At 38.9% G+C, this 288,358-nt stretch overlaps 17 protein-coding genes and 1 long non-coding RNA gene across 24 annotated transcripts; 5 read left to right on the forward strand and 13 right to left on the reverse strand.

Annotated features, from left to right (window-relative positions):
* Positions 1-22,285: 22,285 nt before the first annotated feature.
* Positions 22,286-73,036, forward strand: LOC306894881 (protein shisa-9; the record flags this gene model as incomplete). The annotated part of the gene is made up of 4 exons (XM_079457718.1): positions 22,286-22,824; positions 54,397-54,509; positions 67,449-67,559; positions 72,558-73,036. 4 exons carry the CDS (start codon positions 22,286-22,288, stop codon positions 73,034-73,036), a joined length of 1,242 nt encoding a protein of 413 aa, XP_079313844.1.
* An 8,055-nt stretch (positions 73,037-81,091) lies between these two features.
* mrtfaa (myocardin related transcription factor Aa) lies at positions 81,092-109,356 on the reverse strand. Of its 4 annotated transcripts, XM_079456948.1 has the most exons (19): positions 109,261-109,356; positions 107,427-107,485; positions 103,835-104,021; positions 96,588-96,653; positions 91,386-91,441; positions 91,203-91,278; positions 90,895-91,056; positions 88,631-88,791; positions 88,009-88,113; positions 86,829-87,082; positions 86,537-86,699; positions 86,003-86,395; positions 85,330-85,887; positions 85,036-85,236; positions 84,842-84,958; positions 84,433-84,582; positions 83,670-83,756; positions 83,433-83,490; positions 81,092-83,315 (listed from the first exon to the last, which is right to left on the reverse strand). In XM_079456948.1, exons 2-19 carry the CDS (start codon positions 107,430-107,432, stop codon positions 82,798-82,800), a joined length of 3,318 nt encoding a protein of 1,105 aa, XP_079313074.1. In that variant the 5' UTR covers positions 107,433-107,485; positions 109,261-109,356; the 3' UTR covers positions 81,092-82,797. The 4 variants fall into 4 exon arrangements, with proteins under 4 accessions (XP_079313074.1, XP_079313073.1, XP_079313076.1 ...); XM_079456947.1 differs by lacking the exon at positions 107,427-107,485 and having other exon boundaries at positions 109,261-109,296; XM_079456950.1 differs by lacking the exons at positions 103,835-104,021; positions 107,427-107,485; positions 109,261-109,356 and adding an exon at positions 97,111-97,183.
* A 3,014-nt stretch (positions 109,357-112,370) lies between these two features.
* On the reverse strand, positions 112,371-116,591 carry slc25a17 (solute carrier family 25 member 17). The gene is made up of 9 exons (XM_079456959.1): positions 116,395-116,591; positions 115,985-116,045; positions 115,838-115,904; positions 115,563-115,714; positions 114,772-114,888; positions 114,325-114,473; positions 113,480-113,575; positions 113,284-113,369; positions 112,371-113,056 (listed from the first exon to the last, which is right to left on the reverse strand). The coding sequence occupies exons 1-9, from the start codon at positions 116,467-116,469 to the stop codon at positions 112,906-112,908; spliced, it is 954 nt and encodes a 317-aa protein (XP_079313085.1). The 5' UTR covers positions 116,470-116,591; the 3' UTR covers positions 112,371-112,905.
* Positions 116,592-117,506: 915 nt separating this feature from the next.
* LOC306894426 (GTPase IMAP family member 7) lies at positions 117,507-119,839 on the forward strand. The gene is made up of 4 exons (XM_079456958.1): positions 117,507-117,637; positions 117,788-117,909; positions 118,043-118,120; positions 118,234-119,839. The coding sequence occupies exons 2-4, from the start codon at positions 117,792-117,794 to the stop codon at positions 119,076-119,078; spliced, it is 1,041 nt and encodes a 346-aa protein (XP_079313084.1). The 5' UTR covers positions 117,507-117,637; positions 117,788-117,791; the 3' UTR covers positions 119,079-119,839.
* Positions 119,840-120,585: 746 nt separating this feature from the next.
* Positions 120,586-125,225, forward strand: LOC306894425 (GTPase IMAP family member 7-like). 2 transcript variants are annotated; one of them, XM_079456957.1, is made up of 6 exons: positions 120,770-120,847; positions 121,001-121,080; positions 123,060-123,128; positions 123,240-123,284; positions 123,363-123,502; positions 124,109-125,219. In XM_079456957.1, the coding sequence occupies exons 5-6, from the start codon at positions 123,421-123,423 to the stop codon at positions 124,957-124,959; spliced, it is 933 nt and encodes a 310-aa protein (XP_079313083.1). In that variant the 5' UTR covers positions 120,770-120,847; positions 121,001-121,080; positions 123,060-123,128; positions 123,240-123,284; positions 123,363-123,420; the 3' UTR covers positions 124,960-125,219. The 2 variants fall into 2 exon arrangements, with proteins under 2 accessions (XP_079313082.1, XP_079313083.1); XM_079456956.1 differs by lacking the exon at positions 123,363-123,502 and having other exon boundaries at positions 120,586-120,847; positions 124,109-125,225.
* A 3,037-nt stretch (positions 125,226-128,262) lies between these two features.
* On the reverse strand, positions 128,263-135,975 carry LOC306894882 (interferon-induced very large GTPase 1; the record flags this gene model as incomplete). The annotated part of the gene is made up of 7 exons (XM_079457719.1): positions 135,927-135,975; positions 134,486-134,564; positions 134,258-134,378; positions 133,986-134,069; positions 133,569-133,604; positions 133,432-133,463; positions 128,263-132,996 (listed from the first exon to the last, which is right to left on the reverse strand). The coding sequence occupies exons 3-7, from the start codon at positions 134,373-134,375 to the stop codon at positions 128,263-128,265; spliced, it is 5,004 nt and encodes a 1,667-aa protein (XP_079313845.1). The 5' UTR covers positions 134,376-134,378; positions 134,486-134,564; positions 135,927-135,975.
* Positions 135,976-136,561: 586 nt separating this feature from the next.
* On the reverse strand, positions 136,562-142,332 carry LOC306894429 (uncharacterized protein). Of its 2 annotated transcripts, none has more exons than XM_079456962.1 (9): positions 142,033-142,332; positions 138,861-139,038; positions 138,448-138,549; positions 138,206-138,339; positions 137,943-137,999; positions 137,797-137,847; positions 137,096-137,142; positions 136,945-136,977; positions 136,562-136,791 (listed from the first exon to the last, which is right to left on the reverse strand). In XM_079456962.1, coding segments are annotated over exons 2-9 (582 nt in total). In that variant the 5' UTR covers positions 139,018-139,038; positions 142,033-142,332; the 3' UTR covers positions 136,562-136,790. The 2 variants fall into 2 exon arrangements, with proteins under 2 accessions (XP_079313088.1, XP_079313087.1); XM_079456961.1 differs by lacking the exon at positions 142,033-142,332 and adding an exon at positions 140,092-140,185.
* Positions 142,333-143,280: 948 nt separating this feature from the next.
* Positions 143,281-153,240, reverse strand: LOC306894430 (uncharacterized protein). Of its 2 annotated transcripts, none has more exons than XM_079456963.1 (8): positions 153,092-153,240; positions 151,901-152,097; positions 151,252-151,417; positions 151,073-151,180; positions 150,169-150,285; positions 143,926-144,027; positions 143,577-143,713; positions 143,281-143,507 (listed from the first exon to the last, which is right to left on the reverse strand). In XM_079456963.1, exons 3-8 carry the CDS (start codon positions 151,373-151,375, stop codon positions 143,451-143,453), a joined length of 645 nt encoding a protein of 214 aa, XP_079313089.1. In that variant the 5' UTR covers positions 151,376-151,417; positions 151,901-152,097; positions 153,092-153,240; the 3' UTR covers positions 143,281-143,450. The 2 variants fall into 2 exon arrangements, with proteins under 2 accessions (XP_079313089.1, XP_079313090.1); XM_079456964.1 differs by having other exon boundaries at positions 151,252-151,431; positions 153,092-153,226.
* A 2,320-nt stretch (positions 153,241-155,560) lies between these two features.
* LOC306894433 lies at positions 155,561-159,501 on the reverse strand. The gene is made up of 6 exons (XR_013786690.1): positions 159,301-159,501; positions 157,572-157,705; positions 157,110-157,386; positions 156,438-156,542; positions 156,114-156,241; positions 155,561-155,788 (listed from the first exon to the last, which is right to left on the reverse strand). It is a non-coding gene; the product is annotated as an uncharacterized lncRNA (long non-coding RNA).
* A 4,067-nt stretch (positions 159,502-163,568) lies between these two features.
* Positions 163,569-170,046, reverse strand: LOC306894418 (interferon-induced very large GTPase 1-like). Its single transcript, XM_079456946.1, has 6 exons — positions 169,966-170,046; positions 169,747-169,867; positions 169,446-169,535; positions 169,029-169,064; positions 168,892-168,923; positions 163,569-168,438 (listed from the first exon to the last, which is right to left on the reverse strand). Exons 2-6 carry the CDS (start codon positions 169,862-169,864, stop codon positions 163,705-163,707), a joined length of 5,010 nt encoding a protein of 1,669 aa, XP_079313072.1. The 5' UTR covers positions 169,865-169,867; positions 169,966-170,046; the 3' UTR covers positions 163,569-163,704.
* A 1,452-nt stretch (positions 170,047-171,498) lies between these two features.
* On the reverse strand, positions 171,499-188,291 carry LOC306894883 (uncharacterized protein). Its single transcript, XM_079457720.1, has 31 exons — positions 187,916-188,291; positions 187,623-187,790; positions 185,880-186,054; positions 185,553-185,780; positions 185,318-185,437; positions 185,105-185,238; positions 184,895-184,942; positions 184,768-184,816; positions 184,484-184,693; positions 183,317-183,456; positions 181,474-181,542; positions 181,093-181,220; positions 180,886-180,997; positions 179,795-179,869; positions 179,535-179,678; positions 179,269-179,345; positions 177,059-177,110; positions 176,254-176,473; positions 175,415-175,516; positions 175,179-175,312; positions 174,898-174,951; positions 174,784-174,825; positions 174,235-174,636; positions 174,079-174,109; positions 173,862-174,011; positions 173,619-173,752; positions 173,181-173,479; positions 172,971-173,073; positions 172,683-172,718; positions 172,459-172,587; positions 171,499-172,366 (listed from the first exon to the last, which is right to left on the reverse strand). Exons 2-31 carry the CDS (start codon positions 187,764-187,766, stop codon positions 172,298-172,300), a joined length of 3,810 nt encoding a protein of 1,269 aa, XP_079313846.1. The 5' UTR covers positions 187,767-187,790; positions 187,916-188,291; the 3' UTR covers positions 171,499-172,297.
* A 5,461-nt stretch (positions 188,292-193,752) lies between these two features.
* On the reverse strand, positions 193,753-197,789 carry dnal4a (dynein, axonemal, light chain 4a). Its single transcript, XM_079455567.1, has 5 exons — positions 197,698-197,789; positions 196,742-196,850; positions 195,815-195,898; positions 195,558-195,641; positions 193,753-195,350 (listed from the first exon to the last, which is right to left on the reverse strand). Exons 3-5 carry the CDS (start codon positions 195,884-195,886, stop codon positions 195,186-195,188), a joined length of 321 nt encoding a protein of 106 aa, XP_079311693.1. The 5' UTR covers positions 195,887-195,898; positions 196,742-196,850; positions 197,698-197,789; the 3' UTR covers positions 193,753-195,185.
* Positions 197,790-201,764: 3,975 nt separating this feature from the next.
* nptxra (neuronal pentraxin receptor a) lies at positions 201,765-208,588 on the reverse strand. The gene is made up of 5 exons (XM_079456939.1): positions 207,673-208,588; positions 205,881-206,136; positions 205,083-205,324; positions 204,579-204,758; positions 201,765-203,568 (listed from the first exon to the last, which is right to left on the reverse strand). Exons 1-5 carry the CDS (start codon positions 208,336-208,338, stop codon positions 203,335-203,337), a joined length of 1,578 nt encoding a protein of 525 aa, XP_079313065.1. The 5' UTR covers positions 208,339-208,588; the 3' UTR covers positions 201,765-203,334.
* A 3,065-nt stretch (positions 208,589-211,653) lies between these two features.
* cbx6b (chromobox homolog 6b) lies at positions 211,654-218,707 on the reverse strand. Its single transcript, XM_079455540.1, has 5 exons — positions 218,323-218,707; positions 217,080-217,123; positions 216,912-216,977; positions 216,510-216,576; positions 211,654-216,393 (listed from the first exon to the last, which is right to left on the reverse strand). The coding sequence occupies exons 1-5, from the start codon at positions 218,389-218,391 to the stop codon at positions 215,131-215,133; spliced, it is 1,509 nt and encodes a 502-aa protein (XP_079311666.1). The 5' UTR covers positions 218,392-218,707; the 3' UTR covers positions 211,654-215,130.
* Positions 218,708-219,402: 695 nt separating this feature from the next.
* baiap2l2a (BAR/IMD domain containing adaptor protein 2 like 2a) lies at positions 219,403-228,975 on the forward strand. The gene is made up of 14 exons (XM_079456785.1): positions 219,403-219,597; positions 219,990-220,065; positions 220,894-220,980; positions 221,710-221,771; positions 221,923-221,994; positions 222,168-222,248; positions 222,723-222,854; positions 223,043-223,144; positions 225,582-225,636; positions 225,751-225,934; positions 226,203-226,268; positions 226,359-226,509; positions 227,689-227,732; positions 227,850-228,975. The coding sequence occupies exons 1-14, from the start codon at positions 219,544-219,546 to the stop codon at positions 227,920-227,922; spliced, it is 1,239 nt and encodes a 412-aa protein (XP_079312911.1). The 5' UTR covers positions 219,403-219,543; the 3' UTR covers positions 227,923-228,975.
* A 451-nt stretch (positions 228,976-229,426) lies between these two features.
* Positions 229,427-255,293, reverse strand: pvalb6 (parvalbumin 6). Its single transcript, XM_079455835.1, has 5 exons — positions 255,101-255,293; positions 230,753-230,821; positions 230,160-230,292; positions 229,967-230,076; positions 229,427-229,891 (listed from the first exon to the last, which is right to left on the reverse strand). Exons 2-5 carry the CDS (start codon positions 230,811-230,813, stop codon positions 229,866-229,868), a joined length of 330 nt encoding a protein of 109 aa, XP_079311961.1. The 5' UTR covers positions 230,814-230,821; positions 255,101-255,293; the 3' UTR covers positions 229,427-229,865.
* Positions 255,294-263,842: 8,549 nt separating this feature from the next.
* On the forward strand, positions 263,843-272,129 carry csf2rb (colony stimulating factor 2 receptor subunit beta). The gene is made up of 14 exons (XM_079457396.1): positions 263,843-263,950; positions 265,587-265,753; positions 266,415-266,556; positions 266,695-266,864; positions 266,946-267,097; positions 268,461-268,608; positions 268,733-268,856; positions 268,940-269,094; positions 269,263-269,390; positions 269,470-269,641; positions 269,818-269,914; positions 270,006-270,075; positions 270,593-270,690; positions 270,935-272,129. The coding sequence occupies exons 2-14, from the start codon at positions 265,654-265,656 to the stop codon at positions 271,413-271,415; spliced, it is 2,037 nt and encodes a 678-aa protein (XP_079313522.1). The 5' UTR covers positions 263,843-263,950; positions 265,587-265,653; the 3' UTR covers positions 271,416-272,129.
* A 5,093-nt stretch (positions 272,130-277,222) lies between these two features.
* pdgfbb (platelet-derived growth factor beta polypeptide b) lies at positions 277,223-284,512 on the reverse strand. The gene is made up of 7 exons (XM_079457482.1): positions 283,773-284,512; positions 281,310-281,397; positions 280,789-280,845; positions 279,932-280,125; positions 278,825-279,842; positions 278,353-278,497; positions 277,223-278,182 (listed from the first exon to the last, which is right to left on the reverse strand). The coding sequence occupies exons 1-6, from the start codon at positions 283,839-283,841 to the stop codon at positions 278,367-278,369; spliced, it is 1,557 nt and encodes a 518-aa protein (XP_079313608.1). The 5' UTR covers positions 283,842-284,512; the 3' UTR covers positions 277,223-278,182; positions 278,353-278,366.
* Between the last annotated feature and the right edge of the window lie 3,846 nt (positions 284,513-288,358).

The following is a 288,358-nucleotide window of genomic DNA, read 5'->3' on the forward strand; positions in this document are numbered from 1 at the left end:
CTGTGCGGTCTGGGACCTTTGATTTGTTAAACATTTATCTTCATAGCATTTCCCATACAGCCGTATAGCTTCATTTCATAGATTCAACGAATTTACCATTAGCTATTCCATAATGCAGAATTATAAAGAACGAGTCAGTGTTCAGTAGATTTTTAACACCTTTGTTGTCCGAGATCAACCTGTAACGTTGTTTTTTATCATTGCAATCTGATGTTTCGTCTCCCTTTAAAGTCAACCCTGTCAAACACCCATGCACCGATTCATGCTGTGGCTCGGCTCTCTCTAGCTAGCGCTGTGGGAGGTGTGACCTCTGTGGAGGCGTTGTGAATCTTACACACGGTTAAAGTGTGTGCGTGTATGCGTGTGTCATAACTTTGACAAACCCTCGATCTGACATCCCCAAGTCTTGGAGCACACTTCAACATGACCCAGAAAGGTTTTACGGGAACGTCTTAAAATAGAAGTCAGCGGTTTAACCCAAGCATAATCCCTACATAGAGACCTACTACGAGTCTTTTTATGCTTAATTCTTGTCAGACCTGTTACACTGTGTCATTTGTGCGGTTTCCTAAGAAATGTCATCATCTGATATAATGAAGAACTTATTCTGCATTTGATCATAACATTCTCACAAGTGGGGCGATTGATAAAGAACATTTAGGGGATGGTTTAGTGAAGGAAAGGGGGTCCCGTTCTAAATGGGTCATCTGCTTCGGTTCTTCTAGAAGATCTATTAGAGCCAGCTGGGTCATGTTGCTTCTTTCATAATGTCTGACTGTCCGTTATGGTCTTGTAAGAAGATTGAACCCCGCTTTCTGTCATAAATGAATTGAATGAGATGAAATGAAATGAGAAAAACGAGAGCTCAGAAATTCATGCTTCAGTGCACGTATTTGTGTCTCTTCTAGTCAGGATTCTAATATCTCTCCATCCATTTCTTTCATCTCTTGTCCGTCACTTCAATCTCTGATGACATGTCATATTCTTGAGAGGTTTTTTGGAACTCACTAACACGCACTTTCTCGATGTAAAACGGCATCTTTATTTCCAATATATTGTTTCATCTTTCTCTTTTTGTCCTTATATTCTGAAGGCGAAATAGCTGTAACAGCTACAGCCACACACTGTATAGTCGTCTTGTGCACACCGTACAAGGGCTGTTATGTGTTTTGAAAATTAGTGGGGACGATTTCGAGGGTTGTATGTTAATTTTGTTGTGCACAAATAATTGAATAGGCCTAACCTTCTTTTCACAATAAAAAATGCTGGGTTTTTTTCAACGCAGCATTGGGTGAAAAAGGGACAAACCCAACCGCTGGGTTCTAAATTCACCAATGCTGTGTTGTTTTATGTTGTTTAAATATGATTTTTTATTCATTTATCCCAACAGTTGGGTTTTTCCCTTTCCATCAAACAAATAATCCTCAAATAATTGTAGGATGTGTGAAAAAGATCTTCATCTTGACACAAAAGCAACAAGGACATGTCAACGCGGATGGAAATAAACCTCCTTCTGTCTGATAAGCTTTATTTTCAGGGATCAAATTGAGGGTGGGCTGGCGCGGTCCATGACCCCTCATAAGCCTTAAAGGACCCCTCATAAAGCGGTTTGAGCACGCAAATATTTGTCGTATGCAGCTGCGAATATGGGTATATTAGAAGGAAATAAGGAAACTAGTGCAAGAATGGAGGAGGGTCACGACCTGAGGAGAGAAAGGTCACGACGGGAAAAATCCTTCTGGTCGCACAACTTCACGTGATGCGAATTCGCACGTCAGAGTTCACCAAAGTGGAACTGTGGAAAACAGCAGCATGTGCAACTTTGCAGAAGAAGCTTGTGTTTCCGGTCTGTCGCATTCGCATGCGTATGAATGGAAGTCAATGGAGCAAAAAAAAGGTTCGAACGTGGCTTAAGTCGCGCAGAGTGACACTTGCAGCAGATCTGCTCATATTGAAAGAGTGTATCTAAAGCTCAACAGTAGCTTTGATTTTGATATTCAATTCTTTCTTTACGTATAATCTACACATCTGCTCTCACCCAATGGAATGGCATTGTTTTTCTTATTCTGCATTAATGGATTATTATTATACTTTGATCTACGTTATCTGGAGATGAATGCCGCATTTTGCAGCAGTGTACAGACAGACACTATTGACTTTGACGCATCCTCTCCCTCAATCGCTCCAAGGATTTTGTAATATTCCGAAAAAAGGGAACAGCACTGCATTGCAATAAAATAAAGAACAAGATTTAAAAAAAAAACGAAAAATGGAAATAGAAGGAAAGGAAAATCTTTGTTATTAATAATGAGTAAAAACAAGTTTAAAAAACCAAAAATGCATAATAAAAATCCTAACTGTTATCAATAAGATTAAGAGATTTCACAATAAACTAAATCTCAGCAAGAAAGACATCAAACCTAGGCAAAAATCTTTTGAAAAAAAACATTTACAACACTAACACCAAGGTTAATAGCATGGTCACTGTTGCAAATAAATAAATTAAGAAATCTATCTTTCAATCGCTCCCTCACGTGGATCTCTTTTAATGGATTATGGACATATTAAGGATATTTATGCATGTTTGTGGTCAAACTATCATGTGACGGATGCTTGTACTGGCAGCTCAGTCGTTTGTTTTTTTAGCACTGGTTTGGGGAACCCCCAAGAGCTTTGACATAATTCGAACACTCTTTATCTTTCTAAAAGTTTTGTTTCATTTGTCCTCATTTTCATTTGTGATTATTCACTCATGTGACATTGACCCGAGGCCGACCCCTGCAGGGCTGGAGCCATATGGATCGCCCAGAGATAAGCGCGACCTTGCCTCATTCAAGGCCAGTGAACCAGCGTTTGCTAATGCATGTTTTAAAATGATATACGTGTGTGATTTTAGCAGAACACACCGCATGGACATTTCATTCTTCGGAAACAGTGGGAGCCAACGTGACCTTGATGTCATTGTTGAGACGATACACAGCATGATCAGCACGTCCCAAAGACTTCAAATCTAAAAATTCTCAAAAGTTTAGCAGTATCATTTAATTTAAGGGCCGTTCCACTGAATGGGTGTCATTTCTGTCCCCAGGAATTTATATGTATAAATATGCATTAAAAAATGTGATTCAAAAATACATTTTATTACTAAGCAAAATGTCCAACGAATTTAAACTGCAACATTTAAAAGATTTATAAAACACTGAAAAATTACAATTATTGCTTGTCCCCAGTCTCTTACACTACAGTTTTCCATAAAATATCATTATTAAAATCTTTAAAAAAAATATTTTAAAATTAACATGTATAATATCTTAGATAAACTAATATTTTGGTCGTGTCCACAGGTTTTCACTCAGTCCTGTTACCCTAACCAATCCCCCTCAATAATAAATTTTTTTAACAGGAAGTTTGGATCTTTTGAAGACCACAGGGTAGAGCAAAGGTAAGTTTTCTCATTTTCTTTTTTACATATTTGATGATATTGTGATGTCAACTGGGAACTGTCCTGTAACCTGAATTATTTCATAGATGTACGTTGTAATTTGGTTAGTGCAAAAATGCACATATTTGCTATAAAATGCACAATATGTGGCTATATATCATGTATTTGCCAATTTTATGCAAAATAAATCCTAATCCGTTACTCATAAAAAGAGTGCCGCATCCACCTTACACTTATAAACCTTGTAAAAAATGTAATTAAGTTACTTGAGATGGACCAGTGAATAGTTAAGTATGTGTGTTAAAAAATAGGTTGATTTTGAAGAGTTACAACATGCAAAAGGTGGAATGGCCCAAAAACTATGCAAATTGTTTACACAAATGGCATAAATGACAAATTATAATGAAAGATCAATTCAAAACGTACTGTAGAAATCTATTATCGGCATGCAGTACTCAAAAACATACATGTGACACAACTAGCCCCCACACCATCCTATACATTGAGTGCAATTTTTCCAACATCCAAAAAAAAGTAGATCAATATAAATGCTTTTCTTTATGCTTTGCAAAGGCAAGATGAATCGTTTTATTCTGATGAATGAGTGATTTAAACCTCATAATAAACCTTCAGATACGATTTGACGGCGATTCACAATCAGATCAGAATGATCACAGCGACATACATTGACAGTGAATATTGACTCATCTGAGCAGTTTTGGCCGGAGGGCGGGACAGACTGCTGCTTAGTCCGACACATGGATGCCTGTGATGTTGAGAAATGCAGCGAAACAGCTGTACATATTACTAGCATGTGGCATGGGAAAAAACAATATATGCTTGGATGTGTTCAACAACGCATACAGTCAAATATATGTGTTTTGTTTATTTATCCAATAAAACCCGTAGATACCGTGAATTTGTTTGAAGTCACAAGTTGTTTACGGCTCAGGTGATTGGCTCAAAAAGCATCTGAAGCAGATGGGCAGGGAAATCTAATGTTCAGCTTTCTCCAGGTATTATAAGCTTCTCTCTGACTTTCATCAATGACTGCTTTACTGCCTCTAAAGATCACATTCTCCCCTTTGTGTTTCTTTATTCTCACTTATATAAATAAAAGGGCTTAGAGCCTAACTGTCATTAATAAAATAATAAACCCGAATGATTAATTGATATTCATCTTCATTTTCAGTTAGAATTGCTCTGAAAAACATTCTTGCCTTTATTTATCTGACTTTGAGCAACTGGCCTCTAAATGCATATTTGATTCACACAGCTAAAGTAAGATCTGTATGATCTGTACTTTTTATCTAAGTCTCTTCCCAAAAGTTGAATAGTGAATACGCGACAAAATGGATATGGTGGCCAGAACATCTACACATTCATCTATGTAAACTTTATTAATTTGCCCTTGTGCAAAATATATTTTCCTTTGTAGTAACTGTCAATTTACAGTGGCGTAAAAAATGAGGAGATCATTTCAAAATAAATGTTAATATTGTTTAGGTTAAAAGGTAATTTTTGTTTAATTCTGTGAATATAACTTTCAAATAAAAATGCATAATTTGTGTACATCCAAAAGATTTACACGAATATGATATCATCACTGTTGCATGCAGACATAACATTCGAACCTTAGGACAATCCGACTCAGCATCATTTTCTCCCTGGCTGTTTCCCTCCTGTGGGGATCCATAATAAACCGTGGCATCTCTTTGCTGATATGCACATTCTACCCATCACTCCATCTTTAGTCCTCAAACACACACAAAGACTCTCAATCTGTATCTGGCTTCAGCAGAAACTCTCATCGCTTCAGTGAATTCTTTGATGTTACAGTTCATCACGACGGGTATCGGCTTGCTCTTTGTGAGATGTGTTGCTGACGTCACAGCGTGCAAACATAAATAAGGCCCGCAGGATCATCTCAGTCCGCATAGGCCCTGATATATCAGTACGGAATGTTTTGGATTCAAGCTGAGCTTTATCACAGTTGATTCCCTGGGAAAATAGTTCGGACTCGTCCGTGAGTTTGTGAAAACGGGGAAAACATGTGTACTGTAATTCATTTACAATGAGTATATTGGATAAGACATTTTAGAAAGTTTAAAAGCAGAGATGTTTTTTCACGTTAAAGCACTTAGATGAATTATTTATATAAAAATATTGTTCTTTTTTGAGTTGACGAAATCCATTACCACCTGCCGGGCCACTTTTCTCGATGGATGAACTTTTGCATAAACACAGTATTTCCTCTGGTGCCAGTTTGGGGGCGTGGCTACATGTTTGCACAAACATGGAAGACCCTGTAGGTCACAGGTTAACAAACGGTAAACCTACAGTACCCAGAAGCCAATCATCTCGTTTTATTTTGTTTATATGTTTTATTTCAGACAGAGACGAAAATACAATGGTGGTAGACAGAGACACAGAGTGATGCAATTCCACCTTATCAGCCCTCCAAAAAAATCTATGTGGACCTGACTGTGCCAGTGTCTGTGTTAACCGAGAACTGAATGATCCTAAAATAACTCTGTTCTTGTTAGAGTTAAGAATACCTGCTCGTCTCGCCAAAGACTATGTGTCTGTCTATGTATAAAAGGTGAAAAATTGCTGCTTGTTACAGACGCACTAAAATTAATTAACAAGGTTGACTCATGTGACACACTTTATATAGAAAATGATACAAATGTGTGCGTTTGTGTGTGTGGAAGCGACAGAACACAGTCTGGGAGAATTTTCAGGCCGAGGGAAATAATGAAACGCAGACGTATTTTGGAGCTGCTTGTGGTTTTCAGACGGGCTGTTGTGTGTGTTCAGTGTGTAAGTGTTGGTGATGTAAACCAGACCTCTTGGAGTCCTGAAGTTTAGTGGACGGGAGAGTTTTGGGAATTATTCGAAAACGCTGCACTCCAACTTTCTTTGAAATCCAGTTGTTGTGTAGTGTAATATGGGTCAGTAGCTTTGAAAACTGGCTCTTTTGTGACAACTGCCTAAGTGCCGAATAATGGCTAATACACTTGCCCGAATTTATCTGGGTCAGCCCAGTGGTGGAAACACTGAACTTTAGACAAAGAATCAAAATGAGTTTGACTGCTGTTTGGGTCAGTGTGTGTGTGCGTGCGTGTGTGTATGTGTGTGTGTGTGTGTGTGTGTGTTTTATACATTGTGGGGTTCCAATAGTAAAAGTCACCCACACTTACATTGGAGGGACCAATGGCCGGTCACCACAATTCAAATAGATTATTAAACATCCTCAATAATGTTCATTTGAAAATGTAAAAATGCAGAACGTTTTCTATGATCTTTAGGGGTTGGGTTAGGGGAAGGTAAATAGAATACAGTTTGTACAGTATAAAAATCATTACGCCTATGGAAAGTCCCCACAATTTATAGAAACGTGTGTGTGTGTGTAAAAATGGAGGAACCTGTTTTTATTGGTTGTCAACTTCTGCTAATAACTTATGAAGACATGGGAAGAAAATGAGAAACACTTTTCCCCCCACCCTTTTTATAGTTCTTGTACAGTTCTATGGTGCTAATTATTGTGGTCATATTTATTTTCACGTAGCATCAATGTTTTAGTGTATATTTAGCTCAAGAACATTTTGAGCATAGACGATATATCAGTATATTGCAAATAAACAAAAACTGTACAAAAATATCACATATTTTTACTTTTTTTTATTCTAGAAATGTCTGTAGCACATGAAAGTTGGGAGGAAGAGTTGATGGGTGACTACATCAGGAACTTGGTTCGTGAGGACTGTATGGGCTACAGGGCTATTTGCACAAGATGACGCCATTAAGCTTTTCAGTGCCAGAGTCGGCAGACTAATTTCCTGTCATATAACACTATCGAGGTGTTTTGGGTATCATGCTATGTCATGCATTCTTACTTCTTTACATTGTTAAACGTGCTGGCTTCTCATGCTTAACATGGTCAACTTGTTAAAAAATGAGTTGGACGTATGACGATTTCTGTACTTGATACACTCCCCCAGAACCAACTTGTTCCGGAAAGTATAAATTCAGATTTTATAATTCTGGATCCCAGTGTCGTCAAAGGGATCCTATTCCTTTTATTGGCGATTCTCCCGGAAAAGCACGGCAAGGCGAAAGAAAGTGCCCGCCCACGAGCCAACCGACGAGCGAGACCCACTAACCATCAAGATGACCTGTGCAAATATTGAAGTTGAATATTGTAAAACTGTCAGTTCTGTTCCTTGTTTCTGATTGCCTGATCCGAGTTCTAAGCCGTTATAAAATACCGGCTGACGCATTACATAGGCAAAATTACATTTTATCCGCTTGGCTTTGTGCCACAACACCCTTAGCCGTTATAAAATACACTGTAAACCACTGTTTCTTGGGGCTTATTCCTTTAGTAACATATGGCAGGTTACAGGTTATACTCAATCTCAAATCTTCTTTATGACATAATTTTTCCCAATTTGAAGTAATGTTTATATCTTTGAGCCTTTAGCTCATTTTAAATACTGCCAGTTGAGGAAATCTGAGGGCCAAAGGAGAGCATGTGTATTTGGGAGGTGTGCACATGTGTGTGTGTGAGTATGTAGGCAGAATGCAAGGATCTGATTGGACGCTAAAGAGATAAAAAGGAACGTCATAGTGATGTGTCGATTTCTCAACTTCCTGTTGCCGTGTCTTCTGCAGATAGATTCAGCCTGATCCAGACGGACTAGTGAGACTCGAACTGGAATCTTTTACTTTGTGTGCATAAACATAGTTAAGTGGAGCGGGATTTTGAACCAATGACATTTGATTGTGGGCAGAGTCATGAATGTGATGCAGAGGAAATAAAAGCCCAAAAATACAAATGAAAACTGATTTTTATAAATGTTGTAAAATGGTTCACAGTTTTTAAAAGGATCCGTGTGAAATTGTGTTTTAAGGAAACCAAGCTCTGAGCATATTTACACAAATTTATTTGATTCATTAATTTTCATACTTTGAAAGAAATATTATACATATAACTGCTTTACCTCCCATTGAGTTTGATATTCTTCTCTACTCTCAGCTGTCTTTTCTCATTGTTCTGAGTCTACCATAACGAGTAGGATGCAGTCCATGCCCAGACTTGGTGGCAGAGCTGAGAGAGGGAAGAGGCGACCTGACAAGAGCTGAGATGGCAGAGCTGAAAGAGGGAAGCGGAAACCCAACATATCCTCACTACAAAAATTTCGACTGCTATTAGATTATTAATGATAATATTAAACCTATTATCTACCTTATTATCTATTTTATTGTGTTTATTTTCTTTTTATTGAGCCCTAGCTGTGCAAGCACTGTCAAGCTTGTAGAGATGCTGCAGGTTTTGCCAGAGGGGAACTGGTTTCCCTGGTTGGGTCTGGGTTCTCCCAAGGTTTTTTTCTCCATTGGAGGCTTGGGTTCCTCGCCAGCTATCTTAGGTTGCCATCCTTTCGATCTACCTCAAACGATCTTTGCTGAATATTTAATCTTGTAAATAAAACCTGAGCCGTGATTGACAATTCTAAATAAGCTTGTGAAATTCTCTCGAAACAAATCCTCCTTGAGTGAGATAAAACATTTCAATCTCAAGGCAACCTTAAAAACATGTTGTCACTCCTCAGTGTCATGGTTCTGCCACATCTTGTCAGAACCACGTGTTTTGTGTGGAGAAAAACACATTATTTTCCGTCACGACATAATGTAATTTCTCTCCGGTCTGGTCTTTGGCCCCACCCCTCTCGTCTCCTGGTTAGCTCGCCATCAGTGTTTCATTACCTACACCTGCCCCTTGTACATATCCTTTGTTAGTCTCCCTATATTATGCCCTCGTGTTTTCTGTCCTGTGCTGATTCGTTTTAGTTGCTGTGTTTACCTTGCAGTATGTATAGACTTACCTTGTGTCGTGATGCTCGTGTTTTCTAGCCTTGTTTAGGTCTTGTGGAGTTTTAGTCCAGTTATCCTGATTCTTTCTTTTGCCCCCTTGCGGGAAGTCTTTGATTTGATCATTAATACTGTTCTGTTCTGTTTTCCCCATCGTGGGTCCTTTGTCATTAAAGTTTTGAGTTTGTGCACACACTCTCCTGCGCTCGGGTTATCCTTCCTCATCACCCCCCTATATCATGACACTCGGGCTGTGATGAAGTCTATGAAATAAATTGAGAATAAGACGAACCTCAGAGAAGCTTCGAAATGAGCATTTGAGAAATGCAGAAATCAATGCAAGTAGAATCTAAGTCAATAAAACAGATTTGACAGCAATGTTATAAGTAAATGCAACATGATAAATGGTGTATGTGTAATTGTAAAAATGATCATCTGACCTTCTCATGTGAGTGATATGAGCTATATAAATCAAAGACAGCATTCTGTCTACCAAAGAGTTTCGCTTCTTCTAACAGCTTTCACATCGGTGGATAATTTATCACAGGCAATGATAATTATGTGTGGCCACACTATCCGCTGCTTTTAATATGGGCCCTGCTTAAAATAATTGAATTTCGAATAACAGATTTTTTCGCAGCTGCTTTGCGCACTGTTAAGGACACAGGCTCCTTGCACACAGACAGCTATTTCACACAGACTGTGTCAGTCCGCAGTGTCTGTCTGAAACCAATCCAAATCTTTTGGCAGCATATGGCATATTTACAAACATTAAGTGCGGGAGCCTGACAACACTGGCACGGGTCCTACGGCACAAGGACATCCTGATGAAGCAGCGATGCTGGATCCTCTGTCCTATCAGTATAGATGCATGGTACCCTGAGCCACTGCTTAACATTTGCTGTACTTCTGTCTGTCTCAGATTGAGCTGAAGAGAGAAGCTGGAGAAATTCAACACAAATATTTTTACAGGTGATGTTGTATTTAGGGTAGTTCACACACAATGAAAATCACTTATTCACCCTCATGTCATTCCAAGCCTGTTTGACTTATTTTGTGTTCTGCAGAAGAAATAAATATATTTTAAAGAATGCTGAGAACCAAACAAGACTGACCTCCACGGACACAAAGCCACTGAGACATTTCTCAAAATATCGTCTTTTGTGTTCCACAGAAGAACGAGTCATATATATGTTTTGAAATTACATAAGGATGAGTTAAAAATGACAGAATGACACATTTTTGTGACCTATTCTTTTAAATGTCTATGTGTATGTGAAATGTATAAATGTGTTGCGATACCGTACAGATTTGTTTTGTTGTGTAGTGGTTGCATTTGTATGAAAATGAAGAACCATAGTTTAACCGTTTGTTTATCCACAGTAACAGCATATTTGTTATGGTCTCACCAACATGATATGTTTATTGTTTTTTGTTTGTAACACGAAAGCGATGTTCTGTAATCTGTATTATTTATGTGTATACATATACGGTAAAAACTGTATGAAACCTCTTTGAAGACTCTATACTTATGTACACACAATAATCTGTTTCTCTACCACATACTCTGTCAATAAACTGCAGTAATTTAGCTGAATGTGTCTAATAATACACAGATACTAAAACAAATAACAGCGAGAACTCGGGCACTAAAACAAATAAAAGTCAGCAAATTACAGAGCCCAAACAGAAAGAGCTAATCCAGAGAAAATCAACACAGCAAGACAAAAACATTAGGTAGGAAATAAGGATGTATTCTGGGATAAATGTTATTTATATTATAATGAGTAGGAGAGAGAGATAGTATATTGGAGTATATTAACAAAAGCTGAAAGAATGAATCTTTAGGGGCTGTCAGTCTCGGACACATTTCATGAATTAATTCAAGCTTCTGTTACGAATGAATTAAAATGAAAAACTAAACAGACACCTTGGGTTTCTGTAGCTCTCGTCTTCTTTCTTTTCTCCTCTGGTCATTATTGTTCCATCGATATTTTGTGGAGTTCAAAACCATGACACTATAGAATTTTTGTAACATTTTATTTGTATGCATTCAAATTGCCTCAGCAAAAACACGCTTGTTGAACGTCATTTTTGCTGAACGTCAACATTTTGCTCAAAGTCAAAATTGTATTAGCAGCCATTTGTACAAACGCCCTTGGACTGTACAGGGAAAAAGGGATTGACAGATGAGACAAAAGGTTCAGTGAGGTTTTTTTCAATAGGGTTTTCATGCTGGGATACTGGCAAGGGCATTTCACAGACACAGAGAAGGAAAACACCTTTTGGCCTTTTGGGGCACCTGCCACCTTCCAGAGATGAATGGGTATCATGTCACAGCCTCGAAACGCAAAGCATCTGCTTAACCACAGTGACATCATCACCTTGAGAACTGTCTGTTGGGAACCTGGACAGAGGGCATTGGCAGATGTTTCCAAAATGTTAATAAGCCACGTATTTATCTAAAAATGATTCCTATGGCGCTTTTTACAGTTTTGCATTGGGGCAAAGCAGCTTTTTAGAAAATTCATTTTCGAACTTACAGTAGGGACAAAGAAATGTGAAAAGTATGTTAATAATTAAAACGCAATTCAAGATATGTTTTTAAATATATGGTTATTGCAAATGTTTCATAAGTTGTACATACTGTAAGAATTTATGTACTATAAATACACATGTGGAGTGTGAAGCAAGATCAGTCAAGGGGTTAGAAGAATTAGGGTCAACTGTTTTATATGGACACCAAATGCTTGTCTCTGATTCGCCGTGTCTTTTTTAAATTGTATAATTGACATTTTAATTCCTGAAGACATTGTTTGATACAATTGTGTTACATTGCAAATTGGAATAGATGTCATGCTGTGCTAGCAATTACAAGAGGAGCGAGAAAACATATCCATAATACTCGCAACGCTGCGTCCCTTGACATTGCCACAGTAACAGATGTTTAACAGCTTTGTGATCAATTTACCCTCAAAGTGGGTTCAACAATTGCTATGGTTTGCTTAGAGATTTTGTTACTCTACGGTTTAGCATCACTCAGGGGATCAAACAAGGTTGTCCTGGCCCTCAGGGACCTCGGGTAACCATGGTGATGTACTTAATTGATGAATTGATTGATTGACTTGATTAATGGGGAGCTGAAGCAAAGACAGAAGCTCAATGCTGTTGAGCTCCCATGCTGACTTTGGATCTACGGTGGCTTTGTGAATGTAAAGTGATGTCGGCTCGCTACACAGCACTCGGGTTTTGTCAACTTGTCAACTCGTGTTAACCTCTCAATTCATTTTAAAGACACATTGCTGATTGCATTTCAGGGTCTGTTTTCAATTCCCGTTCTCGGCCATAGGGAGTAGATTTGGATGATGTACGAATATTGTTTCTTATTCCTCGCTGCCCAAAATCAAGCGTTTTTCTCTCCTGTTTGCATGTAGAAACATTCCTTGAACAAGATCAATTTTAACGCCTGATGTATTCAATCTTTTTTTGGAAAGTGTGCATTGGATACAAGTGTATTTTGTGTTATGCGTCAGATCATGGGAGAAAAATCAATCATGCCACGGGACAAAATGTATTCATATTTAAGATATTAGCATTTTTCTAAAAGCAAGCTTTAATCTTTTGTGCGGTTTTGTTTATCAGCCAAATCTGTCTTGTTTTTATATTTATACTGTGAAACAAGTTAGAAACATGTTATGAGAAACTTTTTGTCGCGCTTGTTTAATTATATAACCTGTTTACGATTTATTTTCTCAATACTGACCAAAAGAAATGAACCTTGAAGAAAATTTACAAAAGGAATCACTTTGATATCTCAATCATCTTTTCTGTATATTAATGATATTAAAAGGAGAGTAAATAAACTAAATATTTCTTCTTAGAAACACATCCAAAAACCTCCATTAGAGTCTTAGAAGATATTCCAACAGTCAGATTTGTCAAATTCTAAAAGTAAATTTTGTTTTATATATTTTTTCAATATTGTTATAAAGCCAAGATTTCAATATGAACTCAAACAAATCTCATCAAATTAACCAAAATCCAAATGATTTTACTTTGACAATCTACATTTGTTTTACAGCTCCATGAACTTTAGAAAAACAGCAAATATCACAAATATAAATAGCTATATTAACCTAATAAATTAAGGGTTTTTAAGTTTTTAAGTTCATTCAATAAAAATAAACAAGTATTTAATTAACAAATTATATTTTTTGCGACTTAGATATACTTATTTTTTTACATAGATTTACTGAATTTAAACAGTATTGATTTCACAGCTTCAAAATTGACTAAATTCTTGAAATCAAAGTTAAACTTTTTAGAGCATGTATTTTAATTTTCCTAAGCTATTTTAGGAGCACGAAGCAAATATTTTTAGGGTAAGGACTCACATCCATATTTTAAAACTTGAGCCAATGAAAAATTATAAAGAAAAGTTTTTCTATATTTGATAATGGATGTGAGTCCTAAAGTTTTTTGATTGGTTGAATGAAACCCTTTTTTTCAGAGCAGACACCCTATTGCTTCTTAAATATCTTGAAAATAATAAGCCCCTTTATGCATTCACCTTATTTTTGGTTTAACATTCATTTGAATCATTGTAGCTGTCTGTCATTATGTGTGCAGCAGCTGCTGAGACGTAAATGATGGCAGAAAGAAGCCGCTACAAATTGATTCATTTTTTTAGCCGTGTAAACTAAATGACGCCACGTCTGACGTTCCTCTCTGTCACACTCTTCTGCTGTCTCGCAGGTAATCTAGGCACTAAAATAGATCTCATAATTTTAAAATGAGACAAATCCGAACGGCATCTGACAGCCATTTCCAGCATCTATCCCAGGATGCTTTGCTTCCCCAGTAATTGAGCTGGATTTGACACTTTCTGCCATTTACTTTGCTGTATAAATGGGAACTTCTATCTCACCCTGTGAAGCAGTGACAACCACAGCAAGAAGCAAACCTTGTTTTGGCAACCACGGATAGGATATGGCTCCCTCTCCGAGCTCAACAGACAGACGGCATGACAGTTATCCGTGCTAAAGCATTATACAACATTTAATGATTCCATACACCCGAGGCTAAAATATGTCATGTTTTGCACCTTCTGAATGAGGTACACAAATAATTTTTTCCTTTCTCTACAAATGGTCAGTTTATTGAGGTGAAATTTTGTATGATCATCACTTTGTGTATGCAAACCTGTTATTAAACTTCAGGACATTTTTAATAAATCGTTGTTGTCATATCTTGAACATCTGGACGTGTGGAATGATCTCGGATCAGAAGCATTATCGTCTTTTACTTCTCATCCTGCTATAAGATTTTTCTCTTCTGGAAATCATGTTTCTAGGTCACTGTCTCATTGGGTGTTACTATTCCAGCTATGAGGATGCAGGAATATCGTATCGGATTGTATTATTCCTGCTGTCATGGAAATCTGTCTCACCTTGAGTTAAACCTTCTCTCTCTTTTCCTCCGTCTACCTCTCTCGTCCTCTGTGACGTCTGAAATGTGAACTGTATTTTATCCCTGTGCGTTAGAGGATCTCAAGAATGAGGTGAATATCCTGCCACGTTCTCTGTTTTTTATTGGGGACATGTAAACATTTTTAATATAATTTCACTTATACTGTATGCCAGGACATGAACATTTGTCTCTCCCCAGACCGTTTTTTGGCATTTTAAGATATCCGTGTGAAGCGGTACATTAAGCATGTACATAAATGAAAAATAAAATACAAATGTAATGTTTCTCGACTATAAGGACAGTGTTCCAGCAGAGCCTATTTGATATGCCTTGAGCAACTGTGATATTCCTCTTCCTTCAAGGAGCACAATTTTAAGCCGTCTAAATTCAGCAAAAACAGGTCTCAATTTACAAACTCATATATCTTGTGTTTAATAAATGTCTATTGTAATAAGTACAGAAATGAGCATTTATATACCAAATGCGACAAAGCAGCTATATTTTGCATTGTAAACATTGTAGTATGCAAATTGACTCCTGCAGGGTGACGAACATTTGGTTCTCTTTAAACCAAAACACAAAAGTTGCTTGGGCTCACAGCTTCCACCGCGTCACTGTCAACACCAAAAAAGAATCACTGTTTTCATAAACATGAGTCTAATTGAAGAATTATACACACATCTGGCTGACTCACTTCCCTTAAAGAAGCCACATTTGCTAGTTGAATAATGACTGAGTTAGTCTATCTTGGATAAATATTTTAATGGTCGTAATAAATTATTGGTCTGATCAAAGAGGGATAGACCCCTTACCGTCCCTAAATGTTTCTTGGTCTCCTGCTCTCCCAAAGAGGAAAGAGAGAGCGAGAGTGCAGAGGTACAGAGAAAAATAGGTATAGAGTATATCACGGCAGAAAGAAAGAATGATGAGAAATGGTGGCATAAAGCGATTGGGGACTTGAGCTGATGGAAATAGAGGGATCAGGAGAGAAAGATGAGCTTATTTGGAGGAGGAGAGGGAGAGGAGTTTGGTTATGAAGGCATTCTCTCTCTCTCTCTCTCTCTCTCTCTCTCTCTCTCTCTCTCCATCTCATGCACTCACTCTTTGCCAGGGGATCTGTACAGACGTATCTGGGAAAACAACAAACAAGAGGGATTATGTGTCATAGAAACACAGACGCACAAATCAAAACAAACAAACTGAGAAGACTTTTTATGATGGAGGAAAAACAGGAGAGGGATGCAGAAATTATGCATGATGGGAAAGATTGAGGTAGAGATGAAAATTATGCACAGGTGAATGGCAAGTGCAAATCAACAGGTTTTACTTCTGTAATGTTATGTATTACGGCAGCCCGATCCTGTGTTGTAGTCGAGACCAGCTCATTCATTGAACTCAACATGTTAATGTTTGGTGGAAACAATACTATTGACACAAATCTCATACAGTACTTCAAACATAAAGTAAATGATTTGCTACGGCTTAAGTTTGTTCTTGAAGATTTGTTAAGGTTTTTTTAAACCCAACCTGATCTTGTCTGGGATTCAACCATCTGTAAGATGTCTGCTTAAGGTCTGGAAAAACCTGTTCTGTATAAACGTCTCAGAAGGAGCAGTTCATCATACATTTTAAATCATATACATCTTACAGACATCTTCTGGATGTCCATATGACATCTTTAGAGAGACATCGTATTGCAGATGAGCAAACAATAAAAAAATGTGTTTTGCAGATTTAAATGCTGATATCAAATAGTCATCTCCCATATCAGGGAACATGATCAAATGACCCAGTCTGGACTACAACACTGACAAAATCTCAAATTGTAATCATTTTACAAGGTGGCTAATGTGCATGAACTTGTACAATCTAATTTGTACTTTTAAGTTTAATTTGCTTTCATGCCAGTAATTTACACGTTTTTGTATGATTCACGCCGTACAAATTCATATCAATTATCACCTGCACCTTGTAAAATAGTTATCAATTCCTCATTATGGAGTAAAACGTGGCACTGTATTCAATGAGAAGAAAAGGATTTTAGACCTTTGCATTCTGCCTGTACAAACATACAGAACACGAGACCAGACATAAATGGAAAGGCAACAAGATCTGGACCTGTGGCACAAATCGATAGTATAGAATGACCACCACATATACGGTATGAAGACATCGAATGTGTGTGTGTTTAGGTTTGGGTCACAAATACGTAGCTATCAAAAACAGCCACAGCTCATCATCGTGGTTTGGGAGAGGGTTTGGTTAGTTTGTAGTAAATATTCCTCACTATGCCTTTCACGAACGTACACGTTTAAATATTTTCCCCGGCACCTGCACTTAAACATTTACTATGTTTTACTTACATGATCCGCTTTTCTCTGTTTGCACCTTGAATTACTGTGGTAAAACAACTCCAACCTTAATCACAATTTCTTTACATAGAGTCAAACATAATTTATATTTACCGACAGCTCCTGATGCACAAAATGAGAGAGAGAGAGAGGGAAGGGGAGAGAGTGCAAGTGAAATGATGCAAAGTGTTGTTTACAGTGGCGGCACTCGGGGGTAGGGGAGTTGGGCTTGCAGGGGTTATAGCCCCGTCAGATAACTGCTTAGTCCCGGCAAAGCACCCCAGAGGATTTCATAATATCTTTTACGGAGTGTCTATTTACACTGAATGCAAATAGCCCTTCTTGCTAGCAGAGGCTACATACACTCACTCTGCCCGCTAGTTTCTGAAGAATGACGTTGGTCAACTAGCCTCTCGAGTGGTGTAGCGAGTTATCCTATGATGACTCCTTTCATGTTGTCGCACGTTCGAATCTGCCTCCTGCTGACTTTCCCCCCATCACAAATGAGATCATAAAGCCATTTATTCTTAATAAAATGAAAAAAGATTGAAAAGGGCAGTTAAATGATGAAGTTGTAAGGTTGGGGTTGTAAGGGAACGATTGGCAACGTAACTAAACAGACCTGAAGGGCATATTGTCCCTCCCACCAATGATTAATAGTACCACTGATATTTTAAATTAATATTATATTTCTTAAAATATTATTACTTTATTGATTTTAATATAATTACAAACAAGCTGATAACATCCGAAATCAATAAAAAATAAATAAGATGTCTGTTTGGATAATGTTTGATTGGCGTCTATTAACAAGCACTTTATAGGAACACGTTGTGGTCTTTGGTGAAAAAAGAAGAACAAAAGAGTATAGAATTGATTAGTTTGCTTTTGGTTATAGAACAATGAATAATAATTATTTATAATAATAAGCGAAGGAACCTTAGTGAAACTCGAACCTTGTGCTTTTATGTTTTTTTAAGTAAGCTCAAAAATACGTTTTGCATAAAACTTTCAACAAAAAAGCACAGCATACAATTATAATAAAAAATCGCATTTAATTAACAATAACTACAACTAAGTGCAAACATGGGAGAAGTGTAGGATAACGCACTACAACAACATAAGTTCTGTGTTTAAACCGCAAAATTGCATGTTGTCTAGCTAGGGCATTCATTAATTTGATAATTTAATTAGTCCCACCCTCTAAACTATTAAGCCCTGCCCCTTAGCAACCCCAAGAAAAATGTCCTGCGCCGCCCCTGGTTGTTTAGCATAAGGTGATGACATAAAAGTGAGAGAAAGAGAGAGAGACATATTAATAAAATTAGACGTCTGGTAGATGTAAAATAGCTGATATAAGCACACCTGTGACCACACGAATAGTCCACCAAAAAAATCAATTACTCAAAATCAAGTTTGTTCCTCTCCTGAAATCTTAGTTGCTAACATTCTTCTAAATATCTTTCTTTGTGTTAAACAAAACAAATAAATATACAGTAGGCCCTACTTATAAAAATGTTTAAAAAAACTTGAGGGTGGGACTATCTCTTTAAAGAGATTAACCAACGTGAACTCATTAAACGATGCTTCATGTCCTTTCTAAATCATGGCAAAATCCTTACGGCTTGTTTTTTTGTAGTCAGCAAACCCCTCGTGTTCCTTGCATACAAAATCACAGACCTGCAGAGCACAGATCCTGGATGATACGCAAATGGACGGATGAGCGTGGAAGCATATGAGATCAGGGGTTTAACCAAGGCCACTTCCAACCATCTAGAAGAGAAATTGCACGACCAGGTCGCAGAGGGCGAGAGAGAGAGAGAGAGAGAGAGAGAGTATAGGAAATGATTAAAGATACGTTTCTTCCGGACTGAGCGCTCATTGCCCCCTATTTCTCCCACGAGACCTCTGGATTCATCCGTTTTCTCCCGAGGCGCAGAGAGACACACCAGAGCAATAATTCACAACACAAACCGGCTGAAAAAACACAGAAGAATGGTTTTGGAATATAACAAGGGTTAAGATACTGAAATACGGGTTTTGTGTGGCCACATCCAGTTTTTTTAAAATGTAAGTGATGTAAGCTTAGCCTTTTTAAGTATGTCAGAAATATTTAATAGCACTCGGAGCCTGCAGACCCACCGGCATCAGAAAGATGCAACTAGAAAATTATCATATATGCAGATGAATCTGCTCTCGTTGTTCTTGATTTGCCCTCGTTTATTTTATTTTCACATTTCATTCCAAAAGAAAACAGGTGATACTTTGCATAAAAAGTAAAAAGAACAATCTTTTATAAAAGATTGTGCATTGAGAAGGTTTTCATGATAATTAAACCCATTTCAAATCCCTCCAAGGAAAAAATGTCAGCCGCATTACAACGTGACAAATAGTGATGATGGTTCAGTTAATTTGTTAAGTGCCTGGATGGGTTTACAAAGCTGGAGTTGGTGGTTGAGAATATCAATAAATAAACAAAAGTGTCCTGACAAGATGTTAAAATAATGAGAATGACTTAATAAAATACATCTCTTCATTAGAATCACCCCAAATACTGTGTTATGGTGTTATTTTGCTTGTGAAAATAAGATCCAGCCGTCCTTAGAACTTTAATATCATCTCTCTCCTCAGTCCATATTCCTCCTTTCACTCTTGCATCCACGATCCCTCGTTCCTTTTATTCCCCGCTGCGTTCTGCCCATCATCTCTGCCAAACCCCCAAAAGAGCACCATACACATGCCACAAACACACACACACACAGATCCGTGTCCTGCTGTCTCAATGAACGCTACTGCAGTCATCTGTTGAACCACAGGATTTTATTTTCAGTATGAAAAAGAGAGAGAGAAAGAGAGAGCGAGACGCAATGGATAATTGAGGCAGAAACCGATGACAGGTTGTGCAGACGGTGAGAGCAGGTACACACAAGGAAAAAGGGAATCGAGAAGAGATGCATAAAAGGAAACTAGCACAGGGAGCGCAACGCAGAAAGGTGGAAAAGAGGAATATTTTCGAACGGTGAGAATAAAAACAGGGGACAAAAGAGGAAAAGGTGTCAATGACAAGAGAGGGAGAGAGCGATAGGGGCGGGGGGAGTCGGCAAACGAGATACGCTTATTTGCTCACGAGACAGACTGAGTGAGAGAGAGAGAGAGAGAGAGAGAGAGAGAGAGAGAGAGAGAGTGGGAGAGGGAGAGAGGGTGCGAGCCACTATCATTCTTTCCTGACTCCACACGGGAACGCAGCATCCCAAGAACACGGAATCTTGGCAGACTGGGAGACGGAGAAACGGGAGCGCACTGGAACGATAAAAGAGGAGAATAAATGATATCTTTCATCTGTTGGTCTTCCTCACTCATCCACTGTCACTTGTTCCTTCCTTTTTCTGAGGAGAACTTCTCCAGAGCCTCCAGTGAAAACACATACATATAGCGATATATCTATAACAATCCTATACATATATCAATATACAGTATGCCTGTTTTCCTAAACAGCGTGTGGGTAAGCCGATGGATTCAGATTCTACGCTTCAGAAGCATTTCATCTGTTAGGAAGCTGATCTGTTGCATTCGGAGACGTGTATATGTCTGCACGCTGCTCTGAGCTTCTGCAGCGTCCACATGGAGAGCGAGGCGTAGAGAGATAGAGATAGAGATTAGATCAGGTGCTTTGCAGGCTGTTGGGAGATTAGGTGTGGTGTTGTCCCTTTTGGAGTGCCTGGGAGCGATTGTTGTTGTGCCTTGTTTCAAAGTAAAGAAACAGGGGCAGTAAGGTGTATTGCGTTTGCATGTGTGTGTGTGTGTGTGTGAGAGAGAGATTTAAAAACAAAGCAAGAAAGGGAAAGAGTTGGAACAGCAGCAAAACAAAAAATAGAAAGAGGCCCCAAACAAAATGCACCCGGAGGAGATTTTATGACTCAGAGATGATCCGGAGACGTATTAGAGATTTCGATTTTATTCGAGTATCAACATGTCCCAGATGCTTCTCCTAAACTACTTTAAGTGTAACAGATGATTATTGATGTAGTGTATACATTTTGCATCCGATGATGAGTTCATGATTCAGACGATTCACTTCATTCCACATTCACTCGAAATGTTGGAATTTTGAAATCTCCAAAACAATTTGTGACGTTGTCGAGATGTGTTTTGAAAGGACACGTGATACATGTTTTTCTCACCAGAAACATCTGAGAGCAAGAGACCGAAGTCTCCATTTGTTCTTTTTTAATGTCACTGCTGTCTGGGATAAACAAATGAAATGTTAGGGATGTTCTGTATTTTCTTCTTGTGAGGACAGCAAGTGTGTTTGTGGAAGAGAAGCGTGTGCGTGTTCGTGTGTGTGAAGAGAGAATACATGATCAAAAGTGGTCACTGTGAGCTACAGCCGAGCGTTCAGATGCAGACTAGAGTTGACCACACCGAGATTTAAAAAGAGGATAGATATGATATGAGTATGACCAAACAAACCTACAGAGACATTATTATTATTATTATTATCTTTTGCAAAGATTCATTTTAAAATGTCACAATGTATGATAGACTTATGTTTTGCTTTGTTGCAGGATACAGAAATGAGCAGAAGAAAAACACCTTGATTGTCACCAAAAGCTGTGGCGCTGATATTTTCCCGAGTGAATTGAGAAGTGGGCAACATTAAGAATGACTTGTGGAATATCTTTAAACTGTATCGTGAGGGATCTTTTCCTCACTGGCATAACGCACCGTTTAATGGGACAAAGATCTTGGATACGGCTCAATTCTAATGTCAGCATGATTTCTACGAGGTTTTGAACTGGAAGCTTACCAAGTGTGTTGCTGGATATTTCTTGGGCCAAGAAACAGTTTGTCTCAGGTTGAGATCCTCAAATTTGGAGGCTCTCCAACGGGAGGAATCTAGCTTGCTCTTGTTCAGTCTGCATGTAGTGATGACAGCGGCGAGCGTGCGGTGCGCTGAAGTGGCGTGGAAAGCTTTCGTCGCCTTTGTTCCCTGTATCATCTTTCTGTAGAAACCGACTGACCGGTCGACATATTACTCTTCACTTTACAGACTTACTCCACTTGAAGAAACTTTTCCTGTGTCCCCTGTGGCCGTGTTGTGCGCTGTTGCATTCTGGGATACACATTGTTGGATTACTAAAAGCTCACCATGGCAACATCACTCTTGTTTTTGAATGCTGTTTTGCTGTTTAGCGGCGTTTCTCGCAGCCAGAATGCCAACACTGCGAGCACAGTTGTGCAAACCTCCAACAGGACAGTTGCTCCATCCGGTGCCCCAGAGGTCACTCTGCCAACCCCAGGGTCAGATGCGGATGAACAAACTCCGTCGTCCGGGAGTCGCTGTTGGGGTTACTACGACGTCATGGGTCAATGGGACCCGCCGTTTAACTGCAACGCGGGAATCTACCTGTTCTGCTGCGGTTCCTGCTACTATCGCTTCTGCTGCCAGTTCAAGATTCACAGTCTGGACCAGACGTCCTGCTCCAACTACGACACACCCGTGTGGGCCAACACGGGGAAGCCGGCGGCTCCGGTTACTGATGTTCAGGAGGAACCGGATCGAGATCGCACTCACATGATTGTGTATATCATCTGCGGGGTGGTGGCCATTATGGTCTTGGTTGGAATCTTCACCAAACTGGGTCTGGAAAAAAGTCAAGGAGGGCAAACGGACATGACCAACTCTAGGTGAGTCCGCGTGGAGAACTTTCTATTGCTCAGATGTTGCTCCTTATATGATCCACGTGATTCGATTTTGGGCAAATTTGTGGAGAGATTTTAATTTGATGCAGACTTGGTGAATTGAAGAAAGGCAATAATTTCTGACATTGTTGGGATGTCTTCTGAAACTGAAAGGGAGACACATGTGATATTACTAGGGTCTATAAGAAGTAGGAAACTTCTCAGTTTATTCGCACGTCATATTTCATTAATGTCTACGTGGAAAGATTCATATAGTAAAAAGATCTATTTTGTGTTTTTCATCTCTTCACTCTAACAAATAAGAGTTTGAACAATTCTCAATTGTCCAATTGAAAACCAAACTGGTTTATACAGTAAAATACTGTACAATATAAAATACAGGAAATATACAGCCATGGAAATACTTGAGACCACTCCAGTTTTGTCTTTAATAATTATTTCTGCATGTATTGTGTCAATTCCTGTCCAATGTCGGTTGAATTTCAACAGAATGACATACAGGTACATTCAACAGTAATGTGAAAGAGAGTGAGAAGTCTTATTTCATCATATATTCATATGATCCTAAAAAACATATTAAACATTAGTCAAATTCATTAAAACATTAATATGGACTTATTTTCTTTGGATTATTCAAGATCTGCAAACATTGCATCTTCTTCTTATTTTGTCCCATTTTTAAAATTGGAATAAGGAAGAAATGTTAGAAAGAAAAATGAAATGAATGAATAAAAAATGGTCATGTTACTAAAACACATACCCTAAAAACAATTTTGGGGTGGTCTCTTATTTTTTTCATTGGCTGTATACAGTATACACATTGTTAAAGAACGTTTCTCTTGTTCATAAGAACAAAACCCAGAAACCCTGAAAAACTCATAAGATAATATAACATCACGAAAATTTTCTCATATACAAAGATAAATGTTCTCGATGAAAATAGAGTTCTTAGCTCAAGGAAAGATACATTAAAGACCCTTTATTTTGAACTTTGTACTCATGTTAGATCGTATACATAGCTCGACTTTGCAATTGCTGTTTAACTTAAAGAGAAACGTTACATACACTTTTTTTGTACTTGTTATAACGTTATTAAAGAACAAACTATTTTCAAGCGCTCAACACCATCACGATGTAAATAAAGTTGACACTTTGGTCTCTCTCGGCGGCTAGAAAGCTCAGCGTCGTCCTCCGGGGCGGAAAGAGGGAGACGTCAGGCTGCGTTTCTGTCTCTCGTTCCTAATGTGGCATGACAGACACGCAGCAACATGATTTAATGAGGGCTATTGATAAGGGCTGGAAGCGTGCCATGGCCGAGATAGATAGAGTGTGTGAGAGAGATTGAAGGGATGATAGATTATTTGCCGTCTGATGATTTTAGGGGATGGGGTGGGTAGGTTAAACAAATTTTTTTTCGGCTTGCGACAGTTAAATGAAACGATAAATAAAACGCAGGGCTGCGAGTTGCATGATGGAGGCGTATGAATCAATCTGTTTAGGAAAGTTTCTAGCGTTGAGGATGTACTCGGATTCCTAATGACAAAGGGAACAGTGTCAGCACACAATGACATAGGAAGGGCGAGTCACTGAAGTGTGTAACCAGTCTGTTGTAATTTAACGTGATTTATCAAAAGAAAGTTTAATGAAGCCTGGTGTGCCACAATTATTCGTGTGTGTGGAGGGATACGAAAGATAAATCTATTGTATGTCTTACATGTGTTGGAACTAAATAAAGAGATACGGTGACGGGAGAGAGATTGTATTGACCAGCTCTGAAAAATTCAATGAGGCCAACATGGCCAGATTCAGCCAACACAAACACGGGCCAATAGAGCCCAATGTCCACACGCACACATCCTATGCCACTGACCTTATAAAATGGTTAGGTCAGAACAGTGACTAATGACTGGTGAAACATCTAGAACCGAAATGACGCTCTTCATTTGGGTGTTCGAGAACATGCGCTCCAGCCAAACCAACCGTGGCAGCGAGTCGCTCAGGTGTCTTGCTTTAGTAATATATACAATATTTGACCTTTAATAAATGCCATCTCTGTTTCTGAAAAGCTGTGAGATGCACACTTTTTATCGAACTGCAAGTGTGCATTCTGGGTTTGATTCTCATGTGCGAAATCAATTTAGGGTGATATGACGCATCCGATGCTTTTCGGCCAAAAGCTCAGTGACGGTACGGTTGTGGACGCACACTGCTTTCTGCTCGCATTACTTTTATGTTCTTGACAAGCCGTGGGGTTGGACACGCCAGGTTTTGAAAGAGTATTTGTGTTCTTAGGAAGTAACATTGAGTCTGAGTGCTGCTGTATTACACAAACCTCATAGCAATAATTGAAGTGCTTCCTTAATGTTTATTTTATGTTTGGATTGTGTAAACATCCAAATAAAATGAGAAAAAGTTCTTTTAATTCAGGTTTTTAAGGAGTGAAATGGCAATAATGATATCGACACCCTGACAATCAATTTGACCTTACTTACATTCTTAATGTACTAGTCGGTTAGTGAATTTTATATACATTTTTGTTGCGGTATTTAATTGTCTTGCTATTTATTGGCGTTGCTAATGTCATTTTACTTTAAGAATCAAATTTGCATATTGTCGCTGTCCCACTAAAACCTCGGATGTCCAATTTAGTTGTTTCTCAAGAAATGGAGATACACTATATATTATAAATGATTTAATACTATTGACAACATTTGAGATATTTCATCGCCTTGGATTTATAAGGTTCTGTTTGCATTCTGCGCAGTTTTGCATTCCATTTTACTTTGTAGATACACTTTTTTGCTTTCTAAAAAAAGTCCAAAGTACAAAATAATGTAAATAGGTTTGTCACAGAAAAAGCATATGTGAACAAAATGTTTATAAAAATGTAAGATACAGCCTGATAGGGTGAGAAGCTCGGTCACCCGGGAGGAGCTCGGAGTAGAGCCGCTGCTCCTTCACATCGAGAGGGGTCAGCTGAGGTGGGTTGGGCATCTGTTACGGATGCCTACTGGACACCTTCCCCGGAAGGTGCTCCGGGCCCGTCCGACCGGGAGGAGACCCCGGGGAAGACCTAGGACACGCTGGTGGGACTATGTCTCCCGGCTGGCCTGGGAACGCCTCGGTGTCCCCCCGGAAGAGCTGGAGGAAGTGTCTAGGGTGAGGGATGTCTGGGCATCTCTGCTTAGACTGCTGCCCCCGCGACCCGGCCCCGGATAAGCGGTAGAAAATGAATGAATGAATGAATGAATGAATGAATAAGATACAGCCTTTTAAAGTTGAAGATTTGCAAACCCAGTGACAAACATAAAATTCAAATCAAATAATAAATGTCACAAAACACTTCCAGAGTGTGATTCCAAAATTCGACAAGGAACGTTTTAGGGAAATGCGGCAGATAAGTAAATATCATTTTCCAGATGGAAACACATTGAACAGCTGTCTTTGTGCTGAATATGTGCTAACAGGGCCAATACATTGGGGTGGCTTCAGATTTCACTTCTTGAAATTTAGTTTGTGAGTAGTAAAGCCGTTTGAGAATAAACAACATCTGCCAAGTAGCAACGCTCAAAGTTCGCAGAAGAGGATGACATTTTCAATAACAGAAACCACAAAGACTACAATGAACGACTCGTTGGGACTAGAATAAACTTTGTTTTACAAATTTACATTAACCCTGCCGGCTGGAACACGTATAGGGTTATGGGCGGGACATCTCAACACACACTCTAAGCGGTGGACCAATCACAAAAGACTGGCTCAGCTTGACCAATCAGAGCGTTTCATCTACCTCATAGAACCAGGAACTCAACAGCATTCTGAGAATCGAGATGACGGTGTAGAACATTGATGAAATATGTAACATTTTAAGCTTTTTATAAACATGAACACCTGTTGTTTAGCGCGTCATAAACATAATAAAGACTTTTAAAATAATAAACCTGCAAAATAGGACCACTTTAAATTGATAGTTCCTGATGAATGTCCATGGAATTGTTATTGCTGAGACTAACAAACCTCACCACCGGTCGAAATCTCAGGTCTTTCCATACAAACCTCATGACTACTCAGAAACCTGCTGCTTTTTTCACCAATGATCAAAGACTTCATGGTGTTCATCTGTGCTATGTAGAAAGCAAGAATGACACATTTGGCTGTGAAATGATGAGGAAATGAATCTCGAAGTGTAGACAAAGACTATGAACAAAATATGGAAGACAAAAAGATGAGTCATATGGCAACAGTACCCTACAGGTTGTACAGTGCAAAAAGATTCACATTGTCAGTGTCATGTATTACCAAAAACGATAAAGAAAAGCTACGAACTGCTATGGTCTGTGTCGCAAAATGTCAAAATGTGTATGACTATACATTTCTCAAGCTGGAGAAGGAAAGCACTCCATTATTCTTCTAATCTCTGTAGTGAAAACATGTTTCTGCCACCTGAGGAGTTGTAGCTAATTACTTTACCCGCTTGCAATTTCCCGTCAACAAGAAATCATCCATATGCTAATATAAGATATCTCTTTACCCTTTGGTGAACTTTGGTGAAGTAGAGTTGTGCAGGTTGTACCCTATCAGATTAATTGTTAGCATAAACTATTGTCGACTATATATCTCGGCTTCAAATGGCACATGCATAAACCGGCCGTAGTCAGATGATGCATATTGCACACAGAACTGTAATTCACTTTCTAACAGCAACACAACATGCAACAATCAGTGTACAAATGTTTCCCTTACTGATAGAAAACAGCTTAAGCCGGCCTTAACCTGGTTGGGTGGTTTAAACTGGTCTCCCAGCTCAGTTTTAGCTGGTTAAGCTGGTGAAGGAGGCTTGTTTTAGAGAGGCCACTCCCAGAGGTGGTCAAGTTGGAATCCACCAGCTAAATACCAGCTTGACCAGCTTTGCCAAGCTGTGTGGACCAGCAGCTACACTGTAAAAGAACAGAATTGTATCGCGTATTTTTGAAATACAATATAAAAAGGGCAAATTACACAATTAGAAATTTACAACCCCCCTAAAAAAACATTTATATGTCATGTTAGCGTGCGCGCTCTGACACATTACTCAACTTGTTTGTAAATCGAATCTCCCCTTTATGATTTCGACTCTTTCTCTAGACAATCTAAGTATTATGCTTAAACATGACCATAATGCTAATAATACATTAAATGCAATCTAGTATCTTATTCGCCCCAACCTACAACACAAATACCCACAGACACCATCTATTTTCTGATGTCCTGTTCCGCTTCATTGAGGAGTGAGAGGGTTCAGACGGCCCACTGGCAGCTCAGGGGCTCAGTGCTATCAGAGATTAGCAGTCTCATTGCATGTACCTGTCTATCAATGCCTCTGTGAGAAAACTGAACCGCATGTTACGGACAGGCATCATTTCGACTCTAAAGGTGATCGTCTTGTAGAGCTACTAAATGGACCACTGCACCCATTATTGTCGCAATTCCTCCAGGAAACTGCCTCCCTGAGCTCAAGAGCGATAATGTCAGTGATAGATGCTTTACTATAGAGGGATCAGATAGCGATTACAGCACTTTACCCTGCTTTTCTATATCGAGATATCACAAGGCAATAGCAAAAAGTGATGATTTAGAAATAATGTCATAAAGATTGTTTAATATGATAGGTAATGAATAAATACAAATAATAAGTCATTTTCATAATGAATTTGAATATATGACGTTTACAGTATATGCTACTTTACAGTTCCTTTAACCCTGTCAAATTTTATCCGGACAAAGACTAAATTAACTTGTTTTACAATCTCTGTGTTGAGAGTTGTAAAATCATCTATGTGTTTTAACAAATGAATTCCTTCTTTTTTAATTCACCCAGACTCATGCTGTCTTTAGTTTAAAGAGCCGTAAATAAAAAGTAAAGAAAAAGTAGTTTATGCACGTTCAGATTTTGGATTCCATCGCACGCAGAGCATGTTTGTGGTCCCCAACTGTGTAATGGTCACACACACATACACAGCCATCCTGCAATCTTGCATAACGTAGGGGGATATTGAATACACCCTGGGCACAGCCTGTGACATCACTTAAATGCATCTCATTTCCCACCCTTGTAACAGCGAATGAAAGGCAAATGTGACACACACACACGTACCCACACGGCTCATTTTCAGTCCGTTTGAATCCACGGAAAGCTTCCTTATTAGCTGCCTTATCGCCATCCTGACTGAAACGGAATAATACAAGTGACTGCTTTGAAGTGCACTACATAGTCTGCAACTTCAAACGTCAAGCAAAATGGCACTACACATGTGAAGAAGCACATACAGTAAGAGACTTGTTTCAACCCCTTTTTATGCTTCAAATATGGACTAACCCTACAGTTGGGTTTAAGTTTAGCTATGCTGTGTCTAACTTAAACATTTGGTTGTTTTAACACATTTGGACATTTAAAATGTTAATTTAAACTCATGGGTTTGTCCATATTTTACACAACCGGCATGCAACCCATCCGTTTTTTGAAACAACCTCGAATTTCTGGTTCTATCGACCCAAAGTATGTTTTTTATGGGTTTTTGGTAAATTGCCCGAAAAACTTGTTAACATCATAAACCTTTGGAAGATCACAAGTCTAACGAAAAAAATACGCTTTCGGTCGAGGGAACCAGTTCGACGCTAACTTCCGTGTTAGCCTATGTCATCTCTGAGGTACTCCATTCAGTGGGTCTTTAAAAATGCACAGCACGTCCACCATAATGGATGATTCGTCTGAACATGTTGCAAGGAACCTTGCTCTTTTGAAAAAAATGATCTGCCAATAACACATCTGATGTCGTTTACACGATGAAAAACGGAAAAGTTTTTCTTTCAAAAGTTTCACGTACACACAACAACGTTATCAAAACAATGCGCGTTTACACAGATCAGCAAAAATGACTAAAACACTGTATTACGCATGCGACATCGTCCCTGACGATTGATTGACGATTTATTGGAAGGCGAACTTCCATCGCTAAAGAGTCCATACAATACAGAGCGCATTTTTCATCATTCATAGTGATGAGAAGCATGCGCACATATACAAAAAAACAAACAAACAAACAAACAAACAAGATGGCGAAAAGTTTGGACATTCGAAAGTTTTCCTTCCATCTACTGGTCCTCCCGGGTCTGATCCAAAAGCGCCATTCAAAAACCCTTCGTCGCCGTGAATGAATGTTGGTTATAACACTGGTGTAGTAAATCTACACTTTGCTAGAGAAGTGTTAACAAACTATTGCGCAGCACAAAAAAACCCATGTAATCCGTCATTGTTGTATTTGTTTCTTTTTCTTCGTTGTGTTTGGGTGTTCCACACCCCCACACCTATTCTTCAGGGTTTACACGGACTGCGAAAACGGTCTCGTGTAAACGGCCCCTTAGAGTGCTGCTCAGTAGCATTTGGAAAGGAGAGAATAGAGATTTGAAGTAAGGATGGACCGAGTGAATGTATTAATCTGTGTAGGCCTATGGGTTACTTCACCTTATCATTTTTAATGTTCGGATGTTAGCGCAACTTCCAGAGGCCCGCGTTGAACTTCACAAAGCAATCGTCTCCAGACAGAAAGATCAAAAACATAGAAATGGTTGAATTTTCTAAGACAATACAATGAGTCTTTGGAGAAGAGAACTGTGTTCGTGGTTTGATGAAGCACTTGCCGAGAGCTTAGTTTAAATAGTTTAAACAGTTTGAAAAACTACTTGCTTTGGAATCTTGCTCTGTATACTGTAACTTTACATTAGACATTGAATACATTCTGATCGAATCAACAGGCTTGATCTATTGTCTGTCAGCGCCTGGTTGATACAAAGTTTAATTAATTAGACATTTCCAAACGAAGCTGATTTTCAGAATGCAAGAAAGCAGAAGTGTGTGTTTTGAGGTGTGTTGGTGTTCACAGTGAGATGTTTGTTTGTGCGTGCGCTCTGTGTCTTTATCACACTGAAAGGAAATCAATGGCTAATTTACAATTTGTTACTGGAGATTCAGTACGTCAACCTCTCTCCCTCTCACTCACTCGCTCTCCCTCACTCTCAATTCACCTTGATCCTAAATTATTGCTCCCCCGTATTCTGTTAATCCCCCATAAAAAGAGAAACAGTGAAAACAGGAAACAGAGATCAGTATCACCAACGAGTCGCTAAGAGCCGAATCCCAGCGGGAGGAACGAGTGTGGCGAGACAATTCTTTTCCCCTCTGTGTCTCATCCCTCATTTGAGAAGCTCAGCCCGACTCGCTCATCCTGAACGCACTTGTTCCAGTGGGATGAAAGGGTGTTGGGGCGGGGGCGATTTTGTCAAGGCTGAGCTCAAGAAGAGACGACCTGATTGAGACCAGGAGGTGTGGGGTATAGGGACTGCGGGGATATTTATCTTGATCTCTGACCGGTCAATCAAGCCATTCAGGCTGGAGTGACTCACAGCTAATGGAGGATGAGAGAGAGAGATTTTCAATGTTTTCAGTGATTGTTTTCTTTACATGTGTGGCAAGGAGACGGATTCGCTTCTCCCGCAACAGAACTCCAAGTGCTGAAACCAGGACCGTGAACCAGTCACAGAGTCATCCTAAAAATGTCACTCATCCTGGGAGGTCCTAATTACGTACGAGTACAACTGTTTAGAAGCCCAGCAACGCACGGCAGCCCGAACATCAATCAGCTAAACCTATCCACTCATTCACAACAATGTTTTCCTGCAAAAGGGACGGCCCCAGTAAATGATGCCTCCCCGATACCACAACACCAGTCTTTTAAACACGGTGACCAGTGCGCTGATTGGCTCACTGATCCACATGACCCCGGCCAATGAGCCATCAGGGCCCTACATCACCCTGCTACACATGTAATATTATACATTACTTTATTGCACAATTTTGTATTTTAGTATACAAACATTCATGTATTTTAGTGCGTCACATTTTCATAAATTCATTGCATGTGATAAAAGAGGTGACGGGACACGCGAGAACCAATGGAATTATAAAGTTTGCAGAACGCAGAGACGCACTAAAATACAACATATTGTGCAATAATGTACATACATTTAGAATGATATGTATATATATATATACTGTAGCTCTATATTTTCTTAAATAAGAGATGTTATTGATGTGCTGCCATATTTGAATTTACCGCAATGATCTGCATTGCCATCGATACACGGCGTATTAAACATCAGAATAATAACTTTCTCTTACAAATGTATGACTTAAAGGTCCAATATGTAATTATTTGGAGGATCTATCGACAGAAATTAAATGTAATAAACATAACTATGTCTTCAGAAGTGTATAAAGACTATGATAAGTAGAATAAATAAGTAAAGTATTGATTTGTATATATGTTTATTTTACCTATCTGAAAAAGCAAATTCAAATCTCGGATAAAAGATGAAAGAAAGGGAAAAAGAAAGAGAGAATACCGTTAGAAAAACCTGTTATTTGCATCTGTTTCTTGAAGAATCTTGGGGCTTTTGATAAAGAAATTTATTTGACACCCTGTTGGTTTGACTATCACTAATTTGCTTTTATTCTGTTTGCTGGTTCATAAAACGTAACTCCTGTAGATCTTCATCCAACAGACTTGACTCTCATTTCCTCTATTAAAGCATGCAGGTGCAGCCTGACCTTTACAAAAGGATGTGCAGGTCCAGAAGGAGGTTCAGGTCGTTTATCTCTGAGGTGGTGATGGGGGTGGTGAGGAAAGCAGGCGGTGTGGTGTGCCGGTTGATGCAGCGGTGCAGGATTGATGCTGTTATAAACCTTCACTTGCAAAAGGTGTTGGTGGTTAATCATTTTCACCCTAATTGCATCCTCCTGAACTCCAATGCATGTTTGCCATCTGTGCACATGTGAGAAAAAGACAGGTGTTTTTTCACCAGGTGGAATAAATGTCTACATGCAACATTCTTCCTCACAAGGGATTGATACATGCGTCTGTGTGGATAGATGCTTTCTCATTTTAACCTCATGTGAGCCTCTCGGTTCACTCACGATCTCCGTAAGTGCCCTTAGCAAAACTTCTGTGTTTCATCCACAAGCACATTAGCTGGAGAACAACTGACCTGAATTGAAGTGCTATGGCATTAACCACATGTCCATTGTGCATGCGTTTGGTATTCACTGTGCGAGCGCACTGCAAATGCTTGCTGGTTTTCAGACGCAAGAGCTGATTAACTTGATTTAGGATTAAATTGCTTGTACAAAATTGCATTTACTGTTCACCTCTGACGGAATAGCGCCCATGGCAAGCAAAGATACTATACAACAAGATAATGCATGAATGAGGGCTTGATGGAAAGCTATTTTGTGCAGTTCTGGAAAAGGGAACACTCCTATTTCACGATTGTTTTTAAAGGATTCTGTGGAATGCAAAAAGAGACATTTCGGCTTGATCTCACAGATATTTGTAGCTATTGTTTACGAGAAGTTCAAATAAATGTGTAAAATCATTAAAAAAAATACTCAAGTTTATTAAAAAGCATGATGAAGACTGTGCAAAAGACCCACGCATAGGAGCCTTTATTATGAAGGCGAGTACCGCTCGGGCAGAGAAATAGCGGAAGAGCGCAAGGTGTGTGTGAACAGCGCGTGTGACGGGTCCGCGGCATACACACTCGAGAATCAAGTTATAACGGAATCATCCGTACCAAGTTCTTAGCACAGTGTGCTCATGTGCGTCGAACAAGAGTGAGTACAGACGGAGTTACGTGTGTTCGTTAAGAAATCTGGTCGTTATTGTCGATGCTAACTGGCTATTAGCTACACGGCCGTTCATAGCTGTGCGAAATCATTTATGTTACTGTTTATCCGCATGTTGCTAATTACAGAGTGTTGTTTAGTTGTTAATGGTGTAAATTCTGTTAACTGTGAAGAGATTATTGTAATACATATTATCGTGATGATGTATGAGGGGAGAAGTCATCGTGATCTGTTAATGTGTTAACCGCATGCATGTTATACAATAGCTTTGTATGCTTAGGAACTCTGTTGTTCTGTTGCAGGGAAACCACATCTGCACACATCTGCGCAAAGTTGCATTCCTCAGTAATCTTGTGAACACTGGCTCTCCCCTCTGGTGATTTGTAATTGTGGGAAGAATAAAAGATGTCAGTTGATTCAACGCTCCCTGTGGTGTTCTGATCGACACCCCGGTTCACTGCTATATACATCCAAACTAGCCCCTCCCCTCTCAGAGTAGTTCTTCGCTACATTTGTGGTCCTTCGAGCCGGATAGCAGCTGTGCCGGGAGTATGCAGCCGAGTGATGGAGCAACGTGGGCCACGCCTGCCCGGCCTAAGCGCCAAACAAGACAACCAGAGTATTTACAAGATTATGTGGTCGGAGCAGCGCCACCGAGGAGGTCTAGCCCAACACGTTACAGTACGTCCTCCTTCACATCCGGAGCCGCTGAGTGGATCCCGCAGTCTCATGTTACATGGAACAAGACCCCTTACATGAGGGATGAGTCCTTCACCGACTCAGGGGAGCGCCCCCTAGACACGGACCTAGCATGGTCCCGCGCCATACCTACCTTTACCCGAGAGCCGAGAGTAGAATGCCGCACACGGTCGGCAGAACCGTGGCCGATGCCTCCGCCCTTCAGGTCCGATGACTTCCAATTAAGAGAAGAAGAGGAGCTTGAAGAATTACCGCCACCGCCATGGCCACCATCTGAGTACCCTTCTGTGCCCTCAAGGGTGGAGGAAACCAGAGTGATTAACATGATAGATAGGATGATGAACGAGCTGCAGCTCATGAGAGACAAAGCAGTGCCGAGTGCATCAGCTCCTGAACTCCAGCACTCTCGCCAACACGATCCTTCCTCGTACAGATTACGTAAGGAACACTGTGATGCACGACCTCGAACACAGAGGTCAGGATCCCTTTTGCCTATGTCTCACGCAGAGCAATTCCCAACTAGAGTCGACATGAGCTATCCGCACCACGCTCGAGGCTTACCTCAGTCGCCAGGAGCAATGTCACTGGGACGAAGAGAATACCAGGGACCAGCGCCAAGAATCCCCCTATTCATTCATAAAGACCCGATGGAGTTTTCCAGGCTGAAGCTAGCCCTAACCAATCTTCTACCTGTTGATGCCCCTGAGCTCTTCAAGTACCAGATCCTTGTGGACCACGTTAAGCTCGAGGAAGCCTGCCTAATAGCTGATTCCTTTATAAACTCACTCCAGCCTTACACAGACACAATGGCAGCCCTGACAGAGAAGTTCGGCCAGCCGCATCATGTAGCCCTAAAGAGGATTGCCACCATCATGGACTCACCTGAGATCAGACGAGGGGACCTAGCAGCCTTTGAAAGATTCTCACTGCATGTACAGTCACTGGTGGGCATGTTAAAGACATTGGGTCCAGACGGAGATGTGGAGCTAAGATGTGGTTCTCATGTAGCTCGGCTCCTCTCCAAGCTTCCAGCAGAGATGAGAGCGAACTTCCGGCGTCAGATGTTCCACGGTCATGGGCATACCCACACGTTACGTGATCTGGCAGAATGGCTCAGGCACGAGTCTTGGTGTCAAGGCTACGACAACCTCTCAGACGTCCGTACCCAAGGGTCAACAGGATACAGATCAGACAACCGACGCAGCCGACCTGCAGCTACAGTACTCCATGGAGCAGAAGGCCGTATACCGAGTCAAGAAGGGAAGCAGGAGAGTCACCGCTTGTTTAATCCGACCAAAAGAGGCAATGTGAAACCGTACTGCCCTTATTGTGAGAACAACAACCACTTCCTGAATAGGTGCCCCGATATTCAGAAACTCACCAAAGAGGAGGTCAGAGAGTGGATACGAGCAAACAAGAGATGCTGGAAATGTGGACGGGCACACCAAGCCACACAATGTGACCTCAAGAAGCTCTGCGATTTGTGCAACAAGAGGCACCTCAGGATCCTGCATGATGCCAATGCTTACTCCAAGAGTGAACCACCAAAGACCGAAAGTTGCCTAGTGAGCTCTGCAACAGACATACTCTACTTAGACAGACCAACGGTGCATTCCCGTGTCTTACTGAAAGTCGTCAGGGTACTTCTGCGCTACAGAGATAAGACACTAGAAACATACGCTGTCCTCGATGATGGGTCTGAGCGTACGATGCTCCTCGCAGAGGCTGCCAACAAACTGGGCCTGCAGAAGAAGCCCGAGGACCTAGCCCTCCGCACAATCCGACAGGAGGTTCAGACGCTGAAAGGATCCTCGGTCTCGTTCAGCATATCCTCCCCCTCTCATCCCAAGAGGATTTTCCAAATAACAGAAGCTTTCACTTCTCGGTGCTTGTCTTTGGCAGATCACACCTACCCCATTGCACGGCTTAAGAGGAAGTACAGGCATCTGGCAGACATTCCACTTGAACCCTTCGAGCATGTGAAACCACTTGTGCTGATCGGGGCTGACTACCCCCATCTACTCACCCCGGTTGAGCCGGTAAGATTGGGACCACCAGGAGGACCGGCAGCTGTCCGCACTAGATTGGGGTGGGCCCTCCAAGGACCTGCGCATCTCATACAGTGGACAATGGACACAAGGCAGTGTCTCTTCACCAGTGTTTCTCCCCAGACCGATTTAGCACAGGATGTAGAGAGGCTCTGGAAGATGGATGTACTGCCCTACCAGACCAGCAAACTGGTGGAACGATCAAAGCAAGATCAGGAAGCGGTGGAGCTCCTCGAGACAAAGACAAGGCGAACAGATGTTGCAGGTGTATTCCGGTATGTCACCCCACTGCTGCGTAAACGAGGGGTTCCCACCCTCAGTGCACCGAAAGAGGCAGTCCTACCAAGTCTCAGAGGTCTGGAGAGGCGCCTAGAAAGAGACCCCCAAAGGGCTAACGAGTACTGTTCCGCAATCCACAAGCTGGTAGAAGCAGGAGCTGTCAGGAAGATTGATACACAGGAAACATCACTCAAGGAGGAATCTTGGTTCATACCCCACCATCTAGTGAGCCATAACGGGAAGAACCGCCTAGTCTTCAACTGTTCATACCAGTTCCAGGGTAGGAGCCTTAATGATGCCCTCCTTCCCGGTCCTACACTGGGACCATCCCTGCTTGGGGTTCTGCTGCGCTTCAGAGAGCGGGCTGTAGCCATCAGTGGAGACATCCGCAGCATGTTTCACCAAGTTCACCTCCCTCCCGAAGATCGAGCACTCCTCAGGTTTCTTTGGAGGGACATGAGACGTAACGAACCCCCAGACATCTTTGAGTGGCAAGTTCTGCCGTTTGGTACTGCGTGCTCACCGTGCTGCGTTACTTTTGCTCTCCAGAAGCATGCGAGAGACCATGGTGGACCAGACGGAAAAGTCAGGTATTCGGTGGAGCAGTGTTTTTATGTGGACAACTGTCTCCAGAGTGTGCCCACGGCCGAGGAGGCCAAGGACCTGGTGGACCGACTCCGAGAAGTCTTAGCTGCGGGCGGGTTCGAGATTCGTCAATGGGCCTGCAACGTGCCTGATGTCCTTAAGCACCTACCCGGAGAAGCAAGGTCTGATGGTATGGAGAGGTGGCTGTCGCACAACGAGTCTGGCCTGGCGGAGCCAACCCTTGGACTCAGCTGGCACTGGGAAACCGACACCTTAGGCTACAAGAGCCGACCATTGGACTATGGATCATTGACTATGAGGAACGTGTACAAGGTGCTAGCCCGGCAGTACGATCCCCTAGGGTTCATCTCACCCTACACGACTCGAGCTAAACTGATCGTCCAGCGCATGTGGGACAAACCCCGGGATTGGGACGACCCGATTCTTCCCTCTGACCTGCAGAAGGCATGGAAGGAATGGGAATCAGAGTTGCCTTTGCTGTCCCGCATCTCCTTACCTCGTGCATATGTCCCCGCACATGCAGATCAGAATGTTGTATCCAGACACATTCACATATTCAGTGACGCCTCCGAAAGGGCTTACGGGGCAGTATCTTACTTGAGAACCGAAGATACCAAAGGTGAAGTCTACCTGGCATTCCTAGCAGCTAGATCCAGAGTGGCCCCCCGCCGGCAACACTCGATTCCCCGCCTCGAACTCTGCGGTGCATTGTCAGCCGCCCAGCTTGCCCAGACTATAAAGAAGGAGCTGAGTATCAGGACAGATGGGACAATCCTCTGGAGTGACTCAACTACGGTGCTCACATGGTTGAAGTCAGAGTCTTGCCGCTTCAAGGTCTTTGTCGGTACGCGCATAGCCGAAATCCAAGAGCTTACAGAGCAAAGTTCATGGCGTTATGTGGACTCCGCACAGAACCCAGCTGATGACGTCACGCGAGGCAAGACCTTAGCAGAGCTAGCCATGCCTAATCGGTGGAGCCAAGGGCCAACTTTTCTCCTCAAAGGACCCGACGACTGGCCCACCTGGCCGGGCATGGAACCCAAGCATGACATGGCAGAATATAAGAAGCTGACGACATGCGGGGTGGTTAACCGATTGGATGGAACCGAGACCCTGCCAGTGCACTCAATGTCATGGAAGGATATGGTGAAGTCCGTAGCTCAGGAGCTGCATGGGGCGGCAGGACAGGAGCCATTGAGCGCAGCCGACTATCAGAAAGCAGAGATGACGATTTTCAAGAGAGTCCAATCTGAGTGCTTCGAAGAGGAGCTGCGCCACCTGAGGGCAGGGAAGGCACTGCTCAGAAGCAGTCGCATACTTAGCCTCTCACCGGAGTTAGATCCTGAGGAGGACATTATACGAGTGGGAGGACGACTCCGACGTGCTGAGTGGTTGGATTCGGCTTTCAAGCACCCCATTGTGTTGGACCCCTCTCATTCAGCCACAAGGCTTCTTATCCGGGATTACGATGCCCGCCTCTGTCATCCAGGCCCTGAGCGAGTATTCGCAGAGTTGCGCCGCACCTTCTGGGTTCTTCGTGGCAGAGAGGCCGTCCGGAAGGTGCAACACCAATGCGAGGAGTGCCGAAGATGGAAGTCCAAGCCATTGATCCCAAGAATGTCCGACCTACCTGAAGCCCGTCTGCGTCTACACAAGCCCGCGTTCTTCTCTACAGGTGTCGACTGCTTTGGACCTTTCCACGTCAAGATGGGACGGCGTTCAGAGAAGAGATGGGGAATCATATATAAGTGCCTTACCACCCGAGCGGTGCATTTGGATCTCCTGCACAGTATGGATGTGGATTCCTTCCTGATGAGCCTCAGACGGTTTATTGCTCGCCGGGGAGCTCCTGCAGAGCTCTATTCAGACCGGGGGACGAACTTTACGGCTGGTGAGAAGGAGCTCCGTGAGTCCTTCAATAGCATGTCCTCAGATCTACAACAACTACTGGCTGAACAGAAAATTGATTTCCGCTTCAACCCCCCTGCAGCTCCTCACTTCGGGGGGACGTGGGAAAGAGAGATCAAGTCTGTGAAGTCTGCCCTGTGTACCGTCATAGGGGCCCTACCTATATCTGAAGAGGTGCTCCATACTACTTTGCTGGAGGTAGAGGCCATCCTCAACGCAAAACCTCTGGGCTATACCTCATCTGATGTGGCCGACCTGGATGCAGTAACCCCAAACGTCCTTCTGATGGGGCGGCTAGATGGATCACTGCCGCAGGTGGTGTACCAGAAGAGCGAGGGACTAAGCAAGCGAAGATGGAGACACTGTCAAGTGATGGCGGATCATTTCTGGGGAAGATTCATTAGAGAATATTTGCCAGCCCTCCAACGCAGACAAAAGTGGCATGACACCCCTACAGATCTGACAGTCAATGCAGTGGTGCTGCTAATGGACCCACAGTTCCCCAGGGCCCTCTGGCCGGTTGGCAGAGTGGTCAAAGTGCATCAGAGTGCAGATGGTCATGTTAGATCTGCGGATGTGAAGATCAAGGACAAGATCTACACTCGGCCAGTGGCCAGACTCATTCCTCTTCCTGCTATCTCAGATCACAGTGATGATGTGCACGGCAACCCGGTCCCTTCAGAGTAAGATGTGAGTCTTTGCAGGGGCAAATTGCAAGCAATTTGGGGGCGGCTGTGCAAAAGACCCACGCATAGGAGCCTTTATTATGAAGGCGAGTACCGCTCGGGCAGAGAAATAGCGGAAGAGCGCAAGGTGTGTGTGAACAGCGCGTGTGACGGGTCCGCGGCATACACACTCGAGAATCAAGTTATAACGGAATCATCCGTACCAAGTTCTTAGCACAGTGTGCTCATGTGCGTCGAACAAGAGTGAGTACAGACGGAGTTACGTGTGTTCGTTAAGAAATCTGGTCGTTATTGTCGATGCTAACTGGCTATTAGCTACACGGCCGTTCATAGCTGTGCGAAATCATTTATGTTACTGTTTATCCGCATGTTGCTAATTACAGAGTGTTGTTTAGTTGTTAATGGTGTAAATTCTGTTAACTGTGAAGAGATTATTGTAATACATATTATCGTGATGATGTATGAGGGGAGAAGTCATCGTGATCTGTTAATGTGTTAACCGCATGCATGTTATACAATAGCTTTGTATGCTTAGGAACTCTGTTGTTCTGTTGCAGGGAAACCACATCTGCACACATCTGCGCAAAGTTGCATTCCTCAGTAATCTTGTGAACACTGGCTCTCCCCTCTGGTGATTTGTAATTGTGGGAAGAATAAAAGATGTCAGTTGATTCAACGCTCCCTGTGGTGTTCTGATCGACACCCCGGTTCACTGCTATATACATCCAAACTAGCCCCTCCCCTCTCAGAGTAGTTCTTCGCTACAAAGACCCACCCGCAACTGTCACTGACATTAATGCGGATGTGAACATTTTCTATGAACACTTGAAATATAATCTCTCAGAGAATGTATTTATTACCATTATATTAAATCATCTCGTCATATTTCACTAAGCCCCGATGAAATAGTCCAGACATCAGAGCAGTATCAGTCTATGCAGTGCTCTATTTTTAATGAGGGACACATTCATGCGTTACGGATGTGACAAAAAAGAATGCACGTTTTTGAGAGACAACACACTTTGTACGATTTCTATGTATTGAAATGTACAAACCAGAGGCAATGAAACCCAACAAATAGAGACGGGGTGGCATTTCTTGGACAACAAAATAGTTATATCTAAATTTTCATTGCTAATTTATGAAAAATATGGATGGTTATTAATGTAACAATTCACCTGACAATGGAAAACAATGCTTTAAAAACTTCAAGAGAGACCTTACATGGGCATTTAAACCACTAAATATTGACATCTGACCTATCAGTATGGTGACTTGATTTTTTCATTTTATGGATTACAGTTAATGGCCCAAATCATGAACACATATCGTAACATAGTCCAGCTAGCTCCAAATGTACAAGTACCGCTCTGTGTTTGTTGATCAGTCTAACTAGTGGCGAATGGTATAACTATTTACGTTTTATTTAATTAATATTAGTATTTTATTGTATAACTTTTGTTTCAAAATGTGTTGAATGGTCGTGTAATGTGTAAACATTTTAGTTTCGCCAAGTACGGTTCTTCTACAGGTAACCCAAAATAATACCGACTTGACATACTTTTAACTTCGTAGCCAATGTCATTTCATTGTTATTTATTTTCTTGCTAACAGAAACAATCCACAGGAACTTTTATTCTTATTCTTTGGGCCACAAAAACATGCATGCGCAGTACTGTTCGTTGCTGCTTTGAACCCGTCTATATTCTGAACCTCTGAAGCCACACAATAATTTTGTGGGAGAACAAGCCTGAATTTCTCTTTTAGCATGAACAGACAAATTGGAAACTTTTGAAAATGCTGAATATAATGATCAACTATAAACGTCTCACATTTTATTTTGGCGTTATCTTCAAAAATAACCGTGATTTTCGCTTTACCAAACACTTTTATTAGGCACACACACACACACATTGTCAAATCTCCTGTGTTAACTGAACGCTAAAGTCTCCCCGGTAAATACTCCCAAATCTCACAAGGATTGTTTCTAGATCCGGTGCTTTATTTCTCTCCTCTCTATCTCTTAAGAAAGCAAGAGTATGTGTGTGTTAGTCCACAGCTCTTTTCAGCCAAGTCAGCTTTGTTGATATTAATACTAAGTATTTTCACGGCTAGCAGCGCAACCAATAAAACCAGAATTACCGTGACGTAACCGCACAAGGGCACGCACATTCGAAGAGAGAGAGAGCGAAAGAGAGCGATAGAGTGCCCTTGAGTCAAGTGCAGTATATAAACCCAATATTCCCCCTGGCTCCGTTTAAAAACAGGCAATCAATGAAAACAGACCTGTTCTTCTGAACGGCAAGAGCTTTGACCCACCTTTCTTTCCCTTTGAGTGTGTGAATCTGTCTTACTGTCTCCATCTTGATAAGGACATAATGAAATGTGTCATTATAAAACACGACGTGTTGAACTGAGGCAGAAAATGAGTTCTTTGACAGAGAGCCACGGAGGACGAGATCACAAACATCTATATGAGAAAGATCAGAACACAACCGCAGAGAGAAACCGGGACATGATGCTCTTTAAAGTGGAGATTATTGGCTTGTCCTTTCCCAAGGGCTTTCTGGGATTATGCATTACACACAAACACAGACATGTTCAGATTCTTACATGTGTGATGCATTCAAAAGCCCCATTTGAAACATTCATGATGTTTCGTGATGTAACATATACTGACATAATGGATTGTGATGTGTTGCAAACCCCATCAGATGCCTTAAAGGAACTCATTTTCTTTCCTGTTTTGATGTATTCATCTGCGTTCAGATGACACGTATAGACGTTTCAAAGCGACAACATAAGCAAACGTCTCTGCGCATGCGCGCGTCCACGGACTGCCCTTAACTTCCGGTACGCACTCGTAAAAAATAGAGTGCCTGTAGATTATTTCTGTAAACAAGCAAACGAAACCGAGAAGAAGCGTGCTTGCCACTCGTATATTTTGAATTTAGACTGCGATGCCAAGCTCAACTACTTGATGTCAATGTCCCATGCGGTTTCTTTAAATGCGTCAAAACTTCAGGACCCATTCAACAAATAGTTTATTTAATCAAATCAACATTCAACAAAATTCAACAAATTGTTTATTTAATACAATTATTATACAATAAAATAATAATATACAATTATATTAACATTAAAAATATATAGAAATAGTTAGGCTATATTATTGGACACTATCTAGACCGATAAACAAACACAGGCTGGAAGTTAACTGCAGTCCAGGCACGCGTGTCCGATGAAACGGTCGACTTAAAGGTTAAGTTTATGAAATTTTGCATCATCTAGCAGTGAGGTTACGAATCGCAACCAACGGCTCAGTCCACCCCTCCCCCTTCGAAGCACTACGGAGGCTGACACAGGACTAAGATGATGTGAAGTTCTTGCTTCTTTGTCGAACGAGACGCTTTACGAAACGGGCTCTGTAGACCAGTTTGTCCGTTTAGAGCTATTGTAGAAACGACAAGGCGAATTACACGCAAGGGGACCCGCAGTGTATGTAGATTGAAATAGCTCATTCTAGGGTAATAAAAACATAACGCTTCATTATGTAAGGTCTTTATACACCTCTGAAGACAAAGTAGTTATGTATTGTATATTATAGGAATTGACGTCTTGCATGTAGTCACAGTCGATTTTGGTTCTGGTAGCAGGAGTGTGTGAGGAAGGGTGTAGACAGTAAACAAGGTATTGATACGGGGCTCTCGAGGGTGAGACCACAGAGTACTACAACTTCTGTTATATGTTGCAACCTCAGCATTACTAGAGAAGGATAGTAAACACACTATGAAATATCAGGTTTCTTTTTTCTATAAATCCTGCATACGCAACATTCCTACAACATTTATGCATCTTCATGTTTCTGGGCTTTGTGTGTGAGAGAGCGAGAGACCTTGGACAAGTGTCCGTAACTCTCAGCCGTATATCATCTATGCATGTTTATCGGGGTGAGTGTAAGTGTGTGTTTGTGTATGTGTGAATCAGAGGACATTTTGGTATATTCCCGGAGCTGATGCGAACTGACAGGTGTAGCTAAGCGCAGCTAAACATCACGTATAACAGGCGAAGGAGAAACTCATAAACACACAGCTAATCTTACGGATGTTTTCTTTGTAGGCCTATGTGAACAGTTTGGAGTATAGCATACTACAGCATGCCAAATCGGACAAAACGTAATCATATTCTTGTCATACTTCACCCCAAAACTAAAGGATGATAGTTACGGTGTGTTTTTAGTTAAAGCTTTCTTTGCATTATGACATTATTTTCAGGAGCATTATGTCACTTTTTCCAGATGTCATTACTGTTACACATTAAGATATTTAACTAAGTAAATTGTTAGTAAATTATGGTTAGATTTATTTTTCCCCTGGCTAGATGTGGAGGAAGGGGATTGATTCTAAACTAAACATTCTTTGTCTGACATGCTGTTTTCTATACCTTATTTGGTTATAGCAGGTGTCTCTGTGCGCACTATATAAAGATGTTTCTTCCATATAGTTTCTATACCTTATTTGGTTATAACAGTTGTCTTACTGTGCATTAGCCTATATAAAGACGTGTCTCCCTGAAATAAATGAGTTCAAAAGCTTGATGCCTCTCTGTGTCTTGCTTTTGTGCTCCCAGATCTGCAGAAGAACTCTCTTACAACATCCAACCTATTTATGATTTGAGATTTTAATGGTGATCCAAAACACAGGAGGTGTTAATGAGATTTAGTGTTCGAAAGGAACCTGAAATTTAACAATGATTATTCTAAATTATTTTGTTTGCTGTACTACAGAAGGCATACAGCCGCAGAAACATTTAAAGACTACCAAATTATCATTTAATCTGCATTTCTAGATACAGTACATGGTGGTCATTTCAGTCCAGTATCTGTTCTACAAAAAAGTAATCCAACTGCAAACACAAGGTTATCACATCATTTTTTAACTTTTCCTAAATACATGTACAAACATGACTGTTATATTGCTTAAAAGCGAACACGAACTTGTTTTCCTTGCAGCGTTCACTAAATATTTTGCTTCATTCAGGGACTGGCCGTCTGTCTCTGGGGCTTAAATAACCTTTAAACTCTAACCTGCATGCTTTTTAGCCTTTAAAACTACACCATTCTGGTAAGATTTGATCAAGCCAGCATCCGAGTTCCATATCGCACCATACCAAAAGCAAACTTTGCTACATAGTGATCAAAAAGTGCTTTATTTATAGCCCGGCGAACATCTGCTGTATTCTTTACTGTATTTCGCTGCAAGAACTTCATCTCTGACCACATGTGCCTGACTTCCAGCGGTGTATTCACATGACACAAAAACACTCCTGATCGTTTCCCCGCGGTCTGCAGGTCTTTGATATTACACTTTGTGCTGCACGGTGTGAATCAGTCTATTTCGGTAAAGTGTGTTTGTGTGCGTGCGTTTAACAACATGCTGTGATAACTTAGTTAGCATGTTTGATGTGTTTATCTACTTGACAACTTTTTTAAACTTTGCAGCATATGTCAACGTCTGTGTGTCCCAAATTCACATTAGATGAAGCAGAGTGACGTCGGTTATTTAGCAGTACCTCGGGGCCTCATCTGTTCTGTTGTGTGTGTTTGCGTGTGTTTGTGTGTGTGCACAGTCCTAGTGACATTTACATGAGTGATTGTTTGGGACTGGGGGAAGCCTTCAGTGATGTTTTCAGTAGTAGGAAGATGCAGAATACAGGAATCCGACACAAGGGACACCTCTACACGAAAAGCAAATCTGACCCAAATTATGGCAACAAACCGAAGTACAAACTGGCAAGTAAACAGCATCTGTATTTAAAGTCATATTTTGAGTATATGCACACTTACTGAATACTGAAAGTAGTTCACGATCCAAGGCTGAAATGTACTATTGAAAACACTTCATGCTGTGTTTAATGAATGATGGTACTTCATACCACATTTTGGGTGAATTATCACTTTAAAAATAGAATCAGTAGTGTACATTTAAAACTCAGATGGTGAGACAGACGCGCACATCCTTCTGTGTTTAGGGACTGTTCTTGGCAGCTGCCGGGTTTAGTGTACTAAATATTGGGCAGAGTGATCATAGTTAAAAGGCTTTAGAAGAACAACAACACCAGAATGATGAAAAAGAAAATCAATGAATGTGATCATCCCTAGTATAGAAAGTTCATGTATTTGTCAGGGTTACTGTAGGTTAGGGCATTAAAAATATCACTACCCTGGTAAATCTATGATGGAAATAGTGAAACAAACCTGTGTGCCGAGGAGCTCCATTGAATGTACCAATTACAGGATGGTTTCACTGTTTGTATCCAAAATAACCACACATACCTCCCTAGGGACAGTGCTGTGGGTGTTTTATAACCTTGGGGGTGAGAGTCAGGAATCATGTGGTATCTTTGGAGTATTTCTCAGTCCTGACCTAGTGTGGGATTGTGGCATTCCTGCAGACGTAAACAAAAAGTTACTACATTGCATATGAACGCAGACGATTATGTCGGGATTATGAAAGCAAGTTCGTTCTGTTGAAGCGATAAAGAGGGCGAGGCTGTGTCATATTGTGACTTGAATGCTTTATAGCTTTAGTTACACTAAAAACTTAGCTCTGTATACTGTGGTAGGCTATATGGGATCAGTTTTATTGCAATTATGCTTTTTGCTGTCCTTGTTGTTTCTATTACTTCCATTGTTTACCTCATTTGTAAGTCGCTTTGGCTGTAAGCGTCTGCTAAAGGACTAAATGTAAATGTAGTTAACACATAATAATCTTAAGGAAAAACAACTCAGCAACTGCATAGTAATGCGCTGGCAACAAACCAGAACACCTCACGATTGTTTGGCGGGTTTTTATGAACCACTCGTTTTTTTATGAAAGCGTAAAAATCACAAAATACGAAGGCTGGGCATTTTTCAGGTTTTTCCCAGAATGCTCTGGTCTCAGGTCTAGTTAATAAGCAGCAGGTCTGTGAACACCAGGACTCAGCAGACAGAATCTGCTGCTGTCAGGCTTTATTGAGTCTTTATTGAGAGGGGAAAGGATGTCAAACTTCATTGCTTTTTCGCTATCCGGCAAATCTTTTTGCCCCACATATAGATTACTGCTCTGATGCACCAGCCGATATCTCTATGTGTTACATGTCCACTTTCTCATGTTAATGTGTAATCACACAATGAGACGGACTAAAAGGTTGCTTTTATGTGCAAAGACACACACAAACATGCTGCAAACCACATCTGAGCCTCTTTATGTATAGCAGACACATTAGGGCCAAATACTTGTCCCCTACTGTGATATCGCTAAAGGCATATGCACCAGAATCAGAAACATACAAACACACCTACGAAGCAACATTAGCCCTGCGGCTAACCGGGCGACTACAACCCATCTGCCTCACCCGCTCAAAGACAGAGCTAACTGACACATGCTAACGGCTAATTATTAAATTATTCTTTTAAGATTTATTTTTGGGCATAATTACTCAATTGCCATTGCTTGCCATAGTAGGAAAATTGCTTTATACATTTCTGTGTCGATTTCTTTGTTCTGTTGAACTCAAATAATATATTTTGAAGAATGTAGGAAAGCAAACCGTTCTGGGGCACTATTGACTACCATTGTAACTTTTCCTGCTATGGTAGTCAATGGTGGCCAAGAACTGGTTGGTTAAAAGGATTCTTCCAAATCTCTTTGTTCATAATAAATGTATACAGATTTTGAACAACGCGAGGCTGAGAGAATGATGACAGAATTAAATGTTCGGCTGAACTGTCCCTTTAAATACATTATTGGCAAACATACACCCAAACTTATTTAATCAGTTGCTTGATCCCTTATTGCTTTTATAATATTACTGAAGAGGATACAAATTACAGGAATAGTTCAAAGATAAAATATAAGACCGATTAAAACAATCTTAATTGAAGATGGTCCAACCTAGTCCAAGTTTTTATTTAGTTGAACAGCTATGTTCATGTGCTTCTCTAAGAGTCCCTGACTGGGTCTTAAAGTGAGTTTAGGACCCAGTTGGGGGCACTTAATATTGATTTGGAATGCCAGTAGCTCGTCTTCCCTCCTTTAATTTCCAACAGTCAAATCTTTTTTATAAACGTGGCAGTTTACTTCAGGTTCTATGAAAAGGAACATGCTGGGATCGAATCAGCAAGATGAGAAATCTCTCATTTACCAAATTCCACCTGATACACACATATACACCCAAACCAGTACATTTACACTAAGAATATCCATCGCACACATTAGCACCACATGCACATTAAAGATCTGATCTTAAAATTCTCAGCTTTGTTTGGTGCATGACAGTGAAAGGTAAGGCAAAACATTGAGAGGCTCCTCCCCCTTTAAAATCAAATAACTTTTAATTTATTTATTAGTTCATTTTATAAAATTATATTATTGGCGTAAGTGCAACGACTACAGTATATGAAGAGTTCAGATGCCAGGTGTCTGACATTTTTCCTCTAAAATTATTTTTATTTTTATCAGGCTCCAATGTTTATATTAAATGTCCAGTGATCAATTGACAAATATGCAATATAATATACTGTACATTGTACAGTTGTAAACATACAGCTATGTCTTCAGAGGTGTAAGACAATACATAATGAAGAGTTATGTTTTTATTACCTCAGAAGTTATTTCTATACACCGCGGGTCCCCTTGCATGGAATTCGCCACACTGTAAACCCGGATAAGTAGAATGTACTTAAAAAAATCCAGGTAACTCGTTGCCTTAAAATTTTTAAGTAATGAAGCATTAGTTGAATAAGTGAACTGGACTACGTTCAATGTACTTGAGCCCATAATGGAATGGAATAGAATATTTAAGTTGAATGTACTAATAACCGCGTTACAGTGACTGAAGATGCTTAGTTTAAACAATCATTCCCCACCCATTTATTTAACTCGGCTTGTTAAGTAAGCCTTACTCCATTACCAATTCAACTAAATTGTATATTCTAACTTCCCCAACTTATTTCTAACTCAAAATATGTCTTTCAATCAATAGAACCGTGTAAAATACATAGATACAACTGACACAATAAACTGATCCAATTTTTTTATTGAACATGTCTTTTTTATTAGCAACAAAAGAAACAAAGCCATGACCTAATTCTATTTCCTCACTGATGGCATGAAAAGAAAAAAATATCTTCCTCTTTACCTCCAATCATATTGAATTACACCTCTCTAAATTAGGTGGACAAGCTGGCAAGATAAAACTCAGCCCTGCTGAACACTGGCATCTTACATTTAACATATACAAATAACAAATCTGTACATGGAAAAACAAAAAAGTGTGTGAGAATAACATTAACTAAATAAGCTAACATTAGCTAAATAACAAAAACTTAGAGGCATGACAGTAGTTAACTAACAACGAATAAATAAAAAAAAAATCAAGAAATTAAAGCTAACTATGTTAGCTAGTGTGCAACAACTTACAAGGATGTTTGCAGTTCTCTGGCTAGCTGCTGCACCGTCTCAACTTTAGCTGTCTGGAAGCAACAGAGTAAAATGGTTCAGAGCGGACATATTAGCTCGGTATCACTTTAAAAGCATGTAGAGATTGCCTGGCCAGCAGTCTATTGTGTGAACGAGTACGTTACCCGGACACCGGGCGGACTCGAAGTGTACCCAAATAAGACGGTCGCCGGACACGTCGGAGAAAAGCTAAATTTATTTCAGTCAGTCGTAGTCACACAATAGAATCCGCTAACAAGCCAGCGGGTATTAGCGCCAACTTACCGGGACGTTTGATGTTCCGTGCTGAGCTAACGATCGCTGCTTCAGGTGTCTGGCTCAGCTCAACTTGCACTAGCTGTCTGGAAGCGACATACAATTTCCGTTACGGGCGCTAGCTAACGTTACCAGTGAAGATATTCATTAGCTAGGAGAGTGTGGGGCAGAGTTAGCTGGATAGCTACCCTGCTAATAACTAGCGAAGTTCATTTTTCAGTTTTTTTAAAATAACTACAGTACTATTGAAATGAAACGTTGATATACAGATATATATCTGATAGATACTTTGAGTTATATCAAAGTATAATTTCTATAGTGTTGTCCCCATGAAAATATATAATAAAATATTTGTACAAATGTGAGGGGTGAACTCACTTTCGTGATATACTGCTAGCTAAGTTACATCAGCAAGTAGTCGGGACTGCAACGGCATGCCAGTGCCAGGTTCCCACTTACCGTTTTGTGGCTGAACTCGGTTTATTCACCGAAGGCTTCTGACTTCGGTGAATGAACAACGTGCTTGCTGTAACAGCTATTTAGATACAGGTGTATTCCGTCTCAAATTTTGGCGGTTGTGACGTCAATGCGTTGCTATTTGTTAAAGGCAAAACTTGATGATATTGAGTTGTTTGAGCTCAAACACATAATTACAATAAGATAGGCCATTAAAAAGTACAGTTTACTCAGAAATAACATGTTTAAGTAGTACAAACTCAAAAACTTAACTTAACTTAACTTAAAAACACAATTACAATAAGAAAGGACATGAAAAAGTTAAGCTTAATCAGAATTAACTAGTAATGTCAACAAATTAGACACATTTAAGTAATATGAACTCAATCTGTTTGAGTTGAATCAAAATCTGGGTTTACAGTGCATGTTGTTTCTACAGGAGCCCTAAACGGACAAACTGCTCTACAGAGCGCATTTTGAAAATACTTTATCTCCTTCAGCAAAGAAGCAAAAACGAGACCACATCTTTGAATTGTGTCAGCCGCCTTAGGGCTTTGAAAGGAAGGGTGGAATGAACTGTTGGTTGCAATTTCACCACTAGATGCCGCTTAATTTCATACACTGGACCTGTAAAAGTTATTGCACTTTTAAAGAGGACGTATTAATTTTTAAACAAATTTTAGATGAACATTTTAACCGGCACTTTGTGTCAATGTTTTGGAGCACACTGGTTTGTAGATAACCTTAGATACCCTTTTATGTGGACTTTAATTTATGAAAATAACCAAAAATTTTTACAGCCATAAAAAAAATCCTAAAAACCAAAATGAAATGTATGAAATTAAAATAATTCATTGTACACTGTTTTTCAGTGTAATTTTATATCTATAAACGCTTTGATGTTTCTCTGTATTGAAGAGTTAAAACTGTCTCAAGGTGAAAAGAGCTTTTGCTTAAAACATATTAAATTGTAGAACAAAAAAGCAAATAAACCGACATCCGAGTTAACAAAGCTTGGAGCATATGTTTCTCAGATTGCATGTTATATACACGCTCTCACATGGGAGTGCTGCATTAGAGATTTAGTCGTGAAAGGGATCCAGGCTGGAGCACACATTTAAACACCAGAAAACATTCCTACGTTCTCTGATTCCTTCCAAATCAATAAGGTTGTTTTGTTTAGATTCAACAGAGTGCAGATATAAGATCAATACTGACAGATCAGGTATACATTTACATTAACATTTAGTCATTAAGCAGACGCTTTTATCCAAAGCGACTTAAAAAGTAGAAAATTGTGCAACAAAAGAACAAAAATGCATATATAATGCAAATTTCCAAAGTTCTTAATTTAATGCCGATTACCATAAATAATGACTAAGTTCTGATATTTATTAATAGGATCCCTCCCGTCTCTGTTTCTGTATTCTTCAATCTTTGTTAAATCATTGTCTTGTGAATAAAAGAGAATTTCTTAACTGACTTAAGGCTTACACACAATGAAACTGGTATTGTCTTATGGGTCTGTCTCCCCATTTGAGTTCGGGAAGAATTCAAGGGTGTTTTTCCAACACTTTAAACAAAGCAAATAGCACCCTGTTACAAGATTAAACTGACTATCCACACTATTACAGGCAAACAAAACAATTTCTCATTTTGATAAAAAATATTTTTTTCGAGCTCACCAATGGGGTAGGAGGTTTATTGAAGTTTATGTACAGTCATCTCTCCATGTGGTCCACCAGCTCTTAGAGGACAGCAAAAAAGATTTATAAGGCAGCACATCAGTGGAGCTTACAGCAGAAATCTGGCCAGAGCAGAGCGTCTCATTCTTCTGGTTGTTATCATGAAAGAGACAGACCCTTTTGGTATTCCTCAGCCCGGCATTCCTGGAAACGGTTGCTTCTGAAATATATCCCAAGGTTCCACCCTGCCTTGAATATGGGCCTGAGGAACAGAAAATGGAGAGACAATTATGTCACAAGGGACAAAATGGGACCTTGCTGAGCGGAATTTTGAATGGCACCGGAATCAGGTCACTTCCCGTGCAGTGCCTGCTTCTGTACTGTGATCTTTTTGCAACCGTTCATTCAAACGCTTGTCAGCAAGAGAAAAGACAATGGAGGAGGTTAGATGTTAATGAAAGGAATGGTTCAGCCAAAAATTAATTACAATTCTACAATTATTTACCATTGTTCACCCACACTCTTAAAAAAGGTTCAAAGGTTTTTTGATGCCAGAAAAGAACCTTTTGGTTCCATAAAGAACCTTCAACACCTGAAGAACCTTTCTGTTTCAAAAAAGGTTCTTTGTGGCGGAAAAAGGTGGTTCAGATTTAAAAAAAGTATTGGTTTTTAAAGAACCGTTGACTAAATGGCTCTTTGTGGAACAAACAAAATTGTTCTTCCAAGGGATCGCTTTAAAGAACCTTTTAAGCACCTTTATTTTTAAGAGTGCACATATAATTCAAAATAAGTTTTACATTTATGCATTTAGCAGATACTTGAATTCAATTCAACCTCTACGTTTGATCAGTATGTTTCTATTCCGTGAATCGAACCCAAAACAATGCTCCAAGTAAGCTAGTTGAACATTAGACATTCTTGAAGGGCAAGAACCTTAAATAACATTTTATGTATAAGGTTCTTCAGACGTTAAATGTTCTTTGTGGAAGCACTCAGCCAGTCTTCTATGGCATTGTAGGCACCATTTTTTAAGAGGGTAGGTCTAAGTTAGCTAAAGTGGTGGCAATGGGAGTTCAAAGATCAGAAAAAGCTTCCAGTGAGGGATTTAGTTGGATTCTAAAGGTATGAACGTAAGTAATGAACAAAAGAGAGGCACAAAGTCAAGGACAGAAAGGACACTTAAGAGATTTAATGAGACTTGGTCATTAAAGAAACAATAGCAGTGAGAGAGAGAGATGTCATCATGACCCTGGCTGGACCTACACCCCAGTCTCCCAAAAGCACAACAGCTCAATATGCTAGAGAACCTACACGGACCACAGGTCCGCCACTGAGAATGATATCAGAGAATGATATGCAGGATGAAAAGGCAATAAAAGAGTCGCAGGAACACAGGATATGGCTTAGTTACAGAGACAACGAATGACAGACACAATAAAGAAACTCTGTGTTCTTTGAGTACATAATCAAATCATTTTAATAAAATCTCATGTTCTGTGTAAATAAGCACAGTCATGGCGACAATTGTTTTAGTTGTTCTAACTATAACTTTTGTCTTCTTCCTTCAGCTCAATTGGTGGGAATTGCGTTTGATTGCCAGGGAACACATACAGTACTATAGACTTTATACTGTACACTCCTAAAAATGGAGGTGCTTGAAAGGTTCTTCACAGTAGTGCCATGGAAGAAACTGTTTTGTGTAGCCATTCATTGAAAGGTTCTTTAAAGAACCACATCTTTCTACCTTTTAATAATCCGAAGAACCTTTTTTTCGCCACAAAGAACCTTTGAGGCAACAGAAAGGTTCTTCAGATGTTAAAGGTTCTTTATGGAACCATTTAGACAAAAAAGGTTATTCTATGGCATCGTCAAGCACCTTCATTTTTAAGAGTGTATATGCATGTATAGATTAAAATCTTTTGAATAAAAGCGTCTGTCAAATGCATAAATGTAATGTTCAACAATGAAAAATTATGTAATGCAATGAAGTTTAATGCATCGGTACTCTGAAAGTTGTATTTCTCAAGGAGATTAAACATCCTTGCTTTTGAGCTGGTGACATATAGCTCAATATACAGAAGTTCATTGAAAAATAAATGCTGTCATCATTTATTCAACCCCATGTCATTCCAAACCTGTATGTATTTGTTCTGATGAACCCACAAAAAAATATATTTGGGGGAATGCTTGTATAACCAAACAGTTCTGGGGCACCATTGACTACCATTGTAGGAACATGTATTTACTTTATATCAAAACACTAGTCGAATTTATACAGGTTTAGAATAACATGTGAGTGAAAAGATTCAATAATTTTCATTTTGGGTGACCTATCCCTATAGATGGCTCATAGGATAGAAAATGACAGACCTTTGTGTTGTTTATAAGCCATACAGCATGATCCTTTTAAATCTGCAGAACACAAAAAGAGATGAATCAATATTTGGATCATTAAAATACAAACTTTTTATTGTTATATTAAACTGTTTTACTGTTAAAGACAAAACATACTGTACATGTCAATCCGGTAGATCTTCGTGTCTAAATGTGCAAATCTTGGTCATTTCATACTGCAAAACCACAATGACCGGTGAGACGTGACTTGGAATCGATATAGAACATTGGCTTGAAACGTTGTCTGGTTCGTGATGCACGGACCCGCATGCCAAGTGTCCTGCTGTGAGACTGATGGTGTACAAATACTTCTCTGTTTAGGGCCCTTACAGAACTGTTGAAACAGCCAGGCGATGCCGGGGGCATGGACAGAGGAGGACACCACCCAATCGGATCCAATGGCCTTTCTGGCAGGACGATGCGTACCAATAATGGTGAGTCAGAGCTCTGTTGGAATAACCTGTTTTGTTTATTCACATGGGGACTCTCTGAACATCAAGTAAAATATAATGAATGTCAAACATTTAAGGAGAGGGTGAAAAATCTTTACTATAGTACCTGTGCAAAAGAGACGAACCCTGCAGATTTTGAAACATACCTGTAAACACATGAAGAATTTATCAAGTAACCTTATTTCAAAGTAACAAAACACATTATGCAGTATATAGCAGATGCGTCAAACTGCAAAAAATGCATTTCTTACCAAGCATTTACAGTTGTTTTGTACTGAAAATATCTAAAAGATATTTTGTCTTGTTTTATGACAGAAAATATAAGAATTAAGTAAGCGGATGTTGAAAACAAGCAACAATCTGAAATTTGGGGTAAGCACAAATTAACAACAAGAACATCCTGTAATTTTACAGAATTTTACTGTTAATTAAAGATTTTCAAGTAAAAAAGCACAGTAAAAAATTTAAAATAAATCACAGAAAAAAACATGTAATCTTAAAGGAAAAAGTGTTATTGTAGAGCAGGGTTATTCAATTAAAGTTCCAAGTGGTCCGGTCTTTATATTTAGTTCCAAACGGAGGTCCGGACGATATGTTTTTTGAAAATAAATAAATAAATATTTAATCAATTTAACCCAGTTTATATTCTGTATAAAATATATGATCATTTATCAGGCCATTTATTTTATATTGTGATATATGTAGGTATTGGCTCTTTGTTTTTAGGGGAATGCCCACTTAATAAAAGTCTGATAATAAATATTTGTAAATAAAACCGAAAACCGAGTTACTAACTAAATTAGCCTTTCCATACCCTTGTCAACTTTTCACTTTCATACCAGAACTGCTTCTATCTTTAAATAATTTTAAATTAAAATGTTGTTTATTACAAAATGTGAACCTGTTTGTGAAACCCAGCAAAAGTCCTTCATAAAATCATCCTACAGAATATTCAGAATATCATTTTTTCTTGAATATTGAAAGATAAATGCCAAAATCTTAGTGAAATCAATGCTTGAAATGAATCTTTGATGCTTGTTATAATAATCGATTTGTTTATGAGATGCAAGCCTGCGTTTTCACAGGGTCACAAATGTTTACGTCTTTGGCAGGGGAGAAGCAGCGCACGCGGTGCCGAAAGGGTTCAAATGAAGTGCGTTTGGCGCTGAATAAAGATATTAGAGGATATAGCGGCAACAGATAAATTACATAAATGTTTCTGAGAGCTCCGTGTGATGTGTTTCTCCGTTGTGAAGACGCACGGTTCGATTTAAACAACCAAAAATGGTCAAAAGTTTAAAATGGTTTATTATGTCTGGTGGTCCGGAAGGAACGTAGCAAAGGATCCGGACCGCTGTCCGCCTATTGAGGATGTCTGTTTTAGAGTATATTTCTGGTGCCTCAGATGCCAGAACTTTGTTTTCTTTTACAGGATTTTCTTACAGTGTACTGTAGGTAAGAAAAAGATCAAACTTAATTCAAGATTCTTTTTTTGCTTGTTTTAAATAAAAACAAAACAAATTCTTATATTTCATTTCATAAAGCAAAACTAAATATCTTTAGTCATTTTTCTTGTCAATTAAATGTGTCTTGATTAAAGAATTTGTATGTATTTTTACTAGGAAATAATACAAAAATGCGTGCATCGAACATCTCTTTTTAACCTAGGTACCAGAATATCACAAAGATTTAGAACATTGCGTGAGTGATGACATCACAGCGAACACCCCAGCAACTGCATAGCAACCAGCTAAAATCACTCACAATAATTTAGCAACTGCATGCGTTGCTCTTGCAACAGTCCACATCAACCCTATAAGGGTAGACCACTTTTGGATTTCTTTACTGTAGGATGACTTTGAATAAATCACAAAAACCTAAAACTACATAAAAATCATTGATTGATTTTCAGATTGAAGGATCCTCACATGGAGCAATTATTATTGGCGACGGCGTTATAGATAAGCCCCAGCAGACACTCTTAGGCTCTGCAGCCGGTGACCTCTCGACCCCGCGAGTGTAATGATCTGTAATGAGAGTAATTAAATTTGCGGATATGAAAGATCCTACTGCTGTTTGGATGAGGAGGTGGCTTAACAAAGCAACTGGGCAAATTAAGACATAATTAAGAAACGTCAGCCAAGACATGCTGATCAAGAACACACTGTCCTTCTGTTTGAGATTTAGGGAGCCATTTATCTCTTGCGCTCTTTGCGCACACACACACACACACACACACACACACACACACACACACACAGTTCTTCTCCTTCTCTCTCATTTTCACTTTCTGTTCAATGTTTGTTTAATTATATGTTCGTAACACCAGCTGGAACACTCAATGGGCCACAAGGGTCTAAGAACGGTCCATCTGCACACACACAAACAGTAGAGGAGTCGTGACAGGTAAAGCATCACAGAAGCAGGTGGTCTGGGAGAACGGATGGATTTGAGATGGAGAATGATGAGGGCGGAGTAAGCCGATGAAGAGATTTAAGGAATCGGGAAAGGGAAGAGAGAGATTTAAGGAATCAGGAAAAGTGATTGGTGAGGAGAAATAAAATGGAAATGAGAAGGGAGATGGAATGAATAAATAAGCCATAAGATTCAGAGAGACCTTAAGGGAGGAATAAAGCAATGGAAATGGGAACGGAAGTGGATGAGGAATAGTGCGGCTGTTGAATGGTGAATAAAAGGAGAATTTGATAGACAGGAGTGAGAAATAAATGAAAACCGATGCACAGAGCTTTCCTTAATAACTATCGCAATCTTCTCAATCCACTGTACTCTGAAAGTTACGTTTGTAATTGAAATTTTGTATTTGTAGTGTGCCTGTATATCACATTTTTCAATTGTATATAAGAGTGGAATCACTTTATGTTGTATGTAGAAAGGTGACAATTGCATCAAATTTACAGGTTTCATGTTATCCAAAGACTTGTTTCTAGAGAGCAGAATATCATTGAGAAGAGCACATTTGCCTAGGTACATAAACCAAAACTCCCGAGGATTTATTTTGAAGAATGTACTATAGCTGTAACATCTATAGCTGTTCTTCATTTTTTATCTTGTCAGCTGTGGAGACAAATACAAACTGCCATAACAAAGTGACTTCAGTTTTGACTACACACTTTAAAAACAAGCGTGGATGATTGACAGCTTATTTGTGACAGGTGGATGTTTATCATACAGTAAAGAAGAGATTCTGCTACGGCACAAGAATGCTGATGTGGGTTCTTGTTCTGTGCCATCTGGTTGACCAGTCAAACGCCCCTAGAACAGCCCGTAGGCGAACCCTTGAGGGCATTTTTTTTCACCTGCTCTGGAGAAATGTGCCTCTAATAGAGAAGATATAACCGCTGATGTAAGCACGTTTTTAAACTGCATTTTAAATATGCGATTGTTAGAGATCCGGCTGAATGCAAAATGTTTCATATGTGCAGCTAATGAGAGCGACAGCATGTGTTGTCACACTATTTGCATTTTGATGATGAAACATTGCGTTGTGTGTATGTGTGTGTAAGACAGAAACATTATGTGCCATATGTGCCAGTCATGTTCTTGGCAGACAGCGTGTGTGTGCGGGCAGGGGCTGGTTGTTTATTTGACAGACCACCCGTGAGACACGTCCATCACAGAATGAAAGAGTGTGAGTGTTAAGGATGGCATGTGTGTATCCGTATGTCCGGAATCTATTTTTGTCAGTGTTGTTAGTGTTTATCTGTATGAGACGTAAATGCATGGTTTAACATACTATGTGTAAAGATGATGCATATAGTGGATCCTTAAGTCGATGACTGCAGAGTGCAGATCTCAGATCTCACCCATCATTTACTGCCATAGTAGGGGAAATAAATACGTATGTATAAATATGGAGTCAATGGGGGTGAGATTTGACAATCTTCCTGATATGTTCATGTCTGTCCAGCTGAACAGAGACATTTATAGAGATTTGGAACAATCTGAGGGTGCGTAAATTATGACAGAATTTTCATTTTTGGGTAACAATTGTAATGCAGATGTCACTGTGTAAGAAAAACGGCTTGACATCTTTATGAATATTATCGTAATAATTTACTATACATACTCACATTTAGCAGGAGAAAAAGTGAGAACGCTTGATTTATTTCTCTCGTGCCCTTGAGGTTTTACATCAGGGACATTTATTGTGTGTCTAAATCACACATGCACTTATGTGTGTGTGTAATGATGTGGAAGTTTGATCACACCCTTTCTTCCTGACCAGATTTTGTACCCTTGCAGTGACCCCAGCAGCTGTGAGCAAAAGACACACACACGCACGCGCGCATGCACACACACAAACACGCCTACACGCGCACACACACAAACACGCCTACACGGACGCACACACACACACACTTCTCACCATGGCCTCAGATTAGTCTTAATACAGGCGACAGTTACTTAGCAGGACATCATCCTAATATTCCAACGACCAGTCACTTGATCGCTGACACTTCTTTAAAATGGGGTTTAACTGATCCTACAGTAATTATCTCTTTGAAGGACAAGAGCTGTGTTTTCGGAGTATTTGTGTAAGCCCAAAACCAACTTAAAAGCCATTATGGTTTTATATGGATACATTACATTGGCTTCAAAAACCTATTTTATGTCTTGATATTGGTCGATCAGTTAATGTAGCCACAAACCCAACTAAACGAAGAAAATGATTCTCTGAAAATGGGTTGAAACAATCCAGAATATTGCTTGTACAAACCAGTAATCCTACTGTATGTAAAGCCAAAGTCCATTTACGGAAGTCGTGCCATCTATTATCTTCGGTAAAGTATTTTATTTTTGTGAAAAAATCATCCCATGCATAATTCTATCCATGCCTCCATGACTTGTCTTCAGCCTCCTCAGTCACAAAGTAACAAAAACTTGAAGACAGGACCAGAGCAACATTTCGAAACCAGACAGTAATTTGATTATGAGTTCTTTCACTTGGGCCATTAAGCAACTACTGTACCTGGAACATCACAGCAATCCCTAGCAACCATCCAAAACAGCAAGCAATCCCTAGCAACCACTCAAAAACATCTCTTAATATCTCAACTCTCTGAATCAATGTTAAAGTTAAACATAGTATAATCAGAGCCCTGGTGTTCGTGTTTTGCCCGAGCAGGATCTGAGGCATATTAAAGGACTTTGTATTTCTGCTAATTAACACGATCATTACAGAGTGACCTTCTGCAAATAGCATGTTAACACTCAAAGGTCATTTCAGACACGGTGACTGCATCACAATAGGGACAAAAATCGCAAGCACCCCAGAAAAAAAGATCCAAAGAAAGCAATCAAGTCTTTTGAAGGTCAGACAGAATGAAATATATTTGAAGTTAGTTGTTTATGAGTTGCAAGAGTACAGTATTTGAAATCAATACTTTAAATAAAGGCCAATGCACACAAAACATGGTCAGGGTTAGTCATCACGTTCACTTCTCCTTGGTAAAAACAAAACAAACTCACCAGGTTTGAAAAGAGTTCATTTTGGATCCCGCAACCACACAAACTCAAACACTGAACAGTACATTCCTCGATCTAACAAAGAATCATGATAGTCTGTACTTTGGTCGGACCCATGACCTGGCGCTGCTGTGCAATTTTGTTAAAGTTATTTCATGCCGCTTTGGAGGGATCAAAGTCAGCATGGCAATTTAGCAACAGGAAGCTTCATTCCTGCACATGCACCATTCATAAAACCGTAGTAGAATACATCATCAATCAAATGTGCATTGATGCTCGAGTGAAAAGCGCATGATTAAAGGCAAAAGAGAAAAGTATGATGGTTCAAAGCTGTTACATGCAGGCAGAGAGAGAGAGAGAGAGAGAGAGAGAGAGAGAGAGAGATGGATGCTTTTTAGGAAATGGAGTGGAAAGCCAGAAAATAATAAAAACTCAGAACACTGGAAGATATCTGCCTTTTACCCTCTCTCATTCCATCTGAAAGGAGTTTAAATGTCACAAATCAGATAGTACATGTGGACTGAGCAGAGACACCGAAATGTCAAGCAAAGCAATATGACGTACGAGCAGAAACGCGCACAGCACACATACATGACTTTAACCATATTATATAGTGTGTGTGTTCATGGATGTGTATTTGAGTTTCTCCACAGTATGTGTGTTTGGCTGAGGTAGACAGGCTGTGGGCAGTGTGTGAGATTCATGTTGTTTGACCTTCGCAGTTTAAATCCACTAGTGTGACAGATGTTTGGAGATGTCCAGAAACCAGCTGTTTTCTGCTACTGTGTAAAAAACAGGGAGCCAATACGGCAAAAACCGTGCTGAAAACATTATGTCCTTTACATGTTTGAACCAGATTAAAACCTTAAAACTTGTTTATGCTCTTAAATGTGGTTGTACAGACCGTTTCATCGGACGTGCGAGCCTTGGCTGCAGTTAACTTCCGTTCTGTTCGGCTAGTGTCTAATGATACAACTATTTATATTTTATTCAATATATTTTATTCAATATTTATAATATTCTTTTATTGTATAATAATTGTATTAAATACAATATTTTGTCGTTTGTTCAATTGATTCAATTTGTTGAATGGGTCATGTAATTTTGTCGCATTTAAAGAAATCGTATGGGACATTGAAATCTAGCGGTTGAGCTTGGTATCGCAGTCTAAATTCAAAATATTGGAGAGACAAATTAAGCCAGGTATCGATTGTTCTCGGTTTCTTTTGATCGGTATCAGATATAATCTACAGGCGCTCTGTTGCTTATGAATGTGTACCGGAAGTTAAGCGCAGCCCACGAATGCGCCGTAACGTTTGTTTCTGTTGTCACTTTGAAATCGTCTATAAGCTACATTTTAAAGTTCTAAGAAAATTCTGTCATCATTTACTCCTCCTCATGTAATTTCAAACATGTATGACTTTCTATCTTCTGCAAAACACAAAAGAAGATATTTTGAAGAATGTTGGTTACCGAACATCGGCGGTACCCATTCACTTCTATTGTATGGTTACAAAACCAATAGGAGTGAATGGGTAGCGCAGTTTTTTCAAAATATCTTCTTTTGTGTTCTGCATGTTTTCTTTAAATCTTCCGCAAACTTTTAACACAGCCTTATCATTTAAATAAATACCACCTGTACCACAGCAGTTTATCTCTAATAATCGCACCTCTATAGCATACTCACAGTTTCTTTACAATACGCCATTGCAGTGACATTATCAGAACATGAAAGAGAGGGAGAGGGGACAAGAGGCATAAGGAAAGCCAGAAAAAGATTGAGGGTTATTTACTGTGACAGACTCAGTAGAGCAGCTGGTCTGTGTGTTAGAAATCTTACATTACTTCATTGCTCCCTGTGTCGTTTAAAATCTCTTTTCCTATCCCGGCTTTTATTTAATTCATCACACTTTTTTCAAAATGCAAATAACATACATCCATAACTCAAGTGTGCTTCTGAAGGACGAAAATGCACCACATTCATCCCCCATGTCTTTATCTTCTCCTCACCTATGGTTTTCATTACTCTCTTTTCTTGCACTCTTTCTTGTTTTTATGAGACAGATTGAAACTGATATTGTGTGAACACCCCCATTTCTGTAGATGTACTGAGCCGGTCTGACTGCACTAACGATAGGGACTGAGCAGGGTGGTACCAACTGAACAACAGAAAGAGGGGGGGGTGAATACTGGAGGTGGTTTGAAGGTCAGAAGGCTGATAGTATGTGTAGCAGCATCAATCAGCTTTAACAGAGTGGGCTCACACACACACATACACACTTGCTTCGCAAGCACTTTGTAGAGATTGAGTCAGCCCGTGCTGCTGAGTGAATGGATTGCATTGTATAGTGCATGCACACCGTATCATCTCACACACACAGCATATGTACAGTATGAAGAGCTGTGGTGTTGGTCAGCATTATAAATAGCTGGACAGTACTTAACACGGATTGCTAGATCTCATATGTTTGGATCTGAGGACACATACACATGAAGCCAGAGGAGGCTCACACATTTGCAATGCTGATAATGAGGTTTCATTGTGTTTGCGCGTGTATAGGCTACGTGCGTATGCTGGTTACTGTGTGCAGTTTGTTGTTCTAGTGAAATATGCACGATGAAATGGGTTCCAGCCCATTGAAAACCAAAAATAAGATCCTCAGCAGCTATGGCAGTTCACTCGTGTATTTGTGTGCTTTACAATCTACTAAATTTGCCCTTGGGGAGCAATAAAATGTCCATCTATCTGTTAACCATAAAAAGGAGCACAAAATGACGGTGTTGTTTTGTGCAATACAATGTTTTTTAATAATTACCAGGTTATTCTTTGAAGTAAATGGTAGCACGCTGTGATACTACTGTTTTATCTGCCTGTCTGTCACCTAAGAGACACAAACGTGCTGCAACTAAGATATCCACTCTGTCCCACAAGGGAACACATACTGACACGAGTGAGTACAAACATTCCCAGACACACTGGGACTGAGTCTCTGTCTTTCAGTGTGTAGCACGTCCCCAGATGCTCATTTCAACATCTCACTGCAGTCTTAATATTCATGAACATGAAAAACAGCAGTCTGAAATATTTTGATGAATTCAAACATCTGTGTTAACCCGTATCCCAATCGATCTGTCCTGCTGCTGATTCTGTCCCATATAGTTTGAGCTCTCCGTGTTAAATTTGCATAACTTAATTGGCAACTCACAGGCGACAAAACGCTCGATTTTTACCTTTCATGAAGAACATTCACAGTGATTTTAGGCCAATGCAACGTGGTGTAATGTAATCCAAGTCAAGAGCATACCTCCTAAACCCAAAATACAGGGTTACTTTTTTAGTGTAGTTTTCATCCCAGTTTAGTGTAGTTTTCATCCCAGTTTAGTGATTTCATCCCAGTTTAGTGTAGTTTTCGTCCCAGTTTAGTGTAGATTTCGTCCAAGTTTAGTGTAGTTTTCATCCCAGTTTAGTGTAGTTTTCATCCCAGTTTAGTGTAGATTTCATCCAAGTTTAGTATAGTTTTCATCCAAGTTTAGTGTAGTTTTCATCCCAGTTTAGTGTAGATTTCATCCAAGTTTAGTGTAGTTTTCGTCCCAGTTTAGTGTAGATTTCGTCCAAGTTTAGTGTAGTTTTCATCCAAGTTTAGTGTAGTTTTCGTCCCAGTTTAGTGTAGATTTCGTCCAAGTTTAGTGTAGTTTTCGTCCCAGTTTAGTGTAGATTTCATCCCAGTTTAGTGTAGATTTCATCCAAGTTTAGTGTAGATTTCATCCAAGTTTCATCAGATCACTTATAAAATGAATAGCTTAAAGCTACAAATTTAGATGTTCATTGTGTCCATAGCACAAAGGATGAGTGAAATGGCACTTAAAGTGATGGTTCACCCAAAAACGAATATTCTTTCATCTTTTACTTGTCATTCAAACTTGTATGATTCACTTATGGGTACCGGCAATGTTTGGTACAAAACTTTCTTCAAAATATCTTCTTTTGTTTTAGAAAGAAAGTGATCTAGGTTTACATGACAAGAGGGTGTGTAAATGATGACAGAACTTTCATTTTAAGATGAACTATCACTTAAATGTTAAAGACATTCTGTTGTGAAAATTAAGTTTTAAACGTTATTATATGTTTATGTTTATAATATGCCTTAAGACAAACCGTGTGATTTGAACCAACTGCTGTGTATTTTCTCCATAAAACTGTAGTTTCCCAAAGGCTGTTTGAAACTGACCTGGTTTGTGATGTCATAAACCTGCAACCAATCACATCTCATTTGACACGGCGGATCAGCAGATCCAGCCATAAATATGGAAGGATGGTGCATATATTAGGCTCTGAAATGATCAGCTTTCATATTCATCTGCATATACTTCATGAAGCTGGGGTGAAGAGTTTACATTTAAGCAATTTTAAGACTTAAAATTTTTCAAATATGCATGTCTGATGGTCAATGATTAGAGTAAGATTATCAACCACATAATATCCATATACATATTATACATACGCCATATGCTAGATCTGCTAATGAAGTTAAGGACATGTTCTGCTTCATTAAGTGTTGTTGAAGACTTCATAAGGGAATGATAACATCATAGACTACACTCAGTGATGTATATGTGCCATCTTTGCTTCTTCTTTTGCTTGTATGCTGTAGGGTCTGTCTGTTTGAGATCTAAAAATATTGGAATATGAGACACATAAAAGCTAGGCAACCCTGTTCCTTATAAACTTTTTATCAAACTTTTAGTGGCATTTAGCACCTGGCGGGTGTTAACTTTTGGATCCTGTATGTGTGTGTGTGTTTGTGTGCGAGTACATTCACACAACCCATCACTGTCACTGCTTGTTATTTATCTCATTATATCAAATCCAGTTTGAGTCAATTGTAACTGTGTGTGTTTCGAGAAAGCATTTCACCAGAAAGCAATAAAATGACTTCGTGTAGCCATTTTTAACTTTTCCGTTTGGCAGACAATATTTCTTTTGCATATTACGCTGTTTTCTGTTTTCCTTCTCTCTTATTCTCTCAACCTTATTGTAAAACGCACTTCAAAGCCTTAAAGGGCTGGGCAGTAATATTTAAAAGGCTAAATGAATATGGATGCTGATTGCTCTTTCTTCCTGAGCAGCCCGATGCATTATTAATGAGGTGCAGTGCGTTTTCTGTGGCGAGCTGCGTGCATTTGTTTGAATTAAACCCTGAGGGACAGCCAACGCTCAGAGAACAGAAATCTCAGATGGAGAACAACCACGGAGGATATCAAACAACTTTCCCACCGCACACGTTGTTCTTCAACGATGAAACTCTCAACACAAAAGTTTTGTGAAGTCTGCCTCAAAGAGTCGAATCGAGCCTCCTGTGGATGGTCTAAAGGCAGTGTGTTCATAGAGATATCTGTAGAGATTTGACTTGAATTAAAATAAAGAGGTTTAGTCTGTAACGCCCATTATCCTATACTTGACCCTGCAAAAGATGCCAAGGAACATGTAAATAAACCAGCCAGATCATCTAAAGAAATCATGATCTACAAAACACCCAACAATTCCTTTCTTCCAGGTTGACCCGATTTCTAGTACACATAGTGTCCTATGAGGAGGAGAGAGTACATTGCAATTGTTCAATGGTTAATATGCAGCTGCTTTGAGTGCAGTTTCGAGCCAATAACATTTCACTGTGGGTGGAGCTACCTAATCCAAAATGGCTGCAAATATATTTCGGTGGTTTGTTTTATTATTTCGGTGGTTTGCTCTCTCTCTCTCTCTCTCTCTCTCACAAGATAAAAAAACAGTAAACCTGATGAATTGAGAGAAAAGGAAGAAAGCAAGCGTAAAAAAATAAGTGAGAGAAAAGGAAGAAAGAAAAAAAAGCAGTCATCACACCTTTAATTATTTTGAGTCTGACACCTCTATTCTAGAACAAACCTCCAGAGAGAAACGCTCGATCTGTGCCCGAACCATTAGAGAATTTATATTCTGTGTGTCTAAAGAAGCATGACCCAAGAATCCTTCGAATTCAAGCCAATATCCTGAGTGAACAAGATCATATTTAAAGTCATTATTTTGTTTGTCATCACCATAGTCGTTCGTGTCCATTTATATTTCGCTACTGTACCTTTAAGACATCTTAAAGTAAATAACCTCTGATATGATTTACTAACCTCAGCCTTCTGGTGTGTTTTACAATATTCATCACATTATTGAAGCTGGCCAAGTTGTTAAACGCAGGTGGATAATATGTAAATGAATATGCGAACGTAAATCTGGACAGCAGGTAAAAGTCTCTCTTTGGTAACATTCGAAAACCAATAAAATAGCAAGTTGTCCTTTTTATATGATATAATCTTGTCATTTATTTGTATTTGTATTCTGCATGTGAGTGTTAATAATGTGTGTGATAATTTGTGAGCTCTTTTAAAGTCCCTGTGAACCGGAAGTTGGGGTAATTTTTACTTCCGTGTTTTGAGGCATTTCCGAGTGAAATGGAATTTCGAATTAGAAAAATAGTGGGCGTGGCTTTCGTCTTTCTCTGCAAGTTGATTTGATGTATAAAAACAGATGGTTAGTCATTACAGGACGGAAGTGCATTTTCAGAAAATTATGGGGGCACACGATTTTTAAAAAGAGAATAACCCACATTGATAAACTATTTACAATTAACGCTGCAATATTTCATTTCTCTGGGACTTTAATATACATATGCACTTACATATACATTACAGTAAGTGTATACACACATAAACACAGAGTGATCTGACAGAATCAGGTCACAGAATGACCTCGCACCCCAGCCCCTGGGGAGGACACGGGATGTGTGTCCTAAATACCATGACCTTTAGTGACCTCTACACAACATATAGACAGCAGCATTCAGCATGTTTCCTGCAATCTAGTCTGGATCTATAAACTGCACACATGCACATATTAAACACATTAAGCTTTGACACGCAACCCATTCCTCATAGTTTGTGCAGACCTAATCCCCTTTGAAGCAATCTGATTTACAATTTTGAGTGGTGCGTGATGAAACTGTAAAAAACACACATTTACATAATTCCCATGATTCTCAATGGTGATATTTGTTTAAGAATAAAACATTTTTTTAAGGTTTCATGAGATTAACCCCATTATAATAGAGAAGAAATATTTGAGACAAAATTTATACTTGAAATTGAACCATAATAACAATCTTGAACAAATAAAATGTTCTTCTTTGCAACCATGCATACTACAACCTTCACTACCCTTAACCTGATTGATTCAATTAAATTGGCAGAGTTTTTTTCTCTATGATAATCTCACACTCATCAGTCTCTTAATGTGCTGACTTTCCATTTACTAACGTACCCCTCCTCCCTTTGCTCCCCTTCTCTCTCCATCTCTCCTCGGCTCCTTCCCATCCCTCTCCGCTCCCCCTTCTGCTTTCTCTCATCCTTCAGAGCACAATCACCTGAATAACGCCGCGCTTCCTCATCTGAGTCCCGCAATGGCCCTCTCCCAGCCCCACAACAACCTGGGCTTCAACAAATATTCCTCTATCAAGGCAATGGGTAAGATACACGAGCAGCTGTCTCATCTTGTTACTTTAAACATGGCACATGTATCAAGGTCACTTTACCCACAACTGATTAACATTGCAAATGATTCTGAGTGTTAGTGCATCTGAGCTCTTAGGATGCTGGGAAAAACCTCACCATCTATTATTAGATTGATGATAATCACATACACAAATATTACCTCTCAGATCAAGAGGAAAATAACCCTGACATGTTATTAAAACCACAGGGTGATCCAAAGAGCGTGTACACACACAAACGAGCCAATGAACACAAACACATACACTGTGAAGCATGACCCCATCAATCATAAAATAAGTGCTCAATGGGGAGTGAGGGACGATGGGAAGTCGGTTATGTGTGTTGTAAACATTGCAATGAAAGACAACACGCCACGTGCTATAGGGACATGAGGGTGAAAACACAAAAACGATAATAATTTTACAATCATGGGTAGCAGACTGAATCACACACATGAACACCCACAATTTTAATAACTTGTTTGGAGAAAGAAGAAATAAACTAAATTTACTTTAAACCCCGTGAACACACAGCAAGCACTCGTGCCACATGGGTTTCTTTCTTTTTCCATAGACATAATGATTTTTATACACTGTATATCGTATCCGCTATACTTCATCAATTAACCGTCACAGAAACCTTTTGTTGTTGTTTGCATTTTTATATTTTCAAAAAAACAATGTGACTTTTGTTCGTACATTATATGGATACAAAACCATTGAGACGTTTCTCAAAATATCTGCAGATCGGAAAGAGTCATATTCAGGTTTTAGACAAAATGAGGGTGAATAAATCGCATACAACATTTTGGATAAACTATCGCTTCAAGGTAATATTCTTAAAAAAGCTAATTACACAAAGTAGCTTACTACATATATGTAACCGTGTTACTCGCCCTGCTCTGAGCGGGCCTCGAACCAACGTCGGTCCGGCATGGGAGATGGGCACTCCGGAGGGGGCTTAAGACCACTGTCACTAGAGCACATCCATTGGTGGGAGTATGAGGTTTACTCGCACAGCTCTCTCTCGCTGGCCTTACAAAAAGCAGTTTGAAAACAACCATCACAATACAAACAAAGGTATCGTTTATTTACCACTGTCCCTGCGATTTGCTACTTTCCAATAGAGCTCTCCGGTCTTAATTTTACTGTAAAACTTTCTGTTTTAACAATGTATGCAGAAAAATGTATATTAGGGTCGGTGATCCACTCAACATAGCAGTAGAGCTCATTTAACACTCTGAGAGTTAACTGTTTTTATAAATATACATCGTTCGGTCTGTCCTTCGCATAAATAAGCTACATTTCTGAAATTGACCTTCAGTTCTCAGAAAAGCCTATGACAAATTCTGGTCTTTTCAGCTGACTGCAAATAATGGCATACAAAAACTAATGACATTAAGAGAATCAAATGTTATATTCAGGATTACTGTTTAATAATTGACAACGCATGTCGAGAGAGCGGTTTCTTAAAGACCCCGCCACAAGGATCGTGTTGATAAGGACACATTTACAATTCAATGCGTTCCAGACTACACACAAGCACACACACGCTGGATGTCAGAGGGGTGTTGTGTTTGCGTCAGAATACTGGTCACTTGGCACAGTAGGCTGGCATACACGACCAGCATTGGCACGACAAGGGCAACGTTCATACCACACACCCACACCATGCTTTCAAATAATTGCTGTTTAAGTGGTCGAATTATCGCTTTAAAAAAAGAAATAAGAACAAACAGCCAGTGGAATAGAGTCTTTTGTTAGATATTGTTGAATTTGGAAAGCTCACTGAATGGAGAAGTAAAAAGAATAAATGCTAAGAAAGATGATGAAAGAAAGTTGTATGTACACTGTGCATTAAGTGTATCCAAACCTTAAGCATTTGACGAAAGTTAGATAGGAAAATGAAAAATAAAAAAAATGTAGTCGAAATGGACAGAGGGCTTGTTGGAACATTTGCCGTCTGTTCGTTAGTTTGATGCATATGTTCACCCTCTGAGCACTTCCTGTGTGTGACATCATCAGCCTGTAATGTCACAGTCTCTCCTGTTGTAGATGCTTGATTCTCCCCGAGGTGCTAACACGCGCACGGACACAAACCAGACAGGTTTTTTCTATGATGTCCTTTTTTCTTTCCTCTGCACAGCACACAAACCTTCAGCATTTTGGTAAGACATTATTCATAAGGTTTATGCATCCGTTTTCCTCATAGGCTCTTTTAGCTGGTCTCAACAACGTCGGTAAATTCACAGTAAACTACCCCGTGGGGACATTTGGTCAGCAGGTAAAAATGACATGAATTTTTATATATTTAAGTATACTGTATATATAAACTATTCCTGAATTCTTACAATCGTTGTAATTGTCATTTGTTTTCTGAATGATGACAAATGACGTCACCACACTATGGATAAATAACTTTAGTTTACTTCCCTAAAATGTGCCCTCAAGTCAGCGGTTGATATTTGAACAATTTTTGTGGAAATTTGTAAAATGTCCTTACAAGTATTAAAACCTGTAGCCCACTATTGCCAAATGTGTGTGTGTGAAGCTGTGCAGCGTTGTGAGTGAATGTGGCGAATCTGTTCTTCCAGTCTCTCTCATTATCAGTGTAATAAGCTCTTAGCGTTCTTCTTTTTAAACACGCTCCCTAAATTATTCATATCCGCTTGACAGACGCTCCCTACTGCCTACCTCTTCATTGGACTTTTCAAGTCTGTAGAATTTTGAGGATTTCGCTCGCTTTTGGCTCTTCTTTTCTACCTCAAGTTTAAACCACAACATATTAAAAGAAGAAATGAACGTGCTACTAATTGATGCACTGAAACCAAAATACAGTTTAAGCTATGAATATGAGCTCATTTGCATGTCTTACCGTATTAGTAAATAACAGCTTGATTTAATACCACAGGAACAAATTAGCGTCCTCATTTGGGTGATTTTTTATCATTTGTCTACACAAAGATTGCGTCCTGTCTCTCAACATTGGTAGACTTGTTTTTGCCCTTAGCTTGTTAAAACGTTTAGGTTCATTTTGAACTGACTGTAGTGCAACATTTTCAAACAACAACAATGAATTTCTGAACAAGGCCAGAGGGGCTTTATGTACATTTTTTATTTAAATGTGGTAAAGTAGTTGAAAATGTTAGATATTTTAGTGTTGAGCATACAAGAGGACTCGGGTTGAAATCCGGACTTATAAGAAACGAAATAAAATTGCAAGTACAACAGTTACGTTAGTAAATGTTTGTAATGATGGGCACCTGCTACGGTACACCATTTAGAGCACATGTACACACACATACAGTACATTGAAGATGTCTACAATTGTTTGCCTCACATGTTAGCCGTGACTCAAAAGCGAGATTGAATGCTATAGATGGAAAACAAGAAAAAGGAGGCGAAAATGACAAAAAATCAAGGTTGTTTATGTCTCAGAGCAGTGAACCAAGCGGTCTGTCTTCAGCCGGCAGCGCTCGGTGAAGAAGGGCTAATTCGATGAGACAGGCTAACTCTCATCTCTCATCTGTCTACTGTTGCTGACACTTCATCCTGCTACGAAACAATATAACCAAAGCAAACCTATACTGATCCTAACTCTAACCACAAATCTGCCAATCAACCCTTGATAAATCATTTTATTGTGGTAAAAGTATAACAATTATTTGGTAAAGATTCAATGTTCAACGTTCATACTGTGCTTCAGCAATGTCAATACTCAAAGCATAATAATATTTAATCGCTAATACACTGTTGCACCATTTTTGATTTCAACTATGTTGCTGTATCTACTGTATCCATATATTCTATTTTTGCCCTATCTTTCAAACACAGTCTGACCTTAGGATATATACCAATCATATTTATTTCATCATGGCTGTGATGGCTCTGACAAAAGCTCAAGAGAACGTGTGTGACGTAAGAAGGCCTGGAGCAGGTTCATGTCACACTTGATGACCTGATGCTCCAGGTGTTTTAAGGATTAGATTCTCTTAATACTACATATAGAACATATAGCCAGACACACTAAGTTTGTGCACTTTGTAGGGAACATTAAATCTGGATTGAGCAACAATGCTATGCAAATCTAATGTACAGCATAATTGTTCATTTTGGGCAATTTTCCAGTTGATGCTGAAGATCAGATAAAAAACACACAGCATGCTGTCCATGTATGCAAAACACTTAACCCTGGTGTTATGCAAAAGGTTTTTTTCAACTTCAGTAATTTATGTTTATTTAAGATAAACATGTTTCTCCCCACCCATACATTATCACCTATGTTTCTTTTTACCATTTTTTCCAAAAAAAAACCTAATGCACATTTTTGCACATGAATGTAACAGAAGTAAATGTTACACATGTTACACAAATGTTAAAATATGTTGCTAATAATTGGTATGAAGTAAACAAGTATTTTTACACACATTTTTATGGCTATATTTACTTAAAACAGAAGTATGCTGTAGGTCCAATAGACCCCGAAAATAAGCTTAGTAATGCTGCGGTCACAAGACTTTGAGCGTGTAAAAATGGTGTTGTGAAAATGGGCGGGAGCGATTCCTCCATCTTTACGTTTCGTACCGCAAGGTCACACTGTGACGTTTTGATCTTCTATTGGTCTCATGCTCTCACAGGACGCAAATTTACAGGTCAGAGTTCACTAAACTTGAACATTGCTACCCAATCCAAAATATCTTCGGAGGGGCTTACATTTCCGCTCTGACGCATTCGCATGTGTATGAAAAGAAGTCAATGGAAGGAAAAGACAAGTGTGACCGCGGTTTAATACAAACATGAATACCACATAAGGTTTAGCTAAGATTTTTTTCAAATATCCTTTGACAAATACGACAGATGACTTTTTTTACAGATGTAATTTACTATGAGCCCTGGTTCATATCTCATCCTAATTACAAAGATATGTTGTATTTTATTCTCAATGTCTTTAACAAATTTTTGTGTCTTTCAGAAACAACAGTAAGGGATTACTATCCCAAAGGCTACCCAATGATGGAATACACCCATCGGCAGACTTCGCCCGCTACCTTCCAACCCATCGCTTTCCACCTCAAAGACAAGCCCTTCCTCCCACGTCAAGACATCCATACACCTCTGGCCATTACCATCACTTCTGCTCAAGTCCCCAAGCCCAAGATCTCCAAGACCAACACTCATCCACTCACCTCCAGCTCGGCCTTCAAAGCCTGGGACCCCAACAAGAGCCACCTCCAACACCAGGTTCCTCTGATGGCTCAACAGCAACCTCCACTGTCCCAGCCTAACAGTAGGCGTCAGGCATTCTCCACCAAGCGGCAGTTCAGCATCGAGACTCTTCCAGAATTGTTCAACCAACCTTTGGGGTATGGACACACACCTGGGGTGTCTCCACATCTCTATCCTAAACAAAAGGGACTGCCAACAAACAGCAAAACGGAGGTCACGGTGTGAGGTGGAAACCTGAAATGGAAGAGAGCATGATTGTGATTAGACGTTGCAACCAGATGTTAGAGCTTCAGTTGTTTTTTCAATTATAATTCCTTGTATTTGTATTCATAATTATCGTACCGAAACACCAAGGTCAAAGGAGAAACATATTGCATGGTCCTGAGTCTTGATAAACCTACCATCCCAAATGCTCTGGCCTGTTGTTCCAGACGAGGCTATCAGCTTCCTTCGGTCACCACCTGCCACACGAAGAGATTTTATTCTGGCAATTCAAGACGGGGGAAAGCTTTAGAAAGACAACTATGGAGAAACAAAGGTGATCTGAGAGAAAGGTTAAGGTATTTTGGCTGCTTCTATTTCAAATCCTGGTACGAGACACACCACAAGGTCAATGAGGGTGTCTCTGCTCCTGACGGACTTACTGCCATCAGAGATGAGGTACCACAGCAACAGAGGAGAGCATGTCTAGCTGAAAGAGTCTCATGACTAATGTAACAGGTAGCACTGCCTAAACCACTTTGTTCACTTGGCGCATGTGTATCCTCTACAATATCTCTGAAACAACTCCCTCTCATTTCTCAGAATGTAAATAGCTTTCCTTTTGGTAAAAAGTTGTTTTTGAATTTATTTTTCAAGTGCTGGTACAAGTACGTCTAGCATGCATCAGCAATACCTACTGTATATCCTACCGTAGCATCATAATCGAAAAACAAGTGCTAAATCTGGTGATGGGTATCAAAATCTCTCAAAGGTTTAGGTGTCTTGGAGTGTGCTCTAGAGCCTGGGAAAACGGTAGCAATACAACCCCTGTCTGTCTTCCCCGCCTGGGGCTGAATGACTGATAGAACTCACTTTTCTCTCCGCTGCTCCAAGCTGCTCCCAGCGGGCATCTGGCCGCCACACTGCCACAGAACAACAGGGGGCGCTGTAATTGATGATGGCACCAAAACAGATCCACAAATATATTCTCGAAACTGCCTGTAGACCCAAATTCTATGACTTTCTTCAATCAGCAACGGATCTGAATGGAGGTTGGTTTTGCTGAAAGACCTAGAGTTGAAAATGTAGCGCATTTATGCAAACCTATTTTTTGTTTGTTTGACGACAACCCCTGTCCTTTAAATGATACTAGAACATCTGTTTACAGAGCAAACATCTGCACCCAAAAATTAGCAAGTGCTCCATGTTTGAACAACCCTCAGTGAGCAGCACAAGAGATTTTACGGTCGATGACATCTAATGTATGAGCCTCCGAGGGGCTATTAAAGAGTGTGAAATGTTCAAGGATAGAGTTTAACACCACTGCTGCTTAGAGCCAAACGCAACCGTAGTGTTGCGATTAAGAGGGGCAGAGAAGGATTATTGAACTGGGAAGAACGAGGCAACGGTACAAAGCCTTCCTCTGTCTGAACACTGGATTGCATTACAGTCATCTCTCAGCAAATGGGCCGGTAATGAACTATGAAAGGAGAGGATAAAGAAAGAAACACATGTGGTTGCTCCCTTACTCATTCTACCTTCATTTTGGAGATCATTTTCTCTTCTGGACTTGCTCCAGGGAAAGACGCTCCAAAAATATGATGCGGTTACAGCATGTTCCAGGATAGCTATTTTCAACTGTTTTATTGTTGTGGGGTTGTACCGACACGTTCTCATGGGCCAACTTGCAGACAAACTATCATGAGCTACAAGGATGACTGTTCTGGCTTCATTGTGTTGTTGGGTTCAGGGGCAAATGCTGGAGGACAAATACGACTTTCACCTTTCCTTGCACAGAGATGCTAGCTGATACCAACTACAAACGGCTACACCTGTCTGAACTGAAGCCATACTGCTGTATGTAGAATCACAAAGACCGTCCTAGAGGAATGCTTGGAAACCCGGAGCAGATTTCCCTCTGAACAAGGATTAGGAAGACAGGTCTATGACTGCTTCACCAAATTTGGAACACGAAAAGTAATTTGGCACAAACACTATTTCTGACATCATCTCAATGAGGTGTTGGATTGTTAAATATTTAATTCAGTGTTTAAAGGCGAAGGGCCGAAGTCAAATGAGTACATGCACATCCTTTACTTTCAAAGAAACACAAGGTGTAAATATCAAACGTATGCTTCTAAATTCCTCCAGAGTGGTTATTTTAAACCACACGAATAAGCTGAATGACTGTTTCCAATTTCTTTGTAAAATGAAACTGTCCTACCTGCGATATGAATGCAACTAGGTAGCATTTTATCTTTAGCAATACATGACGTACTTTTTACTTTTTATGTACAATTTGCAATGTCGTATTTTTGTACCGTAAGCGTCAATGGAACATCAAGCCTGCTGCAGTCGACAACCATTTGATAGAGACGAAGTGCTTCCAACAGAGTTCTCAGACCTTCTTTACTAACGTTAAAAGATGTCTTGCCATATTTGAAGCTTGCGCTATAGAGCATATGCTTTATTTAATCGTTTTTAAAAGATGTATTGTAACCAATGCTTGAATGACATGTTAGTTACCGGTCCAGAGACATGTAATATTGTAAAATAGAAGAATCACGTTTGTTCCCATTCGTCTGGTGGTACGTTTGACCGTTCTGTTCTCATGCACTGTCCTAAGGCTGTTGATTTCGTCCGTGTATGATTTGGTTCAATTCTACTTTCAAGGGCTTTTAAAAGTGGTTGTCCCTTTTGTAATTCTAAACATGGAAACTATATGTATATCAATACTCACACCTATATGTGAAAGCACTGCAGGTTGATCCCAAGAAATGATAAAGTTACGTCATCAATAGAGGGAGAGAGAGAGTTAGGAAGACTAATCGGGCTGGCTCGGTAACCAGGGCCAGTTTTCTTCTACACTGGCATTGAGAAACACCATCTGCTGTGGCTCATTGACATGTTTACCCATTATATAATGGAGTCCTGTCTATTTATACATCAGGGTTAACAGAAGAAATAAGCAAAAAGTTGACTAAATCTAAACATTGTACACAAATTCTATGTGTAAAATGTGAATATAAAAGAACATGATATGGCCTTTCACAAACAATTTAATTTTCCCAAAAGCTTTTCAAGGTGAAGCGTTAAGGGCCATTCACACTGACAGACACCAGCAGTGATAAAATGATCAACATTTACTTTTTATGACAGATCTGAGGCGACATGAGACTACAGAGGATTGAGTGTTTTCATACAGAATTTAATGTTTCGTAACCTACCGTTCAAAAGTTTAGGGTCACTTGCAATATTTATTTTCCGAAACTTATAAGAATAACGAACTCATCACAAACATATTCACATCGATCCAACAAACTCTGAAAACACACACATTCTAAATTCTCATTAGAATAAAGCAAATGTTACCATGGGAATTATGTTGTAAAAGTCCAAGATAAATCAAACCTGTCATATATTAGCATCTTCAAAGTGGACACCCTTGACATAGAATTTATCAAAATGCTCCTTGTGGTCCCAGTGATGCTTGTTTATTGTATTGAAGAATTTCACGTTTATTTAAGCTCTTATCTAAATACATTTTGTTTTGTTTTGAAAGGAATGTATATGTTGGCACAATTATCCATTTCTCAACATAAATGATTATAACAGTTCAGACATATGCCCACAGATCAAAAGGTTTAATGTTATGAAAAAAGTTCAGTCATGTGACCTTAAACGTCTGAAAGGTAGTGTATGTGTGCTTTTTTATATTCACACGCAGCCCTATACTGCATGTCCTAAAGCATTACTGTATGTGTTTCAAAATTCATTGAGGTGCAAGAAATGTCTTAACTTAAATAACTATAGTGCCACTTGTAGATAATAATCTATTTAACAAGCAAACATGCAACGGGTGGAGTTTCAACTCTATGGAGGCCTGCTTTTGATTCTCCATTACAGTTAGTACACAGCCTTAGAGGGCAGCTGCCTACAAACAGACGGCATGACTCACCTTTCATCGTTGCTTTCCAATTGTTTTTTAAATAGACACAAATGTACACACAGGCCCTTTAGAAACCTTTAGTGCAACTGTCGATGATCAAACCATAACTACAACTTACAGTTCAGATGGCTTCCCTGATTATAACAGCATGTGTTTGGTTGTCGCGACGCTCACCGGCAGTACAGACGCCGTGTTGCAGTTGCATCTTCGTTGGTTCCTCTCGTCTCTCTCTCTGCCAGGAGGGTAGGAGGTGGAAGTCTTTGCTGTCAGTGATATCTAAGTTAGTATGGGTCTCCCGAGGATGGAGAAGGAGAGAGAAACCGAGGATAATATGGTACATGATGATGAAGAACTCTGGGTTGGAGGGAAGAGAGAGCAGAAATCTGTCATCCTCTCCTTCAGCCTCCATTTCCAGATCATTTGGCCAAATCACTTCTCAGGTCTGGTTGCACTTTGGGGTAACATTGAATTATTCAGAAAAATCTCATTTACAGGATGGTGCAAGAGAGACATGAGAGACTGGGAGTTTCAAAAGCGAACAGACATGTTTGACTGAAGTGCACCTTTTTGGAAATAATCACAAATGTACAAAGTTTTTACAAGACATTTGTTGACTGTTCAAATGGTTATATGTGTCTGGGGGGCGAAGTTTAGGAATAGTTTTAGCCTGAAGTGATAATTGTTATTTACTCGCCCTCATGTCGTTCCGGACCATGACTTTCTTTCTTCTGAGGAATACAAAAGCAGCAAAAAGTACAAAGAAAGATATAAAAGTCCTGATTTCCTAAGTGATATATATATATATATATATATATATATATTGTGCTCAAACACAATCTCCAAACTTTACTTACAAGACGTGAAAACCACTGGCGTCCTAAGTTCTTTCCAACGTTTCCATTTCTGTTCCATTTAAAGAAAGAAAGAAAGAAAGAAAGAAAGAAAGAAAGTCATGCGAAATTGGGACAACTGGAGAGAAAATGGTGGCTTATTTGGGTTAACTATTCTTTTCAAAACTGGCTAATACAGTTCAGTTAAAAAGCCACAAAAAATGGTTATAATAGTTTCTGTAGGTTGGCATGAAAGCAATCTTACTGAATACTTTTTATTATAAGCAATGTTATTATACTGAACATATGGTGAAATGTGATGTTTATGATGATGAAAGTGATGGCAATAGTAACCATGCCAACAGAACAGCAAAGAAGATGTCAATCATTTCTATGACACTGGCAGTTTATGTACGTTAACATAGACACGGTCAAACTGAATTAATGGCTTTTCAAGCATCTCTTTAATACAGAAACGTTGTTAAGTGTTCTTTGTATAAACTTGTTTTAAAAATAAAGAGCAAAGTGAAACTTCATTGAACTGTATCGGATTATTAATACTGACAAATGCCACACAAGGGTCTGCAAGTTATATCTGACTGTTATTTCCAGAAACATTCATCTCGCTTATTACTAGTCTCACAGCGAGATGTTTGGAGAACGCCAGTCGACAGCAATCGGCCATTTTAACCAGCTCTTGTTATTTTAGTGATGTGCAGAAATGGGACGGAGAGTGGGCAGACATTGAGTTTAGCAGCTTGTGAAATAAAATGTTTGAAACGGCAAAATCGTCCATCACAGCTGAATATTGTACTTGGGAACAAATAAGAAGGAACAAAAGCCTCTGCATTTTCTAGGCTACTAGGTTCATGAATATTAATCGGGTTCTGTGATCCTACCAAGGTTACCTGACAATATCAACTGAATTTCTATTCATGAGCTATTACCATATGACGTCACAGGATTGGTTTTACACACACAAATCTGGAGTATGCTGAAGTATGACCTCATCAGAACCTATTCTGTACAATTAAGGCAAAATTAAACAAAAGTGCCACTTGATATTCTTAATGTGGTGTGATTAAAAGTCAACTGCACCAGTGAGACCTTATGACACACATACGAAAGACGTGAGAGATGAGCAGTCTGGATGATTTACATCTTGACATCAAACCTCTGTGTGATCTAACCGACTGCAATTCCAACGGACTCTTAGTGCTGTCTGGGTTCTGTTTGCCTCAAAGCAGTCATCTCGTACTCTCTGGACCTGGAAAAATACATATTCCAATACAATATGCAATACAATATCTGCAACAGCATGATACTTTAATGACTTTCAGTTTTTTTGTCTTGCAGGTAAAGAGACAAGTTATTACTGTTTTGTTTAAAGGAAACAAGTTCTTTGAAATAACACATGGCAATACGTCATTTACAGTGGTGCAGCTCAGTATCACCTTGACTTATGCACAGAAGCTGGATGATAAAATCTTGCAAATTCTAGCCACACGTGACTACTTTGAAGATAAAATATAACACAGTTCATTTATTTTGGATGCTTTTAGCCACAGCATTATTCCCACATTTACATGTTTCACAGTTTTTGGTGGGTTTACTATTATCCTTAAGTGTAAAAAAACAAAGAAAGAATGAGCAAGTGATCTTAAACTTTTGAGCGGTATGTAGTTTACATGGACACATAAATACAAACATTATTTAGTTTTTTCAGCATTCACTGGCTCTGCTCCAAAAACTACAAAGGCCACATGGGCAGCATTTTAATTCATTATCATAGTAACTTTGTATTAGCACCTATTGTATTATTGCTCTTTTATGACATATCGCTCATTTCTCCCTGAACTCTTTGTAAGTCACTTTGGATAAAAGCGTCTGCTAAATGACTAAATGTAAATATAAATCATAGATGCTCTCCTGATGTGATGTCTGTTACAAAAAGCCACGGCATTATCTACTTATATTTCCGTTACACTTTCAGCAACGAGTTGTACATACAGTATATCTGCTAAATAAGAAATAAATGGAGAAACACAGGTCGTTCTATGTGCACGAGCCCTTTTTTAATTCATTCAGTCGTTAAGAAAGGGGCTATCTGGGAAAGGGGTTGGGTCAGCAGTCCATTACGGCTGATAGGTTTTTGCATCTCACTAAATGTATTAAAGGACATGATGAATAGACAGCGAAACATTCAGCCACGAGGAAAACACATGGGAAGGAATGACGTTTATAAAGGAGGGTGTGGAACGTGAGATAAAAAAACTTGTACTGCTTTTTAAATGGTACTCCACAGTGATCTCAAGAATAGATACTTTCTCACCAAGGCTTGCTGGATGGTTTGCACAGGAATAATTGATTCCAGCAATTATTGGACGAGAGGTGCTTTTAACTCTGGTTCTGTCAGGGGGAGTTATGAATTTATAATCATGTCTGCAGCATCTAATCCCCCAGCTTCAGTGAACATGAATCAAAGTGAGCAACTGATGTACTTTAAGCCGTATGAACCAAAAGACTACGCAAGAAAAAAATGTCACATTCTAGACTACAGTACATTAAAGGTCCAGTGTATGAAATTTAACGGCATCTACCTGTAGCGGTGACTCCATACTAACGGCTCACTCCATCCCGCCTCTTCGACGCACGATAAGATGTTTTCACTTCTTTGCCTTATTAACGAAACACGTTCTGTAGAGCAGTTTGTCCGTTAAGGGCTACTGTAGAAAAACATGGTGGTTTTCAAGCAAGGGGACGCGCGGTGTATGTAGATAGAAATAGATCATTCTGAGGTCATAAAAACATACGCTTCATTATGTAAGGTCTTTTCTTTACGCACCTCTGAAGACAAAGTTATGTATATTGTATTGCATTTTCTGTCATTAGATCCTAAACTACACACTTGACCTTTAAAATAGAAGTTCCAAGAAAAAATACATTACAGGACTGCGTGATTAGGTAGAACGCTACATGTTGTAAACAGAATATCTGAAGAACTAGTTTGTCTCAAAGGTAAAATACTGCCCAACCCCTCAAACAATTGACATTATTTGCCCAACCTTATGGCGTCCCAAACCCGTATGACTGCCGTAAATAAATACACTCATCATGACCCTCATTCCAAACCTGTCTGACTTTCTCCTGCAAAACACAAAAGACCTGTTGGTAACCGAACATTGACTTCCATTGTATGGACACAAAACCAGACATTTCTCAAAATAAATGTGTTCTACAGAAGAAAGAGAAACATATAATGACATACCTCCTGTGGCAAGCACAAAAACTTAACCATTTCATTTCCATCTTAATATTTATTTTTCTGAAACAAAAAATCTAAAGTATAAGCCCAAAGAGGCTCTAAGCCCCACGCAGTAAGACATTCAGCCAATAAAACATCATGAAAATTCGCCAGGGGATGGTGTACTGTAGAAATAAAGTTCAGGTTGGGCTCAACCACAGACAAAACCTGCAAAAGCAAATTCAGACAGATGGATGGAGAATACTGCAGACAATAATGCTGTTCTCCCAAGTCTCTCACACACGCACATGCACACAATCTGTAGGTTCCTGAGCTGATGTGCAACAGTACAAAAATGGACATTCAAGCAACGCATTATTCATATTCAGAGTAACAGCAAAATATATACACAAGCGTCTACAAAAGTCCTTGAAATGTAAATGCTGCTTATAGATAATCATTTTCTATACAGTAAAATCTTTACATTCTGATCATCTTGGAAACATTCATTATCCCTTAGGCTCATATTCCCATCATCAAAACTCCATCTAATGACCGGAGTATTGACAAAATACAGTGCAGTACATACAGTACGATGTGTACCGTGGCATATTCAGTTCAATGCAGCATATTTACAGTAAAACACAAACTAAGCGACCCACTTAGAGCTATAAGATAAACAAAAACTTTTATAAAGGTGCAGGCAACTTATTGACACAAATTTAAAACTCAAAGTACACCACCTACGTTTTGAGCAAGATATACTGTACAAACTAAATTTGATAAAACTTCACATTTATCATAAAATTTGGCAGTCATTTTTGAGTTAACCTAGCCTATATTAAAAAAGCAAGTTTAGTTATTTATCTTGTACTAGTAATATAAAAACAGTTTGGCTGCTAGCATCAGTTAATACAAAATACTAGCATTGATAAAATGTCTCTATAAGTCAATAAAGCCATATTTATAATTAAAAAAATTCGAATGTAGAATATTCTACATTAATAGTGTGTACAGTTTTACACTGTACTTCTGATACATATTTATAGCATATATCATCACGCAGATCCCATTAAATCATCTCCTGCATCAGTGCTACAGCAGTAGCTTAAATTAATTCAAAATGGGCAAAAACTAAATCTGATGGTTGGTGGGCTAACATGTGAATTTCTAAAAATATAATATTCGATCATATCCCACAACGGTAATGCTGATACTACAAACCTTTCAGTTGGCTTATGCTCCTATGCTTTGTTTTCACGTGAAACTGTAAAACACTATAAATAGAAGAACACGTTTTCAATCCGCAGTAAATGCAGAAGTTGACCAGTTATATTTGGTAAAGCGAGCTCAAAACGTTGTTACTTCGGCATCTATAAATTAGATCCTTTAAATACTATAAAAAACATCACTGCATGTGAATTTACTATTAAAGTACTTCATCTGGAAAGTGTCTGACATCATCTGCTGAATATAAGAAGCATTTTAGTGATTTACAACAGATGAACAAATGCTTTAAAATGATCTTCCAGATAAAATCAATACACAGAATACATTTCTCAGAAACAAACGTCTACTTGTGTGTGTGTGTAAGATGGGGAAGAAAAAAAAAGATGCAACATGCAACATGGATCAAGTCGCTTAAGGAATTATGAGAATCTGTAGTTGTCTATGCTGGAAACTCATAAAACCTGCAAGTGAAGGATGTTAATCCAGGTTTGTTTCTTTCTGTAAATATTTCTGAAGATTTAAGACTCATGAGCTATAAACTGGACCAGTTCAGATCCGAAGTGTCCAGAAAGTCTGCAGAAAATAAACTGGAGGGGGTGTGTCCATTCAGATTAATTATTCCCGGCCATTCCCCACCAGCACCACCCATTCCAAAATCAATCCAATCCATGCTGTCAGGGACAGAGTCTACCAAATCTGACGGCGAGTAACTGGAGAAACCCAGGTCACACGTATCCATTGGCGAACAAGGGTGGTCGAGGATACTTGATGTGCTCAGCATTTGGTTGTGAAGGTCCACGATTAGCGTCATGGGTCCCCCCGGCTCCACACCCAACAATGGCTTGCCAGTAGTGCTTTCTAGGAAATCTTCAAGACGTCCGGTTCTTGTGTCAGAACTTCTGGGAGCATCAGGTTCTGAAACCAAAGTTTGGGGCACATCACATGGAAGGGCGGAGACATTGAAAGGGGAGGGGTTTAAGGAAAGGGGTGTGTTTGGGCGGAGCCGTTCAAGAACAGGATCAGGGCTGGCTTTGAAATTTTCCGATATGTCTGTAGGATTTTGGAAAATCAATAAAATTGTTTTTCAAATAATAGTACATCACCCTTAGTCTTGTGACCAAAATGGGAATAAACAAGACAAATAAATAATTAAAGCTACTAAATTACCTCCGCGTTGAATTAGGATGTCAAACAAGTCATCGCCATGCCGATTACAGCCATTTTCCTGCAAAAACATCAACATCATGAGACTAATGCGAAGACTGTCAATCCCAAAATTTCCCCGAAAAAAAATAACTTCATCATAATTTCATTATCTTGTAAAACAAATCACATGAAAATTGATGCTAAATCAAAACAAAACGAAAACATAATGGATTATTTCATGTTAATTTCAGACACTACCTGGTGACCAAGAGCTGTAGAAGAACACAAGTTTGAGGTTGCAGATGAGAGCAAAGCACGTTGGTCCAAACTTAGACACATTTTCTCCTAACAGACAGACATGGAAGTGTGAGTTGGCGCAGACAGAAAGAATGAAATAATACAACATGCTCGAAAACAATAGGGGCTTTTATCTCACTGCTACGAAACAACCAGAATGATTTAAAGACAAACGTAGAAAGGTCTTCAGATGTTACCACAAACATGCTCAGCTCTTTTTAGATTTATAGGCGTACAAATCTGCGCTCCGGCAATAATATCTGTGCCGTACAGCAGCGTAGACAAAACCCAACCGCGGTTCTGATTAGCATTCCTGTCTTATATGACAGATTTTGTTATTTAGGTGTAGAAAAGAGTCTTGCTGGGTAGAAGAAAGATTTAAGCTTGAAGTATAAACTCTGTTCTGAGACCGAATTGCTATCTGTTGCCTACATAGGGAGATGGTTTATGTTCAGGATGTTTTTTTTAAAACAACAAGGTCAAACTTTACAGGTAAATAGTAACATTAGTTAAAGCATTTTTATTTTGTGTTCATCGAGTTGATGTTCGTTCACTGTACATTAACCAATGTTACTCGATACAACTTTGCATTTTAAATACGTAACTTATACTATTTTCCATTTGAAACATATAATATAACATATATATTTACAACGCTACCTTGTATTCTTCTAAAACTTGCTTTTAGAAGAGAGCATATGTATGTATACTTCAAAACCCTTACGTTTCTGTTGTTTGGAGATGAATGGACGGGTCTTGTGTTGCTCACGGCATCCACTGAAGAGAAGACATTTTGGAGGTTGGCTGGTGTCGAGATGGATGCAGAGTTTGCCTTTTTGTAATTGTTCGACGCTTTAAGTTCCGGCTTTAGCGCCTGTGAAAGTTAAACCATGCGTCTCAATTAGTCTCCATGTTAATGTGCTTATAGCTCATGCCTACAGTTCTCATCTGAGCATTTAATAAGTGGGTTTAAAAGTCTCATAATAGTTTTCAATGACTCTTTTTAAGCATATCATTCATTTACACTGTATTGAAGAAAGGCGGACATTTTGTAAAAAGTCCCAATTTTTAAACAATATTCTATTAAAGAACATCTAACTGAGAATACCACATATTAGCAGTCCTGGACGAACCTTTTTAATTGGCTGCTTCAAAATGACGGTTTGTACGGGCTCTTCAGATTGGTTATTGCTATTAGTCAATTCAACGACTGACCGGCTATGTGGCCTGTTGGGTATGGACTGTAGTCTCTGAAAATTAAATTAATATCAGTCATTGTCAGATTTTACAGGATAACATTTTGATGCAATGTAAAAACAAATCTCACATGAAGAGTGATATGATTGGTTGTTTTGCCATTGAGCTGGACTCTGGTGGGTGCCTCTGCGTTTTGATTTGACAATGTAAGCAGGACTTTGTTGCCATTGCTATCAGTCGCAAATGAGGGGGCGGAGTTAGATTTGAGTATATCCAATGTCAATGAAGAAACGGGACTTGATTGCTGGTAAGTGTCCGACTGAGACACCGGCTTTAAAAAAGATAAAAAACAAAGGTTAGCAAAAACCTGCAACACATCCCGTATTTAAGCAAATACTGCATTCAACACCGTGGAAAGACTGACTTGTTTCTGTAGAGTTGGATTGGCTTGCATCCGGCTGTGTTTCTGTGTTTTCCTCTTCCTCTGATGCACTTGTTGCTGCAGGTTCCGTTGAATCTGTTGCAATACAAGCTGCTGCTGACGCTTCTGCTTCAGTTCCACTGCTGTCTGCAGCCTCTGCTGCAGCAGCTGCGTCTGCCTGGCCTGCGGGAGCACCCAAGGCTCTGTCACCATCTCACTCTCCTCCTGCACCTCTATGACCTCCTTTTTCACAGTGACCGTCTCCATAGTGACACCAGCAGGTTCCTCTTTCACTTGGACAGGCACACCCACGCGTTTGCCCTCCAGCTGCGAGCGCAGCGTCTCCACCAGCTGCTGTTTCTGCAACAGCATGCGTGTGAGCTCCTGAATGCGCTGGTCTTTCTCCTGCAGCATCTGGTCCTTGTTCATAGGGGGCGCTGTAGGCTGGGACCCCAGACAGCAGGACACAGGTGCTTGGCTTTCGTGCTCCTCTTTAATGTGGACGGTTGTAGTGAAAGGGGAAGAGGGCTGCAAGGTGAGCTGGGTAAGAGGAGACGTCACCTGAAGGGGACAAACATATTCAGTGGCACCCAATTTCATCTTGCTCATGTATGCAGGAACTTCCCTGTGGGAAGAGTAAGATTGTAAGACGTAAACAAAAAAACAAGACACCTACCATTTCCCCAAACGCATCCCCATTATAGCTCATTTCATCCGGGCTCATCCCAGCCAATGCGCGCTCAGAGTGGGTGGGGGAAACTGGAGGGGAGGAGCTAGTACTGCCAAACTGCATGCTCTGTGATGCAGGCATCTTAGCCCCGCCTCTTTCCAAAGTAGTGGCATATGGTAGTGGCACCGCTACGTTGGTGTCTGTTGATTGGTTAGGGGAAGAAGCCCCTCCCACTGCAGGGGCTAAGTCTGAGGGTTGCTGTGGCATTGTGTGGCTCTTAGATGTTGGCATGCTTCCACCGATCTGTTCGTGAAAGTTCTTCAGCCGTTCGATGAGGTCGTTTTTGGTTCCCGATACAGTCAAGCCACGCAGTTTTAGCTTTTGCTTCAGCTCTGCCACCTACAGGAAATGAGGAGAATGACAGGATGTGACATCAGTTCATTTCATCAATAATGAACAGCGTGTTTTCAAAATCCAGTCAATAATCGGACATGAAATAAAGAATCGTAGCTCTACAAGTGCAGAAGGAGATTTTGTTACCTTTAGCTCATCCAGGTTGGGAGGCAGAGGCGCAATTTGAACTAAGTTTGATGTGATCTGGTAATGCAGAACATCAGAATTAGTGGATGTTAATTGAGAGGGCGGGGTATTCGTGGATGGTGAAGAGCCATTGGAGGAGGCAGGCTGTTGATCAGCTGGAGGCCTTTATGTATAAAGATAAATAAATACAAATTAGGAAACATTTTCATTTACTCAACCTCACTCATCTCTCCATTGTATTCAATTTTGTAACAAATCAGTCAGTAAACCCATATCTAGAGGCGTGTCTTACTTGGGCGGTGCCGGCAGTATGGTGTGATAGTTGTAGTTTTGCTGCTGTTGGTTGATGATCTGCAGTTGAAGGAAGAGTTGCTGCTGATGGAGGAGTTTGGCGTAGGAGGAGTCCAGCAGAGGTGGAGGATCACGCTCTGCTTTTTGATCCGGAGGAACATACTGATGGTATTTCAGCTTCTTTACCTTTGGCTTATTGTCCCTCACCTTCTTGGTGCGCTGAAGAGGACGCTCAGCAGATGCTTTATTGCCACCCTAAAGGTGAAAGAGAGCGAGTGATCAAGACTGATGATGCACACAGAAAAAGGATATACAGAATTGTAAAGACAAAGATCATACATCACAAAGAGATCCATCTAGCACAGTGGTTCTTAAACTAGGGGGCCCCAAGATGGATCCAGGGGGTCCACAGATTAAGTGGCATTTTATGAAATATAGACATTTATAGCAAAGCGATGCACTACACACAAAGGGGGCCTTACAACGGAAAAGTTTGAGAACCACTGATCTAGCATATTGTTTCACCCAAGAGCCTTTCCCTTTTCGTTACAGGCGCTACGTTTTTTGTTAGTTGTCAGTTAAACAATATAGCTGTAACTACTACAATCACAATCTGAATAACATCCATTGTTTTTGAGTCTCTTTGGCCCTTAAAGCGTAAAAAAAATCAAATTTTTGTCTGCACTACTTTGTGACAGATACGCAAAACAATCCGTGTTGAACACACTGTTGAGTTTAGACTGATATGATCTACACTGAAATCTTCAGAAGGATGTGCACGGCAAGACAGGCCACACACAGCCAGAAAAGTTTTGCCAAACATTTGCACATATTATCATTAGTTCTCCTGCTTTTTAGGAATAAAAGCTTATCCTGCTTTCTCATTTTCACGTCACCATGACTACATGTGGTTGGTATGTAAATGTGGGCAGTCATAGGTTGAAGGTACAAAGTCAAACTTTGGCTGCCAAGTTAAGGAAATGGTCTTTTGGACTAGGAAGGAAGTTTGAAGAAAGAATTGTTGATCTCACAAAATGTGAGTCCTTCCCCCTTTAAATACATGATTATGTGAACCAGAGCAGTCTCACTGAGGGCAGAATATGCTTGTGGTTTATTAGGACACAGCGTAAAGCTTTAAAATTGCAATAGCCGTTTTTAAGGAAATGTTATTCGAAACAAACCTTTTGCAGTGCAGAAGCTTGCTTCTGGCCCGCACAATTGGACAGCTTCTGGGGAGGGGTGGGGACAGCTATGCTCAGAAGCGGAGGCGGAGGAGGGGGCGTGACCTAAGAGAGAAAATAGAGAAGCATATGAACTCAAGAGACTACGTTATCTTTGCCTGACTGCATTTCGAGAAAGTGAGCATGCGTGTCCGAACGTGACTAAAGGAGTGAGACACAAATGTGTGGAGATGATGAAGTGCGATTGCATGCTGAATGCATGTTTGCAAGCGAGTGTGTGTGTGGAAGTTTAATGAGCCGGGTGAAGCTGGTTTGCCCGCTGTGGATAATTCACAACTCTGGAGAGCTGAGTGGGCAGAAACATCAAAGCGAATGTGTGTAGTATATTGATGATAGATCATTACTTTAATAACATGGGGAAGGATTTACTGCAGCTGCGACTGTACATGCATATCTTACAGGAAATGAGGTCAGATCCTATATGTGAACATGAACTTCACAAGTGTCTTGATATTACAGAACCCGTTGCATCTGGCGTAAAAGTCGTTCCCTAAAAATGAATTCGTTCATTCCTAGTAGGTGCTATGGAACCTGTGGGTTTAAGTTGAGCGGGTGTGCGAACCTGTTTGGGTATGGTTTCAGTGGCCAGTATCTCAGGTGGTGAAGGTAGGTGGGCGGAGCCGGGAGAAGAGTCCTGGCAGACTACTTGCTCAGGTGAGGCGGTGTCGCTGCTTTCCTCGTCAAATGAAGAGCTCTCGGCAATGACTTTCGGAAACTCTGTATCTGATGTGGTGAGAGAATAGGGAATAAAAGGTACAGTTAAACGTGACTGAAATGAATAAAAGAAAACACATTTTAGTGTTTCTACTGATTGTTATGTGGTTGCTTACTGGCCCATGTAAAAAGAGTCCTGTTTATTGACAGTTCAATGGTTCAATTATTTTAAGAAAATTCATTTTGAGGTAAGATTCATAACTACAGCAGAGCCGTGTGGGGGTGAAATATGCACCAAAATTGAAATACTTAAAAAAAAAAAAACACGATTAAGATCGAAAGATTGACTAGTAGTGATGTTAACTTGAGCAAGCATCATGAAAACATTTGCTTTTCTGTTTGAAATTGCAGTTTCCTTTACATCTTTGCATTAAGGTTAAAGACAAATAATGTCAAATACAAGTATACCATTTTTGCCATCTTGGAGTTATACAGTAAGGTTCTATCTGCACCAGTTTTGAGATCCTGATATATATATATATATATATATATATATATATATATATATAAACATTACATCATGTAATTAAGTTGTCACCGTATAAAAATATGTAAAAAACTCTTTTTTGACAGAAATATCAGATAGAACCTTATAATTCCAAGGTCCAACCGACCTTGAAATTCCCTTCGATTCAGATACTTTACCCAAAAATGAAAACCCTATCATCATTCACCCTTTTGTCATTTCTAATCTCTTTCTTATGCAGAACACAAAAGAAGATTTTTTGAACAAGTTGGTAACTGAACAACGTTGGCACAGATTCATCCTCTTGTATGGACCCAAAATCCATGCAAATCAATGGGTGCCATTTACCAACATTCTTCAAAATATCTTCTTCTGCGCTTTGCGGAAGAAAGAAAGTAATGTTTAAAATGACAAGATGGTGAGTTTTGGGTGAATTATCACTTTAAGCTTGACTGTACGATATTTCTATTTATTTTAAGCTGGCTCAGAAAGTGATATCATGCCGATAATCATTATCTCTCCAATGAACCTCTTTGAGGATAAGAACAGTTTAAGTCACTTTGTACAACGTTCTTATTTACTCTTGTTCACGCAGCATCACTCAAAGCAGCGTTTCATCATCTCATTCGCCACTTTATAGACGCCTACGAACATAAATATAAATTCCCCTCTAATTAATTTAACTCCATGTTTGACGCGCACCAATCTCATTACCATAACTCTGCATTTCATCAGCACCCCATGCACCGCTGCAGGAACGCCACCGAATATAAATATGAAGATAAACACGCACATACAGTGAGCTCTGGTCTGCCCGTGCGTGGCTTCAAAGCGAGGAAAAAATTTAGGGATCCATGAATGTGTTGAACGCAGAGAATATAAATGCAGATTTGAGCCTCAGTGTCATGACTGAGAGCATCAGACGATCGCTAAAACTAAGATTAACGTCAAAAGGGAGCTTTGCTTCAGTCCAGCAGCGGGAACAGTGAATGAACGGACAAAAGTGAGAAGAGAAAGACGTGAGAGGGTTGGACAGATAAAGGGATTTAGATGGGCATTAGTGGAGATGAAAAGGTCAGGTATTCAAGAGAATTTCAAAGTGATCAAATTTCTTATACTTTAGCTTCTTTAGAATTTGCTTAAACTTTTGCTGTGGTGTGCAGTGTACACAGTTTTTTTTACACGATAGGAACACGAGGGCCTTCTGCCGCTCGCTCACGGCTCTACTGGAGAAAGCTCCGGATTGGTTAACGCGGCTTGAATATCCGGCAAAGTTCAGATTTTTCAATTCACGCGAATCACGTGAACGTGCAATTCGCACACCGCAAGTAGGTCATCGCGTCTTTGCATTGATTTAACATTTGTAAATCGTTCGCGCTTAGCGCTTCATTCGCGTTTGGTGTGAACACACTATATGTGGTATCTCTATGCTAGATTTTCTTCAATTTTTGCAATTATTACTGAATGTATGAAGCCAGACACTGTATGTTTTGAACAGTATATGTTTTAAAATACAAATATGAATTATTTAATGTTTTAGTAAAAAAATGTTGCCTCAATATTTTATTTAACGCACTGACGTTCATCTTTAAGTGCAAACTATGGATCCAAACTGTATGTTCAGTAGTATGACTTTAATTTGGTACCTATGATGGCTTGTTTAAGGCTGCTGTGCAGTGGGAGGATGTTTTTGTGAATGAGCTCCATTGGACCGGGCCGCTGGGAGATTTTATCATTCAGGTCATCGGCCAGACGGGCTCGCTTCAGAAGAAGTTGTTTGGCTTGAAGAGAGGGCTCAGCTGATGTCTCTGTGTATAGACCGTACAAAGACTTCATATCACACAAATATAAGATCATGGATCATTTGTGTAAAGTGTATTATATTCGATAAATACAGTGATGTGTAACACAGGAACGCAATTGCAGCTAGTTATGACGCTGTCAAAACACTCACCTTCTAAAATGTGCATCCTCACCAGTTCTGATCTCTCCGGACGACAACGAATCTTTCTCTTCAGGTAGTCCTCTGTCTAAATAATTGAGTATAAGAGACATAAAGAGTTGAAGTTTTGACTTTAAGAGTTTTCCTTAGATTGAGAATAGTTAAAAAGCACAACTAAATTGGAAAACATCTCACCTTGGCCCGCTCTAAACTTCGTCTTTGTACGTGAAAGGAAGCAGAACTTTTCAGTGCTGGAGGGCAAAAGACATAAGAGAGAAAATATATAATAAACTTCCTCTATTAAAAAAAGGTGCGAAGGAAAATATTCTGTGGTAAATGAGAGAAACCACAAATAACTCAGAGCAGATTACAGGAAACACTTACACGTCAATGTGAAAAATACATTTCATAGCTTTTTCTGAACGGGTGAAAGTGTTATTTTCGTATCACAGAAGAAAAGCTCGTAGTCGGGAAATAGGACAAGTAAAGAAGCGAGAAACACTAAGGAATAGTTGCTTATATAAACTGCTGGTACCCGAGATAACGTATAAGAATTATACTCATCTTGCAATTTATCGCACACAGGCAATACATCTGAAAATACATAATAATGTTCCAGACGCATCTGAGGTAGAGTTTAACCAGCAGGTTGCTTGCTCCATATTTAATACACCCTGAAACAAGGCTTTTTCTCAAGCTGGTTGTCATAGTTCATTCACAATAACTCTTGAGATTCTAGAAAACCCTGGTGCTGAATAACAAGCGAAAGAGCACAGATTTATACTGTACTATCAGCCAAAACATAAGGAAATGAGCAATGAATGAGCCTCACAGAGCCACACAAGTGGAAACAAACAACAACAGAAAGACATTAAAACAGAAGAAATAAAAACAGACCGAGATAGGTCTATAAAAGCTAAAGAGAAATGTGGCTGTTTATAAGGAGGCTTGTGGGTCATATTGGTTCATACTGTGCCCACAGCGGAGCATCCTTTTACATCACTGCTCACACACATGCACACGCACTCCCTCCAAAGCCATTTATGCCCCATAACCGTAACCAGCCAAACACAAAAACAAAGCCATCTGCCTGAAGAAGTGTGTGAGATCAGAAGAGTGATAAAAACACTTCATGTGTGTAACCCATCTCGTCATAATTTTCCGCTCTCACACCCCCTCTAACATCACATCATCCAGCAGCCATTTTGATACGGAGCACACTTCTGCATTTATATACTGTAATGTTATGCATAATGTCATATTGAGTAGTGATTAAAAGCGACGTCCGACCTTAAAAAAAATGTAAATCTTCACCCTTTTTAAGAGATATTTTTAAAGATGCATTAAAAATATTGTGCGAGAAGAATTTGAGAAGGCCTGGCAATAAATGTAACATGAATATTAGAATAAAACCCATGTTTCCTCGATACACCGTAGTTCACATTTTTTTCATATACATAATTTGTCATTTGTCACTCTTTTTCATTTACCTAACCTGAAACCGTTCCAAACCTGGATCCGTTTCATCGTTCTGCCGAACACAAAGGAAGATATCTAGAAGAAAACTTGTTGTGGGGCACTATTGACTACAGTGGAAGAAAATAAAACTACTATATTACTGAATGGTGCCCCAAAACCCTTTGTTTTCCCACATTCTTCAAAATATCTTGTTTCGTGTTCAACAGCACAATGACATTTAAACAGGTTTGAGGGTGAGTGGCGGTGAACTATTACTTTAACCAAGATGTGTTTTCTCCATTTTGTGCCATACAACTCATAATATGATGGCGTTAAAATAGTTACGAAAATATGTCCCAAAAGATATCACTTTGGGCTAATACTACAGTATATATGTCTCTATTTGTCTCTGTTTAAATATTTCTTGTTGAAGTAGTTGAATAGTTTTTGATCTGTTCAACATTACATGTAATAATGCAAAATAATAATCATACATTTATAATTGTTCATACCTAGCATTACAATGTGCCCATATGAATAAGACTATATATAATCCATTGTTTCCATTCACGGTCTTGTTTATATAGCATCCATTTCATTTTGGTATGAACAGGCCTTAAATATTTAAGAAATAAAGTAACAAGCAAACGTGTGTTGTGTAACGATTCATAACTTCAGCAGTACAAATCTGTGGAGACTTCGGGCTGCATTTAATTTAATGCTGTTATAGTTCGTGTTATCAGGATTTGAGTGAAAAGTCCCTGCAACCACATCCGTGTCAAAAATCTGAGCTTAAAATCACAAACTTACTCCTTCCGCAGCCGTACGTGCACCTGACACGGGCCCTAGATCTTAGTCTTACGCTTCCTTTCTGGCTATGTGCTGATAACACAGAAGTTTAAGTGTTTTACTTCTTAAAGGGGGCCTTCCTTGTCGAAATCATCCACCTGCTATATCAACTTTCACAGGTGAAATCTTGAGGTGTGCTAATAATGACATTACTGCTGACAATGCATAATAAATACTTGTGACTTTTACTGAAGTAAATGAAATGCCGTACCATAAAAGTAAAACGACAGATTAAGAGACCGAGGGCATTCAAGTCGACAGGAACAACGCGAAAATGGGACTCAGATACAGCTACATTCCGAAATTCTAGGTGTGGGTCTGTTTTGCACATTTTCCTTCCTGTTGGGTTGGATATTTATTAAGATGCAGACAGTTATTGTGGGATTGCTATGAAGTAGGGGTACTTGGGGGGCCCCAAGATAGATCCAGGGGGTACACAGATTTTGTGCTATTTTATGAAATATAGAAATGCATCATTCATATTATACAATCAAATATCAGGAAAATAAGACCCCCAACCAAAACAATTGATGTTCCAGCATTGTGTAACTGAATATGTTATTGGTTTAGTTAAAATTCTAATATATTCTTATAAGTACGTATATGGGGGGCCGCAAAACAATGCACTCAACACAAAGCGGAAATGAAAATGTTTGAGAACCGCTACTTTAAAGGTTGATATCTGTTATATGTTGTCTTGGTGTTTACGCCCAAACCACCTTCAATATTCTCTCTTCAGAGTACACTATCTAGTGGCTCAAAGCGTGTTACTGTATTATCAAAAAAACAATTGGAAAGTAATTGGATTCGATATATAAAACCGTGACCTTCGTCTGGGGAGATAACGGGAAACATGGTGTATATTTATCAAACAACTTATCACCCGTTCTCTGGCTCAACCAAAATCGATGCATGGCGAGTCATGCACTCACTTTGAGAAAGTAGGTTGAATTCAACCGAGCATGTTTGTTTTAAAGAAATTAGACATAAAAAAAAATCGAATAGACTCAAACAAGAAAACCAGCTTCCTTTTTATAATTGTCATTACGAATTTTCCAAAACATATTTTTGTTCAATGTAGTGTGACGGGCGAGATGCTGATATCAGCACATACTGGATTCAGACGCTGGAGGATATTTTGGGACCAATCTGAATCATTACATAAACTTACTAAAAGAAAATGTCCTTGTTTGAACTCCCTACTTCTGCTTTCCTGCCTTTCATTTCTATGCGATTTCTTCACATGCGTTTGGCGATTCAGCTTCTGGCCCGCCTTTCTGAAAGGCCTGGTAACGTTCGATATGTAACATTATACATTACACAGATCTGGAAAAACTCCAGGGTGAGTAAATGATGACAGATTTTCATTTTTGGGTAACTGTAGACAAAAATAAAAAATGCTTTGAACTTAAAGGAACAAAGAACGCAGATGCGAGTCCGATTTGTTCTACAGCTTGAAGAATAAATGAACACATATGTGATATAAAGAGATCATATCACACCTGTGTTGGTATCTCTGCATTGGCTTCCTGTACAATATAAAGTGTTGATGTTTGTGTATAAAGCTCTGCAAGATCAGGCTCCGGAGTACGTAAGGGACATGTTGGTCCCTTACCAATCACATCGACTAATGCGCTCCTCTCAGAGTTTGCTGTTGGCTGTCCCACGGTCTCGTCTCACTTTGGAATGCTCTACTACTATCTGTAAAATCCTCGCCAGCATTGACATTTTTTAAAAGGACTTAAAGACTTACTTGTTCTGTCAGGCTTTCAGTATTTGACTGGTCAGCACAATTGTGAACGACTTGTTGTTTATTTTATGTTTTGTTTTTATAATGTTTAATCTTATGCTGCTTGTGTACAGCACAGTTCTCCATCTTTATGGTTTTGAAGGTGCTTCATAAATCATCGTATCAAAGCATCATATCAGTCTGATCACTTGACTTGTATGGCTAGTAAATCACCACCAGATCTCCACTAAAGTTTATGCTTAATGTGTTGGAGTACCACAGGAAGCAAAATGCACAAAAAAGTTCATCACCTTAAGAACTTGTGGATCCCTTGACTTAACAATGCCAGCCATCACTGCCACAAATAATTCCCAGCGCTCTAATATGAACGCCTTTCGGCGTAGCATTAGCACTAATGGCGTACAGTACATTAGCACAAAATGCCTCCATGAAGCAGCCTGTAAAATTCTCTCAAAGGCTGTTTATAGAATCACTTTAATTTGATCGTTTCAGCGCCTGAAGACTTTTTTCAACTGTACGTCTTGTCGGAGACAAATTTAGCCCAATTGTTTCAGTGGTGTGTAAACACTCAGTTTAACACGAGAGCCTTAAAGAGACCACTGATCTATACTGACGTGACTGAGAGAACTTGTAAACCGCTTTAGCACTTCTTCACAGATGAGCAGGATCTGCAGAAATAACAAATTAAATGCATCGACCAAAGTAAGCGGCATGGTTTGCATGCTTTGTAATGAACTTAAGTAAGGATATTATTTTATGCAAGTATATTTACTGCAAAATAAAATGAGGAGTTATTCGTGCAAAGATATTTGGACCTTTTTACCTCAAAGGACCTTCCGCATGTGGGTTACCTCATCATTAAGCATTCAGTTCATCCAGAAATTCTTCTTCAGCAAATCATTTCCAAGATAACTTAACAGAACCATCCATTTCCAGCCAACACAAAATGCAGCGACATGTATTTGACAAAAGTCAATATGTGCTAAAAGCCATCGGAATGGCAAAGAACCGACGTTTCTAGCCAAACCGGCCTAGTTTTGCTATGAATGGTCTAACCTTTGACGCAGTGCAGTGAAAAACCACTGGCAAAGGAAGTGACTTTGACTCAATCTCACATTTACCAAACCAAATCAGCATCTTAGGCAGGATGAGAGAAACTAAACCTGCCAACCTGAACAACAAGAGATCTAGATGTCATCCGGGTTCACACCAGGATGAAGATCAGTTGTTAAACTTCTGAAAAGCACAGCACAAATTTGACAACAGAGCTACCTGCAGATCTTGAAAACCAAGAAACTATTTTTATTAACTTGTGGTAGTAGGGTGTCAAAATGTCTTACGTGGCATGATCCCCTGGTTAACCAGTTCTTCTCGAGTCCTCCTCTGTTGAAGTTTGAGTTGAAGCACTAGAGGAAGAATAAGAAAGTAAAGCATATGGAGTCAACTATCACCTAGTTAAAACAGAACATTTAAAAACACAATTCAAAACGATCTGACGTGTTAAAAGGTAACACACTAGACCTTATTTAAAGTCCAATTATTACACGCGAAACTGAGATGACCGAGATGAAGAATCTGCTAAATATCTAGTAGAAAAATTGACCGACAGTTCATCGAGTTGCAACATCGGCAATTCTACACGAATCAAAAGTACATAATACAGACCTATACAAATACCCAATGCAGAACTATTCCCAATACTGTAATAGCACGCGAAGCACATCTGAAGGCACGTCTATTCAAGCCCAACTTTCAAATCTCTCAAAAAACATCTAAAACTAAGAAACAATACTATTTTGTAAAAATGAAAACTCAATTTAATTAAACACAGAATGGCAGAAGCCATACGAGTTGGTAAAGTACCCATTTAGCAGCTTGATGTGTCTCTTTCATTCTCCACCCCGACAAGCTCTTCTTGACAGCCGGCGGTGAGCTTATCAGTGAGCGAGGAGAGAGTTCAGACTATGGTAAATGTACTTCCTCTTCCTGTTTCATATAAAAACAGAAGCAAGTGTCGAGATGTTTCGACAGCTCACCACAGGAAGAGGTTGTCAATTACACTGCGACGTTTGAGCTGAAGTTAAAAAAACAAACTTTTAATGGGAAACATCTATAGTATGTGTTAACACTTTAAAGGGGTCATATGACACGGCTAAAAAAATATATAATCATTTGTTTAAGATGTAATTTAATGTGTATAGACGATTTGAGGTTCATAAACCTTCTGTATTTTCCACATACTGTGCAAGTTTGTATCAACTCCTCTCTGAATATCGCACATATTTTACAAAGCTCATAACTCTGAAAAGCGAGGTGTGCTATGATTGGCCAGTTTTCCAGGAAGTAGCGATTGGTCGAATCATGCAAGCGTGTGACTGAAATGTAACTCTTCCCATATTTGGAACATCAGGTTCCAAAGCAAATGTCCTGACAGGTGCACCCACCTTACTCGAGAATACATTTGGGCGGTCTTACCATACCACGAACTGACGTAGATTTGTGATGTGTTGTTACACGAAACGTTTCAGGCAGGTCCAAGTGATCATTCTCTTTTAGACAGAATGCATCTTTATTTTCCGCAATTAAACGTGTCCAATACATGCATGGGCAACTTATAACACACCAAAGACACAGAAGAACACGTATTTGTGCCATATAACCCATTTAAGCAATGAGATAAACCACCATTGACAGAGTTGCAGCCACCAAATGGTCTCCAAATCAAAGAGTAAACACATTGAGTTCTTAGACAATCAGCGACCATAAATCCATAGACTTTAAACATCTCTGTTGGATAGTAATGCACAGCATCTCTGGAGATATCAAACATCTATAAGAAAGCAAACCCGAGACATGCAAATATAAGTTACCAAGGGGCGGGGGGATTGGAACCCTCCCTCTTAGATTGATAATCTGATATGAGGTTAAACTTCTTTCACTGTGGTTTTGCATCTGACATTTGGATAAATGTGCACACTGGTGTCACATCGAACCATGTGGTGGCACATAGTAAACATTAAAATGCAGATTTGAGTCAAAGACCTGCTGAAACACACTGAAAATACCTGTCAATTACTCTAAACGATAATAATACATTTCAAAGTATTAACATTTGCCGTAATCGGAAATGCACAGAACTATAAAAATATGAAGCTGATAGATTTAAAGATGCTGTTGTTTAATTTTTTGGAGGATCTATTGACAGAAATCCAAAACATTATACATAACCATGTCTTCAGAGATGTATAAAGACCTAACAAAAAGATGTTTTTATTACCTTACAATGAGAATTTCTATCTACATACTAGGGTTGGGCGATGTGTACCAAATTGGCATTGGATGACGGCAGAAGCTGTGCAGAGACACAACTTTACACAGCGCGAGCTGGGCAGTTATCAATTCAGGCGTGTCATCTGCAGAGCGCATGCTTCACAGTTATAAAGTGATGCTAGATTGTATTCGTATTCTGATGTTGTATTAACTAAAAATCCAAGTAAAAAGCAAAAACAAACGCCCAAAAATAAATCTTAAATAAATAAAGTCAGATGGGTCAGCGCAAACTGCGCGTCCTCTTTATACAGCGCAAGCGTCACAGTTATTCTGATGTTATATTCAATACGAGAGTTATAAAGTGAGGCGTGTCTTCTTTATACAACGCGAGCTGCGCAGACATGCATCTTCTTTATGCACGCACGTGACAAAAGTGAAACATTTGTTGAAATCTCGATGGCGGCTCAACATCCTTATGTCTATCAGCCATCGGTGATGTACGATGGCATCGTCTATCGGCCCAACACTACTACATACGTATACAGCTTGTCCCCTTGCATGGAATTTGCATTGTTATTTCTACAGTAGCCCTAAACAGAGCGCTTTTTGTAAATACTTTTTCTCCTTCTGCAAATACGCGAAAACGTAATGACATCTTAGTCGTGTGTCAGCCGTCGTGGTGCTTCGAAAGGGGAGGAGGGATGAAGTGAGCCGTTGGTTGCAATTCACAACCTAAACCACTAGATGCCGCTAAATTTATACACTTGACCTTTAAACAATAATGCTTAAAAATATAAACAATATTCACATTTTAAGATATTATTTAGAATTGAATGAATATTTGTATAATATAAACCTAATCAGAACTTATTTGGTTTAAAATATTTCCTCGTCTCCCACTAAACTGATGTCTACAGTTCTTTGTCACTACAAAAACCAAAAGCCAAGTAAAACAAAGACCAGCTGAGAAAACGCTTATGGTGTGAAAATAATTGCTTCACACACTCTTACCACACAAGCACTTCTAATCTAAAACGTCTGTTCGGACTGTTTAGGCCTCAACTGGTCCGTACGGTTATATTTATTATCAGAGCGTCTTGGGCACCTGTTGCCCTGCTGCATGTCATGTGGAACGGAGCCAGTGTTGCACCTGTCGCGAAGCTAAATTGTGATCTGCCATTAGCTCATCACAACAGCTGCTGGGCTGCTAAACAGCGATCTGACTCGAGGACAAATAAAGATCCTGTGGGGAGATGACATCGAGAAGCCTGAAAGGTAGCGTGTGTAAGGGTTGAAAGGAGACAACAGCTTTAACAGAGGTGAACAAAGTAAACAGTGAGGGTCTGACCCACTGCAAGCAAGTGAACTTGGGCTAATGATTCGTAATCAACATTAAAGATCTTGGGTCGGCGAAATTGTCAGAAAGGAGAATGTGAATCAGTGTCAGATTATGTTCTTCCAGCAGCTCGCATCGCAAACGGCAAAACACGGAATGTTGCCAAAACACATCATCCGCACAGTCGTGGTAAACGTGTTGACAGCCGCAGAGATCAGAAGGGCAGGAAATAAAGGGTTTCACGGGCATGAATCTAACTCGACTCCAGACTCTCGCAACGCTGAGGGTTTGTCTTCATCTCAGCACTTTCTTTTCTGTCAAATCCTTTTACTACAGTAAAACTACCTGTTGCAACTGGTATTTTGTCAGATATGTTTTAGATATGAACTGAAACTATAAGGAGAGGAGACATGAGACATAATCGGGGGAAGGAAATTGTATTACGAGTTGGGGGTAGGCTCTTTTTTTACAAGGATAAGTAAGAAACCGTTTACAGAACACCTTAGCAACGCACAAAAAATCTCACCTTACCAACTGCATATATACGTCCACCCACATTATCACAGCATCACGGTGGAAACTTTTTGTTCAAAAACGTCACTCACACTTTCTTCAGAAACTATATCAGTTCTCATTTCTGTTTCTAAACCAGTTTACTTTTTACATAAAAATGTGTTAAACGTGATAAAACCACAGTCACATTTAACCATGGTCATCATTTTTACCTGATGGTCAACACCCACTCCTCCCTTGTCATACTGTACCTGATCTCAGTGCTCCTGGTGAGCTACTGGGGATATCAAATGTAAATTATGGCTCACGTCTCAAATTGCAACCGGCAAGTAACATAAATCTGCAGTTAAAGTACAGTATGTGCATTCATCTAGGACAGAGCTTCCCTAATTTCAGAGGGTTACGGCCCCCCCACCACGGCCCCCCAAACTTATTTAAGCACCAAGGCCTTCCTATTTTTATCATGGTAGTCAAATTATGTGAATTGAATACAGGTAGATAATATTTAATAGAAATTATATTATAATAAAATACATTATAGATATAGTTTGTAAGGGTTGCCTTCCGACATAAAGAAATACCGTAGCATTAACTACAGCAAACTGTACACTACAGTATTAATTCATGTACACTACTACAACATTTGCGTATCATTTACCAATTAAGGCAAGATGCTACATTTATTGTATTTGTTTCAATTAAACTGCATTTAAGTGAGAAACAGGTACTACGCAAAAAAAACAAATTTTTGCAGTAAAATTCATAACCGTATTTTGGTAACGCTTTACAACAAGGTGCTCTTTGTTAACAATTAGTTAAGGAACTAGCTAACATGAACTAACATTGAACAATAGCATTTATCAATCTTAGTTCATGTTAAAATGAGCATTTACTAAAACATTTTTTTAAATTAAATGATGTGTCTGTTTACATTAGTTCATGCTCCATGAACTAACATGAATAACTGTGAAATTGTAACATTTATTAACATTAACAAAGATTAATAAATGCTGAAAAACTAAATCATAAAAAAATAATTGTCAGCTAATGCATTTACTACTGTTAACAAATAACACCTTAATTTAAAGTGTTACTTTATAATGTGCGACAGACGCGACGCGACAACTTGCTTGTTTTTAATGGGTTTGTCGCATCAGGTCGCATCGCGGTTTTGAATGCGAATTCAGTGTGGACAACATATGATATAATAATGGGTTCTAATCCGTTTCTTATGTATTTTGTCTCATCTTGTCGCGCCCGGTGTACACATGGTGTAAGCCTACAACACCATTGCAGCCCACAGTTTGGAAAGAACGGATTTAGAATAAAAGGTTTTAGGATATCTGGTTCATGCAACCACAGAACGCAGGATCAAACAAACCTAACCTGACATACATCATGAGGCTTGGGTTCCTCATTTAATGCAAATCTACAGGATTTTATGGGGAATTTGATCATCAATCAGCACATGTCATTTCAACAAGCTGAATGATCACAAACAAAGTTTGATACATAGGAGTAGGGGATTGGTTCTCTAACCTCAATAAGCAATAGTATAAGGGATCCTTGCAACAAACACAGCTAATAAGTGCGTTTGTCTGAACACACGCATGCAACAGGCCTCCACACCTTCTCTCAGACTCAGGCAAGCACGCCGTGCACGGTCCAGTCGGTCAGCCTGATCCTCCACGCCACGGCTGATTGGAGGAGATCCAAAAGGGGCGGGGCCAACGTGAAGGCACGAGCTGATGTCCAGCATTGCGATCAGGTTTTGAAGGCGAATAAATCTTACAGCTGCGAAACGACGCACCTCAGTGTTTTTCTATAGAAAGAGGTTTGCGTTTTTAATTTGGAAACGCCAGTCTCAAAGTCCCAAGCTGTAACTGCCTTTCATATTGTGTGTACTTCAGTCATTCAAAGTCCAAGACGACCCAGAGCTTCTGCGCGTCGGTTCCGCAGGTATCCAAATTAATGAAAGCAATGCGCAGAAGACGGTGGAAGAGAAAAATAAATAAAAAATAAGATGGGAGATAAATCTGACGTGAAGAAAACATCAAAGATCCAGAGCTCTTGCTGCTGCAGTGGTAGAATTGAGACTAGAGCACTCCGGAGGGTGTGTGTGTGTGTGTGTGTGTGTGTGTGTGTGTGTATGACACCACCGTTCTTGTGAGCAACTCGACTGCAGCTGTTCCTTCAGTCACTCACACACTCAACCCACACAGACTTCTGCTGAGTAGTGCGTGTTTTTATTAAAGCGGCCCACTCTACACTCGCTGACCTCTCGGTACTGGCAGCACAAAACACTCGGTCAGAAAAGTGTGTTTAACAGAATTACACGTGACAAAAATCTCAGAAACGCCACTTCCTGAAAATGGTTTGACTTCCTGGCGACAGTACAACTAACATCATAATCATAAACAAAAGTCTAAAGAAAGTGTCTGATATAAGTCTACAGCCGAAATTAAAGATCCTGGCGATGAGGTGTCAAATCCCCCCGTTTCAGCGAGCTGTTTCAGCAAACACGAGCCGAGTCGGTATTGTTTAACACGTTGAAGTGTGAAACTGCAAAGTGTTTGTGGAGGAGAGAAATGGTGCAATTAGATAGACAAACTTAGCATTTCTGAAAACGTCCTGATAGAACGGGTACTTTGCTATAATACAGACGTCCGAGAGGTTCTTCCGTGAAGCTTGATGGGATACTTCACCCAAAAAGGAAAATTCTGTCATCATTCACTCAACTCGAGTTGTTCGAAACGTTTATACGTTTATTTGTTCTGATGAACACAGAGAAAGATATTTGGAAGAATGCTTATAACCAAACAGATCTCAACACCCACTGGAAAACAATGGTAGCGAAAAGTGACCCAGAACTGTTTGCAGTTCATCAAAAAGTAATGATGATGAAGTCATTTTTCCTACTATGGGAGTCAATGGTTGTTTGGTTATAAGCATTATTCCAAATATCGTTCTCTGTGTTCATCGGAACAAAGAAATGTATACAGATTTGAAACAACTCGAGTGTGAGTGATGACAGAATCTTCATTTGTATGGTCATTTAGAATTCTTGTTTGTCAATGTTAAACAGTACATAATGCTGCAATGGATCTCAATTCTCGTTGCTAGTAATTGATTCAATATTTTCTGACAGTAAGACTGTGTCTGTAGCTTAACTCATCTCAGCCATTTCGTGATAAACTGCAATACTAATACGATCCACCAAGTGGCAGTAGAGTTCAAAGAGCATGCTGCATTTACAACAATCTCCATTAAACAGTGATGTCTGGATTACAAAATTGAAATGTTTTAAAGCTTCCAGTTTGGTCAAATTTTTTGAGACATTAGTTCCTGAAAAGTAACATTTCAAAAGATGCTAACTTTCTCATGCAAATAACACTAGAGAGCATTATTAGCTAACATTCTTCAAAACTCTCACGCTTTATCTTTAACACAGTATTAATAGAATCTCACCATTCTTCCTCTCAAGAATAGGAAGCAAGTTGGGGGCGGGCTGAAGAGACAGTTCTTGCAGCTCACTGGTTACAGCTGCACTCTGGGGACTGGAGGCGGAGCCTGTGGTTACGGTAGAGCCGGTGCAAGCCGTACTTGACTCGTCCCCTAACAGGTCATCCACAGTCGCCATGGTAAATAAACAATCCTGAGGGGGGAAAGAGAACAAATTGTTATTTCTGTTAACCTCATCTTTGTTTGTGGAAAAGGTTGGTGTCTCTTAAACAGGACAAGGTGATGTTTTCCAGAAAACAGGAAAAAGTACATTGTCATGTTGTACCGTTACAAAGTTATGACTCATGTTCACAAAAAGGCATCCATCCATCAAATTCACAGAACACATCCTATCATAAGACTGAGAGGGTTTATATAATCTCCCTGCAATAGTGTTTAAAACAACTGCAACAAACTCTTAGAAACACCATCCATCACCATGGTAACATCGTAACACAGCATCATCTTTACAGCAACAGGTTGCGATGGTATTTGACATAAACACACCCGAGTCACAAATTCAGTCATGGCCACATCCAATAAAGAGCTACAATTAAATTGCTCTTTGGGTATAGACAACATTGAAAAATCCCAGCTGCAAACATCATTGAACTTAAAAAATGCTTATGGCATAATGTAACTGCTGGTAAAATATAGGACATATGAAATGCTGAAGCAAAATCGAATACATCTGATGTTTAAATGGAGAATCTTTGAGATCTAGGACGTCGGAAGCAGAATTTTTGAAAGTCTGGAACTTAAAAGTTCTGTGAATAAATAAATGTTCCGGATTCCGCTGTCGTCCTTACAAGTTACTGCTTTCTTTGAAATAGCTACGATAATCTTATTTTGCTTTCTCAGTGGGCTTCTACAAAAAACTCTCAGTGAAACAGATCTCAAGTTTCAGAATCCACTCAGGATTATAATACTTTCGTTAGAAAAAGCCAAGGATTACTGGAAGGTCCTGTTACTTTGCTTTGAATAACAGAGACATTCAGCACAAAATTCATCTCTCTTGTTGGGAAAGTTGCAAGCTTCAGCAACACAACTATTCGGAGCTGATAATTTCATCTTTTGAAGCTTGAAAGACAAAATCACTACTACATGTACTTATATAGTATGTAAAAATAACTATATTGTTTTTTGTTCTGTTGAACACAAAAGAATACATTTTGAAGAATGTAGGATAGCAAACAGATCTGGGGCACTTTTGACTACCATTGTATTTTTTCCTACTATGCTGGCAAATGGGAAAATCTGTCTGGTAATAAGCGTTCTTCCAAATATCTTTCTGTGTGTTCATTGGAACAAAGACATTTATACACATTTTTACAACTCGAGAGTGAATAAATGATGGCCGCATTATCCTTTTGGGTGAAGTTTCCCTTTAAGTACTTTGTCTTTTTTTTTATTAACTATTCCTTTAAACACAGAGGCAAAAGCTTAAGTTACGATAACAATATCAGAGTTTTCAGAGATTCAGGAACGTTTCTGTGCTGATAACAGCTTAGTCATGTGCTAAACCGAGTGAGTCACTCTTGCTTCTGCTCATCAGACCATCTGAGTGGAATATGTCACCATGGTGATGAATGATGTCATACTAAAGAAAGATGTGATTGAGTGGCACGTTCTGCTTATCTATGAAAAGTTTCTCTGAAATTGCGTTTTCAACTCATGACATTTTAATATCTCCGACTATGTCAGAGCCATAGTTATACTACTAAAATAATCTATTATCCATCACATTTAATATCAATGTGCCAAGCACCGATGTTGTTTACTGACTGCAACCAACCCACAATCCATAAAGTAAAATGTAATACAGTATTGTTGTAAAATCACTGTAAGACATGGTGTTATGTTTTTGTTATACGAGTGTACGAGGAGAGATCAGATCTTTAAAACGAATGGACATCCTGATGGAAAGATCAGACAGACACTCAACCCAGCCGGAGGACGCAGATCTCTCTACACACTTAAACTTTATGTATATGATTTATTGACCTTTATGGGAAACAGTTGCTCTAATGCTGGGAACTAACTGCACGATCAGCACTTACTGGAATCACTTTACATACATCACTGCTTAGATCACAATGCAGAAGTTATTGCCTCCCTGATACACTTATCAAACTTCTATCTAGCAGATCTTTAAAAATCTCATCGAGATTGTTTATAAGCAAACAGGTTTGGGAACAAATCCACCCTCTCGAACGCACAACAGCGGTGTGAGAGACTTCAACGGTCTGTGCATTAAACAGCATTATGAAGATGAAACTGATCATGTGGTCGCTTACACAGCAACAGTTTAAGACTGCTTCAGACAAAAGGTGAGGTCCCTGGGTCAGAATATCATTACTGTACATTCGGTACCTCGGAACAGCGACAGGTGGCTAAATCCATGCCAGGTGCGTCCTACACCACCACCTGGTACTCACTCATGTGGCCCACAGTGCCAGCTGATGCTCAGAATCCAGAACGCCACGCCAGTAGGCAGCGAGGAAAAAGTAATGTCAAATTTACAGTTGAATTCACGAACAGAACTTGCAACATATTTTTCTGTAGCTCAACTGAGAGCATTGCCAATGTTGTGGATATGATTTCCAGTAATGTCATGTAATAAATTTGTCACAAAACCATTTTAATTCCATCCACTGGCATGCAACAGACACTCTTTTACTCTCCAAATTGATCAAAAGACTCATTTAAATTTTCTCATATAAATTCAGGCAGGGGCAGCGCTAGGGGTGGGCTATGGGGGCTGAAGCCCCGAAATTTCAGTAAAGCCACGAATGTTTTATTACCATGCCGCTTACGAATCACTTTAACATTTTGCGCGTCCACCCATGGACAAATGTGAGTGGGTCCTTCTTCGTAAGAGAGTGTTAAACCAACAACAGTCTACCAGCAGCTTATGTGGTGCAGTGAGTAAGACGCGTGTCAAGTAGAACTGACACTAAATATGAATGCAAGATCGAATCCACCTTTTGCCGAACTACATTCACATTGCATATCAGATCATACAGGCAATTATTTTCAACAAAATATGAAAATATTGGAAAATAGCTAACAGGTGTTTAATAATAAAGTGTGTGGTGAGGTTTAGGGTAGTGGAGAGGTCTGTATTGTCCCAATTAGTATCTATTTAATAATTTTATACATAAAATAATTTACACTTTTATTATTGTATAATGTATAAACAACCAATGTCCAGTAATGCGCTACGAACAGGCGGAGGTGGCCCGTTAAAAGTTTTTGCATATGGGCCTGGACCTGACTCGATATTGCCACTGTATAAGAAATCATTTGTGGAGGTGTCTGGGCTAAGCCCCCGATATCCACTCACCCTAGCACCGCCCCTGACATCAGGTAACATACGTGTGATTGTTTTTAGAAATGTGGCACACATCAGACGAACTATCTATAACCAAGTTTCTGAGAAACAGAGAGAACAAGGATTCTGGGAAGTGTATATATGAGGGACAAAAGCACAATAAACATTCGCAGTGATTGGGATGGAGGGACAGGGGGAGTATCCAGAGATCTGAGATTTGCGTACCTGCATTATTTCCGGTTCAATAAGGTCTGAAGTGTTTCCATGTCAGGTACACGGAGGCACTAAATTAAAGAAAGAGGCAAGAAAGACAAATTACAGGAAGAAAAAGTAGCTGATATAAAAGTAAAACATCAAGCACTTCCATATGGAGCCCATATAAACACGCTTTTAAAAAATATATGAAATGCTGTTAAAGAAGATTCTGCAGCCATCTTTAAGAATCGTCTGAAAACACATCTCTTCTGTCAGCACCTGACCGGTCCATCTACTCTTCTATCCTTTAAAAAAAAATCTAATAAACCTTAGCTTTGTATACTGTGGTAGGCTATATGAGTCCAGTTTTAATGCGCTTAAGGTTTTTGTTGTCCTTATGTTGTTCCAATTGCTTCCATTGTTTACCTCATTTCTAAGTCGCTTTGGATAAAAGTGCTGCTAAATGACTAAATGTAATGTAAATGTAGATTAAGCTTTATCACAAACATCTGTTTGAGTTGAAAAAGCACCATAGACAGTAACAAATATGTTGTTCAGTACAGCACGTACAGTGGACATCTCGAAGCAACTTATTGCCCCTGAATAAATGGCAAAATATACATGGTTAAGTAAAAACACGACACCTAAATATTATAAATGTAACCATAAAATACTGTGATAAAATGATCATTTACTAATCTGTACACACAGTAACATTCTAAACATACACGAGATTTGAACTCTGAAAACATTCGTAACGCACAACAGAAGTTCTTCCACCCTATTTTAAAGGACTTAAGTATTGAAATAACACAGTTTTGTCTCAAATAATTCCAATTATATTTTTTCTGACCAAAATGCAAGCTAGTAGACACTTACAAAACTCTCAAATGCTTTTCCCCAATAGAGTTTCATTGTAGGTTATTCACAGATTTTTGTTTGAGTTGAGTGTGGCCCAGCAAAAGTAAAACTTCACATAGCTCTATATTGCATAACCCATTTAAGATAGTTTATCTTAGTCTCTACACAGTCTGAAATAAAGCACAATAGGACGTTCTGTGTCATCTTTTTTCGTCAATATGAATCATCTGACCTAGTTTATACAAACACACAGACAAAGTGTGATGCAGCATGCATGTTGATCATAAACTGCGGGTACTGTGTATGCTTTTCTTTATCCTTCAATGCGGGTCAATGACACTTATGCGTCATGCAATATAAGACACACTTCAATCTGACAGGCTTCACATCATTTGAAATAACAAACCACAAACAGTCATTCGTATGATGAACTGAAATCAAGTTTACTGTATGAATCAATACTATCTGAAAGTGTAAAGAGAAGTAGTGTTTCATCTTGGAGTGCCATCTGTCATCAGACACAATAACAGGTGGCATTCAAATGTGAAGAAAGGCCCGTCACCAGAATCAACATGCAGGTTGGAAAGCTGCTAACACAATTCGATCATCATTTATTTTAACTTGTAGATTCAATGTATGTATCTAACTAGTCCTACAGCATCCATCCCACCTACTGACAGATGCCATTTAAAAGGGAGGACGGACATCATCTTAGACCTTACATAACACCAACACCTCCACCTCCACCTCCACCTCCACAGCATCGGGACCACAGACACCCTGAACAGACCTTGTCCATTACACATCTTCAGTCACGCGTTTGGAAAAAAATCGATGCCCAGAAATCCGACTCAGTCCGTGCGTTCCTGCTCCCCAACAACTACACGATCCAACTTTCAGCAAGCTTATAATGCAATATCGACATCGAAAAAAGTATACAGATGTGCAAGGGGTTGCACACCCAAACATTGCTTAAACTTCATAAATGTAAACGCGGACTTACTTTCCACTGACTGACAACTTTCATCCACCGGTTGTCCAAAAGTGTGCGCTGCACAATGACCGATTCTGAGATCAGGTAAACTTCATCCGGAAAACCGCCCATTATCGAGATTCATCCAATAATAGGCGAATACTCCGCTAACTGACACTGCGATAAACCAATAGTCTTATTCAACTGACTTCCGGGACGAATATAAACGAAGCGGAAATTTGGTCCAATCATAATCGAACATTATTCATCACACACGTCTTTAAACCAATCGCTCGCCGTTTTCGGGTGTATATAAAGACAGACTAGTGGGCATTCATACCGGTTTGGCAGGAGCCTGAGCCTTGACATTTCACTGCAGTAATAGAAAATAGGGAGTAAAATGGCAATAATGAATTTAGAGAATAGACTAATGATCTGGACGGTGTTTTCTTATTGCTCAAGTATGATTGATTAGAGACCCTTTATTTTACACAAAATTGAAATATTAGTGTGCACATTAAACTTTAAACAATGTTCACATTGCTGCTTAGTAAGTAACAGAGAGCTATTGCAACATACACTTGTAACGTTGCTTCTCATCATACAGCGTAGAACCCTCGGTTCTGTTTTGGATGGTAAAAGCTTCATTTTTTAATACCAATAAGGATTTTAAACATTTCAGTACAGCAGTACACCAGAGCAGCAGTCGATTCGTTCTGCAAGAGGCAAAGAACACCAACGAAGCACAATGTTTGAGAAATGTAAACCATTTACATATAGATTGAGATCGCTCGGGAAACTCTGAAAAACCCAATTTCTTGCCGACTCTGTTTGGACTTTTGAGAAACTTTCCATCTGCATAAAAAGTGAGCAGGGTATTCCTGCAATGCCGCACAGGGCAGTTTTAGGACCCTGGTTTCTTGTGACAGCGCCACCAAATTGGGTGATCATGAACTGCATTTCTACAGCGCTTATAGATGGACGAAACTCTGAGTGTGAGTACTGAACATGTCGAGTTGAATCCCTGTCTGAATTAAAAAGATGCAACTCATGCTGCATGGACTACCACTGCTTATTTTGTAGTGCTGTAGTGACGACCGCAACTGCACTTCCACTGCATTTACCGTCGGGGCGCCCCAAGGGGTCACCACTGTATGAACTCTGGCCACTCCATGGCCACCCCAATGTGATTTTGCAGTGGGTACTATTAATTTGAATACATCATGTAAATTCACAACAGTTCGTGAGGTGAAATTAAATGCAACACCCGCTTTTTGTTTGTTTTTGGTGCCACCCCAAGATTTTGCTGTAGCCTCCTAGTGGCCACCCCTATAGAAATGTTCTGGGGGCGCCACTGTTTACCATCAGTCTAAGCTGTCACGTAAACTGAGTTTTTTTTTGTGTCTTTTTTATGCAATCAAAAATTCTGCGTTTGAGAGTAAAACGAATTATTTTGTGATTAAAAAATAAAAGATCGCAGAAGAAATCTGAAATTGATAACAAAATGATTTGCATTGCGTGCAAATTCTTTTTCTTTCTGCACTTCAAAAACTTTTCATCACGAAACTACAAATATTGCTCTCTTTCTGCTGTCTTTTTTTGCGGAACGACAAATTTAGCTCTCTTTCTGCTGTCCTCAACCATCGCATTTCAGAATTCCTCCCACCATTGCATCTCAAACTCCCTCGATCATCACATCTCTGACTACCTTCACCATCACATCTCAAACTACCTCCATCATCACATCTCAGACTACTTACACCATCGCATTTCAAACTTCCTCCCACCATCGCATCTCAAACTCCCTCGATCATCACATCTCTGACTTCCTCCACCATCACATCTCAAACTACCTCCATCATCACATCTCAGACTACCTACACCATCGCATTTCAAACTTCCTCCCACCATCGCATCTCAAACTCCCTCGACCATCACATCTCTGACTACCTCCACCATCACATCTCAAACTACCTCCATCATCACATCTCAGACTACCTACACCATCGCATTTCAAACTTCCTCCCACCATTGCATCTCAAACTCCCTCGACCATCACATCTCTGACTACCTCCACCATCACATCTCAAACTACCTCCATCATCACATCTCAGACTACCTACACCATCGCATTTCAAACTTCCTCCCACCATCGCATCTCAAACTCCCTCGACCATCACATCTCTGACTACCTCCACCATCACATCTCAAACTACCTCCATCATCACATCTCAGACTACCTACACCATCGCATTTCAAACTTCCTCCCACCATTGCATCTCAAACTCCCTCGACCATCACATCTCTGACTACCTCCACCATCACATCTCAAACTACCTCCATCATCACATCTCAGACTACCTACACCATCGCATTTCAAACTTCCTCCCACCATCGCATCTCAAACTCCCTCGATCATCACATCTCTGACTACCTCCACCATCACATCTCAAACTACCTCCATCATTACATCTCAGACTACCTACACCATCGCATTTCAAACTTCCTCCCACCATCGCATCTCAAACTCCCTCGACCATCACATCTCTGACTACCTCCACCATCACATCTCAAACTACCTCCATCATCACATCTCAGACTACCTACACCATCGCATTTCAAACTTCCTCCCACCATCGCATCTCGAACTCCCTCGATCATCACATTTGGTAGGCCATCATACTGTAAAAAAAGTTGAACGTCAATGAAATATTGTAAAGGGGCCAAAGCACAAAAATATAGTTGTTTAAAATGAAAAATACAATCCTACATTTTACTCTCCCATTTAGCTGAAATAATACTTTAACTGGAAGTCTTTACCTTAAGTGGGAATACCGCTTTGATTGCCTTTTCTAACTTACAAACATTGGGGTATTAGGATTGTGGTCCTGAAAATAGCCTACTGTATTACAAACTCCACTTCGGTAGGTGGCGCTGTCACAAAATAACCAGAGCACTAAAACTGCGGTCCTTAATCTGCACTCTCCGGCATTGCAGGCATATGATATTGTAAAAGGTAACAAATGTTGAAAAGGAGCACATATAAACACATCAATGTACTGCCCCCTAGAGGCATAGTAGTATAATAATCTGTTTTCCATACCCTGATGTGAAATGTGTTAGCTTACCAATATTTTTTAAAGCCGGTAAACAAAAAAAGTACTAAAGTAACATAGATCATTATTTTATTATAGTACCATCTAGACATTTTCCCTACACATTTCATAGTTTTTTTGAATTTTACATTCATCCCACTACAGCCAAAGGATAATAAAGCCCAAACATATTTAAGCAAAAGGGCTGATCTTATAAAAGCTTTTGTTGTTTACAGCAATGATGTTAGTAAAACAGATCTATCATAAGTATGTTTCTTATTTCTAGTAAACCTGCTTAACCTGAAATAGAGGACCTGATTGAAATTTTGCCTTGACAAAGGCAAGAGAAACACAAATTCAACGTCTCTTTACTGATGTCTCCTTGCAGTTTTCAAGTGAAACTACACAAAACATATATAATATGTGCATATCTAATTTGTCATTATTCATATTTTGCTTTTGTATGTATTTGTCATCATTATATTATGTACACATGAGCATAATATAGACCATCTACATCTTCGTGTCAGTCCATGAAGATCTTCTGACATCAGCAAGCTAATTAAAGTTCGGTAGGAGGTCAGTGGAACTTCCCATGTTGTTTGACTCCCATGACTCTAAAGGTGGAGCTAGTGATCTTCTCATACAGTAAGAACATCAGTGCAGCAGTGAGGACAGTCTGAAGCAGCTTTGCCTCCAGGCCTTTGAACAATCCCAGCATGCCCCACTTTCTGCAATAAATCAATCAACACATCACCTTAGTGTAATATTAATGTCACAACGGCACATGACTTATTACACAGAAACCAAATTGTGTTATTAACTGCAGAGACCTTAATAATTAAAAATACAAGCCATCATCTTTTAAGTGTACAATATATTTATGGTGTTTCAGAAAAAGATCCCGAGAACAATTAAAATACCTGTTCACGTAAAGTGTGTGGGTTTAATATGGTACCTGACTCGATTGTTCAGAAGATACATGACAGATCTCAGACTGCTCAATAGTTTGGACTGTTCTGCTTGCTGTCCATGCTGTCCAAACTAAACACAACAGAGAACAACGGTTATATACCAAACAAAATGAAGTTTAACCACAACCAAGATTTTGCACTTGTGCAAACATCATCAACGCATTTATGTGGATGGCTTACCCGTAGGACAGACTGAACTGTCTGTAATGGGTAGGTTATCGTGGTTGCTACAGCCTTGGCGATCGCTCCTATAAGAAACACCTCCACAGATCTGAGCTATTAGCAAGAAAATTGGAAACGAAAGAAAATGTGTGCATTTTTTTTATGTTAACAATATTTTCACCTTTACCGATATGTTTAATGTGCACAGACAAATAGGAATAAATAAACCATTGATAAAAAGAGTGTAACAACTGTGGCTCTTTTAAAACATGCATTCAATCATGGGATTATAATATGTGTGTGGATTATTATAATACTTACAACACTGCAAACTCATTTGTGGTAAGATAATGTCAACTTTAAAGTCAAACTGTTTAACATGTAATGGCATACGAGAAGCTCATATACGGTCTCTGCAGGATTTAAATGGGAATGAATATGCAATGACACCATGAACAGTTACATAACCTTGATGCTTTGCAGCCAGCTATGTTTCTATGGTAACACTGCAAGTGTGAAGTCCCTTAGGCGTTCTTAACAGATGCTCACGAAAGCTACAGTCTACACGAGTAAATATATCGCAAGATTTTACTTGAATTTAGTGTAGTTATAATAAATATCAGACAGAGATCTTGAAGACATGCTCAAATGTTTGTGCCATGTTAAAAATCTATCTTCATAATATGCATTTAGCATTAATTTAACCATTTGTCCATGCTATTACTATGTGTGCTATAAAACTAGACTGGAGAGCTGCTCTTGGATCAGTCCGTATTGTATTTTCTCAAAATATCTTATATGAATAAATGATGAAAGAATTGTCATTTTTGGGTGAATTATCCTTTTTGGGGCTCTCCTCTGACCTCTCTGAGCACTCCTCTCATCAGCTGCCTTTTCAGACCCTCATAGATCATGAACTGAACAGCAGGATTCATCACCAACAGCAGGGAGGGAAACGTGCCGTTCCACAGAGCTCCTACTCCTTCCTGCTGTACGATCTGCGCAAACGCATCTAAAAGAAAAAGATCAACTGAAAGAAAGCCTTCACTGGTCACAGACTTGAATTCAAAGAATTTTACCACAAAGGTTCAAAAGAAACCCTTAGCAAGTGCCTATTGTGAAAAATGAAATCTGCTTTGGTGACACAACAACTTGCTATTTGTCAAATCAAAGCCGAGTAATTCCATTATCTTCAGTAATAAGAAATCTGTTTCACGATTCAGAAAACACATCAGCTCAAGTCATCTGCTTTAAACAGGTGTAAAAGTTCATTTTGGATCCTGCATTCGTTTATGAAAAATGTTTTTTACCCAAGATCCCTTTGTAGTGTGTAGGCTTTATGTCCTCATTTCTGAATTTCGCCCCCTGCAGCTTTAGTCTGGTATTGACAACCCAGAGTGGAGTGGTCGCAAGAACATTTACTACACCTAAACAGACCAGACCAAAACACGGACAGAAAAACAGAAAGTTGAAACAAGATATGTCTTTTTTGTGATAAACATTTACAAGAACCATTAGATGGACTATTGCCAATATTATAGCATGTATATGTTCTCCTCTGTACTTCACACTGACTGCACATTGAACACTCTATATGAGGCCTATATCATAGGGCTGTGCAATTGATCGAAAATTAATCGTGATCGATTATTTTCTTTTATTTAAATTCTTATTATTTAATTTTTTTTAGCCTTCATAAATTACAAAAAACAAAATAATCAAGGTAAACAATTATTGTGCCGCATTTCATTTAGCAAGGATCCTCTTTTCTTGTAGTATAAATCCAAAGCGCACACCTTCCTTACAGTGGTTCAGCAGTGCTATTTCTCTACATTTATTTTTCAGTTAAATTTAGAGCTAAGTTTTTATTTTCTATGTTGTTTTAAAGGTTTATGGGCAATCGTGTTAAATAATCGGGATCGCAATATAGGCCAAAATGATCGCGATTATGATTTGTGTCATAATCGAGCAGCCCTACTATATCGTAGTATGAAAAAATATATACAGAGAAATCCACAATCATTTTGTGTTTATCATTTCCTAGAAATTACATTTAGGCAATACCTCTCTCAGCGTCAATGCTATCTTTACATGAGCAAACCTGCAACAATGCCAATGATCAGGTCTCGTCCTGGGGTTGACGTATGACCTCGCAACCAGGTGGCCTTCAGGCTATGAAAACAGTAGAAGTACACGAAGTTGGAGCAACAGAGACTGCAGATCAGTGGAAACCAACCTCGATATGGCGCTAATCTAGTGAGAAAGACACAGAGAAAGAGAGATTTAAATGTAGCTTTTTAACGTCAGAACGTAAAGTATAGTGAATAACACAAAGACACAGTGACAAATGTGTTAAAGGATCTACGCATGACTTACAGACCCTCCTCCTTGATGATCTCAGCCAGAATGGCTGGGGTGGACTTGGCTTTCCTCTTGTCATCAACTGCAAGCATACACACAAACTCTGTATTCACAAATGCTTCGTAATAAGTGATTCTATGAGGCCAAAAGTGACTTTAATACCTTGCAGTCGAAGCCGAGCTGTGTCAAGAGGAAAGAAAACAGTCATTGCAGTTACGCTGCCCTGCGAACAAACAAAATAACCATTTTAAGTGCAACATGTTGTTTGGCAGCATGTCATCTTTGCTTAAAAAACAGGTTTTACTACACTTCCCATAGTTTAACTATGTTTGTGGTGAAACCAAAACACACATATATTAAAGTTCTCCCACCGTTTTCATAGCTTCGTAGTTTGTTATTTGAAATAAACTATACAATACACAGACAGGTTTATTGCACTTTGAAATTTGTGATTGTTGACACAAAGACGTAAATAAGACTGTTGCACTTTAAATGTGATGTCGCACAAATACACGTATCAAAAGATAAAATACAAACACATGATCGTGTAAATACTGTATATGTGTCTGTACCACTGCGCCGCTGACTGCGTGCACGAGACTCTCGTATGAGAAAACATCCATCAGTTTTAAATCTTCAGATCCCATCTTCTGATAACTCGTTTTACTTTATGTGAATGAAACGCAAATGTATTTGAAATTAAACGCAGATTTTAATTTAGTGCTAGAAGAGTTCCCTTGATACACTTCCGGGTCCGTTTTAGCCAATGACAGAGGTTGCAGGATTTCAACCAATCGGCGCCGATGCGTTCAAGACACCTCGGAAGTGGGATATTTTCCACTACAAACGCGGAAGTAACGTCTGAATTTAGTAGCATTGAAAGTATAAACATTGAAACACCGATGCTACTTATTATTTGGTAGCATGGAAACAACACAATAATATGTTAACGTTAAAAGAGCACCATTCGCCATTTTCGGGTTAAGAGGGAACTTACGTTATCGGAGTTCCGAGAGCACAAGGCAAGGCAGCATCATTTACATCGGTCTGTAACGTGACTCGTAAACTCGGAACAACAACTTTACACAAACATCATCTGGGAATAACATTAAGACCAACAAATAAATAAACAAAGACGATATAAAATGTCATTGTGCTATCACAAGCATTATGTTGACCAGTTGCGTTGAAAATATCATGTTATACATATATATTTCAGGTAATGCAGATGCTGTGCTGTTTCAGCAAAATAGTCATACAAACAAACAAATAAAAGAATGTGCAACAACTTTTTCATAAATTTGACTTATACTATACTAGTACTTAGTATCATTTTGATGGTGAAAATATGTATTATCAATTAAAATTCAAATTGTGAAGAATCACACATTTTTTGAGAGATGCAGTGCAAACTACAGGGAAAATGTTACGTTTTCTCAAAACATTATTTCCTTCGTACGGTTTTCATTTCATCTGCTTCGGTGCTCACCTTGAAGAAAACCTTCACGGTCTAGACTAAAGTTACATTTTTCTACCCAAACACACTTTGTCTGTATACTTGACTAACATGTTGAACGAGTCTTCAAGTGTTTGAATGAAGCCCTCGTTTTATGACTGCCTCTTAACAGGACCAACCCTCTTACGGTCCTAAACCGATACCTGTTCAAAATGTTTGGCTTAAATTGCACACCTGAGTCATCAGCAGACTCCCTGTAGCACAGATGGGGTGTATTTGCTGTCATGGGTGAAACCAACGTATTTGTAACATAACAGCTTTAGACTGCAGAGAGGAAACCGTAAGCGCAAAGGAATAAGGCATGATACATGTTTTACTCAAAAGAGATCTTATAGCTCAGCACAACATCATTCGTAGTTGCAAACTATGGATTTGTCTTAAACAATTACTACTGGGAATTCTTTTTTGCAGTAATCTGCAATACTTAACATTTTTGTTTATTTTATCAGAAGAATGACTCTTGAAGATAAACAGGACAGTATGAATGTAGAGAACGAACTGGATGGTTCTGATGAAGAGTTTGATGATTTTGAGGAAGAGGGGATTGACTCGTTGGACTCATCAACAAGCTGTGAGTCCGAGATATTTGCTTACTGTACATTTACTTTCACATAGTTTATTTAAAGTCGTGTATTTAAAATCCTTTTGCAATGTTAAACCATGTTGTAAACAAACCAATCAGCAACTCACACTTTTATTAACAGATGTGGCACCAGAAGAATTGTATGAAAATTTGCCGAATATTAGGAAAACCAGTTTAACTACATCAACAACTTCACACGGTGAGCTATTAAATGACAAAAACACGCAGTTATTAAGGTTAAAAAAAAATCTTATACTTATATAACTCTTATATATTTTATATGATGCAAACTACGATATTTATTGATTATAGCTGGGAGAGGGGTTTCATTGACCACATTGCGTGTCTTGCTTTTGGGTGCAAGAGGGGCTGGAAAGAGCTCCACCGGAAACACCATCCTCGGATGCCACATCTTTAAGACGGACATACAGCTCAGTAGAGTCACACAGATCTGTGAAAGGGCATCTGGGATCATTCACGGCCGACCTTTGGCCATAATCGACACTCCAGGTCTGAACAGAATAGGGAGCATGGAAAGAGAAGTGACCAGAGAGATCCTAAAGTCCATATCCCTCTATACTCCAGGACCACATGTTTTTCTGCTGGTTATGCCTGTAGGAAACTTAACTAATGATGATGAGAGCATGCATAAGTTGATGGAGAGCATGTTCGGCAAGAGCATATGGAAGTACACCATTATTGTGTTTACACATGGAGATCGGCTGGGGGACAAAATGGCTAATGATGTCATCGCATGCTCTGATAAGGGGCTTCGCGATTTGATCCGTAAGTGCAGTGGTGGGTTTGTGTTCTTCAATAACAAGGACAAAGATAACTACACATATGTGAATGAACTTTTAAAGAAAATCGATACACTCCTGGCCATTAATGGAAAGGGATGCTACACGTCGTCTTTTTATCCATCTGCAGAGAGAAAGATAAGGAAGAAAATGGAGAAAATTTTAGTAAAGAGAAAACAGGAGATTGCACAAAAGGAGGAAAAGCTTGGGACACTCTGCCAAAGTGAGCTGGAGATTGAAAAAGAGAGACAAGAAATTTGGAGAACTGAAGAAGAGGAAGCAAGAAAACAGGCTGAGAAACCATTCAAACAAAGAAAGTCTAAACTAAATGCGTTTGACAGAAAGACATCGACCTGAAGTTGATAGTTTAACAAATACAATTAGACCCTTCTTTGTCTTTTTACTTTAAACAAATGCCTTTTCGCTAATCGTCTGCAAAATCCTGTGTATTTTTCTATACCTATACAGACATACTGTAAGGGGGCTATTGTCACAAGTTGACACACAGGCCATCTCAGTATAGCTTAATGAGTGAAATGTGCAACCCAATCAAGTTGTCATCTTACATTTTTTTTATTATTATTGAATACAATTTATGATATAACAATCAAAAAGATTTTTAAAAGAATGTTAATGTAACCTAACATGGTAACTGAGCTTTCCTGCTAGCAACGCCAAGGTCACGGGTTCAATCCCATGGATTGCACATACTTAACAAAAACAAATGAATTGTACAAAGTATTGTAAGTCGCTTTGGATAAAAGCGTCTGCCAAATGTAAATCATATAGCCTATGATTCAGGAATATTATTGTTTTATTTAAATAAAAAATAGTTTTCTTTTAGTTTTTTTCTTTAGTTTGTTTGCAAATGTAAATTTATTGCTTTATTATATTTTATGAAGCAACAGCACTTTCATTGTCTGTAAGTACACATCACAACATCATAACGTTGTTCTGCACCTACTACATTATAAAGAAATAAAATGTACAGGTGAGACAGGATAAGACGGATAAAAACAACAAAAGAGAATTGGAAAATGACTGTTTTTGTTACAAATGATAAATAATATTTACCAATGATAATAATATTTACCTATAGTAAATAATAATAAAACACTTGTTACGGTTTGTTAGTTTCATTCTGTTAAACCTCTTGCAGTGAAGTTTGCAGGGTTACATTCGCGCAACATCGGTTTGACTACGTTCTTAGGTTGCAACAGCTGTTTCTGTCACAGCGCTGCCCTCTGCTGGCTTCATGAAATACTGTTATGTGCCAATAAAAATTAAAAGTGGGGTCAGTTCACTTCCATCAGTTTTTAAGTAAAATTACGGTTCTATAAGACACAGACAGATTTCAAATGAAATCGAGGAAGTAGCCTCTCAAAGATGTCTGGGTCAAATATGTGATTATTTACTACATGTACATATTACATAAGCTCGTCAAAACCTTTGATATTTAAACTGTATTATATAGGCCTAATAGCAAAGCTACAGCAATAATGTTTTAACAGTGGCAGATGAACATAAAACATGCGAAACTAAAATGCCTTCTACATTTTTTAATTGATTTTGTCTTTTTTATTTACAAAAAAATATTACCTGTAGATCTTCCATCTAGAGGTTTTTCTATATGATATACATACTATATATAAATACATGTAAGGAAAACAAGTTTTATAAAAGAGAAACTGACACAACAAAAAAGCTTTGATGGTTACCACAAGACTCTTTCTCTGTATTTCTACCAGGAAATTCACATTCATGGTCTTTCTTTTTGCACTTGAAAGAATGCCTGAACAGTATATCAGATAACAACCAAAACATCCGGTTTTATGAAATGCTTGTACAAGGAAGTGACAACATTACCCTGAAAGACCAGCTCTTCCATTTGACCTACCAATGTTTCCAGGCTTCGGTCGCTGAAATAGTTTGCATATTATAACTTAATGATGATACTGACAAACAGTTTTGCCCATCAGTAAAATGCCTGACAGAAGATACAGAAGCCGATAGAAGAATTCTTTGTACACAGGTTCAACAAGAATCCCAGTCTGCTAAAATAAATCAAACATTCAAGCACGTTTCTTCTCTGGCGGTGGGTCTACAGTTCAGAACTTCTGATTATTGTGAGTACTTTCTTTACAGTTCTTTCACTGTTTGAGTTGTTTGGGGAAGTAAGATGCAGAACTTATTCTGAGCTGATTTGAGGACACTGTGACAAAATATTTATTATTAATTGTGTAAGCATAATGTAAACACTTTTTTTAACTTTGAAACAGAGCAATGACGTCAGAGGATAATGGACTGGACATTCTGAATATAGAGAAAGAAATCTCTGAACTGGATTCAACGCTGAGCTGTAAGTTATGGATTACTGTCACTCTTTCTTAGTGAATATCCTCAAAAACACATTTGTGTATTCGGTGGTTGACAGTTACTGAGATTTAACACTTCTCTATATATTAACAGTCTGTCCTAATAAAACGTCCTCTTGAATATCAATTCCTTTATTTCTTTTTTGAGTAGAGATATTCTTTCAGACAATTTTTTATTTTGTCCGAAATCACATTTTCTTGTCTTCGGCTACTATGACAGGGACGGATTGTGACTTTTTTATGTGCCCTGGGCACGGACGTGTCAAAGCCCCCCTGGCATCACATATTTTAGGAGAACAGTATCGCACCTATAGCCCATGACTTAGTACTTTGCACAGGACGCGTCGTTGCGTGTAAAACGCATGACACAGCACTCAGGAATGGTTTGAAAAGTCTCGTGGCACTCTTTTGATAACATATGCCAAGTTGCAATTGTAAACAAAAGCGACACTTCTTATGGTTGGTCGACTGCTGTGGAACTAAAACCATGGCGCTTATGTGAGGGACGCTGCAAAATATGGAGGACCTGAAGTGTCGTGTGTAAAGTATTAAAGCATTTCGTAGTTTGATAATTCTAAAATGAAAATAGACATTAATATTTTTTATACAGCTTATTTTATTTATCCAAATATAAATCGGCGAAACGATAAACTCATTCAGTATTTTTTGCTTTAATGGTCAATAAAAAGCGTGATTATAAAAATGATTAATAAATGAAATATGAACCCATCAATAAATACTTCAAATTAAAAAGGGACTTAAAAAACAACATAAAACACACAAAAATACATCATTTTCAAGTGCATTAATGAATTCCTTTAAAAATAGGAAATACGAAAATGCGATTTAAAATGCAGAATAAATAATTGGATTTACAAATTAAACCACGAGTTTTAATCAGTCATTTAAAAGACTAGCATCCGAGAGCATGTTACATCTCTCTCACCGTAGATTATTTGCATTGTTTATCCTTTGCCAATGCACGGACCCAGGGTGTCAGGGAAATACTAAATAGAAAGGATAAAAGGAAAAGCAAATCGGAAAATGAAAGGCAGGCGGAAATGGAAATGCAAATGAAATCTGATTAAATCTGATAAAAACTCGATTTAATTTGTAAATCCAATTATTTATTTTCAAACACATTTTAAAATTCCACAATTTATAAAGGAAATCATTAAAGCACTTTAAAACGATGTAGGCTACTTATTGCGTTTTTTATGTTGGTTTTCGATTTACAATTTGAAGTATTAATTGATGGATTAGTATTTCATTTATTATTATATTAACGATCACGCCTTTCTAAGCCCATTAAAACAATAAATAATGAATGACTTTATCATTTCGCCTATGTATATTTGGATAAATAAACGAAGTTTATATTTTAGAATTAGTTATTAAACAATTAAATGCTTTATTATTTTACACATGAGTCTTCCAGTCCTCCATAGGAGCGTTTAAAAGTTCATGCATTGTAAATGAAGCAATCCATCACCAAGCATTTAACGTTGTCTTAATAAAAACGCGGAGAGGTTTCCTCAGAGAAAACTCTTCCACAATGTAATCCAAATCCATCTGTCTCACAGTACTGCATTCAATGGCTACTGAAGCGAGCTGATATGACCTTGACACACTTCTGTGGTTTTGAATTAATTGTGTTATTTTGCCTTCTTCTACACGTGACTTCCGCACGCTTACATTACACTGTGTTTTCTACTCGCCTCTAGATGTCTGTCTCAACAGCATGGCAATGTATTAGCATCATTTATTTGATTTATTGGCTACGGTTAATACTACAATTGCAAAATAATCCCTTTATTCCACAGTATTCAGCGCTTATTTCTAAAGTAAAATGAATGAATGGCTAGGGCTCCTGCTGGTCTAGTGCCCTGGGCAGGTGCCTGCTAGGCTCTTGCGTTAGTCCGTCCCTGACTATTGACAACCTTTATAAATATTATTTTTCAAGTTGAAATAGAAGAACCGTATGAGAATGTGAAAAGTAATTCCAGAGAAAACTCATCGCCATCCCTGCAAGGTATATCATATTTATTCATTCATATTGCCAATCACTCCATGAATAATTCATTCATTTCGATGGCAATTACATATTGTAAATCTTTGTGTATTGTGCTTTATTGTACCTTAGACTTTCAAGACTTCGATGCAAATTCAAAATCACCATCTTTGACCGGTAAGCAACCATGTGACATTCATTGCCTTGGCCTTTATAACAAATGATTCATTTATGTTTGTGTTATGATGTGCATAGCTGGTCAAAACGTGGCACCAATCCAATCTGACATAACACGAAAAGAAACCAAAACAAGATGAAGGAGAACAAACACGTCAGACACCAAGAATGCCCAGAATTCAGCTTTTCAGATTCCAGACATAAAGACCTTCAGAACAGTATACGTAATTTATATCTGGTCATCCAAATGAAAAACAACTAGTGCTTGAAATGCTATTTATGTATATTGTATGTTTTTTTGTCATAACTACAAATACATTTCAGTTGTGATTCATAATGATTTTGAACAGAGATGGCCAAACTATGGCCTATAGGGACCTTTGATTTGCCCCAACTTCTCATTCATGAAATGAGGAAATAAGTGGAAAATGCCGTTTTTGGGTTCAAATGTAAATTGAAATTTAATACAAAGAACTGAATTTACTTGTTTAGTGTATATTTCATTTAGTGTATTTTGAAGTTTAAGGAAAGTACATTGTGCTTTGACAGCAAACAGGTAATATCGGAGAGATTCATAACCCACATGATAATATTTGGTATTATTTAACAAGTTAAATTTTTGGAGCCCTTCATTGAAGGAAGTCTGTGCATCTCACATTTAGAGCGCTGATGGTTCATGCAATTGCTATTTTGATTCCAGCAGATTTAACTGAAAACTAAAGTTTTTTTTATACAAAGTACATTTTGATAATTTGTCCTGACAGTGAAAAGTAAGAGAATCAGAAGGCTAAAATCAAATGACTCTATGTGTTATATTTTTCCAGCTGAGGCAGAAGAATTGCGCATCCTATTACTGGGAGCGAGAGGGTCAGGCAAAAGCTCTTCTGGAAACACCGTCCTCAGGTGGAACGTTTTCAACACAGACATGCAGTTGAGCAGAGTCACACAGTTCTGTGAAAGAGCATCTGGAAACATCAATGGTCATCCCGTGGCCGTCATCGACACTCCCGGACTGGTTGTAATGAATCGAATGGAAAAGTCTGTGATCAGGGAGATCTTAAAATCTGTCTCGCTGTATAAACCAGGACCGCACGTGTTTCTCTTCGTTTCACCTGTGGGAAACTTAACCAACGAGGACATGAACATGCATAAGTTAATTGAGAACATGTTCGGTAAGGATGTTTGGAAATACACCATTGTTTTGTTCACACATGGAGATCGTCTAGAGGGAAAAACCCCGAATGATATCATCGCCAGCTCAGATAAAGACCTAAGGGAGTTTATTCGCAAATGCAGCGGTGGATTTGTGTTCTTTAATAACAAAAACATGGGAAATACGGAGCAGGTGACCCAACTTCTGGAGAAGATTGAGACCTTGCTGGCCGTCAATGGCAGAAGCTGCTACACAACGTCCTTGTTCCCAACAACGGAAAGGAAAATAAGAGAGAAACAGGAGAAGATTTTGCTGCAGAGAGAGGGCCAGATAGCACAGAAGGAGAAAGAGCTGGAGGAGAATTATGAAGGTGAGGAGCTGGAGAGAATGAAGCGCGAGCTCTGGAGAGAAGAAGAGGAAGATGCCAGGAAACTAGCGGAGGCTACACAAAGACGCAGATCTCTGTCAGGAACTCTCATCAAGACCCCTTCATTTGTTACAAAATCACAAACAATTAACTGATTCAACCTTTCAAGGCAAATACTGTATGTTGTAATCATTCCCTGCAAAAGGACTTGGAAAAGGGGATAATTTATTCACACAATAGCCTAATAGTTCGGTTCAGTAGCAAGAATTATAGTCCATATAAACTTTAAAATCCATCAAAGTTGATTGACTGACTGTTTATTATTATTCTTTTGTCCCATAAACTTTGTATTAGGTAACATTTGTCATAATAATCTGTGTAGCCTATTTGTAATTTTAAATAAAAACACAATGGTACAGGTGCTGTAGCTCTCTCTCACTGTCTAGGAATAACATTTTCATGTAATGATGCCCTCTTCTGGAAAATGTTAAAACATTTTGTATCTAAAATACAGTAGGTACTGTACCACATTCGTTAGGTTTTTTTTGGCATCAAAATAGATGCTTGTAAAAAACACATCTTTATGGTGCAGGCTACATGGCTTTTCGGCTTTGTAAATTTTAACCTTTTCAAAGGAACTGCCTGAAGAGCTCAGAGACAGAATTGTGGCAAGGCACAGATCTGGCCAAGGTTACAAAAACATTTCTGCTGCACTTAAGGTTCCTAAAAGCACAGTGGCCTCCATAATCCTTAAATAGAAGAGGTTTGGGATGACCAGAACCCTTCCTAGAGCTGACCGTCCGGCCAAACTGAGCTATCGGGGGAGAAGAGCCTTGGTGAGAGAGGTAAAGAAGAATCTAAAGATCCCTGTGGCTGAGCTCCAGAGATGCAGTCGGGAGATGGTAGAAGGTTGTTGAAAGTCAAGCATCACTGCAGCCCTCCACCAGTCGGGGCTTTATGGCAGGTGGACCGACGGAAGCCTCTCTTAAGTGCAAGACACATGAAAGCCTGCATGAAGGACTCCAAGATGGTGAGAAATAAGATTCTCTGGTCTGATGAGACCAAGATAGAAATTTTTGGCCTTAATTCTAAGCGCTATCATCATGCTGTGGGGGTGTTTTTCAGCTGCAGGGCCAGGACGACTGGTTGCAATCGAGGGAAAGATGAATGCAGCCGAGTACAGGGGTATCCTGGAAAACCTTCTCCAGAGTGCTCAAGTTCAGACTAGGCCGAACGTTCACCTTCCATCAAGACGATGACCCTAAGCACACAGGTAAAATAACGGAGTGGCTTCACAACAACTCCGTGACTGTTCTTGAATGGCCCAGCCAGAGCCCCGACTTGAACCCAATTGAGCATCTCTTGAGAGACCTGGAAATGGCTGTCCACCAATGTTTACCATCCAACCTGACAGAACTCGAGAGGATCTGAAAGGAGGAATGGCAGAGGATCCCCAAATCCAGGTGTGACAAACTTGTTGCATCTTTCAAAAAAATCATGGCTGTATTTGATCAAAAGGTTGCTTCTACTAAATAATGAGCAAAGGGTCTGAATACTTAGGACAATGTGATATTTCAGTTTTTCCTTTAATCAATCTAAAAATGTCAACAACTGTGTGTTTTTCTGTCAATATGGGGTGCTGTGTGTACATTGAGAAAAGATGAACTTGAATTATTTTAGCAAATGGCTGCAATATAACAGAGTGAAAATTAAGGGGGTTTGAATACTTTCCGTATCCTCTGCTGGTGTAATGTTGCCTCCTTTACTATGATGGTTTGTGATCTTCAGGTAGAGGTGGAACTCATCAGGTCTAGCTTATCTTCAAGGATGTCCAGCTAAAAAGAGATTAAAGCCTCTTCAAAACACAGATTCGATTATATAAAAACAGTTTAAATACTGAGAGCGCATCTGTTTTGTAATCAGACATTTATTTTCACAGCAGTTTTGGTTATGATGGTTAAAGAACAAAAATCACATACGTTTCCAGCATTTTTCATAATTCCACCTTTAGACCTAAAAACAGTAGTCCAGCTGGAGTATAACTAAATCTACTGCAGCATGACTTCAATTCAGAGGAAAATAACAAAAACAGCTCTTAAACTTATTCTATCATCATTGTTGTTGTGATTCCTTCGAGACACATCTTTAAAAAAGTTACTTGTTTTAAATTTTAGTGTCTGGATGTCTGGAATTTTTAACGGTGTGTCACATTTTATATCTTTCCTATTGACGGTTCTATGGGCTGCCATAGACAAAATGGTTAATATTCAGCTATTAGGTTAACAAGAACTTAACTTTTTCACGATTTGGTTTTATGGTGTTCCATAAGCTTCTAAAGTCAGTTCAATCTTACAAGCAGGAACATAAAAACTCACGGGACCTCTGACATTTTTATGGCTCTCTAGGGTATGTAAGCTATACCAAGGAGCACCTTAGAAGGGAACTTCCTTCACAGAATTGAATTACTTCATTTCTATCAATGATTAATTATCCATCATTATAATGACCACATTTACAGTAATACTGAAATTATACAGAGTCTTTTTGTTATCATATTTATATTTATTTAAATAATAATTTATATAGAATCAACTTTAGAATAAAAATGCATTTTAGTTAAAAAAATTGTTACTGTAAATTATTTCAGTACAAATAGAGAAGCACTCAATATGTTTCAGCGAAGAAAAAAGCAGCCAAAATATTTGAAATAATCTATTCACATAAATACTACTTTACATACAATTATGAGATAACAAACAATTACAATAGAAAAGAATGAAACAAATAATCATAATTCTGATTCTTCCATGTTAACATCACACATCAAATCCCAGCTTTAGATTTTTCATACCTGTATTTCTAAACTCAGATAACAAGTTCAAGTTCATTTATTCATAGAGAAAAATAGCCACAAGACTGACCAAAGTGCTGTACACGAATAACCAAAATAAAACTATTCAATTAAAGGCAGAGGAAAACAGATTAGCATTCAGAGAGCGCAGAAATAACCATAAAAATACAAAATAAAATGGAATAAAAGTGGGTTATGGGTAGGCCAAGTATGTTTTCAAGCTAGATTTAAAAATGGGAAGAGGAGGTGTCACTCTGGACTCGAAAGGCAGATTGTTCCACAGCAGAGATAACAAACTTTACAGAAGTTTTTGTTAGTTTTCTATGACTATTCCTTTTAATTTATTTTATTATTACTTTATATATATATACCTTCAGGCACTTACCTGACTGAAAAATCATGCACTAGAAATAAAACAAATTCTTTACAAATTTGAAGAGAGATCTCACATGGGTATTTGTACCACCAAATGTTAATATCTGTGCTTTTACCATAGTAAAAAACGTTGGTAAGAACTTAATTTTTCATGGTAAGGTTCACATATTCATGGAATTGCCCACCTGTGCATTTACACAAACTATTGAATTTATTAGGAAAGTAAAACAATTCAGAGGTATTTATCCAAACTTTCGAGAGCTTGTTCTTCTGTGAATGACTTCCAATCATCTGGAATCCTCCCGCTACCACTAAAAGTTTTTTTATGGTACTTTTCCAGATCATCCTGAAATCGACACACAAACCACTTCCAGTAGGGGAGCTCTGAGAGATCAGGTGTGATGCACCAGGTTGCAAATTCAGGGCCTGCTGTTCTGTACTCCTTCCATAAAACGGTATCATCTGAATCATGACGTAGGTAAAAATAAGAGTCACTTGCCACTGAAGATGTGCAGAAATTCAAGCAAAGATTGTTTGTACCTCTATAAATCATGCCTCTCATCCCACAGTTTCGATGAAAGGGAGCAATATGATCTCCAGCATGGTCTTCCATTGTGTTAATGCAAACCACTTTACAGAAGGGACACTGAACCCAGCAGCACTGACAGAGGTGCTCAATCAAAATCTCATCTGGGGGGTTCCTGAACATTGTCATTCTGATATCAGATGGGTTCTGTAAGTACTTGTTTAATTCTTCTATTATGGGTTGAATATCTTTCTTCACAATCTCTTTCAGAAGATCAAAGTCAGTGATGTCCTGACAGCAGTTTCCAGTGAGATGCTCTTTATTGTATTCAAGCTCATCTTTCAAACAGCATGAGAAAACGTCCAGCCACATATTTCCATCTCCTCCTTTACTCAAGACCTCAGATGTTGCTTTTTCAGCAGCTATGATAATGCAGTTCTCCTTGTGTCTAATGTTGACTTTAATCATTGCAAGAGCTGAGGAATTCGGTCTGGTTATGTATGCTTGAACTTCAGTTTTAATAAACTTTTCAAAGTGGTCTCTTGGGTAAAGAATGTACTCCATGAAGTTGTCAAAGTCCTCCTCCTCTGCAAGTTTTTTCAGAATGTGTTTTTCCAGGTTTGACCTGTTGCCTGTGAAAGCTGGAATATTTGTCCGCATCTCTCCTGCCAGATCTTTTGCGGTCTTGTTGTAGACGCTATGTAGGATGGGTTCTTTGAGTTCACTACAAATCAAGGCGCCAAAAACTGCTGCAGATGTTGCACCTCTACAGAACCCTTGAAAGACACTGAAGTACTCTGGTTTCTTTTTCTCCAGATAAATCAATGGATCATTAGCTTCTCTGAACAGCTGATGGAGTTGGGCAAATCTCTCACCTGCCAACTTGCACATACTAAGTGTCAAATCTACTGTGAACTCTTTCTTGAATTCATACTGTGTGTGAAGGCACTTGTGTTTTCCAACATTCATTTTTACCAATTGTGTGATTTCCTGAATGTAGCTTTTGTTGTAACCCATCTTTGCAACTGATTTTGACTTAACCTGGTTCTCAGTTCCACGAACAATACTCTGCACCAGATTTTTTACTGACTCTTGTTCTTCTGGTGGAAGAACAAATTGCTTAGTTGAACGTATCCCAAATTTTTTTATGGGATTTACATATAAAGTGAAATCAGTCATTTGATTTATGCTTTCAAATTTGCTTAATCTCTCTTGCACAAGTGCAACTTCATGAATTTCACCCAGAATTGCAAATATATCATTGACTATGTTTACTTCTTCCAAAGGGCGAATATCCCCTGCTAGCTCAGACACCCACTTTACCCATACTTTATCAAATTCTGTCTTCATCTCATTCTCATCTAGATGTTTTTGTTTGAGACTGAACCCGAGCTCTTTGCTTTTGTCAAGCAGTTTGCGCTCATGCAACTTTTTCTGCCCATCAAGTTTGGAGAGAGCTTCCCTTTGGTGACTGATGTTATCCAGCTTCCTTTTTGCATCTCTCACAAGATCTCCATGCAGGTGCTCAATTTTTTCTTGAAATTTCTTTCTCCATTGAATCAGAATTTCTTTCTCTTTGTGTTCTTCAAAGTAAACCTTCATAGACTCTTTTACCTCCTCATTGACCTTTGCCATCTCCTGCTCCAGGTCTCTACTCTCAACTTTATGGAGTTGTCTGTTGTTAATTCTGTTGTGCAATTTGTCTTCGATCTCCAGCATGGAACTCCTAAGACTCCAGGTCCACTTTACATACTCCTCCTCTAATTTCCTGTACACTACAATCTCTAAAGTATTCTTGAAACTGAAAACAAAGTTTTCATTCAGAAGAGCATTCCAGAGATCTCCAACACGATCTCTGAACTGTGTCAGTGTTACACCAGTACATTTCGAGGCGTGTGAGAGTATAGCAGCCTTAAGTTCCTGGACATTTTCACTGTAGCGTGGATTGGGTGGAGCCATGGGTGGGCTGCCCTCCCAGAGTTGTGCAAAATACCTTACATCGGTTTTTATATCAAATTTAATGACATCACTGAAACATTCTGCATCACAGACTTCCTCTTTGGCCGCTAACTGAGTCATCTCATCTAGTTTCTCTTGTAAGCGCCTTTTCCCTACCATGTTCTTCTCACCGGCTGTGATATCTCCAACATTCTGATGCACAAACATACAGCTGGGATTCAGTCGTACCTTGTTCATCCTCAGAAAGGCTTGAACAACAATCTGAAGGATGTCCTGCATCTCTGCCGGATTCTCACCAAAGATGTTGATCAACGTCATATTTCCAAGACCGACCACAAACGTTGCCAATTCGTTGTCATGATGTCTCGTTGACCTGCCAGCCAGTTCTAGAGCCCGAAGCCCCTCGGTATCAACAATCAGAAGGTATTCAAATTTAAAATGTTTTTTCAGTTCTTCAGAGACCTTTACAAGCTGCATGAAGGCTCCTCTGGTGCATCTACCAGCACTGACTGCAAACTGCAGTCCGAACATGGCATTCAGCAAAGTGGATTTCCCAGTACTCTGAATCCCCAACACAGACAACATAAAGACTCTTTTGTCCCCCAGTATCTTAATAAGCTCATCAAGAACAGCTTTAACCCATATCAGAGGAACATGAGCTGCATCACCATCCATCAGCTCCATTGGGTATCCAGAAACCATGAGCTCTGCGGCAAGTCTTGGGAGAGAGCTCACTTTAAACTGACATCCCGTTGTTTCTCTGATTCTCTTGCCCGATTCATGCGATTCATAGATCTGGCCAATTTCTCTTAGTAAGTGCTCCAAGCCAAACGTTGCTGCATTGATTTCATCTGACATTTCCTCAAGTTGTGTTTGTTCAACTTTCAGTTGCTCAGATTTACCATGTTTCTTTTTCAACTGCAACACTTTTGACCACTTGTTGTCATATTTAAGATGAAGTGCGGCTAGGTCTTCTAAACTATATTCATCCAAGAAGAATCCAAGCCATTTGAGGAAATACATCTTCTCATTAGCATTCGCAGTATCGAGCATTTCAATAAACAACTTCATGAATGTACTGAGACCACGTTCCCTCTGCTTTTCTCTTATCTTACACATCTCCATTTGCTTTTGGCTGCTATGCATTTCAATATTGTTCCCTTGAGGTCGATGTAGCTCTTTGTTCTTTAGACACCATTCATGCCACAATTTCCCCTGACATGGCAGAAATGTTTCCTTAATTTGGGAGAGTTCGCTGTTCTCTAGTAACGCTGTTATCTGCTTTGCCATTTCATGGCCTTTTTTGCAACATCTTTCAGTCTCGTCAATTTTTATTCCAGAGTGTTTGACCATATCTGAAAGTTTAAAGTGGGACGTTATTTTTGAGAGGCATTTATTGATGGTTCTTTTCAGTTCTTCGGACACATCAGATTTATTTCTGTCTTTTAAACCGATTTTATATTTGTCTTTTCGCATCTCTGTAACGGCACATTCGTCTTCAGTCAGCAGGCAGATGAGTGGCTGTGGGTTGTTGTACAGCTGTTCCACAATTGTCATACTTTTGTCACTCTTATCTAGATCGGGCAAAAGCACAACATTTATCGAGGACTCCTCAGACAGAATTTTCAGCTGTGTCTCATTAGATTGGGCATCACCGTGAAGATTACAGAATGCAATACAATCTGTGAATTTATCAGTCTTCTCTCCAGATGGGCAGTACCAGGCGATTTCAACCACTCCATCCATCAGTACACACGATTTGCTGCTTCCACGGCAGTGTCTGTGAAAGAAAGTCTCATGTCGTTCATTGATCAGAGTGTTTATAATTTGAGATTTGGAAGTAGCATTTGCTGAAAATCTAAAGAATGCAACCATGGGAGTCTCTGCCTCATGGATTCCCTGGTTTCTGCTGATGTTCTTCTCATACAACTTCCAGCTCTTCCTGATTTGTCGGAAGGTCCATAAGGGAAATTCAATCTTTTGGTTGAAAGGACTGGGCACAAGCAGGGGAAGAGCATACTGACACTGTGACAGTTTGGTTACCATGAGCTGACGAAGGAAAGGATCTGAATGGAGAAGCGCTGCCATCTGAATGTCCATCGGGTGAAGCGAATGCTGTTTATTCACTTCTTCAACGGGCGCAGGCCTCCTGAAAATGTTCTCAAAAGCATCACCCTCCTCTGTACCTGAACCTGTTTTCCTTTGTGTGTTCACCTTATGTTTTCTTTCTTTTAATGGAAGGTATCTTGCTCTGTAATCCATCATCAGGAGTCTTTGTATGAAGGTGTGAACCAAGTTCTCCTCCTCACAAGGTTCATTTCTCTGCATTGAAGTTGATGTCACCTGCAGAAAGACTTGTGGTTTCAGTTGGACAGGACTCAGATTGAGTCTACGGAAAAGCTGCTTCAGTTGCTGTTTGATCTTGTCCTTGTCTTTAGATTGTTCAGGTTTTTGTCCTCCAACTCCACACTTGTTGTCTTCCTGCAAAATTATTAAAGAACATAAATCTCTTAAATCTCTTTCTTTGTTATTTGGAATTTAAAATATGAAGTTTGTAGAGTATTAAAATCATTACGTCTATGGAAACAGTCTCAAGGGATTTCATGACATTGTCACAAACTGTTATCTATTAATTCCTGTCAAGGACATGAATTTCCCCTTTTTGTGCCAGTCAGCAAAAAAATTTGTGTTACCCAGCACAACTTTAAACCCAAAGTATTTTAATACGCAATATCTTTCATATGTATAAATACATACAGTATCAACACAATCTGATGGGAACTCATACCTATTTTACAAGGTGGGTCATTGGTATGAATTTTTCCTTTTTCTTTTTCCTAGTTTGTGACACGAAAAAATTGGGAAAAATAAACGTGTGTGTGTGCGTGCGTGCGCGTGTGTGTGTAAATGTATTACCTTATCATATGGTCGCAGTTGATTATTGTTGCCTACGACAAAAAAGTAAGAACCATATTTTCCAAAGTTCGTAGAAAAATGCAAAAATGAATCTAAAACATGATTATATTATGTCATGTTAATAAGTATGTACTTACCTCCTAGGGACTCTCTTGTTTGTTTTTTTATGTTTGCTGGATCAAAATTAAGGGAACAACAAAATTATGAGACAATGAGTTAATGAAGCTAACTAAATTATTTCCATAATGTTCGATATTAAGACTCTTAGCATTTGTGTAAATGTAACTTTGATAAGTTACATCCTCATGTAATAATGGTTAAATATGTGTATATTTTAAGATAACCATGTCTATTCCCATGGCACAGCACAGAATCTCTGGCCAAGTTAGTAGTATAGGCTATAAGAATTGTACTGCATGTTGTAAATGCTAATGATTGTACTTGTGCTTTAACGGTTGGGAATACAATTTTAAACCAAATGTCATCTTTGTCAAAAATGTTTTATATGTGTTGGGTGCATAAACAATTTACAAACCACGCAATCTGGGCTTTACCTTTACTCACAACTTCAGCAACATTAACAGGTTGAGCAGCTTTAGTAGGATGGTGTGATGGGCCTGAAGCTTTGCTCTCTGTGACTGTTTCAGGAAAAGCATTCAATGGGTTTAATCATTTATGATTTTACTTGTTGTCGTCAAATTGTGTAATTAAATTAATTAGTAATACATTTTTAGTTATATATAATCTAGAGAAGTTACAATTATATTAGCCTTCCTCTCCTAACAGTTATTAACTAAACAAATATAGAGACTTATTTAATACTTACTCTCTTGAATGGCATCAATACTCTTCTTTTCCTGAGGTTCCAGTTCTCTAGCATGTGTTTCCCTTCTGTCTTCATGATTAGGATCTGAGGTGAAGAAATTCCAAATAGACCTCAACATTTTCTGCAAGATAACAACATTGAATTACTTGAGCAGCATTGTCAACATTCACACATTTTAATAAGGTTCAAAGAATGTAATATTTTGTTTGTTGTGACTTTGTAACTCACCCAGAATGCAAAGGTTTAATTGTTCCCTTTTTGCAGCCCGATCACAACAGTTTTGTAATTATGGGAATGTCGTGACCACCTAATGAGGAGCAGACAAAAAAATTACGAACCAATTGTTAAATATGATATGTATTTCAGTATTTAAAAAACAACAACAACAAGATTTCAACATAACAGACAAAAGGAGATAAGGAGATATTGATCTGATCTCAACAGACATGTCATTATAGTTATTATCATCCTCTGAACTAGTATGCGGTATGAGGACAGGGGGTGAAAACCAACACTTGGCCTAATGCGTAGAGGTTACACAGATTGTACTCCGTCACAACGGAGTGTCTTATGAAAGCCTCGATGTTGTAGCGGTCTTCAAATGAGACCTCCGGTGTAGGCAGCCTTCCGAAACGAGACAGATCTTGTTTATGTTAATCGTTCTCGGATGTTACATTTAGTCATTTAGCAGACGATTTTATCCAAAGCGACTTACAGATGAGGAAACATTGGAAGCAATTATAACAACATAGGCAACAAAATGCATGAATGTATCAAAACTAGTCCGATAAAGCCTAGCACAGTATACAAAGATAAGAATAGTGAGGTTTTATTTCTAAATGTTTCTTCTTTTAGACCAGGGATCGGCAACCCGTGGCTCTCGAGCCGCATGTGGCGCTTCAGCCCCCCTGCAGTCTTTATTAAGCCCCTATTTATGCTTGATATTAAGATGCGCTTTTGTCGATCGGATGACAAGTGGACGAAAGAAGCACGTGTTTACACCAGTAATCCGTCTATTTTGTCCACTTTTCACCGCTTCTGTTTCTTCAATAAATGTCTGAAAAAGCATACACGTTTACCCAGCCATACATCCTGGGTGGGTTAATGTAGCTTGCTTTTCAGATATTTCATTCGAATAGGCAAAATAAGTGCATGCAACGTACATAAAGCGGTTGTATTTATGCCTTTACAGATGTGAGACAGCGCCAAACACTGTATGCGTCTGTCAGAAGTGGAATGGTGCGTTTTTCGTCTTTAATACAAACGTTTAGGTCTTTGGCCGGCACAGTTTAAATCTGGTATATTTTCCACTTAGTGGTGAAACTTGGTAACTACTACCATCCAAGGATCACAGTCCGTGTTGAAGTAATTTAAAGGTTATATTTTGCGGCTCAAGACCATTTTTATTTGGTGGGAGAGGGTCCAAAACTGCTCTTTTGGACGCCGACCCCTGATTTAGACTATTAAATCACGTAAAAAGCTGCACTTAGATCCAGCCTCTATGTTTCATGCTTGGACTACTCCTTACACATTTACATTTATTCAATTCGCAGATGCTTTTTACAAAGCGACTTACAAATACGACAGCATGTAAAATATTGTCAGGATCCTTATCAAAATAAATATGATATATTATGTTTACACTAGGAAACAAAACAAATTGCTTTACCTCAACGACAGTAATTTCCACAGAATCTTAGTTCTTCCTGGTTCATTGTGTTTAAGCAATGGGTGTAATATAAAACTGAACCTCCCTTTCCTTCGATTCGCAAACAAAGAAAAGCATGTTAAACTTATTGGCAGGTTTTCAGCAGCATTGAATGACAAACAAATGCATTCAAATTTTCCACATGCCTGCTTACGTCACTTCTACACACCTGCTGCTTTTTTTGTTCTTTCATTTGTTTTGTTTGCTATACCCTATTATGTCGTAAGGCAGATACCCTCCATCTTTGAAAAGGCAACATGATAGTTTGCCCTACAAATCTATCAAATAAATGTTTATTTACATTTTACGCCAAGTAGATAGCAGACGGAAAGCAGATGCAAAAAAGGCCACAACGTCATTACAGCAGTAAGCCAATATAAATTGACCCATATGACTGGTTTTGTGGTCCAGGGCCACATACAGTTACAAGTGCCTTGCAAAAGTATTAATTCATTCACTTGAAGTATTCTTCACTTGTCTTCCTAAAGCCTTCAGCTAATCTGGACGGATGGTCCCAAATGTCTCAGACCTCAAATACATAAAAAAGGAACATTTTTGACATATGTTTCTTGCATAAAGAAAACGCTGTAATTATTGAAAAAAGATCTTTATTGAACCCTTCATTGATTTAATGAAAAATAACCCCACCATAAAAGGGGTACCTGAGGGCAAAAAGGGCACAGGCTGAGCCCTAGCACGTGCCCGCCAGAGACAGATAAACAGGTAACAGGAAGGGTGGGACCTTGAAACAAAGTCATGTCAATTTCATCCTCATCATGGTTGCTGTAATATTCCCCACGGTGGCCATTCTCCCTTCTTCCAGATTCTGCAACAAATGCACAAGCACCAAGACACATCTTATAACACATTTCCTTTTCTAAAAGTTTGTATTATTTTACAAGTCATATAATTACTGGAACACTGAAATACATCTGTACCAATGATCACATTACTAAGCACATTTTATTATCATACTGACCAGAGCTTGAGGGAAACCGCTTTTTCCTGGGCTCTGATCAAAAGAAAAGATTATGGTAAAGGCCTCAATGGTTATGTTCTGAAATCTAACATTGTGTTAAATGTGAATATCTTACGATATGAAATGTGAATTATTGCTATTTGGATCTTACCTTGTATTTCTGGCTCTGCCAGCGCATGATGATTTAAGAGAGTTCCTCTGTTAAAACAGAAAACTCTATGTGAAGTTTAAGATGAAAACATGATATAACCTGTTAGTCTGATGGATCTTTCACTGTCCAACACTCCTGGAAAACTGGGAATATTGGCTCAAAAATTGTGTTGAAAAGTGGCCACAATGTATTCCTATTGAACACCTTTCATAAGCTTCTAAAATCTTACGAGAAGTAACATTCACTTGATCTTGAACATTTTTATGCCTCTATCTAGGTTGAGAAGGGACCTTAGAAGGGACCTTTCTTTACAGAGCATGGGACAAGTAGTGCAAAGTAAAGCCTTTTGAAGGGATATTAAACGGCATGATGCATTATAGTTGTTCATAATATGTGTTGTAATACATTAAATGTGGTTGTCAAGAATTAAAAATGCAAAGTGTAACAATGAATTGATAAGTGTTATAAAATGAAATAACTGTAGATACAATGATTTATAATGAATGAATAATTAATACATTTACACTACAGCTTTATTAATGCATTGTACACACATACACACAAGAATTCATTCATTTATATCAATGATTAATCATCATTCATTACAATGACCACATTTAACTAAGTGTCTAACTGCAGTGTCCATAAATACAGTAGATAAAACACAAATTATGTTAAAAGTCATTGTATCAGGGTCTTACCTTCATTCCCCGGAGTCTGCCAGTAACAGTTGGGCATTGAGAAGCGCTACTCTGTCAGACAGAAAACACAAAGCACTAATTTTATTATTATTATAATTAGGAATATCATCTATATATTTTTGTGCTAGTTACATAAACAATCAAACCTGTTTGTAACGATGAATCCTACTTTTTTTAATGTTTGGGGATACAATAAATTTATCCTACAAATAGAAAGAAAACAAAGATTGGTGTAAAATCAGCGGATTTTATTTTGTGTCATTTTAGCTAATTATGCGTCTTTACCTGTTTTATATCATTCTTTTCAATCATGCTCTGGTTAATGGAATTATTATACATGGACATTTCTTGGTTTATTACCAATACAGTAGTTTTAAAGTTAAAGTAAGAGCTACAATCACACTTGCACCTTTATGAGTACCATGAGTGGAATACCACAGCAAAGGATGCTGTCCTTCCACTTCTTGCTTTTCTCTTTTCCTCCAAACTTCTCAAATTCTGTGGGATTGAACCACCGCCCTTTGCTATAGATGCACTTCTTCCCTAAAGACACACAGATAGTCTGTTTTAAGGTCGATCTGCCTGATGTACAGTTCTATCAAGCATCACAGTAAAGCCTTTACAGACACGTAACTTTTAAAGAAAACTTACATCTCTTATAAAATTTATCTAGATCCAGGAAACCCTCTTTATACCCGCATGTAACAGGGAGTTGAGAATCATTTTCCAATTCTTCCCCGTACTGGCTGGCATCTAACACAAAGATTGTGTGTCAGGCATAAAATACACAAAGGTTAAAAACAAAGGTGCTTCAAAGGTTCTCCACAACGATGTGCCATGTCTTTTTTACTATTTTATAATCCAAAGAACCATTTTTTTAACCACTATTGTGAAACACACCACGGTTCTTCAGATGTTAGAGGTTCTTTATGGAACCGTTAAGATAAAAACAGGTTCTGCTATGGCATACCCTTTATTTTTAAGAGTGTTGAAGTCAAACACACAACAGTGTTTAATGCACTGCTTCCATTAATGGTTGTTTTTATAGTTTTACATTTACTTACTCTCACAGCTTTTACTCGTGGCTCCTCTTTTCTTGACCGATGTTGTTCCTTTCTGCTCAATCACTTTACAACTTTGTGTTTTCATCTTACTTTTTTTCCCTTGTTGTCTGTTCTTTCCTTCATCCTCACTCCAGTCAGAACCTGAACTGCTCTCCATCTCCTGTAGTCCTCTGAAACTCTGATAACGCATACCACAATATTTTACTTTTTTTGATAGAGGAAACATACGAGCATAGGGAGGCAGAGCGAATTTGTATTCATTGAGGCTGTTAAGGTAAAATACTAAAATGGTGCAAAACCACCAGAATGTTCGTATGTGTAATATTAATGCAACATAAATTATGAAGGTTATTATTATGAAGGTTATTGTCAATAACGGTATACTGCAACATGCATAGATCACACTGCAACTTTTTTTCAAATAGATTTGCTCTGCCCAAATATGTGATTATGAACCAAAACTAATTGGTGAGTGTTCAATAATCTTTGCAACACTATAGTTACAGCAAATGTCTTCTGAATGCCTGAAAAATAGAAACACAATCTATAGGCCTATTTTGTTTCGATGCATTTAACCAGTTACACACATGAAGGTGTTCAAGGTCTGCTTACCGCATTACAGTTCAATATCACTTCCTCAAGTTTAAACAAAAGAAAGGTTGTAGTGCAGCCTACAGGCCATCACCGCACACAGCACCCTGCTCTTGATATGACGTTAATAATGTCAAACTTGACTGTTAATGGAAACGTTTGCAGTTTCGTTTCAATAAACAAAGCATTTCAAAAACAAGAAATACATATACTAAAATCGAATAAATAAAATAACTAAATAGAAAAACAAAATCCTTTAATAACTGGTTCGTTTTCCTCTTAATGCTGCTTATAACTGATAACAACTATATTTTGATAGACATACTCTTTCAAAAGTGAATTTGCGGAATTCGTTAGTGCTGAAGATAGAAATAATACAAATATAAATAATTTTAAATTGTCACTGGCTTTTCTGTCACATTCCCGCAGGTTGCAGTGAGATCTAGGCTGCGTCCAAATACGCCCATGGTCTTGGCCATTTGATAGCACGTGCACGCGACAGGAAGTAAGTGCGCAAGTGAGTTCAATAGCTTATAAAAATTCCAAAATGCAGTGCCCTTAGTGCACACTAAGGCCCTGTCCCAAATGGCGCACTTCACGTGGACTTACTATCTCGTGTACTTAAATTGCGCGTGCTCACCAAGTCTACGAGTCCGTATGGGTCCCATTTGTCTTTTTAGTCTCTGTTCGCGAGCGCATCCTTTATGACCTTTGAGACTCCACTGAAGTCCCCTACCCAAGAATCCCTGTGAACGCCCAATCACAGATCGGATGGGAGGAGCGTCGTGGATGTTCGACATTTTCGTGAAAATGACGGGTTTGTTTTCTATTAAGCCAGATATTCAATAATTAAAAACATTTAATGCGTTGCATTTTCTTGTTGTAAAAAACATGTTTTATTGTAGATTTATATGTAGTTGTCTCTGGGCTCTGTAAAGCTGAACAACACAGCTTCTGTACTATAGAGAAATATTAAATAACAACACATATGAATATTAAGAAGTGTATACAGAAGAATAGTGTATGCAAATAAATAAATATACATAGGCAGTTGCATTTACGTCATGAATGACAAATGAATGCATTACAAACATAAGTATATATTGCATAATGCTCCGGCGTTATATCAACATATGAAATATAGAACAGTTTTAAGCGGCAGCTCCAGTCCCAAATAACTATAAAGGGACAACAAGTGTGATCGACTTCACGCGGAGCTGCGCAGACTGATCAGCGAATGACAAGTACCGCAAAAGTGATTAGAAAGCACTGCTTTCTCTTTCTGCTGTGATGACCTCAAGTCTGTCCCAAAATGCATCCCATGTACTCTTGTGGACTCGTGACTAGTGCCTTACAGATCTACACTTCCTGACGTCACCAAGGGTGGAGTGCGCCATTTGGGCCAGGGTCTAAACCCAAACTATCTTGAATACCGCTTCCGAGGTTATATCATTGTCAGTTCGATGTTTGGCTAACATGTGTCTTTCTTTTTTGGGGGGGTACAGCTGCTTTGATAAAATAAAAATAAAGCACTATAAAAATAAATCTGATTTGACAATATTTATATAATTAGGTATTCCATAGAATTTCGTAGTAAAAAATAGTGTTGCACGTTTTATTAGTGAAAACTTCAAAGTTATGTATTTTGTAAAACTGCTAATTAGAAAGACCACATTCATTAACTTTACATATTTGAACTTTTTAAGTGTGTCCCATTGGGTTAGAAGTACTAATGCACACTTGGGATATTCATGCCCACTAGAACACTTGGGCCAAAAACAGGAAATACGCCATGAAAGTGGGAGGTTTTGGGTAGCCCTACTTGGGTGTGCACTGCACGCAATCTCTCTCTGTCTCACTCACTCTCACTCACCTCCCTCCCTCACTCACTCCCTCCCTCCCTCACTCACTCACTCACTCACTCACTCACTCACTCACTCACTCACTCACTCACTCACTCACTCACTCACTCACTCACTCACTCACTCACTCACCTCTCTTCACTCACTCACCTCTCTTCACTCACTTACTCACTTACTCACTCACTCACTCACTCACTCACTCACTCACTCACTCACTCACTCACTCACTCACTCACCTCTCTTCACTCACTCACCTCTCTTCACTCACTCACCTCTCTTCACTCACTCAAGCTTCCGATTAGATGCACAAGAAAGTAGTCATAAACAGCATTTTATAGACAATGACATGACAAACATTGAAATAATTTTCAATGTCTGGTTTTGTGGAAACTGTGCCTATATGCTGAATAATTGACTTCGGTCTCCCTTCAAATATTCAAAAGGTTATGCAAACAAACTAAAAAGAATCAACATGGCTCCATGCTCACTATTTTAAATATCAATATGCATCAGAGTCATAGAAAGCAAATGTACACAGCATTCCATCTAGCTGAATAAACCTAACATGTGACTTTGGATTCATGTGCGGGTTGTGAAAGAGCGTTGTTCAGTTTCTCACTCACACCCAGAGATAGATTTACACAGAAACGAAACTAAAAGTTAATTTCTTTTCGTCTTTCAAACTCTTCTTTGTTAATGAACTTCATTTGTGTACTCACCTTATATTGTCCGAAGCGTTGCTGTCTTTTAATTCTTTTACACAGACAAATTCTGCACAAATGACCAAATCCTCAGTTTCTTTTTCCTTTCAACAAATGACACCCTTCCTATTGAATCATTAGAAATAGTCTGCCTGACAGCTATGAGCTATTTTTCTTTATTTTAAAGAAAACTTAAATATGCACTACTAACAACAATCATTAAAAAAATTATAAAAAATGGATGCAAGTACCAAAGGAAGATCGAGCACACGGTGAATCTAAAATCATTAGACCAATAAGTTCATCAGTATAAGCCACACCGGATATTTAACCACTGAAACTCGTTGGCAGACTGTCAACTTGACAGTCAACATTTGTACAACTGGAAAAAACTGTACAGGTTTATACTGATCCAGTTCTGAAACAAAAGTACACTGTAAACTTGTTAAAAAACTTGTTCAAAGTAACAGTTAAAGTAGTGTAAACTTAAGTTTATAAAAAAAATCTGATACTTACTTTTGAGTTAATTCCAGATGATTTGTTGAGTAAGAATTTCTGTTCCCAGCATTCTTTGCATGAAACTCCATAAGAAGAGTACATTTTCAAATGAAGTGTTATATTATGAGTTTTTAGAAAGTAAAAAAAGCCTTGTTAATAATGAATGTATATTTATGTAGGATATTTAGAAGAGTTTTTTGTATTTTTGACTTTTGGGTTAACCATCATTCAGAATCATTCATTTGTACTTGATGCATGGATATTGATTATTACTTAATAAAGTTACTGAATCGCAATTTTATTGCAGGAATATGTTAAGAGATGCTTTTCTGGATGCACAAGTTAACATTCTATGCATTATATGTTCTGTGATGTGTTACGCCCCAGACATGCTCCCTTGAGTGGTAAAATGCTCAGCAAAATTGCTTCTTTTAATAGGAGAAACAAAGCAACCGAGACCAAAACACGCAGTTGGACTCGACGGCGACTATCTTATATACATATATATATTATATATTTAGATCCGCTCCCTGTTTTTCCTTGCCTGGCACACTACAATACACACGAAAACTAATGAAAATCAAAGAAATCACATTAAAAAGTAACTTTTGAACTTTTCCTAAATACACATATAAATGTTATATTGCTTAAAAGTGAATGTGAACATGTTTTCTTTGCAGTATTTGAGGTCTGAAAAAATACAGAGCATCATTCTGGTATTTTGACCTGAAAAATCAATTTTTCAATTACTCTCACACATGCTTTTTTGGTATTTTGTAAACTCATTTATTATTAAGAAAAAGAAGACAATATTTGATATTTAAAGCAATATAATTCAGTCGATTACACTCCAAAAGGTTGTTGTGTTCACATATTTCTTCTACTGAATGTCTAATAAGTACAACATGGGGTCAAATGCTTTGTTAGCAACAAAGTTGTCATTGACGAAGGGTAAATCTCTTTCCCTTGCTGTCAGGTATCTTCAAAATACCCATCTGAAACAAAAAATAATATTTGGAAATGTTTCAATACCCATAATCAGCATTGACATTTTATGTTCTCACCTTCATCAGAGTCAAGAGAGATTTGCCTTTGCATTCTATGCTCTTTTTCCAGTCTTTTTGTTCTCCTTTACCACCAATTTCCTCAAATGCAAAAGGTGTAATCATCTTTCCTCCTATGCGAATACATTCCTTTATTCCTGAAGGGCGAATTTTGATATAAAATGGCTAGTTATCGAAATCTTTAATGATATCATTTAAATTCAAAACCATTGTTACTGTGGTTCATTAATTGGACTAAAAGATTTTTTTGCCTCTGGTTTCATCGGCCCAATTTGTTTTTATGGGTTTTTGGTTTAATGCTTTAAATGAGGTTTGGGGTCAACAAAACCTCAACAACAAAAAAACTTACTTTTATACAGTGTTGTTCTGTTGAGTAAGGCCTTTTCCTTCCCACATGTAACAGGCAACCAAATCTTGTGTTGAGGCATGTCCCAGAGTTCCATTTTTCCCCCTTGAGTGAATTAAAAATGGGACAATTGTACTGTGGGTAAAATGTTGGTTACATTTTTTAAATCAAAAACAGCAAAAAAAAAGTATTTCACTTGTGCGGAATAGACACAGTTAGGAATCAGTTGAGACCATAATGTTGTGTTCTGCCCAGTGAATTTACCTCTCTGCCCATGTTCAGCTGTCGTCTTATTATTAGAATAATAACTCACCTGGGGCCGAGTGTGAACCTGGTAAGGGATCATTGTTGTACTGTTGATGTCCATACAATACAAATATTAAAACATGTTATATTTAACACTGTTCATTTGTTGCCTTTACAAAATAAGTGACACATATCCATGCCAAAAATCCATTGGAAAGAAAGCCTGCATAAAAACACACAATATGGCTTTTTTGGCTATTTTCAGCTGTGATTTGAGACTATGGTCCAGCTTGGTTACTTTCACAATCTCACAGATGTGGATATATCCTTCCCTGAATTTTGTACTGTAAGACAAGTAATGCATTTCAAAAGTATTTACAGCACAATAAAATGTCCTAATTGCTTTGTAAAAAGGAAGTTGAAACATTATTGCTATCACGATTATGGACAGAACCCATGCGGAGGCAGACGAGTATCAAATAACAAAACTTTTTAAACCAAAAACCCTCGATGGGGAAAACGTGAACAAAAACAAGACAAAGATGTAAATGAAAACTTCCCACAAGGGGGAAAAAACAAACAAGGTCCTTTGAATAATAAATAAACTATAAATCCACAAACTCGAAAACAGGAAACGGGAACATAGGTAATCCACAAATTTGGGAACAGGCGTAAACCAACACGGTAAGTAAATGTGAACAGACAAACAATGAACTGACAAGGGACAGAGAGAAACTGGGACTAGATAAAGGGAAACACTAAACAGGACCGATAACACAGGGACAGGGCCGGCGCTACCTATAGGCGGAGTAGGCCGTTGCCTAGGGCTTGGAGGCGGGGCCTCCAAAACATCCCGCAGATCCACCAATCAAGAGCAGCAAAAGACTAGGCTGTTTTTCCATTGGATATAACAATTGCCACTCACCTATAGTAAACCAATTAACGTTAGTGTGATGATGAATAAAATCCAACTTTTCTGATCTGATGGCGCCGAAACGATCGCATCCTTCAGGGGCTGCTAAGCGTAAGGCTAAGCAGGAACGCAAAGAAAGTGCAGCTCGTGATGCAGGTATCATATGTTTTGGAGTGATTGTAATGTATTGTAAAAAAATAAACTGAGCCTGACGATCAGGTTCATTTTGGGATAGGCTATAATTTGACGGTTATTCTGAGTTCAAAAGAGCGCGAACGTTGATGGACTGAATTTGCTTCTGACAATGCAGAATTTTGTTAGAAAATAGAAAGACGTTCTAAAGTAAACAAACCGTCCGAAAGAATCTGTCCGCGGAAATGATACGGTCTTCCAGTCACTGTTGGAGAGAGGCAAATTCATGATTAACAGTTGATCTGATTCTGAATCTTACAAAAGAGTCGATTCCCCCCGATGGAATCGATTACAACCTGTGGAATCGACTCTTGATTCCTAACGCCTCTGAATCAAGGAATCAATTCTTTTGGAATCGATTTCCAGCCCTAGTCAGGAAATAAATGGCAAAATACTAAAGTAAAAGTAAAGAAGTTTGTCAGTCAAAGAGAAAACGCACTATAACTAGAGCATTGTTTATGTTTCAAAACAGTACCTCAACTGTCTATCTTCTAAAACGCAGATGTTTAGCCTACATTTACTGCTCTATCATAATAGACCTATTTAATTTTTTTTGCTGTTGCAATATTTATTGAAAATAAGTATGCAATTTTAAGCATATTAGTAAACACATAATTACAGTTGAAGAAATTAACTAGACATTATTTAGTAGTTTATTTATATCACTTACACACTAGCAGCTGATTTGTGTATATTCATATTAAAGGTATTTCTCTACAATACATATGACACTATTTAGTCTATCACTGAACAAAACTGTTCATTATTCCAGTGTTACTATAAATAAATTACTGAACTAATTACTGCAAAAAAAATTCCTGACTGAAAAAAATCGACATTAAAATTTAAATTGACATTAAAGGGGAGGGTGTGGCAGGGGTAGGATGGGGGGCCTCCAACATAAATTTTGCCTAGGGCCTCCAAATGTCTAGAACCGGCCCTGCACAGGGAGAGCAGCAGATGGCAGGAATTAAACACTAAGGGAAAGCTAACAGCAGGATTGCACGGGGCAGGTGAGGGTAATGAAACACGGAGGGGAAGATGGTTCAGGGATGGTGAAAAGACTAAACACTAATGCGCCACTAACAGGGAAACAAGGGGGCGGGACTGAAGAATGTGACACCGGAGAGAGAGCATGGCGTGACAAACCAAAACAATGCTCTTTCTCCACACAAAACACATGGGACTATATCGTAGAGTTGAGCTCCAATCCTAATCTATGCAACATAAATGCACCTGAATCAGCGAATCATGGTCTTCAAATTAGTTATAAAGCTACAAGGTGGCAAGTTTGAATCAGGCTTTAATCTAAACTCTGCAGGACTTGCGGCCCTTCAGGAAAGAAGTTACCCATCCCTGATATAGAAGAATGATTCACTGTGTTAAACGTAGAATAGTGAAAATGAAACCTTTTCATTGATGTTATTCGCTATTTTAATGTTGAACCGAGTACACAATTGCTTAATAATCTCACCTCTTCTCACATGTTCGGTTGTTTTTTGGTGCATTTTACTTTCACAGATGTTTTTTGGCCTTCGTGTATTAACAGCTCTTTCTTTATTTGATAATGATTTCATTTTTTTGTTAGTTCAGAGAGTTCAGGATACAGCTGAAAAATATGCTCCTTGTTTACACAATTCCAGAACTTTTCAACATGACGACTTCCACAGTTTTCAATGAACTCCAAGGCCCTGTACACGCTTTCCTTATCGCAGTGAGACCCCTTTTTATCCTTGTTAGAGGAATGCAATGAAAACTAGTGAGAGAAGTAGGTATTGCACAATGTCTTTATGTTTTATTATTTCATTTTTTGTTGCTGTATTGGCTTCCTTTTCACAAGCAAATAGAAATGTGTTTTTCCACCAGCTATTTTCCAATTGGTTATTAAAAATTATCCATCTTTACCTGTGAAGGTTCCATCAGATTGATCCTTTACAGCCTCGGCTATACCAAGATTTAATGCGTGCCGGTTGACAGCTAGGCAATTGGACCGGTAGGTTACATCCGAAATTGCCTACTTCTATACTACATAGTAGGCGAAAATAAGTATGAGTCATTAATAGTATGTCCGAAACCTCAGAAGGAACCATGGACCGCGGAACGCATCTGAACAAGGGGGCTTCATTTCAAGTTATGCGAAGGAGGTGGGGGCGCATATGCATTGAACCAGACATTATTACTGATGTATTACATAACGTTGCAAACACTTTATTTTATTCCGACACAACACAGTCACATCTACAGTTCACACATGATGAACACGCACACAGGCTTGCTCAGATTTACCCCGCTGATCCAACTCTAACATTCACACACAACAAGCCAAGCCTATTTACACATAAACGCACTGATGAAACTATAGCAAACAACAAAGTACATCCAGTCCAGTCCACAACCACAACACATCTTAACGCCTTGAATCTAAATCAACATCATAGTCCTTATCATCAAAAGTCAACACTCATATCAGATTGATGTGCAGAGCCGCACGCACACACGCACGCGCACGCACACGCACCCACAACAAAACAAGTAAAGATTTCTGCTCGTTTCACACCATGTCAGCCAGTTTAAATCTTTGAACCACTGATATTGAACTGATCTTAGTCGTTGTGAAGACCCAGTACCCTGTACCTTTTTGGTCTTCAACAGCACAGCAGGGTTGTGAGGTTGATTGGGTTTTGTGAGATCCCCGCAGCACTCACTTGTACAGGTGGCTGTCGGTAGATTGGCTTGAAGCCGGAGGAGAGCAACTAGCCAGGGCTCGTCGGAGTCCGTGGTGGAGATGGACGGTCCGGGTCTGTTGTTTAGGCCACAGTGGAAGCTGGAGTAGTTTGCTAATTTTGTTTTTCCAGTTTATTTGTAAAAAATCAGATATTGACTTCTGTCTCTTCATTGTCGCAGCCTGGTAATGCCGCCAGTTTTTAAACAGGTGCCCGCCGTTAGCATGCGACGACGCTCACACATGACAGACCTAGTAACAACGTCGACATAACGTCGTAGTTGATAAACAATGCACACTAATTTCAAATCAAAATGCAGCAGTCAGTGGGAGTTTTTTTTATCGGCAGTAGATGGTGAGAGGGAGTTAAGCTGTGTGGTGACTAGTATTGTTTGGCTCGTAAAAACACAGATACAACTTAGGCTTTTATTCATATTAGATAGTTTATCAGAGTACAAAAGTTGCCGTGGCATCTTGGCAGCCCAAGCCATTTCCTCACTTGTGTACTCACCAATCTCTCCAGGTTCTTGGCGTGAGACCACGTAAGCTCATACATTGAAATTGGCCACTACGGGTGTGGCAACAAGCCAAATAGGTGTCATGATTCTACTCATCATGCCAGGTTTTTCTTATCTTGGGGCAGAATCAGGCAAGATTGCTTGTTTTGTGTGGAGAGAAACATATTATTGTCAGTCAGAACATAATATGCGTTCTCTCCAGTCTCGTCATTGGCCCCGCCCCTCTCGTTCCTAGTATTGCTTTCCTCCTGTGTCTCATTACCCACACATGCCTATTGTTATCTCCTTTGTTAGTCTCCCTATTTAATGCCATCTTGTCTATTGTCTTGTGCTGGTTCGTTGTTCTAAGTGTACTTGTTTATGGTGAAGAGACCACGTTAGTAGACATTGTGTAATGTCTACAGTTCCCTTGTTCATTGTTCATTGGTCTCTGTGTGACGTTGTGTCGAGTCAGAAGTTTTTTGTAAAGTGTTTGTTTTCAGTTTTGTATTTTAGTTTTGGTTAGTGTTTTTCCCCCATCGTGGGTGTTTGTTTTGTGTTTATTAAAGATCCTGTTAACTCCTTCAGCGCTGCCTGCACTTGGGTTCTTTCTTCCTGTTTCATGACAGACCGGATAATTTTTTCCATTGCCATTGTGAAAGCCAGTGGTGAAATTGTGAATTATGCCAATTATGCCAACCTCCAGCTGTTGCCACGTGGTGGTTCTATACTGTGTGACAATAGAGAATTGGAGATCCTGAAAATATGATCTGCTCAGGAACGTGGAAGAAGTCAAGGGCTGTCCACAGCAGCTCATGTAGCACTGATCAAAAGGCTTTGGCAAGATCTCAAACTCTAGAATAGTAAGGGTATAGTAAGACTCTAAACACCAAGGATTTTGTGAAAACCAACACTCCACTCCTACGGATCAAAACACCAAGGATTTAGTGAAAACCAACACTCCACTCCTACGGGTCTAAACACCAAGGATTTAGCGAAAACCAACACTCCACTCCTACGGGTCAAAACACCAAGGATTTAGTGAAAACCAACACGTCACTCCTACAGGTCAAAACACCAAGGATTTAGTGAGAGCCTGTACAGGACGGACTGTGGAGGTGACGAATCTCAGCCAGATAGATTTAAAAACAGAGCAGAATTTTCAATACATGCAATTAAGTAAGTGCACAGGAAGCCTGTGATCTATAGCAAATATATATATTGGCAGTATTGCAATTATCATTATAACCAAAATAAAATAATAACCTAATCATCATCATACTATATAGAACATTATATGGCATATTCTTTTGTGTAAATGCATTGAACCTTTATATTATACATGTATGTTTATCAAACTTAAAGGCCCACTTTGGGGACACAGTTGTTTGCCTATTTCTGTACAGTGTTCTTTATAATGTTGAGGCTGTCTAACCATTTGAGATTGTCTAACTACTTGGGATGTTTCGTCTCAATTAAAATACGATTCTATCTGAGCTGTTGCTCTGAATGTCAGGAGCACTGTTTTCTCAGTGTTTTTGAGCTTACCCGTTAACATACATATACTCAAATGAAAATAAACATTCACTTTGACTTCAGTACCTAAACAGAAGAAAAATTTCTAGACCGTATAAAACATTCAAGTAAAACATTCAAGTTAGCACAGAGTTTCTTACTTCTAAACAGACTTTCTCTGTCCTGTAAGCCTTCAATTTTCTGTTCAGACATGTCGCAGAAATTGAATGGTGTCCCTGGAGGAGCAGTATATATTTGTGTTTCTTGGGTAGAGACATCTAAACAGAAAAAAATTGTTTTACTATATTGCGTTCTTGTATGTTTCATGTTGTTTACAGTTAAAATAAAGTGTGTTTGACAGTTTAGAAAATGTTAACTGCTAATTCTTAAACATGCTGGTTTATTTTTAACTCAGTGAAAACAAACACTTCAGTGACAATTCTGGTTTTGTGTTTTTAACCACTTCTTCCATTTCTCCATTATTCATTATTGTATTTTTTATATGAAATGTTATTACAAATAACAACAACACTCCCTTCCTGAACTTTATACATAGCAAGTACAATGTCTTGTTTTTGCCCTTAGGCTTAAAAGGGGACACTGGATATTATTTTTACTTCCTCTAGCTTCTTTTTGTATAAGTTAGAGGACACACGGCCAGTTTGTTATTGGCTGCCTGATTCTGAAACTGTCATCCAGCGAGCTGTTTCAATTTGAAATGGGTTTCTACACGGATATCTACAGTAACTATTTAAATAATACGACATCCGAGATATCCACGCAGAGCTAGACAATGAAGCAATCCTGGCACACAGATTGTTCTGTGTTCGGCATGGAAGAGAGGGTGGGGTGATAAGTAGCTCAAAATAATTTAAAGATAAATGAGAAGGTGAGGAGGGTGTTCCTTTACACAAACGTTGAGGAATTTTTACCAAAGTTTCACGAAGACGGAATCAGACCAACTTGTGGAAAATGGGTATCTAATGTCCCCTTTAAATTTTGTTTTAATAGACAGGCACTGTTTGTATATGATTCAATGAGGACTGTTAAATATACAGTTTATACCTATAAAACTGGTGCTAGGTTCTTTCATTGATTGTCTTCCTGCTGAACTCTCACCGGTCTCATTTTCCTCTGCCACAACATGACTCAAATCCGGTGACAATCCAAACTCTGAAATAAATCAGCAATGTAGACTCACTGACAGACTGGCTGACTAACTGAAAGAAACAGAGTTTTCTCACCATTCTTCAAAGTTTGAATCAGATCATTAATTTCACTGCACCGCATCAAGATGTGCTCCTTGTTCACACAATTCCAAAATCTTCTAACTTTTTCTTTTCCACATCGTTCAATATAATCCAACATCCCATAGACACAATCTTCGCTGTGCTCAGGGTCATATGAAGACTTTATGAAAGAAACTTACATAGTTAGGTTAGACATAGCCTATTTACATGAACATTTTACATTACATTTATGCATTTTGGCAGACGCATTTACCCAAAGTGACTTACATTGCATGTATTATACACATGTGCCGATCGAACCCATGACCTTGGCGTTGTTAGCGCCATGCTCTAACCACTGAGCCACAGACTAGTCTTTCTTTAAAAATCTAATTTAGCATCATGTTTAAACTGTACTTATGTTCAGTACACGACCGACTAACCCAATAGGTGTTTCGTCACAAAGCAATAGGACAGTGAATGAGTGTTTTGAAGAAGCAACTAAAAAAAGTAGAAAGTATTTGCATGATTTTAATCTTGTCCTTTCAGATGTTTAGATATTCATTTAATTCACCGGTCACCGATCATCTGAAAAACCTCTCTTTACATACAGCAATTTGTGTGTTTTAAACAGAACATTTTGCAGTGTGACATTCAAGCTTACTTCAAAAACCTTCCTTAATGATTTGATTGTCTTTGAGATGGCGGAGAAGCATCACTGGGTCACTGATCGTAGCCATCTTTGTTTTGTTTTCCCGGAATAAGCTTAATAACCGTTGATTTGTGAAAAATCCAAGATCCATATTGTTGCACGCGTTAATGCTTGTGTGTGACTATAAGGAAAAGACAATCTTGCTGTATCTGCAAAAGAACAAAAAATATTGATAGACTTTTTAAATGTTTAACGAATATTCAAACATTCAACAGACAGATGAATTAAAGTGCAAATGTCTGTCACCGACTTTCGTTTAGACCCCGCAACTAAACAGGGGTGAGAGAACTGGACCCATGAACTGGACTGATCCCATATGTCACAAACTATCGTGAGAACAGACTGCGGGTTGAGTCTGCACAGTCAAACACACCTCTTGGCAATTAGCATCGTTCAAAGTAAATAGCTTTTATGTTACAGTTTAATTTCAGGGTGCAACGGCTGACAGCACTCTTAAAGAAAATATATTTTCCTCTAAATAAACCATCAAATAATATATGAAAAAATAGAGTGGTATATTAGTTAAAATAATATAAACAATTGAAATAATGCATAAAGAATTGATCCTTTTCATATATTAAGATGCACTTAAATGAATGCATTATGTAATATATTGCATTATATAATTTCATTTCATAATGGAAGGAATTTCGTAATGGATAATACATCTCGGAAGTTTAACAAAGGGTCACCATTGAGCTTATTTGCTTTTTCTTTTGTGCACTGTTCATTTCAATCAAAAAAATGATTCTTAAAATACTGTAGCACAAAATTGTTTACAAGATATACAATCATGTCTATACAACTCACAAGAGGCAATGCGCGGCTGGGCATTTTTCCGGTGTATACAGATTTTACTGTCTCTGGCACGACGGAGTGCCGCTCCAACACATTATAATAGCCGCACACTGGCGAGAGCGTAAGCCTATAAATTGAACCCCGGTAACAATCGTTCGTGATTGTGTCAGATTATGTAATTTTTCCTCTTAAATTCTACATGGTGCCATTCTGACCAATCTGTTTTAACAACATGCAGGATGTCACCACTGACGCCACTGAGGCTGCGTACGAGTAACATCGTGGCGAATCGCGTTCAAACTTTAAAGTCAAAAATAAGAAAATTTAAAAAACGCTTTGATTTACCTGACAGCTTCTGTTCTCGTAACACCAAAGCCTCATACACTGGTTTGCATCTACCTTTAAGTTTTAGTTTCGTTTTACGTTAAACAAGACAGATCACTAAAACGCTCTTTAGGAATCACTTTCTCTTCATGTCTGTACATCCGTGGTGTGGACTGTTTGGTTATGGTTTTATTATAATTGTATTTATTTTATGCACATGGACTGTATTTTCTATTACATTTTGTAATGTCATGTTGTTTTGTATACAAATAATTGTTAAAAAAAAAAAAATATATATATATATATATATATATATGGTTTGATGTCAGGCTTAACAAGTGTTTTCAACTTAATAAAAATTATTCTATAAGATAATCATTTAGTGGGAAAGTTTTATTTTGATTCAGAATCATGTTCCGTATCAAATGACATTAAAAACATTGTATTCAATTATACACAATGGAGGATTTTATATGACTTTATATCATATAATGCCCTGGCGTGACCACACTTTTATGAACCGCAGATGGCGTGACTCCAGTGTGGTGTGGTCGGGGCCGTACGCACGCTTACTTTTTCCAAAGCGCTTGTTTGACTAACAGAGAAGATAAAGGCGTATACCCTCCCTAATGTTTTGCTGCTTAACATGGTGTCCAAACTGCTTTTGTGGTTGCTTTCCCTATAACTTTATCGAATTTTTCTTATTATCGCCAACGTTGTCATGAGATGCTGCTGGTGGTCCAGGTGATCCTGAGAGGACCTGGGGTAAAGTCTGTTGACTCGATGACGTGCTAGAAAGGCTGAACATGCTGATTGAACAGTACAAAGCAGGTTCATGATTGTTTATTTGACCATGGTACGTTTTATTTATTTGTACATTAGGATGATAAATATCACAATGTGATGGTTTTATATATATATATATATATATATATATATGTGACTTCAACCCATATGGAGAACAGCATTTCAAACGCTATCAGCATAATTAAAAGTAAATGAAGTATACAGGTGCATCTCAATTAATTTGAATACCATGCGTTTTCTGAAGTCCATAGTCAGCGCAGCCATCTACCGGGACATTTAAGAGCACTTCATGCTTCATTCTGGTGACAAGCTTTATGGAGACGCTGATTTCATTTTCCAGCAAGACTTGGCACCTGCCCACACTGCCAAAAGGTACCAAAAGCTGGTTCAATGACCATGGTGTTACTGTGCTTGATTGGCCAGCAGACTCACTTGACCTAAACCCTATAGAGAATCTATGAGGTATTGTCAAGAGGAAGATGAGAGACACCCAACAATGCAGATGACCTGAAGGCCGCTATCAAAGGATATGGGCTTCCATTACTACATTGATTTTTTTTATTTATCTTATGTAATATTCAAATTTTCTCAGACACTGAATGGGTTTTCATTATCTGTAAGCCATAATCATCTAAATTTCAAGAAATAAAGGCTTGAAATCTTTCACTCTATGTGTAATGAATCTATATAATATATGGGTTTCACTTCCTGAAATGAGCGATAAAAAATATTGAAATTTTTCATGTTATTCTAATTAATTGAGATGCACCTGTATCTACATTTCCTTGGTTAACATTTAAAACCTATATAGTAGGTGGGCTGTGAAAGTCACATATTCTCCTTTTAATTAAATTAATAAATATTCTATAGCAAAAATATTTTATATAAATATTCTTGACCTCAACTACAGTGGTACAAATTGAATTTGTCATTAAAATGTCATTGTACCACTGTAGTAGAGGTCAAGAAAAGTATACATGACAGTGTCATAAAACCATTTGACAGAGTATTAACACTAAATTATGTTTTACTGACATTCAATTTGTACCACTGGAAAAAAAGTGGTCAGAATTTATTTTATGACACAGTTATAATGGCTTCATGACAGCTAATGTCAAAACAAACATGACAGTTTAATGTAATGTTAACCCATAAAGCTAAGAAGTGTCTTAAGTTCAATAATTCATTTGCTATGTCATGTTTTTTTATGACAATTATGACAGATTATGATCTATTGGTTTATGTAAAATTGTCAACAAAGACCTCAAACAAACAATATTTGCATAAAAAAAATCATAATTGAGCGAATGACACTTAATGACAGTTGTCATAAACATGCATAAAACCTCCTTCATATTCATGACATGTGTCATGTAGCAAATAGATAACAAAGGAGATCGTCTAGAAGAAAAAACCCAGAATGATGTCATCGCCAGCTCAGATAAAGACCTAAGGGACCTTTTTCACAAATGCAGCTGGGGTTTGTTTTTTAATAACAAGAACATGGGAAATACTGAGCAGGTGACTAAACTTCTGTAGAAGATTGAGACCTTGGTGGCCACAACTTCCTTTTCCCAACCACAGAGAGGAAAATAAGAGAGAAACAGGAGAAGATTTTGCTTCAGAGAGAGGGCAAGATAGCACAGAAAGAAAGGAATTATGAGTGCAAAATCACAAACAATTCACTGATTCAACCTTTATTGGACATGTACTGTATTTTTTTATAAATATGTAACATTTATGGAGTGGAATGCATAGGGAAAGTCTTTAGAGCAGTTATTTTAGTTCATATTTGTTCAAAAAAATTGTTGTTGTTAAATAATTGTTCGTGGAAACCGCCCCTAAATGACTCATTTCATCAGAAGAGTAAGAACACTGGCACATCCATTAAGTCATCTTCAAAATGTTATGCTGAAAACAAGAAAAGAGACGGAATTACGGAGAAACAGATACATTTAGTACTTTAATGAGGATAAATAATGATGTCTTCATACACATAGGGCTGGTTCCCCATACAGGGTTCAAATAAATCTTAGCGCTGTCTAAATTGAAAACATCTTGACATAAATAAAATATATCAGTGCCATCGTTTTGTCTCAAAATGCAATTTGAGTCTTTTTTTTTAAAGGCATGTTTGTAAAAACTACTTAAATGTTGTATTTTAACTATGGCCTTTTCGACTTAACCTAATCCCTGTCTGGGAAATCGCCCCATTATAAGTTATTCGTGTTCTCACCTTAATAAGAAATCCGAGGTTGTGTCCATGGCATAGTATGTTTTTCTTCCATTTTTTCTTCCCATACAATTTCACAAATTGTACAGGGGTCATAAAGTCTTTCTTTATGCGAACACATTTCTTTCTTCCTAAAGGGTGGATTATAATGTAAGATGTCATTTGGTTTTGCACTATATTTTACATGTTTTACCTTGCATGGGACTTCATTATTGCTTTTTTTACACTGTGTGATTTTATGTTGGTTGCAGTGATGTGCCTGTGGGAAGATGGCAAGTAACTTTCAGCTTGAGAACATATAAAAAATGTAATAATAAAGTAACTTACCAGACAGTTCTTTTCTGATTAATGTGGCATTGTTTCCCACACATGTGATAGGAAGACATTTCTTGTGCCTAAACAAGGGTGAGTTTTTCTCTAGGATTTGTCCAACTGAATGAAAAAATGAATGAAAAGACTAAATAGTGGCACTGTGGGTTACATTTTGCAGTATTGAGCATTGGCCTGTGATGGAAATTTTCATGACGTGGGCTTCATGCTAATCTCTGTAAAAATTGATTCAAGACTGTCTATCTTGTTGTTCTTAGATTCCTGAGAAATGTTTTGCTACGTGGCAGACCACTCAGCTCCTTTGCCCTTGAGCAAAGACCAAGAGGTTCTGGTAAAGATAAGGGATGGCGACACATTTGTGTTACCAAAGATACGTTCTTGCTCAAGGGAGGGGAGACGAAGGGATGTCATGTTTGGATCATATAAAAGCCCCTGTAAATGAACAGGAAGCGGCCTTTGCTCTGCACCATGCTCATTGCTTATGATGCAGATTAAACAACAATAAAATACTTTGCAAAGTACCTGATGTCTCTGTGTGTTGCGTTTGTCAAAATTGACTCACCTTGATTAAGGAATAAGAAAATTCCACAACAGGCCATTAAATTTTACAGTTGTGCAAACAATTATTGAGATAATAGCGTGATAGTGTATTCTGCCTGGTGAACTCACTGATCTCTTTACTTTTATATGTCTTCCTTCTGTTCGTGCCTTGTGAAAATGGCCCAGCCTGGTTTCTCTCATTGTTGTTTTGTGAACTTCTTGTTTCAACATATGTTTCTTTAACTTGTGAAGCTTTCAAAGTAAGCACTTCTTTTAATTGGGGATGCATCTCCAAAATATGGTCCTGGTTCACACATGTAAAGAACTTGTCGACCCTCTCAGGTCCATGTCCTTCAATAATATCCAAGGCCTTGTATACAGGTTCATTGGAAGAACGAGCTCTATTCTTCATGAAAAAAATGAACGGAACAATAGCGACAAAAGGGTGAGTGGTGACCGGATGTTATTTTTTTGAGTCCAATATCATTAGGGAAAAGGAACTTTAATGTAGCCAACTAAATGGTGTTAACAGTTACATGCAAATCACATTTTAGTTGTAACACTTATTACACACTTAAAAATCAATCTTACATTTTCCTCCTTTGTAAGAATATCGTTGTCTTTGAGATGGTTGAGTATTGTGTCTTTCATTGTGCCCATCTTTGACTTTTGTTTGCGGAAAAATTCAAAGCTTTTCATATTGTTGTTTTTATTCCTTGTATCTGCTAAAGAGAGAATGAGGAGATTAATCACTTTGTAACATTATTATTTTAGCCACTAGAGGAGAAACCAGAACAGAGACATCCACTTAAATGTACACTCAAAACATATGGTCATCTTAATTAACTTTTTTATGTCAACAGGCACCACATAACTGGATTATGTTGAATATAAGTAACATTATTTATTTCAGTAAAGATACTTGCATAATGTTAATCGAATGTTGTTTAGTTGAATCAGATTCAGGGTCTTGTTTTTGTTTTAAATCATTGATGGAGTTGCATTATGTTACATATCCCTTCAGTGGATATCATAATGTTGCAACTTGCCCCACTGAATGCTACAATATGATCTGAAAATAACATAATCCAGTATTTTTCTTGCCTACATGATCGTGAGTCATATATCCGATCTGTGCCACATTGGGGGTTCATTTTGGGGTCACTTGATACATTCAGTATAAATGTGGCCTATGGCTTTCTGGCTAGCTTTGAAACTTTGAATGACCATTTCACTGATTTTCTTATGCAAATCTGGCAACCATTAAACCTTTACCGCCGAAATAACGTAGACATCTGTGCAACTGCACAGCTGAAAGTGCTCTAAATAGGCAAATAAGATAATAAAAGACAATAAATCATCTGTGGGTACCGAGTAGGCTATTTGTAGTGAGACCGTGGAATGTAATAAATGAGGAGACAAGAGACGGAGATGCATCGAGTCAACTTTACTATCCACTTAAACAATAAATAAAAGAACAGCGAGTCAGAGTAAACTTCCACACACCGGTTGACCCGGAACCAACAAAACACAACATCCCCCCTTAAAGGTAGAGTCCCTTCCTTTAGTTGTGGGTCACCACAAGACCACATTAACCACAAATGTAGTTTCATCATAGTTACTATAGTTTAATTTTGACTCTTTGCATGTATTATGTTTTTGCCAATAAACTCCTTTAAAACTTGAGATAATTTTTTCAAAGTCATTATTTCGAGTATACCATAGAAACATGTGGCAAAATAATCTACAAAAACAGAAGCAGAAAACTTTGCAAAACACAAAATGTATGTCACTGCCAATACTTTTGGCCATGGCTGTTTAATTTCCCCTATTTCTTAAGCGCACCCACATATGAAATGAAATGAAATGAAACTGTTGGACTGGTTCGCTGAGTTTCGAGTTTCAACCTGTGTAATTGTAATAAAAAGACCTATTTTCAATGTCCCTCATTCGAATAAAATGAAAGTAAGGTTAAAGTGCATAAATCATTTTTTGAAAAGAGTGACCGCATACATTTAGTATTTTTCCATTTCGCAAAGCTCACTAATACAAAACCAGAACTATCAAAACTGCGATGTAAAGCAAAACAACCTGCAAATCAATAAAGTAGCAGTTAGATGCAGTGCATGTTTTATACCAGTAAAGGGCTAATGTGGAGTGTGATTATATTTTGGGAATGATTACAACATTAGTCACATATGTATAGGACAAACAAAGAAAAGGTATAAAAAGACAAAAGTAATTTAGCCCAACTACTACAATTCACTATGTGAATCTATCATGAATATAGTTTAGAATCCAAAATATTAAATGTCACTACCTGAAATCCTTTGTTCCCACACCCAGATCCAAAAGTAGTTTACTGAAAGTGCTGTTGTGCTGTCTGGTAACATACTGTTACGCCCACTAGGGGCAAGCCGAAACAGGACAAGAATACCACACTTGTAAAACAGGTAGTTCACTAAACCTTTTCTTCAGGGGCAGACAAGGCCACCATAATAAACAAAACCGTACAAAATACAGAGTATCTTCTCTGACTCCCTGAGGATAAACAAAGTGAAAACAGGCATGTAAATCTAAATTTCTCCAGGTCCTAACAATACCATTCAAATTAAAGGGACTAAGATTTACATTGAGGGTGTGTTTGTGCTTCGCAGGTGTTGTTTCTGCGCTCGTGCAAAGTCAACGGAGACTGTAGACATTAAGGACATTTCATTGGTCGAGAGTCTATGGGGTCAGAATTGTTGCAATATTCCGAATAAATAAACTATGATCCGCAAATTAATATAGAGAGTTTCACAAACATTTTTGAAATCCATGCACAAAAAGCGCACCATAAATATATGTTAGACGTTCCACAAAAATAAATTGCATTCACAAATAAATACAATGAGATTTGCAAATTAAAAATATTTACACATTTATTTTAATGGCATTTATTTGAAGATCGCTTTCTGCACATTTGTGGATAGCTTTCTGTGCATTTTGAAACATTTCTAATGTAAATACGTGCTCACAATCCACAAAAAGGTGGACTCCGCCCACTATCTATGCAAGCCAATCGGGTAACTTCCATTTTCGTTTGACCAATAGGGCCTGTTCCTGGAGCACATATGCCGTAAGGTAAAGGACAGATTTCAGCAGGCCAATCAGCCTGTGCCTAAAATTTTGAATGTCGACCGCAGGTGTTGCCGTCCACAGGGACGGGCTGTCGTTGAGACCCTTTTCGAGAACTGGTGTGGTGGATCGTCTGTAAAAATTCCACTGGATCCACTGGTTTAATGCAGCGATCCGCACAGACAGCCACTCCAAGTATGCTGTGTTTAAGTCTGCTCTGGCCGGAGCTGTAACCGCACAGATTTGGAGCTGCTCATGAAAGTGTAGTCAACCTTTTCAAGTCACCAGGTATATAATGTGATGCAATTTGTATAAAATGTATGTTTATTTACATAAATTAAATACAGTGTCCGGAACATAAAACAATATAAAAAATTATATTCGGTGTCTGAATTTTTTTTAGTTTGATTGTTGAACCACTGCCATATCACTCAAAGTGTAAGTTATAGTAACTCATATATTTCTAAAATTCACCAAAAATATTAAGTGTATATTTAAAATATATTGCAATTGTTTATAATGTATTAATGAAATACTTATTTCTTTTTATTAAATAATCTTAAACAGTGTAAATTATAGAGAAATTAACTGTTGGATTTTATGTCCCACTTCAAAAATCACTTAAATGATTTTAAAGGTTTTATTAAGTTAATATAGCTTTATATATTTTATCGTTTCATTTTTGTGAAATTTAATAAGCCATCAGATATTTTGTTTAAAGTAATCAAAGGTTGATTTCCAATTATCAAACCATTTTTTTTCAAAACATAAAAATTCTCCTGGCTCAGTGATAATCGTACATTTAGGCTTAGTTATTAAAAATAATTTACGGACATGAACATAACCGAATCAAATTTATTTAAATTAAGACTTTCCCAGTTTTATATAATTCCAACCATTGGCCTACAAGCAAATTTTTTATATGCACCCTGTTCATTGGTTTTGGATACTAGCACTTGAATTTATATCATCCATTTAAAGTGGGCACACAGACCTGTACATATAGCATAAGCAAAATATACACAAAAATATATACAGTGGTGTGAAAAAGTGTTGGCCCAATTACATATGTTTTGCAACGTTTGTTACACTTATTTAAATATTAGTCAAAAATAACACAAGTAAACACATCATTCAGTTTTTATTATTCAGGAAAAACAAAACTACATGGACCTGTGTGAAAAAGTGATTGCCCTCCCATGTTAAAACATAACTTAACTGTGGTTTATCGCACCTTAGTTCAATTTCTCCTGTTCAACCTGTTCGCAATCAAGAAATCCCTTAAATAGTACGTAACATTGGATTTTTAAGGTCCTACTTTGGTTTATGGAGTGTCCAACAACAAGTTTATGTACATACAAGGCGTAAAAACACTATTATGTTGGTTATTCTCTTACCATACTTCTTGACTGACTCTCAAATTATTCGTTCCACGATTCATCCGTCTAATCCCCTCCTATCCACGAGCCTCATGCGATTGGTCAGAAAGTGTAGTCTGTTGTGACTTGTCAAAGGCATTCAGATTTTGCCGGAAACGCAACACCTATTGTCCTTAAGGAAACCAGCAGTGATTAGTTAAACGTGTCATGTGTTGCAAATGGAACGCCCACATCATTACTGGATTACGGTTTACAGGTGGTTGGATATTATTTACTATATAATAATTATATACTATATAATAATAATATTTCGTCTTTACTGTGCCTTGTTTTGTTACACAGAGCAATTTAGGAAGTCAACGTTATAAAAAATTATTTTAGTTTCACTCTATATATCTATATAGGTGCAAAAAGGACTTTTACACTTGTACAGCATTATACTTGGACTAGGTGTCACGGCATACAGTGTACGGTGTTCGTATCTTCAGATGTTATTACAATACAGATAGTACTCTTGATAGTAGTTCTTTAAATAAAGGCTTTGAGAGTTATTAGATTGAACACTTAAATTAGCTCATAGCTAGATAAACAAACTGTAATGCCCCAGAAATAACGGTACATGTTAATGTTAGTGTTTTATGTATTAGCTAAACACAGACATAAGGTACACAAATGTTTATTTAAGTTAAGACAAAATAAATTTCACTTTCAGGTTGTGATTCGGTGGAGCTAACAGTTCCATATAAAGTTGGTATTTCAAATGAGAAAGAAAGCAATTTAGAATCTCTCAGTCTGGAAAAGGTTATAAAGCCATTTCTAAAGCTTTGGGACTCCAATGAACCACAGTGAGAGCCATTATCCACAAATGGAGGAAACATGGAACAGTGGAGAACCTTCCCAGGAGTGGCCGGCCGACCAGAATTTGCCCCAAGAGCGCATGCCACGACTCATCCAAAAGGTCACAAAAGACCCCACAACAACATCCAAAGAACGGCAGGCCTCACTTGCCTCAGTGTTCATGAATCCACCATAAGAAAGAGACTGGGGAAGAAAATGGTCTGCATGGCAGAGTTCCAAGACGAAAACCGCTGCAGTTTTGCCAGAAAACATCTTGATGATCCCCAAGACTTTTGGGTAAATACTCAACTGACAAGACAAAAGTTTAACTTTTTGTAAAGTGATTCACATTGCGTCTGGTCTAAAAGTAACACCGCATTTCAGAAAAAAGAACATCATACCAATAGTAAAATATGGTGGTGGTAGTATGATGGTCTGGGGCTGTTTAACTGCTTCAAGACCTGGAAGACATGCTGTGATAAATAGAACCATGAATTCGGCTGTCTACCAATAAATCCTGAAGGAGAATGTCTGGACATCTGTTTGTGAGCTCAAGCTGAAGCGAACTTGGGTTCTGCAGCAGGACAATGATCCAACACACCAGCATGTTCACCTCTGAATGGCTGAAAAAAACTAAATGAAGACTTTGGAGTGGCCTAGTCAAAAGTACTGACTTGAATCCTATTGAGATGCTATGGCATGACCCAAAAAAGGCGGTTCATTCTTGAAAACCCTCCAATGTGGCTGAATTACAACAAATCTGCAAATGTGAGTGGACCAAAATTCCTGCACAGCGCTGTAACAGACTCATTGCTAGTTTTAGCAAACACTTGCAGTTCTTGCTGCTAAAGTTTCCCCAACCAGTTATTAGGGGGTAAACACTTTTCACACAGGTCCATGTAGTTTTGGATTTTATTTTCCCTCAATAATAACAACCTTTAAAAACCTTTAAAAACAGCATGTTGTGTTTACTTTTGTTATCTTTGAATAAAACGTAAATGTGTTTGATGATCTGAAACATTAAAGTGTGACAAACATGCAAAAAATTATGAAATCAGAAAGGTGGCCAACACCTTTTCACACCACTGTATATAATATACTTGAAAAGAAATATATATATAACACAAGTTAGAGACTTACACCGCATCCTAACAAAACGCAATGCGATGAGATTCCTGCGATTTGAACAGAACTTATATCTAATGAGATCGTTGTGTACAAAAAATACAAAACGTTTCTTAAAATAGAAACGGCCATTGCTCGTTGAGCAGCCCTGTCGCGGTTGGTTAGGACAAAACCTCTAATTAACATGGAAAAGATACCTTTAATCGTGTGTCGGAGCGTCACGTTTGGTTAGGACACAGTGTTAGGGTTAACTTCAACTCTGCACTCTATATGTATTTATTCAAACTTTCAAGAGCATCCTCTTTTGTGAAGTACCTCCAATTGTTTGGAATCGTACCACTCCCCTTGAAAGTTCTACTGTGGTAACTTTCCAAATCATCTTGAAATTGACACACAAACCACTTCCAGTATGGTAGCTCTGAGAGATCAGGTGTGATGCACCATCTTGAATATTTAGGACCTGCTGTTCTGTACTCCTTCCACCGAACTCTTTTATCTGGATTACAAGATGGGTAAAAGGAACGATCACTGGCCACTGCAGATGTGCAGAAACTCAAGCTTAGATTATTGGTACCTCTGTAAATCATCCCATTCATCCCGCAGTTTCGATGAAAGGGAGCAATGTGATCTCCAGGATGGTCTTCCATTGTGTTAACACAGACCACGTTACAGAAAGGACATATCACCCAACAGCACTGACAGAAATGCTCTATTAAAATTTCATCTGGGGGTTTCCTAAACATTGTCATTTTGATATCAGATGGGTTTGTCAAGCCTTTGTTTAACTCCTCTGTGACGGGACGAAGTTCTTTCTTGACAATCTCTTTCAGAAGATCAAAGTCAGTGATGTCCTGACAGCAGTTTCCAGTGAGATGCTCTTTATTGTATTCAAGCTCATCTTTCAAACAACATGAAAAAATGTCCAGCCACATATTTGCATCCCATCGATTACTCAGGACTTCAGCTGTTGCTTTTTCAGCAGCTATGATAATGCAGTTCTCCTTGTGTCTAATGTTTACTTTAATCATTGCAAGAGCTGAGGAATTCGGTCTGGTTATGTATGCTTGAACTTCAGTTTTAATAAACTCTTCAAAGTGGTCTCTTGGGTAAAGAATGTACTCCATGAAGTTGTCAAAGTCCTCCTCCTCTGCAAGTTTTTTCAGAATGTGTTTTTCCAGGTTTGACCTGTTGCCTGTGAAAGCTGGAATATTTGTCCGCATCTCTCCTGCCAGATCTTTTGCGGTCTTGTTGTAGACGCTTTGTAGGATGGGTTCTTTGAGTTCACTACAAATCAAGGCGCCAAAAACTGCTGCAGATGTTGCACCTGTGCAGAACCCTTGAAAGACACTGAAGTACTCTGGTTTCTTTTTCTCCAGATAAATCAATGGATCATTAGCTTCTCTGAACAACTGATGAAAGTGGGCAAATCTCTCACCTGCCAACTTGCACATACTAAGTGTCAAATCCACTGTGAACTCTTTCTTGAATTCATACTGTGTGTGAAGGCACTTGTGTTTTCCAACATTCGTTTTTACAAATTGTGCGATTTCCTGAATGTAGCTTTTGTTGTAACCCATCTTTGCAACTGATTTTGACTTAACCTGGTTCTCAGTTCCACGAACAATACTCTGCACCAGATTTTTTACTGACTCTTGTTCTTCTGGTGGAAGAACAAATTGCTTAGTTGAATGGATCCCAAATTTTTTTATGGGATTTACATATATAGTGAAATCAGTCATTTGATTTATACTTTCAAATTTGCTTAATCTCTCTTGCACAAGTGCAACTTCATGAATTTCACCCAGAATTGCAAATATATCATTGACTATGTTTACTTCTTCCAAAGGGCGAATATCCCCTGCTAGCTCAGACACCCACTTTACCCATACTTTATCAAATTCTGTCTTCATCTCATTCTCATCTAGATGTTTTTGTTTGAGACTGAACCCGAGCTCTTTGCTTTTGTAAAGCAGTTTTCGTTCATGCAACGTTTTTTGCCCATCAAGTTTGGAGAGAGCTTCCCTTTGGTGACTGATGTTATCCAGCTTCCTTTTTGCATCTCTCACAAGATCTCCATGCAGGTGCTCAATTTTTTCTTGAAATTTCATTCTCCATTGAATCAGAATTTCTTTCTCTTTGTGTTCTTCAAAGTAAACCTTCATAGACTCTTTTACCTCCTCGTTGACCTTTGCCATCTCCTGCTCCAGGTCTCTACTCTCAACTTTATGGAGTTGTCTGTTGTTAATTCTGTTGTGCAATTTGTCTTCGATCTCCAGCATTGAACTCCTAAGACTCCAGGTCCACTTTACATACTCCTCCTCTAATTTCCTGTACACTACAATCTCTAAAGTATTCTTGAAACTGAAAACAAAGTTTTCATTCAGAAGAGCATTCCAGAGATCTCCAACACGATCTCTGAACTGTGTCAGTGTTACACCAGTACATTTCGAGGCGTGTGAGAGTATAGCATCCTTAAGTTCCTGGACATTTTCACTGTAGCGTGGATTGGGTGGGGCCATTGGTGGGCTGCCCTCCCAGAGTTGGGAAAAATACCGTACATCGGTCTTTATATCAAATCTAATGACATCACTGAAACATTCTGCATCACAGACTTCCTCTTTGGCCGCTAACTGAGTCATTTCATCTAGTTTCTCTTGTAAGCGCCTTTTCCCTACCATGTTCTTCTCACCGGCTGCGATATCTCCAACATTCTGATGCACAAACATACAGCTGGGATTCAGTCGTACCTTCTTCATCCTCAGAAAGGCTTGAACAACAATCTGAAGGATGTCCTGCATCTCTGCCGGATTCTCACCAAAGATGTTGATCAACGTCATATTTCCAAGACCGACCACAAATGTTGCCATTTCGTTGTCATGATGTCTTGTTGACCTGCCAGCCAGTTCTAGAGCCCGAAGCCCCTCGGTATCTACAATCAGAAGGTATTGAAATTTAAAATGGTTTTTCAGTTCTTCAGAGACCTTTACAAGCTGCATGAAGGCTCCTCTGGTGCATCTACCAGCACTGACTGCAAACTGCAATCCGAACATGGCATTCAGCAAAGTGGATTTCCCAGTACTCTGAATCCCCAACACAGACAACACGAAGACTCTTTTGTCCCCCAGTATCTTAATAAGCTCATCAAGAACAGCTTTAACCCATATCAGAGGAACATGAGCAGCATCACCATCCATCAGTTCCATAGGGTATCCAGAAACCATAAGCTCTGCTGCAAGTCTTGGGAGAGAGCTCACTTTAAACTGACATCCCGTTGTTTCTCTGATTCTCTTGTCCGATTCATGCGATTCATAGATCTGGCCAATTTCTCTTAGTAAGTGCTCCAAGCCAAACGTTGCTGCATTGATTTCTTCTGACATTTCCTCAAGTTGTGTTTGTTCAACTTTCAGTTGCTCAGATTTACCATGTTTCTTTTTCAACTGCAACACTTTTGACCACTTGTTGTCATATTTAAGATGAAGTGCGGCTAGGTCTTCTAAACTATATTCATCCAAGAAGAATCCAAGCCATTTGAGGAAATACATCTTCTCATTAGCATTCGCAGTATCGAGCATTTCAATAAACAACTTCATGAATGTACTGAGACCACGTTCCCTCTGCTTTTCTCTTATCTTACACATCTCCATTTGCTTTTGGCTGCTATGCATTTCAATATTGTTCCCTTGAGGTCGATGTAGCTCTTTGTTCTTTAGACACCATTCATGCCACAATTTCCCCTGACATGGCAGAAATGTTTCCTTAATTTGGGAGAGTTCACTGTTCTCTAGTAACGCTGTTATCTGCTTTGCCATTTCATGGCCTTTTTTGCAACATCTTTCAGTCTCGTCAATTTTTATTCCAGAGTGTTTGACCATATCTGAAAGTTTAAAGTGGGACGTTATTTTTGAGAGGCATTTATTGATGGTACTTTTCAGTTCTTCTGACACATCAGATTTATTTCTGTCTTTTAAACCGATTTTATATTTGTCTTTTCGCATCTCTGTAATGGCACATTCGTCTTCGGTCAGCAGGCAGATGAGTGGCTGTGGGTTGTTGTACAGCTGTTCCACAATTGTCATACTTCTGTCACTCTTATCTAGATCGGGCAAAAGCACAACATTTATCGAGGACTCCTCAGACAGAATTTTCAGCTGTGTCTCATTAGATTGGGCATCACCGTGAAGATTACAGAATGCAATACAATCTGTGAATTTATCAGTCTTCTCTCCAGATGGGCAGTACCAGGCGATTTCAACCACTCCATCCATCAGTACACACGATTTGCTGCTTCCACGGCAGTGTCTGTGAAAGAAAGTCTCATGTCGTTCATTGATCAGAGTGTTTATAATTTGAGATTTGGAAGTAGCATTTGCTGAAAATCTAAAGAATGCAACCATGGGAGTCTCTGCCTCATGGATTCCCTGGTTTCTGCTGATGTTCTTCTCATACAACTTCCAGCTCTTCCTGATTTGTCGGAAGGTCCATAAGGGAAATTCAATCTTTTGGTTGAAAGGACTGGGCACAAGCAGGGGAAGAGCATACTGACACTGTGACAGTTTGGTTACCATGAGCTGACAAAGGAAAGGATCTGAATGGAGAAGCGCTGCCATCTGAATGTCCATCGGGTGAAGCGAATGCTGTTTATTCACTTCTTCAACGGGCGCAGACCTCCTGAAGATGTTCTCAAAAGCATCACCCTCCTCTGTACCTGAACCTGTTTTTCTTTGCGTGTTCACCTTATGTTTTCTTTCTTTTAATGGAAGGTATCTTGCTCTGTAATCCATCATCAGGAGACTTTGTATGAAGGTGTGAACCAAGTTCTCCTCCTCACAAGGTTCATTTCTCTGCATTGAAGTTGATGTCACCTGCAGAAAGTCTTGTGGTTTCAGTTGGACAGGACTCAGATTGAGTCTACGGAAAAGCTGCTTCAGTTGCTGTTTGATCTTGTCCTTGTCTTTAGATTGTTCAGGTTTTTGTCCTCCAACTCCACACTTGTTGTCTTCCTGCAAAATTATTAAAGAACATAAATCTCTTAAATCTCTTTCTTTGTTATTTGGAATTTAAAATATGAAGTTTGTAGAGTATTAAAATCATTACGTCTATGGAAACAGTCTCAAGGGATTTCGTGACATTGTCACAAACTGTTATCTATTAATTCCTGTCAAGGACATGAATTTTCCCTTTTTGTGCCAGTCAGCAAAAAAAATTTGTGTTACCCAGCACAACTTTAAACCCAAAGTATTTTAATACGCAATATCTTTCATATGTATAAATACATACAGTATCAACACAATCTGATGGGAACTCATACCTATTTTACAAGGTGGGTCATTGATATGAATTCTTCCTTTTTTCTTTTTCCTTGTTTGTGACAGGAAAAAATTGGGAAAAATAAACGTGTGTGTGTGCGTGCGTGCGTGCGTGCGCGTGTGTGTGTGTGTGTGTAAATGTATTACCTTATCATATGGTCGCAGTTGATTATTGTTGCCTACGACAAAAAAGTAAGAACCATATTTTCCAAAGTTCGTAGAAAAATGCAAAAATGAATGTAAAACATGATTATATTATGTCATGTTAATAAGTATGTACTTACCTCCTAGGGACTCTCTTGTTTGTTTTTTTATGTTTGCTGGATCAAAATTAAGGGAACAACAAAATTATGAGACAATGAGTTAATGAAGCTAACTAAATTATTTCCATAATGTTCGATATTAAGACTCTTAGCATTTGTGTAAATGTAACTTTGATAAGTTACATCCTCATGTAATAATGGTTAAATATGTGTATATTTTAAGATAACCATGTCTATTCCCATGGCACAGCACAGAATCTCTGGCCAAGTTAGTAGTATAGGCTATAAGAATTGTACTGCATGTTGTAAATGCTAATGATTGTACTTGTGCTTTAACGGTTGGGAATACAATTTTAAACCAAATGTCATCTTTGTCAAAAATGTTTTATATGTGTTGGGTGCATAAACAATTTAAAAACCACGCAATCTGGGCTTTACCTTTACTAAAAACTTCAGCAACATTAACAGGTTGAGCAACTTTAGTAGGATGGTGTGATGGGCCTGAAGCTTTGCTCTCTGTGACTGTTTCTGGAAAAGCATTCAATGGGTTTAATCCTTTATGATTTGTATATATTTTACTCTCATCATGCTGTCATCAAATAGTGACCACATTATAAATTAATAAGTAATAAAAAGCAATGTTTTTTTTATTTATAATCTAAAAATGTTACAATTATATAAGCTCTTCTCTCCTGACAGTAATAAAAACAACAAATATAGAGACTTTTTTAATACTTACTCTCTTGAATGGCATCAATACTCTTCTTTTCCTGAGGTTCCAGTTCTCTAGCATGTGTTTCCCTTCTGTCTTCATGATTAGGATCTGAGGTGAAGAAATTCCAAACAGACCTCAACATTTTCTGCAAGATAACAACATTGAATTACTTGAGCAGCATTGCCAACATACACAGGTTCAATTCATTTTACAGATAGTTTTTTTTGTGACTTTGTTACTCACCCAGAATGCAAAGACCTAACCCAATCACAACAGTTTTGATATTATGGAAAGGTTGTGACCACCTAAGAGACACAAAAAACATCATATTATAAATCAGTGTCAAACCAATTGTAAAATATGATAAATGATTTCAACATTACAGACATAAGGAAATATGGATCTGATCTCAACAGAAATGTCATTATAGTTCAAATGATTAAAACAAAACAAACTTACCAAAAATATACAATTGTGGAAGAAAACAACAAAATCATATAGATCAACGTTTAAACACTTGCATGCCGTGGTAGCTCAAGACTCATGTAGCTTTTAAATTGATCCTTGAAACATTTTAATGTGTGGTCATATAATGGTTCCTTATTTGTGCTGACACCACCATTTTATAGTTTAAAAAATGTGCGTGCAGGCTATTCATTATAAAGAAATATGCATTCATAAAATGTGGTATTTTCGAATATAACTCCAGCCGATTGGTGTGAGTTCCATGTTTCTTCCACTTAAGCTGAACTGGAAACTCACGGATCTTCCTTACTAACACATGAAAGGCACTTCATACTTCAGATCGGGTTCTATTTATGCATAAACCTTTCGTATGAACTTGTTCGGCAGGCTGTCCAAAAGTCAAACCACTATACAGTAGTTACAAAATTAAGATTTATTCAATTGGCAGATGCTTTTATACAAAGCGACTTACAAATAACACAGCATGTATACTGTATTGTCAATGATCCTTATCAATATATATATATATATAACATATATTATATTTTAAACTAGGATGCAAAACAAATCGCTTTACCTCACCAACAGTATTTTCCACAAAATTTCAGATCTCCCTGGTTCATTGTGCCCCATAAGCAACTGTCATATGTGTTAAACTGAATGTCTGGTTGTCAGGAGCATTATGAATGACAAACAAATACATTCAAATTTTCCACATGCTTGCTTACGTCACTCCTACACACCTGCTGCAGGAAGAAAATAAATGCACCACAGGATTAATTTAATGCCTGCTTTTTTGTTCTTTACATTTTTGGCTTGCTTCATTCGATTTGCTAGCTATATCCTATTATGTCGTAAGGCAGATGACTACCCTCCATATTTGAAAAGGAAACATGATAGTTTGCCTTACAAATCTATCAAATAAACGTTTATTTACATTTAACGCCAAGTAGATCGCCTACGTTTAGCGGACGCATCAATAGTTATTAAATAATAATCTGATAAATGTCTAATGCATTACCTTTCATTCCACTTTTAAAAGGAAAAATACATTATTATTTGAAGAAACAAACAAATAATTTTGGTTGTAATTTAGTAGTTAATATTTAGGGGATAATTTAGCAAAATATGATCAGCGAAAGCAACAATCTTTCTGTGACAGACACAGCCTAAAGAATCTTTGACTGCTGAGCAGTGTTTTCTTAAGATTGTTTTTTATCACCCAGCTGGAGGCTGTGTGCTACATGAGTATTTAAATACGTGACGTGGCTTTTTAGCCCATTATAGAAGAGAGACACATGCCTACGAATTCAAAATAGAAAAAACTTTAATGGATTAAACAATATGCTCTTGTAGATTTATAGATATTAATCTATTAAGCCTTTGGAATACGCATTTGACCAGTTTATTACAAAATAAAGTATGTAGAAAAAGTCATTGGTCTTAACTAAATCTCAAATCTTGAGACTTTTTTGGTGGGCAATAAACAGCCAAATGTCTTCTTTCATAAGAGACCAACTTTAGTACCGAATGTATTCCATCATTTATAACTTACAACGGTTTAAGTGTGGATTGAGCATTTGTATATTCCCAATATATTTAGTGACACATTGAAGGGTTAAAGCACAGCTATGGAAAAAGAAAGGCTGACGTTTGCTTAACTAAAAACAACAAAAACTACATAACCCGTCCTACCGGCTTTGGAGCTGCCACACGCATCTATTGAGCTGTTTAAAGTGTGAGTCTTAAATATCGCTGCTGACTCATAAACAACAACAAAATATATGAACAATATTAACAGTCAGTTGATTTGATTCGACTGCAACTCATTTATTACATGGTGTGCCTCCAAACCTCTTATTTACACTTTGCCAGGAAAAATGTCTATCTTATATGTCTTATCAAAACGCTTGCATGAGAAACACAAACTACCCAACAGTTGCGACTTTTCCATTTCATTTTGTTTACTGATTTATAATTTTGTAAAACTTTTATTTTATAAACATCTTACAATAACTCATTAACATTTTGTCTCTAACTAAATCTCCTGTAACGCCTGTAACAAATACAACAAATCCCTAACAACAGAAATGATGGTTATGGCGTAACATTATAGGAGCTTAAAGATGGTTTCAAACTCCCTCTTAAACAAACGCTGCATTCTACCCAAGTCACCATCCTACAGAGAAGAGAAACAAAGAACAACTTAAAAAAATACATTCGAAAACATAGATGGTTAAGACTTTGTGTATAAACTGCTGTAAAACTCACCGCTTTGGATGTGCAATGTTGAAAAATGTGTTTAATATCTGTGACAAACTCGCCCACTGTCTGATAAGTGTCATTCTGCAAATTCTGCTTCACATCGTGAGTTTCACACATTTCCTTATTGACAGAAACCTGTAAACCAGCAGTGCACATGAAACACATTAAACAGGCCATAAGAACTTGATAAGCAAATGTAACTGCAACACAAACAAATGAAGAAGATTTACTTTGTGCAACAGGTGTAACAGCAGATACTGGCAGTGCTGAAAAACAAACACGTATAGAAATAAATGTGCTGGTTAGAGAAAACATGTGCTCACCCACCACAAGGTGTGTGTTTACACTATTAGCTTCAAGAAGAAATGCTTTCCCTTTTCATATCGCACTTCAATGCTTTTTGTTGTGGCATTATTTCTATGGTTTTAAGTAATATATTTTCAGATTTTTGTTTCATGAAAATCAAACCAATGACACCATCTGTTACTCGTTAGTTTGTTATGTTTTTGTGTTTTTACCAGTCTGTATTGAGAAAGTGGACTGTTCAAAACATCCTGTCGTGTCTTTTTATTAGACCCCTTAACTTTCTTCATCGTGCAAAATGTACAACTCCATCGGCTTCTGTTCACAACACAACACACAGTATTATATTGCACATCTGTTTAGGTTGTGTCTACATTTTTTATTCTCCTCTACTCTCTCTCTCTCTCTCTCTCTCTCTCTCTCACCCGGAGTCTTTGTCTACAGCTGGCAGGTGACAGTGTGGATGAAAAGCTCGTGGACACTCATCACAGCACACCAGATCTTCTTCAGAGTCACACACATTACACACATCATCATTCTGGAATTGATCATAAAAACAAAATGAGTTTGTGACAGACATGTTAAAACTAACTCTTTCAGAAATGTGATGCCCATGAGTGTTTTGACTTGGTCGTTGTTGTGAACGAAGGCTTACGGTGTCTTGATCCAGTTTTAGACAGAGATCACATTCACAGTTCAATGCATGTGGTTCCAAAACCTTTTCCTAGGAAGCAGATTAAAATTGACCAATTAGTGTGTCATAAATGTTAAAGTTGCTGTTTACTGAAAGGGACGAACATTATCTAGAAATTGACTTTCTTGAGTTGTATTTGTTCTCCTCTCAACAATGACTCTGTTTGTACCATTATAAGTTTTCCTAGTGGTCTTCTATGGATCACGATGTCTTTTTTCCACGTTCCATCTTGTTTGCTCAATCTGATGAATTCTTCAGGGGTCAGCCAGAAATCTTCAGTTCTTATGCATTTCCCACAAAACTCTGAGACAATCACAGCAAGACTCAAATGCTCTGTGGCACTTTATATACATTCACAATATGCAACCTGTCTAGAGAAAATCTTCAGTTAGAAATAGTATGTGAAACAAACCTGTGGCAAAGCGACTTTTGTGTAGAATGCCAGATAGGGATCCACAGGTTACAGGTAGGGTGGGATCTTGAAACACAATCTTGTCAATTTCTTCCTCATCGTTGATGTTGCCATTGTCCTCATGGTGGCCATTATCCCTTTTTTCTGAGTCTGCAACAAATGCACAAACACTCGAGACACATCTTATAAAACCTAACTTTTTTATTATTATACTGACCAGAGCTGGAGGGAAACCGCTTCTTCCTGGACTGTGATCAAAAGAAAAGGTTATGGTAAAGGCCTCAATGGTCATAATCTGAAATCCCATTTTGGGATAACATATTTTAAAATATCATACTATGTGTAATGGGAATTTTTGGTATCTGCATCTAACCTTTGTTTCTCTGGCATTGCCAGCAGCATGTGAGGTTGTAGCAGGTGAGGTTCTAGATACAGACGGTGAGGTTGTAGGAGCAGCAGGCGAGGTTCTAGATACAGAAGGTGAGGTTCTAAGAGCAGCAGGTGAGGTTCTAGATACAGCAGGTAAGGTTCTAGATACAGAAGGTGAGGTTCTAGAAACAGCAGATGAGGTTCTAGATACAGCAGGTGAGGTTCTAGATACAGCAGGTGAGGTTCTGGATACAGCAGGTGAGGTTCTAGAAACAGCAGGTGAGGTTCTAGATACAGCAGGTGAGGTTCTAGATACAGCAGGTGAGGTTCTGGATACAGCGGGTGAGGTTATAGGAGCAGCACGTGAGGTAGTAGGAGCAGCAGGTGAGGATTTAGATGAGTTCCTCTGTTAATTTAACAGACAACATTGTGTGAAATTTAACTCACATTTAACACTACTGCAAATTTTTTTCATAAAAGTGTGTTGAAAAGTGGCCGCAATGCATTGACATAATAATTCACGGGGAATCTGATCTTTTGATCAGGGTCTTACCTTCATTCCCTGAAGTCTGCTAGTAACAGGTGAAGCATTACTCTGTGAGACAGAAAATTGCGATTGTTTGTTATAATTTTCAAAAATAAATGTTGTGCTATTGAAGAAACAAACCTGTTCATCTTGAATTCTTCTTTTTTTTAAATTTGGGGATAGAATAAATTCATCCTACAAATAGAAAGAAAACAGAGATGAAAGATGTGAAATAAGCCTCCACTAAACACTTAATTTTATGCCAGTTTTAAATAATGAAATTATTTTCCGTTCCATTCTCGCTATTAAAGATTTAATTTGATTAAATATGAAATCATGATCTGTTGAATAGCATTATTGAGCACTACGCTTATTTAAACTACAGTTAAACGTGTTAATAAGTGCTATAATCACACGTGCACCTCTATGAGTTTCTGGAGTGGGAAACCGAGGCAATGGATGCTGTTCTTCCACTTCTTGTTTTTCTCTTTTCCTCCAAACTTCTCAAATTCTGTGGGATTGAACCACCGCCCTTTGCTATAGATACACTTCTCATCTGAAGACACACAAACAGTCTGTTTTAAGTTCAATCAGCCTAAAGTAAAGTTCTATCAAGCATTACTTTAAATCAGTTATTTAAAAAGAAAATTGTACCGACTATTAGAAAATTTCTCCCGATCCAGGGAACCCTCTTTATTTCCACATGTAACAGGAACTTGAGGATTGTTTTTCCTTTGCTCTTCCAAAGACTGGCCGGCATCTAAACAAAGATTGTGTATCAGGCATTAACAAGACTCCACTCTTAGCCCTCATATTGTCCTCGTTCCTGGTTAAACTACAGGTGTTTGGGGTCAACCCCAACAATTGATAAAGTAATTGTACATTTATTTCCCCTGTAAAGCTGCTTTTGAACAATGCAAATTGTGAAAAGCGCTATCTAAATAAAATTGAATTGAATTTAGCAGACGCTTTTTTCCAAAGCAACTTACAAAGAGATCAGGGAGCAATAAGTGATAAGTCATAAAAGAGCAATAAAACAATAGATGCTGATGCAAAGTTAGTTTCAACAAAAGCTAGACCACTACCTGAGAAAGTGCGGGTTAGTGTAAAACATTTTGTGTGTGTGTTTTTCCTGTGTCCTCCAAATACTAGATTAATAAATACATTTTTATATACCTTCAGAACAACCATATCAAGGCCGGACTCTTATGTGAATATAAATAGGAATGTAGAAAAGACACAAAATTGTATTCCACTGAGATGAAGGGAATTCTAGGGAAACTATAGGGAAAACTTGATTGGGGACATATTGACCGCAAGTAGAGATTGAGGGTTAAAAAATAAAGGTGCTTTAAAGGATCTTCACAGCGATGCCATTTTGGTTCATCTATGGTATCACGAAGCAGCTTTATTTTTATGAGTGTTGAAGTCAAACACCCAACAGATGAATGCACTGCTTCCATTAATGGTTGTTTTAGCAATTTTATATTTACTCACTCTCATAACTTTTACTCGTGGCTCCTCTTTTCTTGACCGATGTTGTTCCTTTCTGCTTACTCACTTTACAACTTTGTGTTTTCATCTTCCTTTTTTTCCCTTTTTGTCTGTTCTTTCCTTCATCCTGACTCCAGTCAGAACCTGAACTGCTCTCTGGGTCCCATGCTGATTCAGATTCAGCGACTGAATCTTCATCCATCTCCTGTAGTTCTCTGAAACACTTACGTACCATAATATTTTGCATAAACTTTTTTTTAATCTGAGAGTGGGGATCCAGAGAGAATTTGCATTCACTGAGGCTGTTAAGGTAAAATGCTTAAATGGTGCAAAACCACCACAATGTCAACCGGTCACTGCTCTGATTATTAACTCTGATTATATATAAATCTCATGTGTAGTATTTTTATAACTTCAATTATGATTATGGTTATTAGTTATCAAAACCTGTATATTGCAACATCCCTAGTTTACACTTTTTCAGATTCTCTCTGACCAAATATGTGATTATGAACCAAAAATATTTGCAGTGTTCGATAATAAAATCTTTGCAACACTAATGTCGTAAATGTCTTTTGAATTTCTTAAAACTAGAAAAAGAATCTAGCCTGATATTTACTGAAACAAAATCAACATGGAAAGAGCGTTGTTCAGTTTCTCACTCACACCCAGAGATAGATTTACACAGAAACGAAACTAAAAGATATTTCCTTTTCGTCTGGGTTTCGAGTGACAGCAAGTGAAGAAAATGATGCAATTATTTTCAAACTCTTCTTTGTTGATTAAAATGAACTTTGTGTGTACTCACCTTATATTGTCCAAAGCCGTGATGTCTTTTCATTCTTTTACACAGACAAATTCTGCACAAATGACCAAATACTCAGTTTCTTTTTCCTTTCAACAAACCCCGCCTTTCGGTCCATCTGCCTTCCTATTGAATCATAGCCTGCCTGACAGCTATAAGTCTTGATTTATAAAGAAAACTTCACTCTAAAAATGTATAATGTTAAGTAGCTTCTACATAAAACTAAAAAATGTATAACTTTTAATTTTCAAATCCTTTGTACACAAAAATAGAAATGAAAAGAAAAGCTCAAAAGTATGCATAAAGTGAATGGAAAATTTCCAGTTGTGCAAACTACAGTTAAAATTAAGTAAACTTAACATACACTTCCAGTGCAATGAACTTAATATCATCATCAGTACAAATGCTGTGAGGAATACCCATAAGTATAACTGAAAAGTTTGATCATTTGTACTTTTAAATAATAAGTACTTTTGGGGCATGTATATAGATTTAAGATGTATTTAGTATTACTGATGTTGTCTTGTAGTGAATAATAATTTTTCAGTGAAGTTACAGGTGATTCGTGTTTGCTTTGGTAAGGAAAGACTCTGTTCAACCCATCATATTTCTAATACACGCATCATAAATATAGTATGTTGTGTGCATCTGTGCACATTCATTCAATGACTGAAATCAAATGACTCATCAGTTATGTCAAAACGTATTAAAACTGTGTTAACCACACAACTCATGGCAGTCAACATAAAAACAACTGCAAAAGACAACTTAAAGAGATATGTTTAGCTTTTGTGTAAAATATATTGAATTTATGTCTAAATGACATTCACATCAGTAGCCTATTGCACATGCTTTGTCTGAATTTCAGACTTATTTCTCAGTATGGTTTCTATTCGATGTCTGTCTTTAGACTGAATCACGCTGAACAAGAATTTGTTTTATAATTACATTTTGCTGCTGTCCTTCCAAACCTTTGTAGCTCCACATTTTATAATTTAAACAACTATTATTATTCATCCTTTATGTTTGTCACTGGGTTTTAAATAAACAGTTTTAAAAACATTTTGTGTGAACTTTGACAACACAGAATTTATTCATCTAAAAAGTATATTTCGTTTTCTGAAAAACAGAATTAAGACATCACCGTTTTGGAAGGACAGTGAGGATTTGGACTTATATTTACATTACAGGACTGAAAGAGTTCTGCATTTCAGTTTGTTGAGCTTTGACCTGGCTGGTCTCCTTTTCAAGAGGTACTGGCATTTCACGAGTTCGCCCTCGCCGATAAACAGCTCCTTGTTGGGATGGTAAAGCATGGGCATGAAGGTTATGCGTATTTGGCGTGTTGTGCAAGGAGTGGGCTCCGAGCTCGCCGGATCTATCTGAACACGGAGCACTTTACCCTGGTCAGAACAAGTTTTCCTTTGTATCTCTCTCTTGTTTTGTTCTTGTTTTCTCCATCGAGGGTTTTTGGTTTGAATAAAGCCTTATTTTTGAACACACGCCTGCATGCACTAAACCGTGACAGGATCCTGCAAAGGACTTTGAAAACACCACTGTGTTAAGTTAACGTGGCCTAGAACTCACACTTATTTGATCTGCACATTCAGGTGTCATTTTTAAAAGAGAAGCATTATAATATTTGTTAAAATACCTACTTCTATCTGGTTTTAATGAGAGCGGAGACAACGATAAAGATGTTTGTAAAACAATCAACGAAAGAAAAAGAAACACTTAACGTTTAAGCAGAAATGACAGAAATAATGGTAATAGTAAAACTAACAATGAACAATATGTTTTTACAGCTTTTTGTCATCTTTGCTAATGTTTGTAGACTCGGTCTGGTATAACTTTTGAAATTGATGTGATTTTAAATGCTGAATAAAACCGTGTACGTGTTGTTCATGTTGTTAATTCACAAATGGAACTTTATTTTACACGAAAACAAAGATATTGCTTAAAGGATGAAAGCATGTTTTACAGTGCAAAAGCTATATATCACATCTCTTCCATAAACATTTTCTAGATTTTTTTATGTCAAGATTGTCACATGATGCTCAAAACGTGATGTTTTATCATGATTTAGGGACAGGGTGTTAAATGATGATCAAACCATGATGAGAATGACAGGGGGTGCAATGAAAGATAGTGGCATATTTTCTAAATACCGGACGATACCAAAATGATCGCCGAGCTGGAAGGAGAAATGTTATTGGATGGTGAAGATTTTCTGAAACTCCCTGTCAAACAAATCCTTCAGTCTGGCCCCCATTTTGCCGAACTCATTGTCCTTTAAAAAGCAAATGAAAAAAAGCAGTCAAAATATCAAACATACATCCATCATAATCGTAACAATGATCATTAATATAAACATTAATATATTGTAGTTAGTTGACAGCAAATGTAAGCTAAATACAATTTAGCTGCATTTAAATGGTGTTTGTGGGCGATTTATTGAATCTGTCTCTCCTTGTCTCACCTTGTTGAATGTGTTACAGTTGCTGAAGATGAGCTGCAAATCCGACACAAAATCTCCAACAGTTTGATACTTGTTTCCTTCCAGTTTCAGCTTTATTCTGTCCAGCCACATCGGCTGCGCAATAAACTTAGAGTATCTGCGTACCTGAAGGTTTCATTTCAGAAACATCACATTGTTTTTATATCTTAGCATTATAAAAAGAAGAGGTGTGAAGCAGACCGCCATGAGACAAACAGGCAGACACAAAGAGTTTGGCTTACTGTTTTGCAAGGGTCTTTCACAAACACGCGTTGGACGTCCTCTCTGTACATATATAACAGCAGGAAATGGCAGTACTACAAAATAATGACATGAATTATTAGTTCATTCATACTAGACTCATAAATTAAAGAGTTACTATTACAATGTCCTTAAAATGACATTTCATGCAGTGCGTAATGTTGCTGTGTGTGAATGTAAGAAGCCTGCCAAGTTGGAAAGCCGAAAGTGAACGAATAAAGTTATCGGCCTGGGAAAAAAGGAGTCGACTCTGAATCAAGCGAACGAGTCGTTTGTCGTTCTAATTTCAGTTGTGGGTCAGATTTGCGTCACTCGGTGTAATGCCCGCATTAGACAGATGAATCGCCGAACGAATCATTTGAGAGTCAGTCAAGAAGTGAGGTAATAATATCCACCTATTATTAGAAAAGTGTTTTTACAACTTGTATGTACGTAAACTTGTTACTGGACACTCCATAAACTAAAGTAATCACTAAATATTTACTCTTTAAACATCTGGATGCATTAAAGGGGTCATGTGGCGCGAATACGTGTTTTTCTGTTTTTGGTGTGTTATGAGTTGCCCATGCATGTATTAGACACTTAAAATTGCTAAAACGTTAAAGTGTCGCAACAAAAGATGCATTCTATAGAAAGCGAATGCTCATCCAGACCTGCCTGAAACGCCTTGTGAAACCACACCCCCTCAAATCTATGTCAGTTTGTGGTATGATTCTGACTAAGACCGCCTAAAATGTAAACGCAAGTACGGTGGGCATACTTGTCAGAACAATTTCCATCACACGCTTGCAGTATTGGACCAATCACTAGGCACTGGTTAACTAGCCAATCAAAACATCTGCACGTTTTAGAGAGGCGGGGCAAAGAAGAGATACAAATATGCACAGTATGTGAAAAATACAGCATTTTTTAACCTTAAATCGTGTATACACATTGAATTACATCTGTCTTTCAGAAGAAATAAAAGGTTTTGTTCCCAAAAAAGGCTTTGCTTACTTTTTATATGTATTTTTTTATTTTCTGGATTAAAAACATGCGCGTTGTAATTTATAAATCGTGTGTGTCCATTTACCAGTTTGTTTTGGGAGGACACTTGGAGTTTCAAAGCTTCTTGTTGAGTCATGTGACTGGGGTCACGCCACTGTTGACTGGTCCTCAGCACACAGAAGGTGCACATCCATTCTCTGCATGTACAAAAGAGCATTTTATCTACAACACACACTCAGTGATAATCAAATGATCGATGATGAAATGAAAGAAGACATCCTCTTTTTCTTACTCAGGTGAATCTCCGGTTATGGCAGGCAGGTGACAAGCTTGATGAAAAGCTCGTGGACACTCATCACAGCACACAAGATTTCCATCAGTATAACATTCGTAACACACGTCATCATTTCTCTGTGCCAACTGATCGCAGGACAGCATAACACATTTAAACATTTATTATCTCAAACACAATGTATTGTTCAGTGATAAAATCATGGAGACTATAGCATGATCTAACATCCAATTGTGTCCAAAGTAAATGTATTTGGCACCAAATAAATCTGGGTAGCACTCCGATTACAAACACTGACTGTGTTTTACGTTATGTAATTTATTCAGTATAAATGACAAATTAATATGAATTCATGTCATGTCGGGTAGGAGCGATTCTTACCAAGTCAAGTTCTTGATCGCTGCATGTCCCACACCCACATAGGAGTGAATGGATGTGCAGGATCGCTTTCTGAAAATAAAATCCCATCTGTGTTTCTTCTTCTTATTTAAAGGTTGTTTAAATGATACATACTAATATTAAGAATTTTTATCATTTATACATATTCTTGCAAGTTAAAGTTCTTACAATCACAAAACATGTTATTGAAGTAATGTAGATAGTACATTAGTATTTTAGTCATAAGTGAGCTTGTTCAGATGTTTAAACACCTCGGCTGAACCTGAATAAAGCTCGGGACGGATTTCTGACTATACCGATCAGGCAAGTACGTGCTCCATCGTCATGAAAGTTTATCATCTGCACATGTTTTAAAGGGGAAGGAAAAACTTTGTGTGACTTTTTACTCACCCACATGACGCTAAACCTGTTTAGAAAACTTCCGGCGTCTTCGGAGCGTAAATGAAGATAGTAAGGTGACATTCGAGAGATTTCCAGGCCTCCTCATAGACATTAAGATGTCCGTTTTTGCCAAGGTCCAGAAAAGTACTAATGACATCGTTAAATTGGTCCTTTAATCGATATATTTTCCTCTGTCTTGTCAGTGTATGGCTGTAGTGAGGTAGCCGGGATTCGAGGGACTTCCTCGTATCACAGAGGAGATCGGGAGCATAAGAGGAAGAGCGACCGGACCGTCAGTGAGAGAGGACCAGGCGTGGAGTTTATGTTGTGGTTTTATTATGTTTGTATGGCCGGAAGTCGACCGCAAGGGGCATTTTACTTTGTTGGTTTATTTATTTTATTAAAAGTCTTTTTACATTCGCCGGTTCCCGCCTCCTTCCTTCCTTTTATGGATCTTGTTACAACGGTGCACTTCTTCTTTGTCATCTTCTTGGATGAGAGCCCTTTGACACATGTGAGTTGGAGCGTGGGCGTCCAATAGGGGCAAGCTCCATGCGAAGTTTGGCGTACAAATCTAACACGCATGTGTCAAAGTGCTCTCGTCCAAGAAGACGACGAAGAAGTGCTCTTGTGATCATGCGTCATACACTGACGAGACAGATGAGAATATATCGATTAAAGTCTGTATTTTGGTTTGTTTTTCGCACATAATGCATCCTTGTCGCTTCAAAAAATATCATCTGAGCCACTTTGCACAGATGGACCAATTTAACAATGTCTTTAGTACTTTTCTGGGCCTTGGCAAAAACTGACACATGATGTCTATGAAGATGTCTATGCCTGGAAATCTCTCGGATGTCACCTAAATATCTCATAATTTGTAACCCGAAGATGCCAGAAGTTCTCTAAACATGTTTGACGTCATGTGGGTGAGTAAAAAAATCACACAAAGTAGATTTTTGGGTGAACTTCCCCTTTTGTCGTTGCCAATATAAATATATTCAAGTGCAATAATTTGTGAAAGAGAACTCAGTGTTCCCTCGGAGCAAGTTTACAAGTTGTGCCTGTTTTTGCGTGCTTCACAATCCCTATTTTGGTTTGGTATCCTCGTAAAGATGTAAATGTATACTGTATACTGGATCCGTGTTTGTGACAGCAAGATTAATCTATACTAAATTTAATTGTCATTTTACATAAAAACAACTAGACATAAATTAGAATGAATTAGAATATCGCGTGGCACTGAATTAGGTTTTTTTTTATTATCTGTAAGCCATAATCATAAAAACTTCAAGAAATAAAGGCTTGAAACATTTCACTCTATGTGTGATGAATCTATATAATATATTTGTTTTACTTTCTGAAATGACTGACAAAAAATATTGACCTTTTTCACGATATTCTAATGAATTGAGATGCAGCTGTAAAAGTGTAAGCATGGTACCTTCAGTAAGAAGCCGAGAGTTCTGCCATGGCACTGGATATCTCTTCTCCAGTTTGCATCAGCGAGAGTTTCCTCCCGCATGACAAACTCTTCCGGCGTGAGCCAGCTTTCATCAGTACGTATACATTTCCCACGCAAACCTGTGACACAGATCAAATAAATGACATACAGCTCAAACGCAGCCAGCGAAACACTTTAAACATGCAGCACAGAGACATTATCAATGACAAAGTGAATTCAACTATTAAAACTAGGGCTGTGCGATTTGGGGGAAATGTGTAATTGCGATTTTTTTGACAGACATTTGATTTGCGATTTAATTTTTCTAAGTCAAGCTTCAGCTCATTGGTATTGCCTGTCATAGTCTCAAAGATCACAGTAAGTGTGAATTTTAAGGGCTTAAATGACTTGATGGACTGACATGAATGCAGAAATGAACTACTATCATCTGTCTCTCTACACCTCACGGTGGGAGAATGTGAGAAACCGAAACTCATCCCCTCTGCTCAAAACTCCCCCCTTAATGATCCGTGAACACCCTGTAGGTCCAATTCATTGTAAAATCATTACATTACTCATCTTAAATCTCATTCCGCATCTTAAACTTAACCATGCACATTTATTCTACCCGGTAAATAAATAGTTGACCAACTTTAAATGTCTCCATGCATTATAAGACAAAAAACTATATCTGTGAAAGACTTTTAATAACAATAATTCTTAATTAAATTCTTTAAAACAGGGTCATATTCACCATGCAATACATAATAAGACATAATAAACAGTGCGGTTAATTTACTATGGTTCGGTTATGCCCCCAGGTAACATGACAAAAATCACCCTCTTGCCTGAACAACATAAAATACCTCATTCATGAATCATAAAAACCGGCCGCTTGTGATTCATGACTTGCAATGTTTTGGAAATGGGGTGTGTCAACCGAAAAAAGTTCTCTTCTTGTGTACCTGAAAGTTATGAACACTAGTTTCGCGTGGTCGCGCAGTTGCGTGAGGAAAGTGTGCGGCTGATCCACGCAAGAAATCTCCGTTTTCTTGCGGCGAAGAAAAAGCAGCAAATCTTCATTCGTTAGAAAGTCTAAAGGGTCCATTTTAAAGGTTCACTAGTTCCGCATGTATTGTAGAGGCCCAATCAACAAATAACACCAACCTGAGGCAAACCGATATTTGTGTAAAGTCCCAGTCAATGAAACACAGGTGACTTGCAAAGAGGGAGCCTGGAAAACAGATAGATCCATGTCTTCCTCCTCCTCCTCCTCCTCCTCTACACTCCCTCTGAACTCCATTCCTCCTGACCCTCCTTGTTCTTCAAAATCTTCAGCGTCTCTTTCCTCCTCCGTCACGGCACTGCTTTCTGATTCTTGTGGCGAAAAGAACGTTGTGTTCAGACAGAAAGACAGACAGGAAGTGGGTAAGCGTGTGTTTGCTACTCACCAGCGCTGGAGCTCTCTGCTGAACTGGCAGAAACCTGCACAGGCGCATTCTGCAGAAAGGAACCGTTATTAACCACATGAATTTCAAAAACAAATAAAATAAAAACTAAGGGAGCTAAAGCAGATACATTTAAGACACATGCGCGTTTACTCCTCTTCATCTGTAGATGGCCTTCCTGAGAAGAAAGTGAGAATAGAATAAGAAGCTTTCCTCGATTTACAGAGGAGATGAAAGTGTTTAGATGTTTAGTGCACATTTGGGACAGTCAGGACAATTTCAGTGTAAATTCATACGAGAAGGAGGATGGATAGATGGATAGACTACTTGCTATATTTACCTCTAAGAGTCTTTTGAGTGGTGTTCTTCTGCAGCGAATGCTGTATTTCCAGTTTTTGCTAATTTCTTTTCCCCCAAACTTCTCAAAAGCAGTTGGAGAAAACCAGCGTCCTTTTGCAAAAATACACTTCTCCCCTATAGCGAACATCACAGTTAGAGATCACCATTACAAACATCAGGTGATGGAGTGGAAAAGTACAAAGTTATTGTGAACCTCTGGCGAGCTTGTTTCGATCAAGAGTGCCTTCTTGTTGGCCACATGTTACGGGCAGCCGAACTTTATAAATAGCCCACTTCCAAATCTCCTCTGCCTCTCCTTTCTTCACAGGAGATGCTGTGAAAAAGACACATGAATCATGGTGTAGCCTAGATGTATGTTTGGTAGAAAGTGAAAATACAGTACAGTAGCAGCAGGACAAAGTATGTCCGTCTTTTGTTCAGGGGCTTACAGAAGGAGAGTTTCTTGTTCGATTTTTTCCGAGCAGGCTTGGAGGCGGATGAAGGACCTGGACCATCACCGTCCTCGCCACTTCCATCGTCTGTCTTTCTCTTTCTTTTTCCTTTCTTTTCCTTTGCTTTCTCTTGCTCTCCTTCTGCATTCTCTTGCTTTCCTTCATCGTTCTTCTTGTCATGTAATGCTTCGGCATCAAGATGTTTCTCGTAGAATTTGAAGCTACCTGGAGAAATGAAGAACGTATACTGTAAACAATGCAAATGATACAAGTCGTATATCAGGGCTACGTAAAGCACACACATCTAGATATAAAATGACAGACCGTCCAGCAGGCTGTTCCTGAGCAGGAGTATTGTTGGGTAGAGCTGTAGGATGTGATCTTTAAACATACTGCTCCAGAAGCGATGCATACAGTGAGATCTATTTTTCTCCAGCCAGTCCAAAACATCGTAGACACCTCTCTTCTTTTGCTCACGAGAGCGCATTTTTTTTACCTTCTATATCAAAGAGAGAACTAAAATGTAGATTTCAACGTTACTGTACCTTGTAATTGAAGAGAAAGAGAGAGAGAAAGGGAGTCAGACAGAGAGAGGCAGAGAGAGGCAGAGAGAGGCAGAGAGAGACAGAGAGACAGAGAGACAGAGAGACAGAGAGAGAGAGAGAGAGAGAGAGAGAGGCAGAGAGAGGCAGAGAGAGGCAGAGAGAGAGGCAGAGAGAGGCAGAGAGAGAGGCAGAGAGAGGCAGAGAGAGGCAGAGAGAGGCAGAGAGAGGCAGAGAGAGGCAGAGAGAGGCAGAGAGAGAGGCAGAGAGAGGCAGAGAGAGAGACAGAGAGAGACAGAGACAGAGACAGAGACAGAGAGAGAGAGAGAGAGAGAGAGAGAGAGAGAGAGAGAGAGAGAGAGAGAGAGAGAGAGAGAGAGAGAGAGAGAGAGAGAGAGAGAGAGAGAGAGAGAGAGAGAGACAGAGAGACAGAGAGACAGAGAGACAGAGAGACAGAGAGAGAGAGAGAGAGGCAGAGAGAGGCAGAGAGAGGCAGAGAGAGGCAGAGAGAGAGGCAGAGAGAGAGGCAGAGAGAGGCAGAGAGAGGCAGAGAGAGGCAGAGAGAGGCAGAGAGAGGCAGAGAGAGGCAGAGAGAGGCAGAGAGACAGAGAGAGGCAGAGAGAGGCAGAGAGAGGCAGAGAGAGGCAGAGAGGCAGAGAGAGACAGAGAGAGGCAGAGAGAGACAGAGAGAGAGAGAGAGAGAGAGTCAGACAGAGAGAGACAGAGAGAGACAGAGACAGAGAGAGAGACAGAGTCAGAGACAGAGACAACACAACACACACAACACTGACACAACACACACAACACTGACACAACACACACAACACTGACACAACACAACACACACAACACTGACACTTGTGACAGGATCCTGTCACTTTCACTAAGAACTTTTGTCAATACTTCGCACTTTTATGTCTGTATTGATGTGTACATATTGTTTCTTATATAGGATACTCTTATTTTATACAGAATGTTTATATTTAATCTTCTTGCTTTGGCAATGTAAAACACTTTTTATCATGCCAATAAAGCTTTTTTGAATCTTGAATCTTGACAGAGAGAAAAAGAGAGAAAAAGAGAGAAAGAATTTGGAAACACAATTTATAACAGAAACAGAGAACACATCTACTACATTATTTATTACATGTTATCTCACAAGGTAAAAACCAAATTTTCTTCATAAATTTCACACAGAGCTCCATTACTGCACCATATTGATTCAAAAGTATTAAGATTTTTCATATTTTTATAAAAAAGAAAATCAATCAAAACCCTAGACTTTATCAAGGTTAAAAAACACACATTAACATCGAGCTACTGTCATAAATAGCCATTTTTGCTTGCCCAATAACAAAATTAACCAGCTTAACCAGCCCAAAATAAAAGTCTCAATGCAAAACCCTTCATAAAAATCCAAATCCAGAGAGGGAGAGGGAGAGGGACGGAGAGACGGAGAGGAGAGAGAGAGAGAGAGAGAGAGAGAGAGAGAGAGAGAGAGAGAGAGAGAGAGAGAGAGACCTACTTGATAGGTTTCCTCGGGCAGCAGATCGTGGTCGCGCAGTTGCGTGAGGAAAGTGTGCGGCTGATCCACGCAAGAAATCTCCGTTTTCTTGCGGCGAAGAAAAAGCAGCAAATCTTCATTCGTTAGAAAGTCTAAAGGGTCCATTTTAAAGGTTCACTCCCATTGATCCTGCGGCATTAATGGATTTCAATACTTTACAAAGGACAGAAAGCATTCTTGAAAAAAATGCCTAAAGTCTGTAACACAGTGTGACGTAATGCATTTGGAATATACTGTTATCAAAAACGACTTACAGTGCATTGAAAGAACAGGTTTTGTGTTTTCCATTGGGAATGTAACGCAGGATCTTGGTGTTGGGGTCGCACTTTAGCCTAACACTGTATAGGCCAAATGTCCTGCCGTTACTGTCTGCGTCAAAATCAATATAAGCACGTTCGACTCACGCGTACCTGACGATCGGAGAGTTGTTTATCGTGTGTATTCGTGCGCTACAGAAACGGAATGACTCGTTTACAAATCTCCCGCCAGCATCAGACACTCTAGACTCAAAAACAGTCAAGGAAGGAAGTGATGTAGCGAAAGCAAAGTCAAGATCGACCGATAGCGGGACTGACCGCCCCATCCAGAACTGAAAAAAGACGCGTCTGTAATGCAGTATTGATTCGGTCCACCAGAGGCCGCTCAAGAAACATAATAGAACACGAGGAAAACACCAAAAGCCTGACTCGAAAATACAGCATGGTACTTTCAGCCACTGGTGATTTTTATAAGAAGCAATGCCTTGCTTTAGATCACAGTGGTGAAAGAACATCAACGCTGAATTATTGTGTTAACAATCTCTTTTCAAGTACCACAGTAGTTTTTCCTGTAATAAAAGACACTACAAGCACAACATAGTGTAGTCTTTTAGTTTAGTTTTAGTTTGACCTTTATCGTCATTGCACGGTGTACAACCAAATTTGACATCTCTCATAGAAAAACAAACAAACTGTATTCATCAAAGTAAATAATTTAAGAATAATAAAAATAGCTTCAAGTGTCTTGTGCATGTTGTTTAAACAATATTGCATACATGTCCGTTGTGAGTTATTAAAGCAGCTGTGGGAGGACAGAGGCAATTCAGATCAAAAATTGCGGTTGGATAAAAACTATTTCTAAATCTGCAAGTGCAAGTCTTTAAAGCTCTGTAACGTCAAACAGATCACGAGAGGGATGAGTACAGTCCTTAATGATATAAGATGTCAGTCCCTGCGTGAACCATATGCTTTCATGCTTAGAACATCTATGTTCAAGTTCCTGTGTCACCTTCAATAAGGATAAACAACAAATGGTAATCAACTTTGCTTCTTCTGAATGAAAACTTGAATCACAACTTAAGAGAGCTTAGTCACTGGACGTTTATAAAGTGATAATGCATGAGCCAGCGCTGCAAACACAGACAAATAGCTAAAATACAATAAGCTTTGAAGGTATAGAAGATGTGAAATTTAGTAGGTGACAGAGGAGTGAAAAGTAAAATCAAGATGCAAATGTTGATTTTATACTTACAACTTTAATTGAACATTTCTAGAACAAACATTGCAAGCACTGTTGTGATGTGCATTTTTTTTATAGAAATGTGAATGTCACAATTTGGCAAAAGCAGGAGACGGACATTTCACACTGTGGTTCACACTATTAAATAAGAAACAAAAGATAGCGTTGGAAGATTTATCCGACAGATGTATGTGGGCTCAGTAACATATCTGCCATTAACACCTTCTGGTATTATGTGCATGTACAATTCTGCATTGTTGAGTGAGATTTCTTTTTTTAAGTCACCATGAATATTCAAAGTACTTTACACAGAGTTGCAGTGATTATTATAAATGCATGCACACCATTATTGTTCAAAATTCATTTGCACTTGTAATCTAGAAACAAAAACATTAAGCTCCTCTCCCCTCTCAACAACTCTTTGCCACATGACGTCAGCAACAATTAAAGAGGTAGGACTATATTGACTGTCCTATGGCCAGGCGTTTTTGGCCCTCCCATCCAGGCCCAATTTACAACGAACCAATCACAAAGGGAAGGGCAAAATAAAGCCAGAATTTCCTTCAAATTTCAGAAGCCGCTTCACTTGGATATACAGTACGTCAAAATATGAATATAAGTCAATCGTGTCTCATGGAGACTTTAAATGCAAGCTTCTAACAATGATTTAGTTCCTTCGCAGTTAAAAAAAAGAACGGCCCACACTCTACATCAGGCATTCTGGAAGAAACCATGTGACGCAATCAGATAGTCATGCACACAGTACCAATGATGCTTATACATTTTTTCACATAACATGCAGCAGGAGGATCAGCTTTTAAAACACTGGCCAACGTTCAGAGGAGGATTTTAAACATGCGGTTATCCCCAGAGTGCAGAGCTCGTGTGATCTATGGCATAATTCATTCAGCTTGTTCACTGGTGTACGTGGAGAGACTGGTCCATGCTGTGAATTCATTTACTTGTGGCTTTTTCATCTTCTCACAGTTGCGCAACAGATGCACATGTTGGCTACCCCATAGCACAAACAACCCAGATTACTAATAAGACATATTAATTAGATGTATTGATTTAGTAGTTAGTTTTTTGTGCAGAATAAAATATTTCTGTATAAACGGAATAATCAAATGATTTACTGTAGCAGTCCATGTTTGGTACAATATACTAAGGCAGTTGTGAATGCTCCTTTGAACTTTTATCATACGTGTCATTTGTTCTAATATTTGGTCATTCAGGATTTTTGTTTGATGTAAACAGGCTTGCATAAACATTACGCTATTACAATACACTGTATTCATCACACTGTATGTGATGAAATCCATCTGGAAGAATTCCTTTTTAATTATTTAAAGTTGCATGGTGCAGTTGCATTTGTTAAAAACAGTAATACGTATATTCTTCTGCCTTATACAGCACATTTTTAAGGGAGCTGAGAAAAGGTTAGTTTGACTTTAGGTACATCCAGACTGATCTCAAGGAAATGTGAAACTAAAGTTCAGTGAACTGTACAAAAACACATGACTGTTAGAAAAAAAGCAGTAATGATGCCCCACACCTAAACATAACCATCAGTCCATCACTGGCACAAAAGCAGATCGTATCAAAATGTATGAATGACATTATTCTAAATCATACAAATTAGCCACCCTATGTCCGAATTGAGTTGAGATTGTTTTGGTCAATCTAACACTTTTAGCATGTTCTGTTGTACAAATGATACTGGGGTATTAAGTCTGTTCTCTTTTGTATGTATAACGTTGATGGAGTAAATAAGAGATGTGAAAACGATTTGCAGACCTCTCGCCTTTGTTGTCTCGAGCAATAACGTATTTCGCTCCTTATCTTCAGAAATGTTCTTTTGGAAGGAGATTTTACACACCATGTGCAGTACCCTACTATTACATTCTTCACTGAGCCAGTGGTGTTGCATTATGTATGCAAACAAATACATAAGAAAACAAAATGGCTCATTAAACCTCATTACATAATGACAAATGTATCTGTTCTGCGAACCCAATATTATCGCAAATCATTCATCTAAATTCTACAAAGCATCCTGTGTTACAGTACATTAAGATAAGGTCTAACTAACTCACAAACACACAGATTCATTCTGTTTATAAATACTGTGTCACAAGGATAGACGTCAAGCTCAGAAACAGACTGTATTAAATATTTATGACTCTTTCTTTTTATACCCTTCATCTTGTGCATTGCCTCACCTAATTATTTACTCATGTTGCGATACTACTTCTCGGCTCGTTCTTTCTCTCTCTCTCTCTTTCTTTCATGGACTGTTCTGTCATTTTAGATTTAGATGGAACTGCAATAAAGGTAAGGTAACCTGTTTCTGATCGTTGACAGCTCTCTATGTCCAGTCTAAATAAGACATTTATGCATGCAAATTCATTGCACGCAGCTGTAAGAAGAAATAAATATATTAAATACCCACGCGTGAAGAGGGAAAGGTTGGAGACACTCTGCTGGTGCACAAACTCACTCAGAAAGCGCAACGATTCATATATTATTCAGCCCGAGAGAGAGAAAGAGGGAGAAAAAATTGTAACATACAAAAAATACTTGAGGCGGTGCTATTTTGTAAATATAGACACAATTAAAGGATGATGAAAGCAGACTGTAGCCTATTCTATTTTCACCCTCAATGCTTTAGTGCTTGCATGAAATTGTTAGAAATGTTGATGAAAATGTAAAATTTTAAATAATAAAAAATATTTTTCTATATGTTAAAGGCGGGGTGTCCAATTTCTATTAGCCGTTGTTGATGTTCAGATCACCAAAACAAACCCCTACCCCCTTCTTTGGCTTCCGTCAACGCTCGGCTCGACTAATGTCGGACACCCCGCCTTTAAGCAAATAAATATTTCATTAACAAATTAAATCTATGGCATGTAACTAAGTGTAATAATTGACCGTTGGGTGATGTACAGTAATCTAAAATAGGATAGTTCACACCAAACTGATCATTTTGCCATCGTTTCAACCTGTCTGACTTCCTTCTGGAGAACACCAAAAGAAGATATTTTGAAGAATGTTGGTAACCAACAAGGGCGGTACCCGTTGACTTGCAGTGGGGTTTTTTGTCCATAAAGAAAATGGGTACACCATTGTTCAGTTTCCAATATTTTAAATGACAGGGACGGCATTTGCTTATGGCAGTTACCATAACCTAGGTTTTGGTGAAATGATGCCACTGGTAAATCATGACAGAATTTTCAGTTTTTGGTGAACTGTCCCTTAGAAATACCTGGAGAGAGCAGTAAGCAAGCCCATTCTTCTCAATGGTTGTCTGGACTACATGTTTGAGAACCCTACATAGATCAAAAAACAACAATAATAAAATAAAAACGAATACTAAGAATTGTAATAATTGTTATTATAATGAAATAAATTGTCCCATATAGTTCAAATTCACAAATGCATTTAAATTGGCCCAACACATTGGGTAATGGTGTATTCTCAACATTTCCAGCAAGCGCAAAATGTGCCATACTAATTTATCAAATATTCACCCCTCGAGTAATATTAACAGTAATTTGTGTCATAAGCAGTAACTGTGTTCTGGCAGACCTGTAAGCTTTCATTCACCAATCAGCATCCGGTCCCGCAGCCAACCACTTCACAAAAGGAGATTAGTGTAAACACTGGCTGCAAAAGAGATAGATAAACAAAGTAAGAAAATCTGCATTCATCCCTCAATTTCACTTTCGTTCCCACTGCTTCTTTTCACAAATCACACGCTTGCCATCACACAGTTATGTAATGTGTGTAATCCCTCTGCCTTTTCATCTGAACATTCATGATCACTGTCGATCTTCCTTTACTCTTGTTCTCCATCAATCACTTTACATGTCACTCTTTATCACCATCATTTCCCAGCAGGTGCTTTTCCAAGAACATTTGATCCTGTTCCATTTGAAAAATTAATTTCAACCCAAATCCCGAATCTGATCTTTCTTGTGTGCTTCACTGTATTTTACTTTAAGCAGTCAGGTGTGCCGTTTTCCTTACTGTCTGATTCTGGCTTGCATACCCGTTTCAGCTGCGTCTCTCTGCGGTATGTTCCTGGTCAGCAGAATGTCAGGCAGATCCCGCAGTCCCCCAGAGAGAGCAAAGCTGTTAATGTGGAGAGAGAGCCAGAGACACACGGCACAAACTCACTCACTCACTGATCTGAGCTCAGTTTATCTGAAATACAGAGAGGGAGGGAGACGAAAACAGAAACGGTAGTGGAAATACAACATGTCTGGAAAAGCCTCCAATCTAAACAAAAGGTGATGGATTGATGGAGTGGAGAAATATAAGAAAGATCAAAACATAAACCTGCTTCAAGAAAGTATTTCGGTAAATAGGACATGAGGGTTTTTTCACTTTTCAATACATGACATTTAAAACATATTCACATCAAATGCATAACAAATGAATTGACACTTGATCAGTCACTTTATCAATTAAACAGAAATACATTTGAGGTTCATGTAAATAGGCCTGAAAGTTTATAGGAAAATACTTCATGATAGTTTTGGACTAAATATATAATAAGTTGGGGATCTGCAAATATCACAATAGTCTCACAGATTGTATTTAAAGTTTATTTCTCCAAACAGAGGAATTATTGCACAGAATTGACATAAAAAAGAAAAAGAAAGATCAGAATCATACAAAATAACTTTTAAGGCCTTTTACAAATTCAGCATTGCTGGAAGGATGAAACATTCTGATGAAAACAAGCTGAATTTGACCATAGATAAGGTCAAAAGTACTATTCAAATGTTTTTTAGGAAGGTGTTTACAAATATTGGCATGAATTTGACCATAGATAAGGTCAAAAGTACTATTCAAATGTTTTTTAGGAAGGTGTTTACAAATATTGGCATGTCCCGTCTGAAATAGCTTGAAATAATCAATGATTTCTCATATGACCATATTCCTAAGATAACATCCATTTAATTGTAGTAGATGCAAAGCATACGGTATGCTCCAGCAATAACTAAGGCTTTTAATAACTTTAAGTGAGTGTTAGCTAGGAAGGAGTGGAGGTGCAATTGTATTCATGTAAATCATTGCAAACATGGCTTTGTAAACCAAATACGAATTACAGTATTAAATTATAAGTTTATCATACTTCTGCAATTTAATTACTTCTCATCCTTGGAGGTTTGTCAGGTAATTTGGCAAGAAACATTCTGGAGGTAGGAGAAAACTCTGACTGTTCCAGGTGCCATAAAATTCACCAAGCAGCACCTGGAAAACAGTTACCAGCTGAAGATGAGTAATTATTTATTCTAGTTAGTCATATTTTGCAATGTTTAAAATGGTTACAGTAAAATATAAGTTTCAGTAGATATGAAACTCATGGCTTCAAAAAGAACAATATAAAATGTTGATTGCACAACTACAGAACCTTTCGAAATCAAATGTAAAATCTGTAAACTTGACATTGTGTAAAAACTCGCTCTTGGAAATGCTGGTTGTTTTAAGAGAACTGAAAGAGCATATTTCCCAGGGTGAGAATGAAAAAGAAATAAGACAGAATCATCTGAAACAGGTGGCAGGGCAACCCAGTTAGAATAAATTACAATTATTGTCATAGAATGTCTGTGATTTCAAGCATAGATTCAGCATTTCACTATTTACAAAACTCACACAGACAATCCTATCTGGAGATCATTTTACAGGGGTTTTTTGCTCTGTAGTTTAGTTTAATCCAAAACTCAAAAGGAATTAAATTCACTTTGCAACTCTGTAAAACTTTTTTGGAAGAATAAGCATTAATGAATCATGCATAGTAAATATAGATGAAAATTGTAATCATGAAGATTCTAATTAAAACCTGAGAAAGAGTGATCTGTTGAGAGCAGATGTGCCCAGGAATGTGTATCCTTCTTTCTCTGTACCCCTCATGCACCTTTTCACATGGCTGGACACACACATAATAGTCTGCATAGTTAAGACAGGCCTGCGCGCATACATATCTCACAGTGGCAACTGTGTGACTAGGAGATGACATCAGGAACATTTCCACACACACACAGCAAGACTTCCCCCGAAGAACATGTACAGCAGGTTCTTGACTTCATGAGTCACCTCGAACCCAAAACCTTCGCCAATGACCACATGCCACGAACTGCCAAACTTCTTATCCATGGACTCCTTGATCATCCTGGCAGCACTCTGAGAGCGAGAGCGAGAGAGAGAGAGATGAAGTCATGTAGGCTAGGAGAACCGTCCAGATGGCCAGACTACGAGTGTGTGAACCATACTGACTATGTACTAGACAGAATAACATACTCCACCCCCACCTGTGTGACCTGGGGAGCACATTTATCTGACAGCCTGCACTTCATAACACAACCATCCACTCACATACACCTGACTGACCTCATTGTTGGTGGCAAATTTCTCGCAGGCTGTGGTACACAGTTCCATGGTCTCCACTCGCATCTCTTCAGGCATGTCTGTGTGCTTTGCAAAAAACCGACATAACTCATCATAACATAACTCATGCATGACGGAAAAGAACGTCTAAAATATCATACTTTGAAAAGAAAGGGGAACGGTTTGAGTGATCCAGCGCATAGATAGACACATTCATAATAGATTTTTTCTTGGTAGATGTAGGTCACAGCTACACTCACCCTGACGAGAGGAAAGCTGTGCAGTCTTTTGTAGTCTGCCTCTTCTTTTTTACCATGTACAGTTTCTGCCATCCCTGCCCTTCACTGAAAGAGAGCAATAAGTCCTTAACAATCTAAAAGTAAGGTCAAATCTCTCGAACGATGAGTTGAGTAGTTGATATATGAGACACTGCCTGTAAAATTCGTTTATTTGGCGATTTATTATTTTCTACATTACATTATATGACTGTGGCATCATTTGAATAACATTCTGTGAAAATAATCTTGATCTCTTTAATATTGACTGAGAAACATCATGTCAAAGATTTAAATGATAGCGAAAATAACAATTCTCGTCAAACTTTAATGCTCCAAATCTCTCTCTAGCCTGGATTTCACAGACAGGGACACGTATTTCTGCTGTTTTCACTATCTGTAAATATCTGACATTGTACAAATTGGTTAGACCGTAATAAGATTGATTTTGTCCATGAACATACAACACCCCTATAAACAGCAATTGTGAAAATTGTACTGTCTTTGTCATGTGGTGTAAACTACAAAGACTTGTCCAAAAGATCAATGAGCATAAATCTAGCATTTAAACCCTTTTGAATATTGATTTACATGGATTAACACAAGAAACAAAACCTTTAAATGCAGCTCTAAACTACCAAACAAATAACTATCCAACAAGCACATTGCATTTATATGTTTAATCTGCAGTGCATGAATAACTTCATGTAAAAATGTAGTTATCAACAGACAAACACGTGTGTTTTAAGCGTTTGTTTTTAGCATCTCTTTGCTAATGTTAGCTTAAACGCTAACTCCCCTTCGCCCTGCCTTAAATCTCATTATAGACAGATACATAAAGAAAACAGAGAAACAACTAATGTGATTTATTCAAGCATCTGTAACAAGTAAAGTTTAAAGCCATTTAATCACCGTTCTGAGCGTTGTGGAACGATGCCCCCCTCCTCTGATGTTGTCATGGAGATGCACTGGCCTGGGCAGCCTCCGAACCACGTGACTTTGTCACTTCCGCCTCCACTATCTTAAAGGAGAGACAGAATCCTGTCCATTTATAGTTTATATCACGATGGTGGTGGCTCGTAAGCTATTGGTGGTTCTATCTGAAGTGAACCTCGGAGTATGTTACCTTGCAAAAGTATGTTACCTTGCAAATATTAAACGTAAAGGTTAGGCTAGTTAACCACCACTTTTGTGAGAAAAATCATCGTATAATCCTTTTTCGTGCGGTGGGACGACAAGTGATGACAGGGGGCAATCCAAATGAGAATTATGACATTTTGGAGATTAAGGAAACTATTACAAATCTGGGCCATCCAATAGCCTAACTGACACAGATCCGTCTATATATTGAGCAACATATAAACCTCATTGCATAAATTAACTTCTAATTTATACAGGTTCAAACATTTGCTTGTACAATGTCTATTGTAAAAATCCAAATGAATTGTAAAAGATCCGAATAAAAGTACCTTTTCTTGAATGCTTTGTGTTAAAGCCAGGACCAATCGGTTTTGATTCTTTGATTTAACGTTAAATAAACATTTTGAGGTAATTGGTTAGTTACTTCTCACAAATAGTAACATGTCACAGGTTAACCTGGTGACTATAAACTTGGATTTACAAACACACGCATTTCACGAATACTTCGCATTGCCGGCAATAGTTACATCTGTGTACACATAAGGAAAGTGTTAGGGAGTTTCAGTTTTGTTTAGTCTAAAGTTTGTTGCTGCTGTGTTTTGTTATAGTTTTCAACTCTTAATACATCTTCTTTAAAGATGTAATTATTTTTCTAAAAATAACAATGCCAGAACACATATTAACTCGTATGGGAATTACCTTTATTTTTCCACATAATTTCCACAAACCTTATTGCAGTTTAATTTCCCGGTTCACACTCTGTACATTACTCCAAACCCATAATCCAGGTTAATCCGTTTTTTATAGAAACCGCCACATCACTTCCAGTGGAGGATACCATTTTGGTGTGATGTCAGAGGGGGAGGGGATTTAGAAACAGTTGCTTTTGCTATTTAATTTGTTGTTAAACTCTTCCTCTGTTAATGGTTGCTGTTTAACTTGTTTGAAAGGTTTAAGTGTTGTTTTGAGTATCTATATTATTTAATTTGATGATTTCAAACTAAATTGTTTGTAGATTGATTTGGTATGCTCTATAGGAGGGGCAGGGGGATCACACTTCTCAGCCTTCCCGGGAAAGTCTATGCCAGGGTACTGGAGAGGAGAATACGGCCGATAGTAGAACCTCGGATTCAGGAGGAACAGTGTGGTTTTCGTCCAGGCCGTGGAACGCTGGACCAGCTCTACACCCTCTACAGGGTGCTGGAGGGTGCATGGGAGTTTGCTCAACCAATCCACATGTGTTTTGTGGATTTGGAGAAAGCATTCGACTGTGTCCCTCGCGGCATCCTGTGGAGGGTGCTTCGGGAGTATGGGGTCTGTGGTCCTTTGCTAAGGGCTGTCAGGTCCCTGTACGACCGAAGCAGGAGCTTGGTTCGCATTGCCGGCAGTAAGTCGGACCTGTTCCCAGTGCATGTCGGACTCCGGCAGGGCTGCCCTTTGTCACCGGTTCTGTTCGTAATTTTTATGGACAGAATTTCTAGGCGCAGCCAGGGGCCGGAGGGTGTCAGGTTTGGGGACCACACGATCTCGTCTCTGCTATTTGCGGATGATGTCGTCGTGTTGGCCCCTTCAAACCAGGACCTTCAGCATGCACTGGGACGGTTTACAGCACAGTGTGAAGCGGCTGGAATGAAATTCAGTACCTCCAAATCCGAGGCCATGGTCCTCAGTCGGAAAAGGGTGGCTTGCCCACTTCAGGTTGGTGGAGAGTTCCTTCCTCAAGTGGAGGAGTTTAAGTATCTCGGGGTCTTGTTCACGAGTGAGGGGAGGAGGGAACGGGAGATTGACAGACGGATCGGTGCAGCTTCTGCAGTAATGCGGTCGATGTACCGGTCCGTCGTGGTGAAGAAAGAGCTGAGCCGCAAGGCGAAGCTCTCAATTTACCGGTCAATCTACGTTCCTACTCTCACCTATGGTCATGAGCTTTGGGTCATGACCGAAAGGACAAGATCCCGGATACAGGCGGCTGAAATGAGCTTCCTCCGCAGGGTGGCTGGGCGATCCCTTAGAGATAGGGTGAGAAGCTCGGTCACCCGCGAGGAGCTCGGAGTAGAGCCGCTGCTCCTCCACATCGAGAGGGGTCAGCTGAGGTGGCTTGGGCATCTGTTACGGATGCCTACTGGACGCCTTCCTCGGAAGGTGTTCCAGGCCCGTCCGACCGGGAGGAGACCCCGGGGAAGACCTAGGACACGCTGGTGGGACTATGTCTCCCGGCTGGCCTGGGAACGCCTCGGTGTCCCCCCGGAAGAGCTGGAGGAAGTGTCTAGGGTGAGGGATGTCTGGGCATCTCTGCTTAGACTGCTGCCCCCGCGACCCGGTCCCGGATAAGCGGAAGAAAATGGATGGATGGATATAGGAGGGGCTTCAGTTCTAAAAGCTGGCAGTTCTAATGGTGGACTCTAAGATGAGCAGAGTTGCAAACTTGGGCCATTTGGTTTAGCCAAAATTAGCACATTGTTGCTGTTTTCTTTCCTTTTGTACAGTTTTTATTTATTTTTTGTTTTCTCCTGCACTGTAAATATTTATCACCTTCCAATAAAACACAATTTTTGGATTTTGCATCAACTTTTTGTACAGCACGACATTTCCCTTTTCCACTCCAGCTTGGTGGCCTCCCTACAAGCAACATCGTTAAAAAATAAACTAATTAGGCTACAAGAGAATTATATATTGCATTACCTTTTAAAAAGGTTCATATATGTCAAATAACTTGGATAAAAATAAGCTAAATGAATGAAATGGAAACTAAATAGATTATGAAATTATTTTATAAAACATTTTAAACTAATCTACACTATTTTAATGTTGCTGTGGGACAATGTGAGAGACTTCTATTAAATGTAATATTTAATATATAAATTAATTGTTGGAAAAAAAGACAATAGACTGTTTAGAACGTTTCATATTTATTTCACACACCGCAATTGGTCAGCAACTATTAGTCTAAAAAAATTTGGTCCTTGAGACCAAAAAATAAATAATAATAAAATATACATGAACTCTATGTAGTGCAAATTAAAAAGATAAAACCGTCGCAAAATCTCACAACTGACGTACCGTACTATTTATTTTTCGTATTTTCTCACTAAAGTAAAGAGTGATAATGTTGGTTCGTGCATACTTTAGATTTCATTTTAGGAGACGGGATAATTTACTATATCGGATGAAAACTCGCTCAATAGACCCATTTCACATTGTGACGTGTGCAAACCGGAAGTACTGTAAACTCCAGTCGATTCTCTACTTCACAGTTGCGGAGTCTAGCAGCAGTTACGTAGCGCTCCCTTTATGCTGATTTGTCTGACATATATCGGACCTTGATAATACATAAATCGAAAAACAATGTATTTGAACTGTTTGTTTTGCTTATTTTTAAATCACCCAGTAAACCACGAACAAATCGGACAATGATGAACGATGGTTATGGCAGCAGTGCGACAGGAAAACGTTTTTCCCTACTTCCGGTCTCTGTCCCCCCTATTGTGTAATAAGCGAATTAAAGCAACGCTGGATTTTATTGGCAGTAACGGCGTTTTAACAGAGAAAGCAGTCATTTGTCTGGAATAAATAACTCCATGTAGTGCCGTTATTCCCATCACTGGGACCAACAATCCAGAAAAAAGCAGAAAAAATGTAATGTATGAAATATATTTAGAAAAAATGTAATGTATGAAATATATTTAATTCTAGGTCTGTCTAAACCTAGAATGATGGATTTTGTGTTTCTTTAGAGTATAGGCCAGCAGTCAGATTTTTGCATTGTTGAATGTGTGGCTGATATGGTGTATAGCGCACTGCTCTAAACACAAATAACTTAACAGGTTTGTCACATTCAAATCCTCTCTAAAAGAAGACCATATGGTTTGAAACAAAAACGCCACTGGAAATCAATCCCAATGGGGATTTATAAGAAAATATTCTAACATTTTATGTTTAATTCATCCATCCAAATCTGATCAGGTTTATTAACTCAAAAAATCTCAAACTAGACAAGATACAGAAAATGGCTCACGTGTCTGTGGTTGTGTTTTGGTCCACGTGCGAATGTAATTAAGCAGGCTGTTGTCAGCCCCCACACCTCCAACTAAGCTCACGCTATGTTTTGTAACATGAACTTGAGGTTAAAATACCTCCTACACATGGTTCCCAAAGCATCTTACACATATTTCCTTGTCTCTTTAAGAGAATGTATTTTTTCAGTTCTATTCGACTTTCTATTTCTTATCACTGTCTGCATGTTGAGATGCTTTGAAGGTACAGTAGTTGTGTAGACTTTAGATGTCAACCACATACTGAGAAGATGTGTTCAAAGCACAAATCACCAGCTGAGCTGCTATAGGATCTATTCTTCATTGACAAAAGGCAATGGAGAGAAATGAGAAGAGATAACCTTTAGAGAACATAGATACAATTTTGACAGTTTTCTTAACAAATTACGAATATTTGAGTTGAAACACGTCTCGCTGGAAAAGACTTGCCTAGAAGTTAAAGCATATGGGAATGTTTGTCTAATACAGCAGAAGAGAACAGGAGAGAAACAGATGCAGACATACAGTGTTTAGAGTGCTGGGTCAGCTGATTTGGTGAATTGGTGGGTGGATGATGGAAGATCTCTTGTCTGCAACAATCACACGTTTACTCAATAACAGACTGCATAGCTGCAAAGAACAAGAGAGATAAAAAAAGGCTGGACATGTTTGAAAATTGTGTATTTCACCAAGCCGGTGAACCTGAATCCTTTAGAGAATATCTTTAGGGATAAAATGACACAAAGGCAAAAAACTGAAATATTATTCATTGTGCTATATATTTTAATTGTAAAATTATGTTTTCACATTTGCCCTTCAAATCTATTCAGACAAATGCAAACAGAATGCAAGAAATGAGAAGAGAAGACAGATTAAAGGTGCAAATGAGTTTAGATTAGAAAACTGACCAGGCAAAAAGAGTTTCTTTCAAAGTTAGGACAAATCCCAATTAAAAAACAAATACATTCCTACAAAATAACATCTATTAACATTTCTTTGTAAACAGGCCATTCTGAATATGACGTGATGTTCGTGTACATCAAAATAATTAAACGTCACAAATTAACCACTGAAAAGTAAACAAACAGGCATTGCGCTGACAACAGCAACATCAGAATATAAAACAGATATTTAGTGTTTGAAACACTCCCAAAAACAGTCAGTAATACGTTTATTCTTTTCCCAGACGTGTGGTAGGTATATGTCCTTTTTGTGCCATTATTTACTCGATTTCTGTTATTCCACCAAGCAATGGAATACTTTAAAAAGGCCCACAAATTTGGGACCTCATTCTTTACATGGCAAGGCCACCAAAACAGGGTGTGTTTTTCATAACACATATAAACAATGCATTGCGTATAATTCAATCACAGTATATAGCGCACTTTAAAATTCACATAAACTCCTAAGCAGTCACATTAACCTAGATATATATTGGTTTATACATTTAATGGTGTAAATATATTCATTGCAGGGAATGTTTCTTAGCTTATTATACAAATATAATTTATTTTTTTAAGTAGATGTTTGTATAAATCTATATATTCGCTTCTTTCTCAGCATGAGAAAGTCTGAAGATATTTGCAGGTTATGTTTAACAGAAATACTTAAACCAGTTTGCATGATTTTGTTTGTAAAGGGTTTCAGAAACATGGCTTTAAAGGTTTACATTGTTATTAATTAAAATATTGCTGAAACATTCTTCTGACCAACTTACTATTGCGTTGGTCTTTATTCCCTTCTGTTCATTCTAATTCAACGTAATTCTGTGATTCCGATGTGATGCGAAAGGTTTTTAAATGGTGTACAATTCAACCAGGAATGGCTTGACCAATAGGATTTCGTCAAATAGTGATCACCAAAATCCTTGGATAAAAGATCAAACACACAAAAACAAACTTGTACAAAAATGGCAGACTGATAGCAAATAGAGTGAGACGAATCACTGCTGCTTTTGTGTTTTTCCTTCAAAGCAAACAGTAATCAAACTGAATAAAAAGTTTGCTTTGGATTGTGGAAAAAAACATTTCTTTCATTACGAAGCTTCGTCCGAGCCTGTTGTTCCCGTACCTTATGTTTATGAAATGGATGTTCTTCACTCTTCATCAAAGCATAACCCATAATAATATCATATATATTTTCTGATGAAAACAATAAACATTCAACAAATGAAATACCCTTTCGTACCATCTTTAAAACGCTTTCCAAACATTGTCTTAATGACGTCTTCATACATGTTTAATGTCGGCATGGGTTTGTCCTCTCTTACAGATCTCTACCTCTCTAAACCTTCTGTCTTACTTTTAATGACCCTAATATGATCCCTTAAGATGCCAGTCACTGCCTCGTGCCTGTCCGATGGTTGCAATGGTCGGCCGATTGCTTGGTGACCCCTCCGAAAACCTCTACCGCACGGCTGGTCCAGGGAATAACATTACCAAGCATGCCTGTGCCGCATCGGGCGAGAGCAGAGAGCTCCGTGTGTGAAAGTGGGAAGTCCCACACATTAAACTGAGACAATTCCCCCACCAGAGCCCGGGACGGCTCGAAACGAAGACCACCTATGGAGCCCTGCAAGATAAAAGGAACAGTAGTCAGACTCCTACTTACTAACTAAAGCAACTCTATTTATTAACATAAATAAATAACATCTTTGTGTTTTCTGCATGAATCTTTTAAGATTTTCTAATTATTCACTGGAAGTTTTTCTTTTTACCTTCTGTTAGAAATCCCATGGAATCAAGATATTTCTCAGAAGATATGTTTTTTTTCAATGAACACGGTTCTCCAACAATAGGCATTTTTAGGTCTTGAAATGGTTTATTACGCCATCATCTTTTATTTTTGTTACAGTTTAAATGCGTTTTTATGTATGGATTTTTTTGTTTTATCCAGACAAATAATCTTAAAAGTAAAAAGAAAAATACTGCATAAAATGTAAAAATGTACACTATAAACAAAAAACATTTCAATGTTTATTTGGGTGAATATGACATTTTTTAATAACGGCTTAAGGATCCAGTGTATGAAATTTAGCGACATCTAGTGGTGAGCCGACAGCTCACTCCAACCCTCCCTTTCAAAACACTACAGTGGCTGACACAGAATTCGTCAAGTTTTCGCGTCCAAGCCAAAGGGGATTACATATTTACGAAACGCTCTCTATAGAGCAGATATTGTTAGCAAACAAAATGAAACTAGTGAAGGTGTCAACGTTTACAGCCCACATGGGAAAACTTGTCTATAGTTTAAGAAAAGCCCCTTACATCACCACTCTAAGCAGCTTAACCGATAGACATTATGAGCCACAGGCAGTCAGTTGGTTGTCATGATTGAAAATACATTCCTAATGAAAACCTCAGATACAGAACACAACATAGACTTTACAACATAAGCTGAAACGGGTCTAGGGAAGAGATAAGTAAGGTATACTTCACGCGAAATGAATACGTTAAAAAATGAGAAAGTGGTGTGTGGGAATGGGGTTTACATGCTGCGTGAATGAATAGGCCTACCAAATGCTGGCCATCTTAACCCAGCACCATTTAAATCTGGCAACCTGATACAAGCATCTTACGTACTTGTTCTTGGCCAAGTATGAGAGTTCCTCCTGGACGGATGGTGTGGCGGGTTGCCAGATCACTCCCTTCGCTCTTTAGTTTGCCCCCTAAGTAGGCGTGCCACACTCCAGCCCTCCGGTTCCAACTCACGCACATATGCTGCCATCTGCCTACCGTTAGGTTTAGAGGCAACAGTGCCACCTACAACATGGAGGATAAACGGCTCTAAATTACAAATTTAAACTATACTGGATTTTATGCTCAAATGTTCTTTTTAATGCTGCATGTGAACTCTTGTGGTCCGCATGTTCATATTGTTAAATATTATTTTACTTATCACTTTTACAGGCGAACACACATTGTACTGTATAGACACTGTCAAAGGTCAAACTAAAACTTCATCGTGTCACAAAAAGACTCGCACTGGTGAAGAATGTAATCAGATCACATTTCACTGAAGCTGAATATAATTATTTCAATCATTTGACATTGGGTCTTGCTGTGTTCCATTCTATGATGCTTTACCTCATTATTAATGATGAACTCGATGGGGCCATGAACTAGCTGCTGAAGCACAAGTTCATGACTCTGATCCGTAACGGCATACGAAAACGCTGTTCCCATGATGCTCTTGGCAGGTTTGAGCCACAGGCAGACAGTCAGAGCGTGCAGGGTGGGAACTTCCTGCTTAAACAGAGCAAACATGGAGCTGCCCCGTAAAGGGAACGAGAGCCGGTAGCCTTCCGGAAACGTGTTATCTAAATGACCTGCGAATTGACAGATGGAAAAAAGAAAACAGTGGATGACACACAAAACAGATAATAGTCTATAATACCTCCATACCACAGAGCAACTGTATTGCAAAACATTTTCAGAGTTATGAGGTTTTCACCTGATCTGAGTATTATTACATTTCCACCTTATACAGCATTAATAATAGTAATAGTTCACCTAAAAAAAGAAATTCTGTCATAATTTATTTACCCTTATATCTATCAAAACCCATATGTGACTTTTTCTTCTGTAAAACACAAAAGAAGATATTTTGAAAAATGTCTCAGTAGTTTTCTGTTCAGACAATAAAAGTCAATGGGTACCGCTGTTGTTCCGTTACCAGCATTCTTCAAAATATCTTCTTTGGTGTTCTTCAGAAAACATGAACGTGAGTATATTTCGGGTACACTGCAATTTCCCAAGGGCCTAATAACTGGGAATATATCCCCCCACCAACTCTCCAATCCTTTCACTGTTTCCAAGCTCTTAAAATCTGTTTATAATTCTAAATGATTTGGTTAAGAACAATTTATCAGGCCTCTCAATCACCTTTCTCCAAGCTGCTTATTCGCTGCTGTACAGTATCCAGTCCATAGTCAATGTGCTCCTGGTGTTTATGCGTCTCCTTGCGCAGAGCTTTCCTCTCTTCCTCAAGCAGTTTGATCTTTCTCTTCAGCTCTCCTTCCAGATCTTCCAGTCGTCTCTGTGTGTTTGTCGTTCGAGCCCGGGAAGACTTGAGAGCAGCGCCTGATGCTTTCTGTGAGCTTGGGTCTGTGTGATTGAAGTCTAGTGCTGTCATTTCAGACTGTAAAAAAACAATCATATTTGTGTTATTTACCTGTAAATGTGATATGACATTCAACCGTAATGACAGCATTTTCTACAGTATATTACGTTGATGCAGTTGGGTTGTTTGATATTCTACTGAAAAGAAATAGATTTACACAAACACTTCTATTCTTGCACAGATTTTCCATTGACTTTATTGTTTGTATTATGCATTATATATTTTTAACCAAAAATAACATTTGATAGGGTACAAAATAGCTTATTAAGGTCACGATGTTACAACAAAAATAGCATTTGTTATGGTTAGCTTGGGTAAAAATATCTAGTTAAGGTCACGGTGAGAAGCTATCATATTGCTTGTCATTTATTGATGTATGCTTTGGGTTTCTTAATAATTTCTTGTTTATGGGGAGGCTATGTGGGCAAGAGGGAGATGGGTTGTTTAACATCATGAGATTTTACTGGAATGAGTTAAAAACAGTCTATGGCTGGAAGGGCACCAGCCAGTCTGTAAAGCTGCCATTCACAGTCACAGGAGTCCATAATATGCTTTTAGTGCACCGTGCCACGTTTCTCATTTCTTCCCTGCTGTCATGCATGCTGTGATCACAGATTATTGGCACAGGTCAAGTATATCCTTCCTTTCAAACACCCACGCCAGAAAATATTCAATATTCCCCTTTCTTTCAAATATAAGATGACATATAAGCAACTGAAGTGCTGCGTCTCCCTCTCTCTATAGATGGAGACATAATTTTCGGTTAAACTGATTCAGGGTAGCTACAGTATCAAGATGAGCCAGAGAGAATGTCCTGGTGAGGATGTAATTTGTTCCTCCTATCAGATCGTAAAACAGGAAAAAGGCGCACTTCGCCTGTATTTCAATCGCACCCAATCAGGGACGCGCGTCTAAAGCGCGCAGCGATAAATCACGCCATGGGGACCATCGTACGTGAGCAGAAACGTAAACGCGTGCTTCCGATTAACTTTATGGGCACACGGTCACTGCAGCAGCAGTACAGACGCAAATATAAGTCTATTTTGGCTATGCTTTGATTGCATGACGCATATTTATTGTGTGCTTTGGTACTTGAGAAACAATTACGTGACCCTTAAATGATTTTCGGAGATGTAACCTATTTTGGGTATTGCCATAAAGCATTAAGACAAAATATTTTATACGCATTATGCCCCTCGGCAGACCCCTTTTAATCGCAAAAAGAGATCCTAATAGATTTAATGGTTATAGGGGGAACTGTAATTAATGGAAATTATACGAATCTTTGTGGGGTCTGTTTGGTAATGTTTTGGATTCTATTTTTGGGATGTTGTTGGATCTGAATCCACATTACACAACACAAACATGCAGGCTGTATTTAAATAGTAGTTGTTTTATTGGTAAAGGTTCAATTGCAATGGAAGCCATTGGAATCTGTTTGGGTCATTCAGCAGAGTGCACACTGTAACAAGCAACTGGTACTTTGTCCTGAAAACATCTTTATCAACAGGTGCGCACTTTTTAAAATGACAAACGTGAGAAATGGTTCCATACCTCCAGTTTCTCAATGCGGTCTTTCATTTGAGTTACGGCATGCGTCAGCTCCTCAACCGCATGAGCCTTGCGCATCGAGGGTCCCGCATCGTCCTGCATCATGAGCTCTTCCTTCTGCTCTTTTTGGGTCTCCCGACGTCCCGGGCCCTTTCGCCCTTTCAGCCCACTCTCGCATTCCGAAAGCTTTCCCGTTAGCTCCCGTATAGTCCTTTGATCCGTCAAGATCTCGTTTTTCTGCTGAAGAACCGTCTGCCGGAGCTCCTCGGCTGTGGTGCGGAGATATCCCCAATCCTCTCCCGCATATGAGGATGGGTCGTCGGCTTGTTGCTGAAAGTGTTTGGGGTTACACTCGCCGGCGGGCACAGGGGTGCAGATAAGTCTGCTGTAAGTGACCTGCTGTTGGCTGACTCCGGTCACTACTCCGGCTACGCCGTAGAAGGTGGGAGCCTCTGGTCCCCCTCTCTCTCTGCTGCTCGCATCAGTACCATGGAGAGCGTCTAGCGGTCCTGCCCGGGCTACCGAGCCTGACGAAAACATCTTCCCCGTTCGGTCCTGAGACAGTGACTGGTTGTCGGCTAGGTGCTGTGCTGCGGATGCTGAAGCCGGCGGAGATCTGCTGTGGACCGCGGCGATGATGCAGATAACCGCTCCGACAAACGCCACCATCCCGGCGGCCAAAATGACGACGATGAACTTCAGGGTGGCGGTGGAAACAACAGTAATACAAAAAAAAAACAAAGATAACGGTGAAATTTAGTCCTTGAGAATAATAAAATCAAAGTATATCGCCATCCACGAATTCTTCAGTCCTCGACAAGATCTCACCAACTGTCTAAACCACAATGACTGTTTTTCCTCTATTATGTGCCCACAGATTTGATGTCGATTAGGTATTCACCGGCTGGACGCATCTACCGTGGGGACAAGAGGCGGGGGTAGAATCTTTACGATCGGGGTGGGCTACACATGCGTGGAGGTGGAGAAAAGCACCAGTGTGAGCTTTCATACAGTTGAGAAACACCCAGAATATGATCTTATGGAGATACCGGATGCGTTCGGCCAGTCAAACATTCCAAACTACGCGTCCAGTATTCACACGGTTTAAAGCAGACTCTCTCGCATTTAAAGAATGAATTATTCCTTGAAAGCAGGTTTAGAAATAGTGGTATGGTAGAATTTACGAGTTGGTTCTTCGCAAACGGACCCACAAAACACTAAGCGCGCGTCTAAAAGGTGGGGCTTTAGGTGTAAAGAAAAAAACAATCACAATCCAATCAGCAAATTAATGCAACAAGTCAAATGTTATGCAAATGCTACACATAGCACTGACGCACATTTTGTAGTAATAAATAAATAAATAACAAAAGCTCTAAAACAAAGTTGGAATGAAGTTCCATGCTTGTGCAGAATTAAATATGGGAAAAAGGGAATTTGGATGCATTGGCTGCAAAATGACGTAAATTTAAAGTATGAAGCACACTTTCTCATAATGCTTCTGATATAAAGAAAACATATATTAGAGCAACACCACGTGCAGGTTTTTCTTGCAAATGAATGCTTCTGATATAAAGAAAACAATTTTAGAGCAACACCTTGTGCGGTTTTGTCCTGTTGTGTTCTGAGCAGCCAGGACAGAAAGTGGAAAAACGTTTGAATCCTTGTGATCCCACACGGTTCTCATTGAAGCATGAAATCACCCAGAAGGGATTAGTGCGGATATGCATGACCTCATCATATCTCAGCATGTCCAACGGGTCTCCATGTTAAGTGTAATCCACCTCCACATTCACTTATCATACATCATGCGTAAGAAGGATATAAAACCAAGAGAGATTAACGTTTTAGAAGGCATTACCAATGCATTTAACGCATTTTCAACAATTATTGTTGTCAGTTGTCTTGCGTATTCATCCAAGACTCTGAATTGGGCAACCAGAGTTCAAATTTAGGATTTTTTGGTCCATCTAAAACGAGAGGTTTAAACATCCCCTAGACATATTTTAAAACCCAATAAAGCATGCTAAAAGCATTAAATGCCCATCCAATGATTCTGGAGATATCTGATATTAAAGATGGAATGTATGCATGAATTGATTCTGCTGCTACCATTAAGTTACATAACCAGCAATGACTGTCAAACCCCTTCAACCTCTCCGCCCATCATCACATTTCACAAATAAAGCTATTGACACAACCACGTCTTTCCCCACACTTTCCCAGCTCACATCAGTCACAAGCATCCAACAGTATTGGTGAATTCTACGGTTTTCAGCAGGCTGACTGATTAAAATTTGCTTCATGAGATTTATAGGCCTTAAGTATTGCCTTATGTTCAGGGTTCAATTCAATGTGTTCAGTGGAGCTTGTGGTTGCATGCCGCAGTTTTTGACAAATGTGTGCAATAAACAGCAGAGGTAAGAGAAGGTGAGCATGTGCCAAGCAGAGAAGCGCACGGAGGCGAAAAACAATTTCTGATTTCATTAAAAGGAGAAGTGGGACAGTCTAAGAATGGAATGTGTCACTCTGAAACTGACATTGTGCTAGCTAACAAGAACATAATATGGGGAAAAATAAGAGTGCTGCTCTTAAAACAATAGAGATGTTTTATATAACATCCAATTATTTAGAAAATGACAAGTATAATTGACTGGAAATAGGGATGCCAAGCTCCAGAAAGTCCTAAAAAACAAACACAACGCATTGTAATGGTCATATCACTCATCCAGTATATTCCAAGTCCTCTGAAGTCATACGATAACTGTGTGAGGATCCGGCATTACGTTGAAAATCGTACTTAACGGTCCACATCCACATTGTGTGTTAAAATAGCTTGGGTATTGTGCTATAAATAACTCCTTTTGTGATCAACAGAAGAAAGCAATGACAGTGGAAAAATGTATAAACTATTCCTCAGTCATTACCACAGGCCTTTCTAGTGCAACATAACATGTGTTTGGCTTTAAAATCGCAACATTATGACAATGGTGTTTTTGATGATATTGACAAAAAAACAACTCATCAGAGTTCCTATAGACTATGCATATTGCAGTTGCTAGGCAACATATGAACCTATATATAATAGGCCTATGCCATGCAAGGTGTGCGTTTATATGCAACATGTTCATGTAATGACAAGTATAATTGACTCGCTTTAATTTTTAATTTGTTTTGATTGTAAGGACCCTACTCTTTCGCCAGTTATTATTATTATGATTATTATTATTGATTCAATGTTTAATGGATTGAGTGTTTTATTGTTGCTTTTGTAAGGTGACCTTGAGTGTTGAGAAAGGCGCCTATAAATAAAATGTATTATTATTATTATTATTATTAATAAAAATCACATTTAAAAGACTCTCAGAGGACTGCTGGATGTCACAGAATTCGTTCTTCAATTGCATCTTTGGTTACACAACACCATGAATCTTTCATGAAGGTCACACTGTATGTAAGCTGGCCTTGCAAACCCATATTTTTTCACAGAATCTTGTTTTCAATATAAAGAAAAAAGATGCATAACTTAATAGGAGGTCTATTGTTTTATTTATAGCGCTGTATTAAAACACATTGTTTGGCTTGTCATGTATATTTTAAATATGATAAAAAATTACTTTTATGCTCCATGCTCACGTTAAGACTGAACTGATGCACCAAACAAGTATGTGCACAACAGTTTAAAATGCCATTAAAAAGAAAACCTTATCCTTCTCATACCATGGGTTTTATCACCTTATAGTGTTTGTTACGCCCTCTAGTGGATAAAGTCGGATTTGTTTGTAGTTGTAGTCAACAAAGTAAAGCTAAAGAGCAGTCTCACCTAATCAGCACTTGCCTTTGAAGACTATAACAGCATATTTTTTTGCATCCTGACTGAATACAGAGGCTTCAATGAATATGAAAACAATGACTGCTCAATATATGCTTTAAAATATGTGCATCAGGGATTACACACATCATAAAGTACACAAGAAAACAGTATTTGCAAAAATCACAAACGCAATTCCTTTATTAAAACAAAACCAGGCAGCTTGGCTAGACACTACTTCAAGACATTGCCATGATTTTAACACTTTTTCAGTTACAAAACTGTACACAATACATAATCGAAGCAACAAAAATTATTCAAATTCTGATAATGCCAGATATTTTAAAAAAGTTATGTAAAATTATATTTACAACAACAGACTGAACAATTTGTATTAAAGGACACAGACACAAATCAAATAAGATGAACAGAAAAATTCCATAATATATTAAAAGGATGAGGTTGAATTGAAATTAAGCCACATTTACAGAGGAGGAATGTTTGTCTCTGTCTCTCACTACTAAAGTAAAAACACAATGAAGTGGACAGTCTCAAAGCAGTTGGTGCATTTATGATCTATCTTCACAAGAAGCCAAAGACAAACAAAAACCGAGCGTTTAGAGTGACAGAACGTTTAGAAAGCACAGTTTGTGCATTCTGCGTGACATGCATGAGTCCAGAACTGTGTGACTCCACTTCAAACCTTACTAAAATGAAATGACGCACACACCCCCACAAGAACGATCCATCTGAAAATATTAACATATTCAAACACGAATCCTTTGCAGAAAGGCACAACTGCATTACTTTTTTAAAGACAACATGCATTCTAAGTGCTGAGAAATGTGTTACTCCTCACGATTGAAAGAAAAAACCAAACCACCCACTTAGTAAAGAAACAACCCCATTACAACAAAATTCAATTTCTGTACAGGCCCACGAGAAAACTTGACCTCAAAACGTTCACATCATGGAGGTCTGAGCCAAATTACGTGCAGATGTGGAAGAATAATGAGTCGGGATTCGTTGGGATAAACAGAATGATTCCCTGCACTCCTGATGGGGATTCTGAGGAAATCTTGACTGTCACCCCCCCCCCCCTCTTTGTACGAGTCTTTGAGTGCTAAGTGGGATTACAGGACATGCCAGAAGGCTTGAGCATTCGCTGTAAATATCAAGGATTTAAGAGCAGCAAGGTTAACTCGGAGCACAGAGTTGAAGGACAGGACACCATAAATAAAAAAATGAGCCAGACTGCGAGGTGTAAAACAAACAAAAAATGGGATGAAAAACGGTTTCACAGAATATACAAGAACAGGCTGAAAAAGCAATCCAGAAGAATGACAATAGCAACACCCTGATAATAAAGGAAACACAGAGCACAACATACAACTTGTTTTCAAGTCAAGTTTAAAATAAGTTTTATAAAGGCTTGTTGGACTTGTAGCACAAGGCACCTTTAAGAATGTATGGGAACTAACTTCACTACGAGCGCGCTGTGTTTGGCCACAGTCAAAGTTTCCATTTCATCAAGCTAGTGTGCCTGGCCTGTGACTTCTTATTGAAAAACAGACCCTGGCTCGCATCAAGACCCAGTCCATGGGGTTTCTACTTCACATTTCATTTAAGTCTAACCAGAGGCTAGAGACCGTTCCAACCGCATAAGAACTAGATCAAACCCTTGCTTTTCCCTAAAGGCTCTATGACAAGCAAGGCAAAGATTCCGTTTCGAACTCTAAACTCCCAGCTTCAATTTATCTATCGCCGTTGATAAAGAGATAGCAGAATGATAGGACATTCCCAGATGACCAAGTAACATAATGAAGGGCGCTTAAGCTGGGAACCGGACAGCTGACTTAGTTTAAACTCAAAGCATTTTGCAGATTTGAGTTTAAGCACAAAGAGCAAAGTAAGGTCACTGTAAAGCACTTTATTGAGAATCATATGAGCTTTATCTAACCAAAGCTGTCTTTAAAAAGGAATACTTCAGTCATGACCATAAAAAACAACATCAATATAAATACTTAAGTCGGTAAATAAAAGCAAGGAATTTGTGCACGAGACACAATCGCATAGCTTACTTTCTGTAGCGCAAAAGCACTAGCAACGCTATGGCACACACATACTGATAACTTTACATGTTTAATGCCGCAGGGATGACGTATTTGTGTATGTTAACCCAGAAGTTAGTGCCGCACTGGTTCCCTCGACCAAAAGCCTATGGATATTTCCCACAGACTTTTGAAGGATTGCAAAAAATAAGCTGTATGATTGACAATTTTTATACATGTTTTGTCTGGCCGGTAAGTCTTTGCAAATGAACACTATGTTTAATCATTTTCAATCCCAAATAGAATCGGCAGAAGTGAAAGGCTTTAAACAGACAACACTGCAGTCACTCGACGTCACCAAGCCTCCGACAACTCTTACATTTGATAAAAAAAATGCATCCTCATCCATTTTTTGGGATTTGTGCCCATGTTGCATTATTTGTGAGATTTTTATGCATGATGAGATTTACGGCCTCGACAATGACTGTGGTCGCATTTAGCAACCATCGTTGTTCAGACACAATAAAACATGCTATTTCTGGTGTGTTTCATATCGTAGAATATACATTTCAGACCTTATTTCAGGCATTTGACCAAAAAAAATCATTCAATAACCCATTGGTGATGGAATCGGATGTGCTTTGAGGGAAAGTTCACCCAAAAATGAAAATGTTGTCTTCACTCACCCTCGTGTTATTCCAATTCTGTATAAATGTCTTTGTTCTGATGAACACAGGGAAAGATATTTGAAAGAAGATTTTTAAAGAATGTAGAAAAGTTCTGAGGGGTTTTTGAGTACCATTACATTTTTCAATGGTGGCTATAGTGTTTGGTTACAAGCATTCTTCCAAATATCCTTCTCTGTGTTCATCAGAACCAGGAAATGCATACAGATTTGTACCAACTCGAGGGTGAGTAAATGACAGAATTTTAATCCATGGATAAACTGTAACTTTAAATGCTAACTCGTTTCCAGGTTTTGCATACAATATTACATCAACCCTGGGGCACTCTTGTGTACCTTTTAAGTAAACACATTGGTGGGTAAAGCACCCTGTACAACACTTACGAAATACTACTTTATTATACTGACAAATGGCGGACAACTAGTAAAACTGTATTCAATTTGCACCCTGAAACTTTGTGTTACATATTAAATCTACAGAGATTATACTGGTTAACTGAAACGGGTATGAATCGAGAAGTCAGTTTGGAGATCAAATACGGCAAACAGAATATACAACATACACAAAGTCACCTGGCACATCTGGAAACAAAATCTGTGAATTTGTGTGAAGGAAAGTGTAGCAAAACACACATTCATTTAATGGTGATATTAGTCATGGCACAGTGTTCAATTCAGACAGCTTGGCCACCTATCTTAAATCTTATGTGCACCAGACCGGTTTCTGATTGTTGTCAATGTCGTAGCTTCAATTCCCGGGAAACACACATATTCATCGAAGGTATACCTTGAATGTGCTGAAAAGTCACTTTAGATAAATGTGCCTCTAACTATAGACGCGTATGCAACTACAAACTGGCAAATCTCCACATATTCCTTTTGAAGATTAAAGAATGTCATCTCTGTTGTGTCTCCATTCATGTTTTGTTGGGATGGTGCTTTGGCTGTTGTGTGTTTTGTTGAGCTGCCGCACTTTTAGGGTAACAGGGTGGAGAGGTAGCAGAAGGGGGATGGCAAAACTCTTTGATCGTCACAGTGAAGAGATTGGCTGTAATGTCCGTGACGACCACATTGGCACACTGAGACGTCATGTCAGGACGCCAGTCTACATCTTCATCTTCCGACGGCTCTTCCGACACGGGCACCTCGGGGACCTTGAGGGCCCGGCGACCAGAAAAGGGATGTCGTCGCCGCATTCGCCTGTCCATTTCGTGAGGTACGGAAAGGTCCAGTATGTGCTCGTTGTCCTCTGAGGATGATGAGGCAGAGGACGAAGACGAGAACATGGGGGAGGATGGAAGAGCAGATGGACCTGAGGTTTTTTTCAGGTGTTGAGCGGTGAGTTTGTGAAGGGCTGGATCCACGGCAATTGTTGTGGTGGGTTTGGGCGTCAACGAGGTATGCTGGGATTGGCCTTGTGGGGGGGACGGTGGCTCACCGTCTGAAACATCCGAGCTTGAGACCGAAGGAGGCTGTTCATCGTTGAGAGTCTGACTTTTGGAAAAGTCTGACATCTGAAGCTTTGAACTTTGGGATGAAGAGGATGATAAAGACAGGCCACTGATGGGTACGTTGTTGCGGCATTCCACACCTTGAGTCTGGCTCTCTGCTTTAAGGGAATCAGAATGAAATAGCTTTCCAAAAACAGGAAAGCTAGAGCTCCTCATGGGGGGTTGGAGACCACGGTAGGACACTTCGCCAAAGCGCCTGTTCTTCCCAATCACCCTATTTCGAGATGGAATTTTCTGCCGCCCATAATGAGATGGCTGGACAGAGCCTTGCATGTGTGTCCTTTTACTGCTGGTAACATTTTCGGTCTTGTCAAGCACTTTAAGGTTCAGAATGACCCGCCCTTTCTTCACCTCTCTGGGTTTGACCTTCCGGTTCAGAATACGGACCGTTTCTGAGAACGGACTGACTGTGGGCCGAGAGGAAAAAGGACCGTCTGTTTGCGCTGAGGGGTCTAGGCGGGGCAACGGTCGACGGGCCATACGATGACAGCGGTGAATGTCTTTCTTCAGTTTTGGCTGAGCGGCACCTGACTGCAGCTTGGCGTTGGATGGGGCACTGGGGGTGTAGGACGGTGCAAGGGAGGGGTGAGGAATTTTGGAAGTGTGCTGAGGACGACTGTGCTTAAACTCCTGGACTCGTGGGAAACCCTCCACAGCTTGTGCTCTCGACTAAACAACACCAGAAAAAATATATATTTCATAATCTTTGCAAAACACATCATTTAGTAAATTCTAATGCAAAATTAACAAAAAAATCACACAAAAACTGTCAGTTGGTGAGATACCTTCAGAAGCAATGTTTTAGGTTTTGGGCCTCTCTTTTTTGGTCCATACATCTCTTGTTCTCGTTCTCTGAATGAAAAGAAGAGTTCAGTGTTTAAGTATACACAATGAGAGGTTGTGCCAGTTTCAGCATGATGGCGTTCATCCTAGCACAAACCATGACTACAAAAATGTACTTTTAAGTGATGTGGCTTAAGATGTCTGAGTGACTGTTTCCTGTGGGTATGGAAGAGGAAAGAGACGATCTTGCTTTGACTCCACTTCACACAGATGCATCAACGGTCACAACAGTATCTAACGTTCATTCCATACCACACCCAACCATAGCAAAATAAATAAATGTAACATTTCTATTACTGTCAATGAGAGAATAAATAATTCTTGGACACCACAATAAAACTCACTTTAGTTCAAATGCTGCAACGAGTCGTTCATCCAGAATGTTTTCCTCAGGTTCCCATGTACTATACCTGAGGAATAAAATCATACAGTCCATTTGCACCTCAGTTTCTTTCAGAAATACAAGGTTGATCACAGATAGATAGTTTAAAGATCCAAAGCACATCACTCACTTTATTGCCCATCCTTTCCATTTCACCAGGTACTCCATCCGCCCCTATAAGACAAATACCTTTTTAAGCCCTTCTAGCATTAAAGTTATTTATCAATTAAAAACGTAAACACCTTCGTCTATTCAAGGATCATACGTTGTTCTTTTAAGTGAAACGCACGAGCATACATTCAAAAAGCAGTTTTCGTATACAAAAGCATCCGTCAAGTTCCAAAAGTGTCTCGCAATAAATAGCGTTGTGTGGTGAACGGACTGAAAGAATAATAATACATATTCACATAATACATATTAAAATTGCTTGAATATTATCTTTCATTATTCAACCCCTTTAAAGCTTCCATTTAATTCACATTTGCGTCACTGTAACTGAAAACATAGAACTACTGTGTGGTCAGCTTGACAGATATGGTCACTATACAGCGGTAGGCTACTAAATAAAAATAGCCTCAAAACGACTGCAAATATTCATGTTCAACACAAAAGTAAATGAATATGGATTTATAATGACATATTTGGGTCAACTATGCCTTCCATTCACGATGGTCTCTTGAATGTAACTAAATATGATGCAAAAAATTCAATCAAACAAGTTTACACTAACAACTTCCTTTACAGTGGTAAAAATAGGAAGACACTAGTGATTTGACAACAAGCATCTCTCCTTTTATCAGCCCTCAAACCCCGAATGTATTGAATGAAACAGCGACGAGGATCTGTATCGTTTTACACACATCTACATGCAATGCAATGCAATGCAAGCGAGCGACACGTCGTAACGCAACGCGAACAGAACGCGACGCTGCCGTTGTAAATCAACGAAGCTGTCAATAACACAAGCGCGCAAAGTAAACGCAACATCGCCCAATGTAACGCAATAAAAACAACGTTGCGTTTCGCTGCAAGAGCATAGTGTTTATTTTGACGCGTCGCACGCTTGGGGTGTCCACCGGCCTTTGTCAAAATGTTGCACTCCTTGCTGATCCAAAAAAGCTAACCCGCTAACAGCACTTGCAAACCAAACAAAGCGTTAAAGCATCTATATTTGAGTCAAACGAGTGCCCTCAAAAGGACCGTGAATACGAGGGCACCGTGCATTACTCGAGCAGTTTTGCAGATCGCAAGGGGGGGAAGCATGCTGCTCTAATGCAGGTCGTGCATCGCAGCCGGGCTGCATGGTTGAAGTTTAATGCGTTTGTAGGCCGCAGTGAGTTGAAACGAAGATATTTGATCGTTAAGTTGCTGACCTTGCGGATGCGACGCTTCAGGATGGCCTCGGCGGCAAACACGCGGTCCCCTGCCGCGGACAGATCCATCTTTAGCGGGACAGCAGAGACGCGTTCTTCCGCGAAGCGATGGAGAGATCCTGCGCCGTGGAGGAGTCAACTGATACGCACGCACGCACGCGCCGTCGCACATACACACTACACGCACACTTTCTCCCAAACAGTACGACGACCAGTGCAAGGCTGACCGACGGATAAGATAGCAATATAGCCTATAGTTGTAGCCTATAGGCTGACTTAATATATATACATATTAGCCTTTTTTAATATTGTGTTTATAAAATCTGATCAGAATCAGAAGGAGCTTTATTATGTCCACACACACAAGGCGACATGAGTTTAGTGCAGAAGAAACTGTGCACAAGGAAACATAGTGCAAATATACATTAAGATTAAATAAAAACAGTAACGCACGATATACAAAAAGTGAAAAGAATATATAGGCAAAAAAACAGATGTGTGATTTACATGTTTAACCCATTGTTAAAATATAAATATATAAAATATAATAACAAAATATTAAACAATGCATTTTTATATTTATGTATTGTCTATCGATCTTATATTTAATATTCTTGTTCATATCTTAAAGAGATTCATTTTTTATCTTGTCCCCGCTTTTTTACAATTTTGCTTTGTTGCAAAGCTGCGTTACAGAAATGACCACAATCCGAACATACATTTAGAAAAACAGTAAACGTATAAAAACACAAGGAAACGGGAAAATATGCATAAGACAAATAAGACGTTTCTTGGAATTTGTAGAGACCTTTTTGCAAATTACCAGGATTCAGGAAATATAAGATCTGTACGCCTTTAAACACCATCTCAGTTTAACTGATAAACAAAATCATAAGGCATACATTTTATTTCGGTGAGAAAAACAGCAAAACATATACCGTAGAAGATACAATCTTGTCTGTCTCAGGTGTGCAGTGTTAACGGCAGGTGTCTAACCTCAGTCACACCCTTATTACTCTATTCAATAATTTACAGGCCACATGGGTGACAATAGGTCTTTTTCCTCCTCCCCCTACTCTGTCTCTGTCTTACACACATACGAGACAGGAGGACACGGGAGACAAGGTGGGAGGCCAAGAGACATCAGTGGGTTATCTGTGTTGTGTTTGTTGTTGGAGAGTGGACGTTGTTTTAGGTTTGTTGTGTCACGGTGAGATCAGGATGTCGCTACAAAACAGTGATCAACTGCATCGCAGCACCCTGGGCATTTATACAGTAAGTGTAACGCTTTTTTAGAAGGTGAATTATGATCTCTCAACAACTGACATGTAAACATGGTGAAATGATGGATTTTGATTACTAAGCATGGATCATAGTTTTTGTCATCTTAAACGTTTTAAACTAAAGTCGAAATTGAAGTTGAAATACAATAATATACTCTATATACATCATTTACTGCATTATGTTATTGTATTGATAACAAATATATTATTCTGCATTAAAACACTGTTGAATTTCATATATATAGATTTTAGATTGAAAACATTGTTCTGATAATCTGTTTCCAAGGTGCCAGATTATTGTGGAGTCATTTATGGAGATAAAACATGTTGACAACTGATCTGTACTTCGTACCATCATACATATTGTTTGTTTACATTGCACAGAACATAATGGAGCAGTTTAACCCGGGCCTGCAGAAACTGGTGGCACTGGGAAACAGCTACATTCAGGCTTTCCAAGGCAAGTGACCATGAGAAAGTTAGAGAGTGAATGAATGAGATGAAAAGTGGACGGGCTGAACTTTGACCTACCGCTTGTCACTGATGACAATCATCATTGTTTAATGACCGTCTATTTTATGAGCTTGAGTTTCACTCTGCATGACACTGAGCAGGAAATGAAATCTGTTACTTCAACGGAAGAGATAAACTATCAAAGACAGCTATCAAGCAACCCGTCATTAAACAATATAAATACTGGTGTGGCTTTTAATTCAAACATTTTACATGTCTACAGCAAAACAAATCTGAAGAGTATAGGTTTATTAAATGGTTTAACAAAGAAAACAAGAGAAAGGAAATTCGTGCAGTTTTATTTAAAGACATTTAAAACACAAACATTTTTTTTCTATTTAAAACAATTTATTTAGCCAATAAAACAGTTGATATTCAAGAATAAGATCATTTATTTTATTTTTAATTTATTCAAAAAATCTTGTTTTATTGATGTCTAGATATTTTTCCTGGAAAACAAGACATTCATAGAAATGCTAATTAATAATGTGATATTTTTTTTATTTTACAAGTGATCATTTCAATTGAAAAAAACAGCTGTATGTCCAATTAATATCAATCAAATTACAGTTGTTGTGTCTTTATTAAAAATAACTGAAAAAAACTGCTAAATAACAAAATAAAAACACAATACTTGATGATTTTTAATTATTTAAATATGGTTTTTGCAAATGAAGTCTTCAAAAAGAAATATTATTTGTTTATTAATTCATGTATTGCTGTGTAAAAAAGTCACGCTTATATTGGTAAATAAACCATGTCTGTGTGTTTACAGCCCTTGCTGTCACAAGTGAGACCTATTTCAATGCTTTGGCTAAGATGGGTGAACAGGCCATGCAAAGTATGTCCTCACGTTTGCTGGGTAAGCGTGTACTCTCACTTACTATCTCTTTCTTCTGCATTTCTATCACTTTTCGCCACGCACACAAACACAGATAGAGAAAGTTTGGCGTTTTTATTGAGGCCGTTAAACTGGGAGGGAGCTTGTATCCTTCACACACATAAATTGTACTTTACTCCTAAACGTACTTTGTTTCTGGATCACAAATGTGGTTTGGCGGACATTTCCTTGTTGGGGTTTGATCAAAACGTTCCTATGAATCATATTTGATGAGGATAGAGAGAGAGATGATGTGTGTAAGTTGTAGCGTAAATATCAGGTAACTGTGCTTAATCTGTTATTTAAATAATACATGATGATCGACACATGATGACGATCACAGCCTGACAACGTGTGCTTAACATCTCACATAAGTATATTAACATTTTAATTTCAATTAAATTAAATGTACATTTTAATTTTCAGAGAGTGACTTAATTCATGAAAATTCATAGCACTTCACATTTTGCATTCTCATCTGACACCTCAGGACTGGAACTGAGAAGTGATTTAGTATGTTTATTAAACAGTTTTTCTTGTGAGGGCTGTTAGCGTGTCCCCACAGCCTTATTTCAGGTTTTACTGTCCATGTGGAGACATTTGGTCCCTACAATGCAGACCAAACTTGCAACTCCGATACATAGAATAGAATACGTGTTATGGGTATATATAGGCCTACAGTATAAAATCTGATTTGTGTCTGTTTTGTAGGTGATGTAATGATACAGATCTCAGAGAATCAGAGGAGACTCACCAATGAACTGGAAGGAGTGGTGTGTTGCATTTTCTCTCTCTTATCCTCTGGTTAACCATCTCTCAATATCCTATGCCTCTGCTTATGTGTCTTTGTTGACATAAAACTGTCTGATTGTCTTTATGACCAAACCTATGTTTGATCAGTCACTGTCTCTGTGTGTGATGTAGTTTCGTTGGTTTCACTCTGAGGTCCTGCAGGAGATGGAGCATAATGTCAGGTTGGATAAAGAGTACATATTAGTGAGTTTTATAGTTACTTTTCAATATCAATAGCACAAAACCTGCATGTTTTAATAAATCCTTAATAACAACTACTTTATCAAAACTCGAAATAAATAATATTGACTAAAAAGCATTAAGCTGAATATTAAAAAGCAAATATGTATTTATTTTCTGCTAACGTTTTTCTCCAGGGCAGCAGAAGGCAATATGAGATGGAGGTGAGAAACCAGGCAACCGCGCTGGAGAGACAAATGAGGAGAGGGGTTTCACAGGTAGGAGCGGTGACCCGATTGGTGCCCTTGTGGTCTTGATTTACCCTATGATGCCTATGGTGTCCAAAAGACCAAATGTTGTCTTATTTTTCATATAATAATTCAGTAAGGGTGTTCATGAACAACTTGAGGTTTGGGCACATTGTTCACAGGGATTGAACCAACCACCTTCTGGTTGCAAGTTCTGAGCTGCATATGCCAGAAGTATTGAATCTTTACATCTTGATTTTTGGTGGTTTTGGTGCGTAATATAGATCAGACGGCCTGTGAATGCTGAATAGGCTGAAACTAGTTTGTATATTTACACAGACCATGTATCACAAAGATGATGGTGATGAGCAACATTTTTTAAGACCGTGATGAGTCCTTCAGACAGATGGTGGAAGACATACATTATCACTCATGATGGTGCTATAAAACAGAGAAAAAGAATGATGATAACATTGGTAATGGTGTGTGTGTGTGTGTGTGTAGGACGGCAGTCAATATGTGCGTTTTCTGAGGGAAAGTCAAAAAGAGGCGTTAAGGGAGGAAGAAAGAAGATATCGATTCCTGGCAGAGAAACACTGCTCCCTCACAAAGTCTATTGCCTATCTCATGAACGAGGTTAATATTGTCATTATTTTTGTGAGTGTCTGTATCAACCAGCTGCTTAATAGTGTCTCAGTGCTTCGAGACATAATCAAGGTTATACAAACAGATGTTCATGCATTTTATATTACTTTTTAATACCTGCTGAAAATTTGTGCTTTTGCGCCATTTTAAAAGCTAAATTCATGTTTTTTCTCCCACAGACAGGGGGCAGTCTTCAGAGCAGATCGGAGGGATGGAAGGATCTGGTGAATAACACAAGAGAATCTCGTCCACGCACTCCTTCACGACTGGATGATAATGTGGTGCGCCAAAAAATAAGAACATAATATGCTTATTATATAGAGTTTAGCGATCATTACACTAAAATATCATTCATTGTTGTTGTCTGTGCTTGTTTGATGATTATAACCGTCTACGGGCCTCTTCAAAAATCTATCGAATCATGCAAACTCAAATCAATATTTAAAGGTCCAGCCAGTACTATCTAGTGGCAAGGTTGCGTTTGCAACCATCCTTTCACTCCACTACACCTCTCCCGTTCAAAACACTACGACGGCTGACAGAACATGGCGAATTGCATGCAAGGGGACCCGCGGTGTATGTAGATAAAAATAGCTCTTTCTACGGTGATATAAACATAAGGCTTCGTTGTGTAAGCTCTTTATGCAACTCTGAAGCTAAAGTTAATTATGTATATTATATTGCATTTCTATCAATAGATCATCCCAAAAATTACACACTAGACCTTTAATGTCCATTTATTTTATTTATTTAGGAAGTAGCCGTGTAATAATCCAATTACTTTCATTCATAGTCTTTCATTCCCCTGTCTGGATTTGTTTTGCAGTAACGTCCAGCTTTATCCTTTTTCCTTAATGTATTTAATAACCCTTAAAGGTACAGTGTGTGACATTTGACTACATCTAGCGGTAAGGTTGCAAATTGCAACCAACGGCTCACTCCAACCCTTCCCTCTTCCTTTCGAAGCACTACGGTGGCTGACACAGAACTAAGATGTCGTCACGTTTTCGCTTCTTTGCTGAAGTAGTTATCATATTCACAAACGCTTTCTGTAGAGAAGTTTGTTTGTTTATGTCAATAGTAGAAACAACATGTAAAAAGAATTTCATGAAACTGACTAAAGTAATTGGCATCCACTATTGTTTATTCCATATTTACTGTAATAGAAATCAGACTTTGCTTTTGATTTTTTTATTCATAATATTACATAATATTGTAAATAATATAACAAATGAAGATGTCATGGAGAAAAATGATGGGACCCCAACATAATATTTTGTTGCACAACCTTTAGAGGCGATCACAGCAAGCAAACTTTTTCTGTAGCTCTCAATGAGACTTCTGGACCTGTGAACAGATATTTTGGCCCACTCCTCCTGAGCAAACTGATCCAGCTGTCTCAGGTTTGATGGATGACTTCTGCAGACTACAAGTTTCAGATCTTTACATAGATGTTTGATAGGATTCAGATCAGGACTCATAGAAGGCCACTTCAGAATAGTCCAATGTTTTGTTCTTATCCATTCTTGGGTGATTTTAGCTTTGTGTTTTGGGTCATTATGCTGATGGAGTACCCATGACCTGCTTTCTGACACCGGGCAGTACATTTCGCCCCACAATGCCTTGATAGTCTTGAGATTTCATTATGCCCTGCACAGATTTTAGGCACCGTGTGCCAGATGCATCAAAGCAGCCCCAAAACATAACAGAGCCTCCTCTTTTTTTCATCTGTGAACATAGAGCTGATGTGACTTGCCAAAAAGCTCCAGTTTTGACTCATCTGTCCAAAGGACATTATCCCAGAAGGATTGTGGCTTGACAATCGGAATTTTAGCAAATTCCAGTCTGGCTTTTTTATGTTTTTCTTTCAAAAGTGTGTCCTCCTGGGTCTTCTTCCATGGAGCCCACTTTTACTCAAAAAGCGACGGATGGTGCGATCAGAAACTGACGTACCTTCACCTTGGAGTTCAGCTTGTATCTGTTTGCCAGTTATTCTTGGTTCTTTTTCTACCATTCGCTTCTGTTCAATCTGTGGTCGATGTTCCTCTCACGGCTGCGCCCAGGGAGGTTGGCTACAAATCCATGGACATTAAACCTCTTAATAATATTTGCAACTGTTGTCACAGGAACATCAAGCTGCTTGGAGATGGTCCTGTAGCCTTTACCTCTACCATGCTTTTCTATTACTTTCTTTCTGAGCTCCTCAGACACCTCTATTTCTTGCTTTCTCTGGTCCATGTTCAGAGAGGGGCACACAATGATACCAAACAGCACAGTGACTACTTTTCTGCGTTTAAATAGGCTGAATGACCGATTACAAGATTGGATACATGTGTGATACTTATTAAAGAAACCAATAAGTTTGTATTTTCACTATAATCCAATTATGTATATTATTTGGTACCTACAAATGTGTCCAGGCCATTTTAGATTATCTTTGTAGAACAAGCAATAATTCATCTCTTTCCACACCTTATTTGCTTTATTCTGTCACATACCAAAGGCATGCAAGCATACATGATACAATAGCTTTTAATTTCATCACTCTTCAGGAGGAATGAAGCATTCTTTTAATGAGCTGTAAGGGTACCAACAAATTTGAGCACGTCTGTATAGTTTGTTGCATTTCTGTCAATAGATCCTCCAAAAAAGGACACACAGGACCTTTAAGGTCTTAAATATATTATAAAATAATTGCTTTTTTATTTCCCTTTACAGTTTATGGATGGTGTCAATCGTTTGGCAGAGCCTCTGGGCAGAGTTCCCTCTAGAGGTGAGTTCACATCTGCAGAAACATCTAACATGACAAAACATAATCTTTCACTAATTGGTAATCAAAACCAATATTGCTAATCACAACCCATCGTCCCCCCATTTTAAATTGAAGGCCCCTCCCCTCAGCCCAGTCGTTCAAACTCCATGAGTGGAGGAAGAGTGATGCGAGCAATGGTGTCCAACCCTGCCGCAGCGAACCCCACCCTCCTGCCGTTCAACCAGGGAGACATCATAAGTTTACTTGTTCAAGAGCCAAAGAATGGCTGGCTGTACGGTCGGTGTGATAGTTCAGGACGGTGAGTGCTTTTCACACACTCTGTTCTTAAAGATTAATGGTGTAGTGACTATAAATCTGGGCTGGTTCAAAGCTTAGGACAAAATATCACCTGGAGAGTTTTTGTGCTCTCCCATTTTCACTGTAGCCTACTGTTGGAACAAGCGGTTTATCTCAGTAATGTGAGTGTGATGGTTTAAAAAAACAGACTATTGTTTCCGACCACGTCAGACTGACCACCAGATTTTGTTTCACGTTCATTCAATCCTTTCGCTTTCTGTATTGTTCAGGCAGGGCTGGTTCCCAGCTGCTTATGTAGGTCCCGCAGACGAGCCACCTGGACCATCTGCCCCCAGGTAAACTGATACGGCACATTTCCCAACACCAGGTGCTTCACTTTAAACCCGTGACCTTTGACATCTGTGTCTCTCGCTGTACAATGGCAGCTCTCTCAGTAACAGCAGCAGAATGAGTAACCTCTTCGACCAACCCGCGAGCAGCAGTTACTACGTGGCTCCGCCCCCACCGCCGCCTCCACCTTCATCAACCAAATCCAGCGTGTCACGGCCGGTCACGCCCACCCCTTCAGAAAACAAAGTAAGACCACAAACGCTATTCACAAACGACTCCATGTCAATGAAAAATTATAAACATTAAAGAGGCCTTGATTTTATACTTCAGGCATTTTTGAAGGGATTGAAAGGCTAAGCGGGATTTTTTATGTCAGCCATAAAGGAATGTTGCAATTTGATGATGGATTATGCAGGAAACATATCTTTCTTTGAAATAAGATGAACCGATGAATTATTACAGAAGGAGAAAGTAAATAGGCTTTGTTTTGATTTCATGATGACTAAATGTTAAATGTCAGTTCCACATTATGGCCAGCAGGGGCACTGTGGTAAATTTCTACTCTCCATGACACCTCATCCGTCATTCTGGTGGTTGCAAGGGGGAAGCTCTTTCTGCTGATGGTCTGTGAATGTGTTTGTGTGTGTGTGTGCATGCTTTGATATGGTCCGCTGCTTTGCTTACACCAGAGGTACTCAACTTTATAAGCCACACAAGACTATATTCAAACCTGCATTTGATCATTCAAAATCTTTACAATCACAACCACAAAATACGGCAGATGGGTGAGACGTGAATTGTTGAGTACCTTTGCCATATAGCAACCAACATTTGGGCAATTCCAGCATAGTGGGACATTTTCAGTCAAAGCTTGAACTATACATTCTCACGGAATGTATTTATGACCAATACTGAGCCATCTGTTTATTTGTTTCTAAACCCCTGATGGTAGAAAAATATCAGACTATGCAGGCGTTTTTTGGATGTGACAAAGGACACACATTTGTGAATTAAAATGTGCAAACCAGAAGCAATAAATGGAGAGCAAATAGAACATAAAATATTTTATTTAAATTTTCATGAGCCAATTTATGAGGAATATGGACGGTAATTCACTTACCTGACTATAGAAAACTATGCTTTAAACACACTCAAAAAAGCTTTAAAATCTAAGAGAGCCTTATTTATTTAAACCACCAAATATTAACATCTGACCCATCTGTGAGGTGAAAACCTTCTGTAAAAACTAAAGGTTGACATTTGCATGGAGTTGCTCTTTCAGAGTTTTAAAGATATTGCTGTGTAATGCTTTTGGTATCGTGTGCGTTTTATTAAAAGGAGGCACATTGTATCCTTACATGCTCAGCATTTCCCTGCTTTTCCTGTGATATATATTTTAACATGTGTAAAATATATTTTTAACAGAGGCAACAAGAAAACTTTGGATCTCAACCAGAACTTTTTCCAAGGTAGGTGGAGTTGGATATCATTGTGTAGTTTAGTAGTCGGTTGCTCGCTCAGCATTGGATCAAGACCTAAATGAAACTTCGCCACAATTATAATCACTTCGTATTTTGTTTTTGCAGAGGCACAAATCCATTTGCCACTGTGAAGCTGAAACCCACAAAAACCAACGACAGATCAGCTCCACGTGTATAAATGCCTGTTCGACCAATAACAGATCATCAAACATTCTTAAAGCGATAGTTCACCCCAAAATATCATTTTTTACTCACCATCTTGTCATTTCAAACCTGTTTGATGTGCAGAACACAAAAGAAGATCTTTTTTGAAGAATGTTAGTAACCAAACAACAGTAGTACCCATTGACTTCCATTGTATGGACACAATGCAAGTAAATGGAGACCACCGTTGTTCGGTTACCAACCTTGTTCAAAATGTCTTCTTTTGTGTTCTTAAGTAGAAATGTTGTCATAAAGGTTTAAATGACAAGAGGGTGAGTAAATCATGACAACATTTTTGGATTATCACTTTAAACTTCGCAACCAGATCAGCACTACACATTTTACATCGTTTAAGCAATGACATTCATTTTTCACTTTCATTTTATCAGTCAGAAAGGTTACAGTTTGGATAATGTGACTTGGCAGTGATCAATGGCTGGTCTTTAAAGTCCATTAAAATGAGGAGATTTACTACATGAAGCTGTTTGCCTTTGAAGGGCCAATCTATAATTTCTTTATCTGTACTTTGCTGGGGGTCTGGCAATAATTGCTTTAAAGCAGCAATAAGACTTGGATATCAGTGGTGACATTTGTGTTTTCAAACATAATTTCTTCCTTGGACTGTTTACTGTTAACTCAGATTTTAAGTGGTCTTCATAACTTTCTTAACACGTTGTTACTAATGCACTTTCAAATGTAATGATGTTTAAACTACAGTTGAATGTGGTTTGACCTCTGACCCCTAAACGTGCCCAATTTTCCTGCTCTTAAATTGGCTGTTCTGTCTGTTTAAGTGCCTATGAAGTGAATGTTCTTTTTGACCTTGACAGTAATGGGCAAAACTTTCTACCAAGGTGTCAAACCCATTAGTGCAAACTCATTTGTATGGATATTTCTAATGTGCATCACATCAGAGATGGTTTGAGAACATTTTCTTTAATTGGTGCAGAAATGTCTGAATATGAGTGCCCTTATCATAGCGATTCATTGTGTGGCATGCCTGGTGAATAAAAGGGAAATACATGCACGCTTCGGGAGTTCTTTCTGTTCTTATAGTTCTTCAGCTTTATCTGTTTGTGTGATAAAATCAAAGTAAAGCATTGCATTTATTACATTTTTAAGAATGTTATATAAAGTCATGCATTTCTTTTGATGGAATTATGTGCATAAAGAAACGGGGTGTACATTATTTGTAAATGTGTGTTTTTTTAAATAGCTTCAATTTGTAAATATGAACTAAGCTTAAGGGAGAATGAAGTGTAGCCAGCTGTACTTGATCTAATTCAAGTTTAAATAGATTTTAAGTAGTTTAGAAAACTTCAGTTTGAAAAAGCTTTCCCGACACTCATGCTCAATATTAAATGCAACTTCTCTCATTTCTCAAGGGATACAGTAATAATACGGCACACGCTGTGTGTCAGGCATACTGAATATCTGACAAATTAAGCAAAAAAAAAAAGAAGCGAAACAGATTCATTACGAGCTGAAACTCTTGAGGCATCATCTCTTTATTTTGTTGTCTTTCACAGCTTGACCTCTTTTTCTTTTGGTGTGTTTTCAGAGATATGAGGAGGGTCAGAGGAGAGAAATCTAGAACAATACAGACAATGAAAAGTGACAAACACAGACAAGGGATAAAAAACAATAGTGAGGGAATAAGGATATGTGAGCGTTTTTTATCTTCTATAATATCTACATATTGCATGTGGTTCTTGCCCTTTTAAAGGTCTCTTGATCTATACACTAGCAGAGATATTCACTTCTGTATAAAAAGGAAAATAAATAGCATGATTGTAGGAGGATTGTATGTGTGTGTGTAAGTGATGAGGTAATCAGGAAGGTGTTAGTGTATGTGTCTCAGGGGCGTGCTGAGGTCAAGGGTCATGAGGTATGAGCAGGTCAAGTGTCTTCCGTCACTTATTCGCAAACCAGAGCGGCAAACTCTGAAACAGAAAGAGGACAGTGATTTTTAACCCAGACAAAATGTAAATGTCGTGTTTTAGAATGTTTAGTTTTACCTTCAGCACCAATCTTTCCATCTCCGTCTTTGTCTGCAGCCTGCAGGAACGCTTTGGTCTCTTTATCGGTCAAATCTCTAGCGTCTGTCGCGAAAACCTTCAGAACAAACCTGAACATTCCAATTTAATTTTAAATTTGAATTAACAGCTTTGTTTAAGATTTATCTTGTCTTAATGCGGAGAGTAATATTACTTGAGTTCTTCTTCTTCTATAAAACCGCTGTTGTCTGCGTCAAGCAAATGAAAAGCCTTCTTTACATCATCGGCCGACTTCGCCTTCAGTCCGACCATCTCGAAAAACTTCTTATGGTCGAATGAGTCAGCGGCTGTGACAAGATTCAAACACACATATACATCAAGATTGTTCACTAGTTCACCATGAAGGGGGTTTTCCATATTCCATAATGTAACAAACATTTTGGGGCATATTTGTTTCTTAAAGCTATATTTTCATATCAACTTAAAGGGACAGTTCACTCAAAAATAAAAATTCTGGAAGATATTTTTTTAAGAATGTTGGAAAGTAAACTTTTGACCAACATTGTAATTTTTCATTCTATGGTAGTCAATGGTGGCCAAGAACTTTTTGGTTACAAGCATTCTGACAAATATCTTTTTCTGTGTTCAACAGAACAAATAAATGTATGCGATTTGAAAAATCTCAGGGGTACATTTTGACCGAATCTTTTTTTTGGTGAACTGTCCCTTTAAATCAGATAATGAGTTTCTACTGAATACTGTATATTTTTGTACAAGTGTGGTGTGGGAATGTGATGTCACCATCACCTTTAAATGCATCAAGGGCTTTCTTTATGTCATCAGGGTTCAGGATGCTGTTCATGGCCATTTCTGCAACTTCAGAGAGAAAGAGAGAGCGAAATGAGAAAACTCAGCATGCGTCATATTGCACAGCAGGGAGGCGATAAAATGTGAAATCATGCTGTTGACCAATGCTCTTCATACGGCAGTTCATTAATGAAGGGATTGGATAAAAGGAAAAAAATGAACAGTATGACTTGCTGAAATCGTAAATTAGTGATGAGGGAGGAAGATTCAGAGTTCCAAACATCTCAAAGCGATGCCATTGACAAACCATTTTTGGTTCCACCAAGAACCATCTCTTTCTTACTTTTTTATAATCTGAAGAACCTTTTGTCGCCACAAAGAACATGTTCAAGATGTTAAAGGCTTTTGAAGCACCTTTTCTTTTGAGAGTGTACAAACATCTCAAAGGCATCTGTTGTCCAGTTTTACTGCATTTTTAAACAAGAAAAAGCCAGTTTTGAGAGTTAAAGACCAAGATCGATTTTAGCTGAAACTGTAGATGAGTTCTCAGCTTTAAGGCTCCATTTCAACAATAATGCAACCAGACTGAAAATGTACTTTCCCCCACCTGGCAGTCTGAATAATGTAGGCACACAGGGAAAGTATGACTTGTACTTTTCCTCTCAGCTGGCACCTGATTTCATTGATTTGAGATCAGGTGGAGGTCAGCTGGGGCGAAAAGAGCTTCAGCACTGCTGACTTGAATGTGGCTCAGCTGACGTTCCTCAATGACTTGGAATGGCGAGAAAGTTCTGCTGAGTGAACAAATTGAAGCGGAGCTGACATCGCCAAACATGCTAATACAACACAGATAAGCTTATTAAACGGAACCAAGAAAAGTCTTCAGTTTATTGGACGAGAAAGTATGTGGGGCATTACAGTAGTGCGGGGTTGTTTTGTCAAATAAATTGCGTGTGCTTATGCACGTTAGCACACTCACAAACTGCCCTCACATGTGCACACCTGACCTTGACGTTGGGTTTCATTGTGTAATATTGGTAGGGTTCATGCAAAGCCTATTAACCTACATTATCACATTGCGATGATGAGCTTGCAGCTTAGACTGGTCCAGAACTAAGAACATAAAATAAATGATGAACAAATTATTTAGTTGGCACTTTCATAAACTTAAAAGCAACATTAAATGAAAAACAAATAGTTTAAAATACTGTAAAGGTACTGTCCAAGGAGCAAGACCTTTCAAAGGTTCTACGATAATATTTGTTGAATATTTTGTATATTATTATATGTGACCCTGGACCACAAAACCAGTAGCATGGGGTATATTTTTGGCACAGCCAATAAAACATTGTATGGGTCAAAATTATCAAATTTTTTATACCAAACATCTTTAGGCTATTAAGTAAAGATCATGTTTCATGAAGATATTTTGTAAATTTCCTAACATAAGAATATCAAAACATGGCAAACAAAAATGTCGGGAAACGCGCCTACAAACTTCGCACTTGCTGCCGCTTTCAGTGTTCAGATTGCATTCATGTACAGTATGTAAAAACTTGCTTCAAATATTTGCCTCTGTGTCTTTAAATGAAACTATATCACCATTACTAAAAACCTAAAACAAAAGGTAAGATTTTAACGTTTTCTTTACATCGGGTTTCAGAATGTAACGTGCAATATGGCCTCCATAAAATGACCATTGTCTTCACATCAACAGTCTTGTGAAAGAGCTGTTAATGAAGGTTTGGATCTCATCTTAACCCTGCACTCATTTTCAGACATTAAAAAGTATAATAGTGTCCGATTTTAGATGTTACCCTGATTTATAGCCATAAATTCAAAGTGAATGTATCCAGTGGGTTCACACAAAAGCATCAGAAACATCACGGCCCACAAAGTTTAAATGTTTTTCAAACTACCCTGCAAAAGCAGATAGACTGTTTCGCAAAGTCGACAAAATTTTAGTAATGCATGAAACATAACAATTTACTTTGTGCAAGCTGAGCAGAATTCTCAAGCCATCTTTCTTAAAAAACACTTGTTTCCCTGACAAAGATGTTCTGAAGGAGGTGACGCCTGAGCTTAACCTGTGTTAGACGTGAGGAAGACACGCTCTCTTTTTCTGTGCTAAGGTCTCCATTTGCTCTTCAGTGCATCCCATTACTGTCTAAGTGAAACAACTGAAATATAAAAAGGTTGTAATTTTTAAATTATGTTTGATCGTCACTTTTGCACACAAATATGATGCATAACCTAAATGTTTGACATTGGTACTAATACCGCTTTGCTCTATCAGTTAAACTACAGAAACGCTGGTTCTGCAAGCCCTCTTGAAAATGTTCTTTTAGTCTTTCATCTCTCATTCTGTTAATCTCCCAGAAGGGAACACTTTTCCTGTAAGCCTTTCTCTTTTCCTCCCACCTCAGAGTCTCTGATTCTCTATCCCGAGGGCTAATTTGATCTCTCTCAATGCGGCTCAGCGAACCCCATGGACCTGGAAAATTCAACTCTAATCTTGCATCGTTGCTGGGCGTATAAGTGCCAACCTCTGTGCCCACTGGCAGTGGAGCCGGGGAACGAACAGCTGGATGGAAATGGAGAGATGAGAAAGAGGAAGAGGAAGAGAGAGGAATCGGTAACGACAACAGTTGACTGCCGCCACGAGTCAAGAGCCAGGGACATTAATGCCCTAATGTGAAATAACAGCTGACCTTTAATCTCAGTTTAAAGTTTAACGCTAGTAAAAACTTCTGCTTTTAACTCACTGTAGCACCTTACATATGTCTGTCTACAGGGCAAAATGAAGCCTAGGTTGGAAAAACTTTTAGAAAAAGTGATGTGACGTTAGAGAACAATAACTGTGTGAACTGTTTCCTTTCTTCTACAAATTGGACACTTTCAAAGCTGACACAGGGGCAGCGATGTCATCTAAAGGCACTCTGGTAAACAAAAAAAGAAATCACAAAGTAAATTCCATTCTAATACGCCAACCTCACGTATACGCCAACCTCATCCACTGACATATGCATTTATAACTGGTTTATTAAAGAAAAACTCTTAGTCATGCTAGAATTGAACTCGCAACCTCACGCCCCTAAAAGATCCACTTAAATTCAGTGTCTGAGAAAGAATAAAATCCTAAAACCGCCACTGCTAAAGAACCAGCGAAGGAACGTCTTTGACTTTGTAGGGAGGAATAGAGGAACATCAAAGGCATTGTGCATGTGTGAGAAACATATTCAGGCGCTGTGGGAGGATCAGACTGTAGAGGCGTGAGATGCTGTTGGTGTTTTGAAGAGCCCATCTTGGTTTGACAGTGCAGTGATGAGAGCCGAGGCTTATGATGGAAGAGCATTGCAGATGCCTTGACACATCAGACCTGTTCAAACAAGATCAGACATGAACTGTCCATGTGAGCGAATGACCAGCCAACAGGAGCTAAGATGACCAACTGAGACTGAAAACAGCTGAAACCGGTCGAAATCATCGACTAGAATTATAAAGTAATAAGATTGAATTTGAGGGAATTTGGATTGTAATATTAATCATTTTTGCTATGTTGATGCCTGCCAATATATCACCCAGTTGTCTGCCCGCTTGAGGTCACAAGAATAACTTCGTGATGCACAAACAACTGAATGGTGTGGAAAAAAGGCAGAAATTGTTTAAAAACACACATTACTGATATTATATCATATATGATATTATATATCGCACTATATTTCATGTCATATATTATATTGTACCGTGCCACACCATATACCGTACACAATATAATATAGTGTATATCGTATCATATACCATATCATACCACATATTACATATTGTATTATACATCATACCATGTTCAGTATCATGTCGTTTCATATAATCATCGCATTGTATCAGACCATATGAAATGATGAAAGAATTTTCATTGTTAGGTATACTATGGCTTTAACAGAAAATTTGCCATGTTTGTAGACCAGCAACACCAGTTTGAACCAGTTGAGACCAGAATACCCCAAGCTGGTTTAAGCTGTTTATATTTCACCAGGGGATTGAATGGAATCGCTAAAATACAACAAACTAATGGAATACATTTTCCATTCTCTCGCACAATGCAAAATCATGACACACAGGGACTGGTTCATAAAACCATATGCCTCCGGCAGCTTTGTAATGGGAGTACCTTTTTCAGTGACAGAAATACACGCGCACGCACACTTTTTATTCATTGTGTCTCTGAGATTGAAAGAGGGAGAAAGTGAATCAACGTGAAAGGAAAAGAAAGGCGAAAAAATGGAACAAAAGTCTCCCAAGCAAAATAGTAAAGATACATTTCACAGCAAAGATTTTTCATCGAAAATGTTCTCATGGGTAGGAAAAAGCACAAACGTCAACAGAAAATGTGCAGTAGGAAGGAAAAACAAAAGATAAAAATCTCAGAGTTAAAAAACATACATTTATTTTACCTTAAAACGTAAATAAATAAACAGTAACAGTGATGGATTGATACAGCAGTGATACAGCTGCGTCTCTCTGGCTCTCTTTTAAATTGATCTGCTGTTGTTTTCCAATGCAAGCTGTGGGTATACACATATACTTCACGGACTTCATGAATTTTTTATCGAAATACTCAGAAGGTTTTCAGAACAGCGTGTGGATGAAACAGCACATAAAATACAATCAGGCAGAAGATGGAGAACGGTAACGGAATAAATCACATTCATTGAAAAAAGACTGTGACAGGATTGTTTAACCAAACAAATATTTAAACATTAAAAGAAAAAATGAATTCATTTAATGATCAATTAGATTTTGTAATGAGCCATAAACAGACTGCGTGACAACTCAAGTCAAATGAATGAAAAATGGATGGAAGGAACTGGATGTGAGGACAAAATATACACACGCCTTGAATTGTACAAATTTTAGGTTCATGATTCTCTCTCATAAACTGTTTATAAAACAAAGTCAATGTACAATAGAATGAATGAAGGCGTGAAGGTCACAGGTGCAAACGAGACGGGACAAGAAAACCTACTTTACAGCCACTCTTGTGGAAGAGGGACAACATTTCACCCTCTGATCACACATCAATACTCTCTCTTTACTGCCTTGAGTGTACGATAAAGATCATGAATGAGAAATTAGGAAGCAAACATCTTCTACTGAGCCCAGAAGGAGAGTTTTACATTACAGCGTGCTCAGTGATCCATCAACGGTGTGAAACATTGCAGTACGTGAGCCAATACAAAATGAAACAACACTCTATGAGAAACAATGGAGGTGCCGGTCTATTAATGCCCTGAACGGGGTGACGGAAACAGAATAAATGATCTAGTGCAGAAAGACTTCGAGTGAAAGTTGGTGAAAAGGCTCTTTAGTGTATGACAGAGGCTTTATCTTTATTATAAAAGAAAACTGAATAAAACACACACAAATACAGTACAACCATGAATAGATGGTTGACTTATTTGAAGTCAAACCCAAACCAATTTTTCTTCCTATCTGACAATCTGGCAGACAAGCATTAAGTCAGACCATCACCGAGTCTAATAAAGAGAAAGAAGAGTGGTTTAAATTCACGCCGGTGAGAAAGAGGACGCAGAAATAAAGTGAAGTCGACAGAATGAATCAGGCACATTGTGTGCGCTGAATCTCTAATTCATTCCCCTTTTTTAATAATGCAAGCAAAGAGCAACCCACCAAGGTGCTTACCCAAGCCAAGAGGATCGAATCTAGCTCACGTTTCACAAGTTCTCTGTATAATTTCTTGTTCTGACTCTTTTCTTCTCAAAATACAAATAAAAAAGGGACGAACCCGACCGGCTGGGTTACTTCTGGGTTGTTTTAACCCACTGTTGGGTCAAATGTAAACCTTTTGCTGGGTTAATTAAACCAAATGGTTGGGTTAAAATATCCTAGCTTTTTTTAAATATGAATATGATGGTAAAAGATTATGTAGCTCAACTAAGTTTTTTTATTTTTGGGTCAAAATATGTAAATAACAGCCGTAGAAAAAAAGATTTCAGAGAAACATACAGCTGGACAAAGTTTGAGTTACACCCTAAAACTGCAGTGTTTTTTTTAACCCAGCGGTGGGTCAAAAACGGACAAACCCAACCATTGGGTTGTAAATGAAACCTTTTAGGTTGTTTTGATCCACACTCAAATCTTAACTGCAAATCCGAACAATGAATACCGAGTATAAGCGAGCATTCTGCAGCGCTCCACTTCCATTTGAACACTTCACTTATAAGTCAGTTGTGCACAGGATCATTAACTCTGGCTGTTGTGGTGCTCAGTGGAACCGCATTGCGGTTGAAAGTCCAATTCCGCTCAAGGTGAAAAATCCACGAGCCAGGAACGTCTGACTGCCATTATCATCGATTACTGTAAATGGGCTATGGGTTATGGACCCCAGTGTAAAACTGGTTAGAACCCTTCAGTGATTTTCTCTGTTGGTAATGATGTATAATTACTTAAACCACACTAAACCTGTGGAAAGAAGTCTTGATTTTCAACCTTGGTCTTTTGTCTTCATAGTTATTGGCTTTATTGAATCAATACAGAACGTCATTTGTACTCATTTTACTTCCACTCTCTTGTAATATACACGTAAATATTAACCTTCTATTTCATAGATTTCATCTGAGAATCCTGCCGTATTGACTATTGCGTAAGTGGTGCAATAACACCAGGGACAGGTTCATTGATCCCTGCCAGCGTTCAGACTGTTCCGGTTTATCTACTCGGGAAGGGAAAGCACAGCTTGTTTTAGGTGTATCCATGTGCAGACGACGTTCTGTCCTTGTCAGGCAGATTGTGGATCTCTTACAGGCCCAAAAGGTCTAGCAGGCCTTGTGCTCAACCAGAACACGCTCAAAATACATTGGGTGCTGATCATCAGGGTGGCTGCTGGTATGTGCGGGTGGAAAACAGATCTGACCGTCTGGTCCGACAGATCTAGTCGTGGATGCACATGTGATAGATGATGAAACTCTAAAGACCTTTTTTGCTATAACCTTTTCGTGAATTTATGACAATCAAAGTTTCAGTTTTTCTAAATGTACTTATTATACGTGTTTAGGAAAAATGGTCATTTATGTTTCATTCTGTGAACTAATAAAAATATTTCTCCTTAATTCCAAATAAAAGTATTGTTTCTATTTGCATGTGTTTGCAGAAAATGTAAACTGGCGAAACAGGCTAAATAACTTTTTCAGACCTCAAATACTGCTAAGAAAACAGGCTCATGTGTACTTTTAAGCAATACAAGTAGTATTTGTTTTTTATGTGATAACCTGGATTTTTATCACTGTTTTTCTGTGTATTGCCATTCTGTAAATCTGTCACGTTGCTGTTGGATGACTTTGTCACTTCTAAGGTTTGATTTTGTTCAACATTCAATAGACACTGAACTGGAATGGGCACAATACATCTAGAAAATGTGGAAAGGTCACTTAATATTGTTTTGTGTCTGTATATAACATACCTTTTATGAAACTGTTGAGAGAAAAGAAGCATTTGCAACTCATGAATAATTTGGTTTTGCACATAAGCAATTGCTTTCTAACCTGAATTTGTGCTTGTGAGATTGAGAGCGAGGGCTCAGTAGATCATCACACCCTACAGCTAGAGTGAAAGTAGAGAGAGATACAGTGAGAGCCAGCCAATACTGTATTACAGGACTTGAAGTAATGAAAGATAACAGAACTAGTAGCTTTGGGCAAGTGAGAGCGTGTGTGTGTATAGTGCATGTACTCAAAGCAATATGGACCTCCAAATGTCTGACCCTGTACATTCAGTCGTCTATTCAAAGAAGAAATGTCTCATATAATTGTTCGGAACCACACGAGGGTAAATAAATGCATTTTTATTTACAATAAGCCCCTGCGCTACAACCACAAAATGCACACGGATGGTCCATCAATTCCAAAAAGGCATCAACACTGCTAAGACGTGTTATACAGTAAGTGACTTATACGCCCATCCATTGTGGGTCACGGGAGGGCTTATACAATCTTCCCTACAAAATCCCATTACAACACAACTAAATTGCATGTTACTTCCAAATCTAACCAACGATACATCTCGTCTGACCGCGTTATCGAATCGCGTGACACAAATCTGTTTTAACTCTTATATACGCATGCCCATGCTTCCGAGACCACACAAACTAGAAGCTTCTGTGACCCTGACCTTTCACTTCTGTACTTCTCCTGCCTGTGTGTTCGTGCCACTTCAAAAATAGAGCTCTTCAAAAACACGTCTGTGTGTGTGAGATCAATAGTTTAAACTTTGGTGATATTATATGTGCCAAAAAGACTTCAAAGTTGAGTAAAAAGATAGAACACACAAACATACAGACTATACACACAATTGATCTTCATTGTTAGTTAGACCAGCCAACTACCCATATAGTATACTTAGTTACACAGATAATTGTAGAATATATGGTTTCTAAACATCGTATCGTAGCTGATACGACATTTACTCAGTTAACATCAAATCGTTTGACAGACTCTTTTATTTAAAGCGATGCACAGATAGAGCCGATAATCAAAGAACCTTAATTTCTGCATGAACACTTCCATTACCTCTGTCGAGTGCCCGATCATGTGACCGAATTAATGCTCAAGATCCATCAGGGAGGAGAGCGTTAACCTTTTTTACATGCCCAAAAGGATGTCAGTCTTTGTTAGGCCATCTGAATTTAATGCAAGTCAGGGTGCGTGTGTAGTAATACAGCATTTTCAGAAGTACTCAAGAGGCTGAAGAGTGAAAAGAGCAAAAGGCGGAGGAAGACACACAGTATCAAACAAAGAACAAGAGATTACAACATCAAAACCATAGAGATGAAGCAGATTCAAGTCAAAAAACTTGTCTTGCTGAAGCCTTCATTCAGACACACACCCACGCTAGAACAAACTACTGAAAAAAACAGAAAGAATACTCGTACTTAAACACAAACACACGGTTTTCAGTCATACTCCAGTACACAGAATGAGAGATTGAATAATACATGTAGGCAGCTTTAAAGAGAGCAAGAGTTGGGGAAAAGAGCAAGATTATAAAAAAAGACAAAGTCAGTCAGTGAGATTTGGAAAAATGGAAGAAATGGACTCTTGCCCAGTGTTAGTCACAAGCTGGCTCTACGCTGCTCTATGTTTTGAGTTATCGCTGGAGTTCCTCATCAGCTCGGTTTGAAGTTTAGCTGCAGGGCCAAATTTACTGTTCTGAGATCAGACATCAGGGACAAGCTATGGCTCACAGCCAGAAAGCACGCTGGGAGTTTTTAGTGGAGTGACAATGACAGCAGTTCCCTAAAAGGGACGTTCTTGCTCTCTCTCTTTCTACCTCATTCTCTCTCTCTCTTTTGCACACTGCAAAAACGAAAACTAAAAGCAGGTTTAAAATATGTTATATTTAATAGCTATCTTTTTAAATGCATATGCTTATTGATAGCATAAAACAAACATCAATTTTAAATTAATATTTACTCAAAATATCCTCTAAAATTTAAGGATACAATTTGTGCGTTATTGACAAGACTGTGGATTTGGAATAGCCAGAATAGAAATAAAGTTATCAACGAATTTATAGACCTTGTCAATGTATCTAGGGCCTGATTCATAAAACAACATTTCTTGAATTCTAATTTATGAAGAAAGTTAGGAATGTCATATTTATAAGAATTTTTTTAGGGGCCATTCACATTTTGTGCACGCAAGTATCATTAATACGGTAAGTTCCTTATATTGATATAATAATGATAGTGTCTAACTGCGTTACTTTTGTTCTCATCATTAGAAACAGAGTGCTTTTAACATTAAGCGACTTGAAACGGAGAGCGTCACAAATACTACGGCGCAGTAACACACAAAATGTATTATAATAAATATAATATTATAACTAACATGCTAACATGCGATTGTTATGCCATTAACACATCACATGCAAGGTTAGAGCATGGCGGTAGCAACACCGAGGGTATGGGTGTGATTCAAGGAGATTGCTCAAATTTTATAGACGTGTACTTTTGTCTTATCGCCGTTAACCTTATTATTTATTATTCTCAGGTTAGGTAAAGTAAGTCAAGTCCGGCCTAAATTATAAGTATTTAAAATACTGGTATGTTCGTGCTCAAAGTCGACCTAAATTAAGACCTATTCAATTTCTTTTAATATGTTACTTTTCTTTTTATAACAAAGTTTTGAAGAGATACAATTAACAAAAAATATAATATTAAATACTATAACTACGGTTTCAATGGAAGGTGTATTCAGGCTTCTTATCTTCAGCTAGGTATCTAGCATCGGGGTTTACTGATGGTCTCCAGCCTCCGAGGTGGCTGTTCTTCTGTCTTTTATACCTTGTGGTGTCCTTCAACTAACGTGCTTGACCGAAAGTGAACTCATACATGGACTTGGCCTGGAAAAGTTAATCCTTCAACAGCACATGCACAAACAACTGTCCCGTTTCACTCCTCCTTCCAGGTGTAGCCACACCCATACATGAATAATAATAACTGTGCATCTTGCCCAATGCCGTATAAGCCATTAAAAAAAAAAAAAATTCTCTTAAGAACAGTTTCGTGACTCCGGTCCCTTTTTTGTACATATGCTGTTCATGATCCCATTCCTTGAAAAGAAAACACGCAATACGCAATTCAATGATCAATTTCAATTAAAAAATCATCTAATTTAATTACAGCGTTAAGTCATGAGGAGCGAACAGACATAACAATTCCTCTGATGGGTTCGTAACACCTGCTCCAGTCGTGTCGTCTGCGCACGATCTTGCTTTTGTAAAACTCTGATATAAGTCCAACGATGTTGTGCGACGAAGCAGCGGAGTAAATGATCTTCAATTCTCGCCTTGACTCCAGTGCAGATGTTTAATGGAGATTTGATTGAAGCGACTCTCACAATGCAGGCTCTTGTTGCTGGCGGACTGTTTGTGACAAATGTGAACTCCTCGCAAAATAGATTCTGGGTTGGCTGCCAAAGTCATTATTGGATCTTTTGGGCCTATGGAGAATATGTGCCTTCCGAAACATCAGATTTATTAACACAGCATGCCTGGATAAGTCCACTTGTATCTACTGACTTCCACACGCTTTGAATTGTGGGTATTTTGTGGAGAACGAGGCCAATGATGAGGCTCTTTAGTTATCCGTGATGGCAAAGACACTTGCCCCTTTAATTACAGCAAGTAAATAATTGGCAATTAGAAGCTAATGTATTTCTCTTCACACATTGATCTCTCTGAAATCGATATGCGTACACACAAACGCAAACTCTCATTATTTAAACACGAAATGACGGAACGTCTGTTCTTCAGTACGCCACACAGATGCTGATAACCAATAACCATACGACCAAAGCGGTTTCTTTTGAGATTAAAATATTTTTTGGATGAAACATTTTAGTCAAGCTTTTCCAACACTTTTGACCATATGTATGTGTAACAGATTAAAAGTCTGTTAAATATAAATCAAATTTAGACTTCCGGCCACACCAACACAGCGAGAACGACACAAGAAATATATATAAAAATAGTGTTTATTATTTTTATAAGTTAACTTTAAAATGACAATCTTAAAATGACATCTCAAAGACCCAGGGAAACAATAAAATCAGGGTTTGTCCAATGTTCTGTCCCAGGGTGAACAATACCCAAATCCAGTCCCGTCCAGTGGATTTAGCTCAGTGTTTCCTCTGTCAGCAGGGCTTTGAATAGATAACGTGTTGTTGCTTCCTTGCACTTCACGTGGGTCCATCAACAATCATGCCGCATCTGCTGCTCCACCGGACCTGGCACCTTCACAACAACAAGCAACAACTAGAATGGGTCTTCAGCTCAATACTAAAAACAATACACACATCAGTGTGGGAGAGAAGACCACTTCCCTTTAGCCTGAGGTTTTGTGAGCGTTGACACTGCGAGCTCTGTGAGTCAGCTCCACCAAAGCACAGGTCTTCCAGTCAGCCACAACGCTGAGGGAGAATACAATTGCCAAGCCAGTCCACAGCAGCACTCAGCACATCCGTCCGTCCAGAGCGTTTTTCCCGTGGTAAGAGATCTAGCCTCCTATTTATTTGGAATGGTCTGATCAGCTGGCCAATGAAATCGCTGCATGATCAGGGTTTTCAGGTGTGTCAATCAGTGTTGATCGTTACAGTTTGTGATAGAGGGAAACAGTACTATTAAATGTCCAGCAATCACAGCAAACAATATAATAAACCAATCAACCACAAACATCAAGAAAAACACAGCAAACCAATACAAAAATAAGAGGAAAATCACTATATATATAAATCAGTAAAAATTCCCAAAATAAAGTAAAGTTACCCATCAATCACACTGCTCCACTTGTATATCACATGACACTCCTCCCCCCTTTAACAGTTGTCGTCCCGACAAAGTCAGTGTCCATACCTGTCCGGGGGCCTACCCCTATTTTGTCTCTGGGACCTACGCAGGGGTGATCCATCTCCTGGCTCAGGTCCCACAATAGGCGCTACTGGGTCATCTTCCATTGGAACTGCAGGAGGGGCACATGCTATGGGCACCAGGGTTAATGGCAAAAGAGGCCCAGGACGCCAGGCATTCAAATAATTGGGGTTCACAGTTTCTGTCTCTGGGGCTTGTTGAGGCTCCTCAGGGGGGTTGAAAAGGCAAAGCCTTAAGTGATTACGATGAATTGTCCTGATGGGGCCTTCTTTTCCTTCAGGCTTGATCTGAAAAACGGGCATACCTGGACGCAGTTGGTCAATAACCACGTAGAGTTGGGGCTGCCAGTGTGGTGCCAATTTCCCTTGTTCTCTGCGACGGAAGTTGCGCAAAAGCACACGCTCTCCGGGCAACAAGGGGAGGTTCTTTGTTTTCTGATCATACCTGACCTTGTCCCGCATTCTGCTTTCTCTTGTTTTTGCTGCCACCTGTCTGTAGACTCTCTGTAGAGTCTGGTTATGCTGGCGAACCCAACCTTCCAAGTCCTGTCTTTGGGTCAGTGGTGGCGCACTGACAGCAGTTTCCACGGGCAGGCGGGCGTGTCGGCCAAACATGACAAAGTGTGGGGTCAGTCCAGTGGTCTCGTGAGGGGTGTTGTTATACATCTGCAAAAGAGTCGGCAAGTGATCTGGCCACCTCAGTTGGTCTTCTGGACTCAATGTTCCTAAAAGAGACAGAACAGTCTTGTTAAACCTTTCGCAGGCCCCATTTCCTTGGGGCCTGTAGGGTGTGGTTCGGACTTTGACACACCCATACAGACTGCACAGCTGTGCCACCATGGTTGACTCAAAGGCTGCTCCTTGATCCGAGAGGATTCGTTCTGGACATCCCCATGGCTGGATGAGGTGGCGCCAAAGGGCACGTGTCGTTGTGGCTGCTGTCTGGTCTTTTGTAGGGACAGCCCATCCGTACTTTGAGAAAAGGTCAGTTATTACCAACAGGTAAGGATAAGTGTCTCCATGCCTACCAAGGGACAAGTAGTCAATTGAAACTGTTTCCAAAGGGTATGATACAAAAATAGGCACCAAGGGTGCCCTTACCTCTGGTCCTCTTTTCTGTTGAGTGCAAATTGCACATTTGGATGCCCATTCTTGTAAGTCCGCACCCAGCCCGGGCCAGTAAAAGGTTTTTCTCAACAAGCCCTCAATCTTGGCTGTTCCCATGTGGCCTGAGGCATTGTGATACTTCTCCCACAACTCATGAGTCTTGTCTGAGGGAACCACTATTTGGTTGAGGCTCGACCTGGTATGTCGCTCTTGGGCCCTCCGCTGTAACACACCCTCCTGGATGTGTAGTCGACTCCATTCCCTTAAGAGACGTTTTGTCGCAGGCAGGCACGCTCTCCGCTCCTCAGCTCCTGGAAAATGATTTCCAACCACCCAACCCTTAATTTGGGCCACCGTCGGGTCTTTCTCCTGCAAATCTTTCCAAGTCTTGGCTTCTGTACAGGCTTCTGACTCCACCACGGCCATCTCCACTTGGGCCAGTCGGTCAGATCCTGTTTCCTGCGGTAACCTGGACAAAACATCAGCATTACGATTGGAAGCACCAGGCCGATACTTAAGTTCAAAGTCAAAATTCGCTAGCTGTGCTGCCCACCGCTGTTCTGTTGCCCCCAAGTGTGCAGTGTTCAGGTGGACCAGGGGGTTATTATCTGTAAAGGCCAGAAATTTATTGCCCCACAAATAGTCTTTAAACTTTTCGGTGACAGCCCATTTAAGGGCTAGGAACTCCAGTTTAAAAGAACTGTAGTTTTGGTCGTTCCTCTCGGTGGGGCTAAGGCTCCTGCTAGCATAAGCTACAACCCTCTCTCTGCCATCTTGTAGCTGTGCTAACACAGCCCCCAAACCTCCCAGACTGGCATCAGTGTAAAGATGAAAGGGTTTTGAGAAGTCTGCATATGCCAAGATTGGTGCACTCACCAGAGAAGTCTTCAAAGAATCAAATGCCATCTGGCAGTCTGGGGTCCAGTTAATGGCAGCATTTCCTCTCCGCATACTAGCAGAACCTACTAGGAGAGCATTCAGGGGTGCTGCCATTTTAGAGAAACCTTTCACAAATCTTCTGTAGTACCCCACAAACCCAAGGAATGATCGTACCTGCTTAATAGTGGAGGGGATGGGCCAGTTCTCAACAACTACTGTCTTTTCCGGATCTGTGGATATTCCTTCACCCGAGATAACATGGCCGAGGTAGGTGACCTTCCTCTGGAACAGGCTGCATTTATGGGGCTGCAACTTTAAGCCATGGGCGGCCAGCTTCTTAAAAACCTGCTCCAGGTGATTAATGTGGGTGTCGAAATCTGGGGAGTATACAACAACATCATCTAAGTAGATCAGGAGTGAGTCGTGGACCTGCCCGCCCAGGCACCGCTGCATCAGGCGTTGAAAAGTTGCAGGTGCATTACAGAGACCAAAAGGCATCCTCTGGAACTCATACAAGCCCAGGGGTGTAGTAAATGCAGTCTTCTCTCGGTCCTTCGGGTCCACATCTACTTGCCAATATCCACTGGCCAGGTCAAGGGTAGAATACCAAGCAGCTTGCTTGAGACTGGTGAGGGACTCTTCTATCCTTGGCAAGGGATAGGCATCTTTGTGGGTTAGGGCATTCAGTTTCCTGTAGTCCACGCAAAAGCGCCAGGATCCATCCTTTTTCTTCACAAGGACAATCGGTGCTGCCCAAGGGCTGGAGCTTTCCTTCACGACATCATTATCCAGCATATTTTGCAGGAGTTCCCTCAATTCAGGGTAAAGGCTTGGTGGAACTGGTCTATAGCGCTCCCTGCTGGGAGGTGCAGAACCTGTAGGTATGGAGTGGAGGACTGCGCTGGTCTGGCCAAAGTCATCATCGCCTGCTGCAAAGATGTCTCTCCATCGCTGTAACAGCAAATCCATCTTCCGTTGCTGATCTATTGTTAAGCCATCACCTTTCAGCAGGCTGACTGGGTGCTGGTCTTTGGTACTGATGTGGTTAGTCTGGACATCCACTTCCACCACCCCTGGATCTAAGGTCTTCAACACAAGGACCTTTTCCCCTCGAATCTGCCTTGGATCAACCTGGAAGACATTAGCAAGGGGGCGGCGTTGAGGTATCAATATGGGGTAAGGATTGAGGTTACGTACCCTTATAGGGAGGCGTCCTTTCACCACAGTAGTAACAGTCCTAGCCACCTGCCACTCGTCATCTCTTTCTGTGCCCTCCACCAAAGCACAAATATCCGACCTGGTTTCTGCACCATAAAGGTGTGTCCACAGTACCACCTCACTGTTAGGAGGCAAATAGACTGGATCTTGGCGGGTTAACCTGGCCACTCCAATATGTCCATCAGATTCGTCCTGTGAAACCTTTTGACAGAATGCAAAAGCACGCTCCCACTCCCCCTTTGCTTCACATGACATAGTTGTACCAAAGACAGTCAGGCCAGGGTGGACTCCCTGAAACAGCTCTTTCCAGCAATGTGAAATAATATTCATCCCTAGGATACCTCTTTCAGGACTCAGGCACTCATCCTTTACAATGATAACCCCTTTACCCGGCACTGTGACTCCTCCCACTGAGAAATCCAAGATGGCGTAGCCAGTATATGGGATCTGTAGTCCATTAGCTGCTTTAAGAGAAAGCCAGTGCAGATCTTGTGGATTTTGCTTCTGCTCTCCACTCAGCCATTTCTGAAAGAAAGTTTCACTAAACAACGTAACTTGTGAGCCTGTATCAAGCAAGCAGGGCAATTTAACTCCTGCAACAACAACTTCAACCCCTGGACACGTTCCCACCAGGGATGGTTTATTCATTTGGTTTCCCTGGTCCCCCTCCCCAACCACCTGGCTCTCAGTGGTTGGGGCTGTCAGTTTAACTGTCTCCTCCCCTGTTGACAGTACCTCTGGATGTGACCAGCTTTCCCACAGCCTCTGCAGATTGGTCTGCCCCGGTCATCCCACTCCGAAGTCTGGTGACGCCTGGGGGAAGCAGCATAGCGGTCTTCGCGAGCAACCCCTCTAGGGGATAAGGGTGGGTCTCTATGCACCATAGTCTGTGGAGAGAGTTGGCGTTTAATCTCGTCCGTTAAAATTTCTTTAAGAGAAGAAAGTTGGTCTGTAATTTCTTTTCTGACTTCGGCTCTTACAGTCTCCCTCCACTCTTCTAGGCTAGGTGCAACCATGGATGGATTCAGCTGTGGCACAGAGATACGGGAGGCACTGACAGGCTCCATCTTCAGCTCAGCTTCCAATGCTCTCACTTCGCTGCACACCTCAGAAAAGGACAATGTGGGTTTTCTACGCACCTGCCTCTGAAGTTCCTGTTGCACCACACCAGGCCTCAAACCCAGGACAAGCTGGTCCCTAATCGTCATCTCATCCTGGGCAGAGCCCATTGGTTCCTGCTCCTTCCATGTGGAGAATAATTCTCGGAGACGGAGAATGAAAGCAGAAACAGTTTCCTCTTCCTGCTGGTGACATTTAAAGAATTGTGCCCGGAGCTGGGCTACTGGTGTTATACGCCCATACAGCCTCTTTAACTCTCTTAACATGTCTATACTTGTTAATTGTCTGGTTGGATTCAGTAGCCTCATCTCTCTTTTTGCCTCACCCTCAAGTGCCCCATATATGAAGTCAATTTTCTGTTCCTCATTTAACCCTTGTGCCCTCAGCATAGCCTGTACCTGCCCGCTCCATTCAGAAAAACAAATTTTGCTTGAGTCACCATTAAACCTTGGGATCCATGGGACCCCCATGAACCAAGGCATCATCATTGCATTTATCACAGGCTGACTACGTGGAACATTTTCCAGCCTGGCCCCAGTACCTTGTGACACACTACACTCTGGGCGTTCAGGCTGTCCTTCATTTTCATCTGCCATTCTACACTGTGTGGTGTGGAAAAGGAAATATCCTGCCGACTACGCCACTTATGTAACAGATTAAAAGTCTGTTAAATATAAATCAAATTTAGACTTCCGGCCACACCAACACAGCGAGAACGACACAAGAAATATATATAAAAATAGTGTTTATTATTTTTATAAGTTAACTTTAAAATGACAATCTTAAAATGACATCTCAAAGACCCAGGGAAACAATAAAATCAGGGTTTGTCCAATGTTCTGTCCCAGGGTGAACAATACCCAAATCCAGTCCCGTCCAGTGGATTTAGCTCAGTGTTTCCTCTGTCAGCAGGGCTTTGAATAGATAACGTGTTGTTGCTTCCTTGCACTTCACGTGGGTCCATCAACAATCATGCCGCATCTGCTGCTCCACCGGACCTGGCACCTTCACAACAACAAGCAACAACTAGAATGGGTCTTCAGCTCAATACTAAAAACAATACACACATCAGTGTGGGAGAGAAGACCACTTCCCTTTAGCCTGAGGTTTTGTGAGCGTTGACACTGCGAGCTCTGTGAGTCAGCTCCACCAAAGCACAGGTCTTCCAGTCAGCCACAACGCTGAGGGAGAATACAATTGCCAAGCCAGTCCACAGCAGCACTCAGCACATCCGTCCGTCCAGAGCGTTTTTCCCGTGGTAAGAGATCTAGCCTCCTATTTATTTGGAATGGTCTGATCAGCTGGCCAATGAAATCGCTGCATGATCAGGGTTTTCAGGTGTGTCAATCAGTGTTGATCGTTACAGTTTGTGATAGAGGGAAACAGTACTATTAAATGTCCAGCAATCACAGCAAACAATATAATAAACCAATCAACCACAAACATCAAGAAAAACACAGCAAACCAATACAAAAATAAGAGGAAAATCACTATATATATAAATCAGTAAAAATTCCCAAAATAAAGTAAAGTTACCCATCAATCACACTGCTCCACTTGTATATCACATGACATATGTTTACACAACAAATACTGCACATTTTATACCAGAACATTGTAAAAAAAAGTCTAGATCTAATAGTCTTGAGTTTGTGTCAGAAGTGTCGTAATTCAAAGGCTTACCAAGCGAGTTAGTATTCTACCCTGGTTTCAATACTACAGCCCGCTATCAGATCGACCCACCGCATCTTCAACTCAGAGCTCTTTTCATCCCTCCATCTCAACATTCACAACCTGCCCGGACCTTTAAAGCTCACAGGGGTTTTGTTTTGCTGTTGTACAGTACAGTACACCGAGCTGACTCTGTTATTTTAAACTAGAAAAAGAGTACGTACAGTGCACACTTAATGTATAACTTTTATTCATTTGTGCATTTATGTATTACATTTTACAACTACTAGAATAAAAACACACTGTTTGACACATTTTGTAATTATCAAATGTATGATTTTACTTAGTACAGAACTCATTCATGGTAAATATGTATTTGCGAAAAATGTTTTGTCTATTTTATATAATGTGAGTAGTTCTTTCAGTTAACGTTATGACCATTTAAGACAAATTGACACGATAAGCATGAGGAAACCACAATGTGGAAATGTGCAAAACAACGTTTACACGGAAACACCAAGAAATGGTAAAGCATTACTGTAAATTCACTTTTTTATCATTACTATGGGAAACTGTGGTTACCGCCTACAGTGTTTTGTGTCTTTCTAAAGGGCACAATGGTGAGAATTCATAAGACACTTTTGCCTGCAGGTTGCAGAAAGCTGCATTTAATGCATAGACCATTTCCTCCAAGGCTCTTCCAATTCATCCCTCTTTTCTCCCATTTCCAATTTCTCCTTCATCGTCCATTCACTCATTCCTTTCTCCCTACATCATCTCTGGTTTCTCCGCAACCAAGCAGGAAGTGCTCTCTCTCTCTCTCTCTCTCTCTCTCTCTCTCTCTCTCTTTACATTCTCGTCATGTCCACAGCTTAGAGCGTGAAAAAGAGGGCTAAAATGAAATCAGTATGCTACTCATGTCTGTCGCAGTGTGTTTGTAAGGGTGTTTTTGTGCTATAAGGGGTTGTTCACTGCTTAAGAATCCTTGAAAACAGAATAAGTTCAAGTGTCCCTCCGTAGTCAGCATATCTGGGCAAGCACTTCATTTACCAGCAACAGCGATACGTCATAAAATTGAACAACTGAAAACAGAAAAGTTGCTTCGGCTCTGCGAAATAAAAAGATGTCAATCTGAATCTAGGCCGATGTGGATTAGCCAGAACGTTGAATGAATGCGAGGGTGTTGTTGAATTTTATGAATGAAAATCCTGCTGGTACTGGTTGCCTATTTATTAGCATCAGGACACAAGAACAAAAAGCCAGACATGCACATCTGTTTGACACTAAAGGTATTTAATAGCCACGACAGATTTGGTGTTTGTGATCTGTCTAAAGACAAGAAAGACAGAGGGGTCTAGTATCAGCATCAATGGCAGCAGAACATTAATTCGAAAGCTGTAACATAAATCTACACGCACAAGTTATTTTACACTCGACTGACCTTCTCGAGCCCCAGGCAAAAACAGTGTGCTAAATGCTTCATAGTGGAGAACGAAAGAGAGAGAGGATGTGAAGTAATGCATGCTCTAACAGAGGGTAAATGAAAGTAATGAGCTATACACGCACACACAGAATAATACTGTAATAATGGCATCTTACTGTAATTGTCCAGTACCCCCTGGGTATTAAAGCAATGTTCGGCCTATTTAAATCACGTTATGCCACACGTGAACAGCTCTATCTCCGGGGCTATCCCAGAATTCTAGCCTTGGGCAAATCGTATCAACCGACAGGACATGCTTACGACCTTCAAAAATGCAGCCCACCCTCGGGATTGAGTTATGAGGACGATTCCGGTTGGGCCATAGTGTTGCGAGTAAAGCCGCCTCATTACAAAGATAAGAAAAGAACTGTTAGCACAGATAAATAAGAAAACTAAAATATGAAACACAAGATCTAATGGCATGTAATATATGTTGTGAAGTAGTGGTCAGACTTTAGGATAATAAGGTCAATTATATCCCAAAGGACAAATCAAAACCAATCTTAATTCAACAAAGGAGCCATCACTGACTCGGTATCCTTAACCTCTGAAACTCTATCAGCCCGCGAGGCCTCAGGAAATTTTCAACTGACCTTCAGGGCCAAGCCGTGAAATCCTATTGGTTCTCAGATTGAAGGTAATTCTAATGGCTTTCATATCGCTGCTGTCACTTCTGTTATTTTGTCCTTAAGGTACAAGTGTCCCTGGAGATCAAGCAGATTTCTGAGATGACAAAGCAGAGATACGGTCACGGAACACCGCTATGCAGTATAAAGCAAGGGAAACATGATCTCATTCTCCATTTCTGCTGAGCAAATGAACGATTGACCTCTGCGAAATGGACTGAAAAAAGTGCCCCAAAATAGCCACACATAATATAGTAGAGCTCTGCTGCGTTTTAATCTATATGTGCAGATTTAGGGCATATCACAGTGCGTGTATTTAAGGAACGAATAGAATAGCCCTGAAAGCTAAAGAAAGAATAGTGCGCAACAGGTTAAGAGTGTGCGGGTCGGTTTTAGACCGCCGCTCCCGGTGGAACTCCGCTGCTGTGATGACCTCATTTAGGAGGTCAGGGATTGGTTAATTGAAGGTGAGACTCCTGGTGAGTCACAGTGCCCCCAACGTCAATCTAAAGTTAGACCCTCTCCCTCGGTCTGAACATGAGTAAAAAAACCTGATAAAATATGACAAAGAGCTTAGAATAAAACACATTTAATCTGACTCACACATGCCTTTTCCAACAAAAAAAGTTAAGATGTTTAGCGCTAAATTAAAAGCCCCTTGCTTCTTTCATATGTATCACCACACCAGGAATGTCACAATTTGTCTATTTTGTTTCAGGAGAAACATATAGGACAAAGTTAAAACTATAATGAAGCTAAATGAGGTTAACAAAAACAGATACACTACTTATTTGCACAGCATCCCTCACCTTTGTGTTTCTGACAATGCTTTGTTAATGCCTAAAGACAATAAGAGATAGAGAGAGACAGAAAGAGAGAGACAGCTTGTTAATTCCTATGATAAATGGATGAGCAAATTGTGAACGTAAAAGCATTAACGACTGCACGACAAAGGCAAATACAGAATGAGTAAAGATATGGCATGCGTCCCTGCCCCAAACATTTGCTTTTTGCACAGATGTGTAAATACATGCGGCATAAACCCAACAACCCCTCTACGCCCTCTTGTTGAACACTTGTGAGAACATTCACACACACCAAATAAAATCACACATTATGAGCGAGGCTTGCTATATTAAAGTTCTACATTTATCAGTCCAATGTGTGCGTGTCCATTAGGATGCGGCTCAGTTCTGAGTTGATCATTAGCAGGTGTTTTGGTGGTATGGCTGAAACCCAATTGAGAAAAACACACAAGTCTTCACATCAAACCCGAGTGTGCACACACTCAAATTTATTTCAAACACATGTACGACACCTACACAAAGGCACAAACAGCAAAGCAAAGAAGTAATGAGAACAGATCTATCAAACACATGAGCAGAGAACTCTTGAATCCAATCCGAAGGCCTTTGCGACATTTTACACGGATCCTATTACTGTATAGATGTTTACAGGCGGACCTACATATTCTGACATAAAACTCATTTGTATTTATTACAGAGATGCTCCGCTGGTGTTAGCAAGCTATGTTCTGTGAATCTGAGGCATTTAGAGATAACACGGTGATTGGACCATTTGACCTTGACTGAACGTGTGACCAGCAGTGAATGGTTAAAGGGAATTTAAAGCCAAGGAAGACTGGCGATTTGGACACCTGAAATATTTTTGACTCTCTGTCCTGGAACTAGAATCAGACTTTGTTGAATGTGACAAGGCAGAAAGCCGGTCGGAGTTCTGTTAGGTTTGCAACAGATTCAATTAATCTAAAACTCGAATCAATTATCTATCGCTTCAAGACTGTCGCAACAGTACATCTTTGATTAATCTCTAGAAAACCTTCGCCGAGCGAGCCAACGTGCACGATGGAGAGAAAGACAGAAACAGATCGTGAGCGATAGCCTGCCATTGAGTTTCATCTGAAAGCTGCCCACGTAGAGAAACTCAAACGCACACGTCCCACACACCAACATTGCATTTTCTATCTGCCAATAGTCAATTAGTGTCAGCTGTCCAATCTAGACAGCTCAAACACACACAGTTATATGGACACATTTGATGATGTCTGTCTGTTCATCCAAAACGGTGGGAAAGTACACACACACAGCAAACACAGTTACATAAATAGCCCAAATCCACCCGTACTAAATTTGAAAGATACACGGCATCACACAAACTCAGTGAGAAGTATCATTTTCGGATACTTAAATACTTTCTTCAGTCTAACCAGCTAATGAAATGAAATCACATGGTTTAAACAGGTAATGGACGATTAATCCATCCAAAAGCGCAAAGTGACCATAAATCTGCACGATCTGCTGATTTGGTTCATTAAGTGGAAGACCGCAGGCAAAATGCATCCGACACACGCTTTGGGCTAACGGTGCAGAGTGTCCGTAATTTCTTTTCATTGCTTTAACTAAAATGCTAACACAGTTCCAGCAATATCTATGTTGGCAGCACCAGAACACGCGCACACATGCAGACAGACAGAGTGTATCTGTCCTTGTAGGGATACTTCAACCAAAATTGAAAATTCGGTCATCATTTTCTCACCATCCAGATGTTCTAAATCTGTATACATTTCTTTGTTCTGATGAACACAGAGGAAGATATTTGGAATAATGCTTGTAACCAAACAGATCTCGGCCCCCATTGACTACCATAGTAGGAAAAATGACTTTATCATTATTTTTGTTCTGTCGAACACAGAAGTATACACGTTGAAGACCTCGAAGGGGATTAAATGATGACACAATTTTCATTTTTGGGTAAAGTATCCCTTTAAAGATGTGTTACTGCATCAGGACCAGAGCTACTGCGCTCTTCTTTCATCCCATGTCCATAATTCAGCCTCTGTTAAAACTCCTAAACAAAAACTAAAATGAACACAACTGGCATATGACATCATCTGTGCGTGTGTGAGGTTTTACGTCATTTTAATTCTTTTTCGGAATTAAAAAAATTCAAATCACCTAAATTGCACGGACCCTCCTGAAATCCCCAAATCTAAAATGACTTTCATAAGGTTTGTCAAAGTGTCTATCAATATAATTAGCTCAATATTGAAACAACAAAGTCGATGAGAAGTCCTTGTGAGTATAAATCTTGTTTTGAGAATGAAGACGTAATAAAGTTCACCTGAATGTGTGTGGGTTGTGTACAGGGAGATACGAGAGAGAGAGAGAGAGAGAGAGAGAGGCATTTAGAGAAGCAATAGAAGGGTAAATCAATTGACTCGGACAACATTGTTATAGCAGAAATATTATCTGTCACGGCATCATTTAACTTTGTAGATTTATAGTAGAACCAGAGCGAGTTTATGAATGAGATCGATTTAATATAGACGCATCAAAGACAAAGGACTGAACAGAAATGACACCACATGATATAGATGGATGGATGGATGGATGGATGGATGGATGGATGGATGGATGGATGAATAGATACAATTAATAAAACTACCAGTTTAAAATCTTTCACAAATGCATTATATTTGCAGTAATGCTTTACAATCGTTCTCTCTCTCTCTCACACACACGCGGTGCAGAGGGTTGGCAGACTTTTGAATGGGATATTACATGAAGATGATGTTGCAACCCATCTGACCTTCTCTCTTTGTTTCCTGTAATCTTCCTCATACCTCAGCATTTCCTTATTCTTCTTGCTTCCATTTTCAATTTTACTAACCATCTCACTTCCTTAAAGCCTGCCTGCATCGCTTTCCTGACAGTTTCCTGATTTTGTCTCTACACATTTCATAACTCTTTCTGGGTGGTAGTGGAGCATGCCGGTGTCTTACCAGCTGTGGAGTGAGCTGGAGTCCTGGGTAGAGCTGGAGGTTCAGGTCTGCAGAGGAACAAGACCGGCAATGCACGGACAGACAGCAAACCACACTAGAGCTTCAGCACACCAAAAAGAGAGAGAGACAGCGAGGGAAAGAGAGAGAGACAGTGCAGGACAGAGACGGAACACTGACTAGTTGGAGGTGAGATGAAGGGGAGGGAGAGAAAGCATGAGAGCAAGATGAAGGGAGAGAGAACGTGAGGGAGAGAGAGAGAGAGAGAGAGAGAGAGATGAAGAGAGAAAGCTGTAGAGGGGAGGGGCTTGACTCAGTTAGGAGGGACTGTGTGGTGCTGTAGGGATGGAGAGCAATGAGAATCAGTGACAAAAGAATGAATGACCATAGGAATGAACGACCAAATAACAGAATTAATAAATAGCTGAAAACAAGAATGACTAGGATAAAGGACTGAATGACTAAATGAAGGAGGGAAGGAATAAATGAAATGACCGAATGATCAACTACACAAATGAAGGAACAAATAACAAACAAAGAAAAGAATGAATAACATAGGCAATTTTTCATTCTTTACTCTATAAGAGATAATAAATGATTAAAAATGTTATTTAAATGTCTTGTAATTGAACAAAATGTAGAAACTGAAATATGCCATATAAGCAAATACGCGTTGATGAGAGAAAGGATACAAAATAATAATGACACCTCAAGGCACGAACACAATTACTTCTTAATAACGTGCTAAAATAATACTGAAGGAATTTGACAGATTTGCATGTGAGGAACGGACCCTTTCGGAACAGAAATATATGAAAATATACTGCGAAATAAACATATTACATTTCCATATATTGAAAACTGGCGCTGGTATTTTTCTATATACAGCAAAATATGCTTTGAAAATATATGGCTATACTGTATATTAAGCATACAGATAAATTTAGAAAGGAAAACGAAAATGAATCTAATATTCATCACATTTGATCTTTTATTAAGTATTTATTGCACACACATCATTCCCATATAAATGTGAATGTACAGTATGTACACACATATTAAGACTCATTCACAGAATGAGTTAAAGCAGATTTCTAGTTCTAGTTCTTTGCTTCTGGCTTTAAAGGAGAGTAAAAAATTTTATGTAGGTGTTATTTCATGTGTTATTGCTCAATATTAATATAGAAAATTAAATGTTGTAACATTTTGACATTTGGAAAGGATTCTTTCTAGTTAGAAAAAGGATGTACTCAGTGTTTTGAGTTGACTGACAAGTGTCTGAACCAACTACAAGTATGTCTGCTCATTTACCCAAGCTTTTTGGGAAGTGTTATGTGTGTAGAGTGGTTTGCGCTGGCTTACTGGGGTTCTTGGTATTGGTGAAAGAATGCTTTTAGGCTCCCGGCCAGCACAGGTCCCAGATCAGCGAAACACTAATGACGTTCAATATCACATCAAGCTACATGCTGTTCTGCAAAGAGCCAGCAGTAAGACCACAGTAAGAGTAAGCCACATAACAGAATTATACAAGCCACAATTCAGTTCACATCTACTGTTCCGCAACAAAGAGTGATTCACTTCTACCACGAACTTACCAGCAATGTCTGGTTTAGCAATAAGGGATAAATGACTAACTTTAGCATAATGTATTACAAAATAGCAAGAGAGAGAACAAGCAAGAGAGAAAGAAAAAGATCAGTAAAGAAAAGCTTCTCAATAGGCTCCATTTTAATTTTGATGGACACATCAACACTTGTTTTGGCACCTAATATTTGCTGATCCTCCCTGTTTAATATAAGAAGTCTGCTTACGAATTATCCAGTACACGCAGGAGAGAGTGCATAGATTTACGAAAAGGAACCACAAACTAAAACTACATTTCAGTTTATTTTGGGATCCAGTAGAGAATTTATTGATTTAATGTCACACATCAAGCTGATCCCTAAATCCACTTAGACATGCAATAAAAGATCAGATAATAATGAGCTCATCTCCTCACATCAGACTTGAGGGTCGACACACGCATTTCCAGCAAACCCCCACTAGAGGCACTTCGGAGACTTCAGCACATTTACTCTGCAGAGAGACTGCAGGCAAACAAACTCTCAGGGGAAATGCAAATGACATTCTAAGGATGTTTACTGACTAAGACAAATTCAGCAATATTTCAATGATCTTGTCTCTTGTTAATTCAACTTACAACGCTTTAACGTAGGGGACAACATTAGTGATCTGTTAAATGAACAGGAGTGGGAAGGGATAGAAACCCCATTATTTATCTTTATATCGTTCAAAACATGTATTGTGTGTGCAAATGGGGGGCAGTATTTTTGTTGGCAAAGTTCAAAATATTAGAAATTTACACCTGCTCCTTACCACGTGTAAATGGTGCGTAAAATATTCAAACGTTCTGTATTATTTTAGACAAACTGATGACACTACATTTACATTTACTGTGTATGAAAATGATATTTAAGGAACTTTTTGCCCTTCATTTTTTACTCTTTAACTTTGGGTAAAACGCAAAGCTCATCACAGTCCTTTTTTGCACAGCTGTCCAACCTCAGTAGAGGAGAGGCGGGACAAACACTGCATTGACCATCCATCATACAACACATTATAGACAACAATGGAGAAATTAATATTGCTGATTGTTCGGTCTATTCAGTAATATTCTTTAAATAAGACATATGTAACTGTCATGGATATTCCAAATCACTGCAACCAACGCATCTCCGGAAAAACGCAGAGTGCTTCCAAAACGCTCTCATGCGCCAACCAGCTGGTCGTTTTCAGAAGAGCACCAGGTATTATTATTTTAGCTATATAAAAACTCCACTGTCCATTTCGGTGGACACAGTTTAATTGATAAATGTATTGGTAAGCATAACCTATTAGTATCCTATGCATTTATGCAACATTTGCGAAACAATATTTGTGAATCTGGAGGAAAGTTTTCAGGGAAGGTCTGTTTTGCGCGCAAAAATGTTTTGTTTACAACCCAATTAGAACCCAAATGAGTCCTTTTCCCAGTGGGGTTACTACAAATAAGTGTTAAAATACTACAAATCTGACTGTGTTACAGAAATGAATCACTTCACATCATTTGATGCGTTGCCGTAGCCTACTTATGTATGCTGTTACTTTTCAAATGTATTGATTTCTGCCACACAATAAAATGAGTAAAACAAAATTCCACAAACTTACATTGAAGGTGACATCCTCCAATAATCCTCAAATAAATATTACAGCGCCTTGAGTGTGGGATGACTAAAGCTTTGGTTGCAAAGAAATAAGACGTGTGATGACACTTCTCTGGACCAATAACCTCTCAGTTATAAACCTACAGGATTGTTCGTATTTAAAACCATACAGTGGAATGGATATTAAAGTATATAGAGCATGCAGCATCCTTCAGAGATCCCATGGGAATTTCAGTCCATTCCAGCCAGCCGAAGAGTCAATTGCACAGCTCCAGCATGAAGGACAAAACCTGCCCAAATACCCACAAACACAAACACTGAGAGATCACATCGAGTGTCTTAAAGGACGCAAAACAACTTTAGAACTCCGTCAGAATCAATTACACTATAAAAGGCATTGGATCTTTTTGAAAATGTCATTATTGGTGGAAGAAAAAAGAAATGGGCAAAACTGTAAACAAAACATCTTAAACAAACCCAGACAACCACAACTTCAAGGACAAAGTCCCATCACTCACAAATGCAACCACGGGCAGCTGAGGTCACAGGAAGCAGACTTATGTTTAAAAGAAACAGCACAATACGTCACTCAGAAGTCGCAACTTCTTAGGAACTTCTTGTAACAAGGCCCTGACAGGAAACTGAGATGACTTGGTGGGAGTGCGCATGTTTGCTTGTGCTTTTAGGTTGGGTAAAGAAAAAAAAGAAAGAAACACAAACTCGGTCTATTATATCGGTTTTACATTGTTTAAATTGATAAACACATTTCTGAAATAGGAAATTTGCATTGAATTATGAATGAGCATGTCAAAGAAAGATGATCGACTTACAATTATTTTCAACGAGTTTCTAGTTCCTTGTTATTGATATTACCCTCATTTATAAGGCATAGAGGGATTTACAGTGTGTTATATATGATGTTGCTTTAGGGCATCATTCAAAGAATGCAAATTACTCCAAATACAGGCCCTGTTAAATATTTTAGCTTCATTGTGCAACCGAACCTTTGTACCCGAGTACAAAACAGTCTGTTTTAAGATTAAAGGTGAGTGCAGAACTCAAAATAAACAGCATGAACACTAAACAAATGGGTTTAGTGTAAAAGATGGCAGAGCCAATTCTAAAAAGGGAGCTACATGTGCTTGTTGAGTTCACTATGAATAGACACAACACTGCAAAATAAGTCACAAGAACCTTGACTAGTCGACCAGGGAGGCAAAACTTCCTTTCTGACTAATCAACCAAAGATATCTCAGACTTTCAGACTGTTAGCTTTACACACTACAGAAAAAACAGCATGTTTGTCTTGTTCTGAATTTGCAATCATAAGCATAACACAAGAAGATTTGCTGCTTTAACAAACCGCGTAAAATGACACTTATTTCATTTGAGAAACAAAACTAAAACAAAAGGCTCTGGGGGAAAAAACGAACTGCAGGCCACAGAAGATGCAGGCGTGACAGTGATCTTGAAAAAGGGAAACCAGCAACTACATAACACATGTATAATCTCCTACATTATCCTCTGGATTGAATCATTGATTTCAATATTTTCCTCTGGAGAATTATCGCAGGAAACTGAATCACTTACCAGGGTTTATAAATCTCTAGATGGCATCTTTGAAATAACTTTTCTGAACATGGTGTGCAATATTGCCGATCTGTCCTTTAATGGACTTTAATGCACTTTATTTTTCATTAAAGTGAGTAAAAATACAGAAAAGGGTGTATGCAAACACGTAAAAGTAACACAGGAGTAAAGGTGTGAGATTCAATCGAGGTGAACCGATATAGAATTAAAAAAGAAAAAGGGGAATCCAGATATCAGTCATGTGTGACATGCAAACGATCACACACTCGATTTTGAGAACATGAAGCTGCTCTGTAAATGAATATGATATTCACCTAAAATAACAGGAGAAAAACACAGTTAGATAGAATAGAATGGGTCATTATCATTGCATAATGTAAACAAGAGCTCTCTTATGGTAACCTGCAGCTATCTATAGGAAACTCAACTTTATTTTGAGGAATTATAACTAGAACCCAGACCATTACATAATATTTCTATTATTACATGTGTGTCATGATTCTCGAGTAGTGAGACAAGGACAGAGGACCCAGGTGCAAACAGCGGTTAAGGGGTTAACATATATTTAATAAATAATAAAACAAAGACCCACGTGGGGGTAACATAACAAAACATGACACGGGTACAATAACAAGACAGGACTAAAACTAACTACACTTAAACAAGACTACAATAAACTTTAAACATGAACTACAAATAACTTAACTAACAGGACACATGAACTCACCAAACGAAACCACAATGAACCAGCACAAGACAGAAGACACAAGGGCATTAAGTAAGGGAGCAAATCAAGAGGGAAACAGGTGTAGGGCATTAATCAATAACGAGAGGATGGGAACAGAGACGAGACCTGGAGAGAGCGTATGGAAGGCCATTACAACAATAATTGCCTCTCTCCACATTAAACATGAGGTTCTGTCATGATCCTGCCACTATACTTAGAAACATGACATGATGCAGCAGAATCATGACAATGTGCACTAGTGGTTCCCATAGTGGTGCATGCTAACTTTATGAAAGAAATAGTGTAACATTTAGAGTTCCTGTTTTAACATATTGATATATAATTGTATTACCATGTTTTAACTGTGGCGACTATGGTAAAACAACGGTGAGCTAAATTTGTGGTTACTATGGTTGTTAAACAAATACCGTAGTTGCTGTGGTAAAACTATGGTTGATTTTTGTAAAGGTAGCCATGTGCACCAAATGCATCAAGCCTGAATGCATCATTGGTTCACCATTTACAAATAACTCGAATTGCGCAACACCTGCAACACTCTCAATGGAGTGAAGGACTCTTACCATCATAACGTATCAATACATGGCATTTTATCCTAATGCCTCATGTCATGGCTCACAACGCCCAGGCCCGTGTCAATGCAACAAACTTCCGCTAGTCCACTTTAAACAAAACGCGCCAAAAGCTAAAAAAGCGCAATAGTCCCGCAAAGATGCATTTCTGATTTGGAATTTAACACATTCAGGTGAGTTAAGGTACATTTGGAACAAGAAAAATGTCAGTGCACTTTATCTTAATGAAAAAATGAGCAATAACTTCAACTATCGCGTCAACTACAAAATAATCGTTTTTTATTATTGTAAGGTTAGGTTAAGTTTGGGCGTTTGCTAATGTTATTTAATGTATTTATATGGTGAGATTCTGCACCTTTTCCGTCCGTAGCTGTATCCCTTCTAGCAACAACCGTTAATGCCCTTTTCTCACTGACACGCCCACAACTTGGAGACTCGCGAGTCGAGACTCAAAGAAAATCCCATTTCCCACTCGTATTTACAATGTGGTGACGTTCATGTGTGCTTGTTTCCGATGACACGCAACATTTGAAAATGGACTTGAGTGCAAAGTATTCTGTCCTGGGAAATAACGTAAAATACAGCTATAATGATATTAATTCACGCAACACATTTAATTTTGTACAAAATAACTGATTTATCTAATCATCATCATCATCTACAATTTGCCTGTATTTATTATTTCCCTTGATGTTAGTAAGTGCCCAGGCCAGAACCCACTTTACAGGTCATTCTCAAAGCCCCATAGTACATGCTGTATAATTTGCATCTGTATTGATATAGCTTTGTGTTACTTTAGTCTAGACTAGAGTAAGTCCAGACAGAAGGGTACACCGAAACATTTTGATTGTTTACACGTGTGCAGTCACGCAGTGCAGTTCACGCACTTTCTTCAAATGCGTTCAACGTTCTCCCTCGTGCCACAAGATCAGCGGAATCTGTAGTTGTCTTAAAGAATCAGCTAAAAACACATCTCTTCCGTCAACATCTGACCCATTAGTACAGTCTTCTACTTCTTCTCAACTTCCCTATCCCCCCTTATACTTCGTATACTGTGGTAGGCTAACCGAGACCAGTTTTTACTGCACCTTTGCGTTGTTGTTCTTTTGTTAAACAAACTGCTTCTAATGTTTTCCCCTACTTTGTAAGTCACTTTGTAAGTCACTAAATGTAAATGTAATGCCGCATTTAAGAACTACTGCACTACAGCAAGTCAACAAAATAAAACATAAAATTCCTTGCAAAAACACTTCAGCAAAGAATGATGCTCATAACAACAAAAGCATCATTATGTTTCCGTTCGTGTGTAAAAAACGAACCACAACCTAAAACATATCTTCACACAATCTTTCTTTATCTCGTCTTGTTTTCTTCTCGTCTTCCTCATTATTTTTCTTTTTGACGTGCGGTTTGACAGACTGCCATGATCGAGTGGCAGAAGTTCTAGAAGAATAAAATATAATTTTGACAAAATATTAGGGAAGAGAAACAAAAACAGATCTTCAGCTATCCTGCCTTTAACTGGAAAGTTCTTGATATATTGCATTAGTGTGAGTTCTGGGATGTGTTGTGTTCATGGGTGTCATTTGGGTGTGAATTTGGGTGTGTGAGCGTGAATGTGTTCTTAAATGAGCACTTGTGGGTGTGAATACGTGTGTTTAGAAGTGCTCGATAGCGTGCATGTCTGTACGAACCCTTTGACTCATTCTCCATATTTAACCTCGGTAGCAGTGCTGGGTGTAACTAGTTACTGTAATTTAATTACTCTCCCCTTGAAAATGTAAAGTAAAGGATTACTCTTATTTTTCTGTAATTTAATTACAAGTACTTCTGATGTAATTAAACAATACAATACAGTGAGATTTACAAGTACGCTCACCTTACTAGCGTAAACATTTGGGGGGTCTTAGTCAAGTCATACCAAGAAATGTCGTACATTCGTTGGGGTATGGTTACACGAGGCATTTCAGGCAGGTTGGGATGAGCATTCGCTTTTAGAATTTTTTACAATTTTACATGTCTAATGCATGCATGGGCAACTCACAAGACACCAAAAACACTGAAAAACACGTATTCGTGCCATATGACCCCTTTTATGTATCCTTCTCACATTTGTATAATTGTTAATAAGAATAATTTATGTAGTTATTTATTCTTTATTTGAATGAATTAATGTCTATCCTTGAATCAATTCTAAGGTTGATGTAGGATATAGAAAGTAGTTAGTAAAAAGTTATCAAATACTTTTTTGGAGAGAGCAATTTGTTGTTGTAATTTAATTGTTAGTATTTAGTTATTATTAGTAACTAGTAATTAATTACGTTTTCAGAGTAATTTACCCAAGACTGCTCAGTAGTATACTAACTGTGATACTAAACTATGTCAATGAAATGTATTGATTGCAAGACATCAGAATAAACTTATTGATTCACACTAAGCACGGAAACTGTATGGTCAAGAAGGACTTATGTGCCAACCTTGTTTCAATCGCAAGCTGGAAGTTACAAAGTTAGAAAGAAAGTTTCTGATGACCAAGCTAGTTACGTTTTTATGCAGTTGAAAAAGGGGAACTGCTGGTTTCGAGGTTATCTGAGTAAATTATGCACTCGTAAGAACTATAAGCACACTCCCTCTAAGACACATGATAACACACTGGGGAAGTAAATTGATAGACACAGACAGTAACACAATTGTGTCCATAGAGGAATGGAATGTTTACCAGGACATTTTTGACAACAAAAAGGTAAGAAATTCCTTAAATCGAAAAAGCACACAAGATTATTATTTTTCTAGAATGAATTATATTATGATACCAAAATATAATCGAATTGCCTTGGGCTTAATCCAGGAAAGAGGAAAATGTGCAGCTAATAACTTACAAATGAATAAATAAATGGGAAATTCCTATAAATTGCAAGATCAGGACAAATAGTTATTCAACTAAGTCCTTTCATCTTAAATAGTTAAAATAACCTCAGTCTGGGTATGGGAGATTTTCTAAATAGCCTATTTCCATTATCAGTAAATGGGACCGAAACTGAACCATTAGATAAGGAAAATATGAGAAATTAAATTGATCATGTGCCCTTGTTTTCAGTATCATAAAGCGTCTCGATAAGTGTGATGGTATATCTCTATTCTCCACTTTATCTGTAAATAAACGTTAATATCTATTTTTAACTTACGTGATCATCTCAAAGATCAGTGTTGTCGCGGCATAAATTGGGTTTGGAAACTTAACACATGCCGTATTGAAAACTTCAATGATACCACACACTGATTCTTTTAGTGTACGTGAAGACCCGTAAGATTTACCATGACTAAAACACTAGGTGACAATTGTCACCACAGAAACGTGGTGCGAGGAAAAATATTTGTACTTTCTTTTTCCTTTGAGTGCGCTCACCTACATGTACTTTACTGAAACTGAATATAGCAATATACGATACCCAACTTCTGACTTGAATGAAAGCTCAAAGAAAATAAAACATGGCATCCCACCCAAATTTTAAAACTAAGTACATTTTAAAGTCAACTTTAGAGAAAAGTAAGTCTGATTGTATTCTCTCTCTCCCCCAAACGCCCCTCAGACTCTTTAAGATGGGGAAATCCCTCACCTTGATGTTTCCTGGCAGTTGCGAGAAACAGCGTGAGGTTCCGTGTCTGTGTTTACTGTAGTCGTACGTATGGGCGGATGGTCAGGTTACCCCTGTTACCGCTGTTGTATGAGAAATTTCGTTAGCTGCATGAAAATCTGGAGCGTGCGACATGAAATGGCGCAAAACGGCTCCTTATGTGTCCTTTTGACTGATGGATTCGTCATTTTTAATGAAAGATGCCCAGTTTTATGATGGATTTGCATGACAATTGGTTTTTGTCACAAACAGTAAGTAATACTTAAAAATACTGCATATTTAATCATGTGAAAAATGAAAAATGTGTGTGTCTAGAAGTGATATAAGCATCTGGAATACAGAGGCAGTTCTGTACAAGCTGAGCTTGACAGCCTCAGACGTTTGGACAATAACCTACATCTGTTGTGACTGTGCATGTACATTTTAGAGACGTGTTGTAAATTGTGTGGTCAATATGATTCATTATTGAAAATATTTCACTTGCTAAAGTGTTTTTGGTTGTATTCTTGTTTACTTAAAAAAACAAGTATATGTACATTGGTTTAAGTGATCGCATGAGGCAAGTAGTAAAGGGGAAGGAAGCTTTGTGCCTAAATATAGTGTGAAAACCTTAGAACCACGGATGTCCGCAGTCTCTTTAACAACCTCTTTATCTGTGTGCATGAATAAGTGGCAGTTTATAAGCTCGACAAGCTTTTAATGCATGTTGTCTTGCATTTCATCACATCGTTCCAAAATATTCAGATCTCCTGGAAGTAACCTCAAGAATTACCTGTCTCTCCCTGGATTCTGATCTTGCATCCCTGCCGTCATGTTTTTCATTGGAACACTGCTTATGACCATGCTTGGTCTACTGGTCGGGTCCACCACCGCTCACCAATGCCCACTTCATGACGCCAAACCTGGGACTGGTGAGAGAGAACGATACGGCTTTTAGTCTGTTTATTTTTTAAATCCTGTTTAGTTCAGAACTATGTCCACCAGATCCTGTTGTGATTTTCATCCATGACTAATACATAGAAATTGTATCATCACTAATGCTTTAAATGAAAATTTGCTTTGTGACAACTTTGAGTTGAGCAGATTGACAATAACAGACCATGGCCAGAGTCTAGCAAGCCTATGGATGTTCTTGTCTGTGAAAACCTTAAGTGTGATTTAAATATTGCGATGGGTTTTTATGGTGGACAGATGTTGCCGATAAAGTGTAAATTCACTGTAAGTTACTTTAAATATGAAAGCGTCTGCCAAATGCAAAAGGCTTCTGTTTTAATATGTTTGCAATGTGCAGTGTTTATAGATAAAAATAACAAAAACAAAGATTAACAAAAAGTCTGTCATCATCTACATACAATCATGTCTACCAAGCCCTCATGACGTTCTTCTATAGAACTGAAAAGTACATTTTGTTCAAACTTTTTTGTGTACAAATAAATAAATGAATTTGGGTTGAGGTGAGCTACATCTCAGGTCGAAGGTGACCATTCATCCCTTAGTCATTTCCTTCCAATGCATTTCCAAAATGAAACAGCATCATTACCTTCAATACTGACCTTTGACCTCTCCTTTTAGTATCTCCAGTGATGGATTCTCTGCAGTGCTTGACTGATTATAAGACCTATGTACAATGCACATGGGAAGAAGATTCTCATGTTCACTCACGGCCTGCAGGAAATGGAACCTCACGACTCTATTACAGGGAACGAATGAATAAGTAAGTGGAAAAAAATAAATGTGTTATTTAATGTTAACAAACAAGGCAATAGGTACTTATACATTTAAACAATATTAACAGAGTGATATAAAGAAATATATAAATGCAGGTCTTCCTGACTGTTTTATTCCTCTGTAGTAAAGATACACTTTGTGCCCTCCTTGGTCCCGGTGTTGCTTTATCCAATGGGAAGATTTCCTACAGCTGTCGCTACTACACTAAAAGGTTTGTCGCTGTCACCAGTCACACTGTCTACTTCAACGTGCCCCGTGAATTGGGAAGGAAATCTTTCAGTGTAGCCCAGCACGGTGAGTGTTCTATAAAAAATATATTTATATGCAGTATTTTGTGTGGAAAAGCCTTTTGCAATTGGTTGTGTGTGTTTACAGGAAAAGTTCTGTCCCCAATTGACTTGACAGAGAAACGGTCCAATAACGGAGGTCATGTGTTGTCATGGAGAAGCTCGTATCCTGCATCCTCAAATATTACACGTATGCTCACGTATCAGCTTCAGTACAGCATGGACGGGCAGGACTGGACTGTGAGTATGACAAACAAGCACATAAAGTGAGAAGTCAGAAACCTGAGATTCAAACTTGTGATATCCATGCTTGAGTGCCTCAATGTTACCATTGAACAAGTGTTGAGCAAATATGAAGAATTCATGTTAATTTTTCCGTTTAACTTTTTAATGTTTTCATATACATAAGTTGCATTAAATTGAAAAAAAAGAGCAGCGCCGCTACATGTGACCTCACACAAACACCTCTCAACACTACACAACTTTTATTTTCTCCAAACCGCAATAAGACTCAAAAAACCCGAATATTAATCATACTGTACAATCTACCATTCTCGAAAAACAGTGTTATAACCTCAACCCTTAAGCTTCCCACTAAAGATAAGGTTTCCACATGAAAGAGCAACGCTAGCATTGTGAAACTGAACACCAATGTGCTTTAAAGATGTGGAAAGTTACTGACTGTGTGTATTAAAGGAATCGTTCACTTTCAACATACATTTTAATGATAATTTACTCACCCCTGTTGTCATCCAAGATGTTTATTACTTTTTTTCTTTAGTCAAAAAGAAATTCATGTTTTTGATGAAAACATTCCACGATTAATCTCCATATAGTGGACTTCAATGGACTCCAAACGGCTGAAGGTCAAAATTACAGCTTCAGGGCCTTAAACGATACCAGACAATGAATAAGAGTCTTTTTCTAAAAAAAACTCAATATGTATATGCTTTACAAACACGAATGCTCGCCTTGTTCTGTCCTGCAAAGCGACTTCACGTAATACGTAATTACGTTGAAACGGTCACGTTTGACGCAGGCTGAAGTACCAAGTCAGTGTTTACAAGTTGAACATGCAAATACTACGTTAAACGCCATTTACAAAAAAGAAAGTTAAAGGTAAAACAATGATGTCGGACGATTTTGAACTTTGGAGAAGATGGATTTTTTCGCCCTGCCCTACTAACATCAAGCGTGACCTTTTCAACGTAATTACATATTACATGAAGTTGTGAACGCGCTTTGCAGAACAGAGCAAGGCGAGCATTTGTGTTTATAAAGCATATCAATTGTTTTTAATTTATTGTCTGGTATCGTTTAAGGCCCTTTGAAGCTGCACTGAAACTGTCATTTTGACCTTCATCCGTTTGGAGTCCATTGAAGTCCACTATATGGAGAATAATCCTGGAATTTTTTCATCAGAAACCTGAATTTCTTTTTGACTAAAGAAAAAAATACATAAACATCTTGGATGAAAACAGGGGTGAGTAAATTATCATGAAAATGTATGTTGAAAGTGAACAATTCCTTTAAAACAATGTATATGTGTATTCAAATTTGAATGTGTATTTGTGAGATTCATTAGTTTTATTTATTGTGATAGACTGTGGATAACATCAGTGCCTCGGAGTATATGATTGACAAGCAAATGCTGTTGCCTGGTTACCTTTACCAAGCCAGAGTGAGGGCCCGAGATGCTGTTGGACTCTGGAGCAACTGGAGCCAACAGGTGTCCTGGAAAACCCACAGTGGTGCGATGAGCTCAGTCTATATAAATCTGGTCCATATGAAACATGTTAAAAATGCTCAAATAAATATTCTTTATATACATATGCTTTATACATCTCCACTTTCCATGTTCCCTCACACCCATAGGTGGAGTATTTAATCTGCAGTGTGTGATAGAAGGAGACACAAATGTGACGTGCAGCTGGCAGATGAAGACAGAAATGTCTCACTTCATGTCGTATCATCTTTGGTGCCGTCACAGTGACACTCAGTGAGTATAACCCACAGAATCACGTGCTATATTTGATTATTGATTTTAACTGTGTACATTGAAGCTGCTTTTTTGGCCTTCAGAGCCTCCACGCCTTGTTGTGAAACTCCTTTGCTGAAGTCGAGAGGTGCTGAGGTGTCTGAGTTTTACTGTCCCATAAATACTTCGGATCCATACCTGTTAACAGTGGATTTGAGACCAGTGTGCCACAGCAGACAATTCCACCCCTCGGAAAACAGTGAGTATAAGAATACTTTTCTTGAGTATTTCAATGCTTCCACCTAGTGTGCAGGAGGAACATTACACACCTTATGGTAGCTGCGAGTGATTCAAGATGCAAGATTTTAAAACCAGATGAAACTAAAGACTGAACTCTGAACTAAAATTGCACGTTTATCTTCTCCAGTTCAACTTCCACAGCCCGACCTGGTGCATGTGAAAGAGGCAAATGGGGTTTTCAGTCTGAGTTGGTCTACGCCAACTGTCTTTACACCAGAAACATTCTTCATCCAGCTGAAAATCTCAACCGATGAGGTACTGATGTTAACAGAACGTATCTGTTTTTCAGTGCACTAAACTGTTAGTGAGCATTGTCGTGATTTTCTTTTTGTAGACGTCAACGCTGTACAACCTAACTGGGAATGCAGGGTTTGAGATTTCTTCTAACTCTCTACATCCTTCAACTCAATACAAAGCCCAGATCAGATTTCTGCTTCAAGCTAGTAAGGGTCTCAAGGGTCTGCCATCTAAATGGTCACCGCCAAAAGTATTTACTACCAGTCCAGGTAACACTACATTTTATTTTTGCAATTGCCTTTTGGCAATATGTAGAATAGACTTTGGTAATAACTGGAGGCCCTTCCTACAGGAAATATTTGTAAAATGATTTGAGGAAAGTATTTGATACCCAGGACATGATGCAATGATGCATATTTTACAAAAACTGTTTGTGTTTGTGTAGCTTCCTGGTCCGTTACCACCATAATCTACATTTTGGTTGGTGTGACTGTTGCTGTGATCTTTATTGGCTTTTACAACGCCCTTCCAGTCTGTCACAGGTAAAATATGTATTCACTTTTGATGTGTACAACAATTACTTTTGCTGCCATGTTTATTTGTTTCCTTGACTGTGTGTACTTCTTTCAATAGAAGGATCAAATTATGGAATGGGTCGATTCCATCGGCTATAAATAGCAGAGTGATGGAGGAAATCATCAAGGTGAGTCTTTACTGACTGATCTTAGAACAGTGGTATACTTAAATGTTATAGGTCAATTTGGAATTTTCCAAATGTTATTCTAAATTTGTTTTATGGTAGTTTTAAGTAATATTTTTAATTAAGTTAGATTTTTATATGATTAGTTTGTATGTCAATGTTAAGTTTAGTTGTCATATTATTATTAATTTAATTGGTTTATCTGTTACTGTATAAGTTGAATTTTTTTATATTTTATATTGTTTATATTTATATTTTTGTCATAGTTTTATTTTCAGTTAATAATTTTAGTGATTCATTTTAAACTTAGTTTAGTTTTTACCTGAGGCAAAAAAAAAAGTATCCAAGTGTTTGACAAATTTATTTTTTATATTAAAATTGTATTTGTGTTCAGTAAACGGAAATGTTTTAATAGTTTTAGTAAACCCTAATAACCTTTTCAAAAACACCTGGGTAATTGGAAAACTATGTTGTACGGTACAATACATTAAATAATACTCTTTATCTCTGTCTATTTAAGAAGTCCACCACAGCATGGCCATATCTCCAGAGCGAGAAAGAGAAGACATCCATGTGCGTACTGCAGGCAACCGACAATATTAGTGTCTGCAAAAACAGGTTAGTCCATTTAGATCTCTACATTTACATCGTTGGCGCTAAACAAATGTAGTTTAGTTTCCTTAAAAGGTCACCAGAACATTACTATATAGTAAAACTTTGGCACCACCAATGTGGGCACATAGGCCGTCTTAAAGAAATTAACTAATTCAGCTAACTGTACTATATGCTGACTGTTAAACAGTTCTGCAGATTATGTTGACCAGATATCAACTTATTAAACTATATTGATTTTTTCTGACAGTATCTCTGGGGAGCCACTTTTGTTACACACGGACGCTGTGAGTTCAGATCCCACAGCTTCGAAGAAAAGATGGTCAGATGGATTGTGCCACTCATATGTGTTGGAGGGCATATACCAGGACAATTCAGGAATGAGCTTCAGCGGGCCGTATATTCTGTGCTGCGAGGAGTCCTGCGGTCAGGACGAAATCTATGATACGTCTTCTGACAGATGTCACACGGGCCTGTCTGGAACGTCTGAGAATTCAGGTCCAACAAACGGAGGCTATGTTGTGACTCCTCCCATGTTAGTATCTCAAAACCCCACCCCTGTCGACAGTTCGACCATTAACCCGTCAGACGAACCCCCTGCTTACACCCCCAAATTAGATCAGGGTAATATCGTCCACCTTCATCCTTCAGGTTATTTCATGATGCCATGCGCTGGCGTAAGCCAGTCAGAGCCGAGAGGGTATGTGGCGCTGTCACAGCCTGGAACATAATGATCGATGACTCAATGACTCAAAAGATCCTGTAAGCTTAAGAAAGCTTTTAATATAAGAGGGTCCCAGAGGCTCAGTTGGAGACTGGTATTGAGCGATCTTTGCTCCTTAGATATATGTAGACGTTTTACATGCTCATAGTCAATGAGGTTAAAGACTTGTTGGACCTCAGTCGGACATTTTGACTCAAAGATATTATCTTGTGCTGTAGCCAAGTCTGCCCAATAGATGACAGTGTTGCTTTCAATTTCATTTCTGCTTTTCAAAGTCGGCAGTAGCTGTGAAGCGCAAACGCATTAGATGAAAATGAATGTATGTGTTTAGGGCTCATATTCCACTGAAGAGGAGAAGTCGAACACTGAACTGTTTTAATGTACTTATTTGTAAATAAAGCAGATTGAATTGGCTTAATGGATATACATCCAGTTTGCATATGATGCATGTTGCAAGTTATGTGTCATGACAACCAACGCCTACAATTTGCTTAACAAAAACTTGAACACTATTTTTTTTATTTCCTTCTAGTCAAAAAAGCTATAAATGCAATGCATCAAAAAAAATTTTTTTTGTATATATGTATAACTGTGTGCAATTGTGTAGAATAGTATAAAATGCATTGTTTCAGCAAATGTTTCATGTCTTAATGTTCTTGTACTAGTGTGATTGCAAAGCGTCCTCATCCAACCAAGTATTAAAGATTTTGCTGAAGTTCATAACTGGTTCTCTTTGGGTTATTTTATGTGTTTATTTCTGTGCGAGTGTGAGATACCATCTCATGTGAGTTTGTGGTAGGCTGCAGATATCCGAGTTTCACACAGAGCAGATTTGATTTATCTCTCCACTAATCTGCTCCACTTTGCACCTCATGTTGGCCGGGTGTGTTTTCGTGACCGTTTTGTAATTGTACTAACACACAAAACAGGCCACACAACACCTCAGAAAGTTGTACAAGCACAAATATCATAACCGTTTCTCCAATCAATTTTTCTAGTCCTATCTGCCATCGAAATGGTTTAATGAGCTTGTTGCACTGGGACTTCCTTTTTTATATAGGATGTCAGTAATGTTCCTTCGTGGTAACGTTCATTACATTTTTAAAGTCCATGTTAAAAAAAGCAAGAAAGAGATGTGGTGAACAATGTGTCCCATTTGCTTTGTTGTAAGTAAACAGGAAAGTATTCAAGGCGTTTGAACGCTATGTGTTACGAGACCATTATGCAATTGTAGATCCACATGAAATCTGCAGAAATACACATTTAAAACATTAAAACACTAAACATACACTATAAGTCAACACAATATCCATATTAAAGGCATCAAAACTATGGAGTGCCACACACACAAAAAGAAACATATGTAAAAACTTCTTTATTTTATCTTGTTTCTTTTTTTAAGTACGCCACTTCGTCTAGATTACTCTATATACTCGCATTATAATGTGCTTTGTAAAGAAGGTCCTATGTATGCTAAAGAATTTTTGCTTTTGCCTACTATGGTCCAACTCTTCAAAATGAATAAATAAATACATTTTCATCAATTATCTGTGCAGGATTTAAAGATAACGCATTTTAAATAAAAGTTTACATGAAACTTAAGTCAAGTAAAATTGTAAATCAGGTTTTCTTTTAAAGTTTAAAAATGCCCTTTTTAGCAGTCATTTCTTGGTTAAAATTATATTATACGCTCAATTTGGATGCATGTGAGTGCTGTGATGTCTAACTGTCTGCATTTGTGTAACTCTCTGCCAGTCACGCAAACCACATCTGACATCATCAATACAAACCCATCCCAACACTGGCTCGGTAGACACCACGGTGTCACTCTTTAAAAAGCGAAGAGGTCAGAAGTCACGGGGAATGATATGAATAAAGAAAAACTGTCCTGTCAAGGATTAAGTCAGAGAGATAAAGGTGGAGGACTTTTCTAACTGAAGCGATGTGACCAGGAAAAAGAGGTTGTTTCAATTGACTAGATATTTGCTTGGAAACGCACAAGCGCAAAGAGAAATTGAGAACGGGCCTCTCACTTTGAAATCAGCTCTTTGCAAACACACTCTCATGCATAATCAATAGACCAATTGTCCGTCAGCTTTCAGTAAAACAAGATTTGGAGGTAATCTGTTTAGCTGCATAATCCTGCCCCCTTAGATGACCTCTGACCTTTGATGAACCACTCATGGAGAACCGATTCCCAAGCAGGACTAATGTGAACTGCTGATTCAGAACCAAACTCGCCCAGCCAAAAGAGGTCTTAAATTCAGTTTTTTGGGGGATTAATGAGTCGACACTTGGAAGGTTGTTTGTTTTAAATGATGTTGTATAGCGATGTATCATGCTTCCCATCTGAAACCAAAATGATATCAAAATTGAAAATATTAATAAGAATGTTTCACACCCGACAGGTTGATAATGTATTAAAGTAAAAACTGAATAACTTAAGTGATCAACAGCAGATGTTACGGTAACCTGATGCACATCAGGGTAAAGGATAAGAAGATCTTGAATTACTTTGAAACTGGGCCCATTGTGGAAGACAGATACGTAAGAAGGCAGGATGTTGTTATTTGTGGCTCAGGTTCGCACAAAGTTGTGCAGAGACGAACATGCGTGCACACTCATAAACTCACGCAAACATCAATGGAAGAATACACATATTCCCAAACCACACATGCGCAATAGATCAGATCTTTATCAGCCCCGGCAGCACACACTAGCTTCCTGCTGTCTTATTTCGGTCCTTGTGTCGTGTGCGTGTGCAAGTGTGTGTGTCTGTGTGTAACTACTGTACATTTGTGCGTGCATTATGGAACAGTCGGAGCTGTAGGCCTGTGTCTTACATCATTTGTAATGTCAGAAAATGGGTCTATATATCATGTATCATTTTTTGTTTTTGTCTATTGAACACATTTATATTGGGACCCCTATACGTTTTAAGGGCTTGCTCATTTATGTTTAGGCCTATAATGTAAACATTTTCCCAGCAATTTTTCAGAGACCTAGCAGGAAAATGCACTTTCAAGCGTAAATGGAGCCAAGCATAAGAAAGGATGATTTACAAAAAAAAATACTTTCATGAAGTTCTGTGATGGTTATCTTCAGCTGTTAGCATGATTGTGCATTCAGATCACAGTCGAACATCAATTCACGACTACTAAATTTCACACAAAGTGCTTGTTTTAGAATGACGCTATCCAGACGTACCCTTACCTGCATGTCAGTGTCTGTTTGTGTGTGTTATGCTAGCTGGCTAATGGAGGCTAAATCACAGTGAGGGAGGGAAACTCTCTGTTAGCATACGTAAGATTTATCTGCTCTTTATTTGCTTTACCTCATGCAAACATTAGCGCTGAGTGGCTGTACATCACACACACGCAGCAATAACGATAACAAACTTTATAGTGACTTTGATTAAGTGTTCATTGAGGGAAATGACAGAGGTAGCAGATATTCTCTGTGTTTTGGAGCAACGTTTAGTCTGTGACATTTTAATATTGCCACATGTTATCAAATCCAGAGTGTTTTTGGGAATATTTTTGCTTTGGTTTTAGATGTTTCTGCTGTAGTTCTGAAGCACGTCATATTTCAATGATTGTTTAGGTATGTCGGAAGAACGGTAGTTGCACTTGGATATATTTAGCATCCTCATCATTTTGTCGTCCATAATTTAGACATAAATGTACATAAACACAATCCTGTTAGTTCACCCAAAAATGGAAATTCTGTATTTAATTACATTCGAGTTGTTCCAAACCTGCGTAAATGTCTTTGTTCATTTGGAAACATTTGGAAGAATGCTTCCGGTTCTTGGCCATCATTGACAGCCATAGTAGAAAAACTTGCATTATAAATGTCTTTGTTCTGTTGAACACAAAATATATTTTGAAGAACGTAGGAAAGTAAACAGTTCTAGCGCACTTTTTACTACCATTGTCATTTGTCCTATGGTTGGTGTTTGGTTAGAAACATTTTTCCAAATATCCTTTTGGTAACACTTCAGTAGGCCTATAGGGTGCCATTCTCACTATCAACTAGTTGGTAGGCTATAAGCATGCCTACTATTGGCATATCGGCTGTTTATTAGAGTTTATAAAGCACATATTCTGCATGACCAGACTCTACAACCCTAATCCTACCCAATACCTCAACCTAACAACTACCTCACTAACTATTCATTAAGGATTTATTGAGGAAAAAGTTGCAGTAGACGATTTGTCAATAGCGAGAATTGCCCCATACTGAAGCGTAACCACAAATTTAGACAGATTGAGGATTTGTATTTGTGTGCCTTTACTGTAGGCCTACTTTAAATAAAGTTTATTCCACGACAGAACTTAATTCATATTCTAAAATATACCCATCAAAACATCACTGCATCATTGTATTTAACTGAAATGTAAAGTCCATTTCTAGGTGCCAGCCCTTCAGCAAGGTCACATGCTACCGCATAAATCAAGCTGATAAAGTTTAATGCATCCCACCTCCCATTTCCACACCCCTTCTCAAACTTATCTGAATATCATCATGTCTGAAGTTGTGATGTATTGATGCAACCCATTCTCTTAGATTCCCAGACCCAGGTATAGAAAGGGGACTTGTGCTGTATAAATAAGACATCCCTGATATTCTAAAGACACAAGTGTTTAGAATAAAGTGTTTTCTTCATCTGCCCCGTTCTTTCTCTTTTATTCCAATCTTATTTAAGACCCACAATTTACACTCACAACACGTCCATCTCATAAACAACATTCTTTCACACAGTTCTCACAAACTAATTCACAGCCCTCCAAACCACAAACTGGTCTCTTTTTAAAAGTCTTGCGGTAACCTGTGACACCTGTTTTCATCACTTAGCCCAACCCACCTCATTCAGGTAATGACTAGACATGTTTAACCAAACAAAACCGTGAAACTAGACAGAGATGTATCATGTTCAGTAACATCCCTCCATTTAACCGGCTCTCTTGGAGTCTCTGGTGCAGAGGAATGCAGGGAGCGTGTAATAAATAACATTCATTCAACACGTACATTTCTGTTTTCAACAGAGCAGATATGAAATGAAAAAGCGTATCTCATTTGTACCGGTGGGCCGCAGAAGAACAGGGCATCCTGACCAAACCAAAATAAACTGCATGATGAGTCATTTTTTCATGACATGTATGCTCATCAAGCACATTATACACATTTATAATCAGTCGAAGAAATTAGTTTTTCTATTCTTTAAACACTTTTAGAGTTATATACTATAGTGTTGTTCCAGAATGCCGAGTGCAGACCTGTCAGTGGCCCTGAGAAACGGCATTTTGGCTGTGTTATGTTCGCCCTAACAGGGGAATGTTAATCAGGATCCTTTGGACTAGGAACATATTTGTCACCTTCCTAAAAACAAATACAAACAACATGATTTCCCAGAGTAACAACACTATAAACATTCCCTTCCTTTCAGGAACACCAAAGGGGTGCCAGGGGAACCTCATTGAGTGACAGAGAATAAACAGTCGACACAGAAAACCTGCAATATTTAGCAAAGTACTGTGGAAGTCTGACAGGTTGGTCCGAGTTGTGCGTTTCAACCGATGTGTCAAACTAGAATCAAGTCCAAATGGTTAAAGTAAAACAAAAAGGCTTTGCCAGGGCAGATAACAAATTTCTACAGTTTCCTTGAGCAGGAATTTATTACTTATAAGATGCTATTTTACCTCAGGAGACTTTATAAGGTTCTCAGTTCATTTAATTATCAGAGATATCAAACAGAATTCCTTAGGAGATTGCAAATGGTATAAAGTGAAATAAGAAAATCAGTTACACTTTGATGGTTAGTGTTTCGGTTTTATTCCATGTATAAAAATGGGTGCAAATTCTGCACCAACAGTTTACAGATTCAACACAGACAGACAGACAATGACCTCTGTGGAAACAAAAATCCACATTTTGAACATTTTGGTCTCGTGGTGAGTGTTTCGTAGGTGTATGATAAAAAATGCTGGTTCTGCTGTGATTTAATAATAAATAATATTAATGATAAAACTCATACTGCTTCGTGTTATATATATAATGTAGCACCTTTACACTCGAAGAGAAGTAAATGAGATAGCAATGCTTTTCCCTTTCTTCACCTGTGTGAATTTCCAGTATTAAGAATTGCTTAAATAATAATAAAAAATGATACTGCAAACAGTTTATAGCAAGTGTGTGCCTTTGCTTGGTAATGTATTAAAGTACAATTTTGCATAATTATCCCTCTGTGTATGCAAAAGTGCATCACGAAGTGCATATGATGCTCCTCTTTTTGTGTCAGATGATACTGGATACTCTTCAGGCCTCAGTTTTTGCATTGATCCCACAACAAAAACAGAAATTACAACTATTTTCATCTTGCAATACAACAGGATGTAGCACAGGAGCAACTAAACCCTTTCTTAGGATCATGGGAAATGTCCGTTCTTTATCACTCCGAATTGCGTTCAGTGTCCAGTTTGCGGTTCGGTCCTTCCAACATTCTGAATTGCTTCATTGTCACGGCCCCGACTTCTGACTTTTTATCCTGTCTCTCATAGAATCCAACAGGAACATCCAGAAAGAGTCTTCGCCTGACAAATCCTCAAAGCCCAAATCTGCAGCACGTTCTGTGACACAATTGTCCTTCTCCTCATGAATAAGGGGGGAAATTGGGAACATGGTGTTGTGAGAGGTGATTAGTGAAGTAACTCCCAGGAAGGTTATACAAATAAGATCTTGCATGGGAGAGGCTGCGTCCATCTGAACATCTTTCTGGCAAAACAGACATTCATAATCATTCATTTGCAAGTCGTCTTCAATTTTTTATACTCAAACAAAACTCACGTGATTGTTGCACTAACAATAGTAAGGTCAAGGGTTCAATTTGATTTTAAGTTGCTTTGTTTTTATAAATTGTCAGCACCAGGATATGAGAAGCTCACCTGTCGTGTCGGTACTACATGAGCAGAGCTCTCATGGCCGATTTGCTAATGCGGTATCGCTGTTTTCTTTTGCGTTTCGGGGGCTGTGGCGGAGGTCGGGGAGGTGTGCGCGGAGGTGAATGCTGCAGTGGAGGAGCTATGGTTCCTGTTAACAACAAAGGATAAAAACAAATGAATCAACCTTTTGAATTCTCAGTAAGTTCATAATGTGATGTGAGTTTTTTTAGTGAACTGGCACCCGGAATCAAAACCTAAAAAGTATACAAACACGTATAAAACATCAATTCAGTTCCAAACAAAACATTGTGCTTAACTCTCACATGCAAAACAGAACTTACCCCCTAACTAGTGTTCCATGTGAATCCGTTTTATATTCATTAAAACTAAATCATTGTTGTTCTGTCCTTTTATTTCACCTGGATGAATGAAAGAAGCATCACAGACGTCTGTAGGTGTGTTTATATTACAATACCTGTTTGTTGTGTGCTTGGGTGTTGTTTGTGGTGGAGCTGCAGTAGTTTCTCATCCTGTTCTCTGTTCATTTGTTGAGCTTTGAGGTGATGTTTGTGTTTATCTTCATCATCTAAAAGTTTGTGCAGTAACAGTGGGTCCTCCATCTCCTTATCCTTCGCTTTTTGGTCTGGGCTCATCCCGTCAACCCTCTCGTCCTCTCTCTTCTCAACATCTGAAGTCTTATTGTTCGCCTCAAGAGACCGAAACAAATCTCTGTGATTTTGATTGGCTTTCTCTGCGGATTCAGAGACAAGCGGATCCGTCTGATTGGTCCTTGCAAAGTTGGCATTGTATCTGTTTAACTGATCGACTTCTTTACTTCCTGTGTGATTGATTTCGTGTGTGAGATTTGCCTGATGCCTCAAAGTTTTATTTGTCAGTTCCGTCGACTGAATCTTATTTTCCGTCGTCCGATTGTTTGTACTTTGGTTGGCGTTGTTTTGTGTTTGATTTGATCGCTCTCTTTCAACAGCCTTTGTAAAATTGTTCAGAGAATCTACGTCCTCATTTTCCGTATTCTCTGTGTGATTCGGTAACGGACCCGTCACCCCTGTGTCATTTGTGTTGCCATGATGTCTCTGTGCATCGACAGGGTAATGGTGATGACCTTTGCCCCCGCCATACTGCGTCTCGTTCAGACCCCAGCCGTCACGGCCTATGTGGAGCTTGATATCCCCAGAGGGTCGAATAGCGTCTGATGGTCCCAATTCGTGGAGCCTCTCTTTTGGTATCCAGCTGTGGCTGAGCAGGTCCTCCAAGATGAGCCTCTGGTTGGGTTTGAATTCTTCCCTATGGTGGAGCTCAACTTTAGAGCGAGATTTTCCTGAACGATCGCGCGGTTCCTGTTTGTTGGTTGACGACTTCTTGCGCTGGGTGGGGCGAGGAATCGGCTGACAGCGGCACTCTAAGTGATCGAGGACAGAGACGACAGCCTTGTCATAGAGCGGCCGCTTGTTCACGTATTGTATCTTCATCACCTGAGATTCAAAAGAGCATACTGTTAGATTTGATTTGGCTTTTTATAAAAGGACAGAACCAGAAGGTATGTATGTGCGTGAGTGTATACCTGAAGGTATCGCGTGTGTGTGAGTACAGGAACGCACTGAAAACTTTTGGTATTACAGCAGCCTGAACACCTCTGGACTTCCACACACGGAGGCCACAACAGGAAATTTGCATTACTACGGTCCAACATGGAGCGTGTGACCTCAATGACCTCCGTCCTGACCTTACAGACGGCTTGCTGAGCGGGCTGAGCATCTGCAGACAAACACACATACACGTCTGTAATGACTTGCATAAAAACAATAACACTGTGTTAACTCTTTTAAACATCTCCTTCTTTGGTCTCTCCACCTGTCAGCTCTTTTTTTCAGTTTTTTGTTGTATTTCAGGACAAAAACCTTCACCGTTCCATCATTTTGCATCTAAGCAAAAACAGCCTGGCAGACGCTGGCTATTATTGTGCTAAAATAACTTAACTTATAATGAATAAATATTTAAGTCCTTGCCATGATTTCCATTGCAAACACTCCTCGTCCCATTACATTAGAATTATTTTATATTTTACATTGTTTGCAAAACTTTTAATTTATAAATTTAAAAAGAATTGCAGAGTGTGTGTTTTCTTGAAAGTGTGCATGTGCAACAACACACACACGTCTCTCAGGATGGGTGACAGAAAGATTGATTTGTGATCATTATTTGAGAGATAAAATATGAATCATATTTTCACAGCTTGATTCTGCCAAAAAGTAATTGCTCTGCATTGGGAGTTTTTGGGATGATAAATCACTGCAGTGTTTCATGTAGAGCAAAACGGATGTTTTACGGTCTCAAAATCAAACGTAAAATGGATCATTGTAAAGATCAAAACAGATGGACCACTAAGCAAGAAAAGAGAATGAATTTACTCAAACTAACCGAGACTCCGTGGTAGACGGTTACTGTCATTGTCACTGTGATCATCTGGCTCAACCTCTGGAGAGCAAATTGAATGAAAATTAACGTACAAAGTTCGAACGAAAAACATGTAATACTGATATCGTATCAATTATTTATTATATGTCATTATAATGGTCAACATTTTCTTAAACAGCATTTTTGAGAAATTGTATTTGTGAAATGCAATTTTGAAAGAGACATTTTGCCATGTTTGAATCTATGATTTTACATTGGCAGAAAATGTCTATGAGACAATCTTAAGCAACAGCATTGCACACAAAGATTTAGAGCACCATGCAGATGTTTCCTAACAGCTGAAGACAATTTAAAGATCTTACTAAGAGATATTTAGTTCATTATATCTGAAGCAGTCAGCGGGATATAAACTGTTTGATTAGGCAAACAAAAAATATGAATACAAGACTTGAGTAAAGTCCATGTGAATAATTTGAGACATTCATGTGACTCAATTCATGCGACTGAGAATAAGTGACATTTACCTATGGACAATAGAAACTGCAAATCCTGCATAGACGACACAGATCCACTCTTTACCAGATTAACCACAGCGGCTGGGAGAGATTCGCCCTGTCAGAGAGAGAAAGACAGACATCCGATACTCATCAGTCTGAAATATATTTGTATTTTGTTTGCCTCCAGTATGTATCCAGCATTTGTGTGTGTGTGAAACAGAGGAACAGAGTGCTATGGATGCTGGTTTGTCTCAGGGTGTCAATGCGGGTCTTGGGGACACAATAGGTCTGTTCATACGGCGTGTCCAGGCGTGGGCCACTGACCCTCTTCTCATCTGGCAGCATTTACGCGGGACGCAGGAAGGAGGGCAGAGAGGAAGTGGGGGATGGAGAGATGGAGCAGAAGAGGTGGAAAGAGGAAAGGTGAGCTTGAGGAGGAGAGAGATGGATAATGGAGGCTGTCGAAGGATGGGATTTTGATAAAGGTAAATTATAACAATACTGGCCAGTGATTTAAAGAATTTCACATTTGGAAATTGCACTACAAACTTCGGAAAGATTATTCTAGATTCCTAGAAAGCTCAAGTTTTGTTCAAATTAATAAATGTCCTAAATTTGTGGGTTTACATTTTTTGCTGTCATCTCCATTCCATTGTCCAACTCACTGCCATCCGGTTGTGCATGCACAGAAACACATCTGCCAATATCGCAGCATGGTTTCAGATCTAGATCTAGTCCACATCAACACATAAATAAACAGGTTGGATGAAATGTTGTCATAGTAATCCTGTCCAATCAGTACAGAATGAAAACACAACACACTAATATGCTAAATATGCATGCATACACTGTACACACACACTGAACTAAATTGCTTTATGGCTACCTAATGTAAATATAGAGCATCACACTTAAACAACAAAACACAACAGAACCCACAAGCACACACCAGATGGCATACAGACATATCGTTTGTACTTTTCCTTTCATGTGAAAAAAAATACTATTAATATTATGTTACGCTTGCAGTTTATCTTAGTATCATCTACACACAGTGATGTGACTGGTCTGGGAGATGTTTTTGTAGTTGTAAAGAGCTTGTTTCTGTTGATCACCAGTGCTGAACCACCCTAATGTAAACTGGGTGCTCCCAATATCACTGGCCCAAAGGATTCTGGGATTGTGGAGGAGTGGTGGAATGCTTGGCTTGTTGGGGAGTAATGATACATAATCACACATCTGCTGACAATACAGTCATACACGTGTACGTTTATATTATCTGCTAACAAATGCAAATATGCACAGCCATCAGTTTGTGCAGCTGCAAGAAATAATAATACATAACTTGGTTTAATGTTTTATTATCTGTAACATCTGAAAACATATAATCATGTGAACTTGACTTATGTCTATTTTTACCGGTGAGTTTTTTTTCTTCCAAATCACATCCCGTGAAGAGATGAAAAGTGATCTTCTTACAAGGGGAACTCCCAAAGAAGAGAGAGGGCTCATAATCACAGCTTTAAAATGGGTTTGATCTTACATTTCCAACAATAAATAACATTTTAAGCATTACGATTTCCATTAAACACTTCCTACCATAAATTCCAGTTTGCTTCCATGAACAGGATAAGGTGTCTTTCATTGAGATTGCACGAGTTGAAAGTAAATTGAGTCATTTTTCGTTTGCGCACTCTAAATGCATCTCAATCCCATTTAGGATCCCATTTATGACCCTGTCCCAGTGATTCTCAGGCTATTGCCAGGGCAACACCCCGAACGGGTGGCCGATCCATCACAGGGGTATTCCACAAACAACAAATAAATCCTTCGCACATTTAGATCTGCATTTAAGGAAATATTTAATTGAATAAAGACCCTCTACTAAAAAAATGCAGACCTTGATAACTCGCTCTATGACCTTACGTATATGGAGGGGTCACAGAAGTGTCATATTGTGATTAAGTGCCCTCGTGCAATAACACGGCTGCAGTGGTCATCGGAAGGGCAAATGCATTAGAACCTGCAGATCTCTGGTCCTCAATGTCAACAACTTTGCTCTATTGAGGATTAGGCCTACAACTCGTGAATGTCTTGGACCTTTCGGGAACATTCATTCTTAAGTTATAAAATGCACAGTACAAATTCTCATGTTTTTATTACGAACCATGAGCCGCCATTGAAACCATTACTTTGTGAAAATGAACCACAATACCCATTGGAATATAATTCTGTGTAGTGTATTTTGGGCCTAAGATGTTCGTCCCCCAGATAACAGTTCACGCTTAGATTCCCCAACACCAACAACGTCCCAAAGAGACTATTATATTTTTGTATACAATAAAACCATTAAGGAGAGAAAATCCATAAATGCTCAACAAATTAAAATAAGTTAATTCATAAAAACAAAACCCCTGTTGAAGACTTAAAGGAATGCAACAAACCCAATTACAAAACTTTCCAGGACAACAGGTTCGTGTCATATCTCACCTCCGCGCTGCCGAGCCGCAGACACGCCGCCGCCAGCACCGCGAGAAGAAGCGGGATCCGCGATCTCATCTTGCTGCCGTGCCGCTGCGGGGCTCCGCGGGACAGCGCGCATCGAGAGAGACGCGCACGCACGAGACGCTCAGCACCGGGCGCGCGGGACAGCGGCTCTCGAGCAAATAGCAGGTTAATGAAACAGCGGTTCTGAGCCCCTCAGCGGCTGCGGAGGCTTGACATTCCTCGCAGTGCGCAAACATTCAGATTGCCCTCCACGGCAGAGTGGCTCTCTTTGCTGTGGCCCATCTGAAGTCCTTTGAAAAGCAGTTTGCGGATTAACGCGAAGAGAGTTTTCCCAAACTCGCACGGCTTGTGATTCAATTAATTTACGTATCGATGTGCATGGTCCGGGCGAAGACGTGTCTTTTTGTAATATCCGACATCAAAAAGTAAGCTACGAAGAGGAAATAATGCAACTGAAATTTAATTTAAGTTTAGTACGCAACGTCGTTTTAAACGTCTCCTAAATAGCGATGCATGTGGTCTTTTGTGTTCTTCCCTTGACAAAACATAAAACAGTCTCAAATAAAGTGTTTCAATCCAAGATTGTCCACGTGTGATAGCCTCTCACACAATCTCTCCGTAATAAAAGCGACATGCGTTATATAATACACGTTTCCTTATCAATATCCAGCGCGTGCACGGCCGCGCGCGAGCTGTCTGCGTTGCGTTGATAATGAGACTCTGAGTCGAGGAGGATTTCCAGAGGACTCTTATCTTACCCTCCCCTAAGAGGCAGGGCTGCCAGTGACTTCCATTGTGAGAGAGGGTGGATGGAAGAGGGGTGAAGAGAAGGCCCGTGATGCTTGCTGAAAACGAGCATGTCCACCTATCTGTCCAATCACAGCATTATAGTGGATATATAGACCACTGTCAGGGAGGTCGAGCCCACCCTGGAAGGCAAGTCAAGTCTGTTGTTTCATTTTAAGAACTCCCTTAACTACTGAATTTTGCATTTGTTATACAAGGACATGGCCCACACAAATTAAAAGCTGTCATCATTTGCTTTCCTCTATAGTGTATCTTCGGCGGAAAATGTCTTTCGCAGAATATAGCAAAAGGACAAACATAAAGGTGTAGGTATAGCCCACACAGGTGTTATGCAAGATTTTCACTTAATATCTTTGTGCAGCCATAGTTCAAATCATCTTGAATTAAAACCATTACGTGATATGAATGGGTTTGATTTGCATATATGAATGGGATGGTTCCTGAGTGTGTCTAAAAACCAAAATCCTTTCAAGCTGTTTAAATTCTTCTGTCCTTTCATATTTGCACAATGTGTCGATGTGAAATATCAGCACCTGAAACTAAGATAGCAAAAGCAGTTGCATAACACATAAAGCAAAGAACTCTGTCATATAGAGTCGATCTATAAACTCACAGTTTATTATTTCTCTTCAGTAAAGAATCAAAAGAAATGCAGTTTCTCTATATATAACATGAGGCGAGGATCTTGGAGATGTGATGCTTTGGTGTGGAGTCCTGAAACACACATTTTGAACATGCATTTGTTTCAACAAATATAAAAAAATGTCGAAAAGACATTTTCAAGTGTTCGTTTCCAAGTGACAATAAACGGTTGCAATGTTCTAACTTTGTTAACCAAAAGAGTACTCATATCATCTCTGCTATTGTTTAGTTAAAAACATCTCATCTAAAAGGAAATTAATCAAGGGCCGTATAACTGTTACACATCCAGTTCGCTAGAAAAATGTGTGGGCAGCTGCCAATGGCCCCAGACAAAAGAGCACTGTGGTCAGATAACACGATGAGCGCTGTGTGCCGTAAAGCCACAAAGAATTATCACTGACACGCGTGTGTGTGTGCAGATAGGATCTGTCTTATTAGGAAAAGGACAAGTCAAGAGGTCGAGTGTGAACAATGCTGTTCGGCCAACTAATCCAATTTTTTATTTATCACTCTTTCTGTCTCTTTGTCTGCTCGTATTCTCTTCCTATCTCTTTCCAGTGGCTGAATAAAATGTTCATTATTTTACTCTCAATTCATCTTGTTTTGTAACTCCCACACTCCGTTTTCCTCTCGGGTTCCTCTGACCTCCATCTATTCATCTTTGTGATGTTCCTCGGATTCTTTCATCTGTAATATCTATGCATTCATGTCCGTGCATAATCTTGTGTTTTTAGTTTTGTCAAAGTCAAATAGTGATACTTAACATTAATACAGAGTTAATTGCGATCGGCATAAGGCTGAAATTATTTGTAACATTGTGTGATTTGGGCTCTGTCCTGCTGTGATGTCATAACCTTTAGCTCCTGGATAGGAAGCGTTACAAGAGCAACAGCAGTGGGCCGGATAAAGAGCCGAGAGGAACGCTATTGTTTACCACCACAGAGCCATTACAGCATGAACACAGCTGTTGGGATTCATGGGTGTGTTCACTTGCGTTGAGAGTGTGGCGGATCAATTATCAATGGAGCTCAGGCTAGTGCACTAAACAAAAATGACATGAATTGGTGTTTACAAGTTGTAGAATGTCCCTTGGTTTCCTGCATGTTTTTTCGTTTTCTTGTTGAAGTAAAATCGGTTACTCCTCTGCATTGGACTTTTGCCTTTTGAATGGGTCAATTGTCATATTCTCCAGTGTGATTAAGGGAACTTTTGGATTACTCATTGATTTGTTCTCATCAAACAACATGTTATTGTTGTTCTCTTCCATTGGTGACTGTGTTTCCAAGTGTGCTTCTCAAACCAGCTGTCACAATCATTTTCCATAACGGCAAACCTACTACATTGGTGCAATGCCAAGAGGCGATTTAGTCTTTCAACATTAAAAGTTGCAAAGATACAAATTTCTCATAAGATCAACACTTGGTATCAAAACATAGAAAACTGATATACACAAAGAAATAGTAATACTTCGCTTCAAATTTAAGATTTTTTATAAACAGGACTTCTCTCACCTTGTGTGCCATCTTAAGTACCTTACTTCACTGATGTCACAATGCATTCTGGTGTTGTGCACAAAGGATGCCAAAACTAGAAACCTAAAAAATAAGCATATTTTTATACACAATAATATGTTGGTAACTAGAATAAATCGTTTCTATAAAGCTCATGAGACTCAACTGCTAACTGGAAAATTCTTCCTAACGTACATGGATGGGAAAGAAACTAAAACAAACCAAACATGGTATCAACTGGATTACGATCTTCAAAAGCATAACCACAAATTAGCAATTCCATAAAATCTGAACTGTACACAGATATTTAGTTTGTTGGATGTTTTTAGATTCATTTGGGAACAATGTTTGAAAAGTGACTCACTCGTGCCATACAGGCTTAGAGCCAAGAAACCTTTGACCTTTTCCGAGTCTCTTAAAAAATCTCAAATATTTTAGCGACTATAGTTCACATTCAGCCACATATAAAGCTTCCACTGTCTGCAAAGGAATCATCTCCACGACACGCTGTATGAAACATTACAAACTCTACAAGTTTGCGGGTTTGAGAGCTCAGCAATAACTATTCCTGCATGTCTTTTATTTCCTGAAATTTAGGGAAAGCATCTCCAGTCTCTTTTATACGCGAATATGTAGCTGCAGACGTGCGGAGGGATGTTTTTATGTGAGTGTTTGAAGATTTTTATAGGCATATGATGTGTGCATCAAGTGTTATCAAGTGTCGAGCTAGATACGTTTGTGGCAAAATAGTTTTTAAGAAGACACAATTGTGTGGGTCATAAAACTGTGGTATGTTCAGTTATGATTGATGGCAGCAGGGTTTTTGATGTAGTTGGTGAGCCTGCAGGTGTCTCAGTGGAATGACTGTATGGTTAGGATCTTCTGTGTGATTTCATGCCTGTGTGTGTTAACTCTGGGAAAATCCCCTGTGAAAAAAATGCCTCCCTCGCTGTTCCACCCACAATGCCAGCCAAACAGACCAAAAAATGCATTTTTTCACAGACACACACTAACTGAAGCTGGTTTTACAAAGCTGAATATGCAAATATTTTGTATACCCGTGCAACATTATTAAAAGGATAGTCCTAAAGAATTAGAAGATATGCCAAGATGTTTAATCAAGGGCACAAGTGCAAATTGTTGGTGTTCCATACTGACAGAAACATCATACATTTGTTTCAATCAATGAATGAGTGAATGTGTTTGTGAGCCTCCGTTCATTTTGGCTCAGCTGTGGCAGCACGTGTGTCTGGTATTAAATAAGAAGAGAGAAGACAAGCTGCTTTCCTCTTTTTCTGTCAGCAGCACTGTTTCTACCATGTCTTGGTAATGTGAAGAATGTGGCTTAATCTCCCCGTGAAATGAGGAATTATTTGACTGAAGTAATGGAGAAGCTCGCTGACTAATATTCCTAAAAGCCAAGCCAAACACTAAGCTCCTGAGACCCCTGTTTTTGGTTACAAAACATCTTAACACTTCTCAGACTCTTTTTGTTTCCTTTGGAGTTTCCTAAGGTAATAAACGGTATTTTATATTTCCACATGAGGCTCTCTATGTCATTGTGTTTTTTACTGTATGTGCTGTAGGCTTTATTACAAATTTCTTAAT

This window comes from Barbatula barbatula, assembly GCF_947034865.1.
Source record: "Barbatula barbatula genome assembly, chromosome: 5".
NCBI classification, from domain to species: domain Eukaryota; kingdom Metazoa; phylum Chordata; class Actinopteri; order Cypriniformes; family Nemacheilidae; genus Barbatula; species Barbatula barbatula.

What these genes read in the sequence shown, in the direction of transcription:
- pvalb6 (XM_079455835.1), bottom strand. Translation starts at nt 230,813, where the DNA reads ATGGCCATGAACAGCATCCTGAACCCTGATGACATAAAGAAAGCCCTT. An exon ending in AGCCCTTGATGCATTTAAAG is followed by an intron (nt 230,293 to 230,752) that starts GTGATGGTGACA and finishes ATCTTGTCACAG; the next exon opens with CCGCTGACTCATTCGACCAT. An exon ending in ATAGAAGAAGAAGAACTCAA is followed by an intron (nt 230,077 to 230,159) that starts GTAATATTACTC and finishes TGGAATGTTCAG; the next exon opens with GTTTGTTCTGAAGGTTTTCG.
- LOC306894418 (XM_079456946.1), bottom strand. Translation starts at nt 169,864, where the DNA reads ATGTTGAGGTCTGTTTGGAATTTCTTCACCTCAGATCCTAATCATGAA. An exon ending in TGCTGAAGTTTTTAGTAAAG is followed by an intron (nt 169,065 to 169,445) that starts GTAAAGCCCAGA and finishes ATTTTGATCCAG; the next exon opens with CAAACATAAAAAAACAAACA. An exon ending in AACTGCGACCATATGATAAG is followed by an intron (nt 168,439 to 168,891) that starts GTAATACATTTA and finishes ATAATTTTGCAG; the next exon opens with GAAGACAACAAGTGTGGAGT.
- LOC306894429 (XM_079456962.1), bottom strand. Translation starts at nt 139,017, where the DNA reads ATGGAGAGCAGTTCAGGTTCTGACTGGAGTGAGGATGAAGGAAAGAAC. An exon ending in CACGAGTAAAAGCTGTGAGA is followed by an intron (nt 138,550 to 138,860) that starts GTAAGTAAATGT and finishes TCTTTGTGTTAG; the next exon opens with ATGCCAGCCAGTACGGGGAA. An exon ending in CACTCATGGTACTCATAAAG is followed by an intron (nt 138,000 to 138,205) that starts GTGCAAGTGTGA and finishes TTCTATTTGTAG; the next exon opens with GATAAATTTATTGTATCCCC.
- slc25a17 (XM_079456959.1), bottom strand. Translation starts at nt 116,469, where the DNA reads ATGGGATCTGAAGATTTAAAACTGATGGATGTTTTCTCATACGAGAGT. An exon ending in ACGCAGTCAGCGGCGCAGTG is followed by an intron (nt 116,046 to 116,394) that starts GTACAGACACAT and finishes GTTTGTTCGCAG; the next exon opens with GGCAGCGTAACTGCAATGAC. An exon ending in GATCATTGGCATTGTTGCAG is followed by an intron (nt 114,889 to 115,562) that starts GTTTGCTCATGT and finishes TGGTCTGTTTAG; the next exon opens with GTGTAGTAAATGTTCTTGCG.
- LOC306894425 (XM_079456956.1), top strand. Translation starts at nt 121,005, where the DNA reads ATGACGTCAGAGGATAATGGACTGGACATTCTGAATATAGAGAAAGAA. An exon ending in ACTGGATTCAACGCTGAGCT is followed by an intron (nt 121,081 to 123,059) that starts GTAAGTTATGGA and finishes TTATTTTTCAAG; the next exon opens with TTGAAATAGAAGAACCGTAT. An exon ending in AAAATCACCATCTTTGACCG is followed by an intron (nt 123,285 to 124,108) that starts GTAAGCAACCAT and finishes ATATTTTTCCAG; the next exon opens with CTGAGGCAGAAGAATTGCGC.
- LOC306894426 (XM_079456958.1), top strand. Translation starts at nt 117,792, where the DNA reads ATGACTCTTGAAGATAAACAGGACAGTATGAATGTAGAGAACGAACTG. An exon ending in GTTGGACTCATCAACAAGCT is followed by an intron (nt 117,910 to 118,042) that starts GTGAGTCCGAGA and finishes TTTTATTAACAG; the next exon opens with ATGTGGCACCAGAAGAATTG. An exon ending in TACATCAACAACTTCACACG is followed by an intron (nt 118,121 to 118,233) that starts GTGAGCTATTAA and finishes TATTGATTATAG; the next exon opens with CTGGGAGAGGGGTTTCATTG.
- LOC306894883 (XM_079457720.1), bottom strand. Translation starts at nt 187,766, where the DNA reads ATGGACCCTTTAGACTTTCTAACGAATGAAGATTTGCTGCTTTTTCTT. An exon ending in CAGAAAATCTTCACCATCCA is followed by an intron (nt 177,111 to 179,268) that starts ATAACATTTCTC and finishes TCATTTGTGCAG; the next exon opens with AATTTGTCTGTGTAAAAGAA. An exon ending in GCGGTTTCCCTCCAGCTCTG is followed by an intron (nt 174,012 to 174,078) that starts GTCAGTATAATA and finishes CATTTGTTGCAG; the next exon opens with ACTCAGAAAAAAGGGATAAT.
- csf2rb (XM_079457396.1), top strand. Translation starts at nt 265,654, where the DNA reads ATGTTTTTCATTGGAACACTGCTTATGACCATGCTTGGTCTACTGGTC. An exon ending in TGACGCCAAACCTGGGACTG is followed by an intron (nt 265,754 to 266,414) that starts GTGAGAGAGAAC and finishes CTCTCCTTTTAG; the next exon opens with TATCTCCAGTGATGGATTCT. An exon ending in ATTCCACCCCTCGGAAAACA is followed by an intron (nt 269,095 to 269,262) that starts GTGAGTATAAGA and finishes TATCTTCTCCAG; the next exon opens with TTCAACTTCCACAGCCCGAC.
- dnal4a (XM_079455567.1), bottom strand. Translation starts at nt 195,886, where the DNA reads ATGGCAGAAACTGTACATGGTAAAAAAGAAGAGGCAGACTACAAAAGA. An exon ending in ACAGCTTTCCTCTCGTCAGG is followed by an intron (nt 195,642 to 195,814) that starts GTGAGTGTAGCT and finishes TTTTTTGCAAAG; the next exon opens with CACACAGACATGCCTGAAGA. An exon ending in AATTTGCCACCAACAATGAG is followed by an intron (nt 195,351 to 195,557) that starts GTCAGTCAGGTG and finishes TCTCGCTCTCAG; the next exon opens with AGTGCTGCCAGGATGATCAA.
- mrtfaa (XM_079456947.1), bottom strand. Translation starts at nt 109,284, where the DNA reads ATGAAAGTTGTCAGTCAGTGGAAA. An exon ending in GAGGATGCACATTTTAGAAG is followed by an intron (nt 91,057 to 91,202) that starts GTGAGTGTTTTG and finishes GTCTATACACAG; the next exon opens with AGACATCAGCTGAGCCCTCT. An exon ending in TGAAGCAGCCAATTAAAAAG is followed by an intron (nt 84,583 to 84,841) that starts GTTCGTCCAGGA and finishes TAACTTTCACAG; the next exon opens with GCGCTAAAGCCGGAACTTAA.
- cbx6b (XM_079455540.1), bottom strand. Translation starts at nt 218,391, where the DNA reads ATGGATCTGTCCGCGGCAGGGGACCGCGTGTTTGCCGCCGAGGCCATC. An exon ending in TGGAAAGGATGGGCAATAAA is followed by an intron (nt 216,978 to 217,079) that starts GTGAGTGATGTG and finishes TTTATTCCTCAG; the next exon opens with GTATAGTACATGGGAACCTG. An exon ending in CTAAAACATTGCTTCTGAAG is followed by an intron (nt 216,394 to 216,509) that starts GTATCTCACCAA and finishes GGTGTTGTTTAG; the next exon opens with TCGAGAGCACAAGCTGTGGA.
- LOC306894430 (XM_079456963.1), bottom strand. Translation starts at nt 151,375, where the DNA reads ATGTTGGATTATATTGAACGATGTGGAAAAGAAAAAGTTAGAAGATTT. An exon ending in GATTCAAACTTTGAAGAATG is followed by an intron (nt 151,181 to 151,251) that starts GTGAGAAAACTC and finishes GATTTATTTCAG; the next exon opens with AGTTTGGATTGTCACCGGAT. An exon ending in CTCTCTTGACTCTGATGAAG is followed by an intron (nt 143,508 to 143,576) that starts GTGAGAACATAA and finishes TTTTTGTTTCAG; the next exon opens with ATGGGTATTTTGAAGATACC.
- baiap2l2a (XM_079456785.1), top strand. Translation starts at nt 219,544, where the DNA reads ATGTCGCTACAAAACAGTGATCAACTGCATCGCAGCACCCTGGGCATT. An exon ending in TATGTCCTCACGTTTGCTGG is followed by an intron (nt 220,981 to 221,709) that starts GTAAGCGTGTAC and finishes TCTGTTTTGTAG; the next exon opens with GTGATGTAATGATACAGATC. An exon ending in TGAGGAGAGGGGTTTCACAG is followed by an intron (nt 222,249 to 222,722) that starts GTAGGAGCGGTG and finishes GTGTGTGTGTAG; the next exon opens with GACGGCAGTCAATATGTGCG.
- nptxra (XM_079456939.1), bottom strand. Translation starts at nt 208,338, where the DNA reads ATGGTGGCGTTTGTCGGAGCGGTTATCTGCATCATCGCCGCGGTCCAC. An exon ending in AATAAGCAGCTTGGAGAAAG is followed by an intron (nt 205,325 to 205,880) that starts GTGATTGAGAGG and finishes GTCAATTCGCAG; the next exon opens with GTCATTTAGATAACACGTTT. An exon ending in AGTTCATCATTAATAATGAG is followed by an intron (nt 204,759 to 205,082) that starts GTAAAGCATCAT and finishes TCCATGTTGTAG; the next exon opens with GTGGCACTGTTGCCTCTAAA.
- pdgfbb (XM_079457482.1), bottom strand. Translation starts at nt 283,841, where the DNA reads ATGAGATCGCGGATCCCGCTTCTTCTCGCGGTGCTGGCGGCGGCGTGT. An exon ending in CACACACGCGATACCTTCAG is followed by an intron (nt 279,843 to 279,931) that starts GTATACACTCAC and finishes TTTGAATCTCAG; the next exon opens with GTGATGAAGATACAATACGT. An exon ending in CCCAAGCACACAACAAACAG is followed by an intron (nt 278,498 to 278,824) that starts GTATTGTAATAT and finishes TGTTGTTAACAG; the next exon opens with GAACCATAGCTCCTCCACTG.